Source organism: Triturus cristatus, chromosome 8, assembly GCF_964204655.1.
Source record: "Triturus cristatus chromosome 8, aTriCri1.1, whole genome shotgun sequence".
In the NCBI taxonomy this organism is placed as follows: domain Eukaryota; kingdom Metazoa; phylum Chordata; class Amphibia; order Caudata; family Salamandridae; genus Triturus; species Triturus cristatus.
Window position 1 is genome coordinate 1608215917 of NC_140591.1, and position 288358 is coordinate 1608504274.

At 46.0% G+C, this 288358-nt stretch overlaps 1 protein-coding gene across 1 annotated transcript; it reads right to left on the bottom strand.

Moving 5' to 3' along the window:
- Window positions 1-16955: 16955 nt before the first annotated feature.
- LOC146806322 (uncharacterized) lies at window positions 16956-211762 on the bottom strand. Its single transcript, XM_085620627.1, has 7 exons — window positions 211635-211762; window positions 125825-125926; window positions 124401-124502; window positions 46111-46212; window positions 37982-38083; window positions 19798-19893; window positions 16956-17092 (listed from the first exon to the last, which is right to left on the bottom strand). Exons 1-6 carry the CDS (start codon window positions 211708-211710, stop codon window positions 19805-19807), a joined length of 573 nt encoding a protein of 190 aa, XP_085476753.1. The 5' UTR covers window positions 211711-211762; the 3' UTR covers window positions 16956-17092; window positions 19798-19804.
- Between the last annotated feature and the right edge of the window lie 76596 nt (window positions 211763-288358).

Genomic DNA, 288358 nt, shown 5'->3' on the forward strand with positions numbered 1-288358 from the left:
CTGAACATTCTTTTAGTGAATTGCCCCCGCATGAGTTGTCCTATAGATTTGCGCTGCGCAATAACACTTTTATTAGTATGTTACATCATTCCCATCAGGTTAGCAATGCTACAAATTGTTGGATATGTGGCCGACTCCCTCCCTATCAGAACTATAAGGGAATTCTGCCTCTCTTTCCATACCCATTCACACACAATGGCTCCTGTGGAGCATGGTTTAGTTTGATTAATTCCCTAGATTCGAATTCTGCAGTTTATCAAGACAACTGGGTATGGGGAAATCTGAACTTAGTTTTACTCAAAGTCTGCTACCCTAACAAGGAGGGACTTCCCAAAAGAACAGGAACTGATCTAGAAAATGAAGTATATGGATTAGGGAATTTCACGCTTAATCTCATGATCCTGAATGTTGAATCCGAAGCTGCACCAATTTTGCCCGCCATGTCAGTATTCCCAGTTAAAGGTGAATTATGTGTAAGAAAGAATGGATCCATACATATGGGCCATAGTAGATGCACCACTGTAATAGAATTCAGTGATCAAGGCAAGTCTACATTTAGAGCTTCTCGCCATTCCTACTTCGTATGTGGTCAGACTGCATATATACGTTTGCCTCTAGATTGGGATGGTACCTGCTACATCGGATTCCTTTTGCCACCTGTTTTCCTAGCTCCTCCTGATTATCATAGAAATACTCATTTAGTACACAATAGAGAACGGAGAGATCTCCCAATAGTCGATTACACTGAGACAGCATGGGAAAAATACACAGATTTCAATAAAGGTCTCTTTCCCTATATAGGTACAGTTACCAATAGTAAGCTGATACGTAGATTAACCAGAACCCTTGAAGCAGTAGTGAACGAAACTATTTCCGCCTTAGGCAATTTAACAGAAGAGCAGTCTGCTATGCGGATTGTTGTGCTTCAAAATCGTCTTGTCCTTGACGTCATCCTGGCCGATAGGGGCGGAGCTTGTAGGGTCATCGGATCAAGCTGTTGCATTTTCATACCAGAAAATTCGCCATCTGTATATAAAGCCATAACTCGCCTTCATAAGATTGTAAGCCAGATACACCAGAATCCAGGCACCTGGACTTGGTCCGGTTGGTTTTGGAGTGTATTATCTACCTTTGGATGGAGGGTCCTATCCTTCCTAGGTATTGGCTTTCTCATACTATTCAGTTGCTGCTTATGCCTACAATGTGGACCAGCGATTTGTGGTCTGTGTGCCACATCGTGTATTCCACCACCAAGATTTCATTCCTCCCAGAAGAAAAAAGAAGAACAAATGATGCTATATGAACAGATCAACGGATTGATGAAGATTGATATCTCTTAAGGGCAAGTAGGGGACAAGGAGGGAATGTGGAAATATGGATTTTTATGATCAGTTATGTCCCCTATCTTGGACCCCAACGGTTTCATGTATAAATCACAAGTACATGTATGATCCCTCCAGTTCCAGTTATGAAGACGCAAACACATGTGCGTCCACCGCCAACATGTCCTCTTTCAGATCCGCCATGAATGGGTCGGATATTCCATTCCTAAGTATGAAAGGCCACCGGCTTTATATGGTTCATTTATCCCATTTTTCAGTCCAGGCGAGTAGGCCCTGATTCTGCCATTAAGCCTTTTCCTGCCTTCTGCCTCTGAAAGCTCCAGTCTGAGCCCGCATCTGTCTCCATGAACTTTGTCCTACTCCCTGCGCGGCTAACGGTGCCTGACTCCAGCCTGTTGCCTGCCAAAAACTGTATTTCACCTTGTGATTATCTGCTTTTGCTCCCTATCCAATGCATTCCTGTCTAGTAGTTTAAGTAAACATTCTTCCAGCTACCGAGCAAAGGGCCCGGCTTCCCTGTCTTTATGCAAGTAATTCATAGCCCTGTTACTATGGAAGATTTCTGCCCTCGCATCTAGTGTAGACACTTAGACGCTTGTGCACGCACTCACAGTCAGTATAGAATAGATTTTGTTCGAAAGACCTTTCCTTTTGGATAACATAGTTCTTTAAACATAGGATGTTAGATATGATTTGGGATTAGGTTGACTTGACCCCCCAGACTTCTGTCTCCACATGTAGAGCTAAATGTCAAGTCCCCTTCACCCCCTAGTTGCACGTCAATCACACGTCATGCTGCTGCGCGCGCATCTCTGCCGAGTATTTCTGCTGACATTGCGAAATTCTTTCATGGAACCACCCTATTGTGACATCATACCTGATGACGTTCTTTAAGTTACGCCTAGTTACACCCACTTTAGTTACGCATGTATGTGTTATCAATTGTTACGCCTCCTGCATCTGTTTCACTGTAATGCCTATTGTATAAAAATGATTACTTGTCAATAAAGTATGGTCCTTCACTTCCTGAACCTTCGTGGTGATGGAATATGGAGCCCATCAATTCGAATTGATTTTGGAATAAAGCCCGTTCCGAACCTCTAATACCACGGATTCTGCCTCTTATTTTTCTGAGCTATTATTATTAATTTTCCGCATCAAATTAAGTTCCGGTAATTAAATTATTTACCACATTATGGTTGCCCTCACATAGGCTACACATCAAGGACAAACACAGGCCTTCAGAACACATGTGCCTTCTATTGACTTCTCTGTGACCTATGCGACTTGGATCCACCGCCCCAGGTCAGTCCGGTCTCACGAGCTCCCCGTCCTACGGCCACCTGTGATTAGCATCAGGGTTTGACACACCATAAAGCCTTTTCATCCCACACAAGCCTCCGGCTAATCTCTTTCACACCTGACTCTTCCTGCTTTATTGCTTGTTTTACAAACAGGAGGTGCCCGTGTTTATTGCGGTCTGCTGATATCTGATGTGGGATCTGAGCCTCGCTGGGTAAATAATTGTGTACTGGCTGAACTGGAATGTGGGATGGTCATCATGACTCTGCCTTTTCGTTTGTAATGAATACATATGAATGACCATATCGTAAAACGAGGAATGTGTGCCTGAAGCATGATATTTTGTATATAAGGAGAAGGCCGTTTCTGTAAGTTTAAGCAGTCTCCTGAGAACATACATTGTGTTGTACTTCTCGGATACCTGTAATTGGTCTGCAGCCAATAAATACGATCTTTGACTTCACCTAGAAGACTCTGTGTTTCTGTGGGTCTGAAACAGGAAGAACTCGAAGTCTTAGGGTGTGTTCCCCTGCACCGCTGGGTTTTAAAAACCCGGTACTTCAACAGGGCCCCGGGCTTCTCCGAGGGCCCCGGTGATAACGGGAACAATCTTTCCGGCCCTGGGGCGCAGCGGTGAGTGATTCCTTTTCAGGATCCCCGACGGGGGTGGCAGAAATTAAGGGCTGGCCCACAGCTCGGGGGGTGGCGATGTGTTCGGCGCCTAGCGCCCCCCTTGCTGCCACGGTGACGCCCCAGCTCAGGGCAGGTAGGCTGGTAGGTGGCAGGCCACCCGCCGGTGGCAGAACAAGCTAGGAAGGGGACCCAGGTCAAGTCAGGGAGCGCAGGAGTGGCACAGCGCAGGTACCTGGTCGATCCCCCAGCAGTTTGGTGGTAAGTTTCTGTTGTCCTTTTGGCGCTTGTTGGGTCTGGCGCCCTTAGCAGTTCTGTTCCTTGGGGGGCGGGGGGGGGGGGGGGGGGGGTAGGTTGAGTTGGTGACTGAAGGGCGTTCCCAGTCAGGTTTGGTAGGTTGTCCCTGGGTTCCCCTCCCGCTGGGCGGGATCAGTGGGCTAGTTCAGGATCCCTCACTCAACTTGAAAGGCACAACCTAAGCCCTGTCACTTTCAGTGGCATAGGTCCCTGACTAGGCCCTACCGCCTAAAACTCCTGCGTAGGTTCCCCCAGGTCTGTGTCGCCCCAACTGACTAAAAATGTCCCCTCCTTTCCTTAAGTATCCCTAGGTCAGGTGACCACTCTCTAAGGCGGCAAAAGTAAACCCCACCCTTCTTCTAGAAGGTTCCAGCAAGTTCCAGGAGCTTCCCCACTCTAGCTATAGGACAAAACGGCGGGCTGGTGTCGCAACATTGTTGTAGGGTCCCAGCCAGCTCCTGGCAACTAGGGTGCTACTAAAAAGGCCACTCCGCGGTAGCAGGGGCCTGTGGCAGCCATATTGGGGGAAGAGAGCACCTGCACCTCAACACTGATTATCTGCATTCAACATGCATTCACACAACGTGGTTTCCCATAAAAAGCGGAAAAAAAATTCAGGGAAAAGGGCCAAGTCCAACAATGCGTCATACAGTAAATATGACGCATCCATCATGTCGCAAGGAGGCCGCATTGAGAAGTGAAGCATCGCTGCTTTTATGCACCGATGCATAACTTCTCATAAATATATCAGAAAAGGAGGAAGCGTAAAGAGATCTGGGACTGTCTCAAGGAGTTGTCTTTTCTTAAAGAGCGTCAGACGCAAGAAAGTAGTCAGAATATGAGCAACCCCAAAACCCACCAGAAAACCGTAGCTGTTAGAGCTTGGATGATGCAGTCTGTCAATCACGAGAATGCCGCTAATGCCACAAAATTTCAGATTCGTAAAATGGAAGGTTATGAGTATGGGGAGAATGTGGCTTGCCTTTTGGCCCTTTGTACCCGGCAGAGGAAGGTAGCTATGGGAATTGAGGAAATCAAGGATGCAGAAGGCACAAAACATGTAGGGGCACATTTACAAGCCCCTTGCGTGACATTTGCGCTGCAGTTGCGTCACTTTTTTGACGCAACAGCAGCGCAAACAATGCGGCCTAATTACAACGTGACGCATCTAGGGAGATGCGTCATGTTGTAAAGCCCTGCGTCACATTATACCTGCGTCAGGTATAATGTACGCAGGGTGGGCGTTCCGACACAGGAAGGCCTCGTAAATCTACAAGATTTCACTGCGCCACTTTTAGGACGCCACTGCGTCAAAACCTTACGCAGGCGTAAGTAGTGACGCAGTATAGTGGGAATAGGCCTCAACACGCATTGCTGGAGTTGCGTCGTGCTTGCGACACAACTCCAGCAATGCGTGAATTTTCTGCCAACAGATGCGTCAGAATTTTTGACGCATTTGTCAATCCTTGTGCCATCTATGGTGGCACAAGGGTTTCTAAGGGTGGCGCAGGGAAAGTGACGCATCTGTACAGATGCGTCACTTTCTTGTAAATCTGCCCCGTAATACCTTCTGAAATCGTGAAGGTCTTTAAGAATCTCTATGATAAACTATATATGGAAAACACACATCCTATAGCCAGGAATGATGGCACAATATTACAATTAATCGATAGGGCCAGGCTCGGGTTGTAAGGTCAGTCTATTCTCAAGCAACCAGTCTCAGCAGAAGAAGTGGCTGCAGCAATGGGATCATTAACCATTGGAAGGCTACAGGGCCAGATAATATCCCTTTTGAATTATAAGAGGCATTGTTAAAAGAATTATTGGAGGACATTGATCGGCTTCGGCCCCTCTGCTGAGGGAACTGCATTGGTTAATAATAAAGAACAGATCCTTTTTTAAGATCTGCTGTCTTACATATAATGCATTGAATGAAAGAGGCCCTCTCTATTTGCGTAAAAAACTATTAAACTATTCTCCGGGTAGAATACTTAGATCCAGCACGCTGGATCTTCTCCAGGTTCCCAGAATTAGTCTTACCCGCACCAGAGGTAGAGCTTTCTCATATCTAGCGCCAAGTTATTGGAATAAGCTCCCTCTAGCCGTACGTAAAATTCCAACGCTAAGCATTTTCAGGAAACAGCTAAAAGCGTTTTTGTTCTAAACAGGACACTTTTCTTGCTATCCGGAACTTTTTACCCTCAGTAAATTCTCCTAGTTAGCGCCTAGATGCCCCAGGGTGAGTTGTGCGCTCTATAAAAACCATTTAACATAACATAAAATAACATGTTGGTAGTCTTTCAAAAAGCTCAGTTAGGGGAGACACAAGCCTCATGGGAAGAAACCAACATAGAAGTGTTTAAAAAAAAACTAAACCCCCATTCAAGCCAGGGCCCTATAGAACCCAATATAAGAATGTACTACTGGCATCGGACATGCTACAAAATATGGGTGTTTTGATATCAGAAAATATATACAAGCCTAGCCTGGCAGAATCGCCTTCAGTCTATGAGCTTTTAATGGGGGAGGGGGCTAAAGGTCTCCTAAAAACTTTGAAGCTAGCTACTATAATAAAACTATATGTAAGGTTTTGTTAGGGGTATTTAGAGTATGGCAGCAATTCATAAGGAAAATAAAATTGCCTAAATATAACTACTATATGCCATAATGGGGGGCTGTTACCATACCAGTGATATTCCACAATTTAATAATGAAGGCTGGGGAGCGGAAAGGCATTTCATGGCTGCGGGACCTCACATCTGATGAAAATGTAAGCTCGTTTGGAGTCCTCTGGGAGAAATTTAAGATTCCCCTTCAACACTTTTTTAAATATCTTCAGAGCGGGGACTTTCCAAATAAATTGGATAGGACAAATGGGCCTGTGACCCGAATACAGATCATTGAGATAATTGGTAAAAGAGCCAAGATTGGAGCTATTTATGATTTATTTATTCAAAACTTTCCCGATGATTTAGAAATCCAATAGTGCAAGAATCCTTAGACATTGGTGATGATTGACGGCAGGTCTAAAAAAGCCAGCATTTTAAAACTGTGTTTGACTTGTATTTTACCCCAGCTAAATTGTTCAACTGGGGAAGGAGAGAGGATGGCCACTGTCCTTGGTGTAGGGAGCCGAGGGCTGAAATTGCCCACATGTTTTTCTCAGTCCAAGATTGGGAAATTTGCCTTATGATATGGCTACATTTTTAGAAGAGATTACTGGAGTCCTAATAGTAATTAAATCTACAATGGCACTTCTAGGAGTATTAGAGGATTCATGAGGAAACCAGCTGGTAGAAAAAGAGGGCTACCTGTTATTTATTGCAATGACTTTAATACGGATGTGTATCGCTATAAAATGGCTTCATCCAGAACCCCCAATTTGTATTAATGTTAATCTAGATTTCTGGCAATCCACACTCTGGAAATTAAGTTGTATGAGTGTAAGAGGGGAAAGGCTCCGAAATGGGGAACCCAGATATGGCACTCAGTCTCCCAGTGGCTGAATTATGGTGAATTTGAACCATTTGACATCATAGTTTAACATCAAAATATATAATTTGCCTTCCTTTTTCTTTTCTCTGGTTTAAGTGTTGAGAAGAAAGTATGGTGATCCTATTACAAGTTCAGCACTTTTTCTTATTCGCCCCTGTCTCTGATAAAGAAAGTCGAGCTGTCTTTGAAAACTAGTAATACCCGGAATTTTTTGTCTCTGCTCCAGCACTTTCCCTCAATGAATTATGTGTCCATACTGTTTTATCTTTTCCCTTCGCATTTGTTCCCTTGTATAATTTTTTTGGGCCTCTGTGGTTTTACCTCCCCATATCCCAACAACTTTTAGAACTCAGATAAAAAATGTATGTAATTGAAGGATTGTTAAATTGCTGAGATCTAATCTGTTTGTAATGAGGCACCGATGATTTTTGTCATCACTCTGGATATCTGACGTATCCTCATTCTAAAGTTATTTTTTGTTTTCTTTTAAATGCAAATAAGGAAAAATAAAAAAAGATGGGCTCTCCCAGGCAGGGCAGCGGCTCTGCTTACCATACACACACGTTTTCCAAAACTTTGATGTTCCTACACGGACCATACTATTTTGGGAGACACACCAGTATTTTTACACGGACCGGGCACTGGGAATACTCACACAAGCTGAACACAACAACGGGCCTTACCAGCAGTACCTCAGCTGTAGCCAGAATTAAAAAATTATGCAAAATACATCAAACAAAGAAAAAACACAGTGGGCAGAACTCTGCGGACTCTCGTGGAATGTTTATGTAGCTCTGCGGAATTCCACATGGTAAAACTGCAAGTTTCACTCACCCCTACTACTAAAGAGGCGGGGGGGCCAAATGGACATATCTTGTATGGGATTTCAAGTCTTTGCATACTCAGCAGCAATTAAAAGGGAGAACCATGGACTCTGCCCTCTGACTAAGAGAGAAGAAGAAAGAACCCACTTGTCTTGGGCAGTCACTACAGAAGAGATTGTGTTCCAATAACTCAAACTATGTATTCACTTCCATCAAGGATTTCAGATCGTTTTTCAACGTGGAACTGTAGAGAAAGCACACTTGCTTTGCCTTGGACAAGCACAAGAAGTTAGGATGATTTGTCCTTTCCAGAAGTGGGCCTGCTATGTTTATATTTGTAAGTGCGTCCCTTTGAGGTTTAAATTCTTACTACAGTATACACCACGCCAGTATACACTACTTCACTCTGCCGTATTTGACTCTATACCAGTACAGTGTTCACCAGCCCCCTCTACACCACTCCACTGTATGCCCATCTACTGTACCCGATTACACTGTATGCAACTTCACTCTACGCCACTCCACTGCCTGGTATCCCACTCTACCCCATTCCAATGTACACCATTCAAATCTATGCCACTGTGTACTGTACGTCACTCCACGCTATTCCAGTATAGGCTAATCCACTGTACGCCACTCCACTGTATTCCACTCTATGGCCACTCCAATATACACTAATACACTGTATGCATCTTCACTCTACACCACTCCACTCTATGGTATCCCACTCTACCCCATTCCAATGTACACAACTCCAATCTATGCCACTGTGTACTGTACATCACTCCATGCTAATCCAGTATAGGCTAATCCACTGTACGCCACTCCACTGTATTCCACTCTATGGCCACTCCAATATACACTAATACACTGTATGCAACTTCACTCTACACCACTCCACTCTATGGTGTCCCACTCTACCCCATTCCAATGTACACAACTCCAATCTATGCCACTGTGTACTGTACGTCACTCCACGCTAATCCAGTATAGGCTAATCCACTCTACGCCACTCCACTGTATTCCTTTCTATGGCCACTCCAATATACACTAATACACTGTATGCAACTTCACTCTACACCACTCCACTCTATGGTATCCCACTCTACCCCATTCCAATGTACACAACTCCAATCTATGCCACTGTGTACTGTACGTCACTCCACGCTAATCCAGTATAGGCTAATCCACTGTACGCCACTCCACTGTATTCCTCTCTATGGCCACTCCAATATACACTAATACACTGTATGCAACTTCACTCTACACCACCCCACTCTATGGTATCCCACTCTACCCCATTCCAATGTACACAACTCCAATCTATGCCACTGTGTACTGTACGTCACTCCACGCTAATCCAGTATAGGCTAATCCACTCTACGCCACTCCACTGTATTCCTCTCTATGGCCACTCCAATATACACTAATACACTGTATGCAACTTCACTCTACACCACCCCACTCTATGGTATCCCACTCTATCCCATTCCAATGTACACAACTCCAATCTATGCCACTGTGTACTGTACGTCACTCCACGCTAATCCAGTATAGGCTAATCCACTGTACGCCACTCCACTGTATTCCTCTCTATGGCCACTCCAATATACACTAATACACTGTATGCAACTTCACTCTACACCACCCCACTCTATGGTATTCCACTCTATCCCATTCCAATGTACACAACTCCAATCTATGCCACTGTGTACTGTACCTCACTCCACGCTAATCCAGTATAGGCTAATCCACTGTACGCCACTCCACTGTATTCCACTCTATGGCCACTCCAATATACACTAATATACTGTATGCAACTTCACTCTACACCACCCCACTCTATGGTATCCCACTCTATCCCATTCCAATGTACACAACTCCAATCTATGCCACTGTGTACTGTACGTCACTCCACGCTAATCCAGTATAGGCTAATCCACTGTACGCCACTCCACTGTATTCCTCTCTATGGCCACTCCAATATACACTAATACACTGTATGCAACTTCACTCTACACCACTCCACTCTATGGTATCTCACTCTACCCCATTCCAATGTACACGACTCCAATCTATGCCACTGTGTACTGTACGTCACTCCACGCTAAGCCAGTATAGGCTAATCCACTGTACTCCACTCCACTGTATTCCTCTCTATGGCCACTCCAATATACACTAATACACTGTATGCAACTTCACTCTACACCACCCCACTCTATGGTATCCCACTCTATCCCATTCCTATGTACACCACTCCTTCCTATGCCAACCTCTTTATGGGTTGGTTCAAGGAGGAGTGGCTCTGGGGCCAGAATGGGTCACATTGGATTGAACATATATACTACTGGGACAGGCACATCAACGATATCCTGATGATCGACAGGGTCTGTGGATGAGTTTCTGACCAATACATTTGGATATGAGTATGCACAAAATGTTATGTACTATGAACTTTGATCGGCAAACGATAAAATTCCTAGATGTCGAATTGTACACATGTGGCTTCACGTTAATGAGCAGAATGTGTAGAAAAAAGACATCCTGTAACAAATTTTTACATGCGAGTAGTGACTATTCCAGACATCCCATTTATGCATACCATATGGAGAAATGTCCAGGACCAGGAGGAAGTTCAGTTCAGATACAGATTAGGAGGTAACCAAGAGTTACACTTAAGATGCCAAGAAGCCATTTGGATTTTGAGTCTCAAAGCTGTGAAGAAAGATCTTAACATGGATCAGGAATTGCATTACTTCTTATGTGATTAAGAGCTGATCATATCTACCGTATTTTGTGACAATGTACTGCTAACAAGTGCTCCATACTATGTTGCATGGACCTAGGAAACAGTAATGATATATAATTCCAAATGTGGCAGTAGGAAGCGTTATATCTGCTTCCAATACAGTCACAATGGTGCCTTTCTCTATATATTGGGGTACATCCTGAAGCTTTCTCATTCTGTCACCTTGCTTTTCACTTATAACACATATGAGTAGATAAATGTGGCATCAAACTATTCACTCAGTATGTAATATAGCAAGACATTGATGACACAGTCTGACTTATCACATGACTGATTGCTCTATGAGTATCTAGCTTGGACCTGTACAAGAATAAATACAATCTTTCATATATATATTTCCACTTTTGAGCATTTCTTCATGAGCAGTTCACAGCATTTGTTTGGAAACATATGCCATAACATATAACTTTACACATTATAGTAACTGCTGCCCGATATACCAATCTGGTCACCATATATCACCCCTGGAACTGACTACACGATTTGCAGGCCATGTACAGATTCATTCCTTCAGTAAGGAAACACATTCTAATATGGCTGCCACTATCATCTTGGAAGTGATTCTGACAATGGATCCCAATTTTTCAGGCCAACATGGGAGGCCGTCTTCTTATCATACTGAGGGCCGGCCAGCTACATTTAATATACTTTCAGAATAGAGGTGATCGATTTCAAGTTCCAACACTCGTGGACTCACTTCTATAGCAATGCTCATCATTCGAATAGGGCTGCCATATTCACGTATAGAGAGTGGAGTTCTGGATACAGCTAGTCTGTCTATTCTTACACTGCCTACTTATACTAGATTCAACATGGCACCCATGCAGAACTCAACATGCCATTTGAGTGTATACACGGGAGCGCCCTCCCTCAGGAATGCGTTTTAGACATTGCAAGTATGTAAGTCTGTTACCAGTCCCCGTTAGGGACCCTAGACCTGGCTGTGCATGGGATTCTCTGTTGCTGATTTATGCGAGTTGCTGGCTGACATGAAATACAAGCATATATTAACATAAGACATGGTCCGGTTATTATGATATGAGTGGGTTTTGTGAAACCCAGAAACCAAGGGTGTAGTGTAGCTCTTGTGGAGCGCGCAGTGACTGTGCACGAGTTGCAGGCTGACGTGAGATATGAGCAATAGCGTATGCTAGCGCAGGCGTGGTAGCAATGACACGAGGGCCTTCAGCCTCTGTGGGGGACGGATAGGAAAGTGGATCAAATATGGAGATTTATGACCGTATGTGAGTCACGGGTGGACACTTGACATGATGTCAATCGAAATAAGACGAGCTGCGTGATGATATGGAGGACTATAGTGAGATATCAATAGGAACACTACTATAGACAGGGGCACTATAAGGATATGATGATACATTGGGGGCATCTGATTACATTGAGCATAAGCATGATTAAATATTGGAAGTATACTACAGGAGCACTATGGTGATTAGTGGTGGGGCACAAATGGATATACAATGAAAGGCGCGTGACGCCTGATGTGAGAGAAGAATGTGTGATAAGATGACAGTTGACAGACCAGATATTTATTACATATCAGTTTAACGCTTTAGAAATAGATAAAGTCGGTCTGAATAATATTTTAAATACAAAATATATATTTATATCTCTATAAATGGAATAATATAACAGCCAGACATTATCCCAGACTCCACACACAATAGTGGAGCCACATAAGGTTAGAGTTTAGAGTTTATTTATTGTATACGACCAGACACTAGCTGATGTAGAGGCAGTTTCTGAAGGTGTTCTCAATTATTTATAGCCACAATACTCGAGGACAATCCTGCTTCTTTTTGTCATTTGCACACGTTACCAGAAGACTAGGTGAGTCTTCAGACCTTTTGTAAAACTACATGGACCCGGGGACCCCATCCACGATTGGTGAAACCAGTATGTGCATGTCATAGGGAGACTTGACAAGTACCTTGACTCAATGAATAATAGCAACGGACTCAGGGGCATATTAGCAAGACCGGCGATAAAATTATTGCTGTTTTAGCAGCAGTTTCCTGCCGCTAAAACGGCGATAATTTTATCGCCAGTCTTGCTAATATGCCCCTCAGTTTTTAACAACTAATACCATATTGATGGGGATTTGTAAATAAAGTGACTCACAGTGGGGCATATTATCAAGAAATGGCGTTAAAATTATCTCTAAAGTGGCGATAATGGGCTTGATAATATGCCGTTGAGAATTCCCACAGAAGCCCAGGTTCTGGTGTCAACATGGGCTTTTATTGGAATTCTCTGCGGCATATTATCAAGCCCATTATCGCCGCTTAAGCAGCAGTTTTCTGCCGCTAAAGATGCGATAATTTTAACGCCGTGTTTGATAATATGCCCCAATGTTTTTAATTCAGACTTAAAGTGCTCACTATTATAGACACAGGGCCGAAGTTGATCACAGGATATTTTAAGGGACTCTGCTCAGGTGATGGGATTTTAAATACTTAGGCGCTCCTCATAAATTGTGATTATATTCATGTTTGTCGCCCTGATGAATTCTGCTGCACCATTCTCAGCAATAGCTGAAACACATGTTGGTGAGGGCAAAATGGATTAATGGATGTTTAATAAAGACAATATGTTGAAACCACGACCTCAACTCTGAATTCTGGTGTGCTTGGAGAACCCCTTTTTGAAAATAATAGTGGTGCAACTAAACTTATGTTTATGGGCACTGATTCTGTTGAAATGAAACAAAGAGATGCTGTTAGACAAAACAATCCAGTGAAAGTTAGTGTTGGAGTAAACTATCTCATTGGAAACTAATAATCCAGGAGGTCTGAATCAGGGAAAGAACTGCGGGTACATTTGGATCAATAAGGGTATATCAATTTAGCAAGAAAATGACAATGAACTAATTGATAAGTTGTCTGTTAATTTGAACTAGTTGACTTTGGAGTATAAACCATCTATAATGATAGAATGTCCACTTGGACTAGATTGGTATAATGTTTAATTTAAACAAATCTTTAATTTGTGATAGTCAGAATTTTCTGAAAGGATGTAATATGGGAAAGTTTATGTTCAATATTTGAGTGTTTTACTTTCAGTGATATATTAGATATATTAAAGAAACCCTACTCAACATTGGTGGCTGTTTGTATCCAAAAGTTGTAACAAGGTTTGTAGTCCTATTTTATCTTCTGTACTGTAACTCAAGATGGCTGAATAAGTTAAAGTTTTAAAGAAACTGACAAAATTCTGGTCGCAGAAAGGTTGTGTTTAGATGTAAACATGTATCCTGTGTCTAACGCTATGCAACTGAGCAGATGAATTTCAGTGTCAAGAGGTGGTAATTTTTTTATTGGAGACATGCTCCACGTTTAAATTGCATCTGAATTTCTTACCGGTTGCCCATCCAAGTCAGCGCTGGTTTTGTGAGAGAGTCGCGGACAGAGCAGGGGAGCGTTGTTTTCATATACATATATGTATGGTTAAAAGTTAAAGTGATGCCAAAGTTACATGAAAATGTAAGTTAAAAGATAGCCTTGTATTTATAAAAAAAACACATTTGCCATGGATGGTGATGTCATTAATCCTATCATTTCAGATGTAATTAGAGATGTTATCGATGATATCATAGAACAAGTCCTAAGTGATGTAATAGGTGATGTCATATGAGAGGGCAACATTTATACATGGCTAGTGAGCACTTTATAGTTCCTTCATTCATCTATAACTGGTGAATACCTATCTGTAATGTCAGATAACTATGAAAAGCATCCACTCAGGAGCCCTGTTGGATCCTTGCCCACACCACATCTTCCTCAGAGCAGTGGCCGCAATCACCCCACAGCTTCGCCGCACCATCAACTGCTCCATCGAAACCACCACCTTCCCCGATGACTGGAGACACGCCGAGATAAACCCCCTGCTGCAGAAGCCGTCCTCAAACCCGCTGACCTCAGGAACTTCAGGCCCATCTCCCTCCTCCCAGCCAAGGCCATTAGGAAGGCCATCAATGCCTAACTCTCCGCGTTCCTAGAAGTAAACCACGTCCTGTAAACCTCCCCATCTGGCTTCCAAAGCAACAACAGTACAGAGGCTGCACTCCTCGCCGCCACCACCGACAACATCCGCTCCCTCCTCGATCTGGGCGAGGCCACAGCTCTTATCCTACTTGACTTCTCGGCTGTCTTCGACACTGTCTCCCACGCACCCTAATAACGAGATTCCATGATGCCGGCATCTACGACAAGGCACTGGACTGGATTCACTCGTTCCTCACCGGCCGAACTCAGCAAATCATACTACCCCTGTTCCTCTCAGAACCCACAGAGATCAGCTGCGGAGTGCCCCAGGGTTCTTCCCTGAGCCCCACCCTCTTCAACGTCTACATGGCCCCCCTTGCAGCCATCGTCAGAAACCACAGAGTCAACATAGTCTCCCCAACCAACGACACCCAGCTGATTCTCTTCCTCACTCACAAACCCAAAACCGCCAGAACCAACTTACAGTGGAATGAGGGACATTGCTACCTGGAAGAAAGATAGCTGCGTCAAGCTCAACTCAAAGAAGACTGAAGTACTCATCCTGGGACCTACCCCTTCAGTCTGAGATGACTCTTAGTGGCCAGCCGCTTTGGGAACGCCTCCGACCCCGACGGACCATGCACGTAACCTTGGCATCAAACTGGACTCGTTGCTCACAATGAACCGCCAAATCAATGCAGTTTCCTCAGTCTGCTTCTACACATTCTGCCTGCTTCAAAAGACATTCAGATAGATCCCCACAGAATCCAGAAAGATGGTAACACATGCACTCCTCACTGGCAGACTTGACTACGGCAACGCGCTCTATGAGGCGTCAACCAGAAACTACAGAACGTCCAAAATGCCGTAGCCAGACTGGTCCTCTACTTCCCACACCACAGTCACATCACGCAATACCTTAGACAACTCCACTGGCTCCCAGTCAACAAGAGAATCACCTTCAAGCTCCTCACACATGCCTACAAAGCTCTCCACAATGAAGGACCAGCATACCTGAACCACCGCCTTACATTCCACATACCCGCCAGACAACTCTGTTCCGCACATCTTGCCTCCGTCTCCAGGATCCACAAGACCAGAACCAGAGAAAGATTGTTCTCTTACCTCGTCGCCAAGACCTGGAACACCCTGCCCATCCACTTCAGGCAACCGCGTCACTGACCCAATTCAAAAAGGCCCTCAAGATCTGGCTCTTGATTGATCCTACACCAGAAGGACTAGCAGCCCCCCCATCTCCAGTGCCTTGAAAGCCTCACAGGTTGTAGCTGTGCTATACAAACCACTGATGGATTGATTGATTGATTGACTGAACCAATAACAATATAAGAATATAAATATAAATTTAGAAATGTTATAATATTGTTTCTGTGCATTTTCAATAATTTATTTTCAAGTTGAATTTTTTTTATGAAAGAGATTCTTTGTTATTATATTTGTAAAAGAGTTTTAATGTTATTTATATAGTATGAGTAAAGAAAGTTGTTTTAAAATTAAATGTCTTCCTATTTTTTGGGGGGAGAGAAATTAACCATTTGTAATGATTTCATTACTATTATTACTACTATTTAACTTACTTGTCTTTTAATTTTTTCATCAGTTTTTCCCACAATATATTTTACACTCTATTTTCTAGTTTACTGTATTTTGCTTTTTAAAGCACTGCATTGTTGTAGATATTTCAGTGGTAGATATGTTTATCATTTGCTTATTATTTGCAGTATGTTGGTAATTTTATATTAAGAATAGATATTTTGGGAGTAATTATTTTGACTGCAATGTTTTGGTACATAGATATTTCTGCAGTAGATGTATTTTTAGAACCACAGGGCCAGAGGTTTCAGTTCAGGACACAGAGCTGGCATTTCTTTCTTTCAGTTCAAGGAAGATGATCATATTGCACCATCATAGTGTGTAGATATTCCTAGACACATATTCTGCCAGCCCTATTAAAGGAGATCATAAGTACAGAGGGTAAAGGATCCATATTTACAGAATACCATAACTTGAGGGAAAGAGGAACAGGAAGAACCAGACTAACTAACTACTTTGTAATTCACCCTTTGTAACATTGTCAAACGGTCCACATCATGAACGCATATGTCATGAATGTATGAAGATTTTTGTAGTCCATGCATGAAACTCTATCTACATTTTATTAAAGAGGAGTCTGATATTATAGGACATCTCTTTATTTTTCCTGCTCGGCATCAGTGTACCAAGCAACATCATAAATGACAAGTTGCGACAAACAGCATCTGCAAACAATGTCGCAACTGCTCCATCCTCAATGGGCGCGAAGAGAGAAGAGCCAGGGCCTGGTGGACATCATCGAATGCTGAGACCCTGGATGCAGGTGATGATCCCATCATTCTGAAAAACAAGGATACAATTCACAAAAGGCCATGCGTGGATTGCTGGCAAAGTTAAGGATCAACGAGGTAGCATGACAAAGGTATCTGCATAACCACGGTTAACTTGGCCATTGTTGAACCATGACCAGAAGCTCTTGACTAGTTTAGAAGGGTACTGAAAAAATCTCCTCTTCAGTCTGCCACAACTTCACACAGGGATTCCTGGCAGGAATAAATAGATTTACTGCTGTGGATTCCTGCACTGTGAATGCAGAGACACCTGCAGTCATAAATCCCACTAAGGGGGTAGGAAGTTTGGGAACACCCACAGAAGGAACTCTAATATCACCCCCTCCACTCCCTCACTCACAATTACCAGAGATTTATTTCAACCATGGGCTGGATCACATTCAGATTTGACAGGGTGTGGGAGAAGTGCTTTCTCCTCAGGGAAAATGTTTTACTGAAGAAAATAGAAAAATAAAAAAAATATATGTTTGCACTGTGGGTTCCATTACACCTTTGCTTAAATCTATGCTTTGAAGATTTCCATGTAAACGAAATAGAAGCACATATACCATGTGACGTTCTTAGTAGTACATCAAATACACAAAATATGATGGGAGACATGCTTTCAATGCGTGTGACCACTGGTAGTCACTCGCATTCCAATCCATCATTCTATTTCCCCATCATGCCATCTCAGGATGCACCACATGCAGACCAGTCTTGACCCTGCGCCAATAGGAACAGTCCAGCCCGTTCAGCCTGGGGAGGTCCTTCCTGAACCATGACACACGTAATGAAGACTAGTTTTGCAGTAATTGGGGCTCGTCAGTTGGGTGTAGCTTGTTTCTAGTCGCACAGTGAGAACGAGACCCGGGTCTGAGCATAACTGTGCCACTTAAGGCGGAACATCAAACACACAAAATATGATGCAAGGAATGCCTGCACCTGTGCTAGACCCAGGTCAAGCTGGTTGTAGGGCTCAGCACTGCACTACAGTGGGCCTGATAACTGTTCAAAAAGAGGTCTGTATGACTATTGGGAAGAGGTGCGGCGCAGCGGCCAGGGCGACTGACGCTGGACGCTGGGGATCACGGTTCGATCCCCGGCTGTGGAGGGAGGGGTCTTCCCAGCACCATGTGACTCTGGGCAATAGCTCGCTTAATCTTTCCGACGGCCCCCCGCGCCTTGACACCTTTGGGTAATTGTTTGCGCTTTACAAATACTGGACATTTACATTTATATTTATTTACCATTGGCCGAGGAAGAGCTGCCACTGTGAGTCTTCTTGACCTTTCAACAGCCTATGACCTGATATATCTTGACCTGTGGGACTGGGAGTCAAGGGGAGGCCATGGGCTGGACGGCTCTTTCATAGTGGGCTGTACCCGGGAGGTCTTTATCCCACCCCTTAAGTCATTGTCTACCCACATTTTGCAGACACCCGCAGGAGTCCTCATTAAGCTGGACTCTTTTCAATCTGTATGTAACTCCTTCCAATCTCATTACTACATGCCATCTTTCATGAATGTGTTGTACTGATGATTCCCTGTATGGTTTGGAGCCTTGATAGAAACACCAATGAGGCCCATAATACATTTCAAAGGGGATTCAGGCACTTGCATACTGGCTGTCAAGAAAATGCCTTAAATGTAACTCAGACAAAACTCTGCTAAGGATGGTGGGTGGCCCTTCACCTATTTGATCCTCAGGTTGCTGACTTGACACACTGGGCCTCAACCCAGCTTCTTTTAGGACTCTTACAAATCTTGGTGTGATATTTGATGAAGACATTTCCTTCAAGATCCTGATTTCTAAGGCATCTGAGGGCTGCTTCTTTCACCTCGGAGGCTTGAGGAAAATAATTTATTTCATCTCTGACAACACTAGCGATCTCACTATTCGAGCCATAATGGGCGCAAGAATGAATTATGCCTCCACTGTAAGTTGCTTCAGCTTCATCTAATCTGTCAAAAGCACACCTGGTACAGAATCCAACTGCCTCACTTCTCCTTAAATTGCCCTGCTGTGTTCCTAACTCTTGGGAATTCCATTCCTTGCACCGGCTTCCCATACGTAAACGAGACCTAGTCAAAAGTCTTTGTTCTAGTTTGAGAGCCCTTTATACCCATGGGCAGCTTCAGGCGGGTGGTTTCTCGGTCCATGCATCCAGCTCCTCAGGGTATACTTGACGGAGGTGTTTAAGATTAGGAAGGTCTGTCAGGACGGTAAGGCTTCTGCTTTCCGGATGGCCCCATCCTGAAATGACTGGAGTTCAGGAAGAAACTTACGATGTCTTGGACCAGATGTAGCTAAAGCTAGCTATGCATCGGAGCACCTTGTGCGCTTTATAAACACAACAAATAAAATAAATATGCAATTAAGACTATACCATCGTTATATAATAATGCACACTATAAGAAAACTAAGTACAACTAACAATTCATGTTTTGATCATCTTAGCAAATGTTGTGCGGCCAGTGATGAACCTCTTGATATCTCATCCCATCACATGCCTCCATTTTACTATAAGACACTGGTGCATTGAAGCTTTATTGCTTCAGATAAAGGCTCAAGGCAGCATCACAGCCCAGGGTGGGACCCTCAGGACTGAGGCCAAACCTTGGGAGGAGGGGTTCCACCATGGGAGGACCCCAAGACTAGCGGCCAGCCTTCTCTTCTGAAGGTGACCATTTCCTATCATGCGTCAATACTCACCGGGGCTTTATTTGCGCGGATATCGACAAAGCTGTCTTAGGCAGATCAGACCCATAGGACAAGGTCTTTCTGGTTCACAGAGTATAGCACACGGTCCTATGCATGGAATAGAGAAATACGACAGTATGAACAGACATTATTAACATGTTAAAAAACTGCGAGTGCCCCATTTTGGTACCATAGCAATGTAAATAGCATCTTATTGCCTGAAGATGTTCATGAGTAATGAAGGGCGAGGGTCAATACGCGGTTCCCTCTGAACCTTGAACCTTTACTGACTTTTCTTAATCCAAATCTCACATACCTCGTTGTAAATCTACCCCCTGGAGAGAAACACTCCCTTGGAATGTTCCAGACTCAAATATGGACAACAAGCCACCAGAATGGCAGGTGTACAAGAAGTGACATCATCTATGCTTTGGTACTTATGACATCAGAACTTCCACCTACTCTTAGGGCCTAAGATTAAAACCTAAGTTTAACGGAGACAAAAGTCTAACTTTACCACTGGTAAATGCCCTTTGTGAATACCGAAAATCGTAAAGTTAGACTTTAGTCTCAGTTTACCTTTGTGAATCAGGCCCCAAGTGTGCAACAATTGCTAAAAGACGCAAGGTGCAGCGGCCTAAGGCTAGCCTTGAGGAAAACCACTGCTGATGGGGGGCATGCGGGAATTCATCTGTGCATTTGGTAATTACTGGGCCACATTTCACACCCTTGTTTTTTGTCAATGTGCTACTTTAGACAAGGATTGGCCATATGTAAATCAGTCTTGATTCCACTCCAATGGGAACAGTCCACCCTGTACTCTCAGGCCAGGTCCACCTCACAGGAAATGCAAGAAAACCCAGACCAGTTTTGGCTTCGTAATGTGATGGTTAAAATGTCATGAGTGAATGTGATGGGTAGTGAATGAATGTAGAGGTGAATGCTTGAATGTGATGTGCTACGTGCGAATGTGAAAGGTTGTGCATCAACGTGAAGGGGTATGTGTGAATTTCAAGGGTTGTGTGTGAAAGTGAAGGGATATGCCTACAAGCGAAGGGCAATATGTGAATGTAAGTCAGTGAGCATGAATCTGAAGGTGAACGCATAAATGTGAGAGAACATGCAAGATTGTCAGAAGATGTGAAAAGATCTAAAGGGCCATGGTGGGGAGTGAAGGCGTGTGCATGAACAGGAAGGAGTATGCATGAATATTAAGCCCTGTGTGTGAATGTGAAGGGGTGTGCATGAAAGTGAAGGGTTATGCTTAAATATAAACAAGTATAGGTGAATGTAAATGTTATGTGTTAATGTGGGAGGGTGTGTGTGAATTAAAAAGGGCATATGTGAATATAAAGGAGTATTTGTGAAGGGTATGGGTGAATGTGAAGGGGTTTGTTTAAATATAAACGAGTATTTGTGAATGTAAATGGTATGTGTTAATGTGGAAGGGTATGTGTGAATATAAAAGGGCATATGTGAATATAAAAGAGTATTTGTGATGAACCTCGTACTGTGGGGCTGGTTTGATGACCCCACTGACCTTACCTTTTATGTCTTTTTGTGTCATCCCTGTCTAGGTATTACTTGATTTGGCGTGACTACGTGCTCACACGGAATACTAGTGGGAGGTAGGAACCTTGCCACCAGTGTAGATAGTTACTAGGTCCTGATGAAATGCACTGTATCATCCTGAACATACAGCACGAAACATGTCGACTACAAGCATAGAGTAAAGCATTGCCCCCCTGGACCATTGAGCCAGCGAGCAGCCTCTCTTTCCATTTTTTAACAAGGTGGATTACCACTTCATTAAACTTTCCTTGTGGACTATCCAACCTTTTTTAACACACCACTCATTCACATCTACACTCACACCTAGGGCCCTCACACCCACGGCACCATACGGCAGGGACAGAAGATCTCCGCTAAAGAGCCCCTTTATGGGTGCCCGTCGGGTATTGCAACGCCGACCCGACGAGGAGCGAATCCATATGATGAAGCATGACACCTAGCTTGCTGGGTGTGTGAGGACTCTAGTTCCGACAAGGAGGATTCCCCTCCTTTGTGCCTCCACTCACGTTGGTTCATCCATCCCCCCTCACTGGGGAACTGCGTACTCTCTCTTGTTCTCCAAGGGGTTTATGTGAACATACAAAGCTATGTGTGAATGTGAAAGGACATGCATTAATGTAAAGGGTATGTTTGAATGTGAAGGGATAAATGTGAATGAAGAGGTATGTCTGAATGTGAAGGGGTATATGTGAATGTAAAGGATATGTTTGAATGTGAAGGGGCATAAGTTAATGCTAATGACGTGTGAATGTGAAAGGGTATGTGTGAGTGTGAAAGGGTAAATGTCAATGTGAAAGAGTATATGTGAATGTGGGGGCATGTGAGGTATGAAAGTGTATGTGTGAATATGATGGGACATGCATGAAATTGAAAAGTAGGTACTTTGAATATGCCCGGGCTTATTTGAAAGTGTATGGTAGGTCTAAATGTGAAAGGGTAGGGGTGAACGTGAAGGGGTATATGTGAATCAGAGTGGCATGTGTGATTGTGAAGGGGTGCAATCCTTTACCATGCATGCCTGAACAATGCAGTCTTAACAACAACCGTGTCTTTACTATGCGTGCCTTTACCATGCATGCCTTTACAACCAATTTAGTTGTAATGGCATAATTGGTAAAGGTATATGCGCTGTTATGTCCTAGATGGGTGATAGCTGGTCACTGCAGGGTATGTGGAAGTGTGGAGAAGGCACATATAAGCCTGGCAGTCCCAACCCCACCACTGCGGAGACAAGGGTGGCTGTAGGTAATACCTACTGCTCCCCTTCCGCTCCACAGCCTCATGGTCACCATTTATGGCTTTAGTACCCCAAATATATTCCTCTTAGGCACTTACTTTGTTGGTTAACGTTCTCAGGCATGTTGGGTCCATGGCAACAGGTGGGCCCCTGCGTGGCCAGACCGCAGCGACATGGAATTCGCCGGGTTACGAATGCCATCTACCTGGTCTGGCTCATGACTGGTTTGGACATGCGTGGTTCGTCTAAACCACGCTTACGCATGGTAAAGGCATATGTGTGGTGTGGACGTGCGTGGTTCGTCTAAACCACGCTTACACATGGTAAAGGCATATGTGTGGTGTGGACGTACGTGGTTTGTCTAAACCATGCTTACGCATGGTAAAGGCATGTGTGTGGTGTGGACATGCGTGGTTCGTCTAAACCACGCTCACGCATGGTAAAGGCATATGTGTGGTGTGGACGTGTGTGGTTCGTCTAAACCACGCTTACGCATGGTAAAGGCATATGTGTGGTTTGGACATGCGTGGTTCGTCTAAACCACGCTCACGCATGGTAAAGGCATATGTGTGGTGTGGGCGTGCGTGGTTCGTCTAAACCACGCTTACACATGGTAAAGGCATATGTGTGGTGTGGACGTGCGTGGTTCGTCTAAACCATGCTTACGCATGGTAAAGGCATATGTGTGGTGTGGACATGCGTGGTTCGTCTAAACCACGCTTACGCATGGTAAAGGCATATGTGTGGTGTGGGCGTGCGTGGTTCGTCTAAACCACGCTTACACATGGTAAAGGCATATGTGTGGTGTGGACGTGCGTGGTTCGTCTAAACCATGCTTACGCATGGTAAAGGCATATGTGTGGTGTGGACATGCGTGGTTCGTCTAAACCACGCTTACGCATGGTAAAGGCAAATGTGTGGTGTGGACATGCGTGGTTCGTCTAAACCACGCTCACGCATGGTAAAGGCATATGTGTGGTGTGGACGTGTGTGGTTCGTCTAAACCACGCTTACGCATGGTAAAGGCATATGTGTGGTTTGGACATGCGTGGTTCGTCTAAACCACGCTCACGCACGGTAAAGGCATATGTGTGGTGTGGGCGTGCGTGGTTCGTCTAAACCACGCTTACACATGGTAAAGGCATATGTGTGGTGTGGACGTGCGTGGTTCGTCTAAATCATGCTTACGCATGGTAAAGGCATATGTGTGGTGTGGACATGCGTGGTTCGTCTAAACCACGCTTACGCATGGTAAAGGCATATGTGTGGTTTGGACATGCGTGGTTCCCCCGGAGTTGTTTAGCCACGCATAGTTTAGGCTGCGTGGTTAAGGCTGTTTCCCGTATGTGAATAGCATGTGTGAATGTAAAAGGGTATGTTCGAGTGTGAAGGGTCATGCATGAAATTCAATGGGTACATGTGAATATGACATGATTTATGTGAAAGAGAGCGGTATGTGTGTGTGCGCCTCTCTTCTATGTCTCACATCTGTTCCTGCTCTCCCTCTGCCTCTCACACTCTCATCACCGTCTGTTTCTATTGCATTCTCCATTTCTGTCTCTTCCTGCTCCTCTATCTCCCTTTTACTTTCCTACCCATTTGTCTCACTGCTTTCTTTGCTTTATCTTTCTGTCTCTCAAGAACTCTCACTCAGTGCCTCTGTGTCTGGGTGTGTGATGTCACTTCCTGTGATATCATTGATGTCAAAGGGTGTGTGACGTCACTTTCACTAACCCTGGTATTTCAGGGCTTCATCGTCCAGGGCAGCCCTGGTTATCAGAACTGCCACAAGCCTAGAAATTGACAGATATTTGATCTGATAGCCGGTGTGCGCAGCTGGGATATATTTGGGGTACTAAAGCCATTAATGGTCACATTGAGGCTGTGGAGCCGGAGGGGAGCCGTAGGCATTACCCACACCGACCCTTGTCTCCGCAGTGGTGGGGTTGGGACTGCCAGCCTTGCATGTGCCTTCTCCACGCTTCTTTCTGTGCAGTCAGTCTTTCATTAGACTGTGATTGATACTGCAGGCAGAAGACGGGGGTGGACCGGGGGGTATGGAGAGACACCCCTCTATATTTAGAGCGGGGACCCCTTCCCCCTACTTGAGTCAAAAGGAATCAGCGATGTGTCACCTGTGCCCTGGCAGGGCGGCTGCTTGGATGTAGAGACACTGTACACGTTTAAGCTGGCCTCAGGGTGCTTTACACCCAAGCCCACAGGGGGGAGCCCCTGGATGTGCACCGGAGACCCAACAGATGCCGGGGGGGGGGGGTTGCTTGTGAATCCTCCTAATGAATTGACAGGATGCCCGGGGTCCACGTAGGGGACCCTCCTAACAGGGCTGCCTCCTTAGTGCCACAGGAAGGCACACTAAGCAGCATACCAGTGGACCCCGGCCTATGGACCAGGGGGTCAGCCTGCCGCGTCACTTCCTGCCGTGGTGGGGGAAGGCAAGGGTACAAATACCTTCCCCCGCCCAGGATGCAGCCTCTTGCCTGCTGCCCGTCTCGCTGTTTGGGTGCCTGCTGGTCGCATTGTCCAGAGGCCTGGTCTGGCGTCGTGCTGGTGACATCCCCGGTCGGCTTCGGTTTGCGGTGAGTCGATTCTCTACCTTCCCATTGTGCGGTTCCATGGGCACCGCATTCTCAAGTGGATGGGCTCGCTCGCTTTCGGGGATGTGGAGCGGTAGCTCAGAGCTTTTCTCTCTGTACATCATGCCGTCTCAGGTGGGGGTGCAGAGGCGAGACCGCGAGTCACGTGCTCAAAGCTCTGCCCTGCACCCCGTGATGTCTCCCATGTCACGGTCCTGGAGTGATCTGTGGCAGGTCTGGTAGCTCGGTTTTGTGATGTTGTGAGGATAACCCCATGTTTTTTAGTTAGAAAGGGGTGTCCTTGGTTGTAGCCTGTGAGCCGAGTGCTGATGGTATCGCCAAGCAGTAAAAATACAGGTCATGAACGGACACCCGGGACTGCTGCGGACCACGAGGTTAGTCGGCTTCCCCCTCCCCCCTATTGGAGTCTCACCACCCGGGTTATGCCCGGGAGGGACTCTGTCCCACCCTGTAGTTATCTTGGCCGCCCCCGCGAGGTCCGCGTTGCCGGTACCGGTGGGGTTTGAGGCTAAGGAAGGGGATGGGGGTCAGGGGGGGTTGAGTGTGTGTGTGTCCCGAGGCAGCAGACGCGCAGCCCGGCCATGCCGAGGTCGCGGCCTCCAATGCCGGGGTAATTTACTCCCTTAACACGGCCACCCGAGTGGTTGTTCATTGGGGGGCAGCGAGGGAGTGGGGTCTGTCCTATTGGGCCCCCATTTGGCATGCCGTTGGACTGGCCTGGCCAGCTGGAGAGGGGGATCCCCTGGCGGGTTTCCCCAACGGGGAAGAGAGCAGCTGACCCTCGGCATCCAAGTCTTGGGGTCCCCTGGGGGGTAGCTAGAGCCAGGTCCAGGTTGGGATTATCAGGGCCTGGGACTCCCGATGCGTGGGGGAGGGGGGAGAGCAGGTAGCACCGTTGCACCCCTCCCCCCTCTTTCTAGGGTTTCAATGGAGCTCGTGGGGGCTGAGGCAGACCTGCAAACCTCCACTGTCTGGGGTGCACGCTTCGGGAGCATGATCCCTTCCCTGCCCGGTTAGCGCTGGGGAGCAGACGGCTTCGGCGAAGGGAGCAGGCCATGGGGCCTTCGAACGCGGCAACTTCGGCGGCTGGGCTCCGTTTGGGGAGGGCATCAGGCACTAGAACTGCTTGGACGTAGGTCTTCCCTATGCTGCCCATGACAGGCGACACTACCGGTTGGCAGGGCCGGCTCAGTTGGGGTCGTGGGTGCGCTTGCTGTCCGGATCCACACCTTCCCCATGGTGACTGGGTTCGCATGCTCGCATTGCAGGGGCTGCTTGCAAAACAACAGTCTGACGTGCGGCGTTCCGGCCGGGCCGCTTTCAACAAGTCTTGCACCATAGGCACTGTATAGAGCAGGGGTACTCATAGTACGGCCCGCGGGCCGCCAGCGGCCCGGCAAGCCTTCCTTGGCGGCCCGCGGACCTTGCCGACATCATATGCCTTTGTGTTTTTTATATCGCCGGTTGCGAGCTATGGGGGCCGGGCGATTCTTTTAAATAACATTCACTTGTTAATGAGGCTTTGTTGTGTTTCACCTCTTCTTAGCGCCCCTGCATCTCCCCTCTGAATGATTGGAGATGCAGGAGCGCTAAGAAGAGATGAAATACAACAAAGCCTCATTAACAAGTGAATGGTCTTTAAAAGACCCGTGAAGTACTTGGGTGCAGCGGCTGTGTGCGTTCAAGCCACTCTGTGCCCCGCCCCGCCTCCCCTCTCATCGTGTGCAGTTCAGGATTCTAAGTGATAGTAACGTAAAGCGGAAGTGTAAAAACGACACATATGAGGGAAGTGGTAATTACCACCAATTCGTAGCGTGCCACTGACTAAATACGGAGCGGCGAGTCTGTCTGTACAGAGGGCGGTTGTGTGTTGTGCTAATATCAGGCCTTCATAAAGCTAAAGATGTCTATAGCCAGCCCTAAAAATCTACTTCTGAGTGGGGTCTTTTAACAGGGGCTAGTAGGGGGTGGAGAATACCATTAATCATTACACATTAGCGCACATGCAGATTGGTCGAATGTCAGCTTCACAACATGGGTGACAGCTGCATAAACATGACGTCAGAGGTTTAGGAAGTGCGCCGCACATCTGCATACGTTGAATGTGTCGCTTTCACGGATTGCTCCCGTTCATTGCACTTTAAAACTCACCGCAGAAGTTGATATTGGGGGTTATTTGTTTAATGCCCTTGTTCCATTGACCTGTGCTATGACCTTGCCTCAGGGGGCCTGCAACTTGTTCACTTGACCTTGGGCTCATCTTCGGCCATGTCCTCTTGCTGCAGAGACGATGATGACGGTCATGAAAAGGGCGGTTTGCAGCTCCTGGCACTCTTCTAGCACCTCGATTACAAGTGGCATGTAACACCCGACTGGCCTGCTAACTGGAGATCTCGGCCCCAGAGTTACACGTTTTTCTTTTTCACATGGAACTTTCAGCCTCAGAAAAGAGCTGCAACCTCCGGGTGCAAGACCGCAGCAAAAGGGCATGAGACTGGCATCACTCTTGTATCAATGCAAGAAGGTCTGGTATCAGAGAAGAAAAACAGACACATTGTGTGTATTTGATCGACTGTGAATCTGACACACTGTGCGCCTTGAAGCCCTCGTGTGCTCCATTAGAAATGGTTCAGGGACGGAGAGAAAGGGAGACAAAAAGTGATTGAGAGAGAGAGATAGAGAGAGGGAGACGGAGAGAGAGGGAGGGAGAGAGAGGGAGGGAGGGAGGGGGAGAGAGAGAGGGAGACAGAGGGAGGGAGACAGACCGAGACAGACAGAGGGAGGGAGACGGAGTGAGAGGGAGACAGAGAGGAAGAGGGAGGGCGAGGGAGGTAGGGAGACAGAGAGAGAGGGAGACACAGTGAGTGAGAGAGTGAGTGAGACACAGAGGGAGGGAGACAGAGAGAAAGGGAGACAAACAGAGTGATGGAGACAGAGGAAGAGAGAGAGAGAGATAGAGAGAGGGAGGGAGACGGAGAGAGAGAGAGAGGGAGAGTGATAGAGAGAAGGAGAGAGAGAGAGAGGGAGGGAGACAGAGGGAGGGAGGGAGACAGAGAGAGGGAGGGAGACAGAGCGATAGATAGATAGATAGATAGATAGATAGATAGATAGATAGATAGATAGATAGATAGATAGATAGATAGATAGATAGATAGATAGATAGATAGATAGATAGATAGATAGATAGATAGATAGATAGATAGATAGATAGATATGTGTGAATGCCTGGTCTGGTGGCACAGTGGACGAAGGCGTCCGCTGCAGGGGCCTGTGTTCAACCTCATGGTCATAGTTTTTTTTTTTGGTCTAGCCCCGCCCCCTCCCCCACTGGCCCCGCCCCCACCGGTGCGGCCCTCAGCCAGAAACCACACTGTAAATTTGGCCCCCGAGAGAAAGTTTGTGAGTACCCCTGGTATAGAGCATTGCATAGGAATCCGTCCTGCAGCTATAATGTTGACGCCTCATGTCTTGCTGTGAGCTGCCAACTGGGAGCGGAATGCCAGGTTCGAGCGCAGCGTCCGTTTTCGTCCTGCAATTCTGGTCTATCTCTCATCTCCCCGGGTGGCTCTGGGGTTTGCACCCCAGAGGGCGCCTTGCGGCGAGCCAGTTCATTGTTGAAGGCAGCGCGGTGAAGGGCAGAGACTGAAGCCCCGGGTACCTTGAGGCGCAAGTCCAGCCGCTTGGCAGTGAATGCAGAGGCATGGCTTGCCCCCACGCACTCTTACCAGGAGATTTTCTGCCTTAGGAACTGGCGGTTGGGCACCGCGCAGCTCTCCTGCGCTGCTGCCGATCATGAGGGTAGAGGGCAGCACGGAGCTGGATAACCACCACCTGACATGACTTTAGGATCAGCTACTAACTTAGATTGACAAGGCGGGTGGTTAAGTTTTACGGTTACAGCGTTCAACCGCGAAGTGGGGGAACCGGGTTCGAGTCTCGGCAACGAGGCTTAACTTACGTTGTTTCCATGCAAAACTATTATCTCCCGGTGCCTTACAAATTGAATGTGTTCTCATGTAACGGAACTGGTGCTCATGTAAGCGCTCTGATACCCGAAGTCAATGTTTCTGTTTCGTAAATTTCAGGGGTATAGTATGGTAATTTGTTTGACTGGGGTTGGGTATGTTTTCTGATCAGTTATGTTTCCTTGCCCACAATGTTTCATTATTGCTCCGTGGCGGCATCCACGCCTATTGTTGTTTTGGGGGCTCTCCCTGCCACAGGGGCTCTACTATGGAGTCGGGAGTGGATACAACATGCTTTCTATCAGGGGCATTGGGTTACCAGCAGCATGTAGGGGGTTACTGGCCCCATGTGCAGGTCTCATTTATGTTTGGTGTTCCCAGTGATCGCTAAGGAGTGGGGAACACCCGCCGTCAGGGAAACTAAAAATGACAAGGCGAGTGGATAAGCCTTATGGTTAGAGTGGTCGACCTCAAAGCTGGCAAACCGTGTTCGAGTCTCTACATCGAGCTCAACATATTGTGATTCTGGGCAAATCAATTAATCTCCAAGGTCCTTATAACGAATGTGTTCTCTTGTAACGGAACTGGTGCTCATGTTAGCGCTCTGATGCCCGACGTCTCAGTTTAGTTTGCGCTAAATAAAACTCTACAAAGAACTAAAATAAATATATATTCTTAGTTCAGCCCTGAAGGCATGCAAAGACCCAGAGACCGGATCGTACGCGGTAATTGACCACATGATACCAACACAGGTACCCCATTGTAGACAGTGTCATGCGGCTGAGGGCGCTTTTTTTCCACTGGGGTATCAAACTCTTGTGCTCCTGTTGTGCGTGGGTAAGCCCTTCGATGAACACCGTATCACCTCCTCATACCAAGGCCTCATGGTGTTGTCAAGTTGCTCATATTGGTTCCGTTTTCGCAGCAATATGAAGGTAACTCTGATTGGATGTTGGGAAGGGGTAGTTTTCCTCGAAGAAACACAGGCTGAGGGTGACTGATGCGATAATGTCCTCGCTTGTAAACGCACAGGTGGGACAGTTTCTCAACTGGCAAGTAAACATGGGCACTTCACAGTCTGTTGTCGCAGGCCCCTTCTTTAAGGCAGATTTACAGTGCAGATTCCCAGTTATGCTGGGATAGTATTTTGTGTGTTTCTACGCATAGGGTACTGCGCGTAAAGCACTATGATCCCAATCTCGAAGAGGTATAGGTGTCCGTCGGGCCGGACCTTTGTCATGGAATGGGGGCTGAGGTTTCTGTCCCAGCTCCAGCTATTTAATATTCCTTCACCCAAATCGAGATGGGCCAAGTCCATGCCAGACAATAACCTAAATCAACTCCCTGACAGGCACAGGCTTATGTGTTTATGACTGTTGTCGGTGTGGCTGAGCATATTGACACTGGACTGCATGGGGGCAAAGGCCTCACCCCTTCATCGTTTTCAGGTGCTGGTAGTTCTTTGCGCAGTTTTTGTTTCGTAGGAGCACGCGGCGAGCGTTGCCAGGGAGGCCCAGAAGGTTAGTCGCAAGTTCTCTGCACAAATTGGCCCGGTAGAACCTGGTAAGCAGGCGCGCGCTAGCGCCAGTTGTAGCCGGGCAACTGCTGCCTGAGTGGTTACACTTGAATGAGTTTTTCTCGTCGTGCTCTGTCCTGTGCCGGAGTGCGTCCAGATTGTTTAATTTAGTTGCAGTCTTGTGTAGCGTGGACTTGGCCGGAAGGCAGAAGGCTTTTCAACAAGAGCAGGACAACAAGTGTACTGCGTGTTAGTTACATTGATTGAACACAGCTGCCAAGGCAGAATGCTATGTGCGACATGCTCCAAATTTCAGAGTAACAATGTGAGGTTTCAACAACTAAGGGTGACACTTCCACCGTTACAACTGGGGCACGCTTGAGTATCAGGGCCTCGTAGTGCTGTAACGTTGCCCATATTGGTTCAGGTCCCACAGCGATAGGGAGGTAACGTTGATCGGAAGGTTGGGAAGGGGTGCTTTTCCTCTAGGAAACACTGAAGGTACGTGTTTGCAGCGATAATGTTCTCGCTGGTAAAGGCACAGGGTGAATACGTTCTCAACTGGCAATTGGACTAGGGCACTTCGGAGAGCACTACAGTTCCCAACACACATTGCCCGTTCATGTTTTCAACATGGGTGCACACGCCGCCCTACACGGGCCTCTCTTGCCAACGCCTGGTGTGTACTGCGTGCAAGCTATATTGATTCAACACAGCTGCCAAGGCAGAGCGCTATGTGTGACATGCTCCAAATTTCAGTGTAATATGTGACGTTTCAACGACTAGGGGTGACACTTCTCCATTACAATAGGGGCACGCTTGTTTGGTTCGCAGCCCGGGCATCTTCAGTTTGTTCGCTAATATGGTGACGCGGTGTGCATTTACGCATGGGGTGACTGTGTATGTACACATGAGGTGGCGCTGTGCGCGTACACATGAGGTGGTGCTGTGCGGGTACACAGATGGCGCTGTGCAGGGTTTGCACTTGAGGTGATGCTGTGCGGGGTTACACATGAGGTGGCGCTGTGTGCAGTTACACATGAGGTGACTGTGTGCTATTACCACTGTGTGCAGTTACACACGAGGTGACACTGCAGTTACACACGAGGTGACACTGTGCAGTTACACACGAGGTGACACTGTGCAGTTACACACGAGGTGACACGGTGCAGTTACACACGAGGTGACACGGTGCAGTTACACATGAGGTGACACGGAGCAGTTACACACGAGGTGACACGGTGCAGTTACACACAAGGTGCCAGGACTCAGGAGGTTACACTGTTTGCAAGCACACAAGAGGATACGGTGTGCAAATGCACAGGTGGTGACACGTGTGGAATGTAAGGCTGGTCCGGGAGGTGGCACCCAGTGGCTGGGAGTATTGCAAGCATTTCAACAACCTTAGCATGCTTGAAGGGTATATGCAGCCGCGCGAATGGGAAGAGCCTGACTCTGAATTTTAAAGTATAGTTGGCAAACCTGGGGTGAACTGCAAAACAGCTTGGGCCTCGTGTTAGATGATACAGACGTTCTAACTCTGTTTGGGCTTGCCATGATGCTGTGCTTCTAAGGCAGGTAAATGCCTCCTGAGAGGTTCGGCTGCATTAGATTTGTTTCATCATTAGAACTTGGGCTTACAATCTCCTGGCATTTTGCAGTTCTAGGAAGATATGCAGCATCTCCAATGAGAAGAGCCTGACACCTTGAGTAAAGTATATTTGGCAAACTTGGGGTGGACTGCTAAAACAGCTGGGGCGTCACATGTTAGATGATGCAGGGGTCGGTGGGCACACACATGTTACCAGTGGGGGGAAGCACCCCACTTTTCCAGGTAATAGGGCCAGCAGTCTGGGACATCTAAGATCAGGGTAATTAGGGGGGGCGTGCTAACCCTGTATTGGACTGGCCACGTTGCTGCGCTTCATAGACAGAGGTTGATTGTCTCCTGACAAGTCCGGCTTGCATTGTAGTCGTTTCAATGTGGAAATTGGAGCATACAATCTCCTTGCATTTTGCAGTTATAGAAAGAAAAGAATTATAAAGGAATAGCAGTGTAGGAACTGGGCACACCTAGCAGTAAAGCCAGCAATTAGGAAGAATTGGGGGGTGTCAGATATTTCTTTGCAGTAATATCAGGGAGCTGCGGCTACGTTCCAACAGTGCTAGATACTTTGATGACTGGCGTGCTTTTATCCACAGGTTAGCGGGGCAGGTTAACGGGCCGCATCTGTCTCTGTGGGTTTTATGTGTGGTCGGGTCATTTGACCGAGTTGAACCATTATCACTTGATATATCTGGACATGAAGGGATGCCAGGCTAGATTCTAGCGAATGCAGGTAGCGGTACTTATGGGATATGTGATATATTGTCTTCTGGCAGTCCGCCATGCAAGAGGACTATGTACCTAGGTCATGCACATCAGGCAGAGGTGACCAGTGGAAGCAGGAGGGGTATTGCACAGAACAGGACACTGCACAGGTTAGATGCCAGCGAATTGTGGCTACACTACTTTACATGACTAAGTAAACCGGGACTGATTCACAGGCGGGGTGTGGTGGTGGTGGTCCCTACCTCATTTCACAGGATCATTCCCTGTTGGGTCTATCTAACGATCATCTCTTTGGGCTTTAAATTTACAGCCTCTCTTGTCTCAGCCATACTATGAGTAGGTTAGCCATGGACTTTAAGAAGTGCTACAATGGACCTCTAATGCTATAGTACAGCAGCTACTTTACCGTTGCTATTTGTACCTCATTAGCACCAGCAGAGGCTCACATGGGTAGCAGTAAGCTTCCTTTTATTTCGCCTGGGATTGGGGCTGGCAATGTCATCAAAATTTTGCATCCAAGAAATTGAAGAGGCAAAGACATGCCTGTGATGGTGCAACGTGCACTCAGCAGTAGAGCCAGCTAAGTTTCAACATAATCCTGGTATACCTTCAGTGATAAATGGAAGGTCATGGGCTACACACAGATAGGCACTTTGTGTCAGCTGGGGCTTTAGTGTGCCATTCCCAAGAGGGTGCGGGTTGCCTTGTTGTTGTTGATATGGAGGGGATGGAGCACTAATACGGACAAACTACAAGAGCACTTTTTGGAGTAATAGTTAAGGTGAAATTGATTGAATTGTTGGCATGTTACCAGTTGCTTCAGTTAAGTGAATTTTCCTTGGGAGTTGTCAGCGAACATTCGGACTGCAATGTTGGTGGTTAGCCGGTTGGCATGGCCTTTTAGATTTGTGTTTCTAGCTCAGGCATGTCCAAGTACGGGTTATAGGGCCTGAAGTCTGACCTGGGGTATAAGTTCACAGGCAGGTGGAGCGGGCGAACTGAAAATGGCTTGGGTTCGACCGCTGGTCACAGGTTCAGATCCTGGTAGGTCCTCTTAGCAGTTCATCCTTCTGAGATCGATGAAACAAGTACCATTGAGTTGAGTAACAATAACATGGGCAAATTCTCCCGCCCTATAGCCTTGGCTGGCAGCCATGCAGGTTGTGGAAGTTGTCATCAACAAGTGTGCTATGGGCCATAAGATTGGGGAAACCCCTGGGTTAAGCACAAATGGGCTACAAAGTATGAAAGAACACTTGGCATTCCCAGCATTCTAAAAGAGCAGGTATTTATACTTGTGGTTCCCCTCGGGTTCGCACTGTCCCGTCCGCTCCCTGGTATACTAGCAGACGTTTGGGAGGGCGAGGCGTCACCCAGGGTGGTGACTGTCGGAATGCGATGGACATACTTCGACAAGTGCTATACACAGATAACTGGGTGAATGAGGAAGTAAGGCGGGCTTGATAACTGTTACTTCCACCCGCATTGGCACTTCTTGTCAGGAGTGGATTGTCGAAGGTATTGCTCTTCAGCCAGGCAATGTTAACATTGAACCAACACCAAACCTGTTGTGGGTGCACATCCATGAAGGGCTGGGCGAGGCGGGTACCACGGATACTGGGTCCCCCTCCGAGTTGCAGACTCAGTAGGACAAGGTAACAGGTGGGGCGGGGGGCATCCCAAGGCATTTGAGGGGACAGCCGGCCGTAAGCTACCCTGGGAGGGATGGTGTAATTGAGAAGGCACTGGAACAGCTTCTGTAGAAGGAGCAGCCTGGACAGGGGGGGTGTGTCACCCCTCTCACCACTGGGGTCTGACAGCTGGGAGGTAGCGAGTTGACTTTCCAGGGTAGGAGGGTCCTGCTGCCAGAATTGAATTCCCCCTGGTGTAAGTTATGCATCCATCCCTGAACTGATGGGAGCACCTGTCCAGAAGAGGCATACTGGCCTCCGGTCCTGTATGGGCTTGGACTTGTTTTGGCTGGACCGGGGAGAGGCCCGGTAATCAGCAGGATGGAGGTAAAGATGCCTACCTTGGTGGGGGGCCCTGGTTGTGACGGTGGCCACCCCCAGAGCTGTGGAGGAGTTACAGGGCGATCCAGAGTCTGCAAGGTACAGAAGGGTACTACATGCAGCAGCACAATAAGGGTGCAAAGCCAAGTACACCCAGAGATGTCTTAGCATTGTCCCCTGGAAGATCGACGGCGCCCCATTAGTCCTACGGGCGGTTGTGGGCCTGAGCCACCGGGGGCTGCCTGGAATGCTCAGCCCCCCTTTTAGGGGACGTGAGTAAGTGTGATAGGAGGATTGGCCCCTCCCAAAAAATTGGTAATCGCCGACTGGCGACGGCCACGGGGAATTTAGCTCATCAGGCAGGCAGGCGGCATAAGGGCTGGCCTGCCCTTGGATCACCCGAAAGATAACCCACCATGTTGGTATATTTGTTATGCAAATAAACCTGCATCAATTTTCTCCACTAACAAAGTGTCGTGTGGTTTATTTATGTATTTTGCTGTACGAAAACTGAGAAGGTGTCTTGTGGTTTATTTATGTATGTTGTGGTATGAGAACTGAGAAGTGTTGCCGATATTGGCACTATGACAGGCTGCCGGGGGTCCACGTAGGGGACCCTCCTAACAGGGCGGCCTCCTTAGTGCCACAGGAAGGCACACTAAGCAGCATACCAGTGCCCCCCGGCCTATGGACCAGGGGGTCAGCCGGCCGCGTCACTTCCGGCCGTGGTGGGGGAAGGCAAGGGTACAAATACCTTCCCCACCCACGATGCACCCTCTTGCCTGCTGTCCGTCTCGCTGTTTCCCGCCCTACCGCTTACCCGGCAGACAGCCAGAAGGGGTAAGGGGAGGGGAGGAATCTAACTTATTGTTTTGTGTTGCAGGAGGAGTTACAGGGCGATCCAGAATCTGCAAGGTACAGAAGGGTACTACATGCAGCAGCACAATAAGGGTGCAAAGCCAAGTATACCCAGGGATGTCTTAGCGTTGTCCCCTGGAAGATCGACGGTGCCCCGTTAGTCCTACGGGCGGTTGTGGGCCTGAACAACCGGGGTCTGCCTGGAACGCTCAGCCCCCCTTTTGGGGGACGTGAGTAAGTGTGATGGGAGGGGCGGCCCCTCCCAAAAAATTGGTAATCACCGACTGGCGACGGCCACGGTGAATTTTGCTCATCAGGCGGGCAGGCGGCATAAGGGCTGGCCTTCCCTTGGATCGCCCGTAAGATAACCCACCATTTTGGCATATTTGTTATGCAAATAAACCTGCATCAATTTTCTCCACTAACAAAGTGTCGTGTGGTTTATTTATGTATTTTGCTGTACGAAAACTGAGAAGGTGTCTTGTGGTTTATTTATGTATGTTGTGGTATGAAAACTGAGAAGTGTTGCCTATATTGGCACTAACCTCGTCGACTCTCTGAACACAATTTAAATGTGTCATACCAAGTTCTACACGTCTAAGAGCAGTGGGGCATAACTACTAGGGGATGGGGGAGCACGGAGTTAATCCGAAATTGCTCAGGCCGCACTACGCCATTCTAAAAACGCAGGGCTGTGCCGTATTTATGATATTGCAGCGCAGCCCTGCATTTCCCCCAGCGCTTGCGCTAAAATCAGCTGCCTAGCGCCAATGCAGATGCCCTTGCATCATAGCGCAAGGGTTCCTGCGTTGAGGGAATGATTGTTTATATTCCGGAAGGTGTCCCTTCCTGCACATAAACAATCACTAATGGCGATTTGACAATGACATTTTTTAATGATTGATTATGTTCAGGAAGGTACACCTTCCTGCACATGAACAATTCTTGATGACGACTTGCTCTTTCTATGTGTGCTACAGAATGCAGCACACATAAAAACAGCAAATACGAGGAGAAATAAACCATTTCTCCTCGTTTCTCCATGTTTAGACCAGGTTACTTTGTCTTAATTTTGGCGCTGCCTCCTATTTACGCCACCCTTGTAAATAGGTGGCAGCGTCAACATCAAAGGTTGTTGCGGTCGAACCCCCACCGCAAAACACCCATTGCCCGCCCCTTTCACATTAAGTGTAGCATGAAAGAGGGCATTATTTACAAGGCGGTGTTAAGACACGTTAAGTAGCTTAACACCACTTTGTAAATAAAGCGAAGGGTTTATTGCAAAAAGTACGTCGCAAAAAGTGGCATTCCTGCGGAGATAAGACCTTGTAAATAGGCCAAGTGTGTCTTTCAGCTATTTCTGAGGTATACCACCAAAGGATATCTAGAAGCTAATTTATAAAATCGTAAAGCAAACCAAAAATGTTCTTTATAAAGTTTCTTTTGGAATATGGTAAATTGTTGTTTAGTTAAAAGAGGCTTGCTTAGTTCTAAGTGGGGAATACTATAAGAGTTTAATAATATATATTATGATTTTCCTTGTCTGTGACATCATTGTGAATTAAATATGCTAACTTGTCCCCTCGCTATATTTCCAGGGCTTGTGCCCTGTGTTAATGTATTTATATTTTCCTGTGCATTTGAATTCAGCAGCACCTGAGGTCTGGTGAGCTCTAGAACTGCCAACAAACGTCACCTGCCTTAAAAAGTAATATTGCCCTTTATAAACACACAAATAAAATAAATATACAAATAGGACTAGACCTTAGTTATATATTAATGCACAATATAAACAAAATATGTACAACTTACACATCACGTGTGATCATCATAGCAAACGCTGTGCGGCCAGTGATGAACCTCTTGATATCTCATCACATCACATGCCTCCATTTTACTATAAGACACTGGTGCATTGAAGCTTTATTGCTTCAGATAAAGGCTCAAGGCAGCATCACAGCCCAGGGGGGGACCCTCAGGACTGAGGCCAACCCTTGGGAGGAGGGGTTCCACCATGGGAGGACCCCAAGACTAGCGGCCAGCCTTCTCTTCTGAAGGTGGCCATTTCCTATCATGCGTCAATACTCACGGGGGCTTTGTTTGCACTGTCTTCCACAACCGTTGCTTACGCAGGTCTGACCCCCAGGACAATTTCCTCCTCGACCACACTTGTCAGCGCACGGTCCTATGTCTGGAATAGAGAAATACAACTGTATTAATACAAATTAGAAAACATGTTAAAAACCTGTGAGTGCCCCATTTTGGCACCATACTAAGTTTACAGCATCGTATTGGCTGAAGATATTCATGACGTAATGGCAGACTAGAGTCAATACACCATTTCCTCAGAACCTTGAACCTTTACTGACTTTTCTCAACGCCAAAATCCATATCCCATCTGCCTCATTCTGAATCCACCCCTTAGAGAGAAACACTCCCTTGGAATGTTCCAGACTCAAAAATGGACAATAAGTCATCAAAATGGCGGCTGTACAAGAAGTGACATCATCTAAGCTTTGGTACTTTTGACATCAGATGTTCCCCCAACTCTTATGCCGTAAGAATGAAGTAGTCTCCTACTTGATGCTGAAGGGACAAGAGAAGCACAAACAGATCAAACTGTATAAGGTAAACTGCTCAGAAAGACAATGTCCTTTCCCTTCATGCCACTGGCTTCCTGACCTCAGAGCAGGAATACCTAGGCTGGTGCTGGGGTTTAAAAGGCTAATGCAGGGGTAACAGCTCCTGCCTCTGATTGGTGACCGGGGGCTCAGATCAAATGATGCCCTCCTCGTATGGACAGCCGGGCAGGGCATTCACCTCAAGATCCCTACGACTCATCCCACCGCTCTGTGGCACGCTGGATCCTGCCATGCGATCACCAGTATGTAGCTCTTGCTAAAATACATAGGGGCTGATTTATGTTCCCTGGCCCATCCCTGCAAATCAGCAGGGATGCGCCAGGGAAGATGCGTCACGCAAGTTTGCCCTTGCGCTACCGCAGATGCGCCACATTTACAATGCGGTGCATCGTGGCGCAAGGACAAGCAGATGCGTGACGCATCTCCCGGCGTAAGGTTGGCGCAGTGCTGAAGTTGTGTCGCAAGCGCGACGCAACTCCAGCACTGTTCCAACCTGCCCTATCCCTAACATGGTGCGTCAAGCCTTACGCCTGCTTCAAGCTGGCGCAGGGTTTTGACGCATCAGCGTTGGAAAAGTGACTCAGTGAAATCTTATAGATTTCACTGAGTCACTTTTCAGGGGCGTTCCTGCAACGGAACGCCACCCCCTGTGTAGAAACGCCCACATGAAACCTGACGCAGGTTTCATGTGGCGCAGGGCCTTACACCGTGACGCATCTCCATAGATGCATCACGATGTAAATAGGGCGCAACGTGGCACAGGGTTTACGCCGCCGCTGCGTCACAAAAGTGACGCAACGGTGGCGAAAAAGGGGCGCAAGTCCCACATAAATCTGCCCCATAAAGTGGAGCGACCTAAGACCAGCGATGAGGAAAATCAATGGTGATGGGTGGAATATGTTAATTCACCTCTGCCTTTGGTAATTACTGGGTCCACATTTCAGACCCTTGTTTTTGTCAATGTGCTACTTGAGACAAAGATTAGCCATATGTAAATCAGTTGTGATTCCGCTCCAATAAGAACAGTCCACCTTGTACTGCCAGGCCAGGTCCACCTTACAGGAAATGCAAGATAACCACACTAGTTTCGGCCTCTTTCAGCTTCATAATGTGATGGTTTATATGTGATTGTGAAGAATAAGTTAATGTGAACGGTAGTGAATGAATATAGGTGGGTATGCTTGAGTGTGATGTGCTACGTGCGAATGTGAAAGGGTATGCATCAACGTGAAGGGGTATGTGTGGATGTCAAGGGGTGTGTGTGAAAGTGAAGGGATATGCCTGCAAGCGAAGGGCAATATGTGAATGTAAGTCAGTGAGCATGAAACTGAAGGTGAATGCATAAATGTGAGAGGGCATGCCAGATTGTCAGAAGATAATAATAGATTTGAAGGGCCATGTGGGGGTGCGAAGGGATGATCATGAATGGGAAGGGGTCTCAATGAATGTGAAGCGGCAGTTTTTAATGCGATGTTATATGCACAAGTATATAGGGGTATGAATTAATATTAAGCCCTGTGTGTGAGCGTGAAGGTTTGTGCTTGAATGTGAAGGGGTATGTGTACCCTACCAGACGTAGCCGACTTGTATTTTAAGTAGTGGTAGTAAAAAATACTTTATTGCATTAATCATTTGATTACAATAATAGAGAATAAGCAAGCATAAAAATAGAATTAAAAAAAATCACATAATTTCCATGCGTGGTGTCCTATAAAAGAAAACATACATAGGTTGTGACACCTGTTTTTGCATCTATATACACATCCAATAGTAAAAGCCATTTAGTCGTTTAATGTTTTATAGGCATTTTCTAAAAACGGAACCTTCTAATTGCACTTTCCCCTGTGAGCCTAAAACAATAACGTATAGCCTCCGTAGTTGTTCTTATTTTGGCATTATTAAACATGGGGCGTAAATATGTCCTCCGTGTAGGCAACAGCCTCGGGCAAATGCACATTAAATGTTCAAGAGTTTCCTGGCCGATTCCACAAAGCTGACATACCTGTGTATCTTTGAGAGCCTGATTCCAAGTCCCTTCAAACTCCCCTATCGGAATGTAAAATTGTCTGAACCTTAGGTATTTCCATTTAATATAACTGGTCAGATTCCATCCCAAGTATTCTTCAGCCTGCAAGGTATACGTGTCCATTATTAAGCCCGTATGTTTATATTTCCCGGCCTGTAGAAGATCTAAATTCCACTGTGTTAACTTTAATGTTTTACATAATAAATGTTTCCGCACATCCCTGGTCATCCGCCCCATCTCCTGTATATCAGGCAGATCATAGGAGTCAATTTCCATCATTATGCTAGACAGTTGCAGATCTCTTACTTTTCTACTCTGAAGTTCCACCATCATTAGATGTTTCAATGTGCATGATTCGGCCTTAGCACAGTCAATAATATAGTTAACACAGCTGTTCTTAGGCAGCATTTCCAGAGATTTTAGGCCAAATTCCAACCGTATCATACAATGTGCAGTAGCCTGTCGTAGATGGAGTATGGTGCATACACATTTCATAAAACATTTTTCGAGCTCAAAGATGACTTTCTTGTTCATGGCAGGAGATGCATACAATAAAAGCGGAATCATTTTCATTTGTGAAGCTTTAAGTGATGGAATAATTGCATTCCCTCCGAACATTATCATAAATCTCGCAATTGATTTTGTAATAGTTGTAGATTTTACACTTTTACTGACCATATGGTTTAACCATAACTTTTTGTCAAATGTTACGCCGAGGTAGTTATATCGGTCCACTACCTTGATTGGAGTTTCTCCTAAAGTCCACATTTTTGATTGTGTAGACTGTCCAAACGTCACAATTTTTGTTTTAGACAAGTTAGCTATCAAACCATTCACTTTGTTATATGTATCTAGTTGGTTTAGTTGGTGTTGTAATCCATTAGGAGTTAAGGATAAAATTACTAAATCATTGGCATATGCTAGGTATGGTATTTTTTTGTCACCTAATTTAGGTGCCACATCCATATCTGAACTTAACACCGAATCGATATCTGCAATGTACAAAGAGAATAGCAGTGGAGCGAGGACACATCCTTGCTTAAGAACATTTGTGGTATCCATTTTTGGCGATAATGTATTATCATGAGCCAACTTCATCCTGACCCATGTATCCGAATGCAGGCCGATAATAAAATTTAGAAGGTTTGAAACAACCTCCCATGCTGTTAATTTAATCCACAGCCTTTGCGGGTTGACCTTGTCAAATGCTTTGTAGTAATCCACAAAGCAGGCGTATAGTGTTATCTTCCGCAAGCTTGACTTTTTTCCTATAAGGGCCAATGAAGCAATATTATCGAGGGTCGAACACCCTAAGCGAAATCCAGTTTGAGTTATTAGTATTAATGATTTTTCCTCCGCCTATGCCCTTAATTTATTGTGGAGGTGCTTTGCAAGCAATTTCCCTTCAAAATCCAGCAATGCTATTAATCTATAGCTGGACAGATCATCTTTTGGGCTTCGCTTGTAAATCAGATGAATAATCACTCCTTTCCAGGAAGATGGTATCATTCCACATTTAATTACCTGTAAAAACAACTGTTTTAACATCGCACTCCAAAATGTTATGTTGAACTTTATCAAGCCGAAAGGGACACCATTGGGTCCTGCTGCCTTGGATGAGCGGGAACTCTTTATTAATTTGACAATTTCATCTTAAATTATTTCTGTAAATGAACTATCCACATTAGTTGTCATATATTCACATATAACAGATGGTTCATATAAAGCTTTGATATGATTTTCCCACTTATAGCTTGAGACAAAAAAGTAATCTGACTGTTAATGCGAATTTGTGCCCTGTCCCACCCGGGACCAAAAAGCTTGCTCATTCCTAGTCGATGTAGCATGATATAATTTAGCATAAGCGGTGTCCACACTATACCGCTTTATCTGTGAATTCCTACTCTTGAATTCTTTCTTTATGTCTTGTATTTTCATATTCCGCTCATTCGAGATTGGAAGTTTTAAGATATGACGCATCTCCTTACCATAGATTCTCTTTGATTCAGGTAATTTTGAAGTCTTCGTTACGTTAAAAGTTTCATCGCAGCTCCTGTATACTTGCCACAAGACTGGATAATATATTTTTTAAAATAGATTGCCAGCCATTCGAATAGCTGTCTCCAGACTTTAATATAATCATGTCTTTCTCAGTCCTGGCTATCATGGTTGCTTCAAGGTTCGATGCCTTTATTTGTAATTTATTGTTCCAGATTACAGCAGTCAATCTGCCACTATTGGCCGTTGCATGGGTCTCCCAATAATCGTGCCTAATACTGATGACTAACCTTTAGGGATCATGGTCACTCTCGGCTCTTGGAATAATGGCAACTAGTCATATATAGACCTAGCTATACTAACAGAATCTTGGCTCAGTGAATACTCCTCCCCTTGCCTGGACTTATTAGTCCCTCCCAACTACAATATCGCCAGACTGGACAGACGTCCCAACAAGAAAGGAAGAGGCATTGCCTGCATCTATCGATCTTCCCTCCTTGCCACTGAACTCTTGGCGTACACCACTGACTCCTGCGAATACCTCGCACTCTCCATTTGCAGGAACTCACTACATATCTGCAACCTACACATTTTCTACCACCCTCCAGGCACCAACGACTCTTTTACCGATCATCTCCTGGATATCATCACAACTAAGACTTCCTCCAATGCCAAGGGGATTTTCCTAGGTGATTTCAACATGCACTGGAATGACACTAAAGATCCCCACGTCAACGCTATCAAAGACCTCCTAACTGACCAAGCCCAGACTCAAACCTGTTCTCAGCCAACTCACTCAAAAGGGGCCATCCTTGACTGGATCATTTCTAAGGAATCCTCAGTCAAGCTCATCTCCATAGACCCTTGTGACTGGTCTGACCACCACTCCATCTCCTTCATTTTACCAGGGACCCACAAGACTAAAGCACAGCAGCCGGTGATTCCCAAACGCTGGACCAGAGACACTAAGAACCTCGACCTTATGGAACTGGAGGCACGCTGCAAATCTGACCCCCCCCCCTACGCACATAACCTCGGTCAGCGACCTAAATGAGCATTACTCATGAACTACATCAATCACTCTGGACGACCTTGCCCCTCTAAAGCTAAAAAGAACACAAGTCAAAGAGAGGAACCCTTGGTTCACTGGTTCCCTCAACTTGGAGAGGAGGTCCCTATGGCAATATGCAAGAAACTGGAGACAACACCCCTCTGAGACACATCTTAAACTTCTCCGCCAGGCGAGAAACTCCTACAACAAGCACATCCTCAATTCGTAAAAAGAATATTTCAGATCTGAACTGGGAAACGCCAAGAATAGACCCCGTAAACTCTTTGAACTAGTCAAATACCAATCCAACAAACTGGCTAAAACACCAAAAGAATCCCCCAAATCTCTAATATCGTCAGAGGAATTCTCCTCTTTCTTCGCTGATAAAACCACGGCTCTAGGAATCGAACTCAGTACCGCCTCCTACTTTCAACCCCTTTCGGACCTCCTAAAAACCAAGCCCGTTGGACCGACTTCGAATATTATGACGAAAACTCCATCTCCAAAATCCTCTCTACCCTTAACCCTAACAATCACTTTAATGACCCGCTACCCTCCAACTGCCTCACTGCTGCCTCCAAATCCATTGTGCCTTCCTAGACTGCAATAATAAACGCCTCTCTCCAACAGGGCTCGAGTCCGGACCCCTTGAAAGCCGGCCAAGTCCTCCCTATTCTAAAAAAAACCATCACTGGATCCAACCTCCCCCGACAATTTCAGACCTATCTCCAATATCCCGCTACTAGCCAAAGTACTGGAGAAATGTGTACAACAACAACTAAGTCAACACATCAATAACTTCCACCTACTTGACGACTTCCAATCCGGATTTAGACCAGGGCATAGCACTGAAACTACTGTGCTCCACATCGTGGACGATGCCCTCCAAGCCCTAGACCAAGGCAAAACCTGCCTAATAATCCTCCTAGATCTTTCCTCCGCCTTCGACACGGTCAACCATGATAAATTTCTCGAACGCCTCTATCTCAGGATGGGTCTGGATGGTGTGGTCCTAGACTGGTTCAGTTGCAGCACACACAGAATGAGGAAAAGCATCAGTTGTCTCTTCCTGCACAAAAACAATCCTGCTTAGAAAACGGGCACACTTGCAGCATGACGCAAAGGTACCTTCACTGCGCTAGACAGCCAAAAGTACACCGGTGCAAGGAGAGGACAGGAATGCACAATGATGATTGTTAATGTGCAGGAAGGTGTCCCTTCCTGCACATAAACAATCACTAATGGCGATTAGTAGCTCATATGTGTGCTGCATTCTGCAGCACACATGGCAGTAGCAAATCGTCATTATTTAATGATTGTTTCTATGCAGGAAGGGACACCTTCCTGCACATGAACAATCATTATTGGCGTTTTGCTCTTTCTATGCGTGCTGCAGAATGGGGCACACATAGAAACAGGAAAATGAGGAGAAATAAACAATTTCTCCACCTTTTGCCATGTTAAGACAAGGTTTTTTGTCTTAATTTTGGGGCTTGCTCCTACTTACACCACCCTTGTAAATAGGGGGCAGCGTCAACACCAAAGAGTGTTGCGAACGAATGTGCTCCACAACACCCATAGCCCGGCCCATTCACACTAATTGTAGCGTGAAAGGGGGCATTATTTACAAGGCGGGGTTAAGCCTCGTTAAGTGGCTTAACGTCACCTTGCAATGTACGCAAAGGGTTTATCACCGAAGGAACATTGCAGGAAGGGACGTTCCTGCAGCATTAAGCCCCTGTAAATATGCCCCAGTGTGTCTTTCAGCTATTCCTGAGATATACCACCAATGGATATCTAGAACCTGATTTATAGACTCGTACAGCAAAGCAAAAATGTTTGTTTAAAGTTTCTTTGGGGTTAGGCTAAATTGTTGTTCATTTAAAACTGGGTGGTTTAGTTATAAGTGGGGATTATTATAAGAGTTTAATAATATATATTATGATGTCCCTGTCTGTTGCATCATTATGAATTAAATATGCTAACTTGTTCCATTGCTATATTTCCAGGGCTTGTGCCCTGTGTTAATGTATTTATATGTTTCTGTGCATTTGAATTCAGCAGCACCTGAGGTCTGGTGAGCTCTAGAACTGCCAACAAATATCACCGGCCTTAAAAAGTAATATTGCCCTTTATAAACACAACAAATAAAATAAATATACAAATCAGACTATACCTTAGTTATATATTAATGCACAATATAAACAAAATATGTACAACTTACACATCACGTGTGATCATCTTAGCAAACGCTGTGCGGCCAGTGATGAACCTCTTAATATCTCATCCCATCACATGCCTCCATTTTACTATAAGACACTGGTGCATTGAAGCTTTATTGCTTCAGATAAAGGCTCAAGGCAGCATCACAGCCCAGGGGGGGACCCTCAGGACTGAGGCCAACCCTTGGGAGGAGGGGTTCCACCATGCGAGGACCACAAGACTAGCGGCCAGCCTTCTCTTCTGAAGGTGGCCATTTCCTATCATGCATCAATACTCACCGGGGCTTTTTTCGCACTGATGTCCACAACCGTTGCTTACGCAGGTCTGACCCTCAGGACAAAATCCTCCTGGACCACACATTTCAGCGCACAGTCCTATGCCTGGCATAGAGAAATAGGACAGTATGAACAGACATTATTAACATGTTAAAAAACCTGTGAAAGCCTTATTTTGTCACCATAGTAATGTAAATAGCATCTTATTGGCTGAAGATGTTCATGAGTCATGGAAGCCGAGAATCAATACGCCATTCCCTCAGAACCTTGAACCTTTACTGACTTTTCTCACAACCATAATCCAAATCTCACCTGCCTCATTGTGAATCCACCCCCTAGAGAGAAACGCTCCCTTGGAATGTTCCAGACTCAAATATGGACAACAAGTCACCTGAATGGCAGCTGTACAAGAAGTGACATCATCTATGCTTTGGTACTTATGACATCAGATGTTCCCCCCTACTCTTAGGGCCTAAGCATGAAGTAGTCTCCTACTTGATACTGAAGGGACAAGAGAAGCACAAACAGATCAAACTGTATAAGGTAAACTGTGCTCAGAAAGACAATGTCCTTTCCCTTCATGCCACTGGCTTCCTGACCTCGGAGCAGGAATACCAAGGCTGTGCCAGGGTTTAAAAGGCTAATGCAGGGGCAACAGCTCCTGCCTCTGATTGGTGACCAGGGGCTCAGATCAAATGATGCCCTCCTCTGAAGGACAGGCGGGCAGGGCTTTCACCTCAAGATCCCTACGACTCATTCCGCCGCTCTGTGGCATGCTGGATCCTGCCATGCGATCACCAGGTATGTAGCTCTTGCTAAAAGACACAAGGTGAAGCGACCTAAGAACAGCGTTGAGGAAAAGAGATGGTGATGGGTGGAATATATTAATTTGTCTCTGCATTTGGTAATTACTGGGGCCAAATTTCTGACCCATGTTTTTGTCACTATGCTACTTGGGACAAAGATTGGCCATTTGTAAATCAGTCTTGATTCCGCTCCAGTAGGAAGAGTCCACCCTGTACTCTAAGGCCAGGTCCACCTCAGAGGAAATGCAAGAAAACCTAGAAAAGTTTCAACCTGTTTTGGCTTCATAATGTGATGGTTTAAATGTCATTGTGAACATATGGGTGAATGTGATGGGTAGTGAATGAATGTATTGGGGTATGTTTGAATGTGATGTGCTTTGTGTGATTGTGAAGGATCGTGCATCAATGTGAAGGGGTATGTGTGAATGTCAAGGGGTGTGTGCGAAAGTGAAGGGATATGCCTTCAAGTGAAGGGGAATTTGTGAATGAAAGTGCGCATGAAGCTGAAGGTGTACGCATGAATGTGGGAGGATATGCAAGATTGTCAGAAGATAAGAATATATCTGGAGGCCCATGTGGGATTGTGAATGGGTGTGCATGAATGGGAAGGACTAGCAATGAATGTGAAGGGGTAATTTTGAATGTTAAATTTTATGCACGAGTACAAAGGGGTATGCATGAATATTGAGACCTCTGTGTGAATGTGAAGGGATATGTATGGAAATGGTATGTTTGAATGTGGAAGGGTATGTGTGAATGTAAGAGGGTATATGTAAATATAAAACAGTATTTGTAAAGGGTATGCGTGAACGTAAAGGGGTATATGTGAACCTACAAAGCTGTGTGTGAATGTGAAAGGGCATGTGTTAGAACTGGGGGTCTCTAGTTGGCAGAGGTAGGTACCTTTGACCAAATAGGGACCCTTGCTTCTAAGTCAGGGAAAGGGTATTACACTACTGGATAACCCCTGCTCACCCCCTTGGTAGCTTGGCACGAGCAGACAGACTGATCTTAGAGGCAGTGTGCTAAGCATTTGTGACACATACAGTAATACAGTGAAAACACTACAGATAGACACCATATAGACCTAACACAAGACCACAAATGACAAAAATCCACAATACTGTACTTAAAATTGACGTAAAGATGGTAGAATTAGCTTAGTTCAAGTTGTAGGTAAATGCAACACAGTTCTCACAAAAGTATCTAGATGCGTAACGCAAAATAAACAAAAGGCTCGCAGCGTTGGAGATGCATCGGTTTCTTGCTTCAGGGGAGATGATGCATCGCGCCTCAATGCTTGCGCAGAGTAGGGGATGTGTCTTGATCCTTACCAGAGAGGAGGTGATGCGTAGACTCTCGTGCTGCAGCCCAGTTGCGATGCGGCAAGATGGCACCTCAATGCGATGCGACAATCCGGTGCGATACGATAAGATGGTGCCCTTGATGTGACGATATTGAGATGATGCGGCACGCCCTGGCAGCCTTGAGGTGACTCTGTACTTTGGAGCCGCGACAGGCCCTGCGACACACTTCTCCGGTGACGCGACGGCAACCCTCAGGGCTGTGACACGCTTCTCCGGTGATGCGACAGCAGACAGCTGCGACGAAGGCACACCTCTGGGAGATGCGGCGGCGGCACGCTTCTCTGGCGATGCGATGACTACAGCTGCGGTGGCGACACCCTTCCTCTCGTTGCGTCGCGCTTCCAGCTCCCAACGATACGCAGACTTCTGCAGATTGAATTCCCAGCAAGGAAATTCAGGGGGGAGCTGGTGTTGAAGTCTGTTGTCCCTGAGACTGCATCAGGAGGCAAGCACAAGTTCAAGCCCTTGGAGAACTATTCTGCAAGATGATGAAGTACACACAAAGTTACTTCTCCTCTCCTTGGCACTGAAGACACCACTGTAGGCCAACCCAGCAACACAGCACACTGGCAGGGGGGCAGTCCACTTCTACAGCTTCCTTTGGTTCTTCTCCTTGGCAGAGGTTTCTTCTTGTTATTCCAGAAGTGATCTAAAGTCTTGGGGTTTGGGTCCACATATTTATACTACTTTTCTCTTTGTTCTCTGAAGGCAGAGAGGCCTTTGCCTAGTCCAAACCAGTACTTTGTTTACCTGACTCCTTCTTTCCTTTCAGAGTGCAGGGCAGAGACATAAGACACACCACAGGAGGTGGAGCCAGCATTGTGGAGGGAAGGCACAGCCCTATTCAGGTCCCAGGTGCAACTCCTCCCACCCATTTACATGCAGATCTTCCTATTTAGCCCTGTGCTGACTCATCCTCTCCCCTGGAATCCCCCAGCCCCTGTCACTCACAGAACCAGACACAAAATACACAACATAGCAGAGGCAGGCTTGGACAGTTAAGCAAGAAAATACCTACTTTCTAAAAGTGGTATTTTCAAACACAGAATGTTAAAACCAGCTTTACTAAAAGATGTATTTTATCATTCTGAGTTCAGGCATACTAAACTCGAATGTCTACCATGTTCCCTGAGTAAGTTAGGATTATAGAATGCAATAATCGAACTGCCCATTCTGGCCTATGGGGAACACATAACCTTGTAATACTGAAAAACGAAAATGTCTGTAATTCACTATTAGGACATGCCACACACACCAGGGCATGTCCTACTTTATACTTACAATGCACCATGCCCTTGGACCTACCATGGGGGTGTCTGATATGAAGATAGGGGAAGGTTTAGGGACTGGCAAATGGGTGCACTTGGTCAGTCAGCTTGACAGTACCAGATTGCACATAGGCTCTGCAATGGCAGACCTGAGACACACTTTACAAGCTGCTTCTGTGGGTGGCACAACCAGTGCTGTAAGCCCACCAGCAGCATTTGATTTACAAGCCCTGGGCACCCATGGTGAATTCTTTTGAGAGTTTGGTCACCTGAAGCACGGGTGCTGTGCACATGGCAGTCTTCGGGGCGTCAAAAGCCTTCTGACAAGTGTCAGTCCAGTTCACTTTCTTGGGCTGCTTCCTGGACGTCAGCTCAGTCAAGGGTGCAACAATGTAGCCATACCCCTTGACAAACCTCCTGTAGTACCCCGTGAGTCCTAAAAAGGCTCTCACCTGTGTCTGAGTCTTTGGGGGTTCCCATGCCAGGATGGTATCAATCTTGGGTTGCAGGGGCGCCACCTGGCCGCTCCCTACCTGGAGCACCAAGTACACCACAGAACCCTGCCCGATCTGGCACTTACTCGCCTTGATCGTGAGGCCTGCCTTGCGCAGTGCCATCAACACTTCCCAGAGGTAACGCAGATCTTCTTCCAAACTGGCGCTAAAAACTCCAATGTCATCCAGGTAGGCGGCGCTGAAATCTTCCAGTCTACCGAACACCTGGTTGACCAACCTCTGAAAGGTGGCAGGGGCATTCTTCATCCCAAAGGGCATAACCCAGAATTGGTAGTGCCCATCTGGTGTGGAGAATGCTGACCTCTCTATGGTCCCATCAGTTACGGCGATCTGCCAGTACCCAGACGTCAAATCAAACGTGCTGAGGTACCGTGCAGCCCCTAACCGATCAATGAGCTCATCAGCTCTGGGGATGGGGTGCACGTCAGTCCTGGTGACTGAATTGAGCCCTCGGTAGTCCACACAGAACCTGAGTTCAGGTGTGGCACCAGGCGAGGCAGCCTTTGGGACCAAGACCACTGGGCTGGCCCAAGGACTGTTGGAGGACTCAATAACCCCTAACGCAAGCATCTTGGAGACTTTCGCCTTGATGCAAGTCCTGACCTTGTCAGTCACTCTGTAAGCCTTGTGCTTCACAGGAGGACTGTCCCCAGTGTCCACATCATGGACGCACCACTCAGTGACACCAGGAACCAAGGAAAACAAATCAGAGAATTGTCCCAACAGTTGGCGACAATCTTGCTGCTGGTCAGTGTGGCAGAGAGGCTGACGCCATCCACTGACCCATCTTGCTCTGTGGCAGACAGGAGGTCAGGAAGAGGCTCTGTCTCCTCCTCCATTCCATCATCCGTTGCTAGGAGCATGCCCACTTCGGACCTTTCTAAGTGGGGCTTCAGGAGGTTAACATGTAGGACCCGCAAAGGGTCCCTTGGAGACCGCAAATTCACCAAGTAGGTGATATCTCTCTTGTGCTCCACCACCTCAAATGGACCGTTCTACCTGTCCTGGAGCGCACAAGTCTCTACAGGAGCCATGACACAAACTTTCTGTCCAGGTTGAAGCTCAGAGTGGCATTCTGATCGTACCACCGCTTATCTCTTCCTGGCTGGCTTCCAGATTCGCCTGAGCGAGCTCTCTGAATCTCCGAGTCTGGTTCCTGACGGCCAGCATGTAACTGTATACATCCTGGGGAGGTTTCCTGGGAGATTGCTCCCAGCCTTCCTTGACCAGACTCAAAGGTCCTCTTACCGGGTGTCCATACAAACGTTCAAAGGGACTGAACACTAGGGACTTTTGTCGCACCTCACAGTAAGCAAACAGAAGGCATGGCAAGAGGACGTCCCACTTATGCCTCATTGGTTCTTCAAGACCCATGATCATGCGTTTAAGGGTCCGTTGAATCTTTCAACCAGCCCATTACCTTGGGGGTGGTAACAAGTGGTGAACTTGTAGGTAACACCACACTCCTTCCACAGGGACTTCATATGACTGGATATGAAATTAGCACCATGGCCTGACACCACCTCTCTGGGGAACCCCACAGGGGAGAAAATCCCCATCAGTGCACGTCCCACCACGGGGGCTGTCACTGTCTTAGCGGGATGGCTTCCAGGTACCGGGTGGCATGGTCCACCAAGACCAGGATAAACCTGTTGCCCATGTCTGTCTTGGGGTCCAGTGGCCCCACAATGTCAATGCCCACCCGTTCAAAGGGGGTACTGACTACCAGGAAAGGTTGGAGAGGAGCCTTTTGCTTCCTTCCACTTTTCCCACTTGCCTGGCAAGTTTTACAAGTCCTACAATGAGTATCTGAGCTCTTCCGTGTTAGACCTGGCACCTTGGCGTGGGTCTCCCTTCCATTTTTCGCTGTTGCCTCATGTGTTTTTGCTGGTGTTAGTTGCTCAGGGCACTGTGCCACTGCTGTCCAATGCCACAGTGCCAGTGCTCCCTATTGTAAATTAATGTATGAAAATTTGTGATTCCATGATTGGTTGGTTTGGTTTACCTGTCAGACCCTAGTACAGTGCACCAGGAGTGCCCAGGGCTTGTAAATCCAAATGCTGCTGGTGGGCTTGCAGCACTGGTTGTGCCACCCACAGAAGCAGCCTGCAAAAGTGTGTCTAAGGTCTGCCATTGCAGAGCCAGCGTGCAGTCTGGTACTGTCATGCTGACTGGGTAAGTGCACCTACTTGCCAGTCCCTAAACCTTCCCTTTTCTTCATATCAGACACCCCTATGGTAGGCCTAAGGGCAGGGTGCATTGTAAGGATAAGGTAGGACATGCCCTGGTGTGTGTGGCATGTTCTAATAGTGAATTACAGCCATTTTGGTTTTTTAGGTCTCGCCTGAGACAGCGCCTGCTGTCTCTTCGAGACATTTAGTAAGTGGCTTTTAAAAGTGCCACCAGAGGCTTTTGGTGGCCTAAAGCTTGAGTGCACGTGAGCGTGCACGCCCGCAGCCGCCATCTGCCTTTCTGTCATGGCTCATTAAGCCTCCTCCACCCCCTTGCTGTCTGCTCTCACTACCCCCCCTTCTCCCCCCTCCCTTCTCCCTCTCCCTCCTCGTTATCTTGTTATTCTTAACTTTGCAACCCTGCCTGTAATAGCACTTTTCCCATAACTTTTAGCTGTGTTGCATGGCTAAAAGTTATGATGAAATAGCGCTAAGGTGCATTCGAGCGCTATGAAAAATGTGCTATAACATGTTAGTTGGAATGAATGGAGCCACAACAAACACTTCTTTGGCTGCACCAGGCTGGGCCCGAGCACAGAGCTCATTAGTGCTATGAGGTATGTTTGCAGTATGTTAAGCACAAGATACTCCAGATTGTAGCCCAGCTGAGGAGCCTTAGAAAACATGGCTTGTATTCAACGTATCAATAGTAGTACACTAAACTGCTAGGTGAAATGATCCGCATTCACGGGTGACTGTTTGTGGAGGGGGTTGGCCAGAAAGGGAATAAATGATGATTTATAGATGGAGCTTAGAAAAGCAGAGCTCAGACATCCATTAAATGAGGCCCGTGCTTATAATTCCAAACAGAAAGGAGAGGCCAGCGCAGGGACTTTACCACTCATCAGCTGACCCCCGGGTTCTATGAGTAGCTCATATTGCAAAACATGGCAAATATATAAATATATATATATATGCAAAAAAGGAGCAGAGAACTCTGGGTAGTTCTCAAGTTTAGGTGGAAAGCAGCTCCTGTATGGAGCACTCTCAACACCAGCGACACTCTAGATCTGCTCACCTCAAATGTCTGTTTTTCTATCAAAGTTTTTAAGCATAGGATTAGCACAGTGCCATCCACGTCGAGATAGAAAAGGACAAAGCCTTTTGCCATTTCTACAGCAAAGTCTTTAAGCATAGGACTAGCACAGTGCTGTTCTTGCCGAGCTGTAAAATGACAAAAGCCATTTACCACTCCAGGCACAGTATGCACTGTAGAAATGGCAAAAGACTTTGTCCTTTTCTATCTCGGCATGGATGGCACTGTGCTAATCCTATGCTTAAAAATTTTGATAGAAAAACAGACATTTGAAGTGAGCAGATCTAGATTGTCGCTGGTGTTGAGAGTGCTCTATACAGGAGCTGCTTTCCACCTAAACTTGAGAACTACCCAGAGTTCTCTGCTCCTTTTTTGCATAATTTATTCATCACTCTATGCCTGAAAGGGTATTTTTTTTACTTATACTGGGTGCTCCCTGGTGTCTGGACAAAGCTATACCTCTCTGAAGAGCTCTAATTAGAGTGAAACGCTGTGTCAGGGGTTGCTTTTGCTCATTTCAGGTTAGCTTGGTTGGTATTTTACCAATTCAAAGCTGTAATACTGTGCCTGGAGTGGTAAATGTCTTTTGTCATTTTACAGCTCGGCAAGAACAGCACTGTGCTAGTTCTATGCTTAAAGGCTTTGCTGTAGAAATGGCAAAAGACTTTGTCCTTTTCTATCTCGGCGTGGATGGCACTGTGCTAATCCTATGCTTAAAAACTTTGATAGAAAAACAGACATTTGAGGTGAGCAGATCTAGAGTGTCGCTGGTGTTGAGAGTGCTCTATACAGGAGCTGCTTTCCACTTAAACTTGAGAACTACCCAGAGTTCTCTGCTCCTTTTTTGCATAATTTATTCATCACTCTATGCCTGAAAGGGTATTTTTTTTACTTATACTGGGTGCTCCCTGGTGTCTGGACAAAGCTATACCTCTCTGAAGAGCTCTAATTAGAGTGAAACGCTGTGTCAGGGGTTGCTTTTGCTCATTTCGGGTTGGCTTGGTTGGTATTTTACCAATTCAAAGCTGTAATACTGGGCCTGGAGTGGTAAATGGCTTTTGTCATTTTACAGCTCGGCAAGAACAGCACTGTGCTAGTCCTATGCTTAAAGGCTTTGCTGTAGAAATGGCAAAAGACATTGGGGCATATCAGCAACACCCGGCGATAATTATTGCTCAGCGCTCTTAGCATGAGGATAATTATCGCCGGGTAACGTGGATTTTTATGGCTGAGATAGCGTGCTATTAGCAACGCTTATCTCCTCAGCGATTAAAATCCTCACGCTAACTGCCTAACGTGAGATTATCGTTGGAAACCCAGAGATAATCTCACGCAATGTGGCGTTAGCTTGCTGATAGGGACTCACAAACTTAGTCAAACGATTCAACGATTACAAATTTGATGAGGGGGGGATGTGTTATGATCTAGTAAGCATTTGATGCATCCTCTCTGTTGCTGTCCTTGCCTTGCTGCTCAGTCTATGTGATGTCATCGGAATGTTGAGAGTGTTGGAGTAGGAGCAGAGATCAGTTGGTGTGGAAGGGCTGAGCAGCAGGGAGGCTGTTCCTGGTGGGGCATTGCTGGACATTGATTAAGGCCTGGCATGAACTTGTTGTGGATCCTGCTTGAAGAATAAAGCTGAGATCTTGAACCACATCTTTGGACTACCTAGCTTTCTTTTATTTGTAACACTGGCGACGATTTTGAAGAACCTGCGTGCTACTTGGAGATTGGACTTTTTAGAAATCAAAAGAATTTCGACTAACTGAATCATATGGATTTAAAGAAACCTGGCACCCTTTATGCCCCACCAGTGACCCCGTCAACGGTCGCCCAAGACTAATTTGTGCCAGTTTCTATTTGCCTGTCTACTACTACGTTTTGTTCCTTCTTTATTGGCCTGCTGTGACATACCACACACTCTCTAACGTGTGCTGTGGTATCCTTGGTTGGTACAAGTAAGACTCCGCACACGATAGTCTAGTTTGTAGTCTTTAATAGTAGGTCCGACGAGCCACCGCTCCACACACTCACACAGATCAGCTCCAACTGCCATCATCTCGAACCTATCGCAGCATCATTTTTGACACGCATTTAGAATAGAATGAACACGCTTAACAAGCATAGTTAAGCACAACATATTACCTCTTTTTGTAACAACAAAATAAACACAAAAACACAAAGGAATAAAATAAAAAAACACAAACAATGGTGAGATTAAAAGTACATACACAACAACATCAGAAACAGATGTGAAGTTAAAAGAAACACAAACAACAACTTCAATTGGCTTAACAATACCACTAATACTCTTCAATAATCTTAACAATACCATGAATGCTCCCAGTACCAGAACATTAATAAATGGTTAACGCAGCTTCCACGGAAGACGTCTAACACGCAAAGACCTCTCCCTTTCCTGACCAGACACACTCGTCCTCAGACCAATTTTGGAGGAAACATTAGAACACCCCGTGGAAATAGATGACTCCACAGGTTTGTTTGAAACCGCTTGTACTTTGACCACCTTACTCATATTCCACCAATGACCACCCTTAACCATTACCGCACCACCACAAACCCTTTCCACACATACAGGCTCACCAAAAGTCACACCACCCTTCCTAACACCTCTTGTGTTCGGTGAGCAGTCTATATATCGACTTTTTAATATCGAGGGACATAAATATCGAGTCAAAAATATCGAATGTCCAAAATATCAAAATAGCTAATATCGATGTGAAAAATATCGTTATTTTTTTTTTAATTATATGTCGATGTAAGTAATATCGTTCGAAATAATATCGACATGTGAAAATATCGTTATTGTGTGTTTAGTAAATATTTTGAAGTTGTTTGTATAAATATTTAAAATGTATATAATATGAGAAATATTTATATTGTTTTAGGGGCGGGATGTTGGGTTATAGGGGATAAGGGTGGGGAGTGTTTTAAAAAAGTTAATATTTTTTTTTAATATATTGTAAAATTTAATTATTAAATTTAATTTAAAATGTGAAATGTATATTTAATTTTAGGAGCGGGATGTTGGTTTATAGGGGATAAGGGTGGGAAGTGTATTAAAAATGTTTATATATTGTTTGAATTTGTTGAAAAATTAGTTAAAAATTGTAAATTAAATTTAGAATTTAAAAAAAAAAATTTAGGAGCGGGATGTTGGTTTATCGGGGATAAGGGTGGGAAGTGTATTAAAAATGTTTATATATTGTTAGAATTTTTTTGAAATTTATTTAGAAATTGTAAATTAAATTTAGAATTTTAGAAATAATTTTAGGAGCGGGATGTTGGTTTATAGGGGATAAGGGTGGGAAGTGTTTTACAAATGTTTATATATTATTTAATTTAAAACAAAAACATTAATTTAGAAATTGTAAATTAAATTTTGAAGTTTAAATAAAATTTTAGGAGCGGGATGTTGGTTTATAGGGGATAGGGGTGGGATTTTTATTTTTTTTTTATATATTTGTTAATTATTTTTAAAAAAAAATTATAAATATGAAATAAATTTTCGATTTTTACAAATATATTTCGCTGCGGGATGTTGGTTGATAGGGGATAAGGGTGGGAAGTGTTGTAAAAATGTTTATATATCTGTTAATTTTAAAAAAAATTAATTTAGAAATTGTAATTTTTTTTAGAATGTTACAAATAATTGTAGGAGCGGAATGTTGGGTTATAGGGGATAAGGGTGGGAAGTTAATTTAACATGTTTATATATTGTTAATTTCTAAAATATTAATATTTAGAAATTTTACATTTATTTTTGAATTTAACTAATCCCATAATTAAATATAGATTTCAGTCAGAGTATTAAATTAATAAGGTTCACTGTCCAGCACTTATTTTAATTTAATATAGAATGGAGTGGGAATAGTAAATTAATTTAGTTCAGTGTCCAGCACATACTGTAATTAAATATAGGTTGGAGTGAGAATAGGAAATTCATTAAGTTAAGTGTCCAGCACTTATTTGAATTTAATATAGACTGGAGTGGGAATAGTAAATTAATTTAGTTCAGTGTCCAGCACCTACCCTAATTTAATATAGGTTGGAGTGAGAATAGTAAATTAATTAAGTTCAGTGTGCAGCACTTATCTTAATTAAATATAGATTGGAGTGGGAATAGTAAATGTATTCAGTTCATTGTCCAGCACCTACTGTAATTTAATATAGTTTTTATTGAGAATAGTAAATTAATAAGTTCAGTGTCCAGCACTTATCTTAATTAAATGTAGATTGGAGTGGGAATATTATATTAATTTAGTTCAGTGTCCAGCACATACTCTAATTAAATATAGGTTGGAGTGAGAATAGTAAATTAATTAAGTTCACTTTCCAGCACTTATTTTAATTTAATATAGACTGGAGTGGGAATAGTAAATTAATTTAGTTCAGTGTCCAGCACCTACCCTAATTTAATATAGGTTGGAGTGAGAATAGTAAATTAATTTAGTTCAGTGTCCAGCACTTATCTTAATTAAATATAGAGTGGAGTGGGAATAGTAAATTAATTAAGTTCATTGTCCAGCACCTACTGTAATTTAATATAGTTGGGAGTGAGAATAGTAAATTAATTAAGTTCAGTGTCCAGCACTTATCTTACTAAAATATTGATTGGAGTGGGAATAGTAAATTAATTCAGTTCAGTGTCCAGCACATACTCTAATTAAATATAGGTTGGAGTGAGAATAGTAAATTAATGAAGTTCAGTGTCCAGCACTTATTTTAATTTAATATAGACTGGAGTGGGAATAGTAAATTAATTTAGTTCAGTGTCCAGCACCTACCCTAATTTAATATAGGTTGGAGTGAGAATAGGAAATTCATTAAGTTAAGTGTCCAGCACTTATTTGAATTTAATATAGACTGGAGTGGGAATAGTAAATTAATTTAGTTCAGTGTCCAGCACCTACCCTAATTTAATATAGGTTGGAGTGAGAATAGTAAATTAATTAAGTTCAGTGTGCAGCACTTATCTTAATTAAATATAGATTGGAGTGGGAATAGTAAATGTATTCAGTTCATTGTCCAGCACCTACTGTAATTTAATATAGTTTTTATTGAGAATAGTAAATTAATAAGTTCAGTGTCCAGCACTTATCTTAATTAAATGTAGATTGGAGTGGGAATATTATATTAATTTAGTTCAGTGTCCAGCACATACTCTAATTAAATATAGGTTGGAGTGAGAATAGTAAATTAATTAAGTTCACTGTCCAGCACTTATTTTAATTTAATATAGACTGGAGTGGGAATAGTAAATTAATTTAGTTCAGTGTCCAGCACCTACCCTAATTTAATATAGGTTGGAGTGAGAATAGTAAATTAATTTAGTTCAGTGTCCAGCACTTATCTTAATTAAATATAGAGTGGAGTGGGAATAGTAAATTAATTAAGTTCATTGTCCAGCACCTACTGTAATTTAATATAGTTGGGAGTGAGAATAGTAAATTAATTAAGTTCAGTGTCCAGCACTTATCTTACTAAAATATTGATTGGAGTGGGAATAGTAAATTAATTCAGTTCAGTGTCCAGCACATACTCTAATTAAATATAGGTTGGAGTGAGAATAGTAAATTAATTAAGTTCAGTGTCCAGCACTTATTTTAATTTAATATAGACTGGAGTGGGAATAGTAAATTAATTTAGTTCAGTGTCCAGCACCTACCCTAATTTAATATAGGTTGGAGTGAGAATAGTAAATTAATTAAGTTCACTGTCCAGCACTTATTTGAATTTAATATAGACTGGAGTGGGAATAGTAAATTATTTTAGTTCAGTGTCCAGCACCTACCCTAATTTAATATAGGTTGGAGTGAGAATAGTAAATTAATTAAGTTCAGTGTGCAGCACTTATCTTAATTAAATATAGATTGGAGTGGGAATAGTAAATGTATTCAGTTCATTGTCCAGCACCTACTGTAATTTAATATAGTTTTTATTGAGAATAGTAAATTAATAAGTTCAGTGTCCAGCACTTATCTTAATTAAATGTAGATTGGAGTGGGAATATTATATTAATTTAGTTCAGTGTCCAGCACATACTCTAATTAAATATAGGTTGGAGTGAGAATAGTAAATTAATTAAGTTCACTGTCCAGCACTTATTTTAATTTAATATAGACTGGAGTGGGAATAGTAAATTAATTTAGTTCAGTGTCCAGCACCTACCCTAATTTAATATAGGTTGGAGTGAGAATAGTAAATTAATTTAGTTCAGTGTCCAGCACTTATCTTAATTAAATATAGAGTGGAGTGGGAATAGTAAATTAATTAAGTTCATTGTCCAGCACCTACTGTAATTTAATATAGTTGGGAGTGAGAATAGTAAATTAATTAAGTTCAGTGTCCAGCACTTATCTTACTAAAATATTGATTGGAGTGGGAATAGTAAATTAATTCAGTTCAGTGTCCAGCACATAAATATAGGTTGGAGTGAGAATAGTAAATTAATTAAGTTCAGTGTCCAGCACTTATTTTAATTTAATATAGACTGGAGTGGGAATAGTAAATTAATTTAGTTCAGTGTCCAGCACCTACCCTAATTTAATATAGGTTGGAGTGAGAATAGTAAATTAATTAAGTTCACTGTCCAGCACTTATTTTAATTTAATATAGACTGGAGTGGGAATAGTAAATTAATTTAGTTCAGTGTCCAGCACCTATCCTAATTTAATATAGGTTGGAGTGAGAATAGTAAATTAATTAAGTTCAGTGTCCAGCACTTATCTTAATTAAATATAGAGTGGAGTGGGAATAGTAAATTAATTAAGTTCATTGTCCAGCACCTACTGTAATTTAATATAGTTGGGAGTGAGAATAGTAAATTAATTAAGTTCAGTGTCCAGCACTTATCTTACTAAAATATTGATTGGAGTGGGAATAGTAAATTAATTCAGTTCAGTGTCCAGCACATACTCTAATTAAATATAGGTTGGAGTGAGAATAGTAAATTAATTAAGTTCAGTGTCCAGCACTTATTTTAATTTAATATAGACTGGAGTGGGAATAGTAAATTAATTTAGTTCAGTGTCCAGCACCTACCCTAATTTAATATAGGTTGGAGTGAGAATAGTAAATTAATTAAGTTCAGTGTCCAGCACTTATCTTAATTAAATATAGAGTGGAGTGGGAATAGTAAATTAATTACGTTCATTGTCCAGCACCTACTGTAATTTAATATAGTTGGGAGTGAGAATAGTAAATTAATTAAGTTCAGTGTCCAGCACTTATTTTACTAAAATATAGATTGGAGTGGGAATAGTAAATTATTTCAGTTCAGTGTCCAGCACATACTCTAATTAAATATAGGTTGGAGTGAGAATAGTAAATTAATTAAGTTCAGTGTCCAGCACTTATTTTAATTTAATATAGACTGGAGTGGGAATAGTAAATTAATTTAGTTCAGTGTCCAGCACATACTGCCAACTCAGTCAATTGTGGTGTACCAGAAACTCACCTCAGAACCCAGAACCCAGTCTCTGGCTAGTATTAGTGTCCCATTCGTTATCCGAGATTAGGCTCAGAAATCACAATGAAAAGACAACACAGAACTAGCGACTCAGTATCTTCTCAGGAATGGTGGGAATCCGAAATACCTGTCCGTATATTATTCTCACATCAGTCCACAAGAAGAATCAACAGAGACACGGGGAAAATAAAAAGAGTTTATTTTTATAGACCACGTGTCCTAAAATGCAGTAGGTTGGCTAATACAAGCAGACAAATGATTAAAATCAAAACCATCAGCTTCGTTACAATACCATAGAATATAAAAGGGGTGATCATATTATAATGACAGTGGATAATATCACCTTCCCTTTACTAAGAAGCTAATATTATTATTATGCTAATAGAAGGTCTCTTAGGCTTCAATAGGGGACCACATACCTCAAAGATCAGCTTAGTGAAATCACATCACAGGAGCATCAGGAGTCTTCTCGCAGGAAGGCTCCTCTTCGGTCTGAATATTAAACATGATGTGTGCATTATTAAAAGCACCAACTTTCAGGTATTCGCAGCTGCCTGTGTGTTATGGCTAAATAGTGGGTCGATCAACCTGGAGTGGAAAACATGCTTTGTCTAACGACCCAGACTGTTTTGTCACGCCATGTACAGACCAAGGTCCATGCGCAGAGCTCGGGATGGTAATAACAGATTGCTTCCGTGTGAGGCAAAGCTCGAGTCAGCAGTTTGTTTAAGCAATAACATGTAAACGCAGTGTCGTGCGCAAAAGCGGCAAGATGGATTTCTAACATCTAACGCGGTTATGCTAACTTCACAATGTATGTACGTATTAAGGGAGTCCTCACTACATGCACCCTTGATGGAAGCACTATACAGTAGGCAAGAAAAAAGAGAATGCAAAGTTCAGTTTCGACAGAGCAGAACAAGGTGTATTCAATTAATAAACAATTTATAGTTCAGGCAAAAGTAGAAAACATGAAAATCGAAAAGGGGAGAAAAAAACCACAAACATGTGATGGGAAAAATTAAAAATTGTTTATGTGGACAGCAGTCCAAAGGCACGGGAGAAAAAACATAGAGGACCACAGTTTACTCAATCCATGAACGTATATGCAGCATACGTGGCCACTGCTTCCAACAAGAAATCGTTTGCAGAGCCATGAAAAGTTTCAGCCATCCAATTAATCAAAGAAAAGGAACATACATGTTCTTCAATGAGCGGAGCCTCTAGCACAATCAGAGGGCAACCCAATTGTTCCTCCAGATAGCTCATATTCAAGAAATTATAGGCTGCTCTTGCGATGTCCCAATTACCCAGGATACCATGCGCCGCACCACAGGCCATAATCCGAACACCAGAACAGGCAAACTCGTGAGACACTAAGGGCCTCATCAGTCGATCATAATCCGGCACCGGAGACACCATGTTGGTTAAGCACAAATCCAAAGGCCATTCAAAGGGACAATCTAGGCAGTGAAAGACTGGCTGTACGCAGGTGAAGTAGGAATACCGGAAGGATAATCCATACGCCAGGCTCAAAGTCGCCAATGGTAGCGTACCATAAAATTCAAGCATCCTGTCACGGAGAAGATGCAGACGGGACAGGTTGTCGTGTGGCACAGAAAGAGCAGCCATTTCGCAGTATGAAAAGTAAAAGCAGCACTCCTGCCACAAGCGCCAGAATCAGCGGGACACCTCCAAAGATGCTCGAGAAAATAGAGTGAAAAAATGCCGCAATCACACCACAAATAGTTTGGAAAGAGGTCACGAGGCCCGAGCCCACAAGCTTAAAAAAATGAGCTAGGCCAGTCGTGGACGAGGAATTGAAAATTGTTTGGATCAAAGCACCAAAATGTAGGGGGAGGTCAGTATTCAAAAGCGCCTGTACCTCAGTACGCGTATTTGCAACGTGAAGGACAAATGTTTCACCGGAGGAAGTCAATGGCACCTCCTTTTTGGACAATAGCGCCTTTATTCTGCTCATTTTGTTGAACTCTGCTTTCAAGGTTGGAATCTAAGGCCAGATGGAAACATCCAGCAGCCCATGCGGGGGTGGAAATAGAACATTATTGCAGCACACAAGTCTCTGCGATACAGTCACTATGTAAGGGATTCCCACTAACATCCCGCAGCAAGCTTCATTGTTCAGAATTAAATAACTACCGTTTGCAAGCAGCGTGAAAGATGGCGTAATCACTGGCACTGGGATACCTTTCATGACGCAGGCCAAATTTGGAGTTTGTACATTGTATGCACTGTGTAATTGAATGTGTCTATATACTACAGAATGATCAGGTGTCGTTGTACATTCTTCACCTGTCAGAGAAACCTCAGTACCGTCCCTTGTACATCTATACATAAAAGGGAGGGACCAAACATCATGTATGAAAGCAGTGCCCAGCTGTTGATATCTACCCAGAGCATAGTTTTTTATACAGGACGTAAACTTGAAAAGCGCGAATGGGAGAGTGATCAACCCATGTAATAACCACACGCCTGTATCCAATTCCGCTACAGAGAAAGGTAAAGGTTCAAATTTTTCAATATGTAACAATGAATATGTAGCATCTTTCATGGACATTAATTGCTGTTTTTCAGTAAGGTTAAAGGGAAGCAATAAAGATGTTGTATTAAAATAGTCCCAGGGGACCTTCCCTGCCTTTAACGTTTGTAATGTCCATGTTATTGGTTGTTTTCTGTATGTTGCCTTTCTATTGGATGGTTTGATTTTTTTTTTGTTAATTGGTTTCCTTTTATAGAAAATGCTAAGTAAGAGTATATTTAGTTTTAAAGGAGGAGAGTTTTAAATCATTATATATAAAAAGATTGTTTATAATGTGTAGTGAATGTTTTTTAAATGTGTTCGAAATGCCAATGTGATAATTATTTCAGTGTTTTTTTATTATGTTGTTAAATATTGAGATCGCTATAAATGTTATGTTTATGTTTAAGTAGAATCTCATTTGAAAAATGTATGTTTTGGGAAAATATTGTCTTTATGTTGTTTAAAATATTGGTTTTATTAGTGTTAGAATAGTCGATATTTTTTATAAAAACGATATTCTTGATGTCTATATTTTGGTTATCGATATTTGTGACATGTGTCATATTTATTTACTCATGTCGATATTTAGTATTGCGATATTAATGTGTGCGATATTTGTGTGATCGATATAATTGTATTACGATATTGTAGTGTCGATATTAGTGTAGTTTTTTAAATAAGTATACAATGTCGATATTTTTGATGTCGATATATTTGATGCGATATTTGTGTAGTTCGATAATGTGTCTGTCGATAATATGTCAGAGATCCCTTGTGTTCTTAATGCGGACCATATCACCAGGTGACAGTATTATTTCTTTGGCTGACTTTTTCTGATTATACCTAATAGCCATCTTCTCTTGTGCTGCTTTGACACGAGTCTCCAACGCAACACTATCTACATTGGACACAACCTTGTTGCCCACCGTCCTCAACAACCATCCTGGATAGAGAGTAGAAGTAGGCACTCTACCCTTGAGTGAAACAAAAGGTGCAATTTTCGTCAAAGAATGTGGTGTGGTACGATAAAACCACAGCATCGACCTAACAGCACCTTCCACATCTAAGCAATTGTGTTTGGCCCACTTGATACACTCCACAACCACCCTATTCATTCTCTCAACCAACCCATTGGTTTGCGGATGTCCAACCGAACTCCTCAAATGCTTCACACCTGACTCATTCAAAAATTCCTTCATTTCTTGATTTACAAATTGTACACCATTATCTGAAACCATAGCCTCCGGGAACCCCTCTCTCATAAAAATCTCTTTGAGGAATAAAATAGCATTTCCAGCAGTAGGTGACGCACAAAACTTAACCTCAGGCCATTTGCTGTGAAAATCCATGAGCACAAAAGCAAAACGCAAATTATGAGGCAGAAAATTAAAAGGACCCACCAAATCAATTCCCACTTTAAGCCATGGCTTCGTCGGATAGGGAATAGGTTGAAGCGGAGGAGTGACCACTTTAAATCCTTTTTCAGCACCACAACAAATCACACATTGTTTGACCCTACACTCTATATCTTTGTCCATTGAGGGCCACCAATAATGAAGCCTGAGACGTTTTTTGGTCATGGTAGTTCCAAGGTGACCTTCATGCGCACAGTCAATTAACTTCAAACCAACACCCAAAGGAGGAACACACCTACCATCCCTCATAATCACACCATCTTCTATAGACAATTCTTCTGCTATTTTCCAAAAAGGCTGAATGTCCTGTGATACACACCTCTCTCGAGGCCACCCCTTCACAATGTACTCCTTCACACTGACAAGCGTCAAATCCTCAATCACAGCCTTCTTCCACTCTGCCTCGCTACACGCTTTGTTATCAACAGCATCAACGACTGCTATAAAGCAATCCTCTTTATCATCGTCTTGATCCTCAACTTCATCTTCAGACAGGGGTAATCTTGACAACAAATCAGCTCTTACATTTTGTCTACCTGGTATATGTTTTGTAATAAAGTCATATTGTAAAAGTTTTGTGGTCAGCCTAGCAATACGAGGAGTGGCATATTTTAACCTTTCACCACCTAGAATATATATCAAAGGTTTGTGATCTGTTTGTATGATACATTTTCTTCCCAAAATATATGTTCTAAACTTTTCACACGCCCAGTAACAGGCTAACAGCTCCTTTTCGATCACAGAATAATTGAGCTCCGGATCTCTAAGTACTCTAGAAGCATAGCTAATAGTCACTTCATTCTCACCTGTCCCCTGTGTAAGCACTGCCCCTAACCCATACTGGCTAGCATCAACCGTGATCACACAAGGCACCGCCGGATCATAGGCTCTAAGAGTTTTTGCATTAAGCATTTCGGCCTTGACCAACTCAAACGTCGCTTGACAATTGTCATCCCAATCAAAAATAACTTTGGATCTCACCATATTAGAAAGAGCTTTCATTTTTGAAGCATAATCAGGTATAAACCGTGAATAAAATTCACACAGACCCAAAAATGAACGCAACTCATCCTTATTCTTTGGACTCGGACACTCCACAACTGCCTTCACCAACCCGGGTCTAGGGCTCACCCCATCACCCGAAACCAAATGTCCAAGAAATTCAATCTCCCTCTTCCAGAATTCACATTTACTTTTCTTCACCACAATACCTTCACTCTAAAAAATACCCAAGACTGATCTTAAAACCTTATCATGTTCCTCCAAATACTTACTGAATATCAAAACATCATCTTGGAAGATGACCACACCTTTAACACCTTGGAGTACAACCTGCATCACTCTTTGGAAAACTGAAGCTGCCGACGCTAACCCAAAGGGCATACGACAGAATTGGAAAGTCCCGAAAGGAGAATTGAAAGCAGTGTAGTGTCGTGAATCCACATCCAATACTATCTGATGATATGCAGACGCTAGATCTATTTTTGAAAACCATTGAGCGTCCCTCAATTCTTCAAGTAAATCACCAATCTTTGGGAGAGGGTGTGCATCCACCCATATCTCTTTATTGAGACTCCTCAAATCAACACACAAACGAATCTCACCATCCCATCCTCGTCGCCAAAATTTATGTGGTATCCTTGATTGGTACAAGTAAGACTCCGCACACGATAGTCTAGTTTGTAGTCTTTAATAGTAGGTCCGACGAGCCACCGCTCCACACACTCTCACAGATCAGCTCCAACTGCCATCATCTCGAACCTATCGCAGCATCATTGATGACACGCATTTAGAATAGAATGAACACGCTTAACAAGCATAGTTAAGCACAACATATGCTGTGGAAGACTAACTCTCCTGCCTATGCGTGATACCAATTTAGAGATGCAGAGGATGGCAAAACCTCTGGAAGCTGTTCCTATCGTGGTGTAGTGTTGAGGAACTCTGCTGTACGATCGGATGTAAACTTGGTTGAGAGGCACAGAGCAACTCCTGGTGTTCGAGTCACACGCAAGGTTTGAAGAGCGGCTCAGCTGTTGTTTGCTGTCCAACAGTGTACCAAGAGAACCGAGCGTGTCTGAACTGAGGAGTGTATTGTTGAATGTACACGGTATTTTGATCCTAATTTCAAGCGTTACTTTAATTCATCTGACTGTTAACCGTGGTGTTGAAGTTTGAATATAATGCTCGTGTCGTGAATAGCGCGCGCAGTTTACCTGCTTCTCAGTGAGCGGTGATGTTGCCATGGATCCTCTTCGACGTTCTTAACTGTGCGCTGTGGATTCCTGTTCCGTAGCCTGCATGCAACAACGTGCCGAGAGCCACCCGACGCGCTGTTGCCTACGTGCCACCACTTTAGAATTGATTTTTTTTTACAGCTACTTATTTTTAAGTGGTGGTGCCAATTTTTATTTTGGCAACACGATATTGGAGGAACTTGTTCAGGGCTCAATTGGAGTAGCGGCAACTTTTCCACGGTTACCAAGGATGCCAGAATGTGGGGGTTTCTAGACCTTCTTTGGCTGATGTTAATGGTTCGGATGTAGCGGCGACTGTTCCACGGTTACCAAGGGAGAGGCAGAGTCAAATGGAAGATTCCCTTTTGTTTCGCTATCATACAAGGCACCTGTGAGCCGCGGGTGAGAAGTCGCTCACCGGTCATTTTGACTGTTTTGTAAATCTCTCAAATGTGAAGTCTATGTTTTTGCTTTAATGTCTAATGCCATACTTATACTTCCGTTTTTGTTTCCCAGGCTTATGAAGCTTTACTATGTTATCTTCAGAGTATTCGAAGTGATGAGTGAATGCTATCTTATGTATGTTATCGCTAGTATAAGGTGTTAGACTTGTAGGTGTGTGCAGTTGAAGGATTACCTAGGTAGTATCCTAAGTCCTCCAGTTTATGCAGAAGAGGGGGTGTTGTTATCTCCCAAGTCCTGCAAGTGTATACTGCACTGTAGTGCGTAAATGGGTGCTGTAGGGAAGGTGTCTAGTGTCCCCAGTCTTGCGAGCTTCTGATTATGAGGGTTTGTCCTTAGTCACATTTCTCTATATACCTGATTTGGTATATGTATGTATTTGAGTATGAGAGGGGGGGGAAGTGTGTAGGGTCCTTGTTTTGTATAAATAGAGGGAGAGAGAGAGTGTAGTGTCCCTGGTTTTGTTAGTGTATGTTGTTTATTAGGTTTTGCCTCATGAGAGGAGTTTGGACTGTTGTTACATTGGACTGTGCGCTACGGGTGCGCACATAAGAAGACTTCTTCTTTTGAAGTAGTCGCTCAGACTTACCTGTCTGGTTTTACCCTTGAATTGGTGGTTACCTCGTGTGAGGTGTTGGTCTGTGCGTTATGGGTGCGCACGCAAGAAGACTCCTTATTTTGAGGCTTCTCAGACTTACATGTCTGGTTATACCCTTGTATTGGTTACCTTGTGTGAAGTGTTGGTCTGTGCGTTACGGGTGCGCACGTTAGAAGACTCCTTCTTATGAAGCTTCTCTGACTTACCTGTTTAGGTGATACCCTGTGTTTGGTTGTTACGCTGGACTGTGCGTTATGGGTGCGCACATAAGAAGACTTCTTCTTTTGAGGCTTCTCAGACTTACTTGTCTGGTTTTACCCTTGAATTGGTGGTTACCTCGTGTGAGGTGTTGGTCTGTGCGTCACAGGTACGCACGTGTGGAAACTTCTTATCTTCTAGCTTTCTGATTTGCCTGTCAGGGGTTGCAAGATTACCCCTTTCAGTGTTATGTTCTGAAGCTTCGTGTTATTCTTGAAGCTCATTGATTTTTGTTTGTGTGCATCTCTATCAACGCACATTTTATTTAATTAGTCTTATTGCATGTGAGTACATTGTTCTTGCATGTTCGTATTTTTACAAATTTGATGAGGGGGGATGTGTTATGATCTAGTAAGCATTTGATGCATCCTTTCTGTTGCTGTCCTTCCCTTGCTGCTCAGTCTATGTGATGTCATCGGAATGTTGAGAGTGTTTGAGTGGGAGCAGAGATCAGTTGGTGTGGAAGGGCTGAGCAGCAGGGAGGCTGCTCCTGGTGGGGCATTGCATGGTATTGAATGAGGCCTAGCATGAGACTTAATGTGGATCCTATCTGAAGAATAAAGCTGTGATCCTGAACTACATCACTGGACCACGTATCTTTCATTTATTTGTAACAATTGGTAATGTGCACCAACAGTGTTCGTGTTCAAGAAAAGCTTCTGTCAAAAAATCCTTCTTTGATTGAGGCTGTGGCTATTGTGGAGGGAATGGAGAACACTTCCAAATGGGTGAAAGAGATTAGGAAGAACAAAGAAGAAAAAGGCCAAAAACTTAGTGAAGTGCATGCTATAGAAGAGGAAGAAAACCTTGAGGGTTGCAGTACTCTAGCGAAGATTTCTCCTTCTAGTAATAGCAAGACACCTGTTGAAAAGGACACGCGTGTGCGTGCTCCTTCTAAAAGTGTTCATAATAAGGGAGAACGTGACAGCCATCCTGCTGAGGGGAGTAGTAATTCTGGTGATAAAACTACTAGTCCTAAACCTAAGTGTATGAGGTGTGGCAGCTTTTCACATTTCTCCAATTATCCGCACTGTTTTGCGAGGGAGGCAGTGTGTAACAAGTGTGGCATTAAGGGGCATTACGCTAGAGTGTGCAAGGCCCTTGACAAGAACCGGAACCCACAGAAAATGTTTGAAGTTGTACGCACTATTCTTTTGAGTGTTAAGGCTGATGGTGGGGAAATAGATGCGGATAGAATAGTTATGCCCGAATGTAATACCTGGTTGATGGGTATAATTTGTCTGTCCTAGCTGATTCTGGTTCGCCTTTTACCATGATTGCTAATAAGCAGTGGGATGAGTGTGTGGGTCTTGACAATGTGACCTTGTTGACACCAGATATCAACCCTGTTAGTTATGGTGGTTCTAAGATCAATGTCCTTGGTTATGTTCAAGCTCTTTTCAAATTCAAGGACAGGCACACCATGGGTAAAGTTTATGTGGCTGAAAGAGGGGAAGATTTGCTTGGATGGAGACATCAGCGTGATCTTGGCATTATGCTTAACCCTTGTGCCAAGGATCAGGTCATGTTGGTGGACTCCTTGGGTGCGAGTAATGAATGCTATGATAAGTTTCCAAAGGTCTTTTCTGATGCCTTGGGTTGCCTTAAGGGGTTTGAACATCACATCGTCCTGAAAGAAAGAGCCATACCTTGTGTACACAAAGTGAGGAGGGTGCCTAACATGATGGTTGAGCCACTCAAGACGGAGTTGCAGAGATTGCTTGATTTGGGGATTATTGAAGTGATTGAGGCCTCAGAGTGGCTTGCACCCATTGTTCTTGCCCCTAAGGATGGAGGAGCAAGTGTCAGGATGTGTGTGGACCTGAGGGGACTGAACGAGTGGATTTGGGTTGATCGTCAACCCTTGCCTAACATATCTGAGTCTCTTAGTATTCTCAGAGGAGCTAAGATTTTCAGTGTGTTGGATCTATCTTCGGCTTACCACCAAGTTATGCTGCACAAAGACTCAAGGCATCTTACATCTTTTGTGACACCTTTGGGGGCTTATCGCTTTCTCCGAATGCCTTTTACTCAATCCATGAACGTATATGCAGCATACGTGGCCACTGCTTCCAACAAGAAATCGTTTGCAGAGCCATGAAAAGTTTCAGCCATCCAATTAATCAAAGAAAAGGAACATACATGTTCTTCAATGAGCGGAGCCTCTAGCACAATCAGAGGGCAACCCAATTGTTCCTCCAGATAGCTCATATTCAAGAAATTATAGGCTGCTCTTGCGATGTCCCAATTACCCAGGATACCATGCGCCGCACCACAGGCCATAATCCGAACACCAGAACAGGCAAACTCGTGAGACACTAAGGGCCTCATCAGTCGATCATAATCCGGCACCGGAGACACCATGTTGGTTAAGCACAAATCCAAAGGCCATTCAAAGGGACAATCTAGGCAGTGAAAGACTGGCTGTACGCAGGTGAAGTAGGAATACCGGAAGGATAATCCATACGCCAGGCTCAAAGTCGCCAATGGTAGCGTACCATAAAATTCAAGCATCCTGTCACGGAGAAGATGCAGACGGGACAGGTTGTCGTGTGGCACAGAAAGAGCAGCCATTTCGCAGTATGAAAAGTAAAAGCAGCACTCCTGCCACAAGCGCCAGAATCAGCGGGACACCTCCAAAGATGCTCGAGAAAATAGAGTGAAAAAATGCCGCAATCACACCACAAATAGTTTGGAAAGAGGTCACGAGGCCCGAGCCCACAAGCTTAAAAAAATGAGCTAGGCCAGTCGTGGACGAGGAATTGAAAATTGTTTGGATCAAAGCACCAAAATGTAGGGGGAGGTCAGTATTCAAAAGCGCCTGTACCTCAGTACGCGTATTTGCAACGTGAAGGACAAATGTTTCACCGGAGGAAGTCAATGGCACCTCCTTTTTGGACAATAGCGCCTTTATTCTGCTCATTTTGTTGAACTCTGCTTTCAAGGTTGGAATCTAAGGCCAGATGGAAACATCCAGCAGCCCATGCGGGGGTGGAAATAGAACATTATTGCAGCACACAAGTCTCTGCGATACAGTCACTATGTAAGGGATTCCCACTAACATCCCGCAGCAAGCTTCATTGTTCTGAATTAAATAACTACCGTTTGCAAGCAGCGTGAAAGATGGCGTAATCGCTGGCACTGGGATACCTTTCATGACGCAGGCCAAATTTGGAGTTTGTACATTGTATGCACTGTGTAATTGAATGTGTCTATATACTACAGAATGATCAGGTGTCGTTGTACATTCTTCACCTGTCAGAGAAACCTCAGTACCGTCCCTTGTACATCTATACATAAAAGGGAGGGACCAAACATCATGTATGAAAGCGGTGCCCAGCTGTTGATATCTACCCAGAGCATAGTTTTTTATACAGGACGTAAACTTGAAAAGCGCGAATGGGAGAGTGATCAACCCATGTAATAACCACACGCCTGTATCCAATTCCGCTACAGAGAAAGGTAAAGGTTCAAATTTTTCAATATGTAACAATGAATATGTAGCATCTTTCATGGACATTAATTGCTGTTTTTCAGTAAGGTTAAAGGGAAGCAATAAAGATGTTGTATTAAAATAGTCCCAGGGGACCTTCCCTGCCTTTAACGTTTGTAATGTCCATGTTATTGGTTGTTTTCTGTATGTTGCCTTTCTATTGGATGGTTTGATTTTTTTTTTGTTAATTGGTTTCCTTTTATAGAAAATGCTAAGTAAGAGTATATTTAGTTTTAAAGGAGGAGAGTTTTAAATCATTATATATAAAAAGATTGTTTATAATGTGTAGTGAATGTTTTTTAAATGTGTTCGAAATGCCAATGTGATAATTATTTCAGTGTTTTTTTATTATGTTGTTAAATATTGAGATCGCTATAAATGTTATGTTTATGTTTAAGTAGAATCTCATTTGAAAAATGTATGTTTTGGGAAAATATTGTCTTTATGTTGTTTAAAATATTGGTTTTATTAGTGTTAGAATAGTCGATATTTTTTATAAAAACGATATTCTTGATGTCTATATTTTGGTTATCGATATTTGTGACATGTGTCATATTTATTTACTCATGTCGATATTTAGTATTGCGATATTAATGTGTGCGATATTTGTGTGATCGATATAATTGTATTACGATATTGTAGTGTCGATATTAGTGTAGTTTTTTAAATAAGTATACAATGTCGATATTTTTGATGTCGATATATTTGATGCGATATTTGTGTAGTTCGATAATGTGTCTGTCGATAATATGTCAGAGATCCCTTGTGTTCTTAATGCGGACCATATCACCAGGTGACAGTATTATTTCTTTGGCTGACTTTTTCTGATTATACCTAATAGCCATCTTCTCTTGTGCTGCTTTGACACGAGTCTCCAACGCAACACTATCTACATTGGACACAACCTTGTTGCCCACCGTCCTCAACAACCATCCTGGATAGAGAGTAGAAGTAGGCACTCTACCCTTGAGTGAAACAAAAGGTGCAATTTTCGTCAAAGAATGTGGTGTCTTACGATAAAACCACAGCATCGACCTAACAGCACCTTCCACATCTAAGCAATTGTGTTTGGCCCACTTGATACACTCCACAACCACCCTATTCATTCTCTCAACCAACCCATTGGTTTGCGGATGTCCAACCGAACTCCTCAAATGCTTCACACCTGACTCATTCAAAAATTCCTTCATTTCTTGATTTACAAATTGTACACCATTATCTGAAACCATAGCCTCCGGGAACCCCTCTCTCATAAAAATCTCTTTGAGGAATAAAATAGCATTTCCAGCAGTAGGTGACGCACAAAACTTAACCTCAGGCCATTTGCTGTGAAAATCCATGAGCACAAAAGCAAAACGCAAATTATGAGGCAGAAAATTAAAAGGACCCACCAAATCAATTCCCACTTTAAGCCATGGCTTCGTCGGATAGGGAATAGGTTGAAGCGGAGGAGTGACCACTTTAAATCCTTTTTCAGCACCACAACAAATCACACATTGTTTGACCCTACACTCTATATCTTTGTCCATTGAGGGCCACCAATAATGAAGCCTGAGACGTTTTTTGGTCATGGTAGTTCCAAGGTGACCTTCATGCGCACAGTCAATTAACTTCAAACCAACACCCAAAGGAGGAACACACCTACCATCCCTCATAATCACACCATCTTCTATAGACAATTCTTCTGCTATTTTCCAAAAAGGCTGAATGTCCTGTGATACACACCTCTCTCGAGGCCACCCCTTCACAATGTACTCCTTCACACTGACAAGCGTCAAATCCTCAATCACAGCCTTCTTCCACTCTGCCTCGCTACACGCTTTGTTATCAACAGCATCAACGACTGCTATAAAGCAATCCTCTTTATCATCGTCTTGATCCTCAACTTCATCTTCAGACAGGGGTAATCTTGACAACAAATCAGCTCTTACATTTTGTCTACCTGGTATATGTTTTGTAATAAAGTCATATTGTAAAAGTTTTGTGGTCAGCCTAGCAATACGAGGAGTGGCATATTTTAACCTTTCACCACCTAGAATATATATCAAAGGTTTGTGATCTGTTTGTATGATAAATTTTCTTCCCAAAATATATGTTCTAAACTTTTCACACGCCCAGTAACAAGCTAACAGCTCCTTTTCGATCACAGAATAATTGAGCTCCGGATCTCTAAGTACTCTAGAAGCATAGCTAATAGTCACTTCATTCTCACCTGTCCCCTGTGTAAGCACTGCCCCTAACCCATACTGGCTAGCATCAACCGTGATCACACAAGGCACCGCCGGATCATAGGCTCTAAGAGTTTTTGCATTAAGCATTTCGGCCTTGACCAACTCAAACGTCGCTTGACAATTGTCATCCCAATCAAAAATAACTTTGGATCTCACCATATTAGAAAGAGCTTTCATTTTTGAAGCATAATCAGGTATAAACCGTGAATAAAATTCACACAGACCCAAAAATGAACGCAACTCATCCTTATTCTTTGGACTCGGACACTCCACAACTGCCTTCACCAACCCGGGTCTAGGGCTCACCCCATCACCCGAAACCAAATGTCCAAGAAATTCAATCTCCCTCTTCCAGAATTCACATTTACTTTTCTTCACCACAATACCTTCACTCTAAAAAATACCCAAGACTGATCTTAAAACCTTATCATGTTCCTCCAAATACTTACTGAATATCAAAACATCATCTTGGAAGATGACCACACCTTTAACACCTTGGAGTACAACCTGCATCACTCTTTGGAAAACTGAAGCTGCCGACGCTAACCCAAAGGGCATACGACAGAATTGGAAAGTCCCGAAAGGAGAATTGAAAGCAGTGTAGTGTCGTGAATCCACATCCAATACTATCTGATGATATGCAGACGCTAGATCTATTTTTGAAAACCATTGAGCGTCCCTCAATTCTTCAAGTAAATCACCAATCTTTGGGAGAGGGTGTGCATCCACCCATATCTCTTTATTGAGACTCCTCAAATCAACACACAAACGAATCTCACCATCCCATCCTCGTCGCCAAAATTTATGTGGTATCCTTGATTGGTACAAGTAAGACTCCGCACACGATAGTCTAGTTTGTAGTCTTTAATAGTAGGTCCGACGAGCCACCGCTCCACACACTCTCACAGATCAGCTCCAACTGCCATCATCTCGAACCTATCGCAGCATCATTGATGACACGCATTTAGAATAGAATGAACACGCTTAACAAGCATAGTTAAGCACAACATATGCTGTGGAAGACTAACTCTCCTGCCTATGCGTGATACCAATTTAGAGATGCAGAGGATGGCAAAACCTCTGGAAGCTGTTCCTATCGTGGTGTAGTGTTGAGGAACTCTGCTGTACGATCGGATGTAAACTTGGTTGAGAGGCACAGAGCAACTCCTGGTGTTCGAGTCACACGCAAGGTTTGAAGAGCGACTCAGCTGTTGTTTGCTGTCCAACAGTGTACCAAGAGAACCGAGCGTGTCTGAACTGAGGAGTGTATTGTTGAATGTACACGGTATTTTGATCCTAATTTCAAGCGTTACTTTAATTCATCTGACTGTTAACCGTGGTGTTGAAGTTTGAATATAATGCTCGTGTCGTGAATAGCGCGCGCAGTTTACCTGCTTCTCAGTGAGCGGTGATGTTGCCATGGATCCTCTTCGACGTTCTTAACTGTGCGCTGTGGATTCCTGTTCCGTAGCCTGCATGCAACAACGTGCCGAGAGCCACCCGACGCGCTGTTGCCTACGTGCCACCACTTTAGAATTGATTTTTTTTTACAGCTACTTATTTTTAAGTGGTGGTGGCAATTTTTATTTTGGCAACACGATATTGGAGGAACTTGTTCATGGCTCAATTGGAGTAGCGGCAACTTTTCCACGGTTACCAAGGATGCCAGAATGTGGGGGTTTCTAGACCTTCTTTGGCTGATGTTAATGGTTCGGATGTAGCGGCGACTGTTCCACGGTTACCAAGGGAGAGGCAGAGTCAAATGGAAGATTCCCTTTTGTTTCGCTATCATACAAGGCACCTGTGAGCCGCGGGTGAGAAGTCGCTCACCGGTCATTTTGACTGTTTTGTAAATCTCTCAAATGTGAAGTCTATGTTTTTGCTTTAATGTCTAATGCCATACTTATACTTCCGTTTTTGTTTCCCAGGCTTATGAAGCTTTACTATGTTATCTTCAGAGTATTCGAAGTGATGAGTGAATGCTATCTTATGTATGTTATCGCTAGTATAAGGTGTTAGACTTGTAGGTGTGTGCAGTTGAAGGATTACCTAGGTAGTATCCTAAGTCCTCCAGTTTATGCAGAAGAGGGGGTGTTGTTATCTCCCAAGTCCTGCAAGTGTATACTGCACTGTAGTGCGTAAATGGGTGCTGTAGGGAAGGTGTCTAGTGTCCCCAGTCTTGCGAGCTTCTGATTATGAGGGTTTGTCCTTAGTCACATTTCTCTATATACCTGATTTGGTATATGTATGTATTTGAGTATGAGAGGGGGGGGAAGTGTGTAGGGTCCTTGTTTTGTATAAATAGAGGGAGAGAGAGAGTGTAGTGTCCCTGGTTTTGTTAGTGTATGTTGTTTATTAGGTTTTGCCTCATGAGAGGAGTTTGGACTGTTGTTACATTGGACTGTGCGCTACGGGTGCGCACATAGGAAGACTTCTTCTTTTGAAGTAGTCGCTCAGACTTACCTGTCTGGTTTTACCCTTGAATTGGTGGTTACCTCGTGTGAGGTGTTGGTCTGTGCGTTATGGGTGCGCACGCAAGAAGACTCCTTATTTTGAGGCTTCTCAGACTTACATGTCTGGTTATACCCTTGTATTGGTTACCTTGTGTGAAGTGTTGGTCTGTGCGTTACGGGTGCGCACGTTAGAAGACTCCTTCTTATGAAGCTTCTCTGACTTACCTGTTTAGGTGATACCCTGTGTTTGGTTGTTACGCTGGACTGTGCGTTATGGGTGCGCACATAAGAAGACTTCTTCTTTTGAGGCTTCTCAGACTTACTTGTCTGGTTTTACCCTTGAATTGGTGGTTACCTCGTGTGAGGTGTTGGTCTGTGCGTCACAGGTACGCACATGTGGAAACTTCTTATCTTCTAGCTTTCTGATTTGCCTGTCAGGGGTTGCAAGATTACCCCTTTCAGTGTTATGTTCTGAAGCTTCGTGTTATTCTTGAAGCTCATTGATTTTTGTTTGTGTGCATCTCTATCAACGCACATTTTATTTAATTAGTCTTATTGCATGTGAGTACATTGTTCTTGCATGTTCGTATTTTTACAAATTTGATGAGGGGGGATGTGTTATGATCTAGTAAGCATTTGATGCATCCTTTCTGTTGCTGTCCTTCCCTTGCTGCTCAGTCTATGTGATGTCATCGGAATGTTGAGAGTGTTTGAGTGGGAGCAGAGATCAGTTGGTGTGGAAGGGCTGAGCAGCAGGGAGGCTGCTCCTGGTGGGGCATTGCATGGTATTGAATGAGGCCTAGCATGAGACTTAATGTGGATCCTATCTGAAGAATAAAGCTGTGATCCTGAACTACATCACTGGACCACGTATCTTTCATTTATTTGTAACAATTGGTAATGTGCACCAACAGTGTTCGTGTTCAAGAAAAGCTTCTGTCAAAAAATCCTTCTTTGATTGAGGCTGTGGCTATTGTGGAGGGAATGGAGAACACTTCCAAATGGGTGAAAGAGATTAGGAAGAACAAAGAAGAAAAAGGCCAAAAACTTAGTGAAGTGCATGCTATAGAAGAGGAAGAAAACCTTGAGGGTTGCAGTACTCTAGCGAAGATTTCTCCTTCTAGTAATAGCAAGACACCTGTTGAAAAGGACACGCGTGTGCGTGCTCCTTCTAAAAGTGTTCATAATAAGGGAGAACGTGACAGCCATCCTGCTGAGGGGAGTAGTAATTCTGGTGATAAAACTACTAGTCCTAAACCTAAGTGTATGAGGTGTGGCAGCTTTTCACATTTCTCCAAATATCCGCACTGTTTTGCGAGGGAGGCAGTGTGTAACAAGTGTGGCATTAAGGGGCATTACGCTAGAGTGTGCAAGGCCCTTGACAAGAACCGGAACCCACAGAAAATGTTTGAAGTTGTACGCACTATTCTTTTGAGTGTTAAGGCTGATGGTGGGGAAATAGATGCGGATTGAATAGTTATGCCCGAATGTAATACCTGGTTGATGGGTATAATTTGTCTGTCCTAGCTGATTCTGGTTCGCCTTTTACCATGATTGCTAATAAGCAGTGGGATGAGTGTGTGGGTCTTGACAATGTGACCTTGTTGACACCAGATATCAACCCTGTTAGTTATGGTGGTTCTAAGATCAATGTCCTTGGTTATGTTCAAGCTCTTTTCAAATTCAAGGACAGGCACACCATGGGTAAAGTTTATGTGGCTGAAAGAGGGGAAGATTTGCTTGGATGGAGACATCAGCGTGATCTTGGCATTATGCTTAACCCTTGTGCCAAGGATCAGGTCATGTTGGTGGACTCCTTGGGTGCGAGTAATGAATGCTATGATAAGTTTCCAAAGGTCTTTTCTGATGCCTTGGGTTGCCTTAAGGGGTTTGAACATCACATCGTCCTGAAAGAAAGAGCCATACCTTGTGTACACAAAGTGAGGAGGGTGCCTAACATGATGGTTGAGCCACTCAAGACGGAGTTGCAGAGATTGCTTGATTTGGGGATTATTGAAGTGATTGAGGCCTCAGAGTGGCTTGCACCCATTGTTCTTGCCCCTAAGGATGGAGGAGCAAGTGTCAGGATGTGTGTGGACCTGAGGGGACTGAACGAGTGGATTTGGGTTGATCGTCAACCCTTGCCTAACATATCTGAGTCTCTTAGTATTCTCAGAGGAGCTAAGATTTTCAGTGTGTTGGATCTATCTTCGGCTTACCACCAAGTTATGCTGCACAAAGACTCAAGGCATCTTACATCTTTTGTGACACCTTTGGGGGCTTATCGCTTTCTCCGAATGCCTTTTACTCAATCCATGAACGTATATGCAGCATACGTGGCCACTGCTTCCAACAAGAAATCGTTTGCAGAGCCATGAAAAGTTTCAGCCATCCAATTAATCAAAGAAAAGGAACATACATGTTCTTCAATGAGCGGAGCCTCTAGCACAATCAGAGGGCAACCCAATTGTTCCTCCAGATAGCTCATATTCAAGAAATTATAGGCTGCTCTTGCGATGTCCCAATTACCCAGGATACCATGCGCCGCACCACAGGCCATAATCCGAACACCAGAACAGGCAAACTCGTGAGACACTAAGGGCCTCATCAGTCGATCATAATCCGGCACCGGAGACACCATGTTGGTTAAGCACAAATCCAAAGGCCATTCAAAGGGACAATCTAGGCAGTGAAAGACTGGCTGTACGCAGGTGAAGTAGGAATACCGGAAGGATAATCCATACGCCAGGCTCAAAGTCGCCAATGGTAGCGTACCATAAAATTCAAGCATCCTGTCACGGAGAAGATGCAGACGGGACAGGTTGTCGTGTGGCACAGAAAGAGCAGCCATTTCGCAGTATGAAAAGTAAAAGCAGCACTCCTGCCACAAGCGCCAGAATCAGCGGGACACCTCCAAAGATGCTCGAGAAAATAGAGTGAAAAAATGCCGCAATCACACCACAAATAGTTTGGAAAGAGGTCACGAGGCCCGAGCCCACAAGCTTAAAAAAATGAGCTAGGCCAGTCGTGGACGAGGAATTGAAAATTGTTTGGATCAAAGCACCAAAATGTAGGGGGAGGTCAGTATTCAAAAGCGCCTGTACCTCAGTACGCGTATTTGCAACGTGAAGGACAAATGTTTCACCGGAGGAAGTCAATGGCACCTCCTTTTTGGACAATAGCGCCTTTATTCTGCTCATTTTGTTGAACTCTGCTTTCAAGGTTGGAATCTAAGGCCAGATGGAAACATCCAGCAGCCCATGCGGGGGTGGAAATAGAACATTATTGCAGCACACAAGTCTCTGCGATACAGTCACTATGTAAGGGATTCCCACTAACATCCCGCAGCAAGCTTCATTGTTCAGAATTAAATAACTACCGTTTGCAAGCAGCGTGAAAGATGGCGTAATCGCTGGCACTGGGATACCTTTCATGACGCAGGCCAAATTTGGAGTTTGTACATTGTATGCACTGTGTAATTGAATGTGTCTATATACTACAGAATGATCAGGTGTCGTTGTACATTCTTCACCTGTCAGAGAAACCTCAGTACCGTCCCTTGTACATCTATACATAAAAGGGAGGGACCAAACATCATGTATGAAAGCGGTGCCCAGCTGTTGATATCTACCCAGAGCATAGTTTTTTATACAGGACGTAAACTTGAAAAGCGCGAATGGGAGAGTGATCAACCCATGTAATAACCACACGCCTGTATCCAATTCCGCTACAGAGAAAGGTAAAGGTTCAAATTTTTCAATATGTAACAATGAATATGTAGCATCTTTCATGGACATTAATTGCTGTTTTTCAGTAAGGTTAAAGGGAAGCAATAAAGATGTTGTATTAAAATAGTCCCAGGGGACCTTCCCTGCCTTTAACGTTTGTAATGTCCATGTTATTGGTTGTTTTCTGTATGTTGCCTTTCTATTGGATGGTTTGATTTTTTTTTTGTTAATTGGTTTCCTTTTATAGAAAATGCTAAGTAAGAGTATATTTAGTTTTAAAGGAGGAGAGTTTTAAATCATTATATATAAAAAGATTGTTTATAATGTGTAGTGAATGTTTTTTAAATGTGTTCGAAATGCCAATGTGATAATTATTTCAGTGTTTTTTTATTATGTTGTTAAATATTGAGATCGCTATAAATGTTATGTTTATGTTTAAGTAGAATCTCATTTGAAAAATGTATGTTTTGGGAAAATATTGTCTTTATGTTGTTTAAAATATTGGTTTTATTAGTGTTAGAATAGTCGATATTTTTTATAAAAACGATATTCTTGATGTCTATATTTTGGTTATCGATATTTGTGACATGTGTCATATTTATTTACTCATGTCGATATTTAGTATTGCGATATTAATGTGTGCGATATTTGTGTGATCGATATAATTGTATTACGATATTGTAGTGTCGATATTAGTGTAGTTTTTTAAATAAGTATACAATGTCGATATTTTTGATGTCGATATATTTGATGCGATATTTGTGTAGTTCGATAATGTGTCTGTCGATAATATGTCAGAGATCCCTTGTGTTCTTAATGCGGACCATATCACCAGGTGACAGTATTATTTCTTTGGCTGACTTTTTCTGATTATACCTAATAGCCATCTTCTCTTGTGCTGCTTTGACACGAGTCTCCAACGCAACACTATCTACATTGGACACAACCTTGTTGCCCACCGTCCTCAACAACCATCCTGGATAGAGAGTAGAAGTAGGCACTCTACCCTTGAGTGAAACAAAAGGTGCAATTTTCGTCAAAGAATGTGGTGTCTTACGATAAAACCACAGCATCGACCTAACAGCACCTTCCACATCTAAGCAATTGTGTTTGGCCCACTTGATACACTCCACAACCACCCTATTCATTCTCTCAACCAACCCATTGGTTTGCGGATGTCCAACCGAACTCCTCAAATGCTTCACACCTGACTCATTCAAAAATTCCTTCATTTCTTGATTTACAAATTGTACACCATTATCTGAAACCATAGCCTCCGGGAACCCCTCTCTCATAAAAATCTCTTTGAGGAATAAAATAGCATTTCCAGCAGTAGGTGACGCACAAAACTTAACCTCAGGCCATTTGCTGTGAAAATCCATGAGCACAAAAGCAAAACGCAAATTATGAGGCAGAAAATTAAAAGGACCCACCAAATCAATTCCCACTTTAAGCCATGGCTTCGTCGGATAGGGAATAGGTTGAAGCGGAGGAGTGACCACTTTAAATCCTTTTTCAGCACCACAACAAATCACACATTGTTTGACCCTACACTCTATATCTTTGTCCATTGAGGGCCACCAATAATGAAGCCTGAGACGTTTTTTGGTCATGGTAGTTCCAAGGTGACCTTCATGCGCACAGTCAATTAACTTCAAACCAACACCCAAAGGAGGAACACACCTACCATCCCTCATAATCACACCATCTTCTATAGACAATTCTTCTGCTATTTTCCAAAAAGGCTGAATGTCCTGTGATACACACCTCTCTCGAGGCCACCCCTTCACAATGTACTCCTTCACACTGACAAGCGTCAAATCCTCAATCACAGCCTTCTTCCACTCTGCCTCGCTACACGCTTTGTTATCAACAGCATCAACGACTGCTATAAAGCAATCCTCTTTATCATCGTCTTGATCCTCAACTTCATCTTCAGACAGGGGTAATCTTGACAACAAATCAGCTCTTACATTTTGTCTACCTGGTATATGTTTTGTAATAAAGTCATATTGTAAAAGTTTTGTGGTCAGCCTAGCAATACGAGGAGTGGCATATTTTAACCTTTCACCACCTAGAATATATATCAAAGGTTTGTGATCTGTTTGTATGATAAATTTTCTTCCCAAAATATATGTTCTAAACTTTTCACACGCCCAGTAACAGGCTAACAGCTCCTTTTCGATCACAGAATAATTGAGCTCCGGATCTCTAAGTACTCTAGAAGCATAGCTAATAGTCACTTCATTCTCACCTGTCCCCTGTGTAAGCACTGCCCCTAACCCATACTGGCTAGCATCAACCGTGATCACACAAGGCACCGCCGGATCATAGGCTCTAAGAGTTTTTGCATTAAGCATTTCGGCCTTGACCAACTCAAACGTCGCTTGACAATTGTCATCCCAATCAAAAATAACTTTGGATCTCACCATATTAGAAAGAGCTTTCATTTTTGAAGCATAATCAGGTATAAACCGTGAATAAAATTCACACAGACCCAAAAATGAACGCAACTCATCCTTATTCTTTGGACTCGGACACTCCACAACTGCCTTCACCAACCCGGGTCTAGGGCTCACCCCATCACCCGAAACCAAATGTCCAAGAAATTCAATCTCCCTCTTCCAGAATTCACATTTACTTTTCTTCACCACAATACCTTCACTCTAAAAAATACCCAAGACTGATCTTAAAACCTTATCATGTTCCTCCAAATACTTACTGAATATCAAAACATCATCTTGGAAGATGACCACACCTTTAACACCTTGGAGTACAACCTGCATCACTCTTTGGAAAACTGAAGCTGCCGACGCTAACCCAAAGGGCATACGACAGAATTGGAAAGTCCCGAAAGGAGAATTGAAAGCAGTGTAGTGTCGTGAATCCACATCCAATACTATCTGATGATATGCAGACGCTAGATCTATTTTTGAAAACCATTGAGCGTCCCTCAATTCTTCAAGTAAATCACCAATCTTTGGGAGAGGGTGTGCATCCACCCATATCTCTTTATTGAGACTCCTCAAATCAACACACAAACGAATCTCACCATCCCATCCTCGTCGCCAAAATTTATGTGGTATCCTTGATTGGTACAAGTAAGACTCCGCACACGATAGTCTAGTTTGTAGTCTTTAATAGTAGGTCCGACGAGCCACCGCTCCACACACTCTCACAGATCAGCTCCAACTGCCATCATCTCGAACCTATCGCAGCATCATTGATGACACGCATTTAGAATAGAATGAACACGCTTAACAAGCATAGTTAAGCACAACATATGCTGTGGAAGACTAACTCTCCTGCCTATGCGTGATACCAATTTAGAGATGCAGAGGATGGCAAAACCTCTGGAAGCTGTTCCTATCGTGGTGTAGTGTTGAGGAACTCTGCTGTACGATCGGATGTAAACTTGGTTGAGAGGCACAGAGCAACTCCTGGTGTTCGAGTCACACGCAAGGTTTGAAGAGCGACTCAGCTGTTGTTTGCTGTCCAACAGTGTACCAAGAGAACCGAGCGTGTCTGAACTGAGGAGTGTATTGTTGAATGTACACGGTATTTTGATCCTAATTTCAAGCGTTACTTTAATTCATCTGACTGTTAACCGTGGTGTTGAAGTTTGAATATAATGCTCGTGTCGTGAATAGCGCGCGCAGTTTACCTGCTTCTCAGTGAGCGGTGATGTTGCCATGGATCCTCTTCGACGTTCTTAACTGTGCGCTGTGGATTCCTGTTCCGTAGCCTGCATGCAACAACGTGCCGAGAGCCACCCGACGCGCTGTTGCCTACGTGCCACCACTTTAGAATTGATTTTTTTTTACAGCTACTTATTTTTAAGTGGTGGTGGCAATTTTTATTTTGGCAACACGATATTGGAGGAACTTGTTCATGGCTCAATTGGAGTAGCGGCAACTTTTCCACGGTTACCAAGGATGCCAGAATGTGGGGGTTTCTAGACCTTCTTTGGCTGATGTTAATGGTTCGGATGTAGCGGCGACTGTTCCACGGTTACCAAGGGAGAGGCAGAGTCAAATGGAAGATTCCCTTTTGTTTCGCTATCATACAAGGCACCTGTGAGCCGCGGGTGAGAAGTCGCTCACCGGTCATTTTGACTGTTTTGTAAATCTCTCAAATGTGAAGTCTATGTTTTTGCTTTAATGTCTAATGCCATACTTATACTTCCGTTTTTGTTTCCCAGGCTTATGAAGCTTTACTATGTTATCTTCAGAGTATTCGAAGTGATGAGTGAATGCTATCTTATGTATGTTATCGCTAGTATAAGGTGTTAGACTTGTAGGTGTGTGCAGTTGAAGGATTACCTAGGTAGTATCCTAAGTCCTCCAGTTTATGCAGAAGAGGGGGTGTTGTTATCTCCCAAGTCCTGCAAGTGTATACTGCACTGTAGTGCGTAAATGGGTGCTGTAGGGAAGGTGTCTAGTGTCCCCAGTCTTGCGAGCTTCTGATTATGAGGGTTTGTCCTTAGTCACATTTCTCTATATACCTGATTTGGTATATGTATGTATTTGAGTATGAGAGGGGGGGGAAGTGTGTAGGGTCCTTGTTTTGTATAAATAGAGGGAGAGAGAGAGTGTAGTGTCCCTGGTTTTGTTAGTGTATGTTGTTTATTAGGTTTTGCCTCATGAGAGGAGTTTGGACTGTTGTTACATTGGACTGTGCGCTACGGGTGCGCACATAGGAAGACTTCTTCTTTTGAAGTAGTCGCTCAGACTTACCTGTCTGGTTTTACCCTTGAATTGGTGGTTACCTCGTGTGAGGTGTTGGTCTGTGCGTTATGGGTGCGCACGCAAGAAGACTCCTTATTTTGAGGCTTCTCAGACTTACATGTCTGGTTATACCCTTGTATTGGTTACCTTGTGTGAAGTGTTGGTCTGTGCGTTACGGGTGCGCACGTTAGAAGACTCCTTCTTATGAAGCTTCTCTGACTTACCTGTTTAGGTGATACCCTGTGTTTGGTTGTTACGCTGGACTGTGCGTTATGGGTGCGCACATAAGAAGACTTCTTCTTTTGAGGCTTCTCAGACTTACTTGTCTGGTTTTACCCTTGAATTGGTGGTTACCTCGTGTGAGGTGTTGGTCTGTGCGTCACAGGTACGCACATGTGGAAACTTCTTATCTTCTAGCTTTCTGATTTGCCTGTCAGGGGTTGCAAGATTACCCCTTTCAGTGTTATGTTCTGAAGCTTCGTGTTATTCTTGAAGCTCATTGATTTTTGTTTGTGTGCATCTCTATCAACGCACATTTTATTTAATTAGTCTTATTGCATGTGAGTACATTGTTCTTGCATGTTCGTATTTTTACAAATTTGATGAGGGGGGATGTGTTATGATCTAGTAAGCATTTGATGCATCCTTTCTGTTGCTGTCCTTCCCTTGCTGCTCAGTCTATGTGATGTCATCGGAATGTTGAGAGTGTTTGAGTGGGAGCAGAGATCAGTTGGTGTGGAAGGGCTGAGCAGCAGGGAGGCTGCTCCTGGTGGGGCATTGCATGGTATTGAATGAGGCCTAGCATGAGACTTAATGTGGATCCTATCTGAAGAATAAAGCTGTGATCCTGAACTACATCACTGGACCACGTATCTTTCATTTATTTGTAACAATTGGTAATGTGCACCAACAGTGTTCGTGTTCAAGAAAAGCTTCTGTCAAAAAATCCTTCTTTGATTGAGGCTGTGGCTATTGTGGAGGGAATGGAGAACACTTCCAAATGGGTGAAAGAGATTAGGAAGAACAAAGAAGAAAAAGGCCAAAAACTTAGTGAAGTGCATGCTATAGAAGAGGAAGAAAACCTTGAGGGTTGCAGTACTCTAGCGAAGATTTCTCCTTCTAGTAATAGCAAGACACCTGTTGAAAAGGACACGCGTGTGCGTGCTCCTTCTAAAAGTGTTCATAATAAGGGAGAACGTGACAGCCATCCTGCTGAGGGGAGTAGTAATTCTGGTGATAAAACTACTAGTCCTAAACCTAAGTGTATGAGGTGTGGCAGCTTTTCACATTTCTCCAATTATCCGCACTGTTTTGCGAGGGAGGCAGTGTGTAACAAGTGTGGCATTAAGGGGCATTACGCTAGAGTGTGCAAGGCCCTTGACAAGAACCGGAACCCACAGAAAATGTTTGAAGTTGTACGCACTATTCTTTTGAGTGTTAAGGCTGATGGTGGGGAAATAGATGCGGATAGAATAGTTATGCCCGAATGTAATACCTGGTTGATGGGTATAATTTGTCTGTCCTAGCTGATTCTGGTTCGCCTTTTACCATGATTGCTAATAAGCAGTGGGATGAGTGTGTGGGTCTTGACAATGTGACCTTGTTGACACCAGATATCAACCCTGTTAGTTATGGTGGTTCTAAGATCAATGTCCTTGGTTATGTTCAAGCTCTTTTCAAATTCAAGGACAGGCACACCATGGGTAAAGTTTATGTGGCTGAAAGAGGGGAAGATTTGCTTGGATGGAGACATCAGCGTGATCTTGGCATTATGCTTAACCCTTGTGCCAAGGATCAGGTCATGTTGGTGGACTCCTTGGGTGCGAGTAATGAATGCTATGATAAGTTTCCAAAGGTCTTTTCTGATGCCTTGGGTTGCCTTAAGGGGTTTGAACATCACATCGTCCTGAAAGAAAGAGCCATACCTTGTGTACACAAAGTGAGGAGGGTGCCTAACATGATGGTTGAGCCACTCAAGACGGAGTTGCAGAGATTGCTTGATTTGGGGATTATTGAAGTGATTGAGGCCTCAGAGTGGCTTGCACCCATTGTTCTTGCCCCTAAGGATGGAGGAGCAAGTGTCAGGATGTGTGTGGACCTGAGGGGACTGAACGAGTGGATTTGGGTTGATCGTCAACCCTTGCCTAACATATCTGAGTCTCTTAGTATTCTCAGAGGAGCTAAGATTTTCAGTGTGTTGGATCTATCTTCGGCTTACCACCAAGTTATGCTGCACAAAGACTCAAGGCATCTTACATCTTTTGTGACACCTTTGGGGGCTTATCGCTTTCTCCGAATGCCTTTTGGGTTGGCATCGGCGGCGGCTTGCTTCCAAAGGGTCATGAAGATGGTACTTGGGAAGATACCTAATGTTATGTTTTTCCAAGATGATATTTTAATATATGGCAAGGATGAGAAGGAACATTGCTCGACTCTCTATACAGTGTTAGAGAAGCTGAAGGATGCTGTACTTGCGGTTAAAAAACAAAAATGTCGAGTGGGGTTGAATTCTGTGACGTACTTAGGACATGTGATCTCTGGAGAGGGCATACAACCCAAGTTGGAGCTAGCTGAATCTGTAGTGAAGGCTCCCGTTCCTCAAGATAAGGACCAAGTGAGATCATTTTTGGGACTCGCCGAGTTCTATTCTAAATTTGTTCAAGGTTTTGCAAGTGTAGCTGAACCCATCAGGACTCTGCTTAAAAAGGGGACACAGTTTGCCTGGTCTTACGAGTGTCAGGAGGCCTCTGATTGTATAAAGGCTGAGATAGGTAAAATGCCCACTTTAGGACATTTTGATGTGAATAGTACGACTGTTCTGACGACAGATGCCAGTCTAAAAGGGTTGGGAGCTGTGCTCTCCCAGGTAGTGGATGGTGAGGATAGAGCTATTGCTTTTGCTTCTAGGGCTCTTAAGGATGCGGAAGTTAATTACTCTTGTATTGAGAGAGAAGCATTGAGTGTTTTCTGGGCAGTACAACATTTTAAGTTTTACCTCTGGGGAATTCCCTTTTTGGTCCGAACGCATCATCGTCCCTTGGTTCAAGTTTTCTCATGCCGCCACAATGAGAACATTACACCTAGACTCAAGCGTTGGAGTGAGGGACTTCAGGAATTTAATTTTGTGGTTCTGTACATTCCAGGCTTGAGTAATAAATCTGCAGATTGTCTTTCTCGATTACCGGTTGGTCAAACCTCAGACTGTAGTGAAGTTGAAGGTGTACTTTGGGTTGCGGAATCTGCCTTTACATCTGAAGAGTGGTTGGAGGGTGTAGGTAATGACAAGGATTTTGTTCTCCTTAAAGAGTGGATAAATCATGGGTGGCCTGATTATAAGGTTCTGGATCTTGACATGAAACCTTTTTGGGCTGTGAGGGAGGAGTTGTCTTTTTGTTATGATAATCTCATGAGAGGTGATAGAGTGATTCCTCCCAGTGTTTTTAGGGACAAAATAGTTAACCTTGCTCATGAAGGTCATTTGGGTAGGAGTTTAACAAAAGCCCGGGTGAGAGAGAAGTACTGGTGGCCTAGTATGGATCGCATGATCGAGGGTGTGGTTAAGGATTGTTTGTCTTGTGCTTCTAATGATAAATCTCACACTCCTAGCAATGCTCCTTTGTCTCCTGTTGAGGTTCCAGAGAGGGTATGGACGAAGTTGGGTTTGGATATAGTAGGCCCATTTGAACTGTTACCTTCTTTTGAAAGGTTTGTTCTTTTGCTTGTGGATTATACCTCCAAGTGGGTGGTCACCAAGTGTGTGTCTGTGGCTAACACAAAAACAGTGATAGACTTTCTTAAAGATGTCTTTGTTTCGGAAGGAGTTCCAAGGTTCTTGGTCACTGACAATGGGGTACAGTTTGTCTCTCATGAAATGTGCAATTTTCTTAAGGATTTTAACATTGTTCATCAGAAGACAGCTTTATATTCGCCTCAGGCCAATGGATTAGCTGAAAGAATGAACAGGGTGGTTAAGGGTTGTGCTCAGCGAGCTCTGGAATTGAAGATACCCTTTGGTACTGTTTTGAGGGACACCTGGTGGGCTCACCGCACTACACCGAATGCTATCACACTAAAATCTCCCTTTGAAGATTTGAGGGAGAGGAAAGCTCTTTCCAAGTTGAATCCTAGTTGGCTGCCTCCTAGTGTTGGCAGTAGTATATCTGCAGCCACGAGACGTACCAGAGTTACTGATTACCAGGGGAGGTATAAATCAAGTTATGATTCTAGGATGAATGTGAAATACAAGAAGTGGTGTGTTGGTGATCAAGTGCTTGTGAAGAATCCTAGACACACCTTTAAAGGTAGATCTGGTTTTCTGGGTCCTTTCACCATTGTGGCCATCAGGAAGAATGTCGTAAAGGTTGACACAGATTGCTGGTGGAGTATGTCTAGATTGGTCAGATATTCGGGTGGTTTTCAGAATGTGGGGGTTCCCAGACCTGCTTTGACTGATGTAGATAGTTCGGATGGGAATAGTGCCCTTGATAGAGGGGAATCTAAATCTTATTCTCCTAGGTGTAGGAGGGTGCCCATCAAATTGAAAGACTATGTGTTGTACTAGTGTTATTTTTATTGTTTGTGCAGCCGCCATATTGTGGCTATAGTTAAAAACTGCATGCTGCGCTAGTGCTTATTTTTACCTGCTTTGCTTTAATTTATGCTTGCTTGCAGGGTGTCATTTTCTGGAGTTGTTTTGTTGTACTTCTATGAATTAGAATTTTATTGTTAATATGTGTTGTTGTTTGTTTTATTGGGAAGGAGATGTGTTGTGATCTATAATCTAGAATACTCTCCATGTCATGGAATGGAGTGATGCATCGGATGATGTATCACTCATTCCAGAGGGAGAGAAAGCAACGGCTGAAGTGTTGGTGCTGTGTAATCGATCTCGCTGTATTGTCAATAAACCATTGACTTTAACCTCATCAAGTGGATCGATTCTTCATTACACCATGATATCCACCCTCCATAGGATATCATGGCTAAGTCAATCCTGAAGCAGGCGTAAGGAAAGTAGCGATAACAGGGGTTATCGCTACTTTTCCTGACGCTATGCTTCATAGCGTGGGGCTTGATGATAGGAGAAATGTCGCTTAGCGACATTTCTCCTGTCATGTTAGGTCAGGAACGCCCACTTTGCATCTCATTAGAGATGCAAAGCTGGGCGTAAAGAATCCCCACGCTAAAGCAAGGTTTCACGCATTAGCGTGGCCTTGCTAATATAGCGATAAAATTATCGTCGCTTTTCGGCCGTTCTCGGCCGCAAAAGCGGCCTGCTTGTAAATATGCCCCTTTGTCCTTTTATATCTCGGCGTGGATGGCACTGTGCTAATCCTATGCTATAAAACTTTGAAAGAAAAACAGACATTTGTGGTAAGCAGATCTAGAGTGTCGCTGGTGTTGAGAGTGCTCTATACAGGAGCTGCTTTCCACCTAAACTTGAGAACAACCCAGAGTTCTCTGCTCCTTTTTTGCATAATTTATTCGTCACTCTATGCCTGAAAGGGTATTTTTTTTATATATATATATATATATATGCACACACATTACATACTGGCGGTCGCCAGTAGGTAGTTATAGTTAGGACCACGTTTCCATAGGAAATCCGCAACATTCTATTTTGAATAACTTTGGCGCCGGTCGACGAATCCTCGCAATTTTTTCAAAATAGGTGGGGCGCTACGCTCCGCTCCTACCCTGAAAGTCTCGGGGGGATTCGTCAAGCGGGGGCTGAGATAAAAGGGGGGTCCCAAAACGCGTTTTTCCCATGCATTTTTCCATAGGACCTTTAGACAGGGCTACAGCCCGAACGGCTGAACAGAATTACTTGAAATTTGGCAGAGAGGTAGTCCTCAGGTCAAGGAAGTGCCTTTTGTTGGTTTGGTGTAAATCTGTTCAGTAGATTCTGAGAAAATAGCCTTTAAATCAATATATATATCTGAGCCAGCTTACGGTGCGCTTACGGTACGCTTACCGTACGCGTACGGTGGCGTGCGCGAGCGCGATTCTGATTGGCTCTTAGATCTTAGTAAACATTCGAATCGGTCGAAACCAGGAAGCGGCGGCCGCCATTTCGTGTGTTTCACTCAGAAAAAAAAGAGTGATAACAAGAAAAGGGGGCAAGGAGGAGAGTTACAGACCCCCTAACATTTGTAAGGGGGTCAAAGAAGGACAGAAAAGTACAAAGAAAACATTTATTGATTTTAAAAAAAATCGCAGGGTACGCGTACGGTAAGCTCACCGTAAGCGTACGGTAAAAAAAAAAAGAAAAAAAGAAATGAAATGCAGATTTAAGTGTTTAGATATTAGGGGGCTCTAAAAAGAGCCGTTGTGTTTATGAAGTGATTTTTTAGTGGTACCTACAAGTAAGTACCGATGCAGAGTCTAAGGTTCAAGAGGAAGACTCTGTTCCCTTCATCATTGAAGTGCACACCATCTCCTCTATAAATGTCTTGCATGTCGTAACGCAAGTTGTTGTGGTAAATGGAACCCATACCATAGTCACGGAGGAAAGCAGAAACAGAGTTGTTGACGTGCTTTCTTGCTTTGTCAATCTGCGGACAGAAATGATTGGACCAGTTCCATTTTTGCCTTTGGCATATGTTAGAAAACACAAAGGCAGTTTTAGGGAAAAGTGAAAACAGTTGTGCAAAGGTGTCCTTCATAAGCATTTCCAGACCTACCCCAGTCAAAGTGCCTAGGTCATTGCCACCACAGTGCACTATTATGAGGTCAGGGTGTTGGATTTGCATGAAGGATTTCACCAATGGCATCAATTGGTGCCACTTTAACCCTCTCTGACCAATCCATTTAATGTCTACATTTGGCAAAGCAAGGTCTCTCACCATACCTCTTTTTTCTGCATACTTTTCACTCCAGAAGACATAGCTGTGTCCTACAATCCACACTGTGAACATCTTCCAAGGAGATCGGGGTGCACTCAGGAGGTGTATTTCAGTAGAATGGTAAAAAGAAATGAAAGACAGTTTGGAAATCGAGGCATACATATTTTTTTTTAAAAAAAGAACTGATTGGCTGTTTCATACCATTCTACACTAAAAACTAGGCTGTATGTGTAAATTTATAGAAGCATGTTTTGTATTGGTACAGAAAAATGTGTTACCAAAGAACAGTACTATGGATTTGCTGTTAGGTTTGAAAAGTCAAGCACTCCTGCTCTTTGGAAATGAAACATTGTGTGGCGAACTTCTGACCTAACTCCACACAGCAGTGTTCCATGAGCTGTTGCTATGGTAGCAGGCAGAAGTCAAGTTGGGGGAAGGGTACTAGGCAGAAGTCGAGTTGGGGGAAGGGTACTTTTGGAAAAGGGTTGGTTTTCAACCAATAGAAATGTGTGATTACATTTGAAAAAAAGGGGGAAGCACTGAGATTTGAAATAAACATGTATATGTGTGGAAAAAGAGAGGGAAAGTTTGCCATTATCTGGTTCTGCTGAGAGGAGAGAGGTGTAAAGAACAGAGATCCTGGCTCTGATAATCTGCTGTTTGAGTGCCACATTTCTTTCACAACTAACTAATTTTAAAGGTGAGTTTAGAGTTTGAGAGGGGATGTATATGGTAAATTAAGAAATGAATAATAGAAATGCAATTCTTTTTGTTGAAGTTGTGTTTATTATTTTCTGTTTTGGGAGAAATTTAAATGTGAGGAACATGTAAAATAATATGGACTATGTTTTCACGATAAATTATGGTGTACTGGTATAAAAAAAGAATAGTTTAAGGATTTGAGGTTGGACTCAGTAATGCAAATACATACAGCATCACTAAGGCTGGTTGCCCTTGCTGGTGTGTAGGCAGTCACCCAGGTTACAAATGGTGCTGGTCTGAAAAAGCAGTTTGGACATGTGCTTTTTTAAGAATCTGAAAAGTGGATTCATAATGTGTCAGTCTGTAAAAGTGATTATCACTTGCCAAAAAAAAGAGTAGTAAGTGTGCTTTCAAATTGGCAAAGAAATTTCGTTTTGTGACTAATGTGAAAACATGACTCTGTGTGCAAATAGGAATTACAGGCAGAGATTTATTGCGTATTGCTCTGGTGATTTCACAGTTGCATTAGATGGAAAGGGGGAGCCATTTTTTGGTGCAGAAGCAGACTCTTAGCACACACCCAGCTGCTTAGCATGTGGAATCATGCACAGTATTCACAAGCGAGTGGGGTTTGAGGTTTCAGTCAGTAATGCAAATACATTCAGCATCACTAAGGCTGGTTGCCCTTGCTGGAGTGTAGGCAGTCACCCAGGTTACAAATGGTGCTGGTCTGAAAAAGCAGTTTGGACATGTGCTTTTTTTAAGAATCTGAAAAGTGGATTCATAATGTGTCAGTCTGTAAAAGTGATTATCACTTGCCAAAAAAAAGAGTAGTAAGTGTGCTTTCAAATTGGCAAAGAAATTTAGTTTTGTGACTAATGTGAAAACATGACTCTGTGTGCAAATAGGAATTACAGGCAGAGATTTATTGCGTATTGCTCTGGTGATTTCACAGTTGCATTAGATGGAAAGGGGGAGCCATTTTTTGGTGCAGAAGCAGACTCTTAGCACACACCCAGCTGCTTAGCATGTGGAATCATGCACAGTATTCACAAGCGAGTGGGGTTTGAGGTTTCAGTCAGTAATGCAAATACATTCAGCATCACTAAGGCTGGTTGCCCTTGCTGGAGTGTAGGCAGTCGCCCAGGTTACAAATGGTGCTGGTCTGAAAAAGCAGTTTGGACATGTGCTTTTTTAAGAATCTGAAAAGTGGATTCATAATGTGTCAGTCTGTAAAAGTGATTATCACTTGCCAAAAAAAAGAGTAGTAAGTGTGCTTTCAAATTGGCAAAGAAATTTCGTTTTGTGACTAATGTGAAAACATGACTCTGTGTGCAAATAGGAATTACAGGCAGAGATTTATTGCGTATTGCTCTGGTGATTTCACAGTTGCATTAGATGGAAAGGGGGAGCCATTTTTTGGTGCAGAAGCAGACTCTTAGCACACACCCAGCTGCTTACCATGTGGAATCATGCACAGTATTCACAAGCGAGTGGGGTTTGAGGTTTCAGTCAGTAATGCAAATACATTCAGCATCACTAAGGCTGGTTGCCCTTGCTGGAGTGTAGGCAGTCACCCAGGTTACAAATGGTGCTGGTCTGAAAAAGCAGTTTGGACATGTGCTTTTTTAAGAATCTGAAAAGTGGATTCATAATGTGTCAGTCTGTAAAAGTGATTATCACTTGCCAAAAAAAAGAGTAGTAAGTGTGCTTTCAAATTGGCAAAGAAATTTCGTTTTGTGACTAATGTGAAAACATGACTCTGTGTGCAAATAGGAATTACAGGCAGAGATTTATTGCGTATTGCTCTGGTGATTTCACAGTTGCATTAGATGGAAAGGGGGAGCCATTTTTTGGTGCAGAAGCAGACTCTTAGCACACACCCAGCTGCTTACCATGTGGAATCATGCACAGTATTCACAAGCGAGTGGGGTTTGAGGTTTCAGTCAGTAATGCAAATACATTCAGCATCACTAAGGCTGGTTGCCCTTGCTGGAGTGTAGGCAGTCACCCAGGTTACAAATGGTGCTGGTTTGAAAAAGCAGTTTGGACATGTGCTTTTTTAAGAATCTGAAAAGTGGATTCATAATGGGTCAGTCTGTAAAAGTGTTTATCACTTGCCAAAAAAAAGAGTAGTAAGTGTGCTTTCAAATTGGCAAAGAAATTTAGTTTTGTGACTAATGTGAAAACATGACTCTGTGTGCAAATAGGAATTACAGGCAGAGATTTATTGCGTATTGCTCTGGTGATTTCACAGTTGCATTAGATGGAAAGGGGGAGCCATTTTTTGGTGCAGAAGCAGACTCTTAGCACACACCCAGCTGCTTACCATGTGGAATCATGCACAGTATTCACAAGCGAGTGGGGTTTGAGGTTTCAGTCAGTAATGCAAATACATTCAGCATCACTAAGGCTGGTTGCCCTTGCTGGAGTGTAGGCAGTCACCCAGGTTACAAATGGTGCTGGTCTGAAAAAGCAGTTTGGACATGTGCTTTTTTAAGAATCTGAAAAGTGGATTCATAATGTGTCAGTCTGTAAAAGTGATTATCACTTGCCAAAAAAAAGAGTAGTAAGTGTGCTTTCAAATTGGCAAAGGAATTTCGTTTTGTGACTAATGTGAAAACATGACTCTGTGTGCAAATAGGAATTACAGGCAGAGATTTATTGCGTATTGCTCTGGTGATTTCACAGTTGCATTAGATGGAAAGGGGGAGCCATTTTTTGGTGCAGAAGCAGACTCTTAGCACACACCCAGCTGCTTACCATGTGGAATCATGCACAGTATTCAGAAGCGAGTGGGGTTTGAGGTTTCAGTCAGTAATGCAAATACATTCAGCATCACTAAGGCTGGTTGCCCTTGCTAGGGTGTAGGCAGTCACCCAGGTTACAAATGGTGCTGGTCTGAAAAAGCAGTTTGGACATGTGCTTTTTAAAAAATCTGAAAAGTGGATTCATAATGTGTCAGTCTGTAAAAGTGATTATCACTTGCCAAAAAAAAGAGTAGTAAGTGTGCTTTCAAATTGGCAAAGAAATTTCGTTTTGTGACTAATGTGAAAACATGACTCTCTGTGCAAATAGGAATTACAGGCAGAGATGTATTGCGTATTGCTCTGGTGATTTCACAGTTGCATTAGATGGAAAGGGGGAGCCATTTTTTGGTGCAGAAGCAGACTCTTAGCACACACCCAGCTGCTTACCATGTGGAATCATGCACAGTATTCACAAGCGAGTGGGGTTTGAGGTTTCAGTCAGTAATGCAAATACATTCAGCATCACTAAGGCTGGTTGCCCTTGCTGGAGTGTAGGCAGTCACCCAGGTTACAAATGGTGCTGGTCTGAAAAAGCAGTTTGGACATGTGCTTTTTAAAAAATCTGAAAAGTGGATTCATAATGTGTCAGTCTGTAAAAGTGATTATCACTTGCCAAAAAAAAAGAGTAGTAAGTGTGCTTTCAAATTGGCAAAGAAATTTTGTTTTCTGCCTAATTTCAAAGCATGACTCTGTGTGCACACAGGAATTGTTTTTAGATATTTAATTGGTGAAGGTGTTATTGTGATTTTCATTTATAGGAAAGGGGTTTATAGTATTTTAAGATTTCTAAAGAACATAAAAAATGTAGTAATATATTTAAATAAAATAAAGGAATTTTTTTTAGTTTTTTTCAGGTATTGCTGAAGAGCAGTGAACAAAATTTAAGATGCCTACAAAATCCAGAGTAAAGAAAGACCACAAAAAAAACCTATATTTGAAGACAACTGGAGGACCTTAGTTAGTTGGAGATGCTCATGTTGGGAAAAAGAAAAAATCTTCTGGTAAGCAGACAAAAGATTTTTTAAAGAACATCTTCAAAAAAAGGAAAAATGTACAAAATGTCTGTACTGGAAAGAATGTTTTCAATAGAAAAGGACAGGAAAAAATTGAGAATTTAGTTAATGCAAATATACCTTCTGCAACTAAAAACATTAACTTAAACAGAAAAACAGCGTTTAAAGAGATATGTAGAAAAATGTTTCAGAGAAGAGTTATGTCCAATTTGATAAAGGATGTGAAGAAATATAAGCAAAAGGCTAAGTTTTATAAGAGAAAAAAAGAAATTGAAGCCATTGCAGCAAAGGCATTAGAATTAAAAAGGAAACTATTCATTTTAATTTTGAATAGGATGCGTACATTAGACAAAATGGTTAATGTACTGAAATCATAAAGCAAAAGGAAAAGAGTAGTGAACAGAACAAACTTTTCTAAAGTGTTTTTAGGAAAATGGATGCATAGTTCAAGTAGTGAACCTTTTTTTAATGAAGAGAGTTATTTTCAAAGTAATAGTTTGCTGCATGCAGTTGACACCAGAGGTCGTGCTTATGAAGTGAAAAATGGTTGCATAATGGAGAAGGAGATAATGGTTCCAAGAGATGAGGTACAAGTGATGGCGGATGAGGCTATGGGGAGACGTCCTAAAGCCCCAGTGTACACTTGGAATTGTAGTAGTATTTGCACTGTGCGTCAGGAATCTATTGATAAATTTCGTGAGTTTCTAAGAGAATATAGTAAAAAAAGTGTAAAACAGAAGATTAAGGTGCTTCAAAGTCTGGATCCATGCAGAGTGAGAGAGAATACTGGTTTGCAGGGTCATTCTCTGGCTTGTCTATCTAGAAAAGTGTGTAATAGTGTTTTCCATCATTTTAGGATGCTGGCTGTTCATCATACTGAAATGAGAAAGTTTGTGAGACGGTTGTATTTTGCTAAAAGTCCAGCAATAAAGTTAGATGAATTGAATAGGGCTCTGTTCCGTGGAACGGTATCAGATGTAGAGAAGGTGGTTGATGAAATTCAGTTTTGTTACTTTGGTCCTGAACAAAACAGTGCAGAAAAGGACACAGTAAATGAGGAAGAAGTGGAAGAGAATGTAGAACCCTCTGTAAGTAACACATTTAATGATCACATAACAAAATTTGCAATAATCTCTAATGAAAGACCAAATATTACTTGTATTTGTTGCCGCAGAACTCATTATAGAAAACAAACTAGGAATGTTGATCTCTACAGAAAGAGTGAAAATGAAGATAATTATAAGTGGAAGGATTTTGCCACATATATATTTCTTGAAAATTGTTTTGAATTGGGTGAAGATCAGCGTATTTGTAAATACTGTTACAACAAGTTAGAGGAAAATAGAATGCCGACCAGAGCTGTACATAATAATTTAGAATTGGATGCTATTCCTGCTGAACTTTCTGAATTAAATACATATGAGTCTATACTCATTCAATGTGTTCATCCGTTCCAGACCATAGTACGTATGGAGCCCAAAACTGGTAAATTACCTCCTTCAGATTTACTGAGAGGTTTAAAAGGTAGAGTGGTGTATTTGCCCTTGGATTTGAAAATAAATATGGAAACTATTGATGCGGATACTTTGGAAACTGAGCCATTAATTATTCTGGTTAATGGTGTACCTACAAAGAATAAGAAGATTTGGCAGGAGCTGGTAGATGTACGGAAAGTACAAAGAGCAAATTTGTATTTGAAAAGGAATAACAAATGGTATGAATCAATTTATATAGAAGAAGAAGAAGAAGAAGATTTACAAGAAGACACAGAAACACCAACTGGACAAATTGAAAAAGTGGACAAGTCAAAGGAAGAAGAAATTTATGAACATTTTAGCATACATCCTCTTCATTCAAAAGAAGTTATGGGAGACAATATTGATCTATTTCAGATGAAGAAAGCAAAAGGAACTCCCGTGAGTGTATGGGAGGAGAGCTTGGAAGCTCGATGTTTTCCCCAGCTGTTTCCTAAAGGAAAAGGAGGACGATACGATGAACGTCCGGAACAGATTCCAGCTTCTGAGTATCGGACTACAAGACTATATGCTGAAGATCCCAGATTTCGACAAAGTATTCCTTATTTGTTCCATCTTTTATTTGAAAGCGACTTGTCTGCATTGTCTTATGCAGTAAATCACATTTTAAAAAGTGGAGTACATTTACAAAATGTGTCTGCTAAGGATTTTATGGAGAAAGTGCAGCACCGAGATGATCATTTGGAAACACAACTGATCAATCTGATGGCTTGTCAGCGTGGGACAAATGAATATTGGTACCGACGCCATGGTGAATTAAAATGCATGTTACGGAATTTAGGAACACCAACATGGTTCGTTACCCTAAGCTGTGCGGAGTACGCTTGGGATGATTTACTGGATTTTCTACGAGAGGCAAATTCAAACATTAAAAACATCGAATACAAGACAGCAGGAGAACTGTGCTCATTGGATCCGGTTAATGTTTGCAGATATTTTAATCATAGATTTGAGGCTATGATGTCCTTCATCTGCAATAAAAAAAATCCACCTCTAGGAGAAGTAGTGGATTTCTTTTGGAGAAAAGAGTACCAGGCAAGAGGTGCTCCTCATATTCATATGCTGTTGTGGATCAAGGATGCCCCAAAGTTTGGAACAGATGCTGATGAAGCAGTGTTATCTTACATTGAAGAATATGCAACATGTGCTATACCAAAAAGCACAGAAGAGAAAAAGTTAAAGGAGCAAGTTTTACGTTTCCAAAGTCATCGGTGTGGAAAATACTGTCGACGGAAATACAAGAGCAAAGATAAATACTACACTAAATGTCGATTTGGATTTCCTAGACCTGTTCTTTCAAATGGAAGAGTAAACAGTTTTATGTCATCTGTGAGACATACTATCACAAGAAAATCACCTAAGAATACCTACAACCTTAAAAGAAAAGAAGAATCAAAAAATATAAATGACTACAACCCAGTCATTTTATCCATGTGGAACGCTAACATGGATATACAGTATGTAGCTGACAATTCCATTGCTGTTGCTCGATGTGTAACGTCTTACATTACTAAATCTGAAAAAACAGAATTGAAGGAAATGTGGGAAGAGATTTCTCACGAGAAAACTGTCAGTAAGAAGCTGTACAGTTTCAGTTTGAAGATGTTATCGCATCGAGAAATTGGATCCTACGAATGTTCAGATAGGTTATCTTCTGCAAGTCTCTACTCGAAATCAAGAAGAATAATTTGGGCAAGTTTAGGCCTTGCAGCAATGAGAAATCGGGTACTGAAATCTGTTGGAGAAATTGAATATTTGGCCGAGAATGACCCAGAAAGTACAGATATTTTGAAATCAAACATGTTGGACACATATTATCCCAAGAGAAGTCATCATCTGGAGAACATGTGTCTCTATGAAGTGCTGCAGAACTACATTTATTCACGGAAAGCCACAGAAGACATCAACAATGGAAAATATAAAGTCATTGGTGAGGAAGGATGTTTGGTGAAGCAAACAAAAGGAAGTTTGATAAATCACAGGAAGCTGAGTTGCGACACTACAGACAAAAAGGAATTTTACTACTTGGCTCTTTTACAGCTGTTTAAACCATGGCGTACAGAGGATGAACTACTGGGAGAATTTCAAAGCTATGAAGATTCTTTTAATGCTTGCAAAGACAGCATACAATGCAGTACATTCTCAACTTATCTGCAAATGTTAAATGAAGAAATTGAACAGGAAACTACAATTGCAGCAGAAATAGCTAGAGACAGTTCTCAGGACAGCCAAAGTTCAGGAACACTCAGTCAAGATCCCCTAGGGCAACCAATCGTTGAAAATGAAGCATCAATAGCCATGAATGAAGTGGAAACAGCTATGAATCAAGCTCAAGAAGAATTTATAGACTTACAAAATTTGGAAAGACAACTGAACGAAGAGCAGCAACAAATTTATGAAGAGATCAGAAACAAAATTGATCACGGATTTCTACATGAAAAAAAGAGTGCTCATGCACATCATTTCATCCAATCAGGATGTATGTAAGCGGACAAGCTGGAACTGGAAAAAGTTTCCTTATAAAAGTCATCAGAAGCTACCTACAGCAAAAAACGGATTCTACTTTGTCTTGTGTGGTTACTGCTCCAACTGGGTAAGCAGCATATAACATAAAAGGAATCACTTTACATAGTTTGCTAATGTTACCAGTGGAGCATGAGAACAAAATACAATACAACAAGCTAACTGGAGAAGCATGCTTGGAAGTTTCAAGAGTATTGAAGAAGATGCAAGTTCTCATTATTGATGAGGTGAGCATGGTATCAAACTTAATGCTTGCCTTTGTGCATTTAAGAATGCAGCAAATTCTGAAGACAGACTATGACGTGTTATTTGGAGGAAAACACGTCATAGTTTTTGGAGATCTTTTGCAACTTACTCCAGTTAAAGGACAACCAGTGTTTAATACTGTGACACATGAAGACACGAAGAAGTCATTGGGAAGCATCGGTAATACAAATATTTGGTCCTTCTTTGAGTACAAGGAACTTACTACTAATATGAGGCAAGCAAACGATGAAGAATATGGAAGTATTCTGAAAGATATCAGAATTGGACTACTCACTGAAGCTGGCAAAAAAGCATTACAGAGTCGGCTGCTACATAATTTATTTCCAAAGGAAGAAATAGTTGCAGAGAAGATATACAAGAACATTGCAGAAAAGAAAAGTGTCATCTGCTTAATGCCAACTCTACGTGAATGCTCAATATTCAATGAGGAGCTTTTGAAATTGGAAAAGGAAGATATCAGGAAATTGGAAGCAGTGGACAAAATTGATGATGGAAGAATTACTGTCACATTAACAGGCACACTGAAAAATAAATTGGATTCACTAGAGAAGAACATTTCAAAAACAGCTGGATTAGAAAAAAATCTATATGTTTGCATGAACTGTAGAGTATTTTTAAGGAGAAATTTAGATGTTGAAAAAGGTTTAGTTAATGGAGCTATAGGAAGAATTGTGGGTTTTATTAATTATCAGAAAAAAGATGGAATTGAATGTTTAAAAATAAAATTTGATCAGATAGAAGAAGTTAAAGACATTTGTCGTTGTTCAGTTCGTTTCATGCTTGTGAAAGATTTATATGTACGTAGGAAGCAGTTTCCGTTTTCTCTAGCATATGCTGTAACTATTCACAAGTCTCAAGGATTAACTGTAGATTGTGCATTTGTGAACATTGGTTCAACTGTGTTCAAAGAAGGTATGGCATATGTTGCTTTGTCACGAGTGAAAACATTATCAGGTTTATTCATGATAGACTTTGATGACTCAAAAGTTAGTGCTGATGCAAATTGTGTAAAGGAGTATAATAGATTAAGAAGAAGCTATGCTCCTCATTTAGGTCAGTATCCTGTGTTGGAGAAACGTGTAGTTTCTCGTAAAAGGAGAAATGAGAATATCTGTAATGAAGATGTAGAGAGGAGGAAAAAAAAGAGGAGTGATGTAATTGCAAGCAAAAAGAAAAAGGAAAATGAAGAACAGGTTGTAGGATGTCATTTTGAAAATAGCTCTGGTGTCAACTGCTACGCAAATGTAGTGCTGAATGTTGCATTTTATCTGGAAAGTGTGCAAGAGCAGATAATAGTAAATCAGGGAAAAAGATTCTGTTCTGAGTTGAGTCTCCTTTTTCAAAAGCTGAGTAATGATAAAACTCAAATAGAAAGTGCTACTGAAATTAGAAAACTTTTAGATGTATGTTCAGGACGAGCACAGTTTTCTCAAAATGTACAGCAAGACGCACAGGAATTCTTGATGTTTTTTCTTCAGGTACTGGAAGAAGATGGGGTTCCCATTGAAAATTTATTTGGTCTCTCTTATAAATGGGAACATAGTTGTGAAAACTGTTATAATATATGTGGCTCTAATGTTGATTCTGAAAGGTTTATTTATTTAACATTGCCAGAAAGTAAAACAGTCACTTTTGCTAAATTAGTTAAAGATGCTAATCATAGCATGGAATGCAGTGAGTGTCAATCTGACATGTTTTCAACGTTAATTTTAAAGGAATACGGACAGTATGTAATTTTAATGATGCAACGCTGTAAAGCTGATGGTTCAAAATTGGATACTTTAATAAAGAAGTTTACAGGACAGCAATTACTTTTGTAACAGTTGCAATAATTTTCCATGATGGACCTACTGTAACTTCTGGTAATTACACAGTTTATCTTAAATGTGAAAAAGGCTGGACACTGTGTAATGATTCCCAATTGATTTTTAAGCAACGTTTGCCTTTTGATTTAGTAAATTCCTATCTAATCTTCCTGAAACCTAAATTTTAGAGAGATTTGGCAACATCTAGACAAAACAATTTTACCATTTTATTGGATTACCATTGGAATTTACAAATAAAAAGATTTTACAAATTATCATTTGGCCTAATGGAAAGGTAACCAATTGTAATGTGGAATTTTTCCATTTTTTAATGAAACTTTGGATATCCAAAACTTTAGAAAAAATCGGTAACATCTGCACAATTTAAATTTTGGAATGTTATTGGATTGCCATTGGAAATTTTTTCAAAAAAGATTTTTAAAATTACTATTTGGCCATGCGGAAAGGTAAACAATTCTATTGTGGACTTATTTAATTATTAATAAATCTTTCGGAAACCAAAATGTTACAGAGAATCGGTGAGATCTGTACAATTTAAACTTTAGATTTTTATTGGATTACCATTGAAAATGTAATCAAAAAAGAATTTTAAAATTACTATTTGGCCTAAAGGAAATGGAACCAGATGTATTGTGGAGTTATGTGAGATATATTTTTGTGATTATACTTCTGAAACAAAAATATCAGACGGTATTTTAAAGAAATAAGTATTGATATTAGATGATATTTTTTAAGAATATTATGCATTTCTATAAAGTTATGTTTATGCAAAAAGAGATTGTGGGCTTTTTTAAAACAATCTTTGAGATTGTTAATTTTTTTTTTGCCCGCTGTTAAATGATGAATGCAATTGCTTTCACAATTTATAGTGAAATGCAATATATTTTGAAAACAGCAAAAAAAAGGCAAATTTTTTTGGGGAAAAATATGTAAATATGTGTACTGTATTATAAAATGTTTTATTAAATATTAATACTTTTTTCTTTTTTTTCAGATTGAGATAGAAAATTTTCGAAAACTAGAACCATTTTTAAAGCAATTAAAAAAAAATTTAAATGAATAAATATTTTTTTGAGTGGGTATGGTAAGTCAAAAATATCATGGTCCCTTTTTTCCACTTCTCCACAATCACATTTTCAGTTTTTCATTGTAGTCTCTCAAGGACCTTGTAATGTGATAATTGATTTTTAGTGTTTTAAAAAAAAAAAAAAAAAAATTACGCGTACCGTACGCGTACGGTAAAAAAAAATTAAAAAAAGTTTTTAAAAACATATATAAAAAATAGATGAAAGGTAAGGTTGGCTCTTAAAAGAGCCGTTGTGTTCATGCAGGGACAGAGGAAAGAAAGAATGGGAATATTAGACGGTACGACAAGTGTGCTGATCTATTTTATTGTTCACTAGGGAAATACTGGTCTCCCTATAACAAATTAGATCATGACAAGTGGCGCACCGTATCTCAACCCTCAGAAACCGAGGGTTAGTTTCCAGAGGACCAGAAAAAGGAGATGCTCCCCCCACAGATGAAGGGCTCACCTGACCTGCAGAAGAAGGACTCGGCACTGCAGATGATGGTCCAGGCTGAGCTGCTGTGGATGTGCTTGGTTGATTTACTGAAGGGTTACCTTCAGTAAGTCGGGCATGTGTCCTTCTGTGTACATCCTTAAGGTGTCTCATCATGGTGTGATTCCCAAAGGAATACTTCCTGTCGGGATTCCCTCTTGAAAGTACACGGCCACACAGCTTACAAGTCACTAAGGGTGCATTTACCTTTTGCTGGCCCTCTGGAAAAGAAAAATACTCCCATATGAAAGAGGTCTTTTGTTTCCTCGCTCTCTGCCTCAAGGTAGTGCTGCTAGCCTCACTCTCAGAAGGGCTCTGCTGTTCTGCCATCGTATCACAAAGACAACCCAGCTCCTTCTCCTAAGGGATCACAAGCAGAAATGAGGGGAATGGGTGTGGTGTAGGAGAGTTCTAGAACTGAAAGTAGTTTCAACCAATCAAAAGTTGTGTTTCATGATCACATGACCCACCGTACGCTTACGGTGCGCTTACGGCAAAAGTACGCATGCGCGTAAAAAAGACACGCGCACGCGCGCATGCGCAAAACAGGCACGCCCCTTCACTTCCGCGTAACGTGCGCGTGCAGCGTACACGTTACGCGCTGTGCGCGCATGACGTGCGTCTACGCAAATTGCGTAAATGAACGCAAACAGCGTAGAAATCTAACGTAATTACAGCAAGACGTGCGCTTACCGTACGCGCACGGTAAAAAAAAAAACAAAAAAGGAAAAAAAAAATATGTAATGCTAATAAATTTTACCTGTTTATTTTAAAAAAATGGTAAAATAAAAACATATTGTAGAATTTTTAAAATTTAACCATAGTCTTTAAAAAAGGATAGACAATTAAAATAAAAATATGTAAAAAAAAAAAAAGAAGAAAAAAAAAAAAATTGGCATTTAAAAAACCTTGCAAATTCACTGAAAAAAACATGGGTTTCACTCACATTATAGTTAGGAATTAGCATTTAAAAAACCTTGCAAATTCACTGAAAAAACCATGGGTTTCACACACATTATAGTTAGGAATTAGCATTTAAAAAACCTTAGAAATTCAATGAAAAAACCAAAGGTTTCACACATGTTATAGTTAGCTGGACATTTCACTCGTAAAAAACCATTGAAATTCCCCCGTTATAGTTAGTTCAGCTAACTATAACTCGCGCGCCCGCAATGCACTACTGATGACGTCACATATTACATCACTCATGACATGGTCAGTGACATCACTCATGACATCACTGATCACATCTCAAATGACATCACTGATGACATTATCCTTGTGACAGAGTGGTAGACCTCCTCTCACCCTAATATAACCTTTGATACAAACATTCAAAAAAAGAGACTGAAATTTTCAAAAAAATGGACATACCAATACCAGTTACAACAACCTATTCAGTAATTCTAAGATCCACATACACATCCACTCATCCACCAACAGTCCTATACAGTCACTCATACATGTACTCACACATCATATGTACTCATACACCTAAACATCCTGTAACACAATGCCACTCATCCATAGAGTTACTCACACATAGTCACTCATGCTAATAAAGAATCAAACATCCATTTACTTGCATATACAGTTATACACACACCACCACACTTACTTTTACAGAAACTTACACATACTTAGTCTTTTAAACAATCACTTATAGAAACACATACTTATTCATACAGGAACTCTTCCAATCTCTCACTCTCACATATACTCACTTATAAACACCAATAGTCACATATACTAGTTTAAAACATATGTAGTTACTTATGAAGACACTATTGAGACAGTCATTCACTCACTAACACACCCATGCACACACTCATCCACCCATACAGTCCTGCACACATGCTGTCTTCAACACATACAAACAGTGAGTCACTCATTCATGCATCTATGCACTACGTAATACCCCCCACCGCACCATGAAGACACTCAGACACTCATACTGATACTCAAAAAACCAACTAATAACCTATATAGACACTCATGTAGCTACTCACCAACCCATGCAGCCACTTATACACAAAGTGAGAGACTGATACAGGTATTTACACATTTAAACATTACTCACTTAGCCATGTATTCAAAAAGATACACTTAATCAGTCAGTAATACAATCAATTTTTCAAAAACAAATCATCAATTTAGACACTTATATACTCATTTATTCTTCCATCGACCTTGAGATATACATATATTAAACATATTTAATTTTCAGAAAAACACACATTCACTGGATGATGTCATCAGTGATGTCATTTGAGATGTCATCAGTGATGTCATGAGTGATGTCACTGACCATGTCATGAGTGATGTAATATGTGACGTCATCAGTAGTGCATTGCAGGCGCGCGAGTTATAGTTAGCTGAACTAACTATAACGGGGGAATTTCAATGGTTTTTTACGAGTGAAATGTCCAGCTAACTATAACATGTGTGAAACCTTTGGTTTTTTCATTGAATTTCTAAGGTTTTTTAAATGCTAATTCCTAACTATAACGTGTGTGAAACCCATGTTTTTTTCAGTGAATATATATATACATATACATATACACATTATCTACTGGCGGTCGCCAGTAGATAGTTATAGTTAGGACCGTGTTTCCATAGGAAATCCGCAACATTCTATTTTGAATAACTTTGGCGCCGATTGACGAATCCTCGCGAAATTTTCAAAATAGGTGGGGCGCTCCGCTCCGCTCCTTCCCTGAAAGTCTCGGGGGGATTCGTCAAGCGGGGGCTGAGAAAAAGGGGGGGTCCTAAAACACATTTTCCCCATGCATTTTTCCATAGGACCTTTAGTCCAAGCTGCAGCCCGAACGGCTGAACAGAATTACTTGAAATTTGGCAGAGAGGTAGTCCTCAGGTCAGGGATGTGCCTTCTGCAGGCCTGGTGTAAATCGGTTCAGTATTTCCTGAGAAAATAGCATTTAAATCAATATATATATCTATAGGGGCGCTCCGAGCGCGTACCGTAAGCTTACGTACGCGCACGCTGCCGTGCGCAAGCGCGATTCTGATTGGTTGTTAGATCTTAGTAAACATTCGAATCGGTCGAAACCAGGAGGGTGTCGGCCGCCATTTTGTCTTTCGCAGTCTGAGGGGGTGAAAACAAAGGTGGATAACGTGAAAAGGGGGCAGGCTGGACAGTTCCTGACTCCCTAGCCTTGGTCAGGGGGGCGCGTAGCCTACGCGCACGGTAGAAACGGAAAAATTCCGCGAACTACGTAGCGTGGGCCCACAGCGCGAGCGCGAAGCGCACCGAGCGCGCATGGTACGCGCACGGTGAAAAAACTTTAAAAAAATAAAGAAATAAAGAAATACATAACTTAGCATTTAAAAAACCGTACAAATTCACTGAAAAAAACCATAGGTTTCACACACGTTATAGTTAGGAATTAGCATTTAAAAAACCTTGCAAATTCACTTAAAAAACCATAGGTTTCACACATGTTATAGTTAGCTGGGCATTTCACTCGTGAAAAACCATTGAAATTTCCACGTTATAGTTAGTGCAGGCAACTATAACTCACGCGACCGCAATCCTCTGTTGATGCTAATACTGTATTTAGACACTTATTTACCCATGTCTTCTTCCATTAATTTTTAGCTATACATATATTACAAATATTTTTTTTTCAGAAAAACACATATGTCATCAGTGATGTAATATCTGACGTCATCAGCAGAGGATTGGGGTCGCGTGAGTTATAGTTGCCTGCACTAACTATAACGTGGAAATTTCAATGGTTTTTCACGAGTGAAATGCCCAGCTAACTATAACATGTGTGAAACCTATGGTTTTTTCAGTGAATTTGCAAAGTTTTTTAAATGCTAATTCCTAACTATAACGTGTGTGAAACCTATGGTTTTTTCAGTGAATATATATATACATATACATATATACATACATATTCTCTTCTGTCCACTGATTGCATGTGTCTCTAGCAGGCAAAGCAAGGCAGACACATTTCACTGTCACGATATGGAAAACCAATATACATGTAAACGGGTTTCAAACCTTTGCTCTAATAACATGATAAACTGTGCCCGCCGTATTAGCACTTTTCCCCTAATTATTAGCCATGTTGCATGGCTGAAAATTATTTAAAAAATAGCTCAGTGCTGCTTTGTAGTGTTTTGACGAAAGCTATTACACAGCCAGCACTGCCTGCATTATACCACTTGTCTTTTCTTTCAGTCATGCTACACGGCAGCCGTGCTACTGTACAACATGGGTAAAAGACAATGACAAAGCCAATACCTTTTCATCCATCCACGACCCATTTATCCACTATTTCACCTTTCCATCCACCCACATATTTTTCTATCAATCACTTTCTCTTCTATTATCCTTTCACCTACTATCCATCTATTCACTCATTCATCCTTTCACCCTTCCCTCCTTCCTGTCCTCTATCCATCGTCCGAGTCATCCTTTCACTGTTCATCCATTCACCCATCCTTTCTTTCTTCCATTCTCAACTCATCCAGCCACCCAACTCCCTTCCATTCACTCTTCCATCTTTCCACCCTTCCATTCATCCTTTTGTTCCAGCAGTCTTCCAGTCCTCTTTTCATTCATCCATCCTTTCATCTTTCCAAACCTTCTTTCACCCTTCTTTGTTTTTCTCTTTTCTTCCAACCCCCTTTCCTTCTGTCTCTATTTTAATTCTTCCTTCCACACTTCCTTCTTTGCACCCTTCTTTTGTCTCACACTTCCTTCCACTCTTCCCTTCACATTTCTTCGTTTTATCCTTCCATTCATACTTGTATCCTTCCTCCCTTTTTTCCCTTCCTCATTTCACCATTTATATTTAGAAATCTATTTCTTTTCTTCCATCTTTTATTTTTTACTTTATTATCTTTCCATGTACCTCTATGTTAGACGGCGACCTCAGGGGAGCCCGGAAAGGGGTCCTGACTACCCTGAGAGCCACCCTCGAAGTATCGTAGCCGGGCACTGGCGGGAGATTCCTCAGGGGGGGGAATCTCATATCTAGGATCGTACCCCTGGCACCACACGACACAGAGACACCACACCGTGCGTTCTTAGGAATCAATCTTTATCAATCAGATTAGCACTGCAAATATGTACAAGGAGAGCGGGGCTCAATGAGTCTCGGCAGGGATAGGGGGTAGCGGGACAGTCTCTGGCAAAGGTTCAAGGCAGGGACGTACCCGGCGCACAGCTCTCAATCCTCGAGCTGGGGGATACGCTTGTTGTAGTTGGGGTCCGGCGGGACCGTGAGCGTCCGTGGGAGCCGCGAGTCACTCAGCAGGGCTCAGGTACAAGTTCGGAGGTCTTACGATCTTCAGGGAGCCGCGAGTCACTCAGCAGGGCTCATGTACAAGTTCGGAGGTCTTACGATCTTCAGGGAGCCGCGAGTCACTCAGCAGGGCTCAGGTACAAGTTCGGAGGTCTTACGATCTTCAGGGAGCCGCGAGTCACTCAGCAGGGCTCAGGTACAAGTTCCAGGAGCCGCGACCACGTCAGCAGGGCTCTCGTTGTTCCAGCGTCGAATCTGCCGGACAGTCCCAGAGCACCTCTTGTTATAGGTCGACCCCTCTTTGATGTCCGGCGTCTGTGCAGGCAGGGGTCTCGTCACCTGGGGGTCGCTTGTCGGGGTTTCCTGCCATTGTCTTTTGATCCTTTCAGAGCCGGGTCGGGAGGAGTCCCAGACACCCAGCAGGCGTGGAGCCAGCCCTCAGGGAGGCCGGAGGGCCGATCGAAACCCATCGTCCCAGGGGAGTTCAGAGGTGCGATAGAAACTGTTCCTCCCTCTCTCATCCCCTGGAAGTGTGATGTCCTCCCGCCGGAGTGGCGCCTCTAGGCCCGGGTCGCGCTGGGGCCGGGCGGCCATCTTGGTGCATGAAGTGGGCACGCGGGCCCGGGGTGGCCGAAAGGAGAGAGGCCATGGACGAGGATGTCCGGGTCGGGTGCGTGTGTTCAGGTGGGAAGGATCGGCTAGGCCGTGGGCTCGGGGCTGCAGGTACCAGGTTAGGTGGTGCAGGGACAAGTAGAGCCATGCTACGAGGCCGGGTCCAACACGCGTCCCCCCCAGCTGAAAGCCGGAGAGAACTGCCCATCATCTTGGGGGGTTCTCTTCGCTGAGGCGGAAGAACCGGGAGAGGCCGTCAGCGTTGGCGTGGTCCGTACCAGGGCGATGTTCCACGGTGAAATCCATCCCCTGGAGGGAGATTGACCACCGCAGTAGCTTGGGGTTTTCTCCTCGCATCTGCATGAGCCATCGCAAGGGCCGATGGTCGGTTTGGACTTTGAAATGGGTGCCGAACAGGTAGGGGCGTAGCTTCTTGAGTGCCCAGACCACGGCAAAGGCTTCGCGCTCAATGGTGCTCCATCTCTGTTCTCTGGGCAACAGCCGCCGGCTGAGGAAGGCGATGGGCTGGTCTAGGCCTTGGTCATTCATCTGGGACAGGACGGCCCCAATGCCATGCTCGGAGGCATCGGTTTGGACTACAAACTCCTTGGAGTAGTCGGGAGCCTGGAGGACGGGGGCAGTACACATGGCCTTCTTCAGAGCCTCGAACGCCTCCTGGCAGGCAGTCGTCCACTGCACCCTCTTTGGCTGTTTTTTGGACGTGAGTTCTGTGAGGGGGCCGACCAGGCTGCCATACCCCCGGATGAATCTTCGGTAGTAGCCAGTGAGGCCCAGAAAGGCTCGGACCTCCGTTTGGGTGGTGGGTGGTTCCCAGGCTAAGATAGCGTCGATCTTCGGCTGTAGAGGGGCGACCTGGCCGCTCCCGACCTGGTGCCCCAGGTAGACCACTGATCCTTGCCCAATCTGGCACTTGCTGGCTTTTACTGTGAGGCCTGCCTGGCGCAGGGCGGTTAGCACCCTCCGGAGGTGCTGGAGGTGCTCACTCCATTCGGAACTGAAAACGGCGATGTCGTCTAGATAGGCCGCGCTGAACTGTTCCAGCCCGGCCAGGACTCTATTCACCAGTCGCTGGAAGGTGGCCGGGGCGTTTTTCATTCCGAAGGGCATTACGCGGAAGCGGTAGTGCCCATCTGGGGTGGATAAGGCGGACCGCTCCTTGGCTCCCTCGGTGAGCGCAATCTGCCAGTATCCGCAGGGGAGGTCGAATGTGCTGAGGAACCAGGCTGCCCCGAGTCGGTCAATGAGCTCGTCGGCTCGTGGAATGGGGTGGGCATCGGCTCGGGTGACGTCATTGAGCCCCCGGTAGTCCACGCAGAATCGGAGCTCGGGGGCGACACCGGGGGCCGCTGCCTTCGGGACTAGGACCACGGGGCTGGCCCAGGGACTGTCAGATGGCTCGATCACCCCCAGGGTCAACATCTTCGAGACTTCAGCTTGAATGCAGGACCGGACCCGGTCAGGGATTCGGTATGCTCGGTGTCTCACCGGCGGGCTGTCCCCGGTGTCCACGTCATGGACACACCAGTCGGTGACTCGGGGGATCAGGGAGAAGAGGTCGGAAAATTGTCCTAGGAGCTGGCGGCAGTCCTCTTGTTGCTGGGCAGTGAAGGCTGGGGAGAGGTTCACTCCTTCCACGGAGCCATCCTGCTCTTTGACACACAGGAGGTCCGGGAGGGGATCGGACTCATCTTCGGTCCCGTCATCGGTGGCCAGCAGGAGGCTCAGTTCTGTCCGCACGAAGTGAGGCTTGAGGCGGTTCACGTGAAGGACCCGAAGGGGATCCCGAGGTGACTGGACGTCCACCAAGTATGTGACTTGACTCTTCCGCTCAATCACCTTGTAGGGCCCGGTCCACCTGTCCTGGAGGGCGCCAGGCTTCACGGGGGCCATGACCCATACCTGCTGGCCCGGCTGGAACTCGACCAGAGTGGCATTCTGGTCGTACCAGCGCTTCATCTCTTCTTGGCTTGCCTCCAGGTTGGCCTCGGCCAGTTCTCGGAACTTCCTGGTTTGGTTCCGGAGGGTCAGAACGTATTGGAACACATCTCGGGGGGTGGTCTGGGGTGTCGCCTCCCACCCTTCCTTAACCAAACTGAGGGGACCTCGGACGGGGTGTCCATAGAGTAACTCAAACGGGCTGAACCCTAGGGACTTCTGGGGGACTTCCCGGTAAGCGAACAAGAGGCAGGGGAGCAGGACGTCCCACTTACGCCGGAGGGGATCTTCTAGGCCGGTGATCATCCCTTTCAGAGTCCTGTTAAACCTCTCTACTAGGCCGTTCCCTTGGGGATGGTAAGGGGTGGTGAACTTATAGGACACTCCACATTGTTGCCACAGGGACGTCATGTATTTCGAGATAAAATTAGTGCCGCGATCGCTCACGACCTCGCGGGGAAAACCCACCCGGGAAAAGATCCCCATCAGGGCCCGGCCCACCACGGGGGCCGTGACGGTGCGCAGGGGAATAGCCTCAGGGTATCGGGTGGCGTGATCCACTAGGACCAGGATGAAACGGTGACCTTGGGAGGTGGGGGGATCCAGGGGTCCCACGATGTCGATCCCGACTCGTTCGAATGGGGTACTGACGACCGGGAAGGGTTGGAGGGGAGCCTTGCGCTTCCCCCCACTCTTCCCACTAGCTTGGCACGTGGGACAGGATTTGCAGTGGGCCTCTACAGCTGCTCTCATTCTAGGCCAGTAAAAGTGGGTCACGAGACGGCTGTAGGTCGTGTCCTGACCCAGGTGGCCGGCGAGGGGGACGTCGTGGGCTAAGCCCAGGAGGAAGTCTCGGAAGCGTAGGGGTACCACCAGCACCCGGCCGGATCCCAGCTCCACCGACTTCTGCTCACTGTACAAAATGTTATTCTCCCAATAAACTCGGTGCGTTCCGGTTTGGTCGCCTGCGGCTTGGCCCTCGGCCTGGCGCCGCAGTCCGACCAGGGAAGGACAGGTGGCTTGCTCCCGGCAAAACCGGCAAAAAAAACGAAAAACTCGTGGCGCCATTGGGCCAATTCGGGTAGGTCGCCTAACTCGGGGGCCGGGGCGGTGTCGGACGGTGAGGGTTCGCCGCAGGCGACTGACCCTTCTGATGGGGGGACGGGAGGACCCTCGGCGGGGACTGTTCTGACTTCTTCGGTCGGGGCGTCGTCGACTTCTCCCAGGGGGGTGAGTCGGGCTGACATAGATCGGGTGGTGGCGCACACCCACTCGGGGAGTCCCATCATCCCTAGGTGGGCCTTGCGCTCGACGTGCTTCCAGGGAGAACTCTCCAGGTCGTTCCCTAAGAGGCAGTCGACCGGCTGGGAGGTTCTTACGGCAACCCTTAGTTTACCTATCACCCCTCCCCACTCAAACGGCACCAGGGCTACCTGGCACATACTCTCTCTATTATCTGCGGAAATTACCGGGCAAAAGACGTTGGGGAGGATCTGCTCCTCGGGGACTAAGTGCCTGAGGACACCGGTGATGCTGGCCCCGGTGTCCCGCAGGGCCTCTATTTGGTGGCCATTGATCTTGACAAGCTGCCCGTATTTCTTCGTGTTGGAGGGCAGGAGGCTACCAGGGACCATCTCTCTATCTCCCCGGGATACTAGGGCCATAGCTGCGGGTTCCCACTCCTCGGTTTCCTCAACCTCCTCCCCCAGGGCTACGTTGGCTATCTGTCTCGCAGGGGTGACTTGGGTGGCCATGGGGCACTCCGGGTCATTGGCGTAGTGCCCGGGCTTCTGGCAACGGAAACAAGTGACGGTTACCCTGTGTCCCCGTCTCCCGGGGGGTCTGGTTACTGGTGGGGGGGGGCGCTGGGAAAGGTGGAGGTTGGGTCTTTGGGGGGCTAGGCTGGGACTCTCTCTGCCCTCCCTGGTTCCCTCCTCCTCTCTGGCGGGGTGGTCCCTGACTGGCTCGGGGGTATTCTCCTACCATGCCCCGGGGGACCCTGGTGTTGGTCCAGCGGTCTGCTTCCACAGCCAGCTTCCTGGGATCGGTGAGTTTGCTGTCGAGCAGATGCTGGCGTAGTTCCACAAAGCAGTTCGCAGCCAGGTGTTCCCACAACATGAGGTCGGTGAGTTCCTCAAGGGTGGTGACTTTGCTGCCCTTGATCCACCCATCGAAGGCCCGACTGAAAAAGTTTACATACTCCACCCAGGTGGTGCCCGGGATCTTCCTGCAGTCCCGGAATCGCTGACGGTACATCTCGGGGGTGAGGCCGTACCTTGTGAGTAGAGCCTCTTTCATGTGGCTGTAGGAGGTCTGCAGGGAGATGGGCAGGTCGAGCAGGGTGTCTCTCCCTTCGCTCAGAAACCGTCCCCACAACCCTGCCCCCCAGTCCTTCTGCGGGACCCGATGGGAGGTCAGGGCGACCTCGTAGGCCCTGAACCATTGTTGAATGTCATCGTTTTTATAATATTCTTTGACCACGTCCTTGGGGATGTGGACCTTCTGCTCTGCTGGGGAGGCCGCCTCTCGGTTCCCCGGGGGCCTCCCTTCCTCATTTCTGGCCTTACGCTCGATTTCCTTCAAGCTGCGTTCGTGCTCTAGTTGAAGCTTCCTTCCTTCGTGCTCCCGTTGGAGCTTCTTCTCTTCTAGTTCGCCTTGTACGCGCATTTGCTCTACGGCTAGCTTTTTTTCCGCTAACTTCAATTCGCCTTCGATTTTGAGTTTGGCTAACTCGAGTTCGTGATGGCGACTTCTCTCTCTGTCCGCGAGTTCTTCCGGGGATAGGCCCCCGTCTGGTACGATGCCTCGCACCTGATTGTTGCTGCTTTCGCCTTGGGGGGGTTCGGCTTCGTCGGGGCGCTCCCCCGTGCCTTCTGGGCGGGAGGCCTCGGCATCCACCCAAGCTTTTAGTGCTTTCTGCAAATCTTCTTTGGTGTTGAGACCGGTGGTAGCGATTTTAAGCTCTTTGCAGAATTGCTTTAGTTCTTTGTGCGTGTATTCTTCTAGTTGTTCCACCTGGAACACCCTGTTGGCGTTGGTTTCTGCGGGGTCCATGGCGCTTCCTTCTGCCATCTTTGTCGGTAGTGCGTCCTTCGTTCACGGTACGATCTCTAGGTTATGGGCCCGAATCCCGTCGCTTGCCACCAATGTTAGACGGCGACCTCAGGGGAGCCCGGGAAGGGGTCCTGACTACCCTGAGAGCCACCCTCGAAGTATCGTAGCCGGGCACTGGCGGGAGATTCCTCAGGGGGGGGAATCTCGTATCTAGGATCGTACCCCTGGATCCACACGACACAGAGACACCACACCGTGCGTTCTTAGGAATCAATCTTTATCAATCAGATTAGCACTGCAAATATGTACAAGGAGAGCGGGGCTCAATGAGTCTCGGCAGGGATAGGGGGTAGCGGGACAGTCTCTGGCAAAGGTTCAAGGCAGGGACGTACCCGGCGCACAGCTCTCAATCCTCGAGCTGGGGGATACGCTTGTTGTAGTTGGGGTCCGGCGGGACCGTGAGCGTCCGTGGGAGCCGCGAGTCACTCAGCAGGGCTCAGGTACAAGTTCGGAGGTCTTACGATCTTCAGGGAGCCGCGAGTCACTCAGCAGGGCTCATGTACAAGTTCGGAGGTCTTACGATCTTCAGGGAGCCGCGAGTCACTCAGCAGGGCTCAGGTACAAGTTCGGAGGTCTTACGATCTTCGGGGAGCCGCGAGTCACTCAGCAGGGCTCAGGTACAAGTTCCAGGAGCCGCGACCACGTCAGCAGGGCTCTCGTTGTTCCAGCGTCGAATCTGCCGGACAGTCCCAGAGCACCCCTTGTTATAGGTCGACCCCTCTTTGATGTCCGGCGTCTGTGCAGGCAGGGGTCTCGTCACCTGGGGGTCGCTTGTCGGGGTTTCCTGCCATTGTCTTTTGATCCTTTCAGGGCCGGGTCGGGAGGAGTCCCAGACACCCAGCAGGCGTGGAGCCAGCCCTCAGTGAGGCCGGAGGGCCGATCGAAACCCATCGTCCCAGGGAAGTTCAGAGGTGTGATAGAAACTGCTCCTCCCTCTCTCATCCCCTGGAAGCGTGATGTCCTCCCGCCGGAGTGGCGCCTCTAGGCCCGGGTCGCGCTGGGGCCGGGCGGCCATCTTGGTGCATGAAGTGGGCACGCGGGCCCGGGGTGGCCGAAAGGAGAGAGGCCATGGACGAGGATGTCCGGGTCGGGTGCGTGTGTTCTGGTGGGAAGGATCGGCTAGGCCGTGGGCTCGGGGCTGCAGGTACCAGGTTAGGTGGTGCGGGGACAAGTAGAGCCATGCTACGAGGCCGGGTCCAACACTCTATCTGTTTGATGCCTCTGCTTTTTGGCTTTCCACATTTTATTCATTCAATCGTCTGTCTCCTTCACGCACTTGGCTCAGTTGTCAGCCGTAGACCTACACGCCTCAGCTCTTACTGTTCTGCAAACCTGAAGACAGACACAGCCCTCAAAAGAGTCAACATTTTAGTGCCTTATCAGCCAAGTGGCTCATGTCAACACCCAGCACACCTCTAGCTGCTATAGTAGAGGGTTTAGTCATAGCCAATAGGTCTCGCCTTTGGGACCTTAAGTGTTTAGTTATCCAGCACAATATCTTTGGTGCAACAACATCAACTGTTGCATGGCTAAACACTTATAAGGTCCCAAAGACGAGACCTATTGGCTATGCCAATGCTTGCCACTATTGCAAGGCTACCTGTTCTCCATAGGCCAGAATGGGCAGTTTGATTATTACATTTTATAATCCTAACTGACTCCGGGAACATGGTAGAAATTCGAATTTAGTATGCCTGAACTCAGAATGATAAAATACATATTTTAGTGAAGTTGGTTTTAACATTCTGTGTTTGAAAATGCCACTTTTAGAAAGTAGGTATTTTCTTGCTTAACTTTCCAAGTCTGCCTCTGCTTGGTTGTGTATTGTGTGTCTGGGTCTGTGAGTGACAGGGGATGGGGGATTCCAGGGGAGAGGGTGAGTCAGCACATGGCTGAATAGGAAGATCTGCATGTAGATGGGTGAGAGTATTTACACCTGGGACCTGAATAGGGCGGTGCCGTCCCTCCACAATGCTGGCTCCCCCTCCTGTGGTGTGTCTGATGTCTCTGCCCTGCACTCTGAAAGGAAAGAAGGAGTCAGGTAAACAAAGTGCTCCAAGAATGACCAGAACTGGTTTGGACTAGGCAAAGGCCCCTCTGCCCTCAGAGGACAAAGGATTTTGGGGTATAAGTATTGGGAGCCTGATCCTAAGAACTTAGATCACTTTGGGAAACAAGAAGAAACTCTGCTGAGGAGAGGAACCAAGAAGAAACGGAGGAGAGACCATCCCTGAAACTGGGGGATTGGACTGCAGGGGTTGCCTACTGCCAAAGAGAGGAGAAAGGAACTTTGTGTGTACTTTTGCTCAACTTGTGAAGGATCTCCAAGGGCTTGGAAAAGAGCTTGCCTCCTGCTGAAGTCTCAGGAACAACAGACTTCACCCCCAGCTCCCTAGAGTTCTTTGGCAGTGCCTGCTGCTGTTGTTGGGCCTTCTGAGGGACTGCGTGTCGCAAGGAGCTGGAAGCGCGATTCGAGAAGGAGAAGCGTGCCGCCGTCGGAGCTGTTGTCGTCGCATTGCATAAAGTGTGTCGCCGCTGCAGCTGTCGCATCGAGCGGAAGCATCTCGCATCATCAAGGAAGTGTCTCGCAACGCCGAAGAAGCATGTCGCCATCGCAGCCATCGTAGCTGACGTATTGCATCGCATCAAGAGAAGAGTATCACATCGAGGAAGAAGCATGTTGCCATCGCAGCCATCATAGTTGTCGCATTGCACCGCATCAAGAAAAGCGCCTCGCATCCACGGAGAAGCGTTTCGCCGTTGGAGCTGCATATAGGAGGTCGTTCTCCCAGTAGATCCAATGTGATCCAGACTGATCACCTGCTGCTTGGTTTGTGGCCTGCTGCCGCAGACCCACAAGAGAAGAGCACTTCCTCTGTTCTGCACAAAATTCCTCCCTCGAGGGTCCTCCTTCTTGCTGCCAATGAGTCAGCTCAGGCAGGCCACAAAGTTCAGCAACCTGTTCCCCTGTAGGTACCAGGGCATTCTCCTCAAGGTCTTCCTCCCCCTGACAGTGGGAACAATGGGGGCTGGTTTCCCGCGCCCCCTACCTCGTCTCTTTAAGGCAGGTCCCTGGGCCATACTTTAAGGCTCCAGGACCTCTTCAACACCCTTACTGGCTGCCATAGACCAAGTTGTAACACACGCCCACTCAGGCAGACCCAACATCTCCAAATGAGCCTTCTTCTCAACCTTAGCCCAAGTGGAGCTCTCCAAATCATTGCCCAACAGACAATCTACAGGCATGGCTGGCCTCACAGCTATCTGAAGAGTACCAGAGACCCCACCCCACTCAAAGGGAACCTGAGCCACCTTGCAGTGGCTCTCTGTGTTGTCAGCAGCAACTACTGGGTAAAAGGCATTGGGGACAACCTGCTCTTGAGACACCAGGTGACACTTGACAGCAGACACACTGGCTCCTGTGTCTCTAAGAGCCTCCACTCTATGGCCATTGATGGTCACCCACTGCCTGTATTTCTTAGTGTTATCAGGCAGCTGAGCTTGAGGGACCATCTCAAAGTCTCCTAATGAGACAAAGGACATTTCTGCTGGACCCCACCCACCTTGGGCACCCTTCTCTTCCCCTCCCAGGGCTACACTTGCCATCTGACGGGATGGTGCACGTGGTGGCACTCTGGACTCCTTCATGGGACACTGTGCATCAAACCAATGGTGGCCCACTTGGCCACACGCAAAGTACTTGTAGGGGCCCCTCTGAACAGGTTTACCTTTCGGGCTTCTTGCTTCTTCTCAGGGGGAGGCTGGGAACCCTTCCCTTGGCTCCCTTGGGAATTACTTTAGGGCCCTTTCTGGAACTCCCTCTGTTTACCCTTGTCCCCCCCCACTCTTCTGCTGGGGACCCTGCCCACCCTTGGATGAATCTCCCACATGACCCTTGTGGACCCTGGTACTGACCCAGCGGACCGCCTCCTCAGCAAGCTTCCTAGGATTAGTTAACTTGCTATCAATACGGTGCTGGCATAGCTCTGGAAAACAGTTAGCAGAAAAGTGATCCCATGCAAACAAATCATAGAGCTCTTCAAAAGTATCCACTTTACTACCCTTCACCCAACCATTCATAGCTCTGCAACAGAAAGACACATATTCCACCCAAGTGGTTCCCTCCAGCTTCGTGCAACTCCTAAACCTCGGTCTATAGAGTTCTGGGGTTAAACCATACCTTGTCATCAGGGTTTCCTTCATGTGGGCATAAGATATCCTATTCTCACTGGGCAGGTCTAACAAAGTATCCCTCCCCTCACTCACAAAGCGGCCCCACAACCCAGCTCCCCAATTCTTCTCAGGGACCCGGTGGGCCAACATTGCTATCTCATAGGCTGCAAACCACTGCCCAATATCCTCATGCTCATGGAAATCTTTGATGACATCCTTGGGAATATACACTCTGCTTTCTGAAGGCACAGATGGTGCGCTGCCACCAGAGGGATTGATCTCTAAGCCCTTTGCCTTGATCTCTAACTCCCTCAACATCCTCTCATGCTCCATTCTCATTCTCTCTCTCTCCCAGGACAACTTGTTATTCTCCATTTCCTTCTGACCCTCCATCTTAAGCTTAGCCATCTCCAGCTTGTGTGCCCTATTTCTCTCCCTGTCTATCTGGGGGACAGGTCTTTGGAAGAGACACTACTGCCACGTGGGGACGGCACCCCTCCTCTGGCTGGAAACACTGGCCTTTCCAGTTGCCCATCTGCATCCCCAGCTGGCTCCACCACTGACTCAGGGGCATTTCTTGCTTCAAACCAGGCCCTCAGCGCCTTTTGGTAGTCATCCCTTTTAGAAATGCCTGGTGTAGCAACTTTCAATTTCTTGCAGAGATGCTTGAGCTGTTTCAAAGTGTAGGTTACCAATCTAGCTTCCTCAAAATCAAGATCCATAGATGCAACAGATGCTGGTCTACTCATGGCAGTAAGAATTGGCAGTTGTCAGGAAACAATAACAGTTCAAGGAAAAAAAATTAGACCAAAAAAGTATGTGGTCGCGTTTGGTATGCACTTACTAGTAGTGTACACCAATCACTGTATATGAGTGACAAATGCAGGTTCAAATCCTCACAGCTGACTACCATTGTTAGAACTGGGGGTCTCTAGTTGGCAGAGGTAGGTTCCTTTGACCAAATAGGGACCCTTGCTTCTATGTCCAGGAAAGGGGATTACACTACTGGATAACCCCTGCTCACCCCCTTGGTAGCTTGGCACGAGCAGACAGGCTTATCTAAGAGGCAGTGTGTTAAGCATTTGTGAACACATACAGTAATACAGTGAAAACACTACAGATGGACACCAGTTCCCTGTCACCATGGTGACACTTGCCCTTGTGTCCCTATAGGCCACAGCTTTCTGACCATTGATCAGAGGCTCCTGTTTGTACTTGCCCAAAGAAATGTACTTGCCCAAAGAATATATAAATACACAAGGAACTTTTGAGATAGGTGCGTGGCAGGGAAGATACAAAGAGCTGCTCTGTTCATGGCACGAGTCCAATTAAGTGAAAAAAAAAACAAGAGTGTGACAAACACAGGAAATATGATCAGAATGTAAGGGGTCCTGTAACCTGACTAAATACTACAAGCCTCGCAGAGCAGCACATGCGCGCTGCTAGGCTCGACCTAATGACGAGTTGCAACTTTTATGTGTGCTGCACAAAGCAACCCACATAGAAGTTACAAAACGCCATTTCAGATTGTTTGTGCAGGAAGGGACATCTTCCTGGATGTAAACAATCATTCCCACAAAGCAGGCACCCTTGCACTAAGGTGGAGGGGTGCCTGCGTTAGCGCTAGGCAGCTGTAATTAGCGTGAGCGCAGAGGCAAATGCCGGACTGCACCGTATTGTTGTAAATATGGTGCAGCCCTGTGTTTCAAAACTGGAGGAGCGCGGCATAAAGCCAAGAAGGCTGACACCGCACTCCATCACTTTTCTTGTAAATATGCCCCTCAGCGTGTTCCATCCGTAATCGCTTTTTTTTGTTTATGCGGGATTGACTGTTTGGAGTGAGATCTTGTGCTGAAGACTGATTAGGTCGAAATGCGGGTCCCTCATCTTCAACATGGAAGAAATGAAGTAAATCACATGTGTGTGTGAGTATGTGCGCATGTGTGTGTTTTGAGTGTGTATGTGAGTGGTGTATGTGTGCGCATGCGTGGGGGTGTGTGCATGTGTGTGTGTGTGTGTGTGTGTGGACGAGTGCTTTTTTTATTTTAGGATTTTTTTCATTGCATGAAAGTGACAAACTTCTAAAACTGTCTCATGTTTCAAATACCCAGTCGCCTCTATGCTTCATAAGTGTGGCACCTCCTTACAAGTCATCATCAATGACATTATGTAAACAATGAAACAGGATAAATCGAGCCAATAGTAGAGGGTATGTTTAATGCATTGTTGCATATTGATTTATATTAGTGGGGTTCACTATTTTCTTAACTATGTTTTATGTAACTCTCCCTTTTATTAATAAATACACTGGGTGCCACATTTATCAAAGTGTTGTGTTGCCCTTGCGTCACGCAATGTAACGCACGGGTAATACAAAACTAAAGTCAGAATTATCGAGCCACGCCAGGCCCCCTTGCACGTCCCTGTGGGGCTCAGTAAATCTAGAGTAACGCAAGACAGCAGAAGTCGCAGCTTCCACGGAGGCGTTCCATGGGTGGAGTGTTGGTATTCTCACATGTCCACCATAAATTTAGGCGCAGTCCCAGATTTACCATGAGTGCTAGACCTGGGAATGTGTCAAAATTCGATGCCTTCCCAAGTGAGGTGTAACGAAGAGAAATATCTTTATTTTCCCTTGATTTTTATTTCTCTTCCTATGTTTGCTGCATTATGCAGCACACACAGAATGAGAAGAAGCATCAGGTGTCCCTTCCTGCACAAGAACAATCCTGCTTAGCAAACGGGCACACTTGCAGCATGACGCAAAGGTACCTTCACTGCGCTAGACAACCAAAAGTACACCGGTGCAAGGAGAGGACAGGAATGCACAATATATTGTTAAATATGGTGCATTCCTGCCCTCTCCCTTTTACGCGGTGCAGCGCCGCAAATTAGCTGCTGCGTTGCCTAAAAAATGTATACATTTCGTTCTAGAGTGGAGTAGCATCAATTATTGTGATGTCATCAGGCTCAAGCTCATGTTGCATCACTTTCTGGGATTCAAAGTCATATAATGTCACGTCCTGTGATATCATTGATGTCAAAGGGTGTGTGATGTCACTTTTACTAACCCTGGTATTTCAGGGGATCATCGTCCAGGGCAGCCGTGTTTATCCGAACTGACCACGCGCCTAGAAACGGACAGATATTTGATCTGATAGCCGGTGTGCGGAGCTGGGATATATTTGGGGTACTAAAGCCATTAATGGTGACCTTGAGGGTGTGGAGCCGGAGGGGAGCTGTAGGCATTACCCACACCGACCCTTGTCTCCGCAGTGGTGGGGTTGGGACTGCCAGCCTTACATGTGCCTTCTCCACACTTCCTTCTGTGTAGTCAGTCTTTCATTATAAGGTCATACTGCAGGCACAAGACGGGGGTGGACAGGGGGTATGGAGAGACACCCCCCTCTATTTTTTTTTAAGTAGTGACTCCCTTACCCCTACTTGAGTCAAAAGGAATCAGGGGAGTGTCACCTGTGCCCTGGCAGGGCGGCTGCTTGGATGTAGAGACACTGTACACGTGTAAGCTGGCCTCAGGGCGCTTTAATCCCGAGCCCACTGGGAGCAGCACCTGCACCAGAGTTCCAGCTGGGTGTGGTCTGGTTCTGAATCTCTTATCTGGCTTAACATAAACCTTTTTACCTCCTAATGAATACCTAGTCGACTCTCTAAACACAATTTAAAGGTGTCATACCAAGTTCTACACATCTAGGAACAGTGGGGCATATTTAGTAGGGGATGGTGGAAAGCAGCATTAAGACGAAATTGCTAACGCCACACTCCGCCATTCTGAAAATGCAGGGCTGTGCCGTATTTACGATAATACAGCGTAGCCCTGCGTTTCCCTTAGCACTGGCGCTAAATTCAGCTGCCTAGCGCCAACGCAGGCACCGTAGTGCAGGGTGTCTGCATTGAGAGGATGATTGTTTATGTGCAGGAAGGTGTCCCTTCCTGCACATAAACAATCACTAATGGCGATTAATAGCTCATATGTGTGCTGCATTCTGGCAGTAGCAAATCGTCATTATTTAATGATTGTTTATGTGCAAGTAGAGACACCTTCCTGCACATGAACAATCATTATTGGCGTTTTGCTCTTTCTATGCGTGCTGCAGAATGGGGCACACATGGAAACAGGAAAATGAGGAGAAAAACAATTTCTCCTCCTTTCGCCATGTTAAGACAAGGTTTTTTGTCTTAATATTGGGGCTTGCTCCTACTTACACCACCCTTGTAAATAGGGGGCAGCGTCAAAACTAAAGAGGGTTGCGAACGAATGTGCTCCACAACACCCATAGCGCGGCCCATTCACACTAACTGTAGCGTGAAAGGGGGCATTATTTACAAGGCGGGGTTAAGCCTCGTTAAGTGGCTTAACGTCACCTTGCAATGTACGCAAAGGGTTTATCACCGAAGGAACATTGCAGGAAGGGACGTTCCTGCAGCATTAAGCCCCTGTAAATATGCCCCAGTGTGTCTTTCAGCTATTCCTGAGATATACCACCAAAGGATATCTAGAACCTGATTTATAGACTCGTACAGCAAAGCAAAAATGTTTGTTTAAAGTTTCTTTGGGGTTAGGCTAAATTGTTGTTCATTTAAAAGTGGGTGGTTTAGTTCTAAGTGGGGAATACTATAAGAGTTTAATAATATATATTATGATGTCCCTGTATGTGAGATCATTGTGAATTAAATATGCTAACTTGTCCCCTCGCTTTATTTCCAGGACTTGTGTCCAGTGTTAATGTATTTATATTTTCCTGTGCATTTGAATTCAGCAGCACCTGAGGTCTGGTGAGCTCTAGAACTGCCAACAAACATCACCTGCCTTAAAAAGTAATATTGCCCTTTATAAACACACAAATAAAATAAATATACAAATCAGACTATACCTTAGTTATATATTAATGCACAATATAAACAAAATATGTACAACTTACACATCACGTGTGATCATCTTAGCAAACGCTGTGCGGCCAGTGATGAACCTCTTGATATCTCATCCCATCACATGCCTCCATTTTACTATAAGACACTGGTGCATTGAAGCTTTATTGCTTCAGATAAAGGCTCAAGGCAGCATCACAGCCCAGGGTGGGACCCTCAGGACTGAGGCCAACCCTTGGGAGGAGGGGTCCCACCATGGGAGGACCCCAAGACTTGCGGCCAGCCTTCTCTTCTGAAGGTGGCCATTTCCTATCATGCGTCAATACTCACGGGGGCTTTGTTTGCACTGTCTTCCACAACCGTTGCTTACGCACGTCTGACCCCCAGGACAATTTACTCCTCGACCACACTTGTCAGCGCACGGTCCTATGCCTGGCATAGAGAAATACAACTGTATTAATAGACATTAGAAAACATGTTAAAAACTGTGAGTGCCCCATTTTGGCACCATACTAAGTTTATAGCATCTTATTGGCTGAAGATATTAATGACGTAATGGCAGACTAGAGTCAATACACCATTTCCTCAGAACCTTGAACCTTTACTGACTTTTCTCAACGCCAAAATCCATATCCCATCTGCCTCATTCTGAATCCACCCCTTAGAGAGAAACACTCCCTTGGAATGTTCCAGACTCAAACATGGACAACAAGTCACCAGAATGGCGGCCGTACAAGAAGTGACATCATCTATGCTTTGGTACTTATGACATCAGATGTTCCCCCTACTCTTAGGCCCTAAGAATGAAGTAGTCTCCTACTTGATGTTGAAGGGACAAGAGAAGCACGAACAGATCAAATTGTATAAGGTAAACTGCTCAGAAAGACAATGTCCTTTCCCTTCATGCCACTGGCTTCCTGACCTCAGAGCAGGAATACCTAGGCTGGTGCCGGGGTTTAAAAGGCTAATGCAGGGGTAACAGCTCCTGCCTCTGATTGGTGACCGGGGGCTCAGATCAAATGATGCCCTCCTCGTATGGACAGCCGGGCAGGGCATTCACCTCAAGATCCCTACGACTCATCCCACCGCTCTGTGGCACGCTGGATCCTTCCATGCGATCACCAGTATGTAGCTCTTGCTAAAATACATAGGGGCTGATTTATGTTCCCTGGCCCATCCCTGCAAATCAGCAGGGATGCGCCAGGGAAGATGCGTCACGCAAGTTTGCCCTTGCGCTACCGCAGATGCGCCGCATTTACAATGCGGTGCATCGTGGCGCAAGGACAAGCAGATGCGTGACGCATCTCCCGGCGTAAGGTTGGCGCAGTGCTGAAGTTGTGTCGCAAGCGCGACGCAACTCCAGCACTGTTCCAACCTGCCCTACCCCTAACATGGTGCGTCAAGCCTTACGCCTGCTTCAAGGAGGCGCAGAGTTTTGACGCATCAGCGTTGGAAAAGTGACTCAGTGAAATCTTATAGATTTCACTGAGTCACTTTTCAGGGGCGTTCCTGCGGTGGAAAGCCCCCCCTGCGTAGAAACGCCCACATGAAACCTGACGCAGGTTTCATGTGGCGCAGGGCCTTACACCGTGACGCATCTCCATAGATGCGTCACGATGTAAATAGGACGCAACGTGGCGCAGGGTTTACGCCGCCGCTGCGTCACATGGGGTTCCACCATGGGAGGACCACAAGACTTGCTGCCATCCTTCTCTTCTGAAGGTGGCCATTTCCTATCATGCGTCAATACTCACCGGGGCTTTTTATGCAGTGATGTCCACAACCATTGCTCACGCAGGTCTGACCCTCAGGACAAGGTCCTTCTAGATCACACAGTTCAACGCACGGTCCTATGGCTGGAATAAAGAAATAGGACAGTATGAACAGACATTATTAACATGTTAAAAAACTGTGAGTGCCCCATTTTGTCACCATAGTAATGTAAATAGCATCTTATTGCCTGAAGATGTTCATGAGTCATAGAAGCCGAGAATCAATACGCCATTCCCTCAGAACCTTGAACCTTTGCTGCCTTTTCTCACAACCCTAATCCAAATCCCATCTGCCTCATTGTGACTCCACACCCTGGAGAGAAACTCTCCCTTGGAATGTTCCAGACTCAAACATGGACAAGTCATCAAAATGGCAGCTGTACAAGAAGTGACATCATCTAAGCTTTGGTACTTTTGACATCAGATGTTCCCCCTACTCTTATGCCGTAAGAATGAAGTAGTCCCCTACTTGATGCTGAAGGGGCAAGAGAAGCACAAACAGATCAAACTGTATAAAGTAAACTGTGCTCAGAAAGATAATGTCCTTTCCCTTCATGCCACTGGCTTCCTGACCTCGGAGCAGGAATACCAAGGTTTTGCCAGGGTTTAAAAGGCTAATGCAGGGGTTGTAGTGAAGATTACTATCTCCCTATGTACAATGCTAAGTTAGCACAACCGCGTTAGATTTGAAACGCCTTAGTAGTGCTTGTATTAGTCCACAACACCCTCACTCTGGTTTCCGGTTGACGGGAGTGACGGTTTAACCTACCTAGGTTTCGACTAATAGGTTCCTTCAAGCTTGATCATTAAAAAGGTTATTTTTACTGAACCCTAGTGCTACTGTGGATATCGTTGTTACTCTTTAGTGTGTCCTTATGGCGGTCGAAATTGCCGCACATAGTCGAGCCCCTCTGTGCCGTCATTTGACGACGTATGGGGTGCCAGATGACGGGATGGCTGTTATTTTTGTGGTGAGCGCTGATGCGTCATGCCCGTATGAGTTATTCTACTCATGGGTGACTTTCCCGGCGGTGGATGCAGACGATGATACGTTTCATACCTTTACTCCCACGCAGCTACCTCCGGTCTATACCCCATATGGGACACAAGAAATTCCTATTTCTGCCTGGCAGCATACTATTTGGTTTAATGGCGCCCTTCCCCATGCGGTTGCACCGGCTAGAATGGGCCCGTTGTCTATTGCAGGGGCTACATGGCCGGTGCTGGCCGGTTTTACGCCTCATCCCCGCTATCTCACGGTGGCGGTGGCTGAGTTGCGGGTGCTACACACAGCCCTGATTACGGTACATAGGGCTTTAGTGCAGTACGTGTCACGCAACGTCCAGGCGGGGGCACCTGCTGTTGCGGGACACACAACTGACCACCACGCGGTGGTTATTAGTCCTGTTATGGTTAATTCGGTAGTGGGCAAGCGCCCCCAGAGTAAGGATGAATTTCCTTACTGGCTTGCTGAGAAATTTGACCAACTGGAAGCGGTTTTTCTGCACACCACTCCTGTGGAGAAACACAGGAATCTCACCATTACTTTGCCGAAGGACCTGGTCCCAGATATGGCCAATTGTGACAGCTGGGGTAAGGTCTTTGCTGCGACCTATTCGAAGTGCTATGGCACTCCGTCTATGTCTGGGCTACCCTCCGTCATCAAGAAAGTTCAAGACAATCATGGTGCGGAGGCTGCTATTGAATTGGGAATGAGGCTTGTCGACAGCTTCGATGTGGTATGTTCCATGGTGATGGGCAAACTCAAAGGAGATGCCATGCAGTTCCAAGTAGCTAATATGCTGGACCTCGTGGATGACGTCGACAAGCCCAGGGAATTCGCTAAAATTATTGCGAAAGCCTACAGAACTGTGGGACGTAGTGCCTTAGGTGTGAAACCTACAGTGATCATTCCTGATGTAGTACAGCAAACTAAGGTGAGTTCGTCTACTAAAGACAAAAGACGCAGTTTTCCTAAACAAAGTTGGAGAAGTTAAAAACAGGGGAAGCAGCAACAGAAACAGGGTTCTCGTCCTGCCTCACCCGTCCAGTCGGCGGGTGAACGCACATATGATCTGCGCGATCGTTCTCATATCAAGTCACCTGATAGACTTCAGGTTTCTGAACAACGCTCTCCTCGTTCTTCACAGGAAACATCGGCTTCCCAATCCGGTGGCGGAGACCGTGGGAAAGGAAGGGGTGCCCAAGGTCGTGAGCAACCCCGTCAGACTGACGGCAAAGGCAAGCAGGACAAGTCTGCACGTCAAAGACCCCCGTTTCAGAAGAAGAAAGTTGCTGCCCTAACAGCGAGGTATGCCTCAGATAGTACGGACGTAGCTTCGGAACCTGACATGGGCACTAACGCTGCTCGACAGCGCGGCGGAAGTTACAGTAGTGCGACGAGCACTGCGTCCATATCTGGTGGCGACAGCAACTGATACATTTGTGACTGTTGAAACTGCTGACAGTCGCGTGGCTCCCCCGACAGACTGTATAATATAGTCCTTTTAATTGAGGGTGACATACAACGCACAATTCAAGGGATTTTTTGGGATAATCTGACCTCCTCCTATGATATTCTTTTGGCGGAGGCTGATTGGCCCCCGGCTTTCGTTTTAGACGCTCCTAGAGGGGAGGAGATGATCCTCCCGTCCTTTGCGCACACGGTGCCGAAGGACCAGTCTAAGGTGCTCGCACCTGCATTGTATCGTAATCAGGTTGGCTGGGATAAATTGTCTCCTAGTCATGAGATTCCGTTGCGGTCAACTCCCCAGCCGCAACCCCAATATCCCATGCATCGCGAAGCAAGACCTCACGTCGCATCTATCCTTGAACAATTGCAATATCAAGGAGTAATTGAAACATGTGTGTCACCAATGAATAACCCTTTATTCACTGTGACGAAGCCTGATGGGTCGTACCGCCTAGTTTTGGATTACCGGCACTTAAACTCACACTGCCGGACGTGCGCGGTACAAAATACCCACAGTTCTGCTCTCGTCGATAGTCTCGTGAGAAAACGGTTTAAAACCACACTTGACATATCCAATGGCTTTTACAGCCATAACCTGTCCTCTCTCAGTAGTGAGTGGACGGCGTTCACCTCGGGTGGCAAACAAAAACAGTTCAAAAGGCTGCCAATGGGCTATAAAAACAGCCCTGGTGTTTTTGCCGCTCGTGTGGTCTCTCTCTTGGAGATGGTAGACCCGGAAGCATACTCGTATGTCGATGATATCTATCTGACGGACGACGAGTTGATCCCGCACCTGACTCGCGTAGATAACATAATTACTATGTTTGCAGACTTCGGTTACAAGTTCAACTTTGCGAAGTCTCACATTGCCGATTATACAGTGTTGTTCTTGAGGTACGAATTCAACAATGAAGGTCGAGGATTGGCTCCGCACTTCCTTGAGAAATGCGCATGCCTTCGTGCTCCTACAACACTGAAGAAACTACAATCTTTGCTGGGCTTTCTGAATTTCAGTCGTACTTACTTTCCTGACTATGCCCAGCGTATCAAGCCGCTTTATGCCTTGGTACAACCTACTTTTCCCAAATCTTGTTGGCTGCCGGAGCATTCAGCTACATTGCAGTCATTGCAAGCTGATCTTCTTGCTTCTAAATACTTACAGACGCGTGATAACCACACTTACCTGGTCATTAGAATTGTGCCGGGCGCAGTGGGTTTCACATACTTAACGTTCAATGAGGGCGACTCCGTTCCCATTGCTTACAAATCACCCTTGTACACTTTAGCTGACCTGCGATTTTCCGCTGTCGAGAAAGTACTGACGGCAGTACAGATGGCGACCCTGAAAGAACGAGCGCTATCACAAGGGAAACGCATGTTGGTGGTAACACCATATCCTGCCCTTGAGGCAGTGACAAAAGCCAGTGTACCCAATTCTAAAGCTTTGCATCCAAGGTGGATACAATGGGCAATTTCCTTGACATCGCCTGACGTCACATATATCTTTGACGCAGCATTACAGACTCAGGAGTTCTTGCAGTATGAATTCGTTCATTCAGCTCCTCTGACTTTGCGCCCGCTCGAGGATTACCATTGTGTCATTTACACTGACGGTTCTGCGCAACCCGCAACTGGGTCAAAGCACGCCTATTCAGCGGCCTGCGCAATTGTGGTCAGTACTTTCGTGAATGGTGAATTCCAATCCGATGTAGTGTATACGCAGTCCTTGGGTGATTGTACCACGCAGTACAGTGTACAAAGAAGCCATGAGAAGTTTGGGGGTCCAAGTCAAATTTTCGTCTCCATACCGGCCGGAGGGTCATAGTGTGGTGGAGCGAATGAACCGTGACTTAAAGCAATCTTTGACAGCCAGGGTTTTAGGTACTGGCCGGAACTGGCTAGCCCACTTGTATGACGTGCAACGTGCACTTATTAATCTCCTTAGAAGGTCTCTGGGTGGGCGGACCCCATACATGATGCTCTTTGGCATACGAATGTTTGTCCTGGACCTTGATGGTCTAGACATGGCGGCGGCCGCCGCGCCTTTTGACCTAAATGATCACTGTGCTGTATTGCAGAATTTTCAAGAGGCCAGAGACAGTCTAGCGAAGGAACACGTACCCTCCACATCTGATGCTGCACTTCAGATTCCGGTAGTCGGCTGGCTACCTCGAGTTGGTGACCTGGTCCGTGAGAAGGTGGAGAACAAGAAGGAGTTCGGCCCCTCTTATCGTGCACCAGTTCCGGTGCTTGGAGTACAGGGTACTAGAACAGTCATTTTACCTCCGCTTCCTGGTCGCAAGGATAACAGGTACATCTCTATTGAGAATATCAAGCTACAGCGAGTGGCCGATACTTCTTAGTATGACACCAGCAGTTTCTTGCCCTTCAATGCTACAAAGTTCTGTTGTGGCCCCCGCTTCTAACACCTTGCCTGATGTTGCCGTCGAGATGCATACAGTTACTGGTCCTTTATTGCTGCCGACAGTTGGTGGTCTGCCTGAAGATGCTGAGGATGCTTATCCTGCAGAAGTCCCGGTGCCTCTTTTACAATCAACCGTAATTAACCAGTCACATTATTCCTTTGACACTAATTCAATGACTTCCAATGCCCCATCAAAAGTTTCTATTTTTGTTGCCTGGATCAAAAGACATTTTTTAATTCTGCCTTGGACTTACATTTGGCTGGTGCTCACATGTGTTTTTTTGTTTATGTCCATTGGTTTTGTGGTAGTGTTTTTTAGACTTATCAATGGACACTATCTGAATGAAAGATCTACAATTGGATTAATTGATGGAACTTTGGCCCCCCACTCCTCATCGCATATTATGAAAAGGGACCAAACTTTTGTGAACATTACTGCCTGGCCCATGCGTGATGGGATCGCTTGGGATGCTGTTAAATTTCAAATTCACAGCCCCACTGAAGTAATTAATGTGCCTAATGTCTTTCGTGTTTCTATGGGTGATGTAGTTAAACAGAACATCCGATCAGATGATTGGGATGTACAAGCGATAGAAGCGCTGTTTTCTGATTTGAAATATTATGCTGCATTTGATGCTGAAGATTTGTATTTAGATACTGCAAATTATGATGAACAATTTTGCTACCAACATTATGGCACACATTTCCTACACAGAGCAAATACTTTTAGAAATGTTGTTAATTTTACTCAACGGGAACACTGTCCGGCACCTATATCTGGCAGCTCTGCCACTTTAGTGAACAAATTCACATACTTTTCCGATTTTAGTGTGTCTAATCCAGCCTCCTTTTATTTTAAGGTTACGGCTGAATCTGCTTCTAAGGTTAGACTGACACACACCAAATTGTTATATTCCAAGTCCTTTATGGACGAATTGGCAATCGGAGGTTATGACCTATGGAAGGCTACTATCGATCTTAAATCGGTTTGGGGTTCTAAACAGAAGCTTTGCATCGTGCCTGCCTCATCCCGAACCACATGTTGTTTTTGAATTCATCTATTTTTCAGACCACCTGTTTTGGATTGGCTACATCTAAAAAATTAAATTACCCCTCAACTCCGGATCTGGGTGCTTATCCTAATTGGGAGAATCATACAGATCTGTCCCTTGCTACGTTGCAGTCCTTCGTTTCCAACACAACCTTCAATGTTTCTGCAATAAATCCTGAAGGGTGGTTGGTGTGGCAAACAAGCTCAGATTCCTGTCAACATCGGTTTCTGGATTTGAAGCCGGGGTATACACAAGATAGAGTAGACCCTCATTTTGAATCTTCGCACACAGTAACTACCTACTCGGTAGGTAAGTTATGCCAGTCATGGCTGCAACATTCCACCTTAGCGTCTGTTAAACTTCATTTATCACGTTTGAACGACAAAATTGATTTGAATGATTTTGTTAAGGGTCCTGCGACTGGCAGGTCCAAAAGATGGGTATATGCTATTTACAACGAAGTTTGGAAGCTGTCACAGATTGAGGCTGCATCCAGATTACGCGCTATTGACCAAGCCAATATGGAGAAAGTATTGGCTGTGATAGATAATAGCATTAACACCCTGTCTTCCAGAATGTATACCTTAGATAATATTGTTTCGTCTGTGGTAGACATTGTGCAGGATGATTTGTCTGTATTGTATCATGGTCAAAATCAATTGCGTTCTATTATGCAGTTTGCATGGACATTGCAAACGTTAAAGGCTGGGAAAGTCCCTTGGGATTACATGAATACGTCATCTTTGTTCCTTCCTTTCAATTTAACTGCAAAACAACAGTTCATGTCCATGAAGGATGCTACTTATTCATTGCTGCACATTGAAAAGTTAGAACCTTTACCTTTCTCTGTTGCTGAATTAAACTCCGCTGTGTGGCTTATCCACGGGTTGATAACGTTACCGTTCCCCCTGTTTAAGTTCAGTTCGTGCATGAAACATTATGCTCTAGGCAGATATGAAAAACTTGGTACTGCCTTCCTGTACGAAGTTTGGTCACTCCTTTCACATATAGGTGTGTGAGAGACGGCAAGGAGGTTTACTTAAAAGGTGAAGAGTGCACTTCCACTCCGGATCACTCTGTAGTGTGTAGGCACATTCAATTGCATGGTGCTTGTAATATACACGCTCCTAATTTAGTTTGCATCCTGAAAGGGATTCCGGTGCCAGTTAGAACACCGTCTATTACGCTGCTTGCTAACGGTAGTTATTTGCTATTAAATAATGAAGCTTGCTGTGGGATGTTAGTGGGAATTCCTTACATAGTGACTGTATCCCAACGGGTAGTTTGCTGTAATAACGCCCTTTTTCCACCCCCGCATGGACGGCTCGATGTATCCATCTGGCCTTCCATTCCAACCTTGAAAGCAGAGTTCAACAAGATGAGCAGAATAAGGGCTCTATTGTCTCAAAAAGAAGTCGCGTTGACTTCGTCCCGAGAAACATTTGTCCTTCACGTAGCTAACACACGCACGGAGGTGCAGGCGCTTTTGAATAGTGATCTCCCACTTCATTTTGGGACCCTGATTCAGACTATCTTTAATGCCTCGTCAACAAGTGGCCTGGCTCATTTTTTTTAAATGGTGGGCTCCGGCCTCGTGACCTCCTTTCAAACTATTTTTGGTGTGATCCCCGCATTTTTTCATTCTATTTTTTCCAACGTCTTCGGAGGTCTCCCTTTGCTTCTCGCCCTCGTAGCTGGTGTACTTTTATTGATCTGCGTACTACGCTATGGCTGCACAACTTGCGTTACAAGACAGCATGCCCCGGCTGCTCCATCTTCGTAACCGGATGCTTGAATACTATGGCACCTTACCTCTGGCGAGCCTAGCCTATCGATTGTCCTTCCGGTTCCCCTTCTTTACTTGTGTGCAACCTGTCTTTCATTGCCTAGATTGTCCATTCCAATGGGCTCTGGATTTGTGCCTGTCGAACTCGGTGTCTCCTGCCCTGGATTATGATCGGCTAATGAGCCCCTTAGTGGCACATGAGTTGGACTGTTCTGGCGCCAGGATTATGGCCTGTGGAGCAGCACATGGAGTCCTGGGGAATTGGGACATCGGAACGGCTGCTGCTGACTTCTTAGAGAGAAGTTATCTTGAGGAACCCGCCTGTTGTCCTCGTATGGTGCTAGAGGCTCCAGTGGTCGAGGAACACGTGTGTTCCTTCCCCTTGCTGAACTGGATGGCAGATACTTTTGCGGAACGTTCCAATGATTTCCTCTTGGAAGCTGTGGCAACTTATTGTGCTTATACCTTGATGGATTTACTTTTTGCCCTCTTCAATTCATGGTGCATCCATGTTACATTTTTTTCCCTTTACATGGTTTTTTTCCCCTGAAACATCGTTTTTCTTTTTATATTTTTTCTTCGAACTTTTCACTTACCTTATATGGCCTTGGTTCCGTTAAATCAAACTTGAACTCTGCATTCTTGAAAGTGCGCCCCTAGTGGTTAGAGGTCCGATCAAGGGGGGGGGGGGGGTGTAGTGAAGATTACTATCTCCCTATGTACAATGCTAAGTTAGCACAACCGCGTTAGATGTTAGAAAGCCATCTTGCCGCTTTTGCTGCTTTCGCACGCGACACTGTTGTTGCATGTTATTAATTGCGGTTGTTTATAAAAATGGCTCCCTCGAGCTTTGAGCTGACGAGCTCCTGGACGACGCACCTGCGTGCCTGTGCGGGCACTGAGGCCTTTGACGGTTGCTTGGCGGCCCTCTCTTCCACCCCTAACTATTTTCTCTACTGAGGAGGGAAGTTATCCCGAAACCCGAGCCATGTCTCGGGCGATATTTTAAAACCCGGAACATGTATCGGGTCTAGAGATCAAACAAGTACTTACTTGCACCCACTGGGGTGAACCACTCGGGAACTTCATGTACCAGCTTCCCTTGGGGCGACCCGGAGGAGGGGCTAGCGGTGTGCGCTCCATTGCGGTTGTTTATAAAAATGGCTCCCTCGAGCTTTGAGCTGACGAGCTCCTGGACGACGCACCTGCATGCCTGTGCGGGCACTGAGGCCTTTGACGGTTGCTTGGCGGCCCTCTCTTCCACCCCTAACTATTTTCTCTACTGAGGAGGGAAGTTATCCCGAAACCCGAGCCATGTCTCGGGCGATATTTTAAAACCCGGAACATGTATCGGGTCTAGAGATCAAACAAGTACTTACTTGCACCCACTGGGGTGAACCACTCGGGAACTTCATGTACCAGCTTCCCTTGGGGCGACCTGGAGGTAGGGCTAGCGGTGTGCGCTCCATTGAGGTGGTTTATAAAAATGGCTCCCTCGAGCTTTGAGCTGACGAGCTCCTGGACGACGCACCTGCGTGCCTGTGCGGGCACGGAGGCCTTTGACGGTTGCTTGGCGGCCCTCTCTTCCACCCCTAACTATTTTCTCTACTGAGGAGGGAAGTTATCCCGAAACCCGAGCCATGTCTCGGGCGATATTTTAAAACCCGGAACATGTATCGGGTCTAGAGATCAAACAAGTACTTACTTGCACCCACTGGGGTGAACCACTCGGGAACTTCATGTACCAGCTTCCCTTGGGGCGACCCGGAGGAGGGGCTAGCGGTGTGCGCTCCATTGCGGTTGTTTATAAAAATGGCTCCCTCGAGCTTTGAGCTGACGAGCTCCTGGACGACGCACCTGCGTGCCTGTGCGGGCACTGAGGCCTTTGACGGTTGCTTGGCGGCCCTCTCTTCCACCCCTAACTATTTTCTCTACTGAGGAGGGAAGTTATCCCGAAACCCGAGCCATGTCTCGGGCGATATTTTAAAACCCGGAACATGTATCGGGTCTAGAGATCAAACAAGTACTTACTTGCACCCACTGGGGTGAACCACTCGGGAACTTCATGTACCAGCTTCCCTTGGGGCGACCCGGAGGAGGGGCTAGCGGTGTGCGCTCCATTGCGGTTGTTTATAAAAATGGCTCCCTCGAGCTTTGAGCTGACGAGCTCATGGACGACGCACCTGCGTGCCTGTGCGGGCACTGAGGCCTTTGACGGTTGCTTGGCGGCCCTCTCTTCCACCCCTAACTATTTTCTCTACTGAGGAGGGAAGTTATCCCGAAACCCGAGCCATGTCTCGGGCGATATTTTAAAACCCGGAACATGTATCGGGTCTAGAGATCAAACAAGTACTTACTTGCACCCACTGGGGTGAACCACTCGGGAACTTCATGTACCAGCTTCCCTTGGGGCGACCCGGAGGAGGGGCTAGCGGTGTGCTCTCCATTGCGGTTGTTTATAAAAATGGCTCCCTCGAGCTTTGAGCTGACGAGCTCCTGGACGACGCACCTGCGTGCCTGTGCGGGCACTGAGGCCTTTGACGGTTGCTTGGCGGCCCTCTCTTCCACCCCTAACTATTTTCTCTACTGAGGAGGGAAGTTATCCCGAAACCCGAGCCATGTCTCGGGCGATATTTTAAAACCCGGAACATGTATCGGGTCTAGAGATCAAACAAGTACTTACTTGCACCCACTAGGGTGAACCACTCGGGAACTTCATGTACCAGCTTCCCTTGGGGCGACCCGGAGGAGGGGCTAGCGGTGTGCGCTCCATTGCGGTTGTTTATAAAAATGGCTCCCTCGAGCTTTGAGCTGACGAGCTCCTGGACGACGCACCTGCGTGCCTGTGCGGGCACTGAGGCCTTTGACGGTTGCTTGGCGGCCCTCTCTTCCACCCCTAACTATTTTCTCTACTGAGGAGGGAAGTTATCCCGAGCCATGTCTCGGGCGATATTTTAAAACCCGGAACATGTATCGGGTCTAGAGATCAAACAAGTACTTACTTGCACCCACTGGGGTGAACCACTCGGGAACTTCATGTACCAGCTTCCCTTGGGGCGACCCGGAGGAGGGGCTAGCGGTGTGCGCTCCATTGCGGTTGTTTATAAAAATGGCTCCCTGGAGCTTTGAGCTGACGAGCTCCTGGACGACGCACCTGCGTGCCTGTGCGGGCACTGAGGCCTTTGACGGTTGCTTGGCGGCCCTCTCTTCCACCCCTAACTATTTTCTCTACTGAGGAGGGAAGTTATCCCGAAACCCGAGCCATGTCTCGGGCGATATTTCAAAACCCGGAACATGTATCGGGTCTAGAGATCAAACAAGTACTTACTTGCACCCACTGGGGTGAACCACTCGGGAACTTCATGTACCAGCTTCCCTTGGGGTGTCAAGAATTCCTGTCATGCGAGGGGAGGAAAACGGTAACCAGCGTAAACGGACTACATCTCCCAGGATGCTTAGCGGTTGAGAGGTTATGTAAACAGGAGAGCTGTTACATAACTCAAGGAAAACACGCCCTTATGTAAACAGGAGAGCTGTTACATAACTCAAGGGAAAACACACCCTTATGTAAACAGGAGAGCTGTTACATAACTCAAGGGAAAACACGCCCTTATGTAAACAGGAGAGCTGTTACATAACTCAAGGAAAACACGCCCTATAAAGGGAGGAACCGGGAGGTACAAGGCTGTCGGATATTGTGTTTACACCGACGTACCTGCTTCGTGAAGAGCAGTGTTCCGGAGTGGTGCTCCAGTAAGGCAAGAACGGAGGTAGGTCGAGTCGTTACTCCCTGGGCCGTGTCTTGCCCCATCATCACCTGTGAAGGACCCGGAAGCTCTACCGGTCAACCATTGAGCTTCGCTTTTTGACTCGGCGCAGTGGCGCTTTTGCTGGTTGGAGTCGTAACTCCCAGCCCGACCAGAGATACAGGGACTGCCAGCTGTAACGCACACCAGGAGGTGTTTGCCGCGTTACAGACTCGGAAGTCCACAGGATCGATCGAGCGGCTGCTCTCGGTTCAGTCTTCTTGCTTTTGATTGGGGTATCGGTGACGCATCACCAGGAGGTGACTCCGCGTCCCGGTGCAGTCTGAGGAAGAGGTTGAGCGGCTGCTCCCTTCAGGTAGAGACCCCGGCTGGGTGTTTCCCTGACTCCTCGATTCTCCCCAACACTCGTCGTGCCCCTCACAGCCTACCGATTGGCATTGTCGGCCATTTCATTTCTGCCCTCTGTTGGCATACGCCGGGATCGGCGTATATGCAGAGGACGGTTAGGACCATCCGTGCTGTGGGCTGGTAACGTACTTAGCCTGGAGGATTCCAGTGACTATAACTTTTGTTTATTCGTTGTATTGTTTTTGCCTTCATTAAAAGAACTAACCCTTCACAAGTGGTTGCGTCCTCATTATCGTGTCTGTTAAACGATCCTGAGACGTTCAGGGCGTTACATGGGGCGACCCGGAGGAGGGGCTAGCGGTGTGCGCTCCATTGCGGTTGTTTATATTAATTGAGAAATGCTTATTCGACTTTGCTTCACATGAGAACTGTCTGTTGTTAACATCCTTAACAGTGAGCAGCGACCTTGGTCTGTACTTTGTGTAAAGAAACAGTCTGGGTCACTAGACGGTGCATGTTGTTGGGTGCAGGTTGATCGTCCCACTATTTAGCCATAACATGCACTCAGCTGCAGATACCTGAAAGAAGAGTGCTTTTAATATTGCAGTGCAGCATGTTTTAGATTCATTCGGAAGAAGAGCGGTCCCAGGAGAGAGCCTAGCTGATCCTGTGATGTGATTCCACTAAGCTGATCTATACGGTATGGGGTTCCCCATTCAAGCCTAGAAACCTTCTATTAGTCTAATAATAATACTATTAGTTTACTAGCGAAAAGAAGGTGGCTGATTTCCACTGTCATTTTATTATGATTGCTCCTTTCATTTTCTATGGTATTGTAACAATGCTGATGGTTCTGATCTTAACCATTTGTCTGCTTATGTTAGCCAAAGTACTCCATCTTAGGACACGAGGTTTATAAAATAAACTCTTTAAACTTTACCGTGTCTTTGTTTATTCTGTTGTGGACTGATATGAGAATAATTACGAACAGGTATTTCTGATTCCCACCATTCCTGAGAATATTCGAAGTCGCTTGTTCTGGGTTGTCTATACATTGGGACCGCCGAGCTAAACCTCGGCTAACAAATGGGACACTAAGCTAGTCGGATAAGGGGTTCTGGGTTCTGAGGGAAGATTTTGGTACACCACAATTCTCTGAGGTCCTGGGTTCCTGCACATAGTTCTGTGCATAAGCAGAATCCCTGCAACAGGGTAACAGCTCCTGCCTCTGATTGGTGACCAGGGGCTCAGATCAAATGATGCCCTCCTCGTATGGACAGCCGGGCAGGGCTTTCATCTCAAGATCTCTACGACTCATCCCGCCGCTCTGTGGCATGCTGGATCCTGCCATGCGATCACCAGGTATGTAGCTCTAGGTAAAAGACACAAGGTGAAGCAACCTAAGACCAGCGCTGAGGAAAAGAGATGGTGATTGGTGGAATATGTTAATTCGTCTCTGCATTTGGTAATTACTGGGGCCACATTTCAGATCCTTGTTTTTGTCACTATGCTACTTTAGACAAAGATTGGCCATATGTAAATCAGTCTTGATTCTGCTCCAGTAGGAAGAGTTCAACCTCTACACTCAGGCCAGGTCCACCTCAGACGAAATGCAACAAAACAGACAAGTTTCGACCTGTTTTGGCTTCATAATGTGATGGTTTAAAAGTAATTGTGAACCTATGAGTGAATGTGATGGGTAGTGAATGAATGTATTGGGGTATGTTTGAATGTGATGTGCTTTGTGTGATTGTGAAGGATTGTGCATCAATGTGAAGGGGTATGTGTGAATGTCAAGGGGTGTGTGTGAAAGTGAAGGGATATGCCTTCAAGTGAAGGGGAATGTGTGAATGTAAGTAAGTGCGCATGAAGCTGAAGGTGCACGCATGAATGTGGGAGGACATGGGAGATTGACAAAAGATACTAACAGATCTAAAGGCCCATGTGGGAGTGTGAACGGGTATGCATGAATGGGAAGGACTAGCAATGAATGTGAAGGTGTCATTTTGAATGTTAAATTTTATGCACGAGTTCGAAGGGGTATAAATGAATATTGAGACATCTGTGTGAATGTGAAGGGGTATGTTTGAATATAAAGGGGTATATGTGAGATGTTGGCCTGGTATATGCTGTCCACTAGTTATAGTGGACACCCTGTACTAGTCCAAGCAACCCCTTAATGGTTATAGGTTAAAGACAACCTTTATTGAAAGCTGTCCTAGTGGTAGCTATGGAGAGCAGCCTTCAGGCTAAGTCTTGAAGGAATGTAAAGCAGCTTGTTTTACCAGTATATAATCTCTTGAGTGCCTAAATGAAAGAAAACCACACCAGGTATATATATAAAATATATGTATTTCTAAACACACCCTCCTAGTCTCTTTATGAGACTAGAGGTCAAAACACATAAGTTACACTTCAAATATCACAGTAATAAGCACAAATACACGTCAGGCCCTAGGGGCGAGCCAAACCATATACTAAAATAGTGGTATAAGAACCACGACTTAACTAGACACAAGGCCTAGAGCCTGTAGAATCGCTGGGACCCCAAGGAACCACCCAAGGTAGTGACACAGGTATCTACGGGGGCCTTGTGCAGTGTGTAAACACAGCTGCGAGCTCCCGTTAGCTTCTATGGGGAAAGTCGCGGTTAGGTTTTTAAAGATTAGGGACACTTAGAAACGAGTCAGGACCAAACCCTTTGGGACTTAGGACGTTCTAGGGCTAACACCCACGGGAGCACCGGAGTACTCATGTTACCTCACCCAGGGAAGCCGGGTGCATAGGTGTCGGGTCGTGTCGTCGATTTCAATGGGAGCTGGCAAAGAAGTGCTGCTGCTGGGAAGATGCGAAGTGTCCGAAGAGATCCAAGCCTGGATCAAAGTCGAGAAGAACCTGAAAGCAGAGGGGACAGAGTCTGGGTCACTTGCCAGTGATCAGGAAGGCAATAGGCGGATGCCCACCGATGTCGAGTGATTTCAGGTGAAGAAGGTGAAGGTTGACTCTTCAGCCTCGAGGACCAGGAGGTGTCGAGGATAAGCAGGAGCTGGATTCGAGCTGTCCTACAAAGGATATAGAGTGCTGCAGCGTCGGTGCCCGTATTGGACACAACAAGCCTTGGCAACAGCAATCCACGCAGAAAGGAGAAAGATGCTTCGGTGCAGACCAGCAAGGTCTGAGGGACTCACCACTTGGTTGGGAGTCAGGACACATCTGGAGCAACCAGGGAAGCCCAAGGAAAAGCAAAGTTACCCCCTCAGGGACCCACCAGTCGACGGACCAGGGATCGCAAAGGGACCTCAAGAGGAAAGACAAAATGGGGGCTCATGGGTCACTCTGGGTGACTAGGCAGACAATCTTCAGTGGATTCTCTGCTCGAGGTAGGGGCTACAAGTAAGTCCAAGCACGACTTCAAGAGACGTCGAGAAGTCAGTGCACTTGCTAAAGTGCACGGTGACCAGGAGTTCCGGTTCCACGCTACTCACGAGGGCTGCGGGTCTCAGCTTTGCTGGGGACTCGGGTCGTTCTCTAAGATGTCTGGAAATCTTCTTCCTGGGCTGCAAATACTTTGGAGTCCGGTGGGAGATTTGGAGATGCAGACCGGCAAAATGCTTTGTTGGTGCCTGCCAAGCAGGGGAGTCACTCCTTGACCCCATGGGAGATTTCTTCAGTCCTCTAGTCTTTAGTAGAGCATCAAAATTCCAGGATTCAGATTCAGAGTTTCATCCAGTGATATCTAAAGTCCTGTTGCCAGGGGTTCCTTACTTCTACCTAAGAAAGGGGTTGGACTAACTCAGGGGACCCACCTATGGGAGGGATTGGAAAGAGGGGTGGCTTCACCCATTTCCTTTGTCCAGTTTCGCACCAGAACAGAAGCTGGAAGCCCCTAAACCGGTTTGAGCTGGACTATGCACAGGGACACCAAATGTGCCCCCAGTGCAGGACTTCAAAGCACCAGAGAGTGCTCCCACCCAGCCCCAATACACATCTGCCTTTCTGGGGAGGTGGTTATGCCTCCCTGTGACTGGAAACCTATTGTCCAGGCCTCCTCTGCCGGAGTTTCGGTCAGCAGCAGGAGGCCAGACCCGTGTCTGTGGCTGCAGCATCCATTTGTGATGCCAGGGCTCTATTAGATTTCAAGCGGGTATACCAGTACTGCCATGTGTCTCCCTCTAGAAGGGTGGGATCATATCCTCACATCAAGAACTGATGTGGGGGTATGATTCCAAGGTGTTTGACACCAAAAACGACATGTTTCCGTGCAGCCAGTCCAAAGTTAGCATTAACCGTTTAAGATATAATGCACTTAAGAGTATATGGTCAGGCTGCACCATTGACAGCCCCGGAGAAGAGATTCCGAAGGCTGCAGAAGGGCTCAGCTCTTGCCTGGGCACCCTCTCACATATAACCAAGCACCCTGCCTTCAGGATTGATAAGGCCTGCCTTAGGGGTGACTGATAGGTGAGGTATAGTGAACCTATACCTCAGTAAGGGGTGCATGCACCACCTTACCCAGGCTGCAGTAGTAGACCTGTGGTGTCCTTTTTTGTGGCGTTCCAGGGGTGGCATAATACGTGCTTCAGACCCTGGGGTACCTATGCCCTGGGTACATAGTATACCATATACTAGGGACTCACAAGGGTTCCCCAGAATCCAATCTGGAGTGTACCTAAAGTACATATAATCAATTTAGAGAGGAAGCAGCTAGGCTGGGGCCATGAATAGCAGGGTCCCAGTCAGACTAAATTCGAAAAACAGTGAAACACCAGCAAAAAGTGGGGGTAAACATGTGAAGCAGATCCTACTCTCCTACAATATACATGAATGTAAATGGTATGTTTGAATGTGGAAGGGTATGTGTGAATGTAAAAGGGTATATGTAAATATAAAACAGTATTTGTAAAGGGTATGCGTGAATGTGAAGGGGTATATGTGAACATAGAAAGCTATGTGTGAATGTGAAAGGGCATGCATGAATGTAAAGAAAAATTTTGAAAGTGAAGGAGTATAAGTGAATGTAATGGGTATGTTTGAATGTGATGGGGTATATGTGTATAAGAATGAAATGTGTGAATGTGAACGGTGATGTGTGAGTGGGAAAGGGTAAATGTGAATGTGAAAGGGTATATGCGAATGGGTATATGAGATATGAAAGTGTATGTGTGAATGCGATGAGGCATGCATGATATTGAATAAGTAGGTTTGAATATGACAGGGCTTATTTGAAAGTGTATGGTAGGTCTAAATGTGAAAGGGTAGGGGTGAACGTGAAGTGGTATATGTGAATCAGAGTGGTAGGCGTGAATGTGAAGGGGTACATTTGAATTTGAAGTTGTATTTATGAGTATGAAGGGGTATGCATGAATATTAGAACCTGTGTGTGAACGTGAAGGGGTGAGCATGAATGTGAAGGGGTATGTTTGAATATAAAGTAGTATACATTAATGTAAATTGTATGTGTGAATATGTAAGGGTATGTGTGAATGTAATGGGGTATGTGTGAATATAAAAGAGTTTTGGTGAAGGGTATGCATGAATGTGAAGGGGTATATATGAATGAACAAAACTATGTGTCAATGCGAAATGGATATGTTTGAATGTGAAAGGGTATATGCGCATGTAAAGGGTATGTTTGAATGTGAAGGGGCATATTTGACTGGGAATTACATGTGTAAATTGGAAAGGGTGAGGGTAAGTGTAAAAGCGTCAATGTGAATGTGAAAGGGGATATGTGAATGCGTAGAGGTATATGTTTTATGAAGGTGTATGTGTGAATGTGAAGTGGTGTATGTGAAGGTTGTATGTCGCAACCAACCACGCATGCCTGAACAACATGGTCTTAACCGCGCATGCCGTTAGAAAAAATTAAGTTGCATAAATGGTAAAGGCATTTGCGTGCTTGTTATGCCCTAGCCCCCGACCGGAGTCTTAAAACCCAGCCCCCATGGCCTGAGTACGACCCTGATCCTAGACCTAAACACACCCCAGCCTGCCCACCCTGACTCCTAAAAGCGGATCACAGCCCTAAAAACTACACCCCGAGCCCCTGTGCCTTATCCCTAAGACCCGGCGCCCCATCCCGGAAATCAACCCGACCCCCCACGAGTCCTAAAACCTTGACCTCTGACCTAAACAACACCTCAGCCTCCAGCCCTGAGCCCTAAAACTATCCCCCCAGCCATAAGTACCCTGACCCTTATCCAGAAGTCCTAAAACATGGCCCTGCAAACTACCCAGCCCCCACTCTGAGCACTAAAACCGGCCTCTCTGCCCTATAAAGTACCCTGACTACACGCCCCGAGCCCTAAAACCCTAAAAGGTTACCCCCAGAAATCATACTCACCAAGCTGTTCCTCGTCTGGGCAGGAAGTCACCTCTGACCCTCCGCCATTCGCTCTGAGTACAGACCGCTAACTACTACTAACGTCTAAACCACGCATAAACGTGGCAAAGCAATATGCGTTTTTTAGATCTGCTTGTTTCCACCTGTGTGGTTTAGTCATGTGTAGTTTAGGCTGTGTGGTTAAGGCTGTTTCCCATACGTGAATGGTTTGTGTGAATGTGAAAGGGTATGTGTGAGTGTGAAGGGTCATGCATGAAAGTCAATGGATATGTTTGAATATGACAAAATGTATGTGCAAGTGAACAGTATGTGTGTGCACCTCTCTTTTACATCTTACACCTGTTCCCGCTCTCCCTCTTACACTCTCTCCACCGTCTGTTTCTAAGGCATTCTCCATTTCTGTCCCTGTCTGTTCATCTATCTAGGGTGACCAACCGTCCGTAAATTTCATGGACCGTCTGTAATTTGGATCTCACGTCCGTTGTCCGTGATGATCCCTTTTACGGATGCCTTTTGCCCGTAATTTTGGGCATTGCAGGGAACAGCACTGTTCCTCTGCATGTAGCCTCAATTCCCTGATGGGGCCGCCTCACACTCACTCGGAGCACAAGAGCAGCCCCACCCCACCCATTGTTTTTCTGTGTGCCGGCTGATTGCCACATACAGAATGACAATGGGACAGTCTGGTCTGGTACAGCATGTGGTGGCCTCCTCCAGCCTCAGTCTAGGGCAGGGCATTCTGTTAGATGGAAAAACTGATGCATTTTCAATATTATATTCAACGGAGCAATGGTTGGTGCTTTTGTATTTTATGCAGCTAACAACCATTGACAAAGCCAAAAGTACAGGCTTGTAATAGGTGTAACTTTACTTATTGTGTTATATATCTGGATACAATGACAGAAGAGTCAAAATACATGTTGGGCTGTACACTATACTTAGCACAGATTTTAGCTTTGGTGTTTTAAGCCACGCCCTTAACTACATCAAACCCCCCCCTTTTAAGAGACCCCCCCCCTGTTTTTTCCATCCCACTTAAAGCCCTGGAAAAAACACCATGTCACAGTCACCTCATGCCCTGGCATCACTCATAACTTCCACTTTTTCAGATTGCCTATGTAGAGGGGCATAGTGAACATCTTGATGGGCCTCTTTTGTCTGCAACTCAGTAGAGAAAGGTTCAGCTCATTATTTATATAAAATGGTGGGCGAGTGAGTAAGTGAAGGGATAGCTGGATGGATTAGTGAAAGGGTGAATGGATGAATTAAAGGGTGACTGAATGGATAATGAGAGAAAGGATGGATGGAAGAGTGAAAGGGTAGATGGATGGATGAATTGGTAAAAGAAAGGGTGGTTGTAAGGATGGTTGAGTGAGTTAAAGGGAGGGTAGATGGACAAAAGGATGGACAGATACATGAAGGAGTGAAAGGGTGGATGGATGAGAGAAAGGATGGATGAGTGATAGGGTCAATGGATGGATTCATGAGTAGATGAGTAGATGGATGGGTGGGTGTATGGATGGATGGAAGGAAGGATGGCTAAGTGAAAGGGTCAATGGAGAGAGAAAGGGAGGATGGATGGATGACTGAAAGGGTGAATGGGTGGAGGAGTGACCGGGTGGATGGCTGGATGGGTGAAAGGTAAATGGCTGGATGGATGAGTGAATGGATGCATGGGTGGAAGAGTGGATGGATGAGTGTTAGAAATGGGGGTCTCTGGTTGGCAGAGGTAGGTACCTTTTGTGGGAAGTTGGCCTGGTATACGCTGTCCACTAATAAAAGTGGGCACCATGCACCAGTCCAAACAACCCTTATGGTGATTAGGGCAAAGATAGCCTTTTGAAAGCTATCCTCGTGGTAGCCATGGAGAGCAGCCTTCAGGCTAAGTCTTGAAGGAATGTAAAGCAGCTTGTTTTACCAGAACAGAACCTCCTGAATGATCAACTGAAAGGAGAAACACACAAGTGTTATATAAAAAAAATATTTTTATTACTAAACACTCTACTAATCTCTATATGAGATTAGAACATAAAACACACAATACTTAATCAATAGAACATCAGTAAATAGCACAATACACAGCGGGCTCCAGGGGTAGACCGAACAATATACTAAAACAGTGGTAAAAGAACCACAACTTGCATAGACACTATGCCTAGAGCCCGTAGAATCGCTGGGACCCCAAGGAACCACCCAAGGTAGTGACACAGGAGACCCAAGGAGGATGGGTGCAGTGTGGGAACATGACCGCGTGCTCCGTACAACTCTATGGGAAAGTCGCGGTTGGGAAATTACAGTTTAAGGACACTTCTACGAGGACTTCAAGCAAACCCTTTGGAACATAGGAGGTTCGAAGGCTAGCACCCTTGTGAGTACCGAGGTACCCGTGTTACCTATCCCAGGGGAGCCAGGTGCATAGGTGTCAAGTTGTGTCCGAAACCACTGTCGTTTTCAATGGAGAGCTGCAAAGAAGTGCTGCTGCCGGGAAGGGGAAGAGTGTCCGGTGGAATCCAAGCCAGGGTCCGAGGTGAGAAGAACCTGAAAGCAGAGGGGACAGAGTCTGGGTTACTTCAGGGTGACCAGGGGCTTGGTAGACGAATGCCCACCGATGTCGGGTGCTTCAGGTGTGAAGATAGGATACTTGACTCTGCAGCCACGGGTACCAGGAGACGTCGACGATGACCAAAGTCCGGAGGTGGGCTGTCCCACGAAGGATGTCGAGTGCTGAGGGGTCAGTGTCTGGATTGAACACCAACAAGCCTTGGCAAATGCAACCAATGCGGTCAGAAGAAACAGACTAAGGTTCAGGAGACTCTCCAAGCTATGGGGAGTTAGGGGCCAGGGCACATCTGGAGCAACCAGGGAAGCCCACAGGAATTCAAGATGACCCTCGCCAGGACCCACAGGCCAACGGACCAGGGATCGCGAGAAGACATTGAGCGGATTCACAAAGCACCAGCCCACAGAGCACTCGTGGAGTGGAGGCCGGAGATCTTCAGTGGAGATGCTGCTCGGGTTCGGGACTACACATAGTCTAAAGCACAGCCTCAGGGATCGCCAAGAAGCATATGCTGCTGCAAATATACACGGTGCACAGGGGTTCGAGTTGCACGGTCCCCACGAGGGAAACTGGTCACAGGATTGCTGAGAGGTCAGATCAACCTCAGGGACACTCAGGAACCCACCTCCTGTGTTGCAGAAATCTTCAGAGTCCGCAGGAGCTCGGGAGATGCAAGCCGGTCAGATGCACTTAGGTGCCTGCTGCTGCAGGGGAGTAACTCCTTTAATCCAAGGGAGATTCTTCTGTCGTCCGGCGAAGTGTAGACCGTGGAAGTACTTGGTTTCTTTGTAGAGTTTCGTCCAGGTAAAATCTAAAGTTCTGGAATCAGGTTTCCCACTTTATACCCATGGGAATGGGTTGGACGGACTCTGGGGACCCACCTGGGGAGGGGCAGGACAGAGGGGTGGCTACACCCATGTCCTTTGTCCTGTTACGCACCAGAGCAGGAGCCAATGGTTCTACCTGGACTATGCACGGGGACACTAAATGTGCCCCAAGTGCAGACTTTCTGGCACTCTCAGAGTGCACCCACCCAGCCCCAATACACTAAAGTGGTCACACCTCCCTGTGACAGGAAACCTATTGTCAGTCCTTCCTCTGCTCGGGCTTGGCTCAGCGGCCGGAGGGCAGACTTGTGTCTGTGGCTGGCAGCATCCATTTTGTGCTGCCCAGGTCGAGAAAGCTGGTACCGGGTAGACCGGTAACCCATAGTAGTGGTTCTACTAGGGTGGAATCATACCTCCCACAACAGTTACTGGTGTGATGGTATGATTCCAAGGTGTTTGACACCAAACACAACATGTTTCTAAGCAGCCGTTTTAAAGGTAGCATTTCCCGCTAGGTTATAATACACTTAAGTATATATGGTTGGCTGCATCACAGACAACCCCGGAGAATGGATTCTGAAGACTGCAGAGGGGCCCTACTCACACAAAACCCAGCACACTGCCTTCAGGATTGATAAGGCCTGCCATAGGGGTGACTGATTTATATGTGTAGTGATTTAGAATAGATATAGAGAGCCTATATCTAAGTACGGGGTGCATGCACCACCTTACACAGGCTGCAGTAGAAGACCTGTGGTGTCATTTTGAATGGCCTCTCAGGGTGGCACAATATATGCTTCAGCCCCTGGGAGGCCTCTGGAGTACCTATGCCCTGGGTATATGGTGTACCACATACTAGGAACTTATAGGGGAACCCCAGTATCCAATCTGGAGAGTACCTAAAGTACATAACACAACCAATGTAGGGAGAATGGAGATAGACTGGGGACCTGATTAGCAGGATCCCAGCCCGACTAGTCAAAAACCAGCAAAACACCAGGAAAAAAGTGGGGGTAACTATGTAGTCAGATTCCTCCTTCCTACATATCCCCCCCACCCCCCCAAATGAAAGGAGATAAGGCTAACCTTGCCCAGTTGAGACCCTATTGACTAAGTGGCCATATAAGGAAGATCCTACACTGGCATGGATACCCCCTGTCTTATGGTCCACTAAGTAGTCCCTCCCCTTAAGGGTATTGGATTTTCTCTAAAATTTGGGATTACCACCTGTAGCGTGTTTTGGCAAAGCAAAGGGCTGGTGGGGTGCCTGAGTAGAGAAGTGAGGCCCTGGTAAAGTGGGTCTCAGCTTCCTCAGAGCACTGGTCACCATGGAGGCCTTTCTGTCCATTACTGGGTTATATCTGGCCCTAGGGGTCAACCTCTGGCTGCCTACAGCTGGGGGTTAAGTACCTTTGGTTGGAACACTGGAGGGCCAGGGCAGGTTTGGAACCATGTGATCCCAGTTTTGCCTTTGCCGAACAGAGTCCATCTGGGGATGTCACTACCTAAGGGTAAGAGGGATCCGTCAGTGGGTTTGTCGTAAATTGGCTGCGATTGGATTAGCATTAGCGGAATCCATCTGGTATCTAGAGGCTATCTTGTCAATTTTGTGGAATCCATTTGTATTTCTGACAGCCGTTTTGTCTGCCATGTGCTCACCAAGAGCTGTTTCCTTCTTCACTGTTGTTTACACTTGTGCTCTGTTTAAAGGACTGGTTATACTTAGACTCTGCTACTCTGCGCCTGCGCAGAAGAATCTAACTGTCCATGCATCTGTTTTTAGCCTGTAGCTGTCAGGTTGTTTCTACCAGAGTCAGCAACTGCTAGCTCCTCCTTTACTGTTGACTGTGCATTTCTGTATGACCATCTATGTATGTAATTCTCCTAAGTGTGCTTGTACCGCCCTCTTTTTGAGCCCCTGTGTGGGTATAAAAGACCCATGGTTCTTCTACTCTGTGTGCTACTTCACTCAATACCGAAGGGTGCTGTTTGAATGTAGTTCCACCTCATGAGGTTTTATTAAACTTTGTATTTTCTATTCCAGTTTCTGTGCCAACTTCTTCCCAATAGTCTGAGGACTCTGTGCAGAGAAGGGCGAACCCCTTGCACTGGTAGGCCTAGCTAAGGTCTCCTTTCAACAAATTGGCACCCAACCTGTGGGGCTCATCGGTGACTCGGATGCCCAAAGGATTGGTCGCGACGGAGGATTGGAATCTCGGTCTGGACGCGATCGCTGCCCGATGAGACCCGAGTCTTGGCAACCACGGCGTTTTTCCTTTCTTTCTGATCTGACCATCCAGGTGGTGCCGGTCCTCGACTGAGATCTCTTCTGTTGATTCGCCGTGCAGTGACCATTTGGTCGATTTTAGAACTTGGCAGTTGGAACCTGGATACCAAGTGATTGGTAAGTGTCCTTTGGCGGCGCTTGCTGTTGGTTTTGATGCCTGGGATTGGTAAGGTAGTTTAGTAACACTTACTGTGGCTTCTGGAATGCGCATTTTGTGTTGGCCAACTTGGTTTGTTATGGTATAAAATTTATATAAGTTGCAACCTATATAGGCAGGTAATGAGGACAATTTTCTCTATCTGAATTGATTTGAACGGCACATCGTACTAAAGGTACCTTAAGTGCTACTTTGAATATAATACTGCATATTATGCACTATTTTTGGCATGCCTGTTTTTAGCACACTTCGTAGGATGTGTTGCTTTTGTAGTGGTACCAAGTTGCTTTTGGATGAAGCACAACCGCCCCCCCCCCCGGAGGGGATGCCTAATAGGGATATGTATATTAAGTATGGTCTTTCTTCCATAATGTACAGCGCATTATGGCATAAATCTACGCGTAAGGATCCTGAGTTGCGTTGGCCTATGTATGGGTCATTTGATTTACGAAAGATTGAGTATGTGGAACAATGTATGTTTAAGCGTAAGACTAGGCAAGATATGTTTGATTGTGTACGAATGTGGGAGAAAGAAGTGCGTGAACGAATGAAGCGTGAACAAGCCTTGATTGAAAAAGAACAGCGAAAGAACATTTATGTGAAAGCATTAGAGCTGAAGAACAAAGAAATAAAAGAGTTAAAAGAGAGAGAAGATAGGGAGCTCAATTTACAGGTAACTGGCCAATACGCTGATCGGCGGCCCCTTTATCCTATACTTAATAAACCACAAGATGATTCCTTATTATTAGATCGTCCTCCACCTCCATATACTGTTCCTTCTGCCCCTCATGAGTCAGATGAGGACTCTAGTTCGGGGGAATATAAGGCACGAGAAACTCGTTCTATGTTGACTGCTGCGCGTTCGTCCCAGCTCCGATCTGCTGCTCGTAAAGCAGTTCATAGTACTGCCCCCGCCTCTGAACTTCTAGATAGTATGAGAGGGTGGTATGAAAGGGAGCAGCTGTATTTTACTGAGGTGTTCGCTGCAGAGGTCCTTGAGCTGTTTAGGAAATATTCTGAGGAGTTAGAGCCTGCCGATATAGCAGATGATTATAAGCAAATGCGTTATGGTCTTTTTGTTTTCTCCCAGGTGGCTTATACAATCAGGCGTTTGGTTAAACTGCGTGTTGATGCAGTCCGTTTGCGAGAGGAGAAAAAGGCTGCAGACGTAGCTGCACAGACATCTCAGAACGGCATGCCACAAGCTTCTACCTCCGGAGCAGATAAGACTATGATAGTTCACGCGAAACCTATGCGGGAGGCCGCGCCTTTGTATGTTCCTCCTAAAGGACAGGGTACAAGCGATGATAAGGCTTCTATCGATGCAAAGGGTTATTTTATTTATAATTGGGTTTACACTCCTTGGAATAGGACGGATGTCATGGCACTTAAAACTGTATTGCCTGATCAGCGGAAAAATCCAGCCGCTTTTTATGAGGAAGTTGAAGGTGCTATTAGTTCTTGTACTATGACTTTGCCTGATATTGATTTATTTTTTGGTTTGATATTACCACCTGATATGTGGAGAACTGTTCGTAAAATTGATGATTGTGCAGCTTTTGGGGCGTTATGGAGAGACTTAGAACAAATGGATGTAGAAAGGGAACCCGCACAGAAGCCATGTCAGTTAATTTTAGATCTTCCCGCAGCTATATTAGTTAAGTTAAAAACGATTATTCCCCCTAAAAAGATAGATTGGACTGTTTTAGCATCTTGTAAGCAAAAGACAGATGAATCGGTCTCTGATTTTTTTTACACGCTTTGAAGAAGCATTCCACGGTTTTAGTGGCCAGTCCTTGACAGATGACACAGGCAGACATCTGTTTGTCGATAAATATGTCGCAAACCTGTTGCCAGGAATAGCTAGTCGCCTAAAGGCCAGTGAGAGTTCATGGACTACCTCTTCCCCGGTTTCTCTCTTGACTATGGCTCAGTATTATGAATGCCAGGAATTAGAAGCAAAGGGTAATGAGGATAAAAAGACTAAAGAATTGAAAACGAAGATTATGTTGGCTCAGGCTTATGGTCTGCCTTTTAGAGGTAGTGATAGAGGTGGACGTGGATCTTATGGTTCGTCTTTCCCTTCTTATACTCGTTTGAATTTGTCTGCTGACCAGTGCGCGTACTGTAAGAAATTTGGGCACTGGGCTTCCGATTGTCCAGCACGGAGTGCTCAGCAGTATACACGTGGTAGGGGACAAATGAGGAATCGTCCAGGATATTCAGGGCCTAGAGGAAGCACAGGTGATCGTGCTAGGTTTGATGCTAATATACGTGGGCAGGATGGGTTCAACACTTTTGATAGAAGGAACCAATTTCAAATGTCTGTCTATGTGCCATCTGATCTTCAAGGTTCTGCTCACGCATAGGATTGCCTAGGATGGGGTAAGGAATCAGTTGAAGTTCCAGTAGATCAGAGGGGTCCCTATGTCACAGCTAATGTGTTGGGCTCCACTGATCAGTTTCTGGTTGATACAGGAGCTACTCATAGCGCCTTGTCTAAACAATTGGTTCCAAGGGCTCCCCTGTCTGGCTTAACCATTACATCGATAGGCTTTGATGGAACCCCTTCCCTTAGCCCATTGTCGCAACCACTTGCATTCCATATGGATAAATTTACTGCTCCATGTCCATTTTTGCTTTCCCCGAATACACCAGATAATATTGTGGGTCTTGATATGCTTAAGTATTTCAGGGCTACGATACGATGTTCTCCAGAAGGGGTACGTGTTATCTTGAATGACCACCATCCTGTGACGGAGAGAGCTTGTCTTGTTAAAGAGGATATTGCATTAGCTTCACTCCCTAGTACTTTGTGGGCTACTTCAGACACTGATGTAGGGCAAATGGTTATTCCACCAGTACATATTAGTGTCAAGGAGGGCGCTGTACTGCCACGTTTGCCTCAATACAAAATTTCTCAGGAAGGTGAAGAAGAACTGTCCATGATCTCATTGAAGTGGGGGTTGTTGAGGAAGTTCCTTACAATGTTTGTAACAGTCCGATTCTTCCTATTCTGAAAAAAGATACTGACACTAGGGTTACAGATTTATTATTGATTTACGAGAAGTTAACAAGATTGTAGTACCACAATACCCCGTGGTTTCTGACATAACGACACTTCTTACTTTGGTTCCCCTGACAGCGACTACATTTTCTGTGATAGATTTGAAGAATGCTTTCTTTTCGATCCCTATTCATCCTGATAGCCGATATTTGTTCGGTTTCACTTTGAATAATCGATCGTATAGATTCTGTAGAGTTCCTCAAGGCTATACTGAGAGTCCTAGTATTTACAGTCAAGCATTAAAAAGACAACTTGATTCTTTTGTTTTGCCTGAAGGAGTGGCTCTCATACAATATGTCGATGAAATCTTGTTGGCAGCTGACACCCCTGAACAGTGTGAAAAATGTACTTTGTCCTTGCTGTCTTTTCTTGCCTCCCATCATCACAAAGTATCACGAAACAAATTGCAATATTGTAGACCGAAGGTAACCTACTTAGGTCACCTTCTGTCTAAGGAGGGACGTGCACTTACACCAGATCGCATTCAAGCTATTTTAGACACACCAGTGCCCCGTACTCAGAAAGATGTCCGTGCATTCATTGGTCTTACTTCTTTTTGATATTAGGATTTTCACACATTGTTAAACCCTTGCTAGCACTTTTGACCAAAGATTCTCCAATGCCCCTCCCATGGACAGATGAATGTGAGACTGCTTTCCGACAGTTACGACAAGCTCTTTGTTCAGCACCAGTGTTAGGTACTCCAGATTATACGAAGCCTTTTACATTATATGTACACGAGAAAGATGGATGTGCATTGTCAGTTTTAGTGCAGACACACGGTGACAAACAGCGTCCCTGTGCATATTTTTCAGCAGTACTTGATCCTGTTGCTCGTGCGTTACCTGGATGCTTCCGTTCAGTTGCAGCAACAGCTGTGTCAATACGTCAGAGTGAAGAGATAGTTTTGTCACATAAGCTGTTGGTGCTAGTACCCCATGCGGTTGATGCCCTTTTAAATCAGACTAAGACGCAGCATTTAACTAGTGCTCGTCTGACAGGATATGAATTGACATTGTTGGCCCCTCACATTACACTAAAGAGATGTGAGACACTAAACCCAGCCACTTTGTTGCCATAACCGGTGACTCCGTTTCAGTCACAGGAGTCTCATGATTGTATATTCCTTTCTGAGGAACAGACAAAGGGTCGTGTCGATTTGCAAGACACGCCCCTTTCAAGTGTTGATGGGGAACTATGGGTTGATGGGTCCTGTTTGAAGTTACCAGATGGTACAACGTCAGCTGCATATGCAATTACAACACTTCAGATGGTAGTTTAGACAGCTCGTATTCCACAGAAGTCAGCTCAGGCAGCTGAGCTAATAGCGTTGACACGAGCGTGTGAACTTAATACTGACTTATCTGTGAACATTTATACAGACAGCCGCTATGCGTTCAGAGTGGCCCATGATTGTGGGCTACTCTGGAAGGAGAGGGACTTTCTTACATCCCACGGGGTGCAAATAATGCATGGAGAATTAGTACATAATCTCTTGACTGCTTTAACATACCCGAAGAGAATAGCAATTGTTAAATGTAGCGCACATAAGAAAATAATTGATAAGATAGGACAAGGCAATGCTTTTGCAGACCAAACAGCCCGTGAAACTGCCATGCAGCGAAGCACCACGTCTATGTATGTAGTGAAGTCACAGGCTGAACGCTGGCATGATACCAGGCAGGAAGTGCTAGATATGCAGAGATCTGCTTCTGCAGAAGAAATTGAGCAATGGTCCAAGGAAGGAACATTGGATGATGAGGGCTGTTGGAGGAATAAAGAGATGAGCAAGTGGAGATTGCCGACAGCCTATTTACAACCTATGATTCATATGGCACATGGGCCGGCACATGTTGGAGCCTCCTCAATAACGAAATTGCTCACGCAAGTTTGGGAGCATCCAGAAATTGCCGGCATAGCTAAAAAGATGGTGCAGTCTTGTCTGATTTGTCTTCAGCATAACCCTGGTAAAGGGACAAGAACTCCAACAGGAGGGTTTGCTACGCCAACCGCACCTTTTGAAGTTTTGCAAATGGATTACATCCAGCTTGAGCGCTGTAATAACTTAAAGTATGTCTTGGTAGTGGTATGTGCCTTTAGTAAGTGGATAGAGGCATACCCTACAAAGGACAATACAGCTCTCACTACAGCAAAGGTGCTTTTGAAGGAATTTTTCCCTAGATTTGGTGTTTGTAAATTTTTATGGAGTGATAACGGACCCCATTTTATTGGGCAAGTTGTCGAATATGTCCTGAAGGGGTTAGGGATAAAGCAGAAGTTTCACGCTGCTTTTCATCCACAATCAGCAGTGTTAGTGGAGAGGTATAACGCCACACTTAAATTAAAACTGGCGAAAATACTAGCCTCCACATCCTTGAATTGGCCAGACGCATTACCTTTGGCACTGTTGTCCATTAGATCAGTGCCACATTTGTGGTCTGGTCTTACACCTTATGAGGTGGTATTTGGGAGGCCTATGAACATTTGGGGAATTCCTAAACCGCGTCCCGTACATGATGTGCCGTGTGTATTGATGAGTGACTACCTATCAATTGACTGACAGTTTGGTCTCTATTCATCAACAGGTTCGAGAAGCTCTTCCTGATAGGTCTGCAGGTGAAGGCCATGGACTTCGGCCTGGAGACCAGGTGATGATCCGATCGTTCCAGAGGTCGAGCAGCTTGGAACCGAGGTGGCGCGGCCCGGAGCAGGTGCACCTTTCAACAAGAACTGCAGTTCGAGTGACGAACAGGAGGAACTGGGTGCCCTCCACCCACTGCAAGAAAGTGCCGTCTACCTTGGTGGATCCTGTTGCTTTGATCGACCATCGGGACATCCTGGATACAGAGAAAGGCCAAGCAATATCACCTGACGAACCTGAGGAAGTCTTCCCGGACCACACAATTCCTGGAGTATCCCAATACCAACTGAGACAACGGAAAGAGCCTGCATCGTCGAAATAGACTGGTTGAGCAACCGCCCTGGGTTAGTGAAACGGAATGCCGATGTGGCAAGGGGGGGGGGGATCAGTCCTGTATAGTGTAGCGACACCCGTCTTGACCCTCGGTGAAGAAATCAACGGCTGCCCAGGGATAAGAGCTCCAACGATTGTTTTCAACAATAAGCTGATCATGTCCACAATGAGATCAACTGTTTCTAAGAGAAAGATCATTTGTGCTATAGGGTTTGTTGTTGCTATGGTGGCTGTAGCAGTAATAACCTGGTTTGTTGAGAAAGTGGCTCCTGCTCGAGAACTTTTGATCGCCACTACTCCAGTACCAATTTCAATTTATTTTATTATGTTTTGGCACTCCAAAGAGGGCCACACAAACAAAATACACAAAATACATGTACATATTCCATCATAAGAAGAAAAAGATAAACAGTTACAACACTCTCCATCAAAAAGGACATACTACGACACAGTCCTCCTTATTTCATCAATAAATATCTAAAAAACCTTTAAAAAAGTTAAAAATATTGAAGCAAAACATTTCATTAGGAGGAGTATATAAAGCCTTTAAAAAGGAATTTGCATCAAGAATTCCCAATTGTAAACAAATTGATCGTAGCCACTTTAAACGAAGTGAGCGCAATGCAGGGCAAATAAACAATACATGAGTGCAATCCTGTGCGGACATATTACAAAAATTACATAGGGGTGAAGATCCATACCATTTAGCCAAGAGAGAATTAAGCGGCAATAGTTCTTGCCTCAAAAGAAACCAAAATCTCCGAATGCCGTGTGATAAATTCCAAAATACATAAGGTTGAGCAAGCTTCCTAGAATATGTGTTAAACAGAAGGACGCTTCGCTTCTTGGCTGTCATGGATTCTTTATCCCTCATGAAGCAAAAAGTCCAGGAAGCCTGTTTCAAAAGAGATTTTAGTTGGGAAGGAGAAATAGTAAAAATGGAACTCTCATCTAATTCAAGGAGCGCCACAGCCTTTCTGAAATTCTTAACAATTTGAGAGTGCTCTTTAAAACTTCCCAATAATTCTCTCTTGAGAAGGGATCTCAGAGTCCCCATTTCTCCTTTGGCGAGGCTGGCGACCCAACGTACTAATGCAGACAGGGCCTGTACCCAACTGCTACGCAGACCAAATTCAAGTCTAAGAGCAGCTGTAGAGCAAGCAGAATTCAGAGTGGTTAAAGACCTTAATAATTTTCCTTCAATCATATGAAGGAAGCCCCAGTGTTTTAAATCGACCAATTCTATTCCATATAGGAGGGTAGAAGGGATTTTTGCCTTATAAACCTCTAGTAAAAAAGCAAAGTGTCTTCTCCCTGTGGCGGAATAAAGAGCACTCAAGCTTTTGCCTTGAGACAGGGCTTTACAAGAGTTGTTATCAATGTGCTGCCTCTCGCTCAGGTTTGCAGAAACAATTCTTCCTAAAAAGGTATATGATTTAACCACTTCCAATTTCTGCCCACCTACTGACCAGCCATAATTCTCGGATTTAGATTTTTTCCTCCCCGTAATGCACATAACTTTACTTTTTGAGGCATTTATCCTCAAGAAGTGGGACTCAGCAAAATCATGTAAAGCCTGCAGACGATTAGCTAAACCTTTGGGAGTTAGATCTAGGATTAAAATATCGTCAGCATATAAAAGGCAGGCTAAAGGATAACCCCCCACTACCGGGGCAATGCCGACACAAGATGCAAGTGAAGTTGGAAGATCAGCAATGTACAGGGAGAACAACAGAGGAGCCAGAAGACAACCTTGTTTTAAACCATTAGTGGAGAGAATAGCACGCGAGAGGCCCCTTTCTCCACCCTGTAACACTCGACACCAAGTGTCCGAATGTAGAGATCGTACTAGGTCTAGTAGAAGAGAGGGCATGCCTAATATAGCTAACTTTCTCCACAGCAAAGGACGATCCACTTTATCAAATGCTGTGGAGAAATCAATAAAAGCCGCATAGACTCCTCCGCCCCGAACTCTTACATATTTATCCAGCATAACCTGCAGGGCTGTAAGGTTATCCAAAGTACTATGCCCTTTGCGGAAGCCCGTTTGTTCAAGAGGTAAAATCTGGTTCGCCTCGACCCAATCAGTAATTAGAGCTAGAAGGCATTTGGAAAAAACTTTTCCAATAGCATCAAGAAGGGCTATCTGACGATAGTTCATTGGATTATTCCTATCGCCCTTCTTGAACAGGGGAACCAAAATGCTCCCCTTCCAAGAGGATGGCACAATCTTACTGGAAAAGCAAGCTCTAAATAGAGGAAAGAGAATCTTACTCCATAAAACAGGGTCTAACTTTAGTATCGAAATGGGAAGTTCCATCGGGCACCATAGCTCCAGAGGAGCGCATATCCTTAATGGCCATTTCAATGGTTTTCTCTGAGGGGGCTTCAATAGGAAGCTCAACATCTCTAGGAGCTCCTAAGGAGCATTCACATTCAAATGCTATGCCATTCTCAGCATAAAGGTCAGAGATAAACGACACCCATAACGATTCAGCAATAGAAATAGGATGAGGGCTAACTCTAACTCCACAACCCTCTCCAATGAGAGACCAAAATGTTCTAACATTACCATGAACAACCGCCTCCCGTAAACTTATCCAAAGAGAATCCTCTTTTTCCTTTTTAAGTTTCTTCTTAATGCGACTTCTCCTTCTTTTTAACAGATATATTTTGTTTTTTAATTCAATAGATCTACACAGAAATTGTTCCCGCACTAACCTATTTATTGCCTTATTTAAAGGGATCAAAGAACTGGGAACGAAGCTCCTTTTTTCAGAAAAAGTGGATCTATTAGCAACACGGATAACCTCCTTCATGAAGTTCTCAAAATGAGTCAGTTCAGAACCTTGCCAATCATTCAATTCTAGGATAGTTTTTCCTAAAATACACTTCAGGCCCTTCCTGGCTTTAAAATTCCAAAAACATCTTCCAGTATTCTTATGAAAATTAACTATATCACTATTAAGATACCATGAGTCTGAATTTGGAAAAAATAAAGACAAATTTATAGTAATCACCTTGTGATTACTAAATAATGTCGGTAAGACTACCAAATCTTTTACAGAAGAAAAGATATCATAGTCAATGATTACATAATCAAAGATTGACTGGCTGAAGGGGGATCTAGGAGTATAATTAGCAGGAAAATCAGAGGGGAGCATACCATTCACTATTATCCCCTCAGTTGCAGAAAGTTCTTCCAATAACAACTTCCCTCTTTTATTAGTTTTAATTTTATTAGGGAAGAGAATCTGAGGGATAAGGTAGGCTTCTTCTTTACATTTATTTCTAAATAACTCTAGACTAGAGTTAGAAACCTTACAATTAAAATCACCAACTAACAGCACATGAGGGGGTGTATCTAACTCTTTAAGCTGTTTAATATATGAAAAGACTTGCTTCAATAAAATATTAAAACATTCATCTGGGGGAATATATACATTTATTATAACTAATGAAGTATTGGTACCCCTACTTGTTAGCGAACAGAGGGTCACTGCCTGAAAGAGGTTCTTTGGGTCAACATAATGTGTAAAATTCCATTTCAAACTATTTGACAAGAGGCACGCAAGACCACCTTTTGCATGCCCTTTCTTTGATGGTAATGCCCTTGCCTCGAGGACAAAATAATCTTTCCCTGCACATAAACTACTAGAACACCAGGTCTCTTGGAGGCAAATAATACTAGCTTTCATGGAGAATAAATATTGAAGTTTCTCGGGATTATTATGTATCCCGGCAACATTCCAGGAGATAACTTTTAAACTGTTGCTAAAGATGTTGAAAGAGCTTAGGATTGTCTAAGGTTTTAGTAGACAAAACCCCAGACAACCAATTCCACTGAAAATTATCTTTGTTTGGGGAAATATTCTGGGTAAACGAAACTGGCTTTACCTGCGTCACCCGGCGTGTATTTTTAGAAACAGAGATCTTTAATTCATCATATAGGGTAGAGAAAGTGTCTTGATCATTGCCCTGCTGAGAGAGTCTATTAAGAGGGAAACAATTTCTCCCAAAGGGGAGAACAGGTAAAACATCAATTCCCCTACACTGAAAACTCTCCGCCTGTTGCAAGATAAGATTTAGTATAAGTTTAGAGTAGAACTTTACCCTAACAAAGGGAGCGGATGCTGTTCCTAATATAGAAACTAAGTCGATATCATTAGATTGAATTAATTTTAGGCTCTCAATTTCCTTAAAATAATTGAGCAGCCATGCTCTATTTAGGTGGAAGTCCGAATCAAATAAGGGTAAAAAATCTACTGTAAATGTGTCAACAAAGACTTCAGGCATTTTTGAGGGCAAATGCTGGGGCCGTACCTCTCCCACATCCGAAGCAGGAATAACGGGGGCAAAAGGATCAAGGGCTACAGACCGCAAGGGGACCAGCCAGGCAATTCTACCCCGGGCAAAGGAGTTACCCAACTCCCTACATCCGGTAGGGGACCATTCCCAGGGCAATCAGAGGAGGTTTCTGTGCCCGGAACTGAGGGCTTTAAGATATCAGAAGAATGGGAAACCACCTCCTTGCCCGCCGATTCTCCGGTCATTTGGATCTTAAAGTCTAAAACCTGAGAATCCTCAAAAATGATTTGTTTCTGCTTTTTCTTTCTGAATCTACGGATTGGTTTCCTCTTTTTTCCTAAATTCTTTCTTTGTTTTCTAATTTTTCCCTTTTCAACCCCCCCTAATCCCTTTGATTCAGGTATAAAAATTGGAAATAGTTCTTTTTCAGCTTTTGGAGCAGCAATCTCAACGCTTTCTTCTTCAATTTCAAGGTCGCAGAGTTTTGCGCAATTAGATACAAGTAAAATGGGAGCTACAAGGGGCTTATTTTTAGGGGTATCCACGAGTTTATTTTGGATTGAGTTTTCATTTTCATTTAAGAGCACACTATCCAACTCGTGCCCCTGAAGGCTTACTTTAGGAATTACATCAAGAACCTTTTCCGGGGCTTTTAACAATAAAGCTTTTAATATCTGGGTAACAGATTCCAGAATGCAATCGGAACTTCCCACAAATTTACTCAATAACTGCAGGATAGATGCCAGCAAATGTTCCAATGCAATCAGGGATTCAGAGATCGGTTTTTCCACTTTATCATAACCGAGCAAACCCTTATGACCAGTGTCAGATAAATTAAGCAATGGACTCATGGAAAAATTAGACTGAGAAAAAATATCTGGCGATTTTAGGGAGGGGGTACTACTAAAAAGAAAAAGACCAGAAGAAGAAACACCAGTCGGGGGTTTAATCATTTCAGGTAAGTTTAAAGGACCGTCAGCTAAGTATCGACCACAAAGCTCAAGGTCAATACTTGACAACTGAGAATCACCCTTACTGTCCGTCATTAATTGTGAACCTCTAATGGGATCAGTAAGAGGAAGCTCTGTAGAGATGACGGGCACATTGGTTTGCTGCTCAATCTTGGGATAAAAAGAAACATCCCCATTATTTCCTGACCTATCAGGTGGCAATGGGAAGGGGTCTTCGGAAGGTGGGATATCTGATTGATCTTTTTTCCCCCTACTAGAAACCGTCTTCTCCCAAAATTGAGGCAACAAAGATTGACCCTTTAGTAGCGGGTTGCTGGAAGATCTGTTACTAGGGGAAGTGGGTTTTGACAACATACAAACCCTATCCCCTAAAACTCTCCCCGAACGTAATTTTTTGGCCGACATCTTTATACAACAAAGTACTATAACCCCAAACGAATGCAATAAAAATATGTTAAATTAAGAGAAGATGAAATATTTGAAGGAAAGTAACGAAGAGTTCCTGATTAACAGGAGAATGTGCACACCATAAATATATAATGCAAGTAATAAATTTAAAACAGCGGCGTTAAATGAATAGGCCCAGTCCAGTTTCCTCGAGCCTCTGAGGGCCACAGAGGGCCCGCCCTTTGCTCGGGCGCCGCCCGCGCGCGGTCCCGCGATGCGGGGGCTCTGTTCAAATTTATGCGCCTCCGTGCGCGTTGTTGGTGATGCAGGCGGCCTTCCGCCGCTAGGGCTCCTGGGGGCTGAAGTCCTGCACTCTGCGGCCGCTAGGGAGCACGACAGCGGCAGCGGCAGGAAAGTTAGTAGACCAGCACCAGAACCGATAAGAAGAACAAGCAGGGTTTTGTTTCGCTATACCCAGGGTTGTGGAGTCGCCCCAGGGTCAACCAGGGTCAAATCAGCGCTCTCTCGCTGTAGCCCTCCCCACTGCACAGTCAATCAGGAGGCCTCACTGTACAGCCCGCTATATCCTGCACACCGTCCTCCGCTCTCCTCCTCCACCGGCGCCTCCTTCGGTGCCCTTGGGAACCAGGTGTCCCAGGCCCAGGGCCGCCTCAGCCGCTCCAGGTGTCCCGCAACGAGTGGCCCCGGGGCATTCCGGACGTCTTCGGATGTCCTCTGTAGGTTTTTCGGCGGGAGGACGGGCTGGGTGGACGGGGTGGGTGGGTGGGCGGGTGGGTTTGCTCACCGCAGGACTCGAGAAACAGCAGAGCACAACACAACAGTAGCTCATCCACACAACACTGGCTCCTCCACGGGCACTGTTACAAAAACGGTAATATCATCAGCACTCTACACCACTCAGAACTCCATCCAGTGCCAATAGATTACTCTGCGAATCGCTCTCAGGCGTACTTGGAGAGTAATATGCGGCTGCAGCTCCTGCCGCATTAAGGAAGCGTTCGCGGCTCCCAGACCGCACCAGGTGATGGCCTCACGGCTCCTGCCAGTTTGCAAGATGAGCCTCGGTTTCGGGTGTGCTCAGCAGGTAGCCTGCCGCGTCAGACAAGCATTCGCTCCCGCCGCGGCAGAGCGGCCGGTAGCCTCGGAAAATTTTGGCCCAGTTGGGGGACCAAGTGGTGGCCAGGCCAGTGTGCGGCTTTCCGGTGGCGCTTCCAGCTTCCGCGACACCAGTGGCGTTTTTTACAGCAATCGGCGCCCAAAACGCTAACGGCCTCTCTCAGCCCGCTCACAGCCTGCTCCAGTACCAGTTGAACACCACTACTTTACGCTTCCCTATCATGAGCGGAAACATCGACAATCCTACTTAAATAAGACCTTTATCCAGATGTTGCATCATACTCACAATGCCACGAATACTACCAACTGTTGGGTGTGTGGGATGATAATTGCACATCAAAAGAAAGGAGGAACACCTTTTATTCCTCTTCCCTTTTCTCATAATGGTTCTTGTCAAGCTTGGTATGCGCTCCTGTTTGCATCTGGAAGACGTACAGTAGGCGGGCTTCTTTTTCGCCTTAATAAAGTATGCTACCAAGATAAAGATGGTTATCCTCAAGCCAAAGGGACCAAATGGGAATGAGAAGAGTATCAGCCGGACAATATTTCAACTCCATATATCTTCACAAATATGAGAACTTTTTCCAGTAATAAACAATTTGTGATTTCTGTTACTAGAGCTAAAGCAGATTTATGTGTAAGCAGTATTGGAAAAATTCCAGTGGGGAAAAGTGAATGTGCTGTAATTATGCCTATTGAAGGTATAAATAATAGCACTTTCATAGCCTCACACAATACTTATTTTATCTGTGGTAGCCACGGATATTATCAACTACCTGTTGGGTGGTCAGGCGTGTGCTATGTGTCCTTTCTATTGCCCCCTGTGTTTCTGGCACCTGCATCCTACCACCGGGACCTTAAATTATTCGACGATATCTCTAGAAATAGATACAAAAGGACAATAAGTGTTAACGAAGTAGACCAAACTGATACCACTCTACAACAATATGTTGATTTTAATTTAGGTTTGTTCTTTTTTGTGGGTGCTGCATTAAACAGTAGGAAAATAAGACGATTGACTAGAGTTGTGGAAGCTGTCACCAATCAGACAGCTATGGCACTCGGGAACATTACGGAGTAGCTGCAAATTGCAAGGATTGAAGCTCTCCAGAACCGAATGGTTCTAGATGTGGTTCTGGCTGATCGAGGTGGTGCATGTCGCATCATCGGCAGCAGCTGTTGTGTATTCCTACCGGATCACTCGCCTTCAGTATATGACGCAATATCAAAACTGCATAAGATTGCTGCAGAAATTCATCCAGAGACTGGCACTTGGACCCTAGCTGGATGGCTTTGGACTCTCGTTTCTGCTTGGGGCTGGAAGCTACTAACTATCTTGTGTATAATCATCTCTGTACTTTTTACATGCTGTGTATGTATCCAATGTGGTCCAATGCTTTGCTCCATTTGCATTTCTGTCTGTATACCTGTCAAAGGGAATATTGCAGAGGCAAAGGCCCAACAAATGTTGAATAAAGAAGTGGCCGAAATAATGTTAATAGATGTACGGGATGCATATTTAGATTACCCCAGAGGAACAAATGTCTTCAGCTAATGCTACAAGGGTCGTCTGTCGTAAATTGGCTGTGATTGGATTAGAATTAGCGGAATCCATCTGGTATCTAGAGGCTATCTTGTCAATTTGTGGAATCCATTTGTATTTCTGGCAGCCATTTTGTCTGCCATGTGCTCACCAAGAGCTGTTTCCTTCTTCACTGTTGTTTACCCTTGTGCTCTGTTTAAAGGACTGGTTATACTTAGACTCTGCTACCCTGCGCCTGCGCAGAAGAATCTAACTGTCCATGCATCTGTTTTTAGCCTGTAGCTGTCAGGTTGTTTCTACCAGAGTCAGAAACTTCTAGCTCCTCCTTTACTGTTGACTGTGCATTTCTGTATGACCATCTATGTATGTAATTCTCCTAAGTGTGCTTGTACCGCCCTCTTTTTGAGCCCCTGTGTGGGTATAAAAGACCCATGGTTCTTCTACTCTGTGTGCTACTTCACTCAATACCGAAGGGTTCTGTTTGAATGTAGTTCCACCTCATGAGGTTTTATTAAACTTTGTATTTTCTATTCCAGTTTCTGTGCCAACTTCTTCCCAATAGTCTGAGGACTCTGTGCAGAGAAGGGCGAACCCTTTGCACTGGTAGGCCTAGCTGAGGTCTCCTTTCAACAGGTTGAGGAATTTCCACCTGGCTAGCCCTGCTAGAGTTGGTGTCCCTAATCTGTTGATGAGAGGGTTCCACTAGACAGTGGGTCCTTTGGGATTCACTGACATCCCTGACCTCTGCAACTCAAGGCTGACTGAGGCTGGGTAGAGAGGGGCAGGAGACCTGTTCCAGACTGGGCACCACCTTGGAGAGGTCCCCTGCCATCAGGGGTGTTGCCAGAACAGCCCTGACCACCTCTGGGGCAGTTCCTCCACAAGGGGTAGGATCAGTTCCCTGAGGAGACTGGCACTTACCTATTGTCTAGGGGGAAGAGGACTTTTTCCTTCTTCCCTTTGCTCTCTGGTGGAGTAGAGTGGGCCATTCTTTCAGGCTCCACCACTCCAAAATTCCCTTGGGGTAGGACTGAGTCCCTAAGGGTCCCACCAACTTTCTCAAGGAGGCCTACCATTCTTAAGTGGGCCTGGTGTTCCACTTCAGCCCAGGCTGAAGTTTCTAAATCATTACCCAAGAGGCAATCTCCAGGCAAGTTGGGCGACACTGCCACTCTCTTTGGGCCAGTGACCCCCCCCCCCCCAGCTCAGATTTACTATGGCCATGGGATGATTGGCCTGGATACCATCAATGTTGGTCACCTGGTATTTAAACTCAGGTAGAAGCTGGGTTGAGGGGACTAGTTTCCCTGTCACCATGGCGACACTAGCCCTTGTGTCCCTCTAGGCCACAGCTTTCTGACCATTGATCAGAGGCTCCTGTTTGTACTTGCCCAAAAAATTGGGAGTGACAGTAAAAGTGGCAAAACCCATGCCACCATCACAGACTGAGGAGGCCTGTTAAGCCAGGGTCCACCTTAGCTTCCCTTGAAACCCACCCAACTTTTTGGGTGCTCCATTACCACCTGGGGGGATTACTACTTGTAGCACCAGGAGGAGTGGTAGTAGTGGTTGGAGGAACATTTTCCTTATTGCTAACCTTTGGACAATTAAGATCATTTTTCCAATGGCCATGTTGTTTTCAAACAAAGCAATAAGGTTTCCTTACAGGGCAGGAAGGAGTTTGGGACCCACCCCCAGAAGAGGACGTTTGTGGCCCTGTAGGGGACTTGTCTTTTGATGTATCCCCACCTTTCTCTTGGGTCTTGGAAGAATCTTTCTTCTGGTCACCACCCTGGTTCTTTGGCTTCACCCTGGTTCTGACCAATATATCTGCCTTCTTGCCCAATTCTTGGGGAGAAGTCAGATCTGGGCCCACCAGGTACTGGTGCAAAAGCTGGTTTTGACAATTATTAAGGATCTGCTCCCTCATAATCACATTTTACAATCCTAAATAGTCATGCACTTTTCTGCCACGTATCCAACCTTAAAGAGCCTTAGTAGCACAATCTACAAAGTCTATCCAGTCCTGAGTCTGTGCCTTCTGGGTGTCTCTGAACGTAATCCTATACTGTTCAGTGGTTAAGCCAACCCCATCTATAAGGGCACTCTTCAAGACTGAGTAAATGTCAGCATCCTCTTCTCAAACAGTGAGAAGCTTATCTCTACCTTTGTCAGCAAAGGAGAGCCACAAGATAACTGCCCACTGCCCCTGAGGGACCCTCTGTACTTTACAGGCCCTCTCTAGTGCAGTTAGCCATTTGTGGATGTCATCTCCACTCTGGTAGGGAGAGACTATCTTCTTCAGGTTCCTATGTTCATGAGTATACTCCCTACTTCTAGGAACACTGCTGCCGCCACCATGGGACTCTAGTCCCAATCTCTTTGTAGCTCTCTGGAGCTCTAGGGATTCCCTGTCTAGGGCCAACTTCTCCTTCTTGAGCCTGAGCTTGATTCTCTCGAAGCTCCAGAAGTTGGCACTATCTCTCATAAGAGGTGTCCCTCTTGTTTGATATGGAAGTCCCTACTGAAGTTCCAGAGTGCTGAGATTCTATAGAGGGAGATCTAGATCTCCTAGGTAAACTCTGTACTCTTCCTGGTGGAACAAAGAGAGGGCCACTGGGGCCTTCTCCTCCACCTGAAGGAAGTTCTGGGTTTTCCAGGTCAGGATCATCTTGATCCCTCTGGCCAGGGTTTGATTCCAGGTCAAAGAAGGTTTCACTTCCTTGGCTTTTCTCAATCCCTGTGTCACCCACTCCATTTAACTCAATGAGACCCTGGGGTCTGAGGTCATCCAAGAGTAACATCTCTATGAGACGTTGGGTGCTTGCACTTCTCCCTCTCCTCAGCTTCCTAGACGTGCACGTTTCTCAATTATTGGAATGAGAGACTATCATACCTAGTTGGCAGAGAGCCTGTGACTTCTCCTTTAGAAGACACATTAGTGTTATGTGGTGTAGACACCTACCTAACCTAGTGGAGACTAAATTCTCTTGAGTTGGAGAAAGGGTGTGCTAGACCATTGACTTACCCAACTCCAAGTTCAGTAGAACTTACTTTATTCTGATCTTAATGTATTATATGTACCTAATACTTTTAGTGGTTTTCAGTTAATCACTCAATGAGATTTATCTGGTAAACCAATAGCAAGCTTGAATCCCAACCGCTGCACTGCAATGTGAGAATTTGGCCTGGTATATGCTGTCCACTAATTAAAGAGAGCCCCTTGCACCAGTCCAAACGACCCTTATGGTGATTAAGTCAAAGATAACCTTTAGAAAGCTATCCTAGTAGTATCTATGGAGAGCAGTCTTCAGGCTAAGTCTTGAAGCCATGTAAAGCAGCTTGTTTTACCAGAACGGAACCTCCTGAATGATCAAATGAAAGGAGAACCACACAATTGTTATATAAAACAAGCATTTGCAATGCAATAGGTTTCGCATTTGCGAGAGTTTGAGCTATTGGCATTGTGTTTTGAAAGCTGCAAGCGGTAAATAAACACGCACATTTCTTATTTATAGTACTTGCTACAAAAAGCACGGCTGGCAGTAAAAGAGGCGAAGTTACTGCCAGCGTTGCTTCTCATAAGCCACAACTGTAAGTACAAAGTGCGTGTTTATGCACCACTTGCAGGTTTTTAAAATACATAAATAAAAGGCATTGGTATTTATAATGCCAATAGCTCAAATGCTCGCAAATGTGAGACCTATTGCATTTCAAATGCTTGTTTTGATGTACAACACATCTAGAATGTAGTTTCGGATACGTTTTAATGTACTTAGACACTTTGGAGTGCAGGTTAGCATTTTCAAGTGGGCACCATAATCCTGTCATGAAAGAACACTGAGAATAAGAAGAGCCAAACAGGATTAAAGGGCATGAGGAACCTCAGGGATAAACATCCAACTTGCACCACTGCACACCAAATCACTCAGTGCAGAAAGACCACCACAAACATCAGTGACAGGCAACAGCCACCCAGTGAGGAGCAAGGCCTGTGTGTGAAATATGAAACCAGAGAATTGAGGGCTTTGTGAGCAGAAGTTGAGTGTGTGAAGGAGCGATCGTGTAGCAGGGTATGGAGTGCCAGACCAAAGGAGTGAGTGCCTGTGAGGGATGCAAGTAAGCCTAGGTCCTGCAGCCTGACTTATAAGAGGCCCTTATCTGACCAGAGGCACCTTCTCGTGCACAGTGCCGGTGAACCTGCAGCAGCCCCCTTCCAACAGTCGAATGCGCAGAACAGCTCCTTCAGCCCCATTGATCCTTGTAATGTCGCCTCTGTGACGCAACAGGGGTGACTTGTATTGATCCTCTTGGTTTCGCTGTGAGACCGGCCTCGTGGCGTGGGCCCTCCCGACCAGCAAGTTACCCTGCAACCACGCCGAACCACGCCGAACACGCATGCCCGGCCGAGGGAGTGCGAAACCCCCCCCAAACCAGACCGAGAGGCGCCGATCCTGTCACACCTCTGGTCTCTCCCCCGAGGGAGGTTTCGATCGACCACCAGGCTCCCGGGGAGCAGGCGCCTCGCCCGCTGGGTGTCTGGAGTCCCTCCCGGACCCACCTGAACAGATCAAAGGGCCGAGCGACAGGAAACCACGATACACCGCCCCCCCAGGCACCAAACCCCTCTCCGCGAGGACCCCGGACTTCAAAGAGGAGGGGGAGTATAACAAGGGGTGCTGAAGGGACGAAAGGAGAGAAGACCTGGACTGACGAGAGCCTGCTGACCTGGTCGCGGCTCGATCGCTCCCCGAACCGAAGAACGCTATCCGAACTCTGAACCATCTGAGCCCTGCTGACGCTGTCGCGGCTCCCCGAACTCTGAACCATCTGAGCCCTGCTGACGCTGTCGCGGCTCCCCGTACTCTGAACCATCTGAGACCTGCTGTCGCGGCTCCTCGAACTCTGAACCATCTGAGCCCTGCTGACGCCGTCGCGGCTCCCCGAACTACGAACCTCCGGTGCCTGCTGAGTGACTCGTGGCCCGCTCCTCCAAGAGAAACGGCAGAGATTGCCGAGAGAAGCAACATCCCCTCAGCTCGAGGATTGAGAGCTATGCGCCGGATACCTCGCAGAGACACTGATTCAAAGACTGTCCCGCTACCCCTTTTCCCTCATCACGAGATCGCTGCCGCTTGTGGCATCAATTCTGCACCTGCCTTCCGGATCATAAAGATCCCTGACAACTACCGATAAAAGTCTATTGTCTTACAACGAATTACTGTGTGGTGTCCCTCTATCCGAAGAGAGAGTAAGCGCGGCGTGCGCGATCCTAGGTACGAGACCCTTCCAGGAAGGGCCTCCCCGCTCTTGCTCGGCATAACTCTGGGAAAGGTGGGCCTCCGGGTGGTCAGGAACGCATTCCGAAGCCTCTCCGGGGAACGCCTTCCAACATTTGGTGGCAGGCGACGGGATCCGAGCCAACACCTAGAGATCGTGCAGTAGACGGCTTACGCACTACCAAGAAGAAATGGAAGGAGGCACCAACCAGAGCACGACATTCCAAAAGGACCTGTTAGAATCTTATACGCACCGAGAACTGAAACAATTTTGCAAAGACCTTGGAATCGCTACCACCGGACTAAGCACGAAAGAGGACTTCCAGGGGGCATTAAAAACCTGGGTCGAGGCGGGAACTCCCCGGACACAAACAGAAGGAGAGCCTCCCAACGAACCACGGAGCACCCCGGGGAGGAACGGCGCCCCCGAGGGGGACCTATCCCCAGAGGAACTAGCGGACCGAGAAAGAGGTCACAACCACGAACTAGAACTAGCAAAATTAAAAATCGAAGGAGAGCTAAAACTGGCGGAAAAAAAGCTGGCGGTAGAACAGTTACCCTACAAGGAGAACTCGAGGAAAAGAAACGACAAAGAGAACACGAAGAAAGAAAACTCCAACTGGAGCACGAACGTAGCCTGAAAGAGATCGAGCTCAAAGCGAAGAATGCGGAGGCCAGACCCTCGGAAACCCAACCCCTCTCCTCCACCGTAGAACCAAAGGTCCACATCCCCAAAGACGTGGTGAAAGAATACTATAAGAACGACGACATCCAGCAATGGTTCAAAGCCTACGAAGTCGCCATGACCTCCCACCGAGTCCCGCAGAAAGACTGGGGGGCTGGGCTGTGGGGCCGGTTCCTGAGCGAGGGGAGAGATACCCTGCTGGACCTGCCCTCCACGGTGATGAACTCCTACAGTCACATGAAAGAGGCCCTAGTAGCCAGATATGGGCTCACCCCTGAAATGTACCGGCAACGGTTTAGAGACTGCAAGAAGATACCCGGTACCACCTGGGTGGAGTACGTGAACTTTTACAGCCGGGCCTTGGACGGGTGGATCAAGGGCAGCAAGGTCTCCACCTTTGAGGAGCTGTTCGACCTAATCGCATGGGAACACATGTCCGCTAATTGCTTTGTAGAGCTGCGCCAGCACCTCCTGGACAGCAAACTCACAGACCCTCGGCAACTGGCCGTCGAGGCTGACCGGTGGGTAAGCACCCGGGCCTCCCGGGGCCCCGTGGGAGACTACAGTCGCCACGGTCAGGGACCCGCCCGCCTGAGGGGCGGAGGGAATCAAGGCCGGCCAAGGGAACTCCCAGGGGGATCCCCGCTCAGCCCCCCCAGAGGACAACCTCCGCCCTTTCCAGCTCCACCTCGGGCCAGCACCGGGCCACCGGGGAGGCCGGGGCCCCGAGTGAGGATCACCTGTTTCCGCTGCCAACAGACCGGACACTATGCCAGCGACCCTCAATGTCCCATGTACCAGCGAACCGCCACAACAACCCCGCCGGCTCGACAAATGGCCTCGGTAGCCCTGGGGGAAGAGATGGAAGACTCCGAAGAATGGGAACCAGCCGCCATGGCCTTGGTCTCCCTAGGGGACCGGGAGATGGTCCCGGAACGTCCCTGCAAGCCAACACGAAGAAGTACCGACAGCAGGTAACGGTCAACGGTCACCGCGTTGAGGGCCTCCGGGACACGGGGGCGAGTGTCACGGCGGTTCATTGTCACCTGGTCTCCGAAGATCAGATCCTACCCGGCGCCTTACGTCCCGTCATATCGTCAGACAATTCCGAGAGCCTCTGCCGGATGGCCCTAGTCCCCTTCGAATGGGGGGGGGGGGGGGGGGGGGAGTCACCGGCAAGTTAAAGGTGGCGTCCGAACCTCCCAGCCCGTAGACTGCCTCCTGGGCAACGACCTTGAGAACTCCCCGTGGGGACAAGTGGAACGAAGAGCCCATCTCGAGATGATGGGCCTACCCGAATGGGTATGCGCCACCACGCGCTCAATGACTCTCAGAGTGCCTTCCTCCGAGGGGGGAGAAGCCATGCCGCTAAGCACCGCCACCATCCCCGAGGTCCAGAATACACCACCAGGGGCCAACGACCCCCTTCTGGACGAAACGACCGCTCCCACCGAAGGGTCCGTGCCTTCCGACCCCGAATCCCTGACCGAACTCGGGGACCTGCCAGAACTGGCCCAGTGGCACTGCGAAGGAGGCCCCTCCCGTGAAGAATTCTGCCAAGAACAATCCACCTGCCCGTCCCTCATTGGACCCCGACAACAGGCCGAGGCCCAAGCAGTAGGCGACCAAGTCGTGAGTGACCGGGGTACGAACTTTATCTCCAGATATATGAGGTCCCTCTGGCAGCAGTGCGGAGTATCGTACAAGTTCACCACCCCGTACCACCCCCAAGGAAACGGCCTAGTCGAGCGCTTTAACAAAACACTGAAAGGAATGATCATGGGCCTCGAGGAACCCCTACGCCGGAGGTGGGACGTCCTCCTCCCATGCCTCCTGTTCGCCTACCGGGAGGTTCCACAAAAATCCCTGGGGTTCAGCCCATTCGAACTACTATATGGACACCCCGTCCGGGGACCCCTGAGCCTGGTCAAGGAGGGTTGAGAAATGACTCCCTGGGGGACCCCTCCGGATGTGTTCCGATACATCCTGGCGCTCCGCAACCAGACCCGGAAATTTCGAGAACTCGCAGAGGCGAACCTCGAAGCTAGCCAGGAAGAGATGAAGCGCTAGTATGACCAGCATGCTACGCTGGTCGAGTTTCAGCCGGGCCAACAAGTCTGGGTCATGGCCCCGGTGAAACCCTGCGCCCTCCAAGATAAATGGACTGGACCCTTCAAGGTGGTCGAGCGGAAGAGCCAAGTCACCTATCTCGTCGATGTGCAGTCCCTGCGGAACCCCCTCCGGGTTCTCCACGTGAACCGCCTCAAACCCCACTTTGTACGGACAGAATTGAGTTTCTCCTGGCCACCGACGATGGGGCCGAAGAAGACACCGAGCCCCTTCCAGACCCCCTGGGGGCGAAAGAGACCGATGGTTCCGTGGAGGGGGTGAGACTATCAACCACCCTCACAGCCCAACAGTCCGACGACTGCCGCCAGCTACTAAGGCAGTTCGCGGACCTCTTCTCCCTAACCCCTGGGGTCACCAACTGGTGTGTCCACGACGTGAACACCGGCGACAGCCCGCCAGTGAGACACCGGGCCTATCGGGTCACTGATCGAGTCCGAACCTGCATCCAGACCGAGGTGGCGAAGATGCTGTACCTCGGGGTGATTGAACCCTCCGACAGCCCCTGGGCCAGCCCGGTAGTCCTGGTTCCGAAAGCGGCTACCCCGGGTGTCGCCCCCGAGCTGAGGTTTTATTAAGAACTATGGCAGCATCGCAGGCCCCCTCACAGAACTAACCTCCAAAAAAACACCCCAAGGAAGTACACTGGACTCCCTCCTGCCAGAAGGCGTTCGACACCCTAAAGGCCGCCATGTGCGCGGCACTGGTGCTCAAAGCACCCGACTAAGCCCAGGAGTTTGTGGTCCAGACGGACGCCTCGGAACACGGCATCGGGGCAGTCCTCTCCCCGTTCGACGACAAGGGCATAGATCGGCCCATAGCCTTCATCAGCCGAAGGTTGCTGCCCCGAGAACAGCGGTGGAGCACCATTGAGAGAGAGACCTTCGCAGTAGTCTGGGACCTCAAAAAGCTACGGCCCTACGTGTTCGGAACACACTTCCGAGTACAAACGGATCACCGACCCTTGCGGTGGTTGATGCAGATGCGAGGGGAAAACCTCAAGTTGCTACGCTGGTCCATCTCCCTCCAGGGGATGGATTTCACGGTGGAACATCGCCCCGGGACGGACCACGCCAACACGGACGGCCTGTCCCGATTCTTCCGCTTCAGCGAGGAGAACCCCCAAGTGGATGGGTAGTTCTCCCTGCCTTTCAGCTGGGGGGGGCACGTGTGAGACCGGCCTCGTGGCGTGGGCCCTCCCGACCAGCAAGTTACCCTGCAACCACGCCGAACCTCGTTGATACAGCCTTCCGGCTCCCGCAGGCCAACATCCCGAGGGCCGACCAGATCCCCAACACGCATGCCCGGCCGAGGGAGAGCGAAACCCCCCCCCAAACCAGACTGAGAGGCGCCGATCCTGTCACACCTCTGGTCTCTCCCCTGAGGGAGGTTTTGCTCGACCACCAAGCTCCCGGGGAGCAGGCGCCTCGCCCGCTGGGTGTCTGGAGTCCCTCCCGGACCCACCTGAACAGATCAAAGGGCCGAGCGACAGGAAACCCCGACACACCGCCCCCCCAGGCACCAAACCCCTCTCCGTGAGGACCCCGGACTTCACAGAGGAGGGGGGGGAGTATAACAAGGGGTGCTGAAGGGACGAAAGGAGAGAAGACCTGGACTGACGAGAGCCTGCTGACCTGGTCGCGGCTCGATCGCTCCCCGAACCGAAGAACGCTATCCGAACTCTGAACCATCTGAGCCCTGCTGACGCTGTCGCGGCTCCCCGAACTCTGAACCATCTGAGCCCTGCTGACGCTGACACGGCTCCCCGAACTCTGAACCATCTGAGCCCTGCTGACGCTGTCGCGGCTCCCCGAACTCTGAACCATCTGAGCCCTGCTGACGCTGTCGCGGCTCCCCGAACTCTGAACCATCTGAGCCCTGCTGACGCTGTCGCGGCTCCTCGAACTCTGAACCATCTGAGCCCTGTTGACGCCGTCGCGGCTCCCCGAACTACGAACCTCCGGTGCCTGCTGAGTGACTCGCGGCCCGCTCCTCCAAGAGAAACGGCAGAGATTGCCGAGAGAAGCAACATCCCCTCAGCTCGAGGATTGAGAGCTGTGCGCCGGATACCTCGCAGAGACACTGATTCAAAGACTGTCCCGCTACCCCTTTTCCCTCATCACGAGATCGCTGCCGCTTGTGGCATCAATTCTGCACCTGCCTTCCGGATCATAAAGATCCCAGACAACTACCGATAAAAGTCTATTGTCTTACAACGAATTACTGTGTGGTGTCCCTCTATCCGAAGAGAGAGTAAGCGCGGCGTGCGCGATCCTAGGTACGAGACCCTTCCAGGAAGGGCCTCCCCACTCTTGCTCGGCATAACTCTGGGAAAGGTGGGCCTCCGGGTGGTCAGGAACGCATTCCGAAGCCTCTCCGGGGAACGCCTTCCAACATTCGCGTACCCGGGGAAGTTTAGTGGACGTGCTCGCCCCCTCCTTGAGCAGTAAGGAGGGTGGTCCGCAAGGCCCATGTGAGTAAGTTAAGAAAGAGACATCTGGCCGGACGTGATGGCAGTTTACGTATGGCCGAGGAAGCCAGTTAGCCTGCACTTGTGTCTGTCCCTCATTAAACATGCGTGGCCTGCCCGAGCGCTAGTTGCGACCCGAATTTGCTCCTTGTGGGACTCCGGATTGGAATACGACATTACAATTCTGGGTCGAAGCTGGACTAATGTACACACAAAAATAACGAACTCGAGCGCGGTGTCCCTGAAGCGGGTGCCGCGCTCGAAATTACATTTTTTAAAATAATAAAATAAACATTTGGTTCCATTACAGATAAGCTTGCACATTTTAGGGAGCTAGCCAGGTTTTTTTACATTTGTACAGCTGAAACATTGGGCATGCAGACCCCTTATTAAGAACAAAGTGACTGCGCTGCAAATATAATCCCTGCGCGATCAATGATAAGATCCGGCTGCTTGTGTTTAATGATTGCAGTAATGTAATTGCATTTATATAGCGCTTACTAGCCCGACGAGGCGTCAAAGCACTTTTTCGGCGAGTAGCACGCTACTCCGGGACCCATAAAGGATTAGTGTTGAATTAGTATAGTGAAATATGAAAGTAATTAAAGTGGTAGAGAGGTTAGTCAGTTATTTAAATTTGGAAGGATAGAAGATGAAAAAAGTTTTGTAATATAGCGCTTGTTACCCCTGATGGGGTGTTGAAGCGCTTTTTTGGGGGGGGGGGGTTAGTAGAACGCTACTCTGGAAACCCATAATAGTGGCGAATTAGTATGGTGAAATATGAAAGTAATTTGAGTGGTGGATATTAGTTAGTTATTTGGAGTGAGAAGGATAGCGGAGTGATAGAAGGAGGAGAAAGGTTTGCATTCATATAGTGCTCGTCACCCCTGAAGGGGTGTTGAAGTGCTTTTCTGGCGAGTAGCACGCTGCTCCGGAACCCATAAAGGATTAGTGTTGAAAATTAATATAGTGAAATATGAAGTAATTTGAATGGTGGAAATGTTATTCAGTTATTTGGATCGAGAAGGGCAGCGGCAGGAAAGAAGAGGGAAAGAGGTTTGTATTTATATAGCGCTTGCTACCCCTGATGGTGAATATGTTAGTCAGTTATTTGGAGTGAGAAGGGTAGGTGGCGGGATAGCAGAGGGAAAGAGGTTTGCATTTCTATAGCGCTTGCTACCCCTGATGGTGAATATGTTAGTCAGTTATTTGGAGTGAGAAGGGTAGGTGGCGGGATAGCAGAGGGAAAGAGGTTTGTATTTATATAGCGCCTGCTTCCCCTGATGGTGAATATGTTAGTCAGTTATTTGGAGTGAGAAGGGTAGGTGGCGGGATAGCAGAGGGAAAGAGGTTTGTATTTATATAGCGCCTGCTTCCCCTGATGGTGAATATGTTAGTCAGTTATTTGGAGTGAGAAGGGTTGGGAAGGGGTAGAAAAAGAGGAAAGGTTTGCATTTCTATAGCGCTTGTGACATCCAGTGCTCCTTCACCAACAGTGCACACACTTCAGAATGATGTACAGCACCTGATAATGCACTCACCAGTCATGTGCAGTCATGCACGTAGGGCACAAACAATGTGTTCGGTCTGCAATAACGACCATGCACATCTGGCATATGTAAGAAACGAGAGCTATCTATCACTCACACATATGCTACACACCTATCATTCTGTGTACACTCACCAATCATGGCTGCACACCATGGCCAGGGTAGAGGAACAGGCTCCTGCGTGGAGTGCACCCAGCCGACATCTCAACATACCAACATGCACTTAACGCTTTTCTGTGTTGTGCAAGAGCCTTCATGCTATGCAACCATGTAAGGGATCTACATTGATTTACACTGTGTACACTTACTACTAACGTGCATTTTCAAAGTACTGTCCAAATCTGTTAGTGATATAGCTGATCAAAGAAGATGACTCGTCCCTTGCCCATTATGAACACACTTATGTGCACAATCAACGATGAACTCAACCCTGCCTCACGAATTATCGGGCACACGCCTGAAAACTCACCAGGAGCGTGAATGCTTGTGCACGTGCACCAGTGATGTTGAAACTCCTACATGCACTGCATACACTCCAGTGCTGTGCAGACTTAAACACGCTGTTCACTGGGCTAACAGTTTGCACTCAGACATTTGATGCACACTTGGCAGCGATGCCAATTGTGCCACGCACACCCAGTGAGAATGTGCTTAAGTGTTGAATTTGCACATAAGTGTCAGTGAGGTACAAGGTCATGAAGCTACTCACTGTCTACAACCTAGTGCACATTCCTTCAGATTGTGAACCGACCAACAACGTGCACCTTTGCCAATAACGTGTGCAGTCCTGCGTGCGGCACATACTTAGCAGAGACGTGCACACACAAATTAGGTGCCCTATACAACACCCACAGAGTAGTGCACACTCTTCCGTGCTGTTAACACGTCAGTGATGTGCACATGCATAACTCTGGATAGTGCTGTGCATTCACCAGCAAGGTAGTGCCAATCAAACAAGCTGTTCACATTATTGTCGCAGTGCACAGGCATGTGCATACATAGTGCAGCTCCTACTAAAGGCAGACACCTTTCACGTGTGTGTTCTGAGAAGTGAAGCTTGTGGATATGCACAGAGACGCATTGGTATGCACACATACATGGTAAAAAGCAAAGGCACGCACGCTAACATTAGAGAAAATACAATTGCATGTAGAGAATAGGTGGTAAATCACTGCACGGGTTCTGTGTGATTTGAGACAAGTGTGCACAAAACCCATACTTAAGTTAGGATACACGTACACAAATGCAAGTAGCCAAGGGCGAAAAGTGATGGGCGGGTGAGAGGCCAGGGAGGGGGTGGAACAAATGGCCGTGAGTTTAGCGAGGTGGGAGGGAACGAAGCACACGGAAAACCAGTAGCGTGACACAAGAATGGAAGTTAAGCAAAGCATGATGAAAGGCGCAGCCGCCATAATTACAGATAAAGCTCTGTTTGTTGGAAAGAAGCCGCGCTCTTCTGCGAGTTTCTCATGGCTCCTCGCCGACTTCTGCCAGCAGCACTGCGTTTCACAGCCATGCATGAAAAATCACTGCGGGGCTTCTTGTTGCAGGCAAAAGCATCTTTGTAGCACAGCGGGCAAGTATGAGCATGGGCTCTGCACGGGGGGCAAATACACACCTATTACTTTATTGCTGCGTTAGTGCAGTAAAATAGCGACCTCTATTTGCATTAGGGGAAACCATATTAATTTTCTTGCTAATGTAAAAAGAGAAAAGTGGTTTCATGGCCTGGTCTCTGCTGCAGCAACCTCTGTGCTCAGTTACAGACTCTGCGAGGCCAATTACCTACCAGAGGCGCGTACTGATGGCGTTTGATCTGCATCATGGGAAATGTAGTGTCATATTTAGGTGGCTGGGCGCGATGCTCATTCTGTGAAAATAAGTCAAAGGCGCGATAGCAGCGCATCTTTACACATGCGAGAAGCAGTAAAATGGCGACAAAACGATCCAAACGACGTGTCTTGCCTTGAATGAGCGGGGATTTCTGAGTCCTGCTCGCATCGCGCAGACTTAATGTGGATTTATTCTGAAGTGCTCTGCTGCCCCAAGAAGCACTGCACTCACAATGAGGATGTGCAGGGTGCAAAGCTGTGCCGGACATGCGAGCACCTGGCAAAGAAACCACGGCATCGTCAGCAGTCTGTCACCCATTTAAACAAGCGTTGGCCACGCGCGCGCCTCGCGCTCAAAGTTAACAGGCACAGATCCTACTCTGCGACCAACCCAAACCTTTCTACTATTTTTCTCAGCAACATGTTGGGTGCAGGTTGGCTCCTCGAGATACTGTCCGGCACAGGGGGCAGAAGTGGTCTGGAGCACCGAGTGATGCACGAGCGGCAGAAGTTGTCTCACAGTCACTAATACACCAGCTGCTCTGACGGTCCGTGGAGGGAGCAAAGCTGAAAAAAGACCTACTGTGGTCCCAAGTGCGTCCTGGTCCTGTCTGGGCTTGAGAGGAGGCACCAGGCAACAACAAAGTAGTCCCTACAATTGAAAGATACTGCCCTGCAGCGTCAGGTAACTAGTTGGTCGATGCTGCTTCCTCCGAAAACGGAAGTGACGCACCGGCCCACCAGCCAATAATGAGAGAGTTTAAAAGAGCAATGCCAGATTTAAGCCAATGGTAAGGGACAAAACAAAAAAAAAGCAATGGGTGGAATTTCACTATTAATACTAATTACTTGATGCCTCATAGAGGCAGCGCATGCACTGCCCTATGCGAGACCTAAAAATATGTATTTATTACTAAACACTCTCTACTAATCTCCATGTGAGATTAGAACATAAAGCACACAATACTTAGAACATCAGTAAATAGCACAATACACAGCAGGCTCCAGGGGGATACTGAACCATATACTAAAAAAGTGGTATAAGAACCATGACTTGTATGGACATAGTGCCTAGAGCACGTAGAATCGCTGGGACCCCAAGGAACCACCCAAGGTAGTGACACAGGAGACCCACGGAGGACGGGTGCAGTGTAGGAACACGACCGCGTGCTCCGTACAACTCTATGGGAAAGTCGTGGTTGGAAAATTACAGTTTAAGGAAACTTCTACGAGCACTTCAAGCAAACCCTTTGGAACATAGGAGGTTCGAAGACCAGCACCCTTGTGAGTAACAAGGTACCCGTGTTACCTATCCCAGAGAAGCCGGGTGTATAGGTGTGAAGTTGTGTCCGAAACCACTGTCGTTTTTAATCGAGAGCTGCAAAGAAGTGCTGCTGCCAGGAAGGCGATGAGTGTCCTTTGGAGTCCAAGCCTGGATTCGAGGTGAGAAGAACCTGAAAGCAGAGGAGACAAAGTCTGGGTCACTTCAGGGTGACCAGGGGCTCGGTAGATGAATGCCCACCAATGTTGGGTGCTTCAGGTGTGAAGATAGGATGCTTGACTCTGCAGCCACAGGGACCAGGAGACGTCGACGATGACCAAAGTCTGGAGGTGAGCTGTCCCACAAAGGATGTCGAGTGCTGATGGGTCAGTATCCGGATTGAACACCAACAAGCCTTGGAAAATGCACCACATGTGGTCAGAGGAAACAGGCTAAGGTGAGAACCAGCAAGGTCTAGGAGACTCTCCAAGCTATGGAGAGTCAGGGTACATCTGGAGCAACCAGAAAAGCTCACAGGAATAAAAGATAAGCCTCGCCAGGACCCACAGGCCAATAGACTAGGGATCGCGAGGAGATCTCGAGTGGATTTACAAAGCACCAGCCCACAGAGCACTTGTGGAGTGGAGGCCGGAGATCTTCAGTGGAAATGCTGCTCGGGTCAGGACTACATGTAGTCCAAAGCACAGCCTCAGGGATTGCCAAGAAGTATATGCTGCTGCAAATGTACACAGGCACAGGGGTTCGAGTTGCACGGTTCCCATGAGGAATACTGGTCTCAGGATTGCTGAGAGGTCAGATCAACCTCAGGGACACTCAGAAACCCACCTCCTGTGTTGCAGAAATCTTCGGAGTCCTCAGGAGCTTGGGAGATGCAAGCCGGTCAGATGCGCTTAGGTGCCTGCTGCTGCAGGGGAATAACTCCTTTCCTCCAAGAGAGATTCTTCTGTCATCCACCGAAGTGTAGACCCTTGAAGTACTTGGTTTCTTTCCAGAGTTTCATCCAGGTATAATCTAAAGTCCTGGAACTAGGTTTCCCACTTTAAACCCATGCAAAGGGGTTGGACAGACACTGGGGACCCACCTAGGGGAGAGGCAGGACAGAGGGGTAGCTACACCCATGTCCTTTGTCCAGTTTCGCGCTAGAGCATGAGCCAACTGTAGGAGAGTAGGATCTGCACTTATGTTGCCCCCACTTTTTTTCTGATGTATACACTGGTTTCTGGCTATAGTCTGGTTGGGTCCCTGCTAATCAGGGCCCCAGTCTCCCTGTTCTCTCTAAACAACTTGGTGTGCATATTAGATGCACTAGTGATTGGATACTGTGGTACCTTATGAGCCCCTAGTATATGGTACCTTAGGTACCTAGGGCATTGGAACTTCACAGGCCTACCAGGGGCTGCAGCATGTATTATGCCACCCCTGGGAAGCATTCTCAATCTGACACCACAGGCCTGCTACTGCAGCCTGTGTGAGGTAGTGTTATCACTCCTCACTGAGGTATAGGTTCCTATATCTCACCTTACACACACATATAAACCTATCAGCCATCCCTATAGCAGGCCCTATCAATCCTGAGGGCAGGGTGCTTGGTTTACTATGTGAGGGGGTGCTTCTGCATGAGCAGGACCCCTCCGGGCTGGCAGAGTCTATTCTCTGCTGCTGTTTGTGGATGCGGTTAGACCATATACTCTTAAGTGCATTGTAACCTCGCGGTAAATGCTAACTTTGGAATGACTGCATCAAAACATGTCGTGTTTGGTGGCAAACAACTTGGAATCATACCCCCTCACCAGTAAATGGTGTGGGAGTATGATCCCACCCTTCTAGAGGGGACGACATGTACTCACTGTACTACACGGTAGAAATCTGAAAGAGCCCTGGCATCACAAAATGGATGCCACCCGCACAGACACTGGGCTGCCCTCCTGCTGCTGACCGAAACTCGCAGTGGAGGAGGCCCAACAAAAGGCATCCTGTCACAGGGAGGTGTCACCACCTTCCAGACAGGATTTAGTGTATTGGAGCTGGGTGGGTGCACTCTTAGAGTGCTTTGAACTCCTGCACTGGGGGAGCAGTAGGCTCCTCTGTGCATATGCCAGCTCAAACCGGTTCAGGGGCTACCTGCCCCTGCTCTGGTGCAAAACTGGACAAAGGGAAGTGGGTGTACCCGCCCACTACCCTGACCCTCCTAGAGGAGTGGTCATAGAGCTAGTCCCTCCCCTATCTTCACTATAAGATAGCAAGCATTGCCAATGCAATTCAGATAACCCCGGACGACGCTCTACAAAGAAGAATCCTGGCCCTTCGACGTTCCACTACCTTTGGAAGACAGAAGAATCTCCCTTGGAGTCAAGGAGTGACTCCCCTGCTTGGCAGGCACCAAAACTCTTCAATTACGGTTGCAAACTTTCCCGCTCCCGCCAGAGTTCGAAGTCCCTGCTGCCCTGGAAGTGGATTTCCTGACTTCTTGATGGCCCCTGTGAGTCCCCAGTGAAGCTGTGGTGAGTGGACCCCACGAGTGATGAGGAACAGCAATACCCGGGGACCGTGCACTATTGTCGAGTGCAAACCCTAAACAACGTTCTACGAACTTGTGCATTGATCATCTGTGGCCCAAGCCTCCAGCAGGTCTTGCACAAAAAAAATCAGCTGCCTACCCCATCCCGAGTGACCGTGGGCTCCTGTGAAGCATTTCCTGAGGCGGCATCTTTGCGATCACTTGCCCATTGACTAGTGGGTCCCCCGAAGACTTTTTCATCAACTCAAAGGGCTCTCCTGGTTACTCAAGGCCTGCCCTCATTTACCCTTGCTGGGTGAGTCCATCAGACCTTGCTGGTCTGCATCATCGACTTTCTTCAGCTCACATGAGACTTGCAGTTGCCAAGGCTTGTTGGCGCTAATCTGGTTGCCGACACTGTCATCAGCTGCAGACAACGTGGGACACTCCGAATCCAGCTGCTGGTCATCTTCGATCCTTCCTGGACCTCGTGAGCAAAGAGTCAAAACACCATCGATGACCTGAATCAACGCAACATCTATGGTCATCCATCTTGCTGGCCACCGGTCACTGGCAAGTGACCTTGAACACTGTCCCTTCAATTTTCAGTTCCTCTTCATCTTCAATCCACCTTCGTATTCCACGGGACACTTCTCCAGTCGTCGCAAGCAGCAAGTCTTCTTTGGTCTCTATTGAAAACAGCGTCTCGACCCGACACCAAAAGACACCTATGCACCCGGCTTCCCTGGGTGAGGTAACTCGTGCACTCCGGTGCCCTAGTGTGTGTTGGCCCTCGAAGTACTTACCTTGTAAGTGGCTTGCTTGTTGACTTCCTCGAAGTGCCCTAGAACTTTAAAATTCAAACCGCGACTTGCTCCATTGAAACCAATAGGGAACCAGCGGCTGTGTTCACACACTGCACACGTCTCCCGTGGGCTTGTTACTTACCTGCTAACACTGCAGTAGTGAAGCCCCAGCGATTCCCCAGGCCCTAGGCCTTGTCATTTTGCAAGTCGACTTTGTTAACCCATTTTTTAAGTATATGGTCTGGTACGTCCCTAGGGCTCCAGCCATATTTGTGCTTAATTTATTGAGAAACATTGACATTTGAATGTGTACCTGGCTTCTAATCTCATAAAGAGATTAGTAGAGTGTGTCTAGAAATAAATACATATATATTTGATATATATACTTGTGTGGTGTCCTTTCATTTGGTACTTCAAGAGATTATAAGGTAAAACAAGCTGCTTTACATTCCTTAGAGACTTAGCCTGAAGGCTGCTCTCCACAGCTACCACTAGGATAGCTTTATTTAAAAGGTTGTCTTAAACCTATCTACCATATTAGTCGAATTGGACTGGTGCAAGGTGGCCACTATAACTAGTGACCGTCATATGCCAGGCCAACTTCTCACACCAACGGCTCCCAGAACTGGTTCTAGCTGGACTATGCACAGGGACACCAAATGTGCCCCCAGTGCAGACTTTTTGGCACTCTCAGAGTGCACCCACCCAGCCCCAAACACTAAAGCCTGTCTGGGAGGTGGTCACACCTCCCTGTGACAAGAAGCCTATTGTCAGGCCTTCCTCTGCTCGAGCTTGGTTCAGCAGCAGGAGGGCAGACTCGTGTCTGTGGCTGGCAGCATCCATTTTGTGCTGCTCAGGTCGATAAAGCTGGTACCGGGTAGACCAGGTGACCCATTGTAGTGGTTCTACAAGGGTGGAATCATACCTCCCACACCAGTTACTGGTGTGGAGGTATAATTCCAAGGTGTTTGACACCAAACACATGTTTCTAAGCAGCTGTTTTAAAGTTAGCATTTACCGCAAGGTTATAATGCACTTAAGTATATATGGTTGGCTGCATCACAGACAACCCCGGAATAGGATTCTGAAGTCTGCAGAGGGGCCCTACTCATGCAGGGGCACTCTTTCACACAAAACCCAGCACACTGCCTTCAGGATTGATAAGGCCTGCCATAGGGGTGACTGATAGGTTTATATGTGTAGTGATTTAGAATAGATATATATTGAACCTATATCTAAGTAAGGGGTGCATGCACCACCTTACACAGGCTGCAGTAGCAGACCTGTGATGTCATTTTGAATGGCCTCTCAGGGGTGGCACAATACATGCTTCTGCCCCTGGGAGGCCTCTGGGGTACTTATGCCCTGGGTACACAGTGTACCACATACTAGAGACTTATAAGGGTACCCCAGTATCCAATCTGGAGTGTACCTAAAGTACATAACACAACGAATTTAGGGAGAAAGCTGATAAACTGGGGTCCTGATTAGCAGGATCCCAGCCAGACTAGTCAAAAACCTGCAAAACACCAGGAAAAAAGTGGGGGTAGCCATGTAGTCAGATTCTACCTTCCTATACCTTTGACCTAATAGGGACCCTTGCTTCTAGTCAGGATAAGGGGGAAACACACTCTAGATAACCCCTGCTCACCCCCTTGGCATGAGCAGACAGGCTCATCCTCAAGGCAATGTGTAAAGTATTTGTACCAACACTCACAGTAACACAGTGATAACACCACAAATGGACACCAGACAGGTTTCCGAAAAAGAAAGTATCTTTCAAGACCAAATAGCAAAAATCCACAATACAGTATCAGAAATCAGGTTCTTAAAATGGTAGAAGTAGCTTACTTCAAAGCAGATGTTAAATGCGACATGTTTCTCTCAAAGTACTTTGGATGCGTTGCGCAAAGCAAACAAAATGGTCACAGGGAAGGGGATGCATCTTCTTACTGCCTTCCGAAGGCGATGCGACAAGATGGCATCTTGATGCGATGTGACATCTTAGGTACGATGCGTGCTCGCCCGCGGCCTTACGTCTATCTCAGTGCGCCGGTCCCAGTCTTCGGGGATCGATGCACCCGCTGAGTCGTGCGGCGACTTCTCACGCCACAACAGGCGCTGCGACTCGCTTCTATCACGCCGTGAAAGGTGCTGCGACTCGTTTCTCCGTGACTTTCCAGCTCCTGGGGACACACAGTCTTTAGAGGGCCTAAACAGCAGCAGGCACCTCTCTTCAGGATAGAACTCCCAGCAAGGGAATTCAGGGGCGCTGGTGGTGAAGTCTTGGTGTACCTGTGACTACAGCCAGGAGGCCAGCTCTTCTTAGGCCCTTGGAGACTTTTCTTCAGGACACAGCACACAGCAAAGTCCCTTTTCCTTCCCTCGGCAGCAACAGCAAACTGCAGGCCAGCCCCAGACACACAGCAAGGGTAGCACTTCTCTTCAGTCTCTTCAGCTGTCCTCTTCAGCAAAGGTTCCTCTTGATCACGAAGTAGTCTAAAGTTCAGTGGTTTCAGCTCTAATATTTATACCCCAAATGTCTTTGTGTTCTTTGTGTAAGGGGCTCTGGACACAGTTCAAACCAGTTCTGGGGGCACTCTGCCATTGCACAACTTCTTCCTTTGTCAGTGTGGGCCAGGGTCTTCAGACACACCGCAGGAGGTGGAGCCAGTCTTTTGTGGAAGGCAGGCACAGCCTTATTCAGGTACAGGTGCTACTCCTCCCACCACTCCAAATGCAGATTGGCCTATTCAGCCTAGTGCTGACTCACCCAGCCTCCTGGAGCCACCCCCAGCCCCTGTCACTCCAAAGCCAGACAGTCAACCCACAACCAGGCAGAGACACACAGAAAGGTTGAACAAGAAAATAGCCACTTCCTAAAAGTGCTATTTTCAACCACATAATTTAAAAACCATCCTTACTGAAAGAGGTGTGATTAAATTCTGAGTTCAGGGATAGCAGACTCCAATTTTCTATCTTACTCCTATGGGAAGATATGCCTGTAAAAATGTTACACAGCATTCCCCATTCTGTCCTATGGGCAAAATAGCCTTTCAATAGTGAAAAACGTAATTGGCAGTATTTCACTATCAGAACATGTTACACTCACTAGTACATGTCCTACCTTTCATACACACTGCACCCTGCCCAAGGGGGTACTTTGGACCTGCTATAGGGGTGTCCTATGTGCACAGAAAGGGAAGGGTAGGGCCTGGCAAGTGGGTGCACTTGCCAGGGCAACATGGCAGTTCACAACTGCGCGCAGGCACTGTGGTGGCAGGTTTGAGACCTCTTTTCAGGGCTACTCATATGGGTGGCACAATGAGTGCTGCAGGCCCACTAGTAGCATTTGATTTACCTGCCCTGGCACACAGTGGACTTTACTAGGGACCTACTGGTAAAACAGATATGCCAATCAGGGAGAACCAATCACAATATCAATTTATGCAGGGAGCACTTGCACTGTGACACTGATCAGCAGTGGCAAAGTGCCCAAAGCACCTAAGCCAGAAAAAACGAAATCTAGCACAGCATCAAAAATACAGGAGGTAGAGGCAAAAAGTCAGGGAAAACCATGCCAAGGATGCCAGGTCTAACAATGAGTGTAAGGATGGAGAGGGTGAACGGGTGGATGGATGGAGGGTGAAATGATGGATGTAAGGATACATGAGGGATAGGTTTGCAAATGGTTGAATATGTTTAGGCATGGATGGGCTTAATTATATTCTATTGCGCGACCTCCTCTGATGTGTCTGTAAAACTTACCTTTTGTCCCTTAGATTTGTCCTGAATTTTTTTTCTGAATTTTGACCCTTTGTCCTGAATTTTTACACTCACCGTCCTGAATTTGCACCCGTGTCAGTTGGTCACCCTACATCTATCTCCCTTTTACTTTCCTACCCATTTGTCTCACTGCTTTCTCTTGCTTTATCTTTCTGTCTCTCACTAACTCTCACTCAGTGCCTCTGTCTCTGGGTCTGTGATGTCACTTCCTGTGATATCATTGATATCAAAGGGTGTGTGACGTCACTTTCACTAACCCTGGTATTTCAGGGGGATCATCGTCCAGGGCAGCCCTGTTTATCAGAACTGACCACGCGCCTAGACACGGACGGATATTTGATCTGATAGCCGGTGTGCGGAGCTGGGATATATTTGGGGTACTAAAGCCATTATTGGTGACCTTGAGGCTGTAGAGCTGGAGGGGAGCCGTAGGCATTACCTACACCCACCCTTGTCTCCGCAGTGGTGGGGTTGGCACTGCCAGCCTTACATGTGCCTTCTCCACACTTCCTTCTGTGCAGTCAGTCTTTCATTAGACTGTGATACTGCAGGCACAAGACGGGGGTGGACAGGGGGTATGGAGAGACCCCCATTTATATTTGAGTGGGACTCTCTTTCTTCCTCCTACTTGAGTCAAAAGGAATCAGCGAAGTGTTGTCTGTGCCCTGGCAGGGAGGCTCCTTGCGAGTATATAATGATAGCACGTTCCTGAATAGGAAAATGTCTTTCGTTTTGCACTCAATCTCAGAGATGTGATCTATTTTGTGAAATTAAACTCAGGTAAATCGGAATTTATTCAAGTATAACTTGAGTTTATTAACCAACTGCCCAATGCATTTCGGGCTTTTTTAAGCCCTTCTTCAGGGGCGGTACTCTGAAAGGATAAGGTATAGGGTTCAGTATATATATACATTTTACAAACACTCAATAGAAAAGAATAATTTTTATCCAAACAATTGTGCAGTAGATTTTGATTGTAACAAACATGATCATGTTGAAACAGTATTAAAAGTAATACGGTCGTAATAAGTAAAAGAACACAATGCCAGTGATGGTAATTACCAAAATGGAGGTACACTACACATCAAAGTGATGTGAAAGTATCCACTTGTTTTACATGTTAAAACAACATACTGTGATGTGCATATACCAAGGTCATAGGAAATAGTGAAACCGAAATGGACCAAGAAAGTTTGGGTGGTAGTGTAAGTAACAAAATTAAATGAAAGAAATGTAGTGTGTTTTTGCCAAAATTGTGGGAAAAAGTAAAGACGAAATGAAAAGAAAAATCTAGATGGTGGTGTGGGTAACAAAAATACATACAGCGTGGGGCCTTTTAAATCACTATCTGACAAGTAACGGAAGATCAAACTTACAGTTGGTATGGTGATGTATAGATTCTCCTGAACCCGGGAGAATCAAATCCGAAACGCTCCGGTAAGTGTATGGATGGTAATCATGTGATATATAGACATGTGATAAGGAAAAGTGCGGGAAAAAGAGAACTACAAAGAAAACAGACTTGTAGTTCCAAGAGGTAATCATGTGATGTGTGATAAAGAAAAATGCGGGAAAAGGAGAACTACAAAGAAAACAGACTTGTAGTTCCAAAAGGTCAATAAAGTTTATTGAAACTACACGTGTAAACAAAATATAAAATAATAAACAAAAGTGAGTGCAATTAAATCTGTAAAGAAATTAGGCCAAAAGTAAAAAGAAAAATGGAATGGACAGCGTGTGACACCGAAGAAACACGTGTAATTCGAGTGATTCGAACCAAAAGCGATAGTTCAAAAAATGTAAGATATTACCAAAACCTGGAGCTTGTAAGGGAGCGTCAATGTAATAGTGCAATAGTACATGTGTATAAGATGAAATTAGTAGGTAAAATAACATAAAATAACTGTAAGGTTCAACATGAACTGTAAAGTTACACAAGGTACTAGGGTATCACAAGTCGGGTGGAAAGTTCAAATCTCCAATTTAAGGTGAATAAAGGAGACCTTAGTTACAGAAAACAGCCCAGATCATAACGCTCGTTGAGACCTTTCGGATGTATGGAATTCAGCTTGTGGATCCAAAATGTTTCTCTTTGTAATAGATATTTACTATTGTCACGACCCCTCAACTGGGGAATCTGTTCAAGAACCAAAAATCGCAGTTGACAGATATTATGCTGATGCTGGTGAAAATGAGTTGCGATTGGTGATTTCGCCTGTTTGGTACGTATATTGCTTTTGTGTTCATTGATCCGTATACGGATTTTTCTCTCAGTTTTGCCCACATAAACCAAACCACATGGACATTTCAACATGTAAACGAGATTCTGACTATTACATGTGGCTGTAACCTTGAGTTTGATCGTGTTGCCTTGTGAAGGATGTTGGATGTTGGTACCTTTAATGATAGAGTTACAGTTACCACAGTTAAGACATGGTAAAGTACCTTTGAAGGAGCTGGTAGTGAGTTCATCAGCTTTAGACAATATTTGTTTGATGTTGCGTGATCTTTGGTAAGCAAATCTAGGTGATATTTCAAAAATGTTATTGAAATCCATTTCCATGCTTAACATAGGCCAATACCTGAGGATGGTTTTTTTTATGTTGAAACTTTGTGTGGAAAATTTTGACACAAATGTCATTCGTTGATCTGAAGTTTTTGGTGGTTTGGGTGAAAGAAGCATCTGTCGGGTAGATTTGTTAGACTTCAATATGGCGCTGTCAAGGACTTTGGTAGGATATTTTCGTTGTTCAAATTTGGAAATGCAAGCGGATTTGCTTGATTCAAACAATTCATTGGTACTTGAGATTCTTTTCAATCGTAGTAGTTGTGAGTAGGGCAAATGATTCTTGAGAGATGGTTGGTGGAAACTGTGAAAGTGCAGGAGACTATTGCGGTCAGTAGGTTTAGTGTAAACCTCAGTGGTGAGGTTTCCTTGGTATAATGTGACCTTGGTATCCAGGAATGTTATCGATTCTTTGTTTATACAGTGAGTGAATTGAATTCGTTGGTCAACTGTGTTAAGTGATTCAATTAATGATTCCAGATGATCAATTGAGCCATTCCATAAGATAAAAATGTCATCAATGTATCTTTTGTAAAGGGTAAGATGTTGGGTCCACTCGTGTTTGCTAAGTATGTTATCTGTTTCAAAACGGTGCATGAAGAGGTTCGCGTATGTTGGGGCGGCACAATTGCCCATGGAAGTTCCGGAGCATTGAATGTAAAATGTTCCTGCCCATTCGAAGTAGCTGTGATAAAGGGTGAAATGCATGAGTTCCATCAAAAATACTTTGAGATTCTCTGGTTTGTCTGTGGTCATCAGAAATGACTCGATTGCCTCAATGCCTTTATCATGGGGTATGGAAGTGTAAAGTGAGTTTACATCAATGGTACATAGGACGGTTTCCATGGTTATCAAATTTTGAATGGACTCCAGGATGCTGAGAAAATCAGTAGTGTCCTTAATATAGGTAGTCATCGATTGAACAGAAGCTTGAAGATGTTTGTCCAAGTATTTCCCTATGGGTTCATGTAGTGAGTTCACTGTAGACACAATGGGTCTGAATGGCGGTCTTGTGGCGTTTTTGTGCATTTTGGGGAGCATATAGATGTAGGGTGTAGATGGGTTGCTTTTGATCAGATATGTTTTGTCTTCGTCGTTGATGACACCCTGTTCTAAAGCTGTATTAACGATGGTTTTTAGCACAATCATGAAATCATTGGTTGGATCCGTTGGGGTGGGCATGTATGTATTAGGTCTCGCCTGACCCAGCGCATGCGCTGGTCTGGCGAGACTTATTGAGAGGGCTCCAAAAAGTGCTACCAGGCCAGCCTAGAGGTACAGTGCATGTGCGCGGGCGCGCGCGCCGCACTTTACCTCGATTACTTTCACTTTCGCGGCCACGATCGCGATCACTTAACCAATAGGTCTCGTTTAGCTTTTTGTCCCTGGTCTTGTTAGGATTGCCTCAACTTCTGGTTTAGAATTGTTGTTTATTGATGGCCTCGGGCCCGGGGAACCTGCGCGCAATTGTTAATGCGCTCCCTGTGTGGGTTTTTCTCCACACCTCACTACTGACACTCGCCCCTTCAGGACTGCGGCTTTGGTGGCTGCGTGATATCTTATCTTTGTCCTCCTCTCTTCACTCAATCTACCAAAGGCCGCCTGCATTTGGTGCTTGTTAGCTTTTCACACCCCGCCCCCTCGCTGCTTTCAGCACTGCATTTATAACCTTAACTTCCAGAACAGGTCTTGTCTTTTAAGGCCTTTAATTTTAAAATGAGAATATTTTGTTTCCAAGCACTCCGTGCATGTTTTCAGGCCGTCTCCCATATCCCTGTCCATTTTGCTTCTTTTCCCTCCCGCCCCTGTGCCCCCGTCTGTGTTCACCTCCCTCTACCTGTCCACATTCCCGTTTCTCCTCTCCCTCCCTCCGCCCGTCCCGTTACTTCTCCCCCACCCAGCCCATGCCTGTTATGTTTGTGCACCTCCATGAAGTCATGGGTTTCGACAGGGAACAATGATTTCCTCACTGTAGTCCCCTTACTGTTTAGAAAGCGCCGGGACGTGGGTGTGTGATCACGGGCTGGGATGGTGGCACTGGTGTCCTCCCAAACCCCCCAGCTACCCCCTTACAGCAGCCCCTCGACCTAGCCCCTAACTCTGGCTTCTGTGCTCAGCCTGTGGGTTCCTGCTCACTTGACCCAATCAGACCGAGTGTGGGCACCGATCCTACTCCCCCTGCACGCAAGGGCCCTTCGGAGGAGTCTGGCTGGGACTTGTATTGTGCTGTAATTCTTTTTGTATAGCGCTTAAAACACCCAACGAGGCGTTGATGTGCTTATCTTGTAAGTGAAGTAAACACTACGGTCCCTTTTACAATCGGTATTTCCTGATTCGGCCAGAGATATTGTAATCGTTCCCGAGTCCCCTACCCCTTCCCAGTCCGACAGACATTTTACCACCGCTTCATACACATAACAAATCAATGATTGCGCCACTGAAACTGTCACACCATCACCACGCAACTGATGACATCATATATGACGCCAGCAAAGATATTGTAGGCTCTTGGCATGTGTGGATCGGTTTGCTGATCTAATCGATTTCCCCCTTCTGCCAACTGTGAAACTGGCTACTCCAATCCATTCTGGTAATTGCAGTTTTGGTGACGGTGGCAAACGTAGGGCTCGAGTCATTACCTTCCAAGTCCTTTTTGGTAGTGAATAATCCGCACTCGGCGGCTTGGACTCATAATGACCAGGGTGCGGGGCTACCTCGTGCCAGAAAGGGCACGTTTCAGTCGTCGTAAGGCAGCTCAGAGGGTAAATGTGCATGCTGTGGAGATCAGCATGCAGACTGTTGGTTACATGTTCCAATCATGTAAATTAGATATATCCTGTGGCAGATGTGGACAGATTGCTCCGCTCCTACTGCAGGGTACAAGTGCCGACCCTGACGGGGCCGCTTCAGACCATTATCCATTTAGATTCTATGTAATAAAAAACCATGAAGTCAACTAGCTGCACCAAGTAAATAACCCATTGTGTGTTTCTCAAAGTAATGCATGTTACATTGTTCATTACTCTCCACAAAAGTGTCAGTTCAGGGCAACCTATATGAATACAGCTAATTCGAAAAATCCATTTACAGAATCGGGGAAGGGAATTATCGGAAAATAACGAGCACAAATATATCATAACTATATAATTTCTTTAATGTTCTAATTAACAAAGTAACCACATTCCACGTTACTGGCAACTGTAATTTGATTAGCAAACTGGATGTCTCTTTTTAATTCTTTTCACCGCCAAGCTTTTCTTATTTCCAGCCCTCTTCCTACTTTTGATGTCCAGGCACATCTTGCGCTGGTTCTTTTTTATGTTTCATAACAAGGAGCACACGTTTTACACTCTCCCCCAGCCCAGCATATTTATTATTTACATCACCTCCTCCCTCCAGCAGCATTGTATTTGATATGTATTTAATATTTCTTGCCCTCGTCTCAGTCCCCTCCCCAACCACACATTTCCCCCATGTAGCGCCACAATGCACCCACGAATATCCTTTGACGTGTTCTGCGCCCCACTTGTTATTAAAGGGGCTAGAACTGGAAGAATGCATGAGACAAATTTAGGCTGCATTTAACCTGTTGTCTCTGCTTCCCTCCACCACGCTCACTCAGCACAGGCCTTGCGTTGCACACTCTCGCTATGCATAGAGCATAGACTGTCCAGGGAGGAGTTAGTTTCCTATACTGTCTGCAGCAGCTCAGCTCCCTCAGCAGAAATAGTTAAAGGGGCAGATGGAGGCTCCCTGAAGCACTTGAGTTGGCCAATGCCTGGTCCCCTCATTAATTACTCATTCTAAGTTCTCTAGACAGTGCTACAGCTGTGTCTCTCTTACCAGTGGTAATTCCTCATTTGTTAGTCCTCTAATAATAAAAAATATGATTTACAATGCCAATAGCTCTAACTTTGAAAAATGCGAGACCAATTGCATTGCAAATGCTTGTCTGAATTGTTGACGTGATCATTAACATTTTTAGTGTAAAAGATGGTATCCATAATGACCAGTGCTCCACCTTTGTCGGCTTGACGTATGGTAATCTCTGGTTTGTTTGCTAATTCTTTTAAGGCTTGTTGTTCCTTTTTGGTTATGTTAGAGTATGCCTTTTTGTTGTGGTAGCCAATTTTTTTGAGTTCTTTATTAACGATTGTTTCGTAGGCATCCAATACTTTATGACTCAGGGGTGCTGTGAAGGTGCTCCTGTTGCGAAGTCCCATTAGGGTGTTCTTCCGTGGTACATCTGGAATGTTAAGGATGTTTCGAAAGTAGTGTTTAAGTCTCAGTAGACGCATGAATTTAAAGAAACTTATATCAGTTTCTAATTGATTGGAATGGTAGGTGGGAACAAAGGAGGTTCCTTTTTGAAGTGTAGCAATCTGGAGTTGTGTAAGATTATAAGAAGAGATGTTTATCACGAGGTTTTCTGACTGCGCGTGCTCTTGGCCACTGATTTTGTTGATGTTTTTCCTCCTGGATCTCCGGGTGGCCTTGTGCCTGCCTCTAAAAAATGAGATTGTCCCGAACTGCTGGTTGTTGGGCCTTCACTGGCTGTTTGCTGTTGGTCTCCTGCCTCTGTTGATCTTAGATTTGGTTGTGGAGTTTGGGGTGCTCTGGTTGTCTTATCTCTACTAGATGAGTCATCGGAAGATGTAGTGTCTATATCCGATCTTTGTCCTGTGTGTTGCCGTTGTTGTCTTTTGTAAGCATAGGCTTCTGGCCATGTGTAGACCTCTCCTAATTTATAATCCGTGCTGTCACGTTTAAATTTTCGTGTTTTCCTTTCATTAATCTCTTTAGTATATTCGTCAAGTTGTTTGTTAAGATCTGCAAGTGTTGCATTCCAATCAATGTCAGAGATTTTGCTAGAAATTTCTTCACGAAGTTCATCAATTTCTTTCTGAAGGTCTACAAGAAGTTTGGATAACTCTTCTACTATTAATAATATTAAATCCAGTGAACACTTATTGAGTATTGCTTCCCATTTTTCTGTGAACCGTGGATTGTTTTTACATAGAGTCGATTTGAGGGCTATTCTTAACCCTCTTGGGATCCTTTGTACCTTGTGGTAACGTATTAATGTGCTTGCATGGAGCTTTTGGTTGATGGCTCGTTTGGAGGTATATAGTAACTGTCTGATGTTAGATTGAACAGTTGTTGTACTGTGACTGGACCCTGTGGTATCCTCAAAGAGTGCATAAATGCGTTGAGTTTCTTCATTTGTATACGTGAACGTTTGTGTTCTTCGTTCAGAGGTATTCTCTTCTTCATCCATTTATATGTTGGTGCGCTTTCCGTGTCACTCAGGAAAGGGGACTCATATGAAAAGCTAGAACAGAAGTTGCGCACTCAAAATTTCTCCAGGTCAATATTTTAAGCAAAATTAGTTGGTGCAAACGAATTAATCCCCCTGAGTAGGGAATTCAAATCGTAGATAATGATAGCACGTTCCTGAATAGGAAAATGTCTTTCGTTTTGCACTCAATCTCAGAGATGTGATCTCTTTTGTGAAATTAAACTCAGGTAAATCGGAATTTATTCAAGTATAATTTGAGTTTATTAACCGTTGTTCAAAGTTAATGAAGTCAAAGAATTGTATTCATTCTTTATCAATGCATCATATATCCAACTGCCCAATGCATTTCGGGCTTTTTTAAGCCCTTCTTCAGGGGCGGTACTCTGAAAGGATAAGGTATAGGGTTCAGTATATATATACATTTTACAAACACTCAATAGAAAAGAATAATTTTTATCCAAACAATTGTGCAGTAGATTTTGATTGTAACAAACATGATCATGTTGAAACAGTATTAAAAGTAATACGGTCGTAATAAGTAAAAGAACACAATGCCAGTGATGGTAATTACCAAAATGGAGGTACACTACACATCAAAGTGATGTGAAAGTATCCACTTGTTTTACATGTTAAAACAACATACTGTGATGTGCATATACCAAGGTCATAGGAAATAGTGAAACCGAAATGGACCAAGAAAGTTTGGGTGGTAGTGTAAGTAACAAAATTAAATGAAAGAAATGTAGTGTGTTTTTGCCAAAATTGTGGGAAAAAGTAAAGACGAAATGAAAAGAAAAATCTAGATGGTGGTGTGGGTAACAAAAATACATACAGCGTGGGGCCTTTTAAATCACTATCTGACAAGTAACGGAAGATCAAACTTACAGTTGGTATGGTGATGTATAGATTCTCCTGAACCCGGGAGAATCAAATCCGAAACGCTCCGGTAAGTGTATGGATGGTAATCATGTGATATATAGACATGTGATAAGGAAAAGTGCGGGAAAAAGAGAACTACAAAGAAAACAGACTTGTAGTTCCAAGAGGTAATCATGTGATGTGTGATAAAGAAAAATGCGGGAAAAGGAGAACTACAAAGAAAACAGACTTGTAGTTCCAAAAGGTCAATAAAGTTTATTGAAACTACACGTGTAAACAAAATATAAAATAATAAACAAAAGTGAGTGCAATTAAATCTGTAAAGAAATTAGGCCAAAAGTAAAAAGAAAAATGGAATGGACAGCGTGTGACACCGAAGAAACACGTGCGATTCGAGTGATTCGAACCAAAAGCGATAGTTCAAAAAATGTAAGATATTACCAAAACCTGGAGCTTGTAAGGGAGCGTCAATGTAATAGTGCAATAGTACATGTGTATAAGATGAAATTAGTAGGTAAAGTAACATAAAATAACTGTAAGGTTCAACATGAACTGTAAAGTTACATAAGGTACTAGGGTATCACAAGTCGGGTGGAAAGTTCAAATCTCCAATTTAAGGTGAATAAAGGAGACCTTAGTTACAGAAAACAGCCCAGATCATAACGCTCGTTGAGACCTTTCGGGTGTATGGAATTCAGTTTGTGGATCCAAAATGTTTCTCTTTGTAATAGATATTTACTATTGTCACGACCCCTCAACTGGGGAATCTGTTCAAGAACCAAAAATCGCAGGTGACAGATATTATGCTGATGCTGGTGAAAATGAGTTGCGATTGGTGATTTCGCCTGTTTGGTACGTATATTGCTTTTGTGTTCATTGATCCGTATACGGATTTTTCTCTCAGTTTTGCCCACATAAACCAAACCACATGGACATTTCAACATGTAAACGAGATTCTGACTATTACATGTGGCTGTAACCTTGAGTTTGATCGTGTTGCCTTGTGAAGGATGTCGGATGTTGGTACCTTTAATGATAGAGTTACAGTTACCACAGTTAAGACATGGTAAAGTACCTTTGAAGGAGCTGGTAGTGAGTTCATCAGCTTTAGACAATATTTGTTTGATGTTGCGTGATCTTTGGTAAGCAAATCTAGGTGATATTTCAAAAATGTTATTGAAATCCATTTCCATGCTTAACATAGGCCAATACCTGAGGATGGTTTTTTTTATGTTGAAACTTTGTGTGGAAAATTTTGACACAAATGTCATTCGTTGATCTGAAGTTTTTGGTGGTTTGGGTGAAAGAAGCATCTGTCGGGTAGATTTGTTAGACTTCAATATGGCGCTGTCAAGGACTTTGGTAGGATATTTTCGTTGTTCAAATTTGGAAATGCAAGCGGATTTGCTTGATTCAAACAATTCATTGATACTTGAGATTCTTTTCAATCGTAGTAGTTGTGAGTAGGGCAAATGATTCTTGAGAGATGGTTGGTGGAAACTGTGAAAGTGCAGGAGATTATTGCGGTCAGTAGGTTTAGTGTAAACCTCAGTGGGCTGTTTTCTGTAACTAAGGTCTCCTTTATTCACCTTAAATTGGAGATTTGAACTTTCCACCCGACTTGTGATACCCTAGTACCTTGTGTAACTTTACAGTTCATGTTGAACCTTACAGTTATTTTATGTTATTTTACCTGCTAATTTCATCTTCTACACATGTACTATTGCACTATTACATTGACGCTCCCTTACAAGCTCCAGGTTTTGGTAATATCTTACATTTTTTGAACTATCGCTTTTGGTTCGAATCACTCGAATTACACGTGTTTCTTCGGTGTCACACGCTGTCCATTCCATTTTTCTTTTTACTTTTGGCCTAATTTCTTTACAGATTTAATTGCACTCACTTTTGTTTATTATTTTATATTTTGTTTACACGTGTAGTTTCAATAAACTTTATTGACCTTTTGGAACTACAAGTCTGTTTTCTTTGTAGTTCTCCTTTTCCCGCATTTTTCTTTATCACACATCACATGATTACCTCTTGGAACTACAAGTCTGTTTTCCTTGTAGTTCTCTTTTTCCCGCACTTTTCCTTATCACATGTCTATATATCACATGATTACCATCCATACACTTACCGGAGCGTTTCGGATTTGATTCTCCCGGGTTCAGGAGAATCTATACATCACCATACCAACTGTAAGTTTGATCTTCCGTTACTTGTCAGATAGTGATTTAAAAGGCCCCACGCTGTATGTATTTTTGTTACCCACACCACCATCTAGATTTTTCTTTTCATTTCGTCTTTACTTTTTCCCACAATTTTGGCAAAAACACACTACATTTCTTTCATTTAATTTTGTTACTTACACTACCACCCAAACTTTCTTGGTCCATTTCGGTTTCACTATTTCCTATGACCTTGGTATATGCACATCACAGTATGTTGTTTTAACATGTAAAACAAGTGGATACTTTCACATCACTTTGATGTGTAGTGTACCTCCATTTTGGTAATTACCATCACTGGCATTGTGTTCTTTTACTTATTACGACCGTATTACTTTTAATACTGTTTCAACATGATCATGTTTGTTACAATCAAAATCTACTGCACAATTGTTTGGATAAAAATTATTCTTTTCTATTGAGTGTTTGTAAAATGTATATATATACTGAACCCTATACCTTATCCTTTCAGAGTACCGCCCCTGAAGAAGGGCTTAAAAAAGCCCGAAATGCATTGGGCAGTTGGATATATGATGCATTGATAAAGAATGAATACAATTCTTTGACTTCATTAACTTTGAACAACGGTTAATAAACTCAAGTTATACTTGAATAAATTCCGATTTACCTGAGTTTAATTTCACAAAAGAGATCACATCTCTGAGATTGAGTGCAAAACGAAAGACATTTTCCTATTCAGGAACGTGCTATCATTATCTACGATTTGAATTCCCTACTCAGGGGGATTAATTCGTTTGCACCAACTAATTTTGCTTAAAATATTGACCTGGAGAAATTTTGAGTGCGCAACTTCTGTTCTAGCTTTTCATATGAGTCCCCTTTCCTGAGTGACATGGAAAGCGCACCAACATATAAATGGATGAAGAAGAGAATACCTCTGAACGAAGAACACAAACGTTCACGTATACAAATGAAGAAACTCAACGCATTTATGCACTCTTTGAGGATACCACAGGGTCCAGTCACAGTACAACAACTGTTCAATCTAACATCAGACAGTTACTATATACCTCCAAATGAGCCATCAACCAAAAGCTCCATGCAAGCACATTAATACGTTACCACAAGGTACAAAGGATCCCAAGAGGGTTAAGAATAGCCCTCAAATCGACTCTATGTAAAAACAATCCACGGTTCACAGAAAAATGGGAAGCAATACTCAATAAGTGTTCACTGGATTTAATATTATTAATAGTAGAAGAGTTATCCAAACTTCTTGTAGACCTTCAGAAAGAAATTGATGAACTTCGTGAAGAAATTTCTAGCAAAATCTCTGACATTGATTGGAATGCAACACTTGCAGATCTTAACAAACAACTTGACGAATATACTAAAGAGAATAATGAAAGGAAAACACGAAAATTTAAAAGTGACAGCACGGATTATAAATTAGGAGAGGTCTACACATGGGCAGAAGCCTATGCTTACAAAAGACAACAACGGCAACACACAGGACAAAGATCGGATATAGACACTACATCTTCCGATGACTCATCTAGTAGAGATAAGACAACCAGAGCACCCCAAACTTCACAACCAAATCTAAGATCAACAGAGACAGGAGACCAACAGCAAACAGCCAGTGAAGGCCCAACAACCAGCAGTTCGGGACAATCTCATTTTTTAGAGGCAGGCACAAGGCCACCCGGAGATCCAGGAGGAAAAACATCAACAAAATCAGTGGCCAAGAGCACGCGCAGTCAGAAAACCTCGTGATAAACATCTCTTCTTATAATCTTACACAACTCCAGATTGCTACACTTCAAAAAGGAACCTCCTTTGTTCCCACCTACCATTCCAATCAATTAGAAACTGATATAAGTTTCTTTAAATTCATGCGTCTACTGAGACTTAAACACTACTTTCGAAACATCCTTAACATTCCAGATGTACCACGGAAGAACACCCTAATGGGACTTCGCAACAGGAGCACCTTCACAGCACCCCTGAGTCATAAAGTATTGGATGCCTACGAAACAATCGTTAATAAAGAACTCAAAAAAATTGGCTACCACAACAAAAAGGCATACTCTAACATAACCAAAAAGGAACAACAAGCCTTAAAAGAATTAGCAAACAAACCAGAGATTACCATACGTCAAGCCGACAAAGGTGGAGCACTGGTCATCATGGATACCCTCTTTTACACTAAAAATGTTAATGATCACGTCAACAATTCAGATACATACATGCCCACCCCAACGGATCCAACCAATGATTTCATGATTGTGCTAAAAACCATCGTTAATACAGCTTTAGAACAGGGTGTCATCAACGACGAAGACAAAACATATCTGATCAAAAGCAACCCATCTACACCCTACATCTATATGCTCCCCAAAATGCACAAAAACGCCACAAGACCGCCATTCAGACCCATTGTGTCTACAGTGAACTCACTACATGAACCCATAGGGAAATACTTGGACAAACATCTTCAAGCTTCTGTTCAATCGATGACTACCTATATTAAGGACACTACTGATTTTCTCAACATCCTGGAGTCCATTCAAAATTTGATAACCATGGAAACCGTCCTATGTACCATTGATGTAAACTCACTTTACACTTCCATACCCCATGATAAAGGCATTGAGGCAATCGAGTCATTTCTGATGACCACAGACAAACCAGAGAATCTCAAAGTATTTTTGATGGAACTCATGCATTTCACCCTTTATCACAGCTACTTCGAATGGGCAGGAACATTTTACATTCAATGCTCCGGAACTTCCATGGGCAATTGTGCCGCCCCAACATACGCGAACCTCTTCATGCACCGTTTTGAAACAGATAACATACTTAGCAAACACGAGTGGACCCAACATCTTACCCTTTACAAAAGATACATTGATGACATTTTTATCTTATGGAATGGCTCAATTGATCATCTGGAATCATTAATTGAATCACTTAACACAGTTGACCAACGAATTCAATTCACTCACTGTATAAACAAAGAATCGATAACATTCCTGGATACCAAGGTCACATTATACCAAGGAAACCTCACCACTGAGGTTTACACTAAACCTACTGACCGCAATAATCTCCTGCACTTTCACAGTTTCCACCAACCATCTCTCAAGAATCATTTTCCCTACTCACAACTACTACGATTGAAAAGAATCTCAAGTACCAATGAATTGTTTGAATCAAGCAAATCCGCTTGCATTTCCAAATTTGAACAACGAAAATATCCTACCAAAGTCCTTGACAGCGCCATATTGAAGTCTAACAAATCTACCCGACAGATGCTTCTTTCACCCAAACCACCAAAAACTTCAGATCAACGAATGACATTTGTGTCAAAATTTTCCACACAAAGTTTCAACATAAAAAAACCATCCTCAGGTATTGGCCTATGTTAAGCATGGAAATGGATTTCAATAACATTTTTGAAATATCACCTAGATTTGCTTACCAAAGATCACGCAACATCAAACAAATATTGTCTAAAGCTGATGAACTCACTACCAGCTCCTTCAAAGGTACTTTACCATGTCTTAACTGTGGTAACTGTAACTCTATCATTAAAAGGTACCAACATCCAACATCCTTCACAAGGCAACACAATCAAACTCAAGGTTACAGCCACATGTAATAGTCAGAATCTCGTTTACATGTTGAAATGTCCATGTGGTTTGGTTTATGTGGGCAAAACTGAGAGAAAAATCCGTATACGGATCAATGAACACAAAAGCAATATACGTACCAAACAGGCGAAATCACCAATCGCAACTCATTTTCACCAGCATCAGCATAATATCTGTCAACTGCGATTTTTGGTTCTTGAACAGATTCCCCAGTTGAGGGGTCGTGACAATAGTAAATATCTATTACAAAGAGAAACATTTTGGATCCACAAGCTGAATTCCATACATCCGAAAGGTCTCAACGAGCGTTATGATCTGGGCTGTTTTCTGTAACTAAGGTCTCCTTTATTCACCTTAAATTGGAGATTTGAACTTTCCACCCGACTTGTGATACCCTAGTACCTTGTGTAACTTTACAGTTCATGTTGAACCTTACAGTTATTTTATGTTATTTTACCTACTAATTTCATCTTATACACATGTACTATTGCACTATTACATTGACGCTCCCTTACAAGCTCCAGGTTTTGGTAATATCTTACATTTTTTGAACTATCGCTTTTGGTTCGAATCACTCGAATTACACGTGTTTCTTCGGTGTCACACGCTGTCCATTCCATTTTTCTTTTTACTTTTGGCCTAATTTCTTTACAGATTTAATTGCACTCACTTTTGTTTATTATTTTATATTTTGTTTACACGTGTAGTTTCAATAAACTTTATTGACCTTTTGGAACTACAAGTCTGTTTTCTTTGTAGTTCTCCTTTTCCCGCATTTTTCTTTATCACACATCACATGATTACCTCTTGGAACTACAAGTCTGTTTTCTTTGTAGTTCTCTTTTTCCCGCACTTCTCCTTATCACATGTCTATATATCACATGATTACCATCCATACACTTACCGGAGCGTTTCGGATTTGATTCTCCCGGGTTCAGGAGAATCTATACATCACCATACCAACTGTAAGTTTGATCTTCCGTTACTTGTCAGATAGTGATTTAAAAGGCCCCACGCTGTATGTATTTTTGTTACCCACACCACCATCTAGATTTTTCTTTTCATTTCGTCTTTACTTTTTCCCACAATTTTGGCAAAAACACACTACATTTCTTTCATTTAATTTTGTTACTTACACTACCACCCAAACTTTCTTGGTCCATTTCGGTTTCACTATTTCCTATGACCTTGGTATATGCACATCACAGTATGTTGTTTTAACATGTAAAACAAGTGGATACTTTCACATCACTTTGATGTGTAGTGTACCTCCATTTTGGTAATTACCATCACTGGCATTGTGTTCTTTTACTTATTACGACCGTATTACTTTTAATACTGTTTCAACATGATCATGTTTGTTACAATCAAAATCTACTGCACAATTGTTTGGATAAAAATTATTCTTTTATATTGAGTGTTTGTAAAATGTATATATATACTGAACCCTATACCTTATCCTTTCAGAGTACCGCCCCTGAAGAAGGGCTTAAAAAAGCCCGAAATGCATTGGGCAGTTGGATATATGATGCATTGATAAAGAATGAATACAATTCTTTGACTTCATTAACTTTGAACAACGGTTAATAAACTCAAGTTATACTTGAATAAATTCCGATTTACCTGAGTTTAATTTCACAAAAGAGATCACATCTCTGAGATTGAGTGCAAAACGAAAGACATTTTCCTATTCAGGAACGTGCTATCATTATCTACGATTTGAATTCCCTACTCAGGGGGATTAATTCGTTTGCACCAACTAATTTTGCTTAAAATATTGACCTGGAGAAATTTTGAGTGCGCAACTTCTGTTCTAGCTTTTCCTTGCGAGTATAGACACTGTACACAGGTAAGCTGGCCTCAGGGCGCTTTAAACCCCAGCCCACTGAGAGCAGCCCCTGGATGTGCACTAGAGGCCGAGCGGGGGGGGGGGGTCTGCTTCTGAATCTCTTATCGGACTGAACATTACCCCTTTTACCCCCTAATGAATACCTCGTCGACTCTCTGAACACAATGTAAAGGTGCCGTGCCAAGTTCTACAGGTCTGTTTAAGCACAGTGTGCCTTTCTGCTATTTCTGAGGCATACCATCAACTGAAAGTTGATGTTTACTTAAATTTGGCCTGTTCAGTTCTAAACGGGTAATATTACAAGGGTTTAAAGCAGTGCTTTAAAATGGACCGGTGCAGTCCGGTACGAAGTACCGGCACTTTTTAATGTTGAGAGGGAGATTACCTGCACTTCTGAAGAGAAATGTAATACTTTTAATTGGAGAGCGCCTGCACTTCTATTTTTCAATTTCAAGCACTGGTTTAATGATATATATTGTGATGTCCCTGTCTGTGACATCATTGTGAATTAAATAGGCTACCCTGTCCCATCGCTGTTTCCCAGCGCTCGTGGCCTGTGTTAATGGAGTTGTATTTTCCTGTGGTTTAAAAGCAGCAGCGCCTGCAGTCTGGGGAGCTCTAGCACTGCCCACAAACATCACCGGACCGCAAAAGTAAGGTCGGTTCCGGCCAGGCCCGGTTCTAGCGGGTGGGCCAGGCCCCCTCAAACATGAGCCTGGCCCACCCAAACATGAGCCTGGCCCACCCAAACAGGAGCCTTGGCCCTCGCAGTGAGGGCTTGAAGGCAGGCGCGCAGAGCACACGTGGTGTGTGAGTGCGCCTGGGCTGAGACAGCTTCCCGGGCGCACTCACACACAGACAGTTTTAGAGATGATCGCAGCCGCACCCGAGTACGTCACAGGTCTTTAAAAGACCATTTACATGATAACGAGGCTTTGTTTATTTTTTCACCCCTTCTTCTCCACATGGCAAAGGCGACAATGTTCTGCTGCGTGGATATTTCTTTTTCTGTGCAGCGCAGGAAAAAAGAAGTTTGTTTATTCCTATTCACCTTTCCTGGCCCTTGCAGCTTCGTATCACATCAGGATGTGACACAAAGGTTGACTAATGGAGTAGGTAAGAGAATGTGTTACGATTTGTTTTTCTTTTTAAAATATGCACAGGCCCAGCAGGGCACATACTTCGTGAGTGCTTCATTTAAACAGTTTTTAGGTCTCGCCTGAGCCAGCGCTTTAGCGCTGCTCTCGCGAGAGCTTTTGTAAAAGGGGGATCTGAAAGTGCAAACGAGTGCTTTTCAGGCCTCCAAATACAGTGCATGTGCGCCGGGTGCGCGCACCATTTGGCAGCCTGAAAAGCACTGCCTGATCACTTTCACGGCCGCTTTGATGTCCTCAGTGAGCCGCCCGGCCACTGAGGACATCAAAGCGTCCGCAAACGTGCACACCATTTGCCACCCCCTTCCTGCTTGTTTTAGTCGAATACTCTTTAAAGTACTTAAGACACAAGTCTGCCATGTTGATTTTGTGAAACTCATGCCAATGATGGGTTGCTGCCTTCTTTAAAAGAGTAAGTTCAGTTCTGACAGGTGTGCTTGTCGAAATGTGGCTATGAATTCCATCATAATTATGTAGGAACTAACACACAAAAGCTTTTTTTTTAAGTGTTGCTTTAATATTAAACCAGGCTTTGGTGGTGAATGGAAAGGCTGTGCTTCAAAATGACCCCATTAACTTCCCCGGAAAGCTTTGCACACTCGCTGCTCTGGATAATGCAGTCAATTGAATCCATTTGAACAAGGCACGTGACACTGCGAAGACCAGGAAAAGCACGAAGAGCAGCAGTGCATGCTGCACGCAAACATCTGCATCAGACATAACACAGGTAACATCAGTGCACGCTTCCCTCGCGCACCAGCTACTGCACATGTAGCAACAGTACACGCTTCCTCTACACGCAGAACAGGCACGGCCTCTCCCATTCACCCACATGCACATTCATACACCAGGTACAGCAAAGGTAGTGAAATTACCCTAAAACAAAACCATCATAACACAGGTATCAGAAGTGCAAGCTTCCCACACATAGATCAAGAACAGCGCAGGTAGCAACACCACCTGCTTCTTCCTTCACACTAAGAAGAGGTATAGAAAAGGAAGCATCAGTGCACATTACCAGCACACACACACCTCAGGTACCGCACAGGTTGAGGCCATTCAAGATACATACACAAAACAGGTACAGCACGTGTACAGAAGTGCAAGCTTTCCACACGTGAATCAGGAAGAGCACCAGTAGCAGCACTGCATGCTTCTTCCTTCACTTGCAGAAGAGGTACAGAAAAGAAAGCATCAATGAACATTACCAGCACACACACCTCAGATATCGCACAGGGTGAAGCAATGCAAGATACAAACACGCAAAACGGGTACAGCACAGGTATCTGAAGTGCAAGCTTCCCACACATAAATCAGAACAGCAGAGGTAGCAGCACCACGTGCTTCTTCCTTCACACGCAGAAGAGGTACAGAAAAGGAAGCAACGGTGCACATTACCAGCACACACACAACTCAGATACAGCACAGGTCGGGGCAGTGCAAGATACACACACAAAACAGGTACAGCACAGGTATCAATGGAGCGAGTTTTAATCCCACACAGACTAGGTACAGCACACGTAGCAACAGTGAACGTTTCCTCACACAGATGGCGCAGGAACAGCATAGCCAGTAGTACTGAAAGCTTCCTTTACTCGCAGAAAAGTCACAGCAGCGACATCAACAGTCAAAGCTTCATTCTCACAAATACGCCACAAACAGCGGTGCGTGCTTCCTTCAACACGGACCAGCAGCACTGATGTCAGCGGTGAAGGTCTCGTTACACAAGCACAGGACAGGAACAAAAGGACCGGTAGGGGAGCAAGTTTCCTTACACGCAGGGCTTTAAGTGGGCAGGGTCTCACCGACTCTGAGAACTGGCAGTGTATTTAAGGAGGCCTCGAAACGGGTCTCTATCGGGCTCTGTTTTGTGCCCTGGCACAGATCGTCCGTTTTTTTCCGAGCGTTATAGAAAAAGGGGAATCCTTTAAAGAGAGTCATTTTCTCTCTGGATTTCTCTTCTCTTTTCCGAACTCAGGAGCAGTAACATTGTCGTGGTGTCACCTGGGCTTTAAGTGGCAGCTTTTTCAATATTATATACAAGCCACAGTAGCTGCTTATTTATCCTATGCAACTAACAACCATTGACAAAGCCAATAGTCCTGACTTGTTGTAGGTATGATGTTAAACAATATATCACCACAGTAACACAACACAGTGCACAAACACCATCACAAAAGGAGGCACAAGACCAAACAACACCGTCCGCATCACAAAATACCGTCACACAAAGAAAAACACCACTTTTAACAAACATTAGCATAGCCAATGGCAGGCAGGCTTACCCCATGGGTATTTTTATTTTTAGTTGCAAGCATATGCAATTGGCACTTAAACATAGCCACCATACTTCTGTAGATTATATTTTAAATGACCAAAACATTCATGGATGCAGCTTTTTTCTTTTTAAATAGTGACAAAAATTATTCCAATCGCGCTAGGCGGGTACTCGCAAGCATGCGTGCTATTTCTCAATACACTGTCCCTTCAACTCAGGCTGTGGAAATTGTCAACTTAGAAAGATATGGAAACGAAAACATGTTATGCTCTCACTCTGCTGCTCGGCTCTTTCTTTGTGCATCGCCTGTCTTCCCCCTCCCCCCTCATAAAGTTGGTACTAAAAATAAATTTGTAGATCAGCCAGCAGGCTTTTAGTCACAGCCTTTGGTTTATGGTGCAATTCGACTGGAAATTGTCGTTTTCGTGTTTTGGACATTATCTGCCACGAAACAGCAATACTAAGGGGGTAAGGCTGGTGACAGGGTTAGAGTTTAACATATTTGGCTCAAAACGGCAGAAGCTTTGGTTTTCCAGTTACTAGTATTGTGTTTTACCACCTATCGTGCAGTTAATGGTGCATTTATTTCTACTAGCCACTCTGAATTATTCGTCGGCTCTAGTCACCTGACCTGGGTGAAAGGGCTGCACGTGCTCTTCTCCTGGGAAAGAGGCTGGACTCACTCTGAGAGCCCTGGTAATAGTAAACCAACGATCTGTGTTGTTGCTGAGGACTCCCTGCTCTGTTCTGCTTGTCTTGAGGAATGTGCTTCCTTGAGATAAGCACAAGTTTTATGGGGTCCCTTTGCTCGACCGAAGAATTCCTTGTCTTTGCTTTTGAAGAGTAGTGGGGGGCGGGGGTTTATGACCCCTCCATCCCTTTGCTTAGCAAACTTTTTGCAGACGTGTGCTGCATCTGGTGTCGCGTTCGAAGTTCTAGAGCCCAGATATTTACTGTTTGCGATAGACAAAAAAGGCTTGCATTTCTGTGAGTCCAAATAATTTCTGATGGCTTATTGCCTGTTTTCTCCGTTGATGTGGGAAAACATTTTTGGGAGGCTACTCCTGTGAGAACCTGGATATTGTTGAAATATCCCTTAAATCCGGTTTCAAGTAACGACAAGCATTTGCAATGCAATAGGTCTCGCATTTACACAAGTTTAAGCTATTGGCATTGTAAATGAAAATGCCTTTTTTTTTTTAACATAAATAAAAGGCATTGTCATTTACAATGCCAATAGCTTAAACTCGCATTTGCAATGCAATAGGTCTCGCATTTATACGAGTTTGAGCTATTGGCATTGTAAATGACAGTGCCTTTTATTTATGTTTTAAAAAAACCAAACTTAAATAAAAAGCATTGTCATTTACAATGCCAATAGCTCAAACTCGTATAAATGCGAGACCTATTGCCTTGCAAATGCTTGTTATCATTATTATGGCCACTGCAGGACAACAATAAGACAATACAAAATGCCCAGATAACGCTGGTGATAAATGATCCCGCTGGAGAGCAATCATTTGTCTGTTAGTAGTTTTAAATGCAGATGAACTGTATTTTATGGGGATAGCTCAGTGGGTTACTGCCTTTGTCACAGAGATCCTTGTGTTACTTGCAGTTCAGAAGTTACAATCCTAACATAGGACTGTGACCAATGAACTGTCATCAATGAATGGTATAGTTAGAACTTCGCTTTTTTTGTCTTGTGATATAGTTAGAACTTCCCCAGTCTTTCATTATTCTAATGTTGTTAAAATAAGTATGTTTGGGCAGATATACATTTTTATCAGTAAAGCTGACCCCCATGGAATACTCTTTAAATCCTAAGGTTGTGTTTCCCCAGAACAAACCCTCTTAAAACATACTGCCCACCAGTATGGATGACATGTGATTCCTACACCGTGTAATCCTCTTTGGCTTATGTGACATTCCCTGTAGACTGATTTACATACTTGTATGATTCATTGTCTCTGTATAATGTGTGCGTGGTGTAAAGTACTGACACACACTACACTGATATGAGTAGCGCTGTACAACAAATGAAATGCATATGAAAGAGGGGCTACGTAAAGATGAGGGGCACTGTTGTAGGGTGGCAGTAAGGGAATCCGAGGAAGAGGTCAAAAGGGGGAGGGGCTATGGAGCGATGAGGGGCACTGTTGGAAGGTGGCAGTGAGGGAGTCTGAGGAGGAGGTCATGAGGGGGATGGGCTACAGAGAGATGAGGGACACTAGTGGAGGGTGGCAGTGAGAGAATCCGAGGAGGAGGTCATGAGGGGGATGGGCTACAGAGAGATGAGGGACACTAGTGGAGGGTGGCAGTGAGGGAATCCGAGGAAGAGGTCAATAGGGGGAGGGGCTATGGAGCGATGAGGGGCACTGTTGGAGGGTGACAGTGAGGTAGTCTGAGGAGGAAGTCGTGGGAGGGGCTGTGGAGCGATGAGGGGCACTGTTGAAAGGTGGTAGTAAAGGTATTTACGGAGAAAGAGGTTATTGGTGTGACGCCAAAAAAGACTTTCGCATCAGCGCTGAAGCCGGCCCTGTCATGGCCTTTCTGTTTTTGTTTATTTAATTAGCAGTCGGGTCATAAGGGCTACTGTGGAACTTACTTTAAAGTGCGTGCTAATTAGATTTACTGCTATATTCAATGTTTTCAGTTTGAAGGTGATTTTACTAATGATTTTACCGGGAATAATGAAAGTGGAGCCCGATGGTGCCTGATATGGGGCTGGGGCCCAAGGTCAGCTGTGAGATAAGGTGCACTGGAGAGGAGTAGTGGATAATCAAGCCTGTAAGGGAGAATGTTGCCGAGTCCGGGGCCAGGTGGAGGTAGTAATGAAGAGGGATTCTCCCTGAAGGCTCGCACAGAGGGAGCCTGTAAGGGAGTGCGTTGCAGAGTCCGGGGTCAGGTGGAGGTAGTAATGAAGAGGGACTCTCCCTGAAGGCTCGCACAGAGGGAGCCTGTAAGGGAGAGCGCTGCAGAGTTCAGGGTCAGGTGGAGGTAGCAATGAAGAGGGATTCCCCTTAAGGCTCGCACAGAGGGAACCTGTAAGGGAGTGCGCTGCAGAGTCCGGGTTCAGGTGGAGGTAGTAATGGAGAGGGATTCTCCCTGAAGGCTCGCACAGAGGGAGCCTGTAAGGGGGTGCGTTGCAGAGTCCGGGTTCAGGTGGAGGTAGTAATGGAGAGGGATTCTCCCTGAAGGCTCGCACAGAGGGAACCTGTAAGGGAGTGCACTGCAGAGTCCGGGTTCAGGTGGAGGTAGTAATGAAGAGGGATTCTCCCTGAAGGCTCGCACAGAGGGAGCCTGTAAGGGAGAGCGTTGCTGAGTCCTGGGTCAGGTGGAGGTAGTAATGAAGAGGGATTCTCCCTGAAGGCTCGCACAGAGGGAGCCTGTAAGGGGGTGCGTTGCAGAGTCCGGGGTCAGGTGGAGGTAGTAATGAAGAGGGATTCTCCCTGAAGGCTCGCACAGAGGGAGCCTGTAAGGGAGTGCGTTGCAGAGTCCGTGGTCAGGTGGAGGTAGTAATGAAGAGGGATTCTCCCTGAAGGGTCGCACAGAGGGAGCCTGTAAGGGAGTGCGTTGCAGAGTCCGGGGTCAGGTGGAGGTAGTAATGAAGAGGGACTCTCTCTGAAGGCTCGCACAGAGGGAGCCTGTAAGGGAGAGCGCTGCAGAGTTCAGGGTCAGGTGGAGGTAGCAATGAAGAGGGATTCCCCTTAAGGCTCGCACAGAGGGAACCTGTAAGGGAGTGCGCTGCAGAGTCCGGGTTCAGGTGGAGGTAGTAATGGAGAGGGATTCTCCCTGAAGGCTCGCACAGAGGGAGCCTGTAAGGGGGTGCGTTGCAGAGTCCGGGGTCAGGTGGAGGTAGTAATGAAGAGGGATTCTCCCTGAAGGCTCGCACAGAGGGAGCCTGTAAGGGAGTGCGTTGCAGAATCAGGTGGAGGTAGTAATGAAGAGGGATTCTCCCTGAAGGCTCGCACAGAGGGAGCCTGTAAGGGAGTGCGTTGCAGAGTCCGTGGTCAGGTGGAGGTAGTAATGAAGAGGGATTCTCCCTGAAGGGTCGCACAGAGGGAGCCTGTAAGGGAGTGCGTTGCAGAGTCCGGGGTCAGGTGGAGGTAGTAATGAAGAGGGATTCTCCCTGAAGGCTCACACAGAGGGAGCCTGTAAGGGAGTGCGTTGCAGAGTCCGGGGTCAGGTGGAGGTAGTAATGAAGAAGGATTCTCCCTGAAGGCTCACAAAGAGGGAGCCTGTAAGGGAGTGCGTTGCAGAGTCCGTGGTCAGGTGGAGGTAGTAATGAAGAGGGATTCTCCCTGAAGACTCGCACAGAGGGAGCCTGTAAGGGGTGCGATGCAGAGTCCGGGGTCAGGTGGAGGTAGTAATGAAGAGGGATTCTCCCTGAAGGCTCGCACAGAGGGAGCCTGTAAGGGAGTGCGTTGCAGAGTCCGGGGTCAGGTGGAGGTAGTAATGAAGAAGGATTCTCCCTGAAGGCTCACAAAGAGGGAGCCTGTAAGGGAGTGCGTTGCAGAGTCCGTGGTCAGGTGGAGGTAGTAATGAAGAGGGATTCTCCCTGAAGACTCGCACAGAGGGAGCCTGTAAGGGGTGCGATGCAGAGTCCGGGGTCAGGTGGAGGTAGTAATGAAGAGGGATTCTCCCTGAAGGCTCGCACAGAGGGAGCCTGTAAGGGAGTGCGTTGCAGAGTCCGGGGTCAGGTGGAGGTAGTAATGAAGAAGGATTCTCCCTGAAGGCTCACAAAGAGGGACCCTGTAAGGGAGTGCGTTGCAGAGTCCGTGGTCAGGTGGAGGTAGTAATGAAGAGGGATTCTCCCTGAAGACTCGCACAGAGGGAGCCTGTAAGGGGTGCGATGCAGAGTCCGGGGTCAGGTGGAGGTAGTAATGAAGAGGGATTCTCCCTGAAGGCTCGCACAGAGGGAGCCTTATACTCCCACCTCAGGAACCTCCTCTTCCCATCAAAGGAACTTTACATGGAAAAAACACTTTTTGAGCGTGATAATATTTAGAAAGAGATTTGGAAAAGAGTGTGTTTTACTGGGCCTTGTAAGACTAAGAGATAAAGGAGGGCCCTGAAGCAGGCCTGCCCAGACATATATGCGACAAATCGAGCCCGGAGTGGCCCACCCAAATGCACCGTTGGCCCACCCAAATAAAAATTCCTGGAGCCGGACCTGGTTCCGGCTCTTACCTCGTGGTGCTGCCAGAGAAGCCCCCGCCCAGAGGGCGAGCAGGGCGAGGAGAAGGAGGGAGCTTGCGGCCTTCATGCTGCTGGAGATGGCGGGGAGAGATCTCTGGAGCTGAGCGTCGATGGCTTTTATACACCCCTTCAGTGGGTCCGGCACACCTCGCATTCGGGGTGACGCCCTGTCCATAGTCACTGCGTGAGTGACGTCACCCCAGGGCCAGGTGTGGAAGGGTAACACAAAACCAGCAGCATTGACCCCCTGAGCAGCATTTCCTCATGTTTGTTCATGGTTTTGTTATTTATTCCGGTGTTCCTGTTGTATTGAAAGAGCCGTGTCGTACCCCGTGATACCAATTGTGATCCTCGGTCACTGCCTCGCCCTCACCTACGTGTCCTTTGCAGTCTCTCCCTCTAATCCGGGTTCTTCCGGAACCTTCCTAGCACAGACAATAATTCTCCGGCCTCTGGAGAGAAGCCCAGTATTGATGCCTTCCTCAGTCTTACCTTATACTCACATCGCTTCTTCCAAACTTGGCGCAGTGGCACGTTCACGAGAATGTTGCTGTTAATCAGCGCCTAGAAGCCCTCGCCGTGATTAGCCGCGCTTTACGAATCTAGTGTGTTAATTGATTGATTGATTAGCACTTGTGTGAACTCTTAATATTTCTCTCCTCACTGGGACTCGGTCACTAGTTTAACTGAATTATTTCCCTCTTGTTGCATTTCTTTTTTTAATCGTTTTAATCCATCGAAGGTTCTAGCCGAGACCCCCCCATGTTTTTTTCATATACCTCTCAACTTCTTTGCATTCGATGTAGACATTGGTTGCAAATTGCGCACTGAAATTTTGCAACGAATATCTCATTTTGCAAACTGACCTATATATGAATAGGTCAGTTAAATAAATGTTCAGTCACAGGAGACTGCAGAACCACATGCCCAATGAATATTGATTGGGCAGGACGCAATAGTGCCATTATCGGCAACAGTTATCACAACACACATAAGTACATAAATAAAAACACACGACACTGAATGTAAGTGGAGAAATATTGCTGCAGGTTTATTAGCATAAGCAATATGCAAACATGGTGGGTTATCTTACGGGCGATCCCAGGGCAGGCCAGCCCCTATGCCGCCTGCCCGTCTGATAAGCCTAGAGTCACCATGGCAACGCCAATTGGTGTATACCTAATGTTGGGAGGGTCCCCCCCTCCCACCCGTGGACCACCAGTCCACTTGCTTCACACGCCCCCCCGTGATGGGTGGGCGGAGCATACATGGCAGCCCCCGGTTGCTCAGACCCACAACCGCCTGTCGGATAGCGGGGCGCCGTCGGTCTTCCAGTGGACACGCTAAACATCCCTGGGTATCCTGGCTTAGCACCACGCGGTGCTGCTGCATGCTATACCCCTTGGTATGTGCAGACCCTGGATCGCCCTGTAACTCCTCCTGCAACACAAAGTGAGAATTGTTAGAAAACCTGGCCCCCCCTTTGTCCCTCCGGACGCCGGGTAAGCGGATGGGCGGGCAAGGCGAACGAGCGGACAAGAGGGCGAGGAGGGGGCGGAGACAGAATATGTACCCCCCTTGGCTCCTCCCCGCCGGAAGCAGCTATCTGCTGGGGTCTCCCTTGGTCTATCCCAGGGACACGACCACCCACCCCTGTGCCTTCCTGTGGCACTAAGGCGGCCGCCCTCAAAGGGGCGGGCCGCTGCGCAACCCCCCCCCCCGGGCAGCCTTACATAGTGCCAATATCGGCAACAGTTATCACAACACACATAAGTACATAAATAAAAACACACGACACTGAATGTAAGTGGAGAAATATTGCTGCAGGTTTATTAGCATAAGCAATATGCAAACATGGTGGGTTATCTTACGGGCGATCCCAGGGCAGGCCAGCCCCTATGCCGCCTGCCCGTCTGATAAGCCTAGAGTCACCATGGCAACGCCAATTGGTGTATACCTAATGTTGGGAGGGTCCCCCCCTCCCACCCGTGGACCACCAGTCCACTTGCTTCACACGCCCCCCCGTGATGGGTGGGCGGAGCATACATGGCAGCCCCCGGTTGCTCAGACCCACAACCGCCTGTCGGATAGCGGGGCGCCGTCGGTCTTCCAGTGGACACGCTAAACATCCCTGGGTATCCTGGCTTAGCACCACGCGGTGCTGCTGCATGCTATACCCCTTGGTATGTGCAGACCCTGGATCGCCCTGTAACTCCTCCACAGCCTTGGGAGTGGCCACCGTCACTACCAGGGCCCCCCACCAAGGTAGACCTATGTACTTACAACCTGCTGCAGCCAAAGCTTCCCCTAGGTCCAGTCGGAAAACATCCATACCTAAACTAGAAAGGTGCACTTCATCTCCCTCCAGGCACCCTGTGGACTTGGCGTGTATAAGACCATGCCTGATGAAGCCAAGACCTCTTTGCTCTGCGCCACTGCGCATGGCTCCCGGTAGGCCTTTATACCTACAGCATACCGGTACCGGGCTTCTCCCAGGTCCAGCCAAACAAGTCTACGCCCAACCGGGCCGGCGGCCAGCGTGTACCAACAGGACGAATTCCCCCGTCCTTTTAAACTCTCCCATGGATTTGACTGAAATGACCTACACCAAAATAAGCGATGGTCCAAGGTTGCCTTTGCATGGCTACAGAACAATCCCTTTGACAAGACACTCCTGCCTGGCAGTGCCCATGCGGGAGGTGGTAAGAGATGACAAGCCCGCCTTGCTTCCTCTTTCACTCCGTTGGAGTACGCCCATCGCATTCCATCAGTCACCATCAACTGTAAGCCTTGCCCTCCCAAAATTTGCTAGTATACCAGGGAGGGACAGGTCAGGGTGACCACAGAGGAGAAAAACTTGTAAAATGCTTCTCTAATTGAATACTGGGAAAGCCAAATGTTCTCCTGCGGAATAGAGCCCAAAAGTGTTACCCCGGTGTTTCCCTCGATCATATGGACCATACGCCCCTGTTGGAAGGCCACTTCCACAACCTGCATAGCTGCCAGCCAGTGCTGGAGGGCGGGAGAAGTTACCCGGAAACGATACTCGCATCAAGGTGCATGTTTCGTCGAACTCAAGGGCGGGCTACTAAGTGAGCAACCATGCTCCGCCCTAGTATCCAGAGGTCAAACCCAAGGCCCTCCAAGTTCTGCTGCTTCACCTGCCTGTTAACAGGAATCCCAGGGCAGACCACCGGCCTATAACCCATGCTTGGCCATGCCTGAGCTAAAATACCTCTGAACAGCATGACAACAGGCTAACTACCAGCATTGCGTTCTGAATGTTTCTGACACTGCCAAGAAACGTGCGCATAACTAAAGCAACTGGCACCATGCCATAGAATTAACAATTCAGCCTTCTATGAAACAAGACGTGCCCTTGTGGCGATCAGAGTAGTGCTCCCTCCAAGCCAGCTGCCCTACCCAGGCAACCCGCACCCTCAAGGCACTGGCACACCCCCGCCGCCCTGGAGTGCCTGGTCGTGTGTGGCCACAACCTACGTTTCATCACTGCGTCCTACCGGGGTATGATGAATCTAACTCTACTGCTGCGTGCCCGATGCACCATCGCAAGTATGCCTTCCCTTTGCCTGCTCAGAGTCTGGCTGCAAAGTTGGATGACATTGACACCCCACCCAGGGTGAAAATGGCAGCTTACAGTATCCGGTGCTATAGACGGTCCCCGTACCCTGATGGAACAAAATGCAATTCCCTTGCTCCTGTTGAGCACGAACCCAGAAGCAATTGCTCACCATGGTTCAATACCTTCCTGCTGCTAATCATTTCCTAGCTGAATGTTGACAAATCCATGTTCTGTGAAGGCCCTACTTCGCTGCCTGCACCATTCTGCCAGTGCCTAAAAGACCTTTGTCATGCTGCCTGGCCTAATCAATCTTGCCCTGTTCTAGAAGCGCCCGCTTCAGCCGTAGAGCAACCAACTCGCCCGTGACCCCAAACTGGCCCTGATGCGAGACAAACCGGGCCAAGGCACAACAGAGAGTGTACTAACTAATAGCAGGTCTAACAGCATCGACAGGCATCCTTAGCTTACAATAGGCGTGATGGAGTGAGGGTTTCCAGTGAGAATCAAGATGACAGCTTCCCATCTGACCGACCGTGGTGGGAACCACTCCTGTAATTCTAGTACAATGTTCCCTGTTCACCTGTCACTGCCTGATGTACGTGACCTAGGAACATGATCCCCTTGCATGGCGGCATGCCATTGAGACCAACATCCAGTCCCCGATAAGTACCACTATCTGCCTACGCTACAATCTTGCCTGGCGTTCCTTCATGCCCAGATATACCACGCGATGATTGCTCTCCTCCGTCACTGACCCGACCACACCTAGAAGAACAAACACAGCGAGAGGAAGCCGCCTGTGACCTGCCCCACAACTCTACGAAATCCTCCTACCGAATGATGTGGGAGCCGTATATGGACCCCTAAGCTCCAAGGATTGGAGGGGGAGGACGGGCAGTCCTGACTGGAGATGTGAGTAAAGGAGGACATGCGTCCTGGAGTACCTATTGTTAGGGTGAAATGAGAGTACCACTAGTACCTGACGCGTTTAGTACTAATACAGTAGTAACAACTCAAGTTGCCCCCCGACTTCGAACAGCAGGGAGATTAAGGAAGGCTAAGCCCAGACAGACACAGAAAGACCCACCACGTGGCTGCTGTGCCCAAAAACACCATCCTGCATCAAACCGACCCGCTGGAACGACAACAAGAGCCTAACGCTCTACACCCGCGGATGACCCAGGAAGTAACCAATCGGTTAACAATCGAGTAACTAACAACGGACATTCTTTCAGCATCTGAAGGGCTAGCCATTTCAGAAGTAAACTGGGACCCCAATGCCAGGCATCAGTGCAGGCCTCGGCCCCCGTGGTGTCTGTGATCTTTGCCCACTTCCGTGTAAGCCAGGGCCTGTGATGCATACTTTCTCCATGATCGCTGAAGCACACACAAACCACCCTAGCTGTTCCTTGCCGTACATCCTACTCCGAAAATAATGCCAATGTGCGGCCAAATGCGGCCTCTCACTGCCTCACGCTACGTACTACCAAAGGACACTACCCAGAGGAGCACTCGAAGGCCAATCATAAATAATGTTGCCAGTGCTCCACAACCTGCAGTTAATAACAGCCAGATAGAGCAGCGCTACCTCTCGGTGACCTACAACCTATGGCACCAGTCCTATGCTCGACCCACGGGAAAGGAGACAGAAATAGTGCTGTTCATGTGCTGAAGGATCATGGCGAGGGAGGGCGACTCCGCGAGCTAGAGCTCGACACGCCATGTAATTAAACCATAAAAGCTCTAGCGGACTTACCACGTCCGAGCGCCGCGCTTACATAGGCAAACTTACATTACTTACTAATGCTCGGAGTGTTAGTGGACTCCTCTGAGTCTCTCTCTCTTCAATGGGACCCGGCCCAAACTGGATGTGCGGCCACAGCAATACAGCTACCCAGAGTTGCCGGGCGGGCCGTCAGAAGACCAATTAACTACCAAGAAACAGGAGGAGCCTGAAAGCACTGCACCTGAACCAGTGCTGTGCCTGAAAATTACACCGATATTAGAACCGATGCTACCTCCCTGCTTACGAAAACATAACAGAGGGGCCTAAGAACCAAATCACCAGTCCTTCGCTACACGCCTGGTATTCCCCTCGCAGCACTTTTCAAGCAGTAACCATTCTGTAATTACAGTGGCACGCCGACCCCCCACTGCCATCACCCAGAGGGGTATGGGAACAACACTTGCCACTGCACGATTGTGTTACCCCAAGTGCGTAGAGCCTCGTTTAAACATGAGCAGCTGCAAAAGTATTCCTAGCTGAAACTAAGTGACAACAGGGGACTCGGACCAATGTATTCGGAAACTGAAGATGTAAGGTCTATCGAACATACCTCCTCACCTTTGCACGAGAGGAGAGCGGCGCAACCTCGCTGCCGCCCCACATCTTCGCACGTTCAATCCCCAGTCCTGGTCGCCCGGTGCTAGCATGTGCTTACATCATTATCTGTTTGCTTCAGGCCCTCTGCTACCCCTGGAGGATGTGGCTGTGAGGGACAATAATGCAGCTGGGTCGAGTAAAACCGCACCAAGAAAAGGCAAACAATGTGGCACCATACGGCCATCTAGTAATGGTATACTTCATTCTTTCCACATATTATTACTTTCTGGGTATAGGTTGCACTTCAATATTACCATCATAATACCTAAATACCGCAATAATCTATAGAAAGGAGACCAGTGCAGCTTTGCAGGGCTTTCTACTGCTTGGCACACGCTATCTTTTTTTTTTTTTTTTTTTTTTTAAATATAATGTAGGCCCGGGGTTGTTCCAGGTGCTGGCCTGACTCTGACCCCCGGGCCGCCGCTCCTGGTCACGGGAGGCCCCCGCCCGCATGGTGGACCGCGAGCCACGGCCGCCACCAGCATGCCTCCCTCAGGGCCACGCCCTGCACCACGAAGGAACACAACGTGGCGTGTGGGGTGGGGAATGGTGGGCAGCTCACCGGATGCACGCACGGCCAAACATGATACCCCTAGCCATGAATTTAGAAGCCGGGCCGTTATGCCACACCCTTTCCCTGGCGGCCTACCTAATTTGTATCAAGGGCAAACCTATTAAAGACAAGAGCCTTCAGAGTCCAGGGTCTATAGAAAGATTGCCTCATATGCTGTGGCAACTGGCGAATTTCCCCCCAAACAGTGTGCCACCCAAGGGAAACTCCAGCACCGCCCAGCAGCACTACACTCCTAGATATTGTTGGGCAATTACTCCATTATCTTTGGCTTAGTAAGGCGGTGCAAATATAAATTGAAGCACGCATAATGTGGCACCCTTGTCACGTACTAGCCCTAAAACCCTAGCTTAGGCGCTGCCAACCCATGAGCTGTGCAAAACACACAGATCGATCCCCGTACCAGCTGGCCGTAATAACCGTATCACTAAGCAGGGATGACAACGGAGCGCTTTGTATAATCGTGGGTATTCCCTAATGCCCTATCCATTCTTCAATCTCCCGCTGTACTCGTTCTCTTACCGAGCGAGGTCTGCAGTATCCCCTGACCTATAAATAGGAGATGGAAAGGAAGCATGTAACACAATGTGCACGTGCTGGCTCAGACCCAACCTACACCAGAGGTAACACAGGGGCCTTGCACCAGGTCTGCTGCTACTGAGGTTGGTGTCTTGAAGACGTCGCCATGCCTCCCGCTACGGTCTGGCCAGCTCCCCACTCCGGAAACGCCGGCTGACTTCACCGGATCGTGCTACCCCATCTCGGCGTGTACTACATTAACCAAACATTCCTGCTTTATCATAAGCACTCAGTTGCTAGGCCGACGGTGGAGCCAACATTAACCCCGACCGTGCCCCATGCCTGTCGTACCCACCTATGGGAGCGGCCTCCTAATGCCGGAAGTTCTAATTGCATACTCCCCCCCTCATACTAAAGCGGATTCATTTCAGCGTGGCCCCATGACCGTATAACTGCCTGAAAACCAAAACTAACTGCCATTGCCGCGGACCACCATCTAGGGGGGCGTCCTCAGTATGCCTACAATCTAAATCGCTGCACACGCCTGCTGGAGCGGCCTCAATTAGCTGGGCACGAAACCGTTGAAATAAATCCTCCCAGGGTACTTCCGCGCGGATAGCACACACACACACCTCATTGATCGCAACATGCCAGCAATCCGTGCCGCCAATACCGCTACCCCCGCCTACAGGGCTGGTGCTACCCCGTGACGTTAAGCGTGCCTGACCCAATGGGGGACTGAATACCATACCCCAGCGGCGAGACTTCCGTGCCGTGCGCTAAACCATTGGAGTAATTCGTTATATGAACGAAGTTGCAAGAGAAATCAGTTTCACGAATGAAGTAATGCCTCTATTACAAAAGATTTGCTGTACACTACCTCCTGCGGCACACAAGCGCCGATCGCACCCACACATCATGGTCACTAAATGCAAGCATCAAAAGTTGTTTTGTTTCGACACCCTTCTTGTCTGCACTAAAATCGCCATAGATTGCAGTGCTACACCCCATACAACGCCATAGGCATCACGCTATGCTCCCACAACGCGTCCCCTTTCTCTCCGAAGCTCCTAATGAAAGCGACACCCCGCACCTATGATCGGTAATGGCACCGACATTCCAGGAAGACTCCCCCCACTGTCTTCGACCTACACCCTCACGCCTACTGTGCACCCACCGCCATGAAAACGACACGCGGCTTCAGCTTGCTGGATGGCGTGCCCCAAGGGGCCGAAAGGGGGTCAATTGAACTTGCGCAAACTGGCAGAGTGGCAAAATATTGCGGGGGACTCACCGCGAAAACCAAGCCGGCACCCACCAACGCGACGATGTCTGATGCACGGCGATGAATCCGACGCCAGACAACCAGGGCGAGACAAGCGGCAGTTGAAGACACCTTTGAAGCTAGCGCCCCATCCCTGAAGAGCAGCACTGTCCCATGCATGCAGTACAAGCCGCCTCACGCAATCTGCCTTAAAGACGCAAGGCCTATCACACCACGAGACTGGGGGAGGGGAGAAACCCCGCAGGGCAATCATCTCGCCCCCCCCCACCCCCCCAACACTGCACCAATCGAAAAGACACCAACGAAGGTGGGAATCGAGCCCACGACAAGAGCACAATGCACTATACAAAATTCCTGCTCGTTCTCCCGGAAGATAATTAATCACACCAGATATCTTGACAATTATGTGAGGCTTGCTAATTGCCGCGGAAGGAAAGAAACGCAGCATCCGGTGCTTCAAAAGGCATAATAACTTACAAACTCGGAGCCCCCAAGAAGCCAGCACTCGGTGCGATGACCTTAAATCCGGCCCTGCCGGGGCCTCCCACACGCAATCGAAGAGCTCTACCAACTGAGCTACACCCCTTCGCATTATGACCACCGAGCAGCGCAAGACAAATACATTTGTAGGGGGTGCTACACAAGTCGCGAACAGACTCACCGATGTGGACGCGCCCCCGAGGCACCAACACTGGCTCCCGCATCCACTAGTGCAGCCCGATGCCACAGCGCAGCGCCGGAGTACGTCATCCAGGCGCTTGGCGCGATACAATTCACAGTAACCTCGCTGTCCCCAACGCAGACGGCGGCGAGGGGCTCGGGCGACCGGCAGGCGAACGAGCGGACAAGAAGGCGAGGAGGGGGCGGAGACAGAATATGTACCCCCCTTGGCTCCTCCCCGCCGGAAGCAGCTATCTGCTGGGGTCTCCCTTGGTCTATCCCAGGGACACGACCTCCCACCCCTGTGCCTTCCTGTGGCACTAAGGCGGCCGCCCTCAAAGGGGCGGGCCGCTGCGCAACCCCCCCCCGGCAGCCTTACATTGCAACTCCCTGTGGCTGGCTAGGAATACAGGGATGGTGGCCTGCGAGGGACACCAGACCACCATCGCTGTGTTTACATTTTCAAACGGAGAACTTATTTTAAAGCAGCCCTTGTCCTTTAGAGGAGCCAGTAATGCTAAAAAAGCAAAGGGATGTTACAGTTTTGTGAACATGTCAATTAAAACCTACAGTTTTAAACAAACAAACCCACTGAAATTCACCAGTTATAGTAGCTATAGCTCCCGTCCTAAAGTAACTATAACGCGTACCCTCTCCATGCCCTGCTAACTGCCCCGTCTGTTGTATCAGTTATGACACCATCGATAACGTCACTGCAGCAATTGTTAACAGAGCTGTGCATGGCGGGAGAGCGAGGTACAGTTAACATAGGGCACGAGATCTCGTAACTTGAAATAACTATAACTGGTGACTTTCGGTTGTATGGTTTGTTGTAACTGATGTTTCCACCTAACGATAATGCCCCTTTAACCTTAGTTGTTTTCAGTGACGCACATATCAATAGATACAAAGTCATTTCACCTTTTTAAGCAGACTGTGAGTTTGACAAGTGCGAAATATAATGAAGCGCGCACTTAGGACTCGGCCCCCCGGGCACCCAGGCACGCCCCCCCCATTGGTGATCGTTAGTAACAGGACGGCAACACGAATAACTTCCGGGTCAACGTCGTGACGTCACTTCCGGCCGGAGTCGGCGCCCCAAGGGGGGGAGAGGGCGAGGGCCTATTTAGGGCAACTCGCCCGTGTCCTCGCTCTCTCTTTTCTTGCTGCGCCGGCCCCGGGATGCAGGGGTCTCCTTTTAATCTCATTTGTGCAGGTCGTCAAATTATGCGTCGTTAGAGGACCGGCGCTTGGGGAGTTTAATGGACAGCAGGTCCGGACGCTGGAGCACAGTGGATTGCCAGTATGGCCAGAAGTGCGGCGCGGTCTAGGAAGAGGAGATTGTGCCATAGTTTGTTGGTGGAGCAATGAGGTAAAGGGAAGGGAGCCTTTGATTGTTTTGCGTTAGAAGTGCGCAGTAATTTTGTTTTTTTTAAAACGCACGGGAATGGAGCGTTGGCTTCAGTCGCCGGTCACCCGCGGTCTGTGTCTAATTACGATAACCCAGCGGTGGATGGGATTGGGCTTTAGCTTCTTTATGGGCACACATATATCTACACTGGTGGGGGCGCGGTAGATCTGAGAGCGTTATAATGTTGTGGCGGGTACACGAGTCTGCTACGTTGTGCAACGTGTAATTATCGGAGCTGCAGTCCACGTAAGGTAATAAAGCGGTGTGTGCTGGGCTCGGAGCATAAGTGAATGGTCAAACACACGGGTGTGGGGGCGAGTGCAGCACGTTGTGGCGTTTTTTGAGCGGATGAATCGCGGGATAGAGAGCACCGGGATCCGTTGCTACTGTGGCCTAATGGTTAAAGTATGAGTCGCTGACTCGCATGGTGACATGTTGAAGTCCCATTGACTCTGTTCGGTTCGATATCCGTGTTCGTTACGATTGTGAGGGGCAGCCCAGTTGTCCGATGGTGAGGGGCCCAGGTTCGGGCCTCGGCGGGCTGAGAGGCACCGGGATCCGTTGCTACAGTAGCCTAGGGGGTAAGGTATGAGATGTTGTCTCGCAAAGTGACATGTTTATTTCCCTTCGACTTTGTCCGTTTCGATATCCTTTTCCGTTACGATGGGGAGGGTTAGCCCAGGTTCGGGCCCCGGCGGGGGTGAGGGTCAGCCCGGTTGTCCGTTGCTGTGGGGCCCAGGTTCAGACCTCGGCGGGTTGAGGGGCACCGGGATCTGTGGCGACTGTAGCCTAATGGTTAAGGTATGAGACGCTGTCTCTCAAAGCGACGTATTTAATTCCCTTTGATGGTGTTTGTATCAATATCCGTTTATGTTAGGATTGGGAGGGTCAGCCCAAGTGTCCGATGCTGAGGGGCCCAGGGTTGGGCCTCGGCAGGGCTGAGGGGCACCGGGATCCGGAGCTAATGTGGCATAATGGTTAAGGTTGAGACGCTGACTCTCAGGGGACAGGTTTAATTCCCTTTCATTTGTCCGGCTCGATATTCCCCTTTTTTCTGTTATGATGGGGTGGGCCAGCCCGGTTGTGGTATTTTGGGGGGCCCGGGTTCGGGCCTCGGCGGGGCTGAGGGTTATAGCGGGCTGAGGGGATAACAGCACGCAGGCAGGCAGTCACTAGTTGGGGGGGCTCCCAGTTTTACTCTGCAGTGAAGGCGTCAGACATACTCGGACACGGAAATTAGAGCAACACAGTAAAAGAAACAGTGGGGACAGAATGGTGCAATACATATTGGCAAACAGCACTTCTATGACTTGTCTTTCCAAAGTGAAATGAGAGCAGTTGCACCTTGCACCGAGTGGAACACCGAGGGCACAAAAAGAACGCGAATCAACCATACTCGATGATAGAGCTTCCGACAGTGGTAGCGTGTTTTGTCGTTTGTTTTAACCAGGTCGTGCAAAAGAGTGTCAGAACCTCTTTCGTGCGCTCAGGCTACCTGATCCGACCCTCTAGTTTAAGGAATGCTGGGTTCAGTCGGTGGCTGAAAGCGTATTCTGGCTACCTGTTCCGAAACTCTAGTTCAAGGAATGCTGTGTTCAGTCGGTGGCTGAAAGCGTATTAGGTACTAGGAACAAGGTACCAAACAACTTTTAACATCTACTCTTAATTTGTAAGGAACACCATTGTTGTATGGGCGGTCGGGGGAAGGATGGCGGTGCACGTCACGTGGGAACAATAACTGGGAAGAGGAATGTTGTAGTGTCATCAGAGCAGCAAGGGTTAGTGCCGGCTTAGGATTGGGCAACACGAATATATCCCCGTCCAACGGTTAATGAGCATATTGCAGAAGATGACTTCGACGTGGTTGAGTTAGTGGGGGTGTTTTTTTCCGCGGGAAAGTGGTGAGCCCGCGTGGTGTTCGCAGGATTGTGGTTTTTTCGGGCTTCCGATTGAAGTCCGTACGGTTCGGTTTCGAGTTACACGGAGGGTCAAGGAGTGGGAACAAAGGTTCAGTATTGGGACATGAGCACATTCTGACTAGTGGGGGCGAAAGAGGAAGAACAAAGTGGGTTTTGAGCCAGTGCCTTGCGATCTACTCAGCGGCTTCACGGCGCATTGTGCCTACTCTGGGGTCATGAGAAGGACTGGCACACATGCAGGGCACGAGCCTAGTAGACTCCTTATCTTCATCTGTTAATACCTGACTTCATGGATGATTACTTTCGCCAGCTTTGTATATATATGAAAGATATGTAGACTGAACCTTATGCTTTCCGTGCACAACGAGCTAGTGCATAGCCCACTAAATTAGTCTGGAGAACCAGGTTCGAGCCTCAGCGCCTTCTCAAAGTGCAGGGATTCTGGGCAAAGCACTTACTCTCCCCGTGCCTAAAAAGAAATGAGTGGGGCCTTGTGTAACGTAACTGGTGCGTATGTAAAGTGCTCAAACACCCAATAACTTATGGTCGTGCAGCACCATCTAAAATTGCAGAAATATAAATATTGCAAAACATTCTATCATGGGGGGTATATGGCAGGACAGAGTAAAGTAATCCGCAGTTTACTAGTTACTTATTACCCGGATAGGCGGGGTTACATAGGGTAGACGTCTGATCTGGCATTTTTCATTCAGACACCTGCAACAGGCACATTAAATATTTTCTGATATTTGCAGTCTGTAACAAGAGATTTCACACCCAGATTGTCAGTATGAGCATTCCTCACTGTGCCAGCAGGTCAGTTTATAGCCCTAGAATGGGCGGACACAGCTATTTAACCACGGCAGTCGCCTTGGTCTCCTAAGGTAGTTTACAAAATGAATTCTGTTTGTCACCAAAGGTGGCGGGCGGCAGTACGGAAGTTGTCATCGACTTTCGGGGTTTACAGAAATGTGCGGGGGTTGCGAGCTTGGTTTTACTCGAGCAAAGTTGGAGACAGTGTATTCGGGGAGGGTCTTTTTTCTCGCTGCTGCTGTTGATGGAAACAGTCTATTGATCCATGGCGAATTTCTCGTATCATGCGCTTGCGGTCTTCAGGTTAAATTGGCTTTTTGCTTAACGCTGGGTGTCATCTTAGGGCCAGTCCGTGCCTTGGCTATGCCCCAACATTGGAGCGATGTGTGGGTGGCGCCTCGCGCTCCTGTTCTTGTGTGTCCTTGGGTCACGACTTCCTTCTCCAGTTGATCCGGAGGTGGGCTTGAGCTGGCACTCACCTTTTTTCTTTTACGTGTGGGACCCTGGGCCCGGACCTGCCCCTGCTTACGCATGCAGCGTATGACAATGTGTATCTGGGGACGTTGAGGAGGGTCCATTAGCATGTAGCAGGAAAAGAGGATGCTTAGTGAGTGTGGTTTTTTCGCTGAGCTTCCCTAGGGGGACGGGGGACACAGCTCGGGGAGTGGTGAATGGGGCGGTAGGGCCTAGTGGTACACCCCGGGGGTTATTCAACACACTTCATCTATGCACCAGTGATTTGTCAGGCTCGGTCACTCCTGAGATTGTTAGGCTTTGAAGGACTTGGGGGTAGTGTCAGGAGGGGAAGACCCCCCCCACACCCCCCTGTTTATTCTCCGGCCTTTTGAAGCCCAGTGGAGGCAGCTGGTAGGGACAGAGGGCATAAAGCGGGCCAGTATCTGGCGCGAGGACGCCACAGATGGTGGTTACTTTCATGGCTACATTTGGGGTAATCCCTTTCTGAGGATAAAAAAGATTAGTATGTGTCTGGTGACGTATCCCCCCACTGAAAACAGCAGTCATCCGACCGATTTACTCGATTTCCCGCATCAGATGCAGGGTGGTGGGGCGCTTGCGAGGGCCCCTCCAGGGGGAACAGGCTTGTTCGGGCATCGCGACTCAGAGCGGTGGGAGCGCGGATGTGCCCGGGCCCTGGGTTAGCTAGGGTAGACAGGCCCTCCCCCGACGGAATTTTATAGCAGGAGCTTGTAGCGGCGGGTGGATGTTCGCAGGAGTATTCACGCTCATCGATTTATCATGGCAGACTCTCGCATAGTTAGGACATCTCGCTGGCAGGGCTATTTCCCGCAGATGATGGTGCACGCTGGTTGGTCACAAGATTCAGAATTAGAGCCGCGACATGCGCAGCAGGATAGATATGACTCAGGACATGAGTTAGGTAGGGTGGTAGGAACGGTGCAGACCCTGGGTGGCCTGCATGTGAGCAGGGCCGGTGGGGCACGTGCTACACACGCAGTGGCAGCGGGCGCAATGACGTTGTGTGGGACTCCTGTCCCCTGGGTGGGTTATCTCGCATTGCAGAGGTAACAAGACTGACGAATCCGGCCATTTGAATCAGTCATGCTCCCGGCCTGAAGATTGTTGTGAACTCTAGAGGTCACAGGTCGCTTGGGGTGGGGAGGGTGAAGGGCGGTCTGCCCTGGTCCCCCTTGTGGCGGTAAAGAGGCCACATAAATTGCCTTTACATTGATAAGGGGAGTCCTCCGGCATACTCCGTAGGCCAGCACTGAGGTGGAGAGACGGTAAGCTCACCCAGAGAGAATGGGACACCGGCTGGGGGCAAGGGTGCCAGTTTAAAAATAGGGCATGGGGCTTCCGCCCCTGGGTATTCCCTACGAGCCCCGATGAGCAGCCTAGTGGTGGAGGGGTTGGCCCCTCAGGTGGCGGACCTAGACCAGATGACAGGGGCTCACCCCTCAAGGACGCAGGTGGGTTGCGCCTTGCGTGGTTCGCAGTTGGTTGGGCGAAGCGAGCCAGAAGGCCCCTTAGTGCTGGAGTAATAGACAACGTTTTCTGGTGAATAAATTGAGTTCTGCCCGACTGGCGGATGGAGCACGAAGCTAGGGGCAACTTGAATATAAATATTGTTTAAACGATTGAATTTGATATATCCATACTGTATCAAATTGTATGAATTATATACTGTCATGTTTGTGTGATGATTTGTAATAAACATGGCCTTTTTAACCCACAGCTCTGGTCGTCAAGCATTGATTTGTGGGTTTGGATGGGGGCTGGGCTGGGAGCCATCCTGGGGGTACAAGTCCTAAAACATCAAAGTGGTCTGTGGCCTTTTCCTCTTCACACCAATCTCTTCTGCGTCTGTCTGTTGATATTCACTCACTTTTTACTTACTATAGGTCTGAAACACTCCCCCTCCCTATCTTACCCCTCATCTCTTTCCCCCCATGAACCCTCTATTTACCGTGTCCTGCATGCATGTCCTTGCATCTGATTCACTTCACCACTCCCCACATGCACACTGCACCAGCTCTCCCACATGCACGTCCTTGCATCAGATTCACCTCACCGCTCCCCGCATGCACACTGCACCAGCTCTCCCGCATGCACGTCCTTGCACGTGATTCACTTCACCACTTCCCGCATGCACACTGCACCAGCTCTCCCGCATGCACGTCCTTGCACGTGATTCACTTCACCACTCCCCGCATGCACACTGCACCAGCTCTCCTGCAAGCACATCCTTGCCTTTGATTCACTTCAACACTCCATGCATGCACACTGTACCAGCTCTCCTGCACGTACGTCCTTGCATTTGATTAACTTCACCACTTCCTGCATGCACACTGCACCAGCTCTCCTGCATGCACGTCCTTGCACGTGATTCACTTCACCACTTCCCGCATGCACACTGCACCAGCTCACCCGCATGCACGTCCTTGCACGTGATTCACTTCACCACTCCCCGCATGCACACTGCACCAGCTCTCCCGCATGCACGTCCTTGCACGTGATTCACTTCACCACTCCCCGCATGCACACTGCACCAGCTCTCCCGCATGCACGTCCTTGCACGTGATTCACTTCACCACTCCCTGCATGCACACTGCACCAGCTCTCCTGCACGCACGTCCTTGCACGTGATTCACTTCACCACTCCCCGCATGCACACTGCACCAGCTCTCCTGCATGCTCTAGATCTGCTGTATGCTGATCCTTGCATCAGATTCACTTCACCACTCCCCACATGCACTTCGCCAGCTCTACTGCATACACGTTGTTGCATCTGATTCACTTCACCACTCCCAGCATGCACACTGCACCAGCTCTCCTGCACTCATGTCCTTGCTTCTCATTCACTTCACCACTCCCAGCATGCACACTGCACCAGCTCTCCTGCATGCACGTCCTTGCACTTCACCACTCCCGCATGCACACTGCACCAGCTCTCCTGCATGCACGTCCTTGCATTTGATTCACTTCACCACTCCCTGCATGCACACTGCACTAGCTCTCCTGCACGCACGTCTCAGCATCTGATTCACTTCACCGCTCCCCGCATGCACACTGCACCAGCTCTCCTGCACGCACGTCTCAGCATCTGATTCAGTTCACCACTCCCCGCATGCACACTGCACCAGTTCTCCTGCACGCACGTCCTTGCATTTGATTAACTTCACGACTCCCCACATGCACACTGCACCAACTCTCCTGCACGCACGTCTCAGCATCTGATTCACTTCACCGCTCCCCGCATGCACACTGCACCAGCTCTCCTGTACGCACGTCTCAGCATCTGATTCACTTCACCACTCCCCGCATGCTCACTGCACCAGCTCTCCTGCACGCACGTCCTTGCATTTGATTCACTTCACCACTCCCTGCATGCACACTGCACCAGCTCTCCTGCACGCACGTCTCAGCATATGATTCACTTCACCGCTCCCCGCATGCACACTGCACCAGCTCTCCTGCACGCACGTCCTTGCATCTGATTCACTTCACCACTCCCTGCATGCACACTGCACCAGCTCTCCTGCATGCACGTCCTTGCATTTGATTAACTTCACCACTCCCCACATGCACACTGCACCAGCTCTCCTGCACGCACGTCCTTGCATTTGATTCACTTCACCACTCCCTGCACGCGCACTGCATCAGCTCTCCTGCACGCACGTCTCAGCATCTGATTCACTTCACCGCTCCCCGCATGTACATTACACCAGCTCTCCTGCACGCACGTCCTTGCATCTGATTCACTTCACCACTCCCCGCATGCACACTGCACCAGCTCTCCTGCACGCACGTCTCAGCATCTGATTCACTTCACCGCTCCCCGCATGCACACTGCACCTGCTCTCCTGCACGCACGTCCTTGCCTTTGATTCACTTCACCACTCCCCGCATGCACACTGCACCAGCTCTCCTGCACGCACGTCCTTGCATTTGTTCACCACTCCCCACATGCACACTGCACCAGCTGTCCTGCACGCACGTCCTTGCCTTTGATTCACTTCACCACTCCCCGCATGCACACTGCACCAGCTCTCCTGCACACACGGCCTTGCATTTGATTAACTTCACCACTCCCTACATGCACACTACACCAGCTCTCCTGCACGCACGTCCTTACATTTGATTAACTTCACCGCTCCCCACATGCACACTGCACCAGCTCTCCTGCACACACGCCCTTGCATCTGACTCAGTTCACCACTCCCCGCATGCACACTGCACCAGCTCTCCTGCACCCACGTCCTTGCATTTGATTAACTTCACCACTCCCCACATGCACACTGCACCAGCTCTCCTGCATGCACGTCCTTGCATTTGATTCTCTTCATCGCACCCCACATGCACACTGCACAGCTCTCCTGCACACACGGCCTGGCATCTGATTCACTTCACCACTCCCCACATGCACACTGCACAGCTCTCCTGCATGCACGTCCTTGCACTTGATTCTCTTCACCGCACCCCACATGCATGCTCCACTGGCTCTCCTGTAAGCACATCCTTGCCTTTGAGTTACTTCACCACTCCACGCATGCACACTGCACCAGCTCTCCTGCACGCACGGCCTTGCATTTGATTCACTTCACCGCACCCCACATGCATGCTCCACTGGCTCTCCTGTAAGCACATCCTTGCCTTTGAGTTACTTCACCACTCCGCGCATGCACACTGCACCAGCTCTCCTGCACACACGTCCTTGCATTTGATTCACTTCACCACTCCCCGCATGCTCACTGCACCAGCTCTCCTGCACGCACGTCCTTGCATTTGATTCACTTCACCACTCCCCGCATGCTCACTGTACCAGCTCTCCTGCACGCACTTCCTTGCATTTGATTCACTTTACCACTCCCCAAATGCACACTGCACCAACTCTCCTGCACGCACGGCCTTGCATTTGATTCACTTCACCACTCCCCACATGCACACTGTACCAGCTCTCCTGCACACACGTCCTTGCATCTGATTCACTTCACCACTCCCCAAATGCACACTGCACCAACTCTCCTGCACGCACGGCCTTGCATTTGATTCACTTCACCACTCCCCACATGCACACTGCACCAGCTCTCCTGCACGCACGTCCTTGCATCTGATTCACTTCACCACTCCCCACATGCACAAAGCACCTGCTCTCCTGCACACACGTTGTTGCATTTGATTCACTTCACCACTCCCCGCATGCACACTGCACCAGCTCTCCTGCAAGCACATCCTTGCCTTTGATTCACTTCAACACTCCATGCATGCACACTGTACCAGCTCTCCTGCACGTACGTCCTTGCATTTGATTAACTTCACCACTTCCCGCACGCACACTGCACCAGCTCTCCTGCATGCACGTCCTTGCACTTGATTCACTACACCACTCCCCGCATGCACACTGCACCAGCTCTCCTGCAAGCACATCCTTGCCTTTGATTCACTTCAACACTCCCTGCATGCACATTGTACCAGCTCTCCTGCACGCACTTCCTTGCATTTAATTCACTTCACCACTCCCCGCATGATCACTGCACCAGCTCTCCTGCACGCACAGCCTTGCATCTGATTCACTTTACCACTCCCCACATGCACACTGCACCAGCTTTCCTGCATGCACGTGTTTGCATTTGATTCACTTCACCACTCTCCGCATGCATACTGCACCAGCTCTCCTGCACGCATGTCCTTGCATCTGATTCACTTCACCACTCCCCACACGCACACTGCACCAGCTCTCCTGCATGCACGTCCTTGCATTTGAGTCACTTTAACACTCCCCACATGCTCACTGCACCAGCTCTACTGCACGCACCTCCTTGTGTTTCATTCACTTCACCACTCCCTGTACGCACACTGGACCAGCTCTCCTGCATGCACGTCCTTGCATTTCATTCACTTCACCACTCCCCACACGCACACTGCACCACCTCTCCTGCAAGCACATTCTTGCCTTTGATTCACTTCAACACTCCCTGCATGCACACTGCACCAGCTCTCCTGCACGTACATCTTTGCATTTCATTCACTTCACCACTCCCCACATGCACATGCACCAGCTCTCCTGAACGCACTTCCTTGCATTTCATTCACTTCACCACTCTGCAAATGATTGATTGATGTGGAACTTATATAGCGCGGCTATCACCCTACGGGCATCCTGGCGCTTTAGACTAGAGAAACATACCAAGGGGGACAATGGGAGGGTCAGGGGGACGGTGCAGGTTTAGACTTTGGGGTACAGCCAGGCTTTTAGCCCCTTGCGAAATTCGAGCAGGGAATTACACTGCCTCAGATTCAGAGGGATTTTATTCCACACGCCAGAAGCCACGATGCTGAAAGCCCTTCCGCCCACCCTGGAGCGTTTAAATCTCGGGACTACCAGTAGGCCGGCTGTGGATGAACGGAGCTGCCTAATTGGTTGATGACGAGCGAACTTATCCTGTAAGGGAACTGGGCCTAGTCCATGTACTGCTCTGAAAGCCAGACACAGGGACTTAAAGGAGACTCTTTCCCTGACAGGAAGCCAGTGTAGGTCCCTCAGTGCTCCGGTAGCCGAAGAGCTACGTCGCCTATCGAGAACTAATTCGGCTGCAGCTGACTGGATCCTTTGCAATCCCTGAAAGATATACTGCGGGGCTCCCAGATATAGGGAGTTGCAGAAATCCAGCCTGCCTAATACCGTGCTGCGTACCACCGTAGCTCGCGACTCCCTAGGAAGTAAGGGTAGAATGCTACGTAGCAGCCGCAGCAGGGCAAAGCAGACGTTAGCGGTCTTACTCGCCTGGGATACCATCTGGAGGTCATCATCAAAAATCACCCCAAGGTTGCGTACCTTGCTGACGGGTGTCAGAGGTCCTTCCTCTGGAGATAGTCTAAATTCGGAGGGAAGATGTTTCGGAATCCTAGTTGGCGAGCAGAAGACCACCTCCGTTTTTCCACTATTGAACTGGAGAGAGTTCCTTCTAAGCCAGTCTGTAGTCTGCTTCATACATTGCTGGAATATATCCATAGATAGTGCGTCATCCCTTTCTAAAGAGAAGGCCAGCTGCGTGTCGTCAGCGTAGTTCACCAGGCTGACTGCAAAAGATTTAATAAGAGGAAACAGGGGCCGCAGGTAAATGTTGAAGAGGATGGGGCTAATAGCGGATCCCTGCGGCACCCCGTACGCAACTGGAGACCTGCTGGAGGAGAAAGGTGTCAAGGTGACTACCTGCTGTCTACCTTCCAGGTAAGATTGAAACCATTGCAGCGCTCTGCCTTTGACAACTATCTACTTTAATCTCGCCACCAGGACTGGGTGGCTCACCGTGTCGAACGCTGCCGACATATCGAGAAGCACTAGAATCATGGCATTCCCGTTGTCGGCACGCATTCGAAGATAATCCAGCATGGTAGTCAGAGCAGTTTTGGTTCCGTGGCCAGGGCGAAAGCCAAACTGATCTCTGTCAAGCAGGTGGTTCTCCTCCAGAAAGCAGGACAATGTCTTGCTCACTCTTTTTTCAAGGATTTTCACCGGGTATGGTGAAAGCGAGATAGGCCTAAAGTTAGCTGGTACCAAGGGGTCCAGATTCGGTTTCTTAATTAGTGGGGTCACCACTGCTAATTTCCAACAGTCCGGCACAGATCCCGTCGCCAAGGACTGGTTACAAATCATCCTCAACCATGGAAAGGTATTACGCCCATATAATTTCCATATTTTGTGAGGGAAAGGGTCTAGAGGAGAGCCAGAGGATACGCTTTGTACCAGACTGTCAAAGGCCTCCTGAGATAGTGTTTGGAAGCTGTCAAGGGTCGCAGTCAGTGGTGGATCTCCATCGGCCATGCTGCCTATTTCCTCAGAACCATCCTGAGTGTTGTCCTGTAGTGTATTAACGATGTTAGCAATTTTTTCCTGGAAAAAGGAGGCAATTTCATTGCACAGGACTTGTGAGGGAGCTACTCTGTTATTCATACAGTCTGGGGTTGAGAGGTCCCGGACAATCCTAAAAAGGGCTTTAGTCCCATTTGATGCCAGGGTAATTGAGCTGGCATAGAAATCTGCCTTGGACATCAAGATTAGAGCTTTGTATTGCTGTTGAATCAGTCTCAAATCTTTTTTATCGTCCTCGGCATAATTTCTCCTCCATTTCCTCTCAGCTTTCCTTCGGGAGAGTCTGAGTTGTTGCAGCTCCTCATTATACCAGGGCGCTGATCTTTTCCTCCCCTTCTTTAGTACCTTTATAGGAATAATATGATCTAAGATCTTGGTTATATGCCCGGTGAATGATCTATAGTTTTCATCCACGGACTTGGCGGAAGAGAAGCAGCTGACATCCAGGGATGTAGTTAGGGAGTCAACTTTGGCCAGTTTGGCCCATTCTCTATCCTTCCTATAGGAGAGCTGCTGGCTGGACTTATTCTTCCGACAAGGCATCACAATGCTCAGGTGTATGAGAGAATGGTCCGTCCAGTTCAAAGGTGTTATATTTAGTATACTAGTTGTTGCTGGGTTAGCAAATACCAGGTATGTTGGTGTGTTGGACTTACCACCAATTGGTGGAGATTCAGGTTGGAGCATGTATACTGAAGGTCCCCAAATGCACACTGAACCAGCTCTCCTGCACGCACATCCTTGCATTTGATTCACTTCACCACTCCCCACATGCACACTGCACCAGCTCTCCTGCACGCACTTCCTTGCATTTGATTCACTTCACCACTCCCTGCATGATCACTGCACCAGCTCTCCTGCACGCACGGCCTTGCATCTGATTCACTTCACCACTCCCCACATGCACACTGCACCAGCTCTCCTGCACGCACTTCCTTGCATTTGATTCACTTCACCACTCCCCGCATGATCACTGCACCAGCTCTCCTGCACGCACGTCCTTGCATTTGATTCCCTTCACCACTACCCACATGCACAATGCACCAGCTCTCTTGCACGCAGTCCTTGCATCTGATTCACTTCACCACTCCCTGCATGCTCACTGCACCAGCTCTCTTGCACCCACGTCGTTGCATCTGAGTCACTTCACCACTCCCCACATGCACACTGCACCAGCTCTCCTGCACGCACGTCCTTGCATTTGATTCACTTCACCGCTCCCCGCATGCTCACTGCACCAGCTCTCCTGTACGCACGTCTCAGCATCTGATTCACTTCACCGCTCCCCGCATGCACACTGCATCAGCTCGCCTGCACGCATGTCCTTGTATTTCATTCACTTCACCACTCCCTGTACGCACACTGCACCAGCTCTTCTGCGCGCACGGCCTTGCATCTGATTCACTTCACCACTCCCCACATGCACACTGCACCAGCTCTCCTGCACGCACGTCCTTGTATTTCATTCACTTCACCACTCCCTGTACGCACACTGCACCAGCTCTCCTGCACGCACGTTCTTGCATTTCATTCACTTTACCACTCCCCACATGCACACTGCACCAGCTCTCCTGCAAGCACATCCTTGCCTTTGATTCACTTCACCACTCCCCACACGCACCCTGCACCAGCTCTCCTGTGCGCACATCATTGCCTTTTATTCACTTCAACACTCCCTGCATGCACACTGCACCAGCTCTCCTGCACTTATGTCCTTGCATTTCATTCACTTCACCACTCCCCACAAGCACATGCACCAGCTCTCTTGAACGCACTTCCTTGCATTTCATTCACTTCACCACTCCCCACATGCACACTGCACCAGCTCTCCTGCACGCACTTCCTTGCATTTGATTCACTTCACCACTCCCACATGCACACTGCATTAGCTCTCCTGCACGCACGGCCTTGCATCTGATTCACTTCACCACTCCCCGCATGCACACTGCACCAGCTCTCCTGCACGCACGGCCTTGCATCTGATTCCCTTCACCACTCCCCACATGCACAGTGCACCAGCTCTCCTGCACGCACCTCCTTGCATTTGATTCACTTCACCACTCCCCACATGCACAATGCACCAGATCTTCTGCAGGCACGTACTTGCATTTGATTCACTTCACCACTCCCCACATGCTCACTGCACCAGCTCTCTTGCACGCACGTCCTTGCATTTGATTCACTTCACCACTCCCCAAATGCACACTGCACCAGCTCTCCTGCACGCACAGCCTTGCATTTGATTCACTTCACCGCACCCCACATGCATGCTCCACTGGCTCTCCTGTAAGCACATCCTTGCCTTTGAGTTACTTCACCACTCCACGCATGCACACTGCACCAGCTCTCCTGCACACACGTCCTTGCATTTGATTCACTTCACCACTCCCCGCACGCTCACTGCACCAGCTTTCCTGCACGCACGTCCTTGCATTTGATTCACTTCACCACTCCCCGCATGCTCACTGCACCAGCTCTCCTGCACGCACGGCCTTGCATCTGATTCACTTCACCACTCCCCACATGCACACTGCACCAGCTCTCCTGCACGCACGTCCTTGCATTTGATTCACTTCACCACTCCCCACATGCACACTGCACCAGCTCTCCTGCACGCACGTCCTTGCATTTGATTCACTTCACCACTCCCCAAATGCACACTGCACCAGCTCTCCTGCACGCACGGCCTTGCATTTGATTCACTTCACCACTCCCCACATGCACACTGCACCAGCTCTCCTGCACGCACGTCCTTGCATCTGATTCACTTCACCACTCCCCACATGCACAAAGCGCCTGCTCTCCTGCACACACGTTGTTACATTTGATTCACTTCACCACTCCCCGCATGCACACTGCACCAGCTCTCCTGCAAGCACATCCTTGCCTTTGATTCACTTCAACACTCCATGCATGCACACTGTACCAGCTCTCCTGCACGTACGTCCTTGCATTTGATTAACTTCACCACTTCCCGCATGCACACTGCACCAGCTCTCCTGCATGCACGTCCTTGCACTTGATTCACTACACCACTCCCCGCATGCACACTGCACCAGCTCTCCTGCAAGCACATCCTTGCCTTTGATTCACTTCAACACTCCCTGCATGCACATTGTACCAGCTCTCCTGCACGCACTTCCTTGCATTTAATTCACTTCACCACTCCCCGCATGATCACTGCACCAGCTCTCCTGCACGCACAGCCTTGCATCTGATTCACTTTACCACTCCCCACATGCACACTGCACCAGCTTTCCTGCATGCACGTGTTTGCATTTGATTCACTTCACCACTCTCCGCATGCATACTGCACCAGCTCTCCTGCACGCATGTCCTTGCATCTGATTCACTTCACCACTCCCCACACGCACACTGCACCAGCTCTCCTGCATGCACGTCCTTGCATTTGAGTCACTTTAACACTCCCCACATGCTCACTGCACCAGCTCTACTGCACGCACCTCCTTTTATTCCATTCACTTCACCACTCCCTGTACGCACACTGGACCAGCTCTCCTGCATGCACGTCCTTGTATTTCATTCACTTCACCACTCCCCACACGCACACTGCACCACCTCTCCTGCAAGCACATTCTTGCCTTTGATTCACTTCAACACTCCCTGCATGCACACTGCACCAGCTCTCCTGCACGTACATCTTTGCATTTCATTCACTTCACCACTCCCCACATGCACATGCACCAGCTCTCCTGAACGCACTTCCTTGCATTTCATTCACTTCACCACTCTGCAAATGATTGATTGATGTGGAAATTATATGGCGCGGCTATCACCCTACGGGCATCCTGGCGCTTTAGACTAGAGAAACATACCAAGGGGGACAATGGGAGGGTCAGGGGGACGGTGCAGGTTTAGACTTTGGGGTACAGCCAGGTTTTTAGCCCCTTGCGAAATTCGAGCAGGGAATTACACTGCCTCAGATTCAGAGGGATTTTATTCCACACGCCAGAAGCCACTATGCTGAAAGCCCTTCCGCCCACCCTGGAGCGTTTAAATCTCGGGACTACCAGTAGGCCGGCTGTGGATGAACGGAGCTGCCTAATTGGTTGATGACGAGCGAACTTATCCTGTAAGGGAACTGGGCCTAGTCCATGCACTGCTCTGAAAGCCAGACACAGGGACTTAAAGGAGACTCTTTCCCTGACAGGAAGCCAGTGTAGGTCCCTCAGTGCTCCGGTAGCCGAAGAGCTACGTCGCCTATCGAGAACTAATTCGGCTGCAGCTGACTGGATCCTTTGCAATCCCTGAAAGATATACTGCGGGGCTCCCAGATATAGGGAGTTGCAGTAATCCAGCCTGCCTAATACCGTGCTGCGTACCACCGTAGCTCGCGACTCCCTAGGAAGTAAGGGTAGAATGCTACGTAGCAGCCGCAGCAGGGCAAAGCAGACGTTAGCGGTCTTACTCGCCTGGGATACCATCTGGAGGTCATCATCAAAAATCACCCCAAGGTTGCGTACCTTGCTGACGGGTGTCAGAGGTCCTTCCTCTGGAGATAGTCTAAATTCGGAGGGAAGATGTTTCGGAATCCTAGTTGGCGAGCAGAAGACCACCTCCGTTTTTCCACTATTGAACTGGAGAGAGTTCCTTCTAAGCCAGTCTGTAGTCTGCTTCATACATTGCTGGAATATATCCATAGATAGTGCGTCATCCCTTTCTAAAGAGAAGGCCAGCTGCGTGTCGTCAGCGTAGTTCACCAGGCTGACTGCAAAAGATTTAACAAGAGGAAACAGGGGCCGCAGGTAAATGTTGAAGAGGATGGGGCTAATAGCGGATCCCTGCGGCACCCCGTACGCAACTGGAGACCTGCTGGAGGAGAAAGGTGTCAAGGTGACTACCTGCTGTCTACCTTCCAGGTAAGATTGAAACCATTGCAGCGCTCTGCCTTTGACACCTATCTGCTTTAATCTCTCCACCAGGACTGGGTGGCTCACCGTGTCGAACGCTGCCGACATATCGAGAAGCACTAGAATCATGGCATTCCCGTTGTCGGCACGCATTCGAAGATAATCCAGCATGGTAGTCAGAGCAGTTTTGGTTCCGTGGCCAGGGCGAAAGCCAAACTGATCTCTGTCAAGCAGGTGGTTCTCCTCCAGAAAGGAGGACAATGTCTTGCTCACTGTTTTTTCAAGGATTTTCACCGGGTATGGTAAAAGCGTGATAGGCCTAAAGTTAGCTGGTACCAAGGGGTCCAGATTCGGTTTCTTAATTAGTGGGGTCACCACTGCTAATTTCCAACAGTCCGGCACAGATCCCGTCGCCAAGGACTGGTTACAAATCATCCTCAACCATGGAAAGGTATTACGCCCATATAATTTCCATATTTTGTGAGGGAAAGGGTCTAGAGGAGAGCCAGAGGATACGCTTTGTACCAGACTGTCAAAGGCCTCCTGAGATAGTGTTTGGAAGCTGTCAAGGGTCGCAGTCAGTGGTGGATCTCCATCGGCCATGCTGCCTATTTCCACAGAACCATCCTGAGTGTTGTCCTGTAGTGTATTAACGATGTTAGCAATTTTTTCCTGGAAAAAGGAGGCAATTTCATTGCACAGGACTTGTGAGGGAGCTACTCTGTTATTCATACAGTCTGGGGTTGAGAGGTCCCGGACAATCCTAAAAAGGGCTTTAGTCCCATTTGATGCCAGGGTAATTGAGCTGGCATAGAAATCTGCCTTGGACATCAAGATTAGAGCTTTGTATTGCTGTTGAATCAGTCTCAAATCTTTTTTATCGTCTTCGGCGTAATTTCTCCTCCATTTCCTCTCAGCTTTCCTTCGGGAGAGTCTGAGTTGTTGCAGCTCCTCATTATACCAGGGCGCTGATCTTTTCCTCCCCTTCTTTAGTACCTTTATAGGAATAATATGATCTAAGATCTTGGTTATATGCCCGGTGAATGATCTATAGTTTTCATCCACGGACTTGGCGGAAGAGAAGCAGCTGACATCCAGGGATGTAGTTAGGGAGTCAACTTTGGCCAGTTTGGCCCATTCTCTATCCTTCCTATAGGAGAGCTGCTGGCTGGACTTATTCTTCCGACAAGGCATCACAATGCTCATGTGTATGAGAGAATGGTCCGTCTAGTTCAAAGGTGTTATCCTAGTTGTTGCTGGGTTAGCAAATACCAGGTATGTTGGTTTGTTGGACTTACCACCAATTGGTGGAGATTCAGGTTGGAGCATGTATACTGAAGGTCCCCAAATGCACACTGAACCAGCTCTCCTGCACGCACGTCCTTGCATTTGATTCACTTCACCACTCCCCACATGCACACTGCACCAGCTCTCCTGCACGCACTTCCTTGCATTTGATTCACTTCACCACTCCCTGCATGATCACTGCACCAGCTCTCCTGCACGCACGGCCTTGCATCTGATTCACTTCACCACTCCCCACATGCACACTGCACCAGCTCTCCTGCACGCACGGCCTTGCATCTGATTCACTTCACCACTCCCCACATGCACACTGCACCAGCTCTCCTGCACGCACGTCCTTGCATTTGATTCACTTCACCACTCCCCACATGCACACTGCACCAGCTCTCCTGCACGCACTTCCTTGCATTTGATTCACTTCACCACTCCCTGCATGATCACTGCACCAGCTCTCCTGCACGCACGGCCTTGCATCTGATTCACTTCACCACTCCCCACATGCTCACTGCACCAGCTCTCCTGCACGCACTTCCTTGCATTTGATTCACTTCACCACTCCCCACATGCACACTGCACCAGCTCTCCTGCACGCACTTCCTTGCATTTGATTCACTTCACCACTCCCCGCATGATCACTGCACCAGCTCTCCTGCACGCACGTCCTTGCATTTGATTCCCTTCACCACCCCCCACATGCACACTGCACCAGCTCTCCTGTGCGCACATCCTTGCATTTGATTCACTTCACCACTCCCCACATGCACACTGCACCAGCTCTCTTGCACGCAGTCCTTGCATCTGATTCACTTCACCACTCCCCGCATGCTCACTGCACCAGCTCTCTTGCACCCATGTCGTTGCATCTAAGTCACTTCACCACTCCCCACATGCACACTGCACCAGCTCTCCTGCACACACGTCTCAGCATCTGATTCACTTCACCGCTCCCCGCATGCACACTGCATCAGCTCGCCTGCACGCATGTCCTTGTATTTCATTCACTTCACCACTCCCTCTACGCACACTGCACCAGCTCTTCTGCGCGCACGGCCTTGCATCTGATTCACTTCACCACTCCCCACATGCACACTGCACCAGCTCGCCTGCACGCACGTCCTTGTATTTCATTCACTTCACCACTCCCTGTACGCACACTGCACCAGCTCTCCTGCACGCACGTTCTTGCATTTCATTCACTTTACCACTCCCCACATGCACACTGCACCAGCTCTCCTGCAAGCACATCCTTGCCTTTGATTCACTTCACCACTCCCCACACGCACCCTGCACCAGCTCTCCTGTGCGCACATCATTGCCTTTTATTCACTTCAACACTCCCTGCATGCACACTGCACCAGCTCTCCTGCACTTACGTCCTTGCATTTCATTCACTTCACCACTCCCCACAAGCACATGCACCAGCTCTCTTGAACGCACTTCCTTGCATTTCATTCACTTCACCACTCCCCACATGCACACTGCACCAGCTCTCCTGCACGCACTGCATTTTCTTTAACCTTCACTCTGTCTGTATTTTGACAGCTGTGTGCTCCTTCCGAAAATTTCACACATAATTACATTTATAATTGGCATGCCGGAACATTGCTCGGTGCACTCTACAGAGAGGCGAAGGATTGGATGAGCATGTAATCTGAACCCCTTTATCACCTACTGTCGCAAGGTGGCAGTAATGTGTGGTATGGCTGGGAGGCCTTACCCTGTAATACTAACACAATGCCCAAAAGCGGACACCTTAGCTCATTCCTGGTAGAGTGGCAAAGAGCAGTCAGGCTTACTTAGAGGAACATGTGTGAAGTGTTTTACAACAACAATATAGACGATAAGTAATTGACACAACTCGAAAGAAATGCGACACCATTTAGAAAAAATAGAGCTGATTTTTATATACATTTAGACACCAAAACAATTCAAATGCAGTATGTATAACCGGAATAATGGAATTTACAGTAGAAATAAAGTGAATACCTTTCAGGGATGTCAAACTATCATTGCGATCAATGGGAAAAACAATTGGTGACACTCGGCCACTTGCGGGAATGGTTCCATGGAACCCACTTTTAATTAAGGTCTTGCGGGCCCTCAGACCAAGCCTCAAAAGTCACAACAATTTTACCTTGCCCAGCACTTGACAAGGCAGTACTTGGAGGTCAGAATCAGAGCAGCCCCTTGGATGCAGAGTTTGGAAGGGCCCCAGGATCAGAAATCGCCAGGCAGAACAGCTCTACTTAGCTCCGGGGTCTGGGTTGCAGACGTACTCCTGGCTCTCCATTGTGTTGAACCGGACTGCTGATCCAGGTGTGCCAATGCAGACAACGTTGGGATGCAAGGGCTCAACAGCTGTGCCACAGAAGTAAAGGGGGTATGTTGCTATGGGTTCCTTTATGTGGGGCATCAAGTGAAGCAGTCAGTACTCACCAGGTGACCAACAAGCCTTAGTCCCAGCAAAGGTAGATGGGTTATGGGTCTTCCAGCGGTCCCAGAAATGCGATAGGATGCGGAAAGTTGGTGAGGATCAGGACTACTCTTCCTTGAGGGCTTCTGACCAGTTACTTTCAGGCTGGTTCAGAATAGAGCGCGGCGGACAGTACTTCTTGGACCTTGGAAGTGTGGTTTCTGTCTGCCAACTGCAGGGGACTAGTACCTCTAGCCCTAGGGAGTTCAGGTGAAGCACTTGGGTTGCAGAGGGGTTCACCTTCCTTTTGGAACCGGTCCTGTGGTCCTGAACGAGTTGTTGTCCGGCCTTTGCAAGATGTCAGCCACAGGTGCAGTACTTCGCATCTCTCTTTATGGAGTCCTGACAATGCAGACACTCTTGTCTCTCCTTTTTCCTTGGTCTTCAGACCAGATCTGTGGTTCTGGTGTTGGGGGGGCTCCTTAAATCCTGGATTTAGAGGGCGATCGAGGGCGGGAGGGTCAGTGGCCGATGGGCTGCTGACCCTGCAGAGAATTCTTCCCTGGGGGTTGTATGTCTTCCAACTACCCAAAACCCACTATTTTGAGTTAAATCCAAGATGGCATAGGCCATCTTTGGCTGTACATTCCAGCTGGTCAACCCTAGAGTTGTGGCCAGCCTTAGAGGGGTGTACCCCTCCTGACTACCTAATGTTTACACCCGCCTGCACTCCCAAAGTGCCTGGGGGCTGGGGGAGTCTTAGTTCTCCACTGGGGGACAAGTACATCTACATTTCAGTGGTGGGAAGCCCTTGAGGCTCAATGTCCTGATAGCCCATTCACTAGCCCGCCTGACCTCCTTCCTGCCCAGGTCCTTTGTTTACGTCCTCTGGGTGTGATAGCACAGCCCAGGCGGAGGTCAGACTTCTGGCTGGGTGGCAACTGGCTTGGACAGCCCACCAAATCAACAGAGGACTAGGTTTCTTGGTGAGTACAATACCGCATGTGCCACCCAGGTGCATATCAGCTCTTCTGGGAAATGAGCAGCGTTTCAGGGGTAAAAAAAGCACTGTGTTTGACACCAAACATGACCACATTCGATGGAGCCATTGTGGAGCTGCCTATCTTGTTTTTGTCTGGTAGCCATCCACGTTAACCTATGGCTTACCGTTCACTTACCGTAACCTCGGTTTGGGAGGTTATCGTAGAGGTATATATATATCGGAACTTGCCTGCACCTTTAATACAACATACCCTGCCTCCTGGGCTTTAGGAGGCCTTCCTTCGAGTTGACTTAAATGCACTTAAAGCAGTGAGGGGTGTCTATCATACATGGTATGTGCAGAGTCGCACTGGAGCAGAAAATCTGCACGTGGAGGGGGCAGTAGCAGACCTGCAGACTTTACTTTTACTTGGGTCACTCAGGGAGGCACAAATAGCACTTCTGAGATGGTGATCCCTTCAACTCCCTGGCCCTGGGTACCTCTGGTTTGATATATGCAAGGAAGGTACAAGGGGGATTAAAGTGCTTGTCAATGGGGTGCACCCATTCACAGTTACCATGTTGAGGGAAAAAGCACTGGCACTGGGGCCTGGTTAGCAGACCCCAGTGCACTTTCAGATCGACTACCACCACATCTGGGGCAAAAACTGGGGGTGGGGTGGGTGACCACCCAAAAAGGACACTTTCCTACATCTACTCACAGGTACTGTGACGATTTCGCCCAGTGCCCTTGGACTCCAAAGCTCTTAATCAAGGCCCACCCACAACCTCAGCTCACGCAGCTCCATAAGAGCGACCCTTTAGACGTCATGCACAATGCATGCGGAATGCGTTACATGAAAATAATTATGGAAAAACGCCGTCCTGGAAAAAGCAAATACTCTAAGGGAATGTAAAAGTGAGTCAAATGTGAAATGTAAACAGGAACACCAGTGCTGTTTCTGGGCTGCGAGGACAGTGTCTGTTCCTACTGGCTGTAGCTGTCACAGGCAACAGGGCATAGGGAGGGGCTGGTAGGACAGTTATAGACTGGGGTTCTGGCCCTACCAGCTCTGGCTCCCCGTACCCCTCAGTGACACCACTACATAAACCTGACGTATACTATAGGACATTCACTAGTGGAGAGAGCCAGGTTAGTGGTGTAACTAAACTTGAGGGGGCCCCCTGCAAAGATCATGGAGAGGGGCCACCATGCTCTGGATCCAGACAGGAGCTCTTGGAGCTCGGGCCCCCGCACTGTGGGGGGGGGGGGGGCTGCACGTGCTATTGTTACTCCACTGAGCTAGGCGACGTTCAGCATCTGTCAACAGTTTCTTGGGATGTTGTTTTCATTCCATTCCCCCTACCTCTTCCCATCCTACCCTTCACTACCCAATCATTGACTCGCTCATCTTTTTTCTATATATGGATGCTTTATTTACATAGTGTCAGCATCGCTGAAAGGTGGTGGAGCGCTGTGCAGGGTTAAAGGCAATGACAGTAAGGGGCATCTGTTTGTGGACTGTTATTGTCTGTTAGTGCCTCATGATGTGTATCAGAGTTGGGGCAGTTCTTGTGGATACGGGGGCCGTTCCAGGGCCTGGGAGCAACATGAAGAAGACTTGGGGGCATATCATCTAGGACCGGCGATAATTATCGCTAAGCGCACTTAGCGCTAGGATAATTATCGCCAGGTAACGTGAAATTTTATCGCTGAGATAGCGAGCTATTAGCAAAGCTTATCTCAAAAGCGATAAAATTCCAAGCGCTAACTGCCAAATGTGAGATTATCGCTGGAAATCCAGCGATAATCTCACAAAGTTTGGCGATAGCTTGATGATAGGGCAAGGCATACTTATCCATGATATCCACCTTACATAGGATATCATGGCTAAGTCATCATGGCTAAGTCAGTCTTGAAGCAGGCGTGAGGAAAGTAGTGATAACAGAGGCTATCGCTACTTTGCTTATCACTCTGCAGGTTAGCGTGAGGCTTGATAATAGGAGAAATGTCGCTTAGCGACATTTCTCCCAATATTCTGGGGAGGAACGTCCACTTTGCATCTCATTAGCGATGCAAAGCTGGGCGTTAAGGGAAAGGGCACTGAGGCAAGGATTTACGCGATAGCGTGACCTTGCTAATCGGGCGATACAATTATCGCCGCTTTCCGGCCGAAAACGGCCGCTAAAGCGGCGATAATTGTCTTGCTGATATGCCCCTTGATCCTTTGGCTTTTCCATCTTTGCACTTCATAGTCTGCAGCCGGATGGTTACTTGGCTGGGGGTGTGTCAGAACTACCAGACACAGTGAGCTTGTCTGCAAAATAAGGGGGTGCTGGTTGTGATGGCTTTGTAAATGATGGAGCTGGTTCTGGGAGATAGAGCTGACAGCCAAGGGAGCCAATGAAGGCCCGTGAGGATGGGGGTGATCATCTAGCTCCCTCCCTCTTGTCACCTGGGCACTTCCCTTCCTCTCTCGAGCACGTCCTCTCACAGAAAGTGGCAGGGCACTGACGGAAAGGGCTTCTTGTGTGATGTGAGACATGTGGATAGAACACTTGGGCACTACCCTCCCTCTATCAGGCATGTTGTATCACAGAATGCAGCAGAGGACTGGCGGAGAGGACGCCTTGTGTGATATGAGGCATGTGGAAAGAACACCTGGACACCTCCCTCACACACTCCTTCTGTCGAGCAAGTTCACTCAAAGAAAGCAGCAGGGGACTGGTGGACAGGATGCCTTGGGTGATGTGAGACATGTGGAAAGGACACCTGGGCACCTCCCTCACTCTCTCAAGCACGTCCTCTCACAGAAAGCAGCAGGGGACTGGTGGACAGGATGCCTTGGGTGATGTGAGACATGTGGAAAGGACATCTGGGCACCTCCCTCACTCTTTCAAGCACATCCTCTCACAGAAAGCAGCAGGGGACTGGTGGAGAGCACGCCATGTGTGATATGAGGCATGTGGAAAGAACACCTGGGCACCTCCCTCACTCTCCTGAGCACGTCCTCTCACAGATAGCAGCAAGGAGTGGGGGAGAGGACACCTTGTGTGATATGAGGCATGTGGAAAGGACACCTGGGCACCTCCCTCACTCTCCTGAGCACGTCCTCTCACAGATAGCAGCAAGGAGTGGGGGAGAGGACACCTTGTGTGATATGAGGCATGTGGAAAGGACACCTGGGCACCTCCCTCACTCTCCTGAGCACGTCCTCTCACAGATAGCAGCAAGGAGTGGGGGAGAGGACACCTTGTGTCATATGAGGCATGTGGAAAAAACAGCTGGGCACCTCCCTCACTCTCCTGAGCACGTCCTCTCACAGATAGCAGCAAGGAGTGGGGGAGAGGACACCTTGTGTGATATGAGGCATGTGGAAAGAACACCTGGGCACCTCCCTCACTCTCTCAAGCACGTCCTCTCACAGAAAGCAGCAGGGGACTGGTGGAGAGCACGCCATGTGTGATATGAGGCATGTGGAAAGAACACCTGGGCACCTCCCTCACTCTCTCAAGCACGTCCTCTCACAGAAAGCAGCAGGGGACTGGTGGAGAGCATGCCATGTGTGATATGAGGCATGTGGAAAGAACACCTGGGCACCTCCCTCACTCTCCTGAGCACGTCCTCTCACAGATAGCAGCAAGGAGTGGGGGAGAGGACACCTTGTGTGATATGAGGCATGTGGAAAAAACACCTGGGAACCTCCCTCAAATCGGCCCATGCATGGCTTTGTAAACCTCCACTGGCATTTGTGAATGATGGCTGAACCAAAAAAGTGATGCAACCACAGCAAACAATGTTAGTCAATCTGGTCCAAAGGCTTTGAGTCGTTTGTGGGAAGGGTGATAGGTGTGATAATGCATTGCCAGGAATAAAATACCATCTTTCACACATTAAAAAATGTATTGCAAGTGATGTTGCGGTTCCATGACTTTAGAAAGGAACTGAATCTTTGGCCTCTTTCCTGCTTATGGTCACAGAAATCCTCAGTGACTCAAAATATTCTTATAATGTATGGCACAGGGTACTTTAATCCTTACATAGAAGCTTTAACAGCCTATTAGAGCTTACAATAGACTTAACACTCAATAATATTCTATAAATCTCATGTATGCAAAAACATATAAATGAGCACGGACAGATGAGGCACTCAGGCCTCAAAAGGATGGTGAACAGATGCACAATATGGTGGGCACCAACACAGTCAATATAAGACACATATACATAGGTTGGATGCATTTGTTACTGAAGGAAACTGTCTCTCTGTACAGAGCACTAAAGTGAAGTATACTATGTAGAGAGTCCAGGGAATCCCCAATGGGTAGTCAAAGGTATAAACAGATAATACCAACTCTCTTTATGTGGTAGTGTGGGTGAGCAGTTAGGCTTTTGAGAGGGTAGTGTTAAGCTTATGTTGAACTCACAGAGGCAATAAATGAGACACACACTCAAGAATAAATCATGGACCAATTTGTAAAAATGCTATCGCTTTTTATATAATTGTTAAGACCAAGTACACAGTTTAAGGTAAGTACTTTTGGAGATACGATTTTGCAAAGTTCAATAAATATACCACTTCTATGGCCTATTACACACCATAGGAATCAATGGGGAAAAAGCAGGAAAATATATAGAAATTCAGGCAATGCTTTCACAAAGTTCACCTTCTCGTTTTAGGTCAATGTCAGGCTCAGGTCCAAAGTTCCAGCAGAAGTTCTGGAGTGATCCGGATTGGCTGGGAGCAGAGTGCTGAGGTCCTGGAAGCTGGGTGCGTAATAACAAATGGGACTACTTGAAAATGCACTTCCTCAGAGGGACTTACAGCTAAGTGTAGTGGGTCTCCTTAGAGGGACGAGGTTGCAAGGGCCTGGGAACCACAGGAGCAGGACTGGTTGGTCGGTGCTGGAGCTGGTGGAGCTGGGTGCAGAGCAAAGAGGTCAGCCAGGGGTCGTGCGTCTTTAGGTCCTTGCGGTCAGGAGCAGGCAACTTGGAGAGGCGTTCTTGGGACAGCTGGGCCACTCAGGAAGTGAGTCTCAGATGCCTTGATGTCCCTCAACAAGTGCTTACTTCTGGAGTACAGAGCAGACTCTTCTCTCAGTGTTTGCTGTGGGGGGTTTTGTACCCCAGGAATTAGTACTCCGCAGCTCCCGTATGTCTTGGTGTCTGCAAATGTGGTGGGGAGATAGATCTGACCCTCCAGAGCTGTTGTACCTTCTCTTGTTTCCATGTTGCATTGTGGGAGCAGCAAGTCAACAAACCAGACTTCACTGGATAAGTGCCTGCTCTGTGCAGGGGAGTGATACCTTCACTCCAAGGTAGCTTTGCGGTGATTTCTTGAAAGGTTGGGGGTACTCTGGGGTTCTTGGAGTCCTCTCTGGTTTCAGGAAAACACAGCAGCAGTGATTGCTGAGTCCTGGGAGCAGCAGGCAGGGTTTGGCGCCTTTTTCTTCTGCAGCAGTGCTTCAATTCTCGTGCAATGGGTCTTCTTTGTCCTGGTCTTCTCTTGTCTGTTGATTCTGATGTTCAGGTCTCGGGGTGCCTCCTAAATACTGAATTTAGGGGTGTTACAAGGGGAGACAGGTAATAGCCAATGAGCTAACTACCATTAGGGTGTCTAAAGCCTCTAGTGACCTCTTCCTGTTGGAAGAGACACTACCCTAGCCCTGATAGAATATTTTCCCGCCATCCCAAGATGGTGGAATTTTAGGAGAGGGGTTCACATCGCCTGCTTTCCTAGGAGTTGTGTAGGCAAAGTGGGGACCATCCTCCTAATCTTACTAAACCTCCTACCTTTCCTCCTGCCAAAATTGGAGCAGGAAAGGGGGCTTGGCTTCCCCCAGTATCTCGAGGTTCCTGGGCTGGATTTCAAAGGTGCCATTGCCATTGAAGCGTCCCACCCAGGAAGGCCATCCTGCCCTGAAGGAAGTGTGAAGCACCTTCACCTAGAGCAGGCTTTGTCTCTGTTCTCAGAGAGCCCAGGCTCTAACCCCATGAGGTCAGAAACATGTCTGGTAGTGGCAGGATGACAAAAGCAAGTCTGGAACCACACCAGTGCTTGGCAGGTATCCAGGGGACCCTCTCAAGAGGATCTCCTGTGTGAATTTATTAATAAAGCCAACACTGGCATCAGTGAGGATTTATTAAGACAAGATGATTGGTACAAAACATCTTAGGAATTAGTGAAGCGATCATGGAGCTAGGAAACTTATGTTGACAAGTGTCTAGCCCATGTACTTTTTATGGTTTCCACATGCACTTACAGCATCCCAGAATAGACTGGACATTGTAGGGCCATATCTGCCCATGCTATCTAAACTTCAGGTGGTACAGAACACCCCGGCACATCTCATTTTCAACCTCCCTTCTGGAACGGCATCCTCCCCTTTCCTACATTCTTTATATTGGCTACCGGTGAGAAAAATAATTATTTTTAAGATCCGCTGCTTAAATCACAAAGCATTACATGGTGAAGGGCCCACCTATCTATCTACTAAGACCTCTCGATATTATTCCCCTAGACTCCTAAGATCTTGTGACAAAGCTCTGCTCATGGTACCTAGGTGCAAAATGTCCCGGCCAGGAGGCAGGTTGTTCTCTTTCCTTGCCCGTACCTATTTGACTAAGATGCCTCTTCAAATGCGAACTGCGACGATCACCTCTAGTTCAGGAAATTGCTGAAGACTAACCCATTCCAAAAGTAGTATTCTCCGCCCGATACCTTGATATTAACACCAAGATATCCCTCCCGAGATGATGTGTGCGCTTAATGAACTAAAATAACATAACATAATATTACCCAGCGTACTTACAGTACGAAATCCCAACAGACAACAGGCAAAAAGTAGTGGCTACCCATGTCAAAGATGTACTTTGCTACAGTTACACACCAATTGACTTGTCTGTTAACAGCCTAATGCCTTAATAAAAAATCATAGCTTTACCTTCATTCAAGAGAAACATGTGTTTGGCAGTATAATGTACAAAATGCTTAAAAAAAAATAAGAACTTCTTTTTGGAGACTAGAACAATGTGATATTTGGCAGAAAAATTGATAAAATGTTCTATAAGAATTAAAAACTACTTTTGAACACTAGAGACAAAGAAATCTTTGTAGGTCTTGCCCGACAGACAGCACCAGCTGTCTATGAAAGACCTATTGTGGGTTTATCAAGACATTATAGCAGATTTACAACCCGCCCATTGCTTACCACTGCTTTACTTTACTGTCCCTCTCAGTTGCTTGCATCTTATTTAATGGCTTTCCTTCCTCTTCTTGTGTTATTCCCTTCCATGGAGCATCAGCTCTCTTCCAGTCTTCTGATTTTCTAAATTGATGATACTCGTGGAGAATTGCCTTTTTATGCTACTTTTGATTTGCTGTATTTGTTCCTATGCTAGAACATTGCCTTCTAGCCACACTTTTGATTGACTCTGTTTGTCACTGCACCAGACCATCGTCTCTCTATGATTCTTTTGATTGGCTGTGTTTGTCCCAATCCTGCAGCATCAACTTTCCAAGATTCTTTTGATTGGCGGTATTTGTTTCTCCCATTGAGCATCGCCTCTTTACCATTCCTTTGATTGGCTATCTTTGTCCATCTCCATGAGCATCGCCTCTTTACCACCCTTTTGATTGGCTGTGTTTCTCCAGCTCCTTGAGGTCGCCTCTTCACCACCCTTTTGATTGGCTGTGTTTGTCTTCCTTTGATTGGCTGTGTTTGTCTGTCCCCTGGAGCATTGCCTCTTTCCTATCCATTTGATTGGCTGTGTATGCCGATCTCCTGGAGCATTGCCTCTTTACCATCATTTTATCTGGCTGTGTTTGTCTTCCTTTGACTTGCTGTATGTGTCACTCACCTAGAGAATCACCTTTGTACCATACTTTTGAGAGGCGGTGTTTGTCTCCCTTTCATTGGCTGTGCTTGTCCCTCTCATGAAGCATTGCCTTTCTACCATTCTCTTGATTGGCAGTGGACGTCTCTTCTCTGGAGCATCTCCTCCTTACCATTCTTTTTATTGGCTGTGTTTGTCATTCCTTGATTAGCTGTCTTTGTCTCTCCTGGAACATTGCCTCTTTAGCATTCATTTGATCGGCTGTGTTTGTCTTCTTTTGATTGGCTGTGTTTGTATGTCCCCTGGAGCATCGCCTCTTTCTCATCCCTTTGATTGGCTGTGTAAGTCAATCTCCTGGAGCATCGCCTCTTTACCATCCTTTTAACTGGCTGTGTTTGTCTTCCTTTGACATGCTGTATGTGTCACTCACCTAGAGCATCACCTTTGTTCCATCCTTTTGATGGGCTCTGTTTGTCTCCCTTTCATTGGCTGTGTTTGTCCCACTCATGAAGCATTGCCTTTCTACCATTCTCTTGATTGGCAGTGGACGTCTCTCCCCTGGAGCATCTACTTTTTAGCAGTCTTTTGATTGGCTGTGTTTGTCTTTCTTTGACTGGCTGTGTTTGTCTGTCCTGGAACATTGCCTCTTTAGCATCCAATTGATTGGCTGTGTTTGTCTTTCTCCCTGAGCATTGCCTCGTAGGCATCCTTTGGACTGGCTGTGATGGCACTCCCCGGGAGCATCACCTCTCTACAATTCTTCTGATTGGCTGTGTTTGTCAGTGCCCCGGAGCATCACCTCTCTATCTTTCTTTAGAATTACTGTGCTTGTCTTTTCCCTGGAGCACTCCCAAACAGTAGAGCGCCCTACCTGAGACATAACCTCAGACATGCGCCATTGTTTCTTTTAATCAGTTTGGGAGACCTATTGAGTAAAATGGTTTTCTATGGTACTTCCAAACTTGTTTTAAACTTCCTTCAGGTTAACACACCTCCACTCACACATCTACACTGTTTAGGCCCCTCACCCCCTTGGCATCAAACATCATTTTGGAATAAAAGATCTCCACCAAAGAGCCCCTCATAGGGAGCCTGTCAGGTATTGCAGCTCCGACCTGATGAGGAGCAGACCTATGATGAAGCGTGACACCCAGCCTGGTGTGTGAGGGCCCCAAATTCCAAGAGGAGGAATCTCAGTCCTCCTATCTCTCAAGACCTCGCAAAACCGGTTCCCATTGTTTTCCCTTGTATTGTAATTAGGAACAGCATACTTTCTGTATCTTTACTAAGTTTAGGCACGTATGCTTGACCTGTCCAAAAAACCCACAGTCCCTCCTTTGTGACAGAGTGTTTGTCTCTCCACTTGAGTCTCGCCTCTTAACCATCCTTTTGATTGGTTGTGTTTGTCTCTCTTTGATTTGCTGTGCTTGTCCCTCTCCTGTAACATCGCCTTTCTAGTATTCTTTTGATTCGCTGTGTTTGTCTCCCCCTTGAGCATTGTTTCTTTACCAGCACTTTGGCTATGTTTAACATAAGTTTCCTGAGCACACACTTAAACTTGAGCTTTAATTTTCTTTCGTTTGATTTTCCCAGCCAGGTATAGATATAGGAGGTGTACCATACACTACAAATATTGCTTATGTTATTTTCCAGCCCTGAGGAAGTCATGGGGATCACCCTAGATGACAAAACATGTGTTGGCTGGGTGGGCAAATCAAAAGAAAGAAAATTAAAGATCAAGAAAAATACAAGAAATGTGTGTTATATTAACTGATTTACTGAATAAGATTAAGTATGTGCTCTGTAAACTTATGTTCATTGTAGATAGGTCTTTGGCCCCAATCAAAGAGGTTGAGTGAATCCCCTCTTACCTTGGAGCACTAATTATTCTTCAATAGTTCGAGGCATACTCATACCCATAATCTGTGAGCGCCAGAACAACCCAGTATATTTTCACCCATCATAGTAGGACTTTGGCTATGTTTGTCTGTCCTCTGGAGCATCGCTTATTTAAAAGCCTTTTCGTAGGCTATGTATCTCTTCCTTTAATTGGCTGTGCTTGTCCCTCTCCTGAAGCATAACCTCTTTACCCTCTCTTTGATTGGCTGGGTTTGTCTTCCTTTAATTGGCTGTGTTTGACTCTCCCCTGGAGCATAGCCTCTTTACCCTCCTGTGTTAGTATCTCCCCTGGAGCATCGCCTCTTTTACCCTCCCTTTGATTGGATGTGTTTGTCCCTTTCCTGGAGCATCACGTTTCTACTATTGTTTTGATTCATATGTTTGTCTCTCCCCATGAGTATTGGTTCTTTATCAAAACTTTGGCTATGTTTGTCTGTCCCCTGGAGCATCGCCTCTTTAAAAGCCTTTTCGTTGATTTGATTGGCTGTGCTTTTCTCTCCCCTGGAGCATAGCCTATTTACTATCCCTTTGATTGGCTGTGTTTGTCTCACTTTGATTGGTTGTGTGTGTCTATCCCCTGGTTCATCAACTCTTTACAATCCTTTTTATTGGCTGTGTTTGTCTTCCTTTGATTGGTTCTGTTTGTCCCTCCCCTGGAGCATTTCCTCTTTACCACCACCTTGATTGGCTGTGTTATTCTTCCTTCATTTGGCTGTGCTTGTCCTTCTCCTGGAGCATTAGCTCTTTACCATCCATTTGGTTGGCTGTGTTTGTCTCTACCATGGAGCATGGCCTCTTTACTATTTCTTCGATTGGCTGTGTTTGTCTCTCCCCTGGAGCATCGCCTCTTCACTTTCCTTTTGATTGTCTGTATTTGTCTCTCCCTGGAGCCTAGCCTCTTTACTATCTCTTGATTTGCAGTATTTTTCTCCCTTTGAATGGATGTGCTTGTCTATCCCCTGGATCATCGCCTATTTACCACCCTCTTGATTGGCTGCTTTTGTCTTCCTTTGATTAGGTGTGTTTGTCTATCCCCTGGAGCATCACCACTTACCACCCTCTTGCTTAGCTGTGTTTTATTTTTAATTTTTTCTTATTTCTTTATTCAGATTTTTTTTAATTCCAAGATCAGCACACTACCATATTTTAACAATGAGGTTACATCCAATAATTAAAAATAAAGAAAAAGAAGAAAAAAGAAGAGAGAAGATGAACATTCGTGAGCTGTCAACCATACATCTAAATAACATATAACAAACAATAATACATCCATTGCATAGTATAATCCGAAATGTAAGTTTGAGACAGTGCTCTACCCTAAATCAATCATATGACTGCCTCCGGATTTTACAAAATTATAATTAGCTTCCTTCCACCTTATTAAGGGGGCCCATATACGCCGACCGAGTAGTCTAGCATTTTTAGCCTTTCTCTCATATATAGCTCTTTCCCCAAAAAATATTGAAAGTAATCTCGACAGCCACTGCTGAAATGAGGCAGCGGATCCAGCTTGGCTGTGTTTCCCCTGATTGGCTGTGCTTGTCCGCCCCCTGAAGCCTTGTCTCTTTAAAATCCCTTCGGTTGACTGTATTTGTCTCTCTTTGATTGGCTGTGCTTGTCCCTCTCCCAGAGCATCGCCTTTCTACTATTCTTTTGATTGGCTGTTTTTGTCTTTCCCCTCGAGCATTGATTCTTTACCAACCCTTTAATTGGCAATAAATGTTTCTCCCCTGGAGCATCGCCTCTTTATTAGCCTTTTCATTGACTGTGTTTGTCTCCCTTTGATTGGCTGTGCTTGTCCCTCTCCTGAGCATCCCCTCTTTGCCATTCCTTTAATTGGCTGTTTTTGTCTTCCTTTGATTGGTTGTGTTTGTCTCTCCCCTGAAACATAGCTTCTTTAAGATCCCTTTGATTTGCTGTGTTTGCCTTACTTTGATTGGTTGTGTTCGTGACTTCCCTGTATTTCTGCTGGAGCATCGTATGATTGGCTGTGCTTGTCCTTCTCCCAGAGCACTGCCTCTTAACCATCCTTTGATTTGCTATGTTTGTCTTCCTTTGATTGGCTGTGTTTGTTTCACCCCTGGAGCATTGCTTCTTTACCAACCCTTTCGTTGGCTGTGTTTGTCTCTCCCCTCGAGCATCACCTCTTTACCCTCCTTTTGATTGGCTGTGTCTGTCTTCCTTTGATTGGCTGTGTTTATCTCTCCCCTGGAGCATCACCTCTTTACCTTCCCTTTTATTGGCTGTGTTTGTCTCTCCCCTCAAGCATTATCTCTTAACCAACCCCTGGATTGCCTGTGTTTGCTTTCCTTCGACTGGAAGTACTTGTCTTTCTTCTGGATCCTAGCCTCTTTACCATCCCTTTGATTGGCTGCGTTTGTCTCTCCCCTAGAGTATAGCCTCTTTAACATGCCTTGGATTGGCTGTGTTTGTGTTCCTTTGATTGGTTGTGCTTGTCTCTCTCCTGAAGCATCGCCTCTTTGCCTTACCTCTGATTTGCTGCATTTTTCTCTCCCCTGGAGCATCGCCTCTTTACCTTCCCTTTGTTTGGCTGTGTTTGTCCCTTCCATGGAGCATAGTCTCTTCACTATGCCATTGATTGGCTGTGTTTAACTCTCCCATGGAGCATCACCTCTATACCATCCGTTTGATTGGCTGTGTTTGTCTTCCTTTGATTGGTGTGTTTGCCCCTCCCCTGGAGCATCGCCTCTTTACCCTCCTTTTGAATGGCTGATTGTGTCTCTCCCATGGAGCATCACCTCGTTACCATCCGTTTGATTGGCTGTGTTTTTCTTCCTTTGATTGTTGTGTTTGTCTATCCCCTGGATCAGTGCCTCTTTAACATCCTTTTGATTGGCTGTCTTTGTCTTCCTTTGATTGGCTTTTTTTTTCTCTCCCCTGGAACTTTGCCTCTTTACCACATCCTTGATTGGTTGTGTATGTCTTTCCTTGATTTGCTGTACTTCTCCTTATCTTGGACCCTTGCCTCTTTACCATCCTTTTGATTGGCTGTGTTTGTCTCTTCACTGAAGCACAGCCTCTTTTACATCCCTTTGATTGGCTGTGTGTGTCTTCTTTAGATTGGCATCACCTCTTTACCATCTCTTTGATTGGCTGTATTTGTCTTCCTTAGATTGGCCATGTTTGTCTCTCCCCTGAAGCATTGCCTCATTACCACTGCCTTGACTGGCTGTGTTTGTCTTCATATGATTGGCGGTACTTGTTCTTCTCCTGGAGGCTTGCCTCTTTACCATCCCTGTTATTTGCTGTGCTTCTCTTCCTTTGATTGGCTGTGTTTGTCTCTCCCCTGGAGCAACATCTCTTTGCTATCCCTTTCACTAGCTGTGCATGTCTTCCTTTGATTGGCTGTGTTTGTCTCATCCCTGGATCGTTGCTTCTTTACCAACCCTTTTGTGGCTGTGTTTGTCCCTCCCCTGGAGCATCACTTCTTTACCCTCCCTTTGATTGGCTTTGTCTGTCTTCCTTTGATTGGCTGTGTTTGTCTCTCCCAGGAGCATCGCCTCTTTATCCTCCCTTTGATTGGCTGTGTTTGTCTCTCTTCTGGAGCACTGTCTCCTTATCCTCCCTTTTATCGGCTGTGTTTTGTCTCTCCCCTGGAGCATAGTCTCTTTACTATCCCTTTGATTAGTTGTGTTTGTCTATCCTCTGGATCATTGCTTCTTTACCAACCCTTTTGTTGTCTGTATTTGTCTCTCCCCTGGAGCATCACCACTTTACCCTCCTTTTGATTGGCTGTGTTTGTCTTCCTTTTATTGGCTGTGTTTGTCTCTCCCCTTGAGCATTATCTCTTTACCACCCCATTGATTGGCTGTGTTTTTCTTCCTTTGATTGGCTGTACTTGTCCTTCTTTTGGAGATGTGCCTATAGTCTTTACCATCCCTTTGATTGGCTGTTTTTGTCTCTCCCCTCGAGCATAGCCACCTTAACATCCCTTTGATTGGTTGTGTTTGTTTCTCCCCTGGAGCATCGCCCCTTTGCCTTCCCTCTCATTGGCTGTTTGTCTCTCCCCTTGAGCATCTCCTCTTTAGTATCCCTTTGATTGGCTGTGTGTGTCTCTCTTTGATTGTTTATGTTTGTCTATCCCAGATCATTGCCTCTTTATCATCCTTTTGATTGCCTGTGTTTGCTTTCCTTTGATTGGCTGTGTTTGTCTCCCCCATGGAGCATTGCCTCTTCACCATCCTTTTGATTGGCTGTGTTTGTCTTCCATTAATTGGCTGTGTTTTTTCTCCACCCTGGGGCATGGTCTCTTTGCAATCATTTTGTTTGGCTGTCTTTTCCTTCCTTTGATTGATTGTTTTTGTCCCTCCCCTGGAGCATCGCCTCTTTACCCTGCTTTTATTGGCTGTGTTTGTATATCCCCTGGATTAGCGCCTCTTTAACATCCTTTTGATTGGCTATTTTTTTCTCTCCCCTGGAACATTGCTTCTTTATCACCCCCTTGATTGGTTTTGTTTGACTTTCTTTGATTTGCTGTACTTGTCCTTATCCTAGAGCCTTGCCTTTGATTTGCTGTGTTTGTCTCTTCCCTGAAGCACAGCCTCTTTAACATTCCTATGATTGGCTATGTTTGTCTTTCTTTGATTGGCTATGTTTGTCTCTTCCCTGGAGCATCAACTCTTTACCATCTCTTTGATTGGCTGTATTTGTCTCTCTCCTGGAGAATTGCCTCTTTACAATCCTTTTGAATGACTGTGTTTGTCTTCCTTTTATTAGCCATGTTTGTCTCCCCCCTGGAGCATTGCCTCGTTACGATCCCTTGACTGGCTGTGTTTGTCTTCATATGATTAGATGTAGTTGTCCTTCTCCTGGAGCCTTACCTCTTTACCATCCCTTTGATTTGTTGTGTTTCTCTTCCTTTGATTGGCAGTGTTTGTCTCTCCCTTGGAGCAGCACTTATTTACTATCCCTTTTACTAGCTGTGCATGTCTTCCTTTGATTGGCTGTGTTTGTCTTGTCCCTGGAGGATTGCTCCTTTACCAACCCTTTTGTTGGCTGTGTTTGTCTCTCCCCTGGAGCCACACTTTTTTACCCTCTCTTTGATTGACTGTGTCTGTCTTCCTTTGATTGGCTGTGTTTGTCTCTCTTCTGGCGCATCGCCTCTTTAACCTCCCTTTGAGTGGCTGTGTTTGTCTCTCTCCTGGAGCACTGCCTCTTTATCCTCCATTTTATTGGCTGTGTTTGTCTCTCCCCTGGAGCATAGCCTCTTTACTATCCCTTTGATTGGTTGTGTTTGTCTATCCAATGGATCATTGCCTCTTTACCATTCTTTTGATTGGCTGTGTTTGTCTTCCTTTGATTGTCTGTGTTTGCCTCTTCCCTTGAGGATTGCACCTTTACCACCCCATTGATTGGCTGTGTTTGTCTTCTTTTGATTGGCTGTACTTGTCTTTCTTTTGGAGCCTTGCCTCTAGTCTTTACCATCCCTTTGATTGGCTGTGTTTGTTCCTACCCTCGAGCATAGCCCCTTTGCCTTCTCTCTCATTGGCTGCGTTTGTCTCTCCCCTGGAGCATCGCCTCTTTTCCTTCCCTCTCATTGGCTGCGTTTGTCTCTCCCCTTGAGCATAGTCTCTTAACCTTCCCTCTCATTGGCTGCGTTTGTCTCTCCCTTTGAGCATAGCCTCTAACCCTTCCTTCTCATTGCCTGCGTTTGTCTCTCCCCTCGAGCATAGCCTCTTTAACATCCCTTTGATTGTCTGTGTTTGTGTTCCTTTGATTGGTTGTGTTTGTCTCTCCCCTGGAGCATTGCCTCTTTGCCTTCCCTCTCATTGGCTACGTTTGTCTATCCCCAGATCATCACCTCTTTATCATCTTTTTGATTGCCTGTGTTTGCTTTCCTTTGATTGGATGTGTTTGTCTCTCCCCTAGAGCATTGACTCTTCACCACCCCCTTGATTGACTGTGTTTGTCCTCCCATGATTGGATGTGTTTTTCTCTCCCATGGAGCATCACCTCTTCACCATCCTTTTGATTGGCTGTGTTTGTCCCTCCCCTGGAGCATCGCCTCTTTACCCTCCTTTTGAATGGCTATTTTTGTCTCTCCGCTGGAGTATCGCCTCTTTACCCTCCCTTTGTATTGGCTGTGTTTTTCTCTCCCCTGGAGCATAAAACTTTACTATCCCTTTGATTGGCTGTGTTTCCCTCTCTTTGATTAGTTGTGTTTGACTATTCCCTGGATCGACGCCTCTTCACCATCCTTTTGATTGGCTGTGTTTATTTTCCTTTGATTGGCTGTACTTGTCCTTATTCCCGAGCCTTGCCTCTTTACCATCCCTTTGAATGCCTGCGTGTGTGTCTCCACTTGAGCATAGCCTCTTTAACATCCCTTTTATTGGCTGCGTTTGTTTTCCTTTGATTGGTTGTGTTTGTCTCTCCCCTGGAGCATCGCCACTTTGTCTTCCCTCTGGATGGCTGCCTTTGTCTCTCCCCTGGAGCATCACCTCTCTACCTTCCCTTTGATTGGCTGTGTTTGTCCCTCCCCTGGAACATAGCCTCTTTCCTATCCCATTGATTGGCTCTCTTTATCCCTCTTTAATTGTTTATGTTTATCTATCCTCAGCTCATCGCCTCTTTACCATCCTTTTGATTGGCGGTGTTTGTCTTCCTTTTTAATTTGCTGTTTGTTTCTCTACTGGAGCATCACGCCTTTACCATCCCTTTGATTGGCTGTGCTTGTCTCTCCCCAGAACATCGCCTCTTTAATCTACCTTTGATTGACTGTGATTGTCTTTTCCCTGGAGCATCGCCTCTCTACCCTCCCTTTAATTGGCTGTGTTTGTCTCTCCACTGGAGCATCGCCTCTTTAACATGCCTTTGATTGGCTTTGTTTGTCTCTCCCCTGGGGCATCGCATTTTTGTCCTCCCTTTGAATGGCTGTGTTTGTCTTCCTTTGATTGGCTGTCTTTGTCTTCTTTGATTGGCTGTGCTTGTCTCTCCTCTGGAATGTCGCCTCTTTTCCCTCCCTTTAATCGATTATGTTTGTCTCTCACCAGGAGAAGTGCCTCTTTACCAATCCCTTTAATTGGCTGTGTTTGACTCTTTTCTGAAGCACAGACTCTTTAACATCCCGTTGATTGGCTGTGTTTGTCTTCCTTTGATTGACTGTGTTTGTCTATAACCTGGAACATTGCCTCTTTACCATCCTTTTCATTGGCTGTTGAAGGAAGTGGCTCAATTAGGGTCACCCGGGTCACTCTCGACCACCTCTTGCCATCTGTCCAATGAAGAATCAATAACGCAGAAGAGAACACACCAGACTAGTTCATTCACAAAGTACACTGCAGTGGAGTCCAGTCTGACCAGCCTACTATGATGGCTGATGAGAGACTAACTCTAACAAACATACAGTTACATTATATAGGTTGCGGAGCCCACAAAGACCCGCCTACTGTGGAAAAATATTGGTAGCTGTTGTAATAAAATAGGGTCACAGACCACAAGTTTCAGTTCCGCAGCCTGGTACAAGCTATCTACTGCCCAAGGTCATCTGGCTTATCCTCCCTACTAGACAGGTGGGAGAAGGCCTCGATTAGAAGAAAAGGAATGCGTTAATGAGCAAGATTCAGCATTGAAGAAACAAAACTTACCAAGAATCATTTCTAGTAAATGAGCAAGTAACAGTTTCGATTATAATACAAGATGGCGTCTTCAAGAGCTATAATGGTGGCACAGATGTCAATCTACCTAACGCATTCATTTAAATAATAATTGATGGGAATTGTTCATTTGTTTAAGACGGGTAGATCATTAATTTTGGGGTGCAGATAAAACATGTGTTCGTGCTTAACCACTGTTGTATGTAAACTATGTGGGGTTGACGTATATTTTTTAATTAATTGTAGAAACCCCTGAAGAAGGTCGAAGAATGACCGAAATGCATTGGGTGAATTAATGTACTGGAGGAATGAAGTTTCTTTTGCACATTCGGCCACCATTTTGTGCCCCGCCGCCATTTTGTGTTGCCCTCACTCAGGCAGCACGGCGAACGAGGTGTTGTTTTGCTCTTCCTACTGTGACGTGTCAAATAACCTCCTGCCTCTGTTTAAAGCTGGTGTCAGGGTCTGGCCGACTCCACTAATCCTCGTCTGGTTTGACTGATCCCTGTCTCGACTATCTGTTGGTTCGCACCATTCTTTCCTGACTCTATCTTATCTTCTGGCCTTCGCTATTCTCTACTCGTATTCTCTCATTTCCCAACTGTCCTTCGAGGCATACGAATATGTCCTGCCACCTGCAAGTGGAATTGTAAACACTACGACTGATTAACTTGTGGGGAAGGGTGACAAACACCATTGGAAGAAAGGCTTATTTGGGTTACTTAATATCTTGATTTCACATTCTTCTCATTCGTTAGACCATGTATACATTGGGAGTGTTCTTTGTGAATCTGTGTGCTATAAAAGATTGTACGCCACGGAGTAAAGTGGCAGTCTCCTAAGAACATATCGAGTGTACTTCTGGGACCACTGTACTTAGCTGCAGCTAATAAACCTGATCTTCTATGCCGGAGTGTCCCGTGTCTCTGTTCGACAAAGCAGGTAAACTAGGAGATAAAGGCGTGCCCTGCGCCGCCAGGCCCATAAGGTTGCCTGGTTCTTCAATTGGCACCCAACGTGGGGCAGCTCCAGAGGTAGCAGTTCTGCCTGAGGGTCGTGAGGAGCCCCGCAAGAAAATTCCGGAGGAATCGCGAACCACGTCAAGCGACCCCTGTATGTCGAAGTGGTCCGAAGGTCGTTTGCAGCGTGGTTTCTCCTTTCTGACAGCTGCTGACGACTGCTGCCCTGACTGCCGCCCTGCTTTGGTCCCTTTGGTGATGTTTGGTATCGTGAGACGTTAGACAGACCTCTGTTGGCGTAAGAAGACACTTAGTTAAGTATTGGTGGGTAGCTCCCACTATTTTGTTTTGATTTGGGTCTTTGATTCGGCTATTGCAAAAGCCGAAGCTGAGGGGTGAGTACGTTTGTGCTGTGTTATTTGATTTAACCCCTTGATGTTTGTGAACAGTCCAGTGAAATAACGATGCCTGGTCTGAGTAAGTTTAGGAAATTCTGTTGCTTTGGTTGTGATAGGGATTCCCGGCTGGAGGACTCTTGTCCGATTCCTCTGGTTGGAACTCCCACCTATGAGCTTTATTCAAAACATGGTGTTGGCCCCATTGCCTTTAACGAGGCATGGATCCGATACACGAAGAATGATGGTGTTCTGCAGTGGCCACAGAATGGTAGTTTTGAGCCTGACATAGTAGACAATTTGGAAGCGATATTGTTCAAATGAAAAGCCCGGCCGGCAATGTTTGACTCTCTCCGCCTCTGGCGTAAGGAAGCCAAACAGAAAGAAATTAAGTAGGCAAAACGAGATAAGAAAACACAAGGTATGACGATTAAACATGGCTGCCCAGCAGTTTAAAGATAATGAGATAGATAATGCAATGGAAATTTCAGAGAGACAGCATCGTATGGCGATAGATAGATGCTATCCGGTGTTGCCTACTTCCTCTCCTGATAAAAATAAGGATCTGGAGGAAGACCCTTTGATGTCTCACCTATTGAGATATCCTCCGCCCTATGTACAAGGTACTAATGCACCCCCGTTGTTACAACCTGTTCAGTTGCCTGTTGTGCCTCCACCTGTTCCGGTTCTTCCACATTTGCCCCTTCCGGTATTGCCACTCCCACCTCCTTTGCCACCGATTCCTTTGCCTCCACCTCCTGAACATCAATCTCCTTTGCCTTCGGCTCCCCTTATAACTTCCAGTTCTTCTCCTGTATCGCCTAATACCTTGTCCCCTGTCCTTATGTCCAATTCTCCTACTGTGCGCAAACGAATCACAGATACTGTCTCTGGTTTTTTGTCCACTTTCTTTGGAACTCTGAACATGTCTCCGGTTTTTTCGCGAAGACAGTCTCGTAGTCAACTTCCAGCTTCCGACGAACGGGCGGCATTGGACTCTCTCACTCGCAAATGGATCGAGAAGGGTCCCAAGTATAGTGCGTATGATATCATGACCACCTTTTATCAGTGGGATGCGCCCACGCAGAGATATGTTTTTAATGTTATGTGTGACACTCTTGTTAAAGGATGGGAGGATATGGATTTGGGAATATTTCCCCAGGGTCTGTTGGATGTTCAGGCTAATTTTGATAAAGGACTCATTGTGGGTTCTAAGGTTGAGGACGCCGTAAGGACACTTGTTACTTTTAGGTCCCTGTTTTCTTGGCGGCCTTTTCTTGATTCTGATCCTGCTGTTCGGCAAACATTGAAACATTACCCAATGAGAGAGGTTCCTCCGATATGGAGGGAAGAGGTTGCACAAGCAGGTAATAATCCAGCTATTCCCGCTCACTTCCAGCGTATATGGGTACATGTCCCCTGGAAGAGATCTGATGTTTTGGCTCTTAAACAGTCTTTACCGGATCCCCGTAAAAATCCTGCTGGTTACTATAAAGAATTGTCCCAGACTGTTGATGCCTGTATTATGAATTTAACCGATATTGACATGTTGATGGGAAATGTAGTCCCACAAGCGTTATGGGCTCGGATTCGTAGAGAGGATCACGCTCAAGAATTGGGTGGTACCTGGGCTGCTATAACTGCCACGGATAGAGCCCAAGTGGGTGGTGCTAAGCCTGATGTTTTGATTTCAGAACTCCCTGGTAGGATTATTACTTTAATGAAAACGATGATGCCCGCCTTACGACTTAATTGGGATAAACTAGCCGCGTGTAAACAAAAGAAAGATGAGAGTGTCTCCGATTTCTTCACTCGTTTTGAGGAGACGTTCATTGATCACAGTGGTCAGGATATGACTACGGAGGGTGGACAGCGATTATTTGTAGATAAATTCGTATTTAATTTGCTTCCCGAGTTGTCACATAAATTGAAAGACTCCGAAAGTTCATGGGCTGTTTCTTCTTCGGCTCAGATATTGGCTACTTCTCAATATTACGAGAACAGGGACAAAGAGGAAAAAGATAAGCAAGAGAAAAAGACTAAAGAATTGAAAACGAAAGTTCTTCTGCAACAGGCTTATCCTCCTCGCTCTGCTCAGCGCCAGTTTCAACAGCCTCCCCAGTTTCAGAGGGTGTTTCAAAAGCCTGAGCCCTTTATTCCGCGACCTTTGTTAGGTCCTAACCAATGTGCCTATTGTAGGGAGGAAGGTCATTTTAAGAATGGCTGCCCGGTTTTATTACAGCGTAATGGAGGACTATCTGCTCCACGAGGTCGCGGTGGTTTCCAGTTAGTGCCAAAGGGTAAAGGTCGAGGTGTGTTGCCTCAAACACAGTGTTCCCTTCCACCTCCAAATTCTATGAACTACTTTGATCAGCAAAATACTCAGTCTACACAGTATTGCAATGATGACTACTATGTTGAAGGTGAGAACGAAGGTTTTCACGCTAACTAGGACAGCCATAGACAAATAACAGAGTCATTTCTCTTAGATACTGGTGCGATGAGAAGATCTATCATTCACTCCAAACTCCCTGGGGCACCTTTGTCTGGCTTAACGAATGTATCCGTAGGATTTTCAGGCGCCCCAGTTCGTAGCCCAGTCTCTTGTCCTCTGCCTATTTCCATTGGTTCTTATAATTTGGAGGCTCCACTTCTTTTAATGACTGGTTGCGGCGAGAATCTGTTGGGTTTGGATTTATTGAAAAGATTGCATGCAACGATATATTGTTCCCCTTCTGGTGTACATCTTGCTTTGGGGCAGAAACTGACTTCTCCAATGTATTTGTCTAAAGATCGATTTCCACCTGAATTGCTCTCTCTCCCTGCAACACTTTGGGCTACGGGTCCAAATGATGTTGGTTGTCTTGAGATCCCACCCTATGTTGTTACCCTCAAGCCCAATGCTAAATTGCCACGCATTCCTCAATCCAAAATTTCCAATGATGGTGAAAGAGCGCTTTTGGCTATTATTTATGATTTGGTTCGGAAGGGTGTGGTTGAGGAGACGAGAGGAAATGTATGCAATAGTCCTGTTCTCCCGGTTCTTAAACGCACTGATCCATCTCAGCCTCCTGTTTATCGCTTTGTGATTGATCTTCGGGAGGTTAATAAAATTGTTGTACCACAGTTTCCTGTTGTTCCAGATATAACTGCCCTGTTAACTATGATACCTGCCTCGGCACATGGTTTTCTGTTATTGATCTGAAAAATGCTTTCTTCGGCATCCCCATTGCTGAAGAGAGTAGGGATATTTTTGGCTTCTCTTTGGGAGGCCGAAGTTTCCGGTTCAAGCGCGCACCCCAAGGCTATTGTGAAAGCCCCTCCATTTATAGTCAAGCTCTGAAATGTCAGCTTGATGCTTTTCCTTTGCCGCCAGGTGCTACCCTTATTCAGTATGTGGATGATTTATTGATTGCTGCTGATTCAGAGGATATTTGCAAGAATGTGACTGTTGCACTGTTGCGTCATATGTCTGATCTTCATCATAAGGTTTCACCTTCTAAACTACAATATGCCCGCCAAGAGGTTACCTATTTAGGTCATCTCTTGTCGAAGGAGGGAAGGCGATTAACCCCGGAACATATCCAAGCAATTGCACAAATGTCTGTGCCATCCACACAAAGAGAAGTGCGTGCCTTTCTGGGCATTACCTCTTATTGTAGACAGTGGATTCCAAATTTTTCTTTGTTGGCCAAACCTTTGTTGGCACTCACTTTGAAAGACACACCTCAACCCCTTCCTTGGACTGACGAATGTCAGAAGAGTTTTGCTGATTTACGTGCTGCTCTGTGCTCTGCTCCTGTGTTGGGTACTCCTGATTACAGTAAGCCTTTCACACTCTACGTTCATGAAAGAGAAGGTTGCGTGTTGTCAGTCTTAACACAACGATTTGGAGACAAACAGCGGCCATGTGCCTATTTTTCGGCTATGTTAGACCCAGTAGCCAAGGCATTGCCTAGTTGTCTTAAAGCTACAGCAGCAGCAATCTCTATTCGTCAGTCTGCTGGAGTGGTGCTAAATAACACTCTCGTTGTTATGGTACCACATGCAGTGGATACCTTGCTAAATAGGACAAAAACGCAGCATCTTACAAGTGCTCGCTTGTCTGGATATGAGCTGATGCTCTTGGCTAGTCATGTGCACATCAAACGATGTAACACTTTAAATCCAGCTACTTTGTTGCCTCTTCCAGAGGAGAAAGGTATTCAGGAACAACTTGATTGTTTTCTCCGTACTGAGGAGGAGACAAAAGGTAGGATTGATTTGAAAGATACACCACTAGTGGACCCGGATGGGATCCTATGGGTGGATGGTTCTTGTTTTAAACTCCCTAATGGTGAGACAACTTCAGCTTATGCTGTTACCACCTTGCATACAATCGTGGAAACAGCATTCATCAGACATAATTCAGCTCAGGCAGCTGAACTGATAGCTTTGACTAGAGCGTGTGTGTTATCAGAGGGAAAGACAGTGAATGTGTATACCGACAGCCAGTATGCGTTCGGTGTGGCACATAATTTCGGTCGGTTGTGGAAGGAAAGAGGATTCTTTACCTCACACGGTACTAAGATACAGCATGGTCAGTTGGTAACTGACCTTCTTGAGTCACTTGCTTTGCCTACCCAGATAGCAATTGTAAAGTGTAGTGCGCATAAGAGGATTACTGATGATGTTGGTCGCGGGAATGCTTTTGCGGATGAGGTAGCGAAAGAAACAGCCAGAGATGCTGTAAGTCGCATGTATGTTGCGGGCCCTGCAAATTGGGTCAGGGAAAGAGGAATGTGTGAGGACACAATAGAAAGTGTGAGATTGATTCAAGGAGAGGCTACAGAGAAAGAGTTGAGTAAGTGGAAAGAGAGTACAGGAATGTTAGATGCGATGGGATGTTGGGTAGAATTGTCAGAACATCAGTGTTGGCTGTTACCAGACGCCTATGTACTGCCTGTAGTTGCTATGGCGCATGGTCCAGCCCACATCAGTGCGAAAGGAATATGTAAGCTTCTGGCTCCAGTGTGGCTGAACGAAGGGATTCCAAAATGTGCAGATAATTTGGTGAAGCATTGTATTGTGTGCTTGATGCATAATCCAGGAAAGGGAACACCAACTCCAGCAGGTCATTTTGCTCCCCCAACATATCCTTTTGAGTTGTTGCAAATTGACTATATTCACATGGAGCGATGCAACAATCTCAAATATGTTATGGTGGTGGTGTGTGCCTTTTCCAGATGGATAGAGGCCTACCCCTGAAAGACAACACTGCTTTGTCCACTGCCAAAGTTCTTTTGAAAGAGTTCTTTCCTAGGTTTGGTTTGCCGCGCATTGTTTGGAGTGACAATGGAAGTGAATTTGTGGGCCAAATTATGCAAAAGGTGTGTGCTGGTCTTGGTATTAGGCAGAAGTTCCATGCGGCGAACCCTCCTCAGTCAGCGGGTTTGGTAGAGTGCTATAACGGCACTCTCAAACTTAAGCTTGCAAAGGTACAGGCCAGCACGGGTCTTGCCTGGCCTGATACTTTACCTTTGGCTCGCCTGTCCACTAGAACAGCTGTACATTCTCGTTTGGGACTCAGCCCATACGAGGTTGTTTTTGGGTGCCCAGCTAATGTTTGGGGAGTCCCTCGCCCTAAAAAGTATTCTGACATACAGTATCCAATGCTGATTGACTACTTACATGACCTCACCACTAAATTGCGTGTTCTCCACCAACAGGTTCAAAACGCTTTACCAGAGGCCTCCACAGACCCAGGTCATTTTATCCAACCTGGAGACTGGGTCTGTGTGAAAAATTTTCAGAGGACGAGGAATTTGGAACCTCGTTGGAAGGCGCCTCAACAAGTTCTTCTGGTGACACGTACAGCAGTGAAAGTCGAAGGGAAAAAGAACTGGATCCATGGCGTGCACTGCAAGAAGGTGCCCTTGCCCTTGCCTTTTGACCAGTGGGTCCGTAAGGGTGTAGGTGATTCTGACGGCGAAAGGGTTCCCCCCGGTTTGTACCTTTCAGTAGTGCACACCTAGATGGAACTCGGTCAGAGAAAGAAGATGACGACGATTTACAAGAAGCCGTACCGCCACATCTCCGATTGAACACTACAGATCCACAGACACTATTTCAGGACCAAACTGTACAAAACAGAACTCAATATAATTTATGGCCTAGACCGGTACATTTACCATCTGTCCAGGTTGAAGGGTCACGGTAGGAGTCTTGGTTCGTGACCTGTATAGTGGCTAGGCCCCCAGGACTTGCAGTGTCATAGGACGGCTAATAATCACAGCCAAGTGAGTAAGGAAGATTGCCGTGAGCAACAATTTTAGAGGATGGATGTTAAATTGGAAAAGAAGAACAAGAAAGAGATGAAAAAAAATTATTGTAAATTATTGTACAGTCGATGTGGCATAACATTGTGTGTTTTTATGTTTTTGAGTACCTTATTGGCTTGTGTAGGTTGGGTTGTTCTTGCTATGCAGCAAAAACTTGTCCCTACGTCCATTTTCTTGCCTCTTCGTTCTACAATCTCCCCACATCAATTACATACACTTCCCCAACATGAACTAATCAGGAGAAAAGAATATTTTAATAATTCATTTGTCCAGTTGTTGCACCAGCATCAATTGGTAGTCAACACAACCGACTGTTGGGTGTGTGGACTGATGCCTCATACCACAGATAAAGGGATGCCATATTTAGTCCTTCCGTTTTCTTATGAAGGTTCCGCTTGGGCCTATTTTGTGATGTTTTCAAATGCATATCAGAACCGATTTAGACGTCCTGTTGGTTCATATGGTAGTGGACCAGATTTTAGTCATAGTTCTCTGATAAAGGGAATGGTAGCTATGGCTAGAATTGTGGAGAATAGTAAGGTTCCTGTTGACGAGAAACGAACATATGCTGAGTGGAACGTGACTCGTTACGTTACTAGCCTTACAGATACAGTTAAACAGGGAAAATCTCCACCAATTTGGACTGTACCTCATCAGGGTAACTTTTGTTTACAAACGAATGGCCAGACTACTGACACTGGACAAGGAAAGAGCTTTTGTTCCCATACATACATTTACACATCTCAGAATTCGCCACCGTTAGTGCCATCTCAGGGCACGTATTTTGTCTGCCACGATAGAGCCTACACGTGGCTACCGACGGATTTTTCAGGTACGTGCTATATAGCGTTTCTTCTTCCTCCTACATACACTGCTCCTTCAGGTCATCACAGAAACAGATATGGCAGAGGGATTATTGATTCTAAAGACACGACAGGACAAGAGGGAGGTGATTTCCTTAAAGCATTTCTCCCTTTGTCGGGCCCAATGGCCAACAGTAGAAACATGAGACAATTGGTTCGTGTTGTTGAGACTACCATAGATGTCACTGAGGGAGCCTTGAGTAATCTCACAGCTGAACTTCAAGCGGATCGTCTCATGACATTGCAGAACCGGATTGCTCTGGATGTTATTCTTGCGGATCGTGGTGGAGTTTGTAAATTGATCGGATCTAGCTGTTGCATTTATATACCAGACGATGCCCCTACGGTATACCAAGCCATCTCCAAATTACATGTGATCTCCGAGTCGATTCATCAGGACGAAGGAGATTGGTCTTTATTGGAATGGTTTTGGGGATTACTGTCCAAATGGGGATGGAAGGTATTAACCTTCCTTGGAGTGGTTTTGGCCATCATTTTTTCCTGTTGTCTCTGTATGCAGTGTGGCCTCGCCATCTGTGGTCTTTGTGCCACTATGTGTGTCCCAAGGCCTGTGTCACGGAAAACGGAGAACATTAAAATGATGTTGCAGCAACAGCTTGATGACCTCATGGCCATTGACGTCGACTCAGATTAAAATGAGTCTGTGCGTTTTGCCTGAGTAATGGCAAAAGGAGGGTCTGAGGTAATTCAGTTTTCCGATTTCGTTTGCACATTTGGCCACCATTTTGTGCCCCACTGCCATTTTGTATTGCCCTCACTCAGGCAGCACGCCGAACGAGGTGTTGTTTTGCTCTTCCTACTGCGACGTGTGAATTAACCTCCTGCCTCTGTTTAAAGCTGGTGTCAGGGTCTGGCCGACTCCACTAATCCTCGTCTGGTTTGACTGATCCCTGTCTCGACTATCTGTTGGTTCGCACCATTCTTTCCTGACTCTATCTTATCTTCTGGCCTTCGCTATTCTCTACTCGTATTCTCTCATTTCCCAACTGTCCTTCGAGGCATACGAATATGTCCTGCCACCTGCAAGTGGAATTGTAAACACTACGACTGATTAACTTGTGGGGAAGGTTGACAAACACCATTGGAAGAAAGGCTTATTTGGGTTACTTAATATCTTGCTTTCACATTCTTCTCATTGGTTAGACCATGTATACATTGGGAGTGTTCTTTGTGAATCTGTGTGCTATAAAAGATTGTATGCCACGGATTAAAGTGGCAGTCTCCTAAGAACATACCGAGTGTACTTCTGGGACCACTGTACTTAGCTGCAGCTAATAAACCTGATCTTCTACGCCTAACGGAGTGTCCCGTGTCTCTGTTCGACAAAGCAAGTGAACTCGGAGATTAAGGCGTGCCCTGCGCAGCCAGGACCATAAGGTTGCCTGGTTCTTCAGGCAATTCTAGTGCAATTAAAAAGCATGAAAAATTGGAACTTTGTTTCTTTGACGTGATGGACAAGCATGGATAAACTATGGAAATATACTGGATAAACTTTGACTACACCACTGATTACGTGTTTAAATGTTTCACAAATGTGTATCAGGCTGTGCGACTCTTCTGCGACACGTAAACGGCGTGTCACAATTTCGTGATGAATTGTTAAAATTATGCACTTAGGAGCGGAGTGCACAAAAAGTGTATGCACGCCAAACTAGAGAAAAGAATGATGAACTAAAATCTATGGCAAAAACGGGTATGCTTCAGACTTATTTAAATGAATCATATTAATGCCGTTCCGATTCTGCTAGCACCCCATGAGAATGAACATGAAGAATATGAAGAGAAAACATTGTCACGTCAAAGACTCTCTGGGAGAAAACCATTTACAAAGAATGTTATTGAAAAGATGCGTTAATGCTACATTTCAATGGATTTTTTGTTCACGAAAGGAGCACTGGGATTTATGTATGTGGGCATTGGTTTTTGGATACACATATTGATTTCGTAGGGTTTAGGACGCAAGGGTTGTTTTGATTAATTGTATTCATGGTGTTAAACAAGGGGGCACTGATATCACTTTTAGAGTTGCTTGGAGGGTGGGGCGAGGGAATTACGTGAGAGGAGGGAACACAGGTGGGAAGGAAATGCTTGGTTTAAAAATAGGCACGTAGGCAGATTGAGTGGTTTCTACATGGCGTTTGAACTTGGAGGTTATACCGATCGAGATAACTGCACAGTTATTGCAGGTACAAACTAGGGAGTGGGAAAATGAGTTCGATAGGTGGTACAACTGAGGGGTTAAACGCTTACGGTATTAGGAGTTAGATCTGGAGCGGCATTAGAGAGACATTTTGTTTTAAGCACGGGGAGGGTTACTGTGGTTGTAAATAACAGGGACTGCTTGTGGGTGGGTGAATCGGCGGGGCACACAATAATTGATGGGAATTGTTCATTTGTTTAAGACGGGTAGATCATTAATTTTGGGGTGCAGATAAAACACGTGTTCGTGCTTAACCACTGTTGTATGTAAACTATGTAGGGTTGACGTATATTTTTTAATTAATTGTGGACACCCCTGAAGAAGGTCGAAGAATGACTGAAATGCATTGGGTGAATTAATGTACTGGAGGAATGAAGTTTCTTTACGTGCCTGTGAATAAGCCCGGATGGGCAATTCTAGTGCAATTAAAAAGCATGAAAATTTGGAACTTTGTTTCTTTGACGTGATGGACAAGCGTGGATAAACTATCGAAATAAACTGGATAAACTTTGACTACACCACTGATTACGTGTTTAAATGTTTCACAAATGTGTATCAGGCTGTGCAACTCTTCTGCGACACGTAAACGGCGTGTCACAATTTCGTGATGAATCTACCTAACGCAACATCTACATATACGGGTTGCGTTTACACGAAAAATGCAAATATAATAATTTAGCTATATAAATGCTAGCATACTATTGGGTAAAATACGAATGATATGGCATTTTTACGTTTCAAATCTATCAGACCCTCCTTTTAGCATTCATATAGCTAAAATACAGTATTATTGCTAGCAGGTAAGGGTCTTTACAATTCTAAAAAAGAAGAAATATAGAAAATGCACAAGTATGTGGTCAGAAGGATAATGAAAGTATATTCATGTATATGCACAGGCAAACATCAACAAGCGTTATAAAGAAGGAAACACTATACATAATCATCAAAGGGAACTTCAGGGGTCGACCCTGCCAGAGATGTTGTTGAACTAAAACTTCCTTCATCCACCTGTAAGATATTATCGATCTCCTTTTGGAGCATAATCTTTGCATTTGTGTCATGTGTTGTTATTTTCTTGGGAGACAAATAAGTGGCACAATATCAGCAGCATAAGGGAGGACATCGAATCAAAGCACAGCCGCATATTAGAATTACTACGAAACATGTGAGCTTTTCCAGGATCCTGCCCCAACCACCGAATAACGACCAGCTCCAATTATCACTCTCCATTCCACGAATGTTTTCTAAAATATGTTTAGTGATGTTATTTTCCATATTTGTTATATCTTCTACACACTGCTCTCCTATAACTGCACATGCTCCTCCATTCTTAGCTAAAATAAAATCAACTGCATATCTTGTTTGTTCGGAGTATATGCTCATACTTTCCAACTCAGTAGTGATGTCCCGTAAAGCTACTACTGTAGAATTAGATAATATTTCCAGCTTACACCCGAAATACTCTCTAGCTCATTCACCCCTGGCCAGGGCTGTTCCACCAAATGTAATAGTAGCAGAGAGAATGTACTCAAAAGTAATACCATTATTGTAATTATTGACTTCCAAATCAGTGACACCTTCACAAAATTCCTTAGTCAATGTCCTTTTCACGCATCTTATATTCGGTCTACTATATTGACAGGGCACCCCCAAAGGCAGCACCATTCCCAAGGCCACATCCTCGTTACCTTTGTACATATTAGTATATGTACCATTTGACAAAAAATAGAAACCTGGATGTGCATAGAGTTGCCCCTGATAATTTAGTGAGGCATATCTAGTCATCCCCATAGTGCTTGGATCTTCTTTCTTTTCTAGGGACATGGTATTCTTGAACAATATCAATCCAGAACAATTGAAATATAAATAAGCTGTCAAACCTTGATAATGCCAGCCCGTCAGAGTAACATTCTGTTTATCCATGTACAGATTATCGCAATACACATCTGTGTTACACCCTGGATATCCTGTTCCCCGAGGCTTCCCTTAGCACAAACAGGGACCGGGAAATCCCACTCCAAACTCACCCTTTACCTCTACAAATTGGGGCGGGCGGACAAATGTATAATTAACCAGTGACAGTGGGTATGCGGTCCACAAACTTGTGACAGAATCAGTGGGGTAACAAGCGGTGTTATCTCCAAAGAATTTCCTGGTTGTATCTAAGAAGACATTACTGTGCATTGACCTTCTATTATGATCAGAGGAATCTGTATGATATAAAACACATGACTAGATGTCTGCAGAAAAACTCTCCAATATCCAGAACAAGACCCCTCCCAGCAAGAAAAGCAACAATATGGCTACAGCAGAATACCTTTTTCTTTCAAAAAATCACTTAAACCTATTTTTTTTGGTCTCACAGCAACAATTAACTATTCATCATCTAGAAGTGGTCGACCAAAAAGATACATTTTTACTGTTAAAGTGATCTGTTAAAACACCAGAGAAAATGTGTGATAGGATGGAACCAATGGTGGAAAGGACACACAAAAAAGAAAAAAGAAAAATAGTACAAGAATCAGGATTCTATTGTCAGATCTTCAAGGGTGTTGTCAATCACTGTATGGTGGAGCCACACTGCTGCAGCTCATTCGCCAAATGTTCATGATCCTCAGGATAGGACATTCTCCCGCCGTGGGAAAAAAACCCTCAATCTATCTTGTCCTGCACCACAGGCAGTGCACCTATTGTCCAATCCCTTATCTAAAAAGGAAGCAGAAACAAGGGGGCATTCTACTATTCTTATTCGTAAAGTCCGTCTCTGCAACACTCACTTCTCTTTTGGTGCACTACCCTTCCGCCGAGGGCGCAAATTATACTTTTGTACTCCAGGCACCGTTTCATCTTGCAGAAGTATTTGAAATTCAGGTGGTGTTGGAAAACAAGGCTCAGGTTCCTGTTGTACAGATGGGATAGAAGCCTGTGTATTTTTTATTTCTGGGGAAACTGCTTAATTCAGAACCGCCTCACTCTCTTCTTCTGTTTGTGCCCAAGTCAACCTGGCATCAGAGAAGGGCACAAAACGTGAGATCCTTTCGGTTTCGTGGTCCCCTATCCCCTCCTTACCCCAACAATCATAGGGGAGGGGAAGTGGGTCTCGCCGGCAATGCAAAGCGTGAATCCAGTGCTTCTGGCCGTCCACTCTTACTGCTGTCCTCGTAGCGATGAGGACCAAGTAGGGTACCTTGCACTTAGGCTCCAGACTATCTTTTCTCTGGAAGCTCTTTTCAGTACAAAATCCCCCGGCTGTATGGTATGCCCTGGCCCCTCTGGTACTGGAGGCAACACCTCGTGTATCTGTTGATAAATAGAACTCAAACTTTTAGTAAGATCGTAAAAATAATCACCTAACGAAGGATAATCTATTTCAGAATACATTTTCGGTATAGGGACGCCCCACACATTAGCAGGGCAGCCAAAGACCACCTCATATGGCGATAATCCTGTTCTAGAATGGGCTGTCATTCTGGTGGACAATAGGGCAAGGGGCAATGCATCTGGCTATTGTAGCCCAGTACTTTCCATAATCTTTGCCATCTTTAGCTTGAGAGAACCGTTGTACTTCTCAACAAAACCCGCTGACTGAGGATGGTTTGCTGCATGGAACTTTTGCCCAATGTGCAGACCTTCGCATACCAACTGTATCAATTTGGCATTGAAGTAGCTGCCATTGTCACTCCAAATCAAACAGGGCAAACCGTAGCGCGGGAAAAACTCCTTTATAAGAGCCTTTGCCGTCGCCATGGCTTTATTCTCTTTTGTCGGGTAAGCCTCCGTCCATTTACTAAAGGCACAAACCACCACCAATACATATTTCAGATTATTCACTCGCTGCATCTCAATTTAATCCATCTGAGGCACCTCAAAAGGGAGAGAAGGTGGTGCAAAATCACCATAGGGCGTAGGGGTACCTCTCCCAGGATTATGCTTCATATAGACTAGACAATGTTTCACTAAAATGTACAGCAACTTTCGAAATATCGTTCTGCAACACAGGATCCAATAGTTTACAAATTCCCTTCGCACTAATGTGGGCCGGACCATGGGCCATTGTAACTACAGGGAAAACATATGCATCAGGTAGCATCCATCTCTGCCTCTCGCTTTTATCAATCCAGCACCCTTTCTCATCTAAGAGCCCTGTACGTTCCTGCCACAATGCCAACTCCTCAACTTTCACTTCGGACTGTATTTCCTTGACACTATCCAGTGTATCCTCAAACATGGTAACATCAGGTACCTATCTAGCAGGTCCTGCCAAAAACATTTTTGTCACTTTCGATCTAGCTGTCTCTTTTGCTGTTTGATCTGCAAAGGCGTTCCCTTTCCCTACATCATCAGTGATTGCTTTAGGGGCACTACACTTTATTATTGCCAATCGTTTGGGAAGGGTCAAAGCTGTCAAAGGTCTTTCTATCAGAGGACCATTTTGGATCTTAGTCCCATGTGAAGTTAAGAATCCTCACTCTGTCCAGAGACGTCCAAAATTATGGGCCACTCCAAAAGCATACCGGCTGTCAGTGTAGATATTAACAGTAGGCCTGGGCTAAATTTCCATTCCGCTCGCGGAAATTGCGATAATTTGACAGTTTCGCGTTCCGCGGAGAGCGCGAAAATGTCAAAATTTCCGCATTCCGCAGCTTAGCGATAATTTGTTTCTTGCTTGCGCTGTAAAATAATACATTCTCGACAAGTTTTCCCGATCCGGTCGCGTTCTCCACGAGATGTTGGATTGTTGGTAGCCATTTGCGCAGTCTCGCGACAGTTCGCGCATGCAGCAATGTCATTCGTCGCGCGATCACGTCTTTCTTCTCGCGATCATGCACCGCGAGAAGAGTGAAAACAAGATGGCCGCGCCCGCGAGCAACCGCATGGGTAAGGTGGCGAGCCGCGACCACGCAGAAAATACCCCGAACAGGCAGGAAAAAAACTTCTGCATCTTTGCAAAATATTTCCGCTTGTTTGCGGAGATTTTTTACATTTTCGCGATAATTTGCGAAAGTCACTTTCGCAAATTCCGCCCACCCCTAATTAACAGTTAACCCTTCACTTATTTCACATGCTCGCAAAAGAGCTATCAACTCCGCAGCTTGAGCAGATTGGTAGGGAATGCATAAGGTCTCAACTACAGTGTGCAGCGTAGTAATAGCATTCACCTCTGTAGTGGTGACATCGAATAATTTAAAACAAGAGCCATCAACATATAGTTCCCTTTGCGGGTCAGATAAGGGAACATCAGTCAAGTCTACCCGTCCCTTCGTTTCTTCTTCGGTGCGGAACAAACAATCATGGACAGCTTGGTCCTTTTCTACCGAAGGGAGCGGTAGTAATGTGGCTGGGTTGACAATGGCACATCTTTTAATAGTAATATGGGGTGCAAACAAGGTCAATTCATACCCAGTCAGACGAGCACTGCTAAGGTGCTGCGTCTTTGTCTTGTTTAAAAGTACATCCACAGCATTATATACCATTACTGTGAGGTCATGGTTAAGGACCAGCCCTGATGACTGTCGTATAGACACCGCCGCAGCCACGGCGGCTCTTAAACAACTTGGGAAAGCTCTGGCACACTGCCTCTGCTTACCTCCAAAGGCTTGTGTTAACACCAAAAGCGCACACCCAGGAGTTTCATGTACATACAACATGAAAGGCTTCTTATAGTCAGGCGTACCAAGCACAGATGCAGAGCAAAGCGCAACTTTTAATTGCTCAAAAGCATGCTGGCATTTATGCGTCCAAGGCAAAGGTTCATGCACATCTTTAGTTGTTAGGCGAAGCAGGGGCTGTATTAATAAAGAATAAGCAGGAATCCATTGGCAACAGTATGAGGTGATGCCTATAAAAGCAAGCACTTCCCTCTTTGTCACAGGGACAGGTATCTTAACAACGGCATAAACTCGTTCAGGTGTCAGCCTCCGACCCTCTTTCAACAGCAGGTGACCTAAATAGGTGACCTGCTGTTGACAATATTGGAATTTAGAAAGGGACACTTTATGCCCTTTTTCTGCCAAATGCTTCAACAATTTAACCGTAGCCTCCCGACAACCCTCTTCGGTATTAGAAGCTATCAAAATGTCGTCCACATATTGCAACAATACATTACTTGGGGTAAGAGAGAGAGAGAGAGAGTCCATTTGGCCTTTCAAAGCTTGACTATAAATATTGGGACTTTCAGTATACCCTTGAGGAGCGCGACAGAATTGAAAACTTCTTCCAGCTAAGGCGAAGCCAAACAAATACCTGCTATCTGGATGAATAGGGATACCAAAAAAAGCATTTGTCAAATTAATCACAGAAAAGAATTTAGCTGTGGAAGGAATCATTGTCAAACGGACGGTGATGTCTGGCACCACAGGGAATTGTGGGACACTTATTTTGTTGATTGGGCGAAGGTCAATTACGAAACGATAAACATCGGGATGTGAATCAGGGGAATCCAAAGGTTCTTTCTTAAGAATAGGAAGAATAGGGCTATTGCATACATTCGCTACTGTCTCCTCAATCACCAATTTTGTAATCAAGTCCTGTATAATCTGCATAAAAGCCTGTTCCTCTGCTTGTGATATTTTATATTGGGGAATACGAGGGAGTATAGCATTTTATTTAACGTTATGGATTCTGGTGGTATTCGTAACAATCCCACATCTGTATTCCCTATGGCCCACAATAAGGACAGCACATCTTTAAATTCAACCGGAAGCGGGCATCCTTTGCCAAACACTGTGTTGCCCTAGCCAACATTAGGTCCAATAGTCATATAAACACTGTCTGAGGAACAAGAAATTTTAGCATGTAACTTTTTCAGTAAATCCAGTCCTAATAAATTTTCACCACACTTCGCCGTTAACAACAATGGAGAGTTCACAGTAAAAGGACCAATAGTCAAAGCAAGAGGTTTGGAATTGGGGCTCACAATGGGTAGGCCTGAAAAGCCAACCAAAACATTATTACGGTTGGACAGGGTTTGCCCGGGGACCAGCTTATGAGAAACAGAGCTATTCATTGCACCTCTATCCACCAAAAAGTTCTGTGCTGAACCATGCAAATCTGCGGTGACGTAAGGACCACACTAATCTACAGGAGTTTGGACTGGTCCCTTTCCCTGCCCCTGGCTGTCCTAACCATAAGACAGCCCTGCAGCATCATCCATATCATAATCATCATTATAGTACTGCCTTCCACGGGGGTCATCAAAATAGTTCTGATAAGAACGACCTTCTGAGGAGGCGCCTTGTTGCCCTTCACCCCGATCAGCTTCACAACAGCCCCTTCCTCGCGAACCTCGCCCTCCAGGAACTGCACGTTTCTGCAAGAATTACGGACACTCACTCTGCCAGTTTCCCTCCTTTCTACAATGCGCACACTGAATTAGCCCTAGGGGTGCACCACCTCTACCAGCACCCCTTGATCTTTGGGCCGGACCAGCCCTTTTACCCCTTCCGGCCCCTCTAGTCACTTGCTGCAGCAACACCGTCATTTTCAAATCCTTACTTTTCTTTTCCACCTTGTCATTTTCCTCATGTTCTCGATGCTCATAGTACTGAGCCATACTCAATATCACTGAAGGGGAGGAGGTAGTCCAAATGCTTTCCAAAGCTTGCAACCGAGCCGCAATCTCCGGAAGCAGATTCGTAACAAACCTGCTAACAAACAAACAGACACCGCTTCAACTGACAAATCCTGTCCACTAAAATCGCAAAATACCCCTTCAAACCTAGTAAAAAAATCAGACACACTCTCTTCTTTCTTCTGACGACATGCTGTCAGTTTATCCTAATCTACTTGTCTGGGTAGGATAAGAGACTGCATATAAGTGATGATACGACTCGGCAAAGCCAAAATCTCATCCCTGGGATTTTTGCCAGGTTTCTGATCCTTATCCCATACCTTAATCTCATCCCAAGAGCCCCCCAACTCCACCCTGTGATCCTGTGTATGTACCTGCCTACATATGTCCACTGGTACAAATAGCCCAAAAAAATCTCTATATCCGTTAAGGGTCATAACTGACGAGGAAGGAGCCATGGGATTCTTTCACGGATCCGATAACTGACTTTTAAGGGCTAACACTTCACTCCTCTTCCACGTGGTATAAACCCACTGCTCCTGAAAACGATCTGCCACCCGCTGTTGGATCACCTCATTTCTACTATTCTGCGGCTCTGGGATCTCGGGATGAAAAATAGGGTGTACCTCCCTCATAGGAAATTGAGACTCAATAGTCGGGGTACAATTACATAATCTTTCTCGATAACTAAGCAGTGTTCGAACATTGCCGAGAAACTTCTACAGGGACCATACTAGCGGAATATACATGATCCCGAATACCATAAATAATTTGAGGGGTTATACCTCCAATACACTGTTCCCACAAACCAATCAATGTAGCCGACAAATGCTGGAGGGCACGTTGTTGTACAAACGGGTCAAAATCTTTCATCACACTCCATATATCCTCCACAGTGAAAATGGGATTCCGGGCCCACTGTGCTGCTTGATTTGCAACCATCCTTTTCTCCTCTTCACCTTCATTAGCCCGGGTCAACACCTGTTCCATTCACCCCCGTGCTGCTGCCCAATTCCCTCTGCTTTACCCTCTCACTGGTGTGTTGACACTACACAATGCTGCAGATGAAATATTCGGGAAAGATATAAGAGGCACAGACGTGGCGGACAATGTCAACAATGGCTGCGTAGTTGGAGTAAGAGAAGGAGAAGAAATTACAGATACCGCGGGGGTGCATGCAGTCACCACACCCGCAGCTTGTAAAACAGAAGAGGAGAGAGGCAAGACTGGAGCCGAAGCTACCGAATCCACAGATAGACCAGAAGAAGGCAGAGAAGTAACAGAAGATTGTGACGTCAAAACAGCAGGATATATCTTCTGCGGGGCATAGGGAGGTGGGGGACGTGTTTCCAACAGATCCTCTACAAAAGGATCCTTATCTTCTCTAGCCACATAATCCTTATTACATTATAATTGAAAATTCCGATCAGCAAACTCAATACCTTTCTCTGTTTGCTCTCTATCATAAGCTATAGCCTTCTGTACCACTGTCTTCTATGTCTATGCGTTCTTCCTAGACACCTTCTGTGCCCGTATACCCCTCTGCTTAGCTCCCTTTTGCCATACCTGCAAAGTATCAAACATCGACTGTCTACTTCTTCTAGCAAATAATTTGTTCTGCAAATTATTAAACTTTTGCTTGTCAAAAGTACCATCCAACAGCCACTGGAGCTCAGCATTATCTCTAGTATACTTGTGCCATAATGTACGAAACATGATAGGACCGATAGCGTGCTTCACATACATCTCAAAATTTGGAGTACCTTGCGGAGGCGCAGGTTGCCGCTCCTCCGTCCGATGTTCCATGGAGCATCGGCGACACCTGAAACACCACATTTTACTCAAACAAGACATCTTAGCATCAGACACATTCACTATTCACTCAATCATACTCACACACACAAAAAAACATACACACAAACAGAGAAGTCAGTCCAAAGAACACACCAAGACAGGAAAGACCTCAGACTGTACCAATACAAGATAGGCTTTAGCCCCAGGCCTTTTCAAAACTAAACCAAATTACCAGGTGGCCTGGCCGAACGTTCTAAAAACTCTCCGTATCACAAGGGGCTCACAGACCGACCAAATAAACCAAGACGGTGCCGCACTAACCAAAAATTCAAGATGAACTCACCTGGTGCACACAGGTCAACCAAGATTATTCCCCACTGCCGACTCTTCAGACCCAAACGGCAGATCCAAGGTTTTCCACCTTCTCAGGACCCCAGCCGAGGTGACCACTAGACGAGGAGCCACCCGATCAGACAGGAGGTGCAGCTGCGAGAACCGGGCTTGATCGTGTGGGGATCCCCGATCCTCCCATCCGACCAGATGCAACCCCGGCCCCGTCAACCCGATTATGGGCGGGATGAGTCCCTGTTCGGGCGCCAACTGAAGGAAGTGGCCCAACTAGGGTCACCCGTGTCACTCTCAACCACCTCTAGCCTTCTATCCAATGAAGAGTCGATAACGCAGTAGGGAACACAACCGACTAGTTTATTCACAAAGTACACTGCAGTGGAGTCCAGTCTGACCAGCCTTTTATGATGGCTGATGAGAGACTGACTCTAACAAACATACAGTTACATTAAATAGGTTACGGAGCCCACAAATACCCGCCTACTGTGGAAAAATACCGGTAGATGTCGTAATACATTAGGGGTACAGAGCACAAGTTTCAGTTCTGCAGCCAGGTACAAGCTATCGAATGCCCAAGGTCATCTGGCATATCCTCCCTACTAAACAGGTGGGAGAAGGCCTCGATGTAGAAGAAAAGGAATGCATTAATGAGCAAGATTCAACACTGAAGAAACTAAACTTACCAAGAATCATTTCTAGTGAATAAGCAAGTAACAGTTTTGATTATAATACAAGATGGCGTCTTCGGGAGCTAAAATGGTGGCACAGATGTCAACCTAGCTGACGGAAAATCTACATCTACAGGCTGCGTTTGCACACAATATGCAAATATAATCATTTATTTATATAAATGCTAACATAATATTGGGTAAAATACAAACGATTTTTACGTTTCAAATCTAACACTGTGTTTCTCTTGCTTTGATTGCCGTGTTTGTCTCTCCCCTTGAGCATTGTCTCATTACCACCCCCTTGACTGGCTATGTTTGTCTTGATATGATTGGCTGTACTTGTCCTTCTCCTGGAGCCTTGCCTCTTTTCCATTCCTTTGATCTGCTGTGTTTTTTACCATTGATTGGCTGTGTTTGTCTCTCCCGTGGAGCACCACCTCTTTGCTATCCCTTTGAATAGTTGTGCTTGCCTTTGTCTGTGTTTCTCTCTTCCCTAGAACATTACTTCTTTACCAACCCTTTTGTTGACTGTGTTTGTCATTCCCCTTCAGCATCACCTCTTTACCCTCCCTTTGATTGGCTGTGTCTGTCTTCCTTTGATTGGCTGTGTTTGTCTCTCCCCTGGAGCATTGCCTCTTTACCACCCCTTGATTGGCTGTGTTTTTCTTACTTTGATTTGCTGTACTTGTCCTTCTTTTGTATCCTTGCCTCTAGAATTTGCCATCCCTCAGGTTGGCTGTGTTTGTCTCTCCCTTAGAGCATAGCCACTTTAAAATCCATTTGATTGGCTGTTTTTGCGTTCCTTTGATTCGTTGTGTTTGTCTCTACCCTGGAGCATCGCCACTTTGCCTTCACTCTCATTGGCTACATTTGTCTCTCCCCTGGAGCATCCCCTCTTTACCATCCCTGTGATTGGCCGTGTTTGTCTCTCCCCTTGAGTATTGCCTCTTTCCCCTCTCTTTTATTGGCTGTGTTTGTCTCTCCCATGGAGCACAGCCTCTTTACTATCCCTTTGATTAATTAATTTTGTCTATCCCCTGGATCATTGTCTCTTTACCATCCTTTTGAATGGCTGTGTTTGTCTCTCACCTTGAGCATTGCCTCTTTACCACCCCCTTGATTGGCTGTGTTTGTCTTCCTTTGATTGGCTTTACTTGTCCCTCTTTTGGAGCCTTGCCTCTAGTGTTTACCATCCCTTTGATTGGTTGTGTTTGTCTTTCCCCTGGAGCATCGCCTCTTTTCTATCCCATTGATCGGCTGTGTTTGTCTCTCTTTGATTGTTTATGTTTGTCTATCCCCAGATCATTGCCTCTTTATCATCCTTTTGATTGCCTGTGATTGCTTTCCTTTGATTGGCTGTGTTTGTCTCTCCCCTCGAGCTATGCCTCTTTACCACCCCCTTGATTGGCTGTGTTTGTCCTCCTATGATTAACTGTGTTTTCCTCTCCCATGGAGCATCACCTCTTCACCATTCTTATGATTAGCTGTGTTTGTCTTGCTTTAATTGGCTGAGTTTTTTCTCCACCCTGGGGCATCGTCTCTTTACCATCCTTTTCATTGGCTGTGTTTGTCTTCCTTTGATTAGTTGTGTTTGTCCCGTCCCTGCAGCATCGCCTCTTTACCCTCCTATTGAATGACTGTTTTTTTCTCTCCGCTGGAGCAACACCTCTTTACCCTCCCTTTTATTGGCTGTGTTTTTCTCTCCCCTGGAGCATAACCTATTTACTATCCCTTTGATTGGCTGTATTTGCCTCTCTTTGATTGGTTGTATTTGTCTATCTCCTGATTCAACGCCTCTTCACCATCCTCTTGATTGGCTGTGTTTGTATTCCTTTGATTGGCTGTACTTGTCCTTCTTCCGGAGCCTTGCCTCTTTACCATCCCTTTGATTGTCTGTGTTTGTCTCTCCGCTTGAGCATAGCCCCTTTAACATCCATTTGATTGGCTGTGTTTGTTTTCCTTTGATTGGTTGTGTTTGTCTCTCCCCTGGAGCATCGCCCCTTTGCCTTACCTCTGATTGGCTGCGTTTGTCTCTCCCCTGGAGCATCACCTCTCCACCTTCCCTTTGATTGGCTGTGTTTGTTCCTCCCTTGGAGCATAGGCTCTCTTCTATCCCATTGATTGGCTGCGTTTGTCTCTCTTTGATTGTTTATGTTTGTCTATCCCCAGATCATTGCCTCTTTAGCATCCTTTTGATTGCCTGTGTTTGCTTTCCTTTGATTGGCTGTGTTTGTCTCTCCCCTGGAGCATTGCCTCTTTACCACCCCCTTGATTGGCTGTGTTTGTCCTCCTATGATTGGCTGTGTTTTTCTCTCCCATGGAGCATCACCTCTTCACCATCCATTTGATTGGCTGTTTTTGTCTTCCTTTAATTGGCTGTGTTTTTGCTCCACCCTGAGGCATCGTCTCTTTACCATCCTTTTCATTGGCCGTTTTTGTCTTCCTTTGATTGGTTGTGGTTGTCCCTCCCCTGGAGCATCGCCTCTTTACCCTCCTTTTGAATGGCTGTTTTTGTCTCTGCGCTGGAGCATCGCCTCTTTACCCTCCCTTTATTGGCTGTGTTTTTCTCTCCCCTGGAGCATAACCTCTTTACTTTCCCTTTAATTGGCTGTGTTTGCCTCTCTTTGATTGGTTGTGTTTGTCTATCCCCTGGTTCAACGCCTCTTTACCATCCTCTTGATTGGCTGTGTTTGTATTCCTTTGATTGGCTGTACTTGTCCTTCTTCCCGAGCTTTGCCTCTTTACCTTCCCTCTCATTGGCTGCGTTTGTGTCTTCCATGAGCATAGCCTCTTCACCTTCCCTCTCATTAGCTGCATTTGTCTCTCCCCTCGAGCATAGCCTCTTCAACATCACTTTGATTGGCTGTGTTTGTGTTCCTTTGATTGGTTGTGTTTGTCTCTCCCCTGGAGCATTGCCCCTTTGCCTTCCCTCTCATTGGCTGTGTTTGTCTATCCCCAGATCATCACCTCTTTATCATCCTTTTTATTGCCTGTGTTTGCTTTCCTTTGATTGAATGTGTTTGTCTCTTCCATGGAGCATTGCCTCTTCGCCATCCCCTTGATTGGCTATGTTTTTCTTCCTATGATTGGCTGTTTTTTCTCTCCCATGGAGCATCACCTCTTCACCATCCTTTTGAATGGATGTGTTTGTCTTCATTTAATTGGCTGTGCTTTTTCTCCACCCTGGGGCATCGTCTCTTTACCATCCTTTTGATTGGCTGTGTTTGTCTTCCTTTGATTGGTTGTATTTGTCCCTCCCCTAGAGCATCGCCTCTTTACCCTCCTTTTGAATGGCTGTTTTTGTCTCTCCGCTGGAGCATCGCCTCTTTACCCTTCCTTTGTATGGGCTATATTTTTCTCTCACCTAGAGCATAACTTCTTTACTATCCCTTTGATTGGTTGTGTTTGCCTCTTCGTGATTGGTTGTGTTTGTCCATCCCCTGGATCAATGCCTCTTCACCATCCTTTTGATTGGCTGTGTTTGTATTCCTTTGATTGGCTGTGCTTGCCCTTCTTCCGGAGCCTTGCCTCTTTACCATCCCTTTGATTGGCTGTGTGAGTCTGTCCGCTCGAGCATAGCCTCTTTAACATCCGTTTGATTGTCTGTGTTTGTTTTCCTTTGATTGATTGTGTTTGTCTCTCCCCTGGGGCATCGCCCCTTTGCCTTCCCTCTGATTGGCTGCGTTTGTGTCTCCCCTGGAGCATCGCCTCTTTAGCATCCTTTTGATTGACTGTGTTTGTCTTCCATTAATTTGCTCTTTTTTTCTCCCCCCTGGTGCATCGCCGCTTTACCATCCTTTTTATTGGCTGTGTTTGTCTTCCTTTGATTGGCATCACCCCTTTACCATCCCTTTGATTGGCTGTGTTTGTCTCTCCCCAGATCTTCACCTCTTTACCCTCCCTTTGATTGACTATGATCAGTGGCGGCTGGTGACATTTGAAAGTGGTGAGGCGTAAAATTATTGTTATACTGCACCGTAGCGAGCGAGTGTAGGTAGCTAGCCCGAACAACCCAAGGGAGGTTCGGGGGGGTTCTCCCCCCTGCAAAAATTTTGAAAAAAGAGTTGACAAATGGTGCATTTTCAAGCAAATTTGAGAAAGCAGTAAGGTTACTAAAGCAATTGTGAAAGTGCAGTTATTACATTAATAAAGAGATGTCATATAACATAGGTAGCTTATTCAGTATAGGTAGCTGCTTATTCAGTATAACCACAGATCTTCATAACAGACTTCGAGATTCAATGCATTTAAGTACCTCACAGATGTTTTTTATTTAACAAACAACTAAACATCTAAACATCATGTGCATTTTGTGATCTGCATCCGGTACATGTTCTTTGCAGCAGGCACAACAACCTTCTATGCTGCCTTTCCATGAGTCAAAACTTCCACTAGACAAAACTCTGATCTCTCTCTAGGAAAAACATTAACCATCAGCGTTATCATGACATTTTTAATCTAGCCACTTTGCGAACACTCTGACTTGCTTTATTTCGTTTTTTATTTATTCTTCATAGTTTGAACCCTTTTTTCCCAAAGCGCACTGTGAAAACAAAAATGTTGACCTCCCCCTTACTACTACAAGGAGACTGAGGCCTGTTGCTATATAACAGCGTCGTAGAAACAGCTCTCTTTCATAAATGAGCTCTTTAAACTAATCACAACCAAAATAAATAAAAATCAAACTCTTACTTCCCACTCACATCACCCAGTTAAGAAACGTTCATACCGGGTTAACTATATCTTCCGATTGGAATACTTCTGAAGTGCCACATATAACCCCAGCTAATGACCTCCTTGCGAAGCTTAGAGTCCAAATTCAAGCTTCAAAAGGTCCAAAGGTTCTGAAATGCACTTCCATACATTTAGACATTTTCCTCCCTAATTAATGGCCCTGAGCCCATTGCCGAAGTCTGTGAGTCAGAGTGCTGTGAGCTCAAACGTGACAGAGCTGCCGCTGATCGGTGTAACACTGTACAGCAAAGCACAGACTGCTGGCCATTCCTGTATACATCAATAGTGCGCAGTATAGTGCAGCGCAGCAAAACAAGTAAAACACCACAAAGTATAGTGTAGCAAAGCACAGCACAGTCCAGCAAGCCTCAGAACTGTGGAGAAAACTTAAGACTGGAATTGAAAGCACAGTGCACAACGCTACCGCACAATACAGTACAGAAAACTATAGCATACAACAGTGCAATACAGTGCAACATAGCACACGACAAAAGCACAAATCCGGACATCCGATTCAATACGGGAAACCCCTTGGCACTCGATTAGAGCAGTGAACATCAAAGCAGAATATAACATAACACAACAATACACAGCACATTAAAGTACAGCACTGCAGTGCTTAATTTGTAAAATTTGAAGTGCAGGTGCTCAAATCTTTCTCGGAGGCCACACCTACTTTTTCTTTGGCTCCACCCACTTCCTCCACTGGCTCCACCCACTTCCGCTATTAGCTCCACCCACATCCTCAATGGGCACTGCGAAAAGTCAGATGAATTTCAGCAAGGGAGCCTGCCTTCCTCATAGTAAGGTTTAGATAGGAGGTTCCCCTGCCCTGTGAACATTTTCAAAAAGATTAAATCAAAAGTGCATTTAAAGCACAATTTTGAAATAATTTAGATAAAATCACTAATGCATTGAAAAGAGGCAAGTGACACTTCTCGGGCTCCCTCTGTGCGAGCCTTCAGGGAGAATCCCTCTTCATTACTACCTCCACCTGACCCTGGACTCTGCAACGCACTCTTTTACAGGCTTGTTTATCCTGGTAAAAACATTAGTAAAATCACCTTCAAACTTAAAACATTAAATATAGTGGTAAATATAATTAGCACGCACTTCAAAGTATGTTCCACAGTAGCCCTTATGACTCCGACTGCTAATTAAATAAACAAAAACAGAAAGGCCATGACAGGGCCGGCTTCAGCGCTGATGCGAAAGTCTTTTTTGGCGCCGCACCAATAACCTCTCTCTCCGTAAATAACCTTTACTACCACCTTCCAACAGTGCCCCTCATCCCTCCATGGCCTCCCCATATTGACCTCTTCCTCAGATTCCCTCAATGCCACCCTCCAACAGTGCCCCTCATCTTTATTTAGCCCCTCTCTCATATGCATTTCATTTGTTGTACAGCGCTACTCATATCAGTGTAGGGTGTGTCAGTACTTTACACCACGCACACATTATACAGGAGACAATGAATCATACAAGTATGTAAATCAGTCTACAGGGAATGTCACATAAGCCAATGAGGATTACAAGGTGTCTGAATCACGTGTCATCCATACCTGTGGGACGGAAATGTTACGAGGGTTTGGGCTGGAGAAACACAACCTTAGGATTTAAAGAGTATTCAATGGGGGTCAGCTTTACTGATAAAAATGTATATCTGCCCAAACATACTCATTTTGGAAACATTAGAATAATGAAAGACTGGGGAAGTTCTAACTATATCACAAAAAAAAAAGCGAAGTTCTAACTATACCATTCATGTTTAAACATTGTATGCAGCTCTTTGGTGACAGTTCATTGGTCACTGTCCTATGTTAGGATTGTACCTTCTGAACTGCATGTAACACAAGGATCTCTGTGACAAAGGCAGTAAGGGTCAGGGAACAACCCGGCACCCATGGGTCCGACTATGCGTTGTGAGCGTCGTCGTCTCGCATTCCCAGGGCTACGTGGCGGTTTCGGGAAAGACTGACCAGAGAGCTGTGTGGGTTCCGTGACCTCCAGCCACTCCTCCACATCCTCCGGACTTTCGAAGAAGTATGTGTTTTGCTCATAGATTATCTTCAAACATGCAGGAAAAAGCAGCGCATATTTGAAAATTCATGGTGCGCAACTTCCTCTTCACTGCCTGGTAAGAAGATCTGCGGCGTTGCACCATTAACGTGTAGCCTGGGTACAATGAGACCTGGCAGTTCTCAAATTGGATCTGTGGTTTCTCCCGTGCTTTTTGGAGCAGCACATCACGGTCCCCGTAGTTCAGGATTTTTACTATCAAGGGTCTCGGCGGAGCACCCACCCTCGGCTTTCCTGTAGGGATACAGTGCGCCCTGTCAATGAAAAAGAAGTCCGAGAGGCCCTCAGGGGCCACATGTGTGTGAAACCATTGTTCCATGTAGGTTGTCACCGCCGTCCCCG

Excerpts from the sequence above, each read along its gene's own strand:
- LOC146806322 (XM_085620627.1), bottom strand. The coding sequence starts at position 211,710 with ATGAAGGCCGCAAGCTCCCTCCTTCTCCTCGCCCTGCTCGCCCTCTGG. Across the intron at positions 125,927-211,634 it reads TTCTCTGGCAGCACCACGAG|CCATAGGACCGTGCGTTGAA; the intron begins GTAAGAGCCGGA and ends TCTTTATTCCAG. Across the intron at positions 19,894-37,981 it reads ACAGTGCAAACAAAGCCCCC|GACCGTGTGCTATACTCTGT; the intron begins GTGAGTATTGAC and ends TTCCATGCATAG.